This window comes from Phacochoerus africanus, chromosome 3 (genome assembly GCF_016906955.1).
Source record: "Phacochoerus africanus isolate WHEZ1 chromosome 3, ROS_Pafr_v1, whole genome shotgun sequence".
Classification (NCBI taxonomy): domain Eukaryota; kingdom Metazoa; phylum Chordata; class Mammalia; order Artiodactyla; family Suidae; genus Phacochoerus; species Phacochoerus africanus.
Window position 1 is genome coordinate 161280188 of NC_062546.1, and position 288358 is coordinate 161568545.

The 288358-nt window shown below is 41.1% G+C and overlaps 1 protein-coding gene, 1 long non-coding RNA gene and 1 other non-coding gene across 8 annotated transcripts; 2 read left to right on the forward strand and 1 right to left on the reverse strand.

The window, feature by feature from the left end:
- Positions 1 to 14894: 14894 nt before the first annotated feature.
- Positions 14895 to 44627, reverse strand: LOC125123391 (uncharacterized). The gene is made up of 4 exons (XR_007134042.1): positions 44476 to 44627; positions 42959 to 43128; positions 23226 to 23351; positions 14895 to 14954 (listed from the first exon to the last, which is right to left on the reverse strand). It is a non-coding gene; the product is annotated as an uncharacterized LOC125123391 (long non-coding RNA).
- Positions 22749 to 22853, forward strand: LOC125123842 (U6 spliceosomal RNA). The gene has a single exon (XR_007134211.1). It is a non-coding gene; the product is annotated as a U6 spliceosomal RNA (small nuclear RNA).
- Positions 44628 to 44763: 136 nt separating the features above from the next.
- Positions 44764 to 235283, forward strand: MYO1B (myosin IB). Of its 6 annotated transcripts, XM_047773096.1 has the most exons (32): positions 44764 to 44894; positions 79042 to 79185; positions 100990 to 101105; positions 135089 to 135183; positions 151241 to 151345; positions 155643 to 155689; positions 160386 to 160449; positions 172365 to 172463; positions 173614 to 173717; positions 176622 to 176769; positions 177046 to 177164; positions 182774 to 182860; positions 183516 to 183581; positions 191102 to 191107; positions 193268 to 193372; positions 195938 to 196000; positions 199514 to 199714; positions 201550 to 201776; positions 204577 to 204777; positions 206993 to 207086; positions 208637 to 208786; positions 211881 to 211949; positions 213592 to 213678; positions 213947 to 214033; positions 215830 to 215916; positions 219072 to 219146; positions 221004 to 221138; positions 223054 to 223160; positions 226030 to 226162; positions 226496 to 226648; positions 229630 to 229757; positions 235014 to 235283. In XM_047773096.1, the coding sequence occupies exons 2-32, from the start codon at positions 79051 to 79053 to the stop codon at positions 235135 to 235137; spliced, it is 3417 nt and encodes a 1138-aa protein (XP_047629052.1). In that variant the 5' UTR covers positions 44764 to 44894; positions 79042 to 79050; the 3' UTR covers positions 235138 to 235283. The 6 variants fall into 6 exon arrangements, with proteins under 6 accessions (XP_047629052.1, XP_047629054.1, XP_047629053.1 ...); XM_047773098.1 differs by lacking the exon at positions 213947 to 214033; XM_047773097.1 differs by lacking the exon at positions 191102 to 191107.
- The last annotated feature ends 53075 nt before the right edge of the window (positions 235284 to 288358 follow it).

Sequence of the window (288358 nt, forward strand, 5' to 3'; positions counted from 1 at the left end):
GAGTCATGATATTATTTAGTATTGAAGAGTAACACAGATTAATTAAAGTCTTTCAACCTATTGTTTTATCCAGAGAGATCTTTTCAGAAAGTCAGGCAGTATTTATCTTACACAAGTAACCCTGGTTTATGGAGCTCATTTATATGACAGCTGTTATCACCATACTATCTAGACCCAGGGGCCAGAAATGCAGTCCCATATTGAACCTTTCAATACCCATGGCATGAAAGAGTGAATATGCATACATAAGAGGGAATAATATTTTACATTTGCATAGTGCTTTTTTCTTCTTCCAAAGCACTTCCACATTTATAGAACATGAAATTGTGTTGCTTACTAAATTTTTTTTCCTAATGATCATTTGGCTACCATTCTATAGATGGAGTTGTTGAACTAAGTTTAACTAGGACATTTGGTGATGGTCTGGTGTATGGCTTAAACTATCAGAAGATCTACGGTTCTTCCTTAAAATGTAAATACCCCTTGGAAGAGTCATGTTCCTAGGCAACAGCTTAAAATGCGATTGTTCACATATGAGCATGGCTTTGTTGGCAGGTACCTGAAAAGCCGAAGAGGAGCTTTAAGGAAAGTCAGCTTGAAGAGGATGACTCCAGGAGAAGAGGGAGGACTCATGGGACTCCCAGAGGCAAATTCTACCTCTCCAACTCTAGCTGCATCTCTCACCAGCCTTTCCCATAAAACTTCTTTAGTATTGTTTTTTAAGTTTCTCTGATAGTTCATTATTAGTATTTTATATCTTGCAATTTAACCTAATTCATTTGGTGACACAAATAAATGGAAAGATATACTGTTCTCATGGATGGAAGAATTAATATTGTTAAAATGCCCATGCTACCCAATCTACAGATTCACTACAACCCTTATCAAAATACTCATGGCATTTTTCATAGAACAAATAATCCTAAAATTTGTATGGAAACACAAAAAACCTCAAGGAGCCAAAGTAAACTTTTTTTGGGGGGGTGTACCCACAACATGCAGAAGTTCCCAGGCCAGGGACTGAACCCCCACTGCAGCAGTGACCCAAGCCACAGCAGTTCCTTAACTGCTAGACCATCAGGGAACTCTGCCAAAGCTATCTTGCAAAGCTGGACGCATCACACTCCCTGGTTTCAAACTTTTGAGACTATAAAACTCTAGGTGATCAAGACAGACACACAGATCAATGGAACAGAATAGAAAGCCCAGAAATAAACCTATGCTTATATGGTCAATTAATCTATGACAAAGGAGGCAAGAATAAACAATGAGGAAATGAGAGTCTCTTTAATAAATGGTGTTTGGAAAACTGGACAGCTACATACAAAAGGATGAAACTATACCACTTTCTTACACCATATACAAAAGTAAACTCAAAATGGATTAAAGACTTAAATGTAAGAACTGAAACAATAAAACTTTTGGGAGAAAATATAGACAGTATGCTTTTTTTTTTTCTCTTTTTACAGCTGCACCTGTGGCATATAGACATTCCCCAGCTAGGAGTCAAATTGAAGCTGCACCTGAGGCCTACAGCATGGCCATAGCAACACCAGATCCAAGCTGCACCTGCAACCTACTCCACAGCCGGTAGCAACACCAGATCCTTAACACATTGAACAAGGCCAGGAAGCAAAACTGCATCCTCACAGACACTATGTCGGGTCCTTTACCTGCTGAGCCACAATGAGAATTATGACATAGGCTCTTCAATATCAGTCTTAATAATATTTTTCTTGAGAAGTCTCCTCAGGCAACAGAAACAAAAGCAAAAATAAGCAAATAGGGCTACATCAAACTGAAAAGGTTTTGTACAATGAGAGAAACCATTTACAAGACAAAAAGACGAAGTGCTCAGTGGGAGAAGATAAAGGGTTAATGTCCAAAATAAATAATTAACTCATACAATTCAATATCAAAAAACAAATAAGTTGATTAAAAAATGGACAGAGGACCTGAGTAAACACTTTTCCAAAGATGACAGGCAGATGGCCAATATGCACATGAAGAAATGCTCAACGTCATTAATCATCAGGGTAAAGCAAATCAAAACCACCATGAGATATCACTTCACATCTTTCAGAAAAGCTATCATCAAAAAGACAACAAATAATAAGTGTTGGTGAGAATGTGGAGAAAAGGGAACTGTCATGCGCTGTTGGTGGAAATGTAAATTGGTACAACTACTGTGGAAAACAGTATGAAGTCTCCTCAAAAAATTAAAAATAGAACTATGATACAAACCATCAATTCCACCTCTGGGTATTTATCCAAAGAAAGTGAAAACACTAATTTGAAAAGATATGTGTACCCCAATGTTCATCACAGCATTATTTATAATAGCTAAGATATAGAAGCAATGTATGTGTCTACCAATAGATGAATAGCTAAAAAGATATATATAGATAGAGAGTATTGAAATACAACAGATTTGTATATTTTATATCTTACAACTTAGCTGAATTCATTTGGTGACACAACTAAATGGAAAGATATATTGTGCTCGTGGATGGAAGAATTAAAAAATGTCCAAACTGCCCAATCTACAGATTCAATACAACCCTTATCAAAATACCCATGGCATTTTTCACAGAACAAATAATCCTAAAATTTGTATGGAAACACAAAAAACCCCAAGGAGCCAAAGCAATATATCTCATAATATTACTCAGCAGTAAAATAAGAATGAACATGGATGGACCCAGAGGTATTACACTAAGTGAAATAAGTCAAAGGAGGAGGAAGACAAATACTGTATGATTTCACTTATAAGCAGAACATAAAAAAAAAAAAATTGAAAAAATGACAAAGGAGAAAGAGACTCATGGATAGAAAGAACAATCTGTTAGTTGCCAGAAAAGAGAGGGGAGAGGAAGGGCGAAGGGGTGAGCAAAATAGGGGGAAAGGACTAAGAAGTACAAATATCCAGTTATAAAATAAGTCATAGAAGCAGAAATTATCACAACCTTATAAATTAACTACATTTCAATAAAACTTAAAAATAAGTCATAGAGGAGTTCCCATCATGGCTCAGTGGTTAACAAATCTGACTAGGAACCATGAAGTTGTGGGTTCGATCCCTGGCCTTGCTCAGCAGGTTAAGGATCCAGCGTTGCTGTGAGCTGTGGTGTAGATCACAGACACGGCTCAGATCTGGCATTGCTGTGGCTCTGGCGTAGGCAGCTACAGCTCCGACTGGACCCCTAGCCTGGGAATCTCCATGTGCCGCAGGTATGGCCATACAAAAAACAAACAAAAAAGTCATAGGATATAACATAGGGCATAGGGAAAATAATTGATAACACTGTAATAACTTTGTATGGTGACAACGATAACTAGACTTATGCTGATCATTTCATAATGTATAAAAATATCAATTCACTATGTGATACACCTGAAACCAGTATAATATTATAAGTCAGTTATACTTCAATTTTTAAAAAAACTGCACCATTGTCTCCACTATCCACTCACAAGGGCCCTGCACATTCCTGATAGCACTCAGGTTTATTGGCTCAGTCAACACACTAAATCTGTCCCTAGATTCTAAGTTCTTTGGGGTCAAGGACTCTTGTCCCTCACTATTGCTCTCCAGTATTTCTGCATATAGTAGAGACTCAGAAAATGACTGTAGAATGAATGAAAACTTTAATTCATAATTCTTTGCCTAATTGTAATAGTTAGGCTTCTCTTTTATGCCATCTTTATTTTCAAAAGGAATGACTCTGGAGCATGTCAGAAACTGAAATCTTTATCTTCATCTTAATCCTCCAGAAGATAAAAGTATCCAACATCTTTGTGGAATAACATAAGTAATAGAGAGGTAACACTTACTGAATGTTATTGTGTGCTGGCTACTGTTCTATCATTTTATACAGATTAATTTATTTCATTCTCATTAGAGCCATCTGAGGGTTACCATTATTACCATTTTATTTATTTTTTAATTTTATTTTTGTCTTTTTAGGGCCACACCTGTGGCATATAGAGGTTCCCAGGCTAGGGGTCCAGTCGGAGCTACAGCTGCCAGCCTACGCCACAGCCACAGCAACTCCAGATCCGAGCCGCATCTGTGACCTACACCACAGGTCATGGCAACATCAGATCCTTAACCCACTGAGCAAGGCCAGGGATTGAACCTGCAACCTCATGGTTCCTAGTCGAATTTGTTTCCTCTGCGCCACGACGGGAATTCCCATTATTACCATTTTAAAAATGAAAACCAAGGTGCAGAATTTGACTCTTCTCCCATATAAAATTAGTCTTTCTTGTCATAAAAAAGGAAAAAAGTACAGAATGACAATGAACAGGGGGGGAAAAGCTTTTTTTCTATTTGTATTTATCAAACTTCACTGTAGGCTCAACAAAAATTAAATGCAATTTTAAAAAGACTATAAGAAGAATTCATCCCTGAGGAGCCTAGCACAGGACCTCAGTATATCCTTGCATAACAATCTGTTAACAAGTTCCTAAAATCCACATGCATGTGGCGCTGTGTCCCCATGATAAATACTAGGAGGGGGAGGCAATGCTCTCAGGGGTCCCTGAATCTGTCTTTTGCTTCAGCAGGGTTTGGAAGAGATCCAGAAATGCTCCTTGGTCTAGCCTGCGATCACCCTACAACCGTTTTTTCCAGTTGCAACCTATGGAACCAGCCACTCTGGTATCCTCGGCCTCCAGGACCAGCCAATGCCATTTTTTGAGCTTAGCTCTTTATTGCTGATCAACCATGAGCTCCCAGGTTCATCAGAATTATTCCACCAATGGAGTTCCCTTTGTGGCTCAGCAGTAACGAACCCAACTAGGACCCATGAGGATGAGCATTGAATCTCCTGGCCTCGTAGTGAGCTGTGGTGTAGGTCGCAGACACGGCTGGGATCTAGCGTTGCCATGGCGTAGGTCGGCAGTCGTAGCTCCAATTAGACCCCTAGCCTGGGAACCCTCCATATGCTGCGGGTGCAGCCCTAAAAAGACCTAAAAAAAAAAAAAAAAAGAATTATTCCACCGAGGTGGAGGCCCCTGTCAACCCCTGGCTAACCCTCATCTGTGGGCCTCTGACACTTACCTCTCTCTGAGCTTCTTTTTCCTCCATTCACTATGTGACTCTGGAAGGTGTGGGCCACTTTTTTCATACATTGGCCAAGGAGAAATGGGAGCGCACAGAGCTCAGTCTCTTGAAAATGCGCCGAGGCCATTTCCTCTTCCAGGACGTGCAGAACCACCTAAAGTCTGAGCAGGGTAAAAGCCAGAACACTGTAGAAGCCGCCATTCTCATGGAGAAGAACTTGACCGGCAAGAGCCACTTCCGGGATGAGCAGGTGAAACTAATCTAAAAGATGGGCAACCACCTGACTACTGGGTGGTCCTGCCAGTTTTTCTTTTCTTTCTTTCTTTTTTTTTTTTTTTTTTTGTCTTTTTGCCATTTCTTGGGCCGTTCCCGCGGCATATGGAGGTTCCCAGGCTAGGGGTCGAATCGGAGCTGTAGCCACCGGCCTACGCCAGAGCCACAGCAACGCGGGATCCGAGCCGCGTCTGCAACCTACACCACAGCTCACGGCAACGCCGGACCCTTAACCCACTGAGCAAGGGCAGGGACCGAACCCGCCACCTCATGGTTCCTAGTCGGATTCGTTAACCACTGCGCCACGACGGGAACTCCCAGTTTTTCTTTCCAAGGCTCCCCCTCAACACGACTAGGAGCCTCTGAAGTGCAGCAACTTTTAAGGAGCCCTGCCCAAAGTCCCTCTCAGCAGCCACTTGGCTTTTTTTTTTTTTTTTTTTTTTTGCTTTTTAGGACCATGCACGGCAGCATGTTGAAGTCCGAAGGCTAGGGGTCGAACGGGAGCTACGCTGCCAGCCTACCAGGCATAGCAACGCCAGGTTTGAACCACCTCTGAGACCTACACTGTAGCTCATGTCAACATCACACACTTTACTGAGTGAGGCCAGGGATCGAACCTGTGTCCTGATGGATACTAGTCAGATTCATTTCTGCTGTTAGCCACAAGGGGAACTCCTACTAGGCAACATTTTAACTACCCTGAAGCCTCTCCCAGGCTTTAGACCAAATGGAAACAATAAGTCTTTTGCAACCAAGGAGGAAAAAAAAGTGGAGGATCCAAGATGGCACATAAATTATGTCCACCAGGTGGCACTAGTGCCTCTAATTGAGGGACATGGGTGGGAACACTTCTAAACATGCTGCCAGCACCCTAAGCGGAAAGATTCAAGTACAAGCCTTTAGTTTCCTAGGCCCTGGCTTTGTATCCAGGGCAAGCTGAGCCACTGTCAGACATCCACCAGTACATTCTGCCTATTTTGCTGTAAGATGAGGAAAGTTCTCAGAGGCAGAGTCACTGTGGTGTAGTGGATAGATACAGGTCTATTTCAAATCCAAATTCAAATGCTGGTTTCTTCAAATTCCAGCCCTACCAGTTACTAGTTGTATAACTTTGGGCAAATTATTTAACCTTTCTGTGTTCCAGGAGCCTCATTTGTGAAATAGGGATAATGGTTGAACTTACTTACATCATCTGTCGTAACAGTGCTCTGTTCACAGAAAGTCTGAATAAATGTTCTATGAAGTGGAATTAATAGTTGACCTTTCAGTAGCTGGGCACTTAAATGCAACCAAGGTTGTACTTGGTTCAGAATATGCTATCAAGGAGATGAACATGACTTTCAGTTTTAAATGCTAATGTAAAGCTACAACTATTAGCTAGCTGTAAGCTGTTCATTAGAAAGAGAAATATGGATTTGACATCTGCAATGAGCTAGTGCCTTCTCTAGCTGCTGCAGCTGCAAAGATGGGAAAAGCAGCTATTATCTCCACCCTCATGAAGCTTGTAATCTAGCCAAGAAGATAAACATTAAACAAATAATGGCATAAAAGTAGACAATTGCAAGTGTGCAAAGTACCAGTTCTTACAGGAATGCAAAATAGGTGGATCTAACCTAACCTGGGGGATCAGAAAGGCTTCAAAGAGGAAATGAGAGTTGGAGAGAACAGGGTAATTAGCCAAAAGGAGGGTGGATAAGCATTCCAGGAAAAAGAAATGGCATTTGCATAGGCGCCTAAGTGAGAAGACTCTGCTCAATTCAAATTACTGAGAAAAGTTCAGTGTAGCAGAAGGGGATAAAGAGTAAACAGAGGTGCTAGAAGCTAGAGAGGTTGCCTATTGGGCAATAAGAAGTGTTAGAGGATTTTAAGTAGGGAAGTGATATGATCAGATGCGCAATTTTAAATTATTTGTTTATTAATTTATTAATTAATTTAGTTATTTTGTCTTTTTAGGGCCCACAACATGTGGAAGTTCCCAGGCTAGGGGTCCAATCGGAGCTGCATCTGCCAGCCTACACCACAGCCACAGCAATGCAGGATCCGAGCCACATCTGCAACCTACACCACAGCTCATGACGATGCCAAATCCTTAACCCACTGAGTGGGCCAGGGATCGAACCCATGTCCTCATGGATACTAGTTGGGTTTTTCACTGCTTAGTCATGATGGAAACTCCCAGGTGTACATTTTTTAAAAAGTCATTATGACAGAAATGAGGAGGCTGGGTTGAGGAGGTAAGGCTGTACTGGGGAAAGGTGGACAGGGAAGCTTTTATATTGTTTTAGTCAAATGGTGATGGCAGCCTGAACCAGTGAGGCAGGATGTGTAGATTTGATGATTAGGTGTCTGAGAAGGAGGTGTCAATTTTCCTGGCTTAAACAAGGGGATGGATGGTCTTACCATATGCCTGGCAGAGAACACTGGAGAAGTAGCAATTTGGGGGGAAAGTTCATGTGTTAATTTCAGGATATTTTTGAGTGAGAGGCACTTAAAAAATATTCAAGAGGATCTATTAAGAAAGCACCTACATGTGAGGAGCTCAAAAGAAAGACTTGCCTGTTCAAATAGATTCAGATGTTAGCAGCACACAGATAGACATGGAAACTATGATGAGACCATCCAAGGAGAAAGTGAAGGGTGGGAAGGGAAGATATCTTGGGACAGAACTCTAGGGAACCCCACCATTGTCAAGTTAGTAGAGATTAGGAACCCATAACCAGTAATGAAAACAGAGAAGGAACAGTCAGAGGTACAGAAGGAAAACCAGAAGGCCCAGTTCCCCTCCCCCAAAAATGATTACGAAAGAGGAAAGCGTCAATAGTATTAAGAGTTACTGAGAAGCCAGGGCAGCTGAGAACTATACTGTGTTCTTTGGATTTGGGGACAAGGAAGTCATTGAGGACCTTGGTGGGATCAGTTTCTATTGTATGCTGAAGGCTGAAGCCAGATTGCTGTGAGTTGAAAAGTTGAATGTGAGATAAGGAAATGGTGATAATTACACCAACAATGTTACCAAATTGGTCGAGCAGACCAAGGGGTCCTAGCTCTGGCTGGGACCTCTCATCATGGCCAGGGAGAGTCTTTTTCTAATCCAATTCACACAGCCAATAACAAAACTGATGCTAAAATTGGAACAGCATAAGCTTTATTCAATGGTCAAAGGAGGGAGAAGTGGGAACCTAGTTTGCAAGTCAACTTCTCAACCTAATTCGGTGGAAATACCAAATATATGGGAGGGTCAAAGTAAAAGGGAGGGATTTGGAAAAAGTGGGAAGAATATTCATGAGTTATCTGAGAACAGAGGTGTGGCTTGGACCAGGAACTTAGGCAACTCTCTTTTCTGTCCCTGTATGGGCAATTCCTGTTGTTGTCATGGCAACTGTCATTCGTCTTGGCACTGGTGGGTATGTCATTTAGCATGCTAATGGATTACAAAAAGCATATAAAGAGGCTCAAGGTCTTCTGGAAGTCAAATCTTCCATCATCTTGGGCCTGGTTGGTTCCAATCAGTTCTTGTTTATTTTTCTCTTTGCAGCTTCTTCCTGAAACTTAGATAAGAGTAATCAGTTTCTATTTGAGGAAGGGGTAGGGGTATGATTCTGGGGCAATAGCCTTGGTAACAAAAACATTTTCTAGAAATTTAGCCAGGAAGATGAGGTAGAGGAAGGGCTTTGAAGGGGAGAAATATGAGCAGCTTTAAATGCTGATAATGACAAAGCCAGTAGATGTTGAAAATCTAGACAAAAGAAAGATTCCCAAGAAGGCAGCAGGGGATAGGACCCAGAACACAGGAGGAAGAGTAACTTCCCCATGAGAAGGTCAAGGGTGAGGCAAACTCAAGAATGGGAGTTCCCGTAGTGGTGGAACAGGATCGTCAATGTTTCGGGAACGCCGGGATGCATCTGTGGCTTGGATCTGATTGCTGACTCAGGAACTCCATATGCCAAGGGGTGGCGAAAAAAAGAGATATTTGTAGATTTGGCAGGCAGAAGCTGTTGTATTTCCTGTGCAATGCTTGTGATTGCCTCAGACACAAAGGGTGTCATCTGCTAGTGAATGAGCACAGGCGAAGTCAGAGGAAAGATGTCAAGTATTCAAAGTGCTAGGCAAGGTGAGGACCATTCACACACAGTGACTCAAGGAGAAGATATGTGATCTTCTGCAGCTACATTCATGACGCAGTGGTTACTCAAAGGTGATGAACTGTTGGAATCATTTACTCACCAATTTTTACTGTATATCTGTTCCATGCTAGACTCTCTGCTATGTGCTGCATTCTACCGGACAGATGTCACTCAAGAAAGATTAGGACAAGGTAATTTTGGATATTAATAAGAGAGTGGTTTAAATGATGGACCACTGAATCCTAATCTCTGTTAGGGAGGAAAGATTTCTTCCTCTGGCCTCTTAGGTCCTGTGGCTGGGCCTGAGAATTAAACTGACAAAGGACAGATTAACAGGAGAGGAGCATACAAGTCTTATTTGAGTACGATTTTCATGTGGCACAGGAGCCTTTATAGAAAAGAACTGAAGACCCAAAGAAGCAGATAGGCCTCTGAGAGCTCATATACAATTTCAGCAAAGAGCAATACATTGTGGAGATGTAACAAGTCAAAGAATAAGGGTTTGGGGCTAGAGGCAGGAGACTGCAGGGGAAAGTTAGAAAATATATGGGGAGAAATTAATGAAAGATAAGGGCTAGATCTGCTTGTGCAGATTCATCTCATTACTAGTGATAAGACTCTTCCCCCTTTCCTGGTACAGATAGGGCATCTTTCTCGCTAGAAATTTGTGTCCTGCTTTTCGGTAGAAAGAGGAAGGCAGAGAGCCCTTCCTATACCTACTGTTTCTGAAGTGTCTTGAACTCAAAATAATCAATATGTCAAACTGGCATGTTTCGGAGAGTTCCCTGGTGGCCTAGCAGTTAAGGATTCAGCATTGTCACTGCAGTGGCTGGGGTTCAATCCCTGACCCAGGAATTTCTGCATGCTATGGGCATAGCCAAACAAAAAAACAACAAAGTGGCACGTTTTGGGGTGGTAGGTTCTGATCCCCTTCCGCTAGATAGGGAGGAAAGTGAAGGAAAGTGGATGGATGAGTATGTAGACAGCAGAGTGAGAAAGCCACTGAAGGGCTCCATGAAATGAAAGAATGGGTATCTGCTGCCACCACGGGAGAATGGGAGGTTGTGGCCAGAGACTAAGATTTCTGAGTTACCGCTCTGAACTGTTGAGGTGACTCTAAGAATTGGTGGCTGATGTGAAGGAAAGATGATGTCACAGCAGCCAGAGTGACCTTTTTTATTTATTCTTTATTTCACTTACTTTTCATTTTTTAGAGTTTTATTGAAGTATAGTTGACTTACATGGCTGTGATAATTTCTGCTGTACAATAAAGTTATTCAGTTATACATATACACACATCCATTCCAGAGTGAGCTTTTTTAAATACAAATTTGAGGGAATTCCCGCTGTGGCTCAGTGGAAATGTACCCGACTGGTATCCATGAGGAAATGGTTTAAATCCTGCTCAGTGGGTTAAGGATCTGGCACTGCCATGAGCTGTGGTGTAAGTCACAGATGCGGCTCTGATCTGGCATTGCTGTGGCTGTGGTGCAGGCTGGCAGCTACAGCTCCGAATCGACCCCTAGCCTGAGAACTTCCATATGCTGCCAGTGCGGCCCTAAAAAGCAAAACAAACAAACAACAACAAAACCAAAACCAAATTTGAATGTATCCCGTTTATACCTATAATCTGTTCTTAGGAAAAAGATTAAAAAACCCTTAACATGGTCTGTTAGGTCCTGATCTCCCTCCCAGCTTCATCTCAATGATGCCTCTTTCCAGCCACCCCTACCTTCTCCCTCAAGGTCTTTGAAAATGCTGTTTCCTTGACCTGAAGTCCTTCACCCTAACCAGCCCTCAAGAGCTCTATCAGTTATCCCCTCCTCGACTTTCATATCTAGGTATCAGCCTAATGTCACTGCCTCGAAGAGAGCTTCTTTGCCCTCAGACTAGTTCTGTGAATCTTTCCTTCATAATGATTATTATAAGTTATCATATATTTATGTGATATTTAGAAATTACATTTGTGTCTCTCAGGAGAGCAGCACAGTGCTTTGCTTCTCGTATACAAGCAAGGAGCCCTGTGCCTAAGACATTAGGTGCTTAAAAATATTAAATGATAGATACACACTACTATACATAAAATAGAGGAGAGTTCTCGAAGTAGTGAGTGGGTTAAGAATCCAACTGCAGCAGCTCAGGTTGCAGTGGAGGCGTGGGTTCAATCCCTGGCTCAGAAACTTCCATATGCCGTGGGTGTGGCCAAATAAATAAATAAACAACAAGCACCTAGTGAATAGCACAGGGAACTATATTCAATACCATGTAGTAACCTATAATGGAAAGAATCTGAAAAAGAATATATGTGTGTGTGTATGTATATATATATATATATAACTAAATCACTTTCCTGTACACCTGAAACTGATACAACTTTGTAAATTAATTATACTTCAAAAATAAATAAATTAATTATACTTCAAAAATAAATAAATAAAGGCGTTTTCTTACGGTGCAGCGGTTTAAGAATCCAGAGTTGTCGCTGAAGTGGCTTGGGTCGCTGCTGTGGCACAGATATGATCTGTAGCCTGGGAACTTACACATACCTCGGGTGCAGCCAAAAAAGAAAATAAAAAACATTTTAATATTTTAAATAAATAAAGATAATATTTTTAATATTTGTTAAATGAGTGGATAAATAAAGAGCTTAAGTGACTTGCTCAAAGTCATTGGTTGGGCCTGCTAAGCCTAACAGTATCCGTATTTATAATATGTGTTTATCATACTTTACACCTTTGTGACATTTGCATGTATGTCATGATGAGTGAATGACACCAGCTGTCATGACTGATAGCAAAAAAGACACAAACATGAAGGGAATAGTGATACAAAACAGGAGGCAACACAGCATGGAGGTCTCATACCCAGATGTCTCCCCTGGGGTTTTTTCTATAGAAGGAGGGTGGTGACAGGGCAAGATGGGCCCTTTTCCATAACACGGAAGCTTTATTCTATTCTGGTCTCTCCTCCTGCCTGGCCATTGTGGAAGTTCCAGCATCCTATGTGCCTGTCCACCAAGGGAGGGTGTCATGTGCAAAACAACCCCTGCACATCCTTGAGTATGGACTGCATGACTGGGTAAAGAGAAGGCTAATTTTTCAAACACATCCCCAGCCGGCCCCAGGCCAGACTCAAGAATAGACCAGCCAATCTCTTCCTTTATTATCCATTGGTAGCAAGATACTTTGACCTATTAACTCAGGGTTTTTTTCATATGTTTTCTTGCAACCCTCCAGATCTTCTCCCATTTTGCAGCCAGAGTATGAGCCATCCACTGACTCAAACAAAGAGAGAAGTATTTTCCTGACTGAGTTCAAATGTACACACCCCACAGGGAACAAGGTAATGGATTTGAGAGAATGATGCCAGAACAAGATTCTCCACCCCAAAGGATTGTGTAATGGGTCAAGAGTAATGTTCCCTGAGAGGGGATACAGAATACATGAGCTGCTAGTTTGCTCCTGGAAAAAAAGACATCTTGTCCCCACCCCTCATCCAACTGCTGGATATGAGACAAGAGAAATCCCAGGTACGTGGGAGTAACTGCCCCTCATTGTAGTAGAGCTTAAGGAAGCTTCAAGATGTCAGAACAGAAATGGCTATGGAGTTTGTCTCAATTCACCGGGTTGAGGCCGCCTCACAGAGAGCCCCCAGCCTAACTGGATGCAGCTCTAGGAAATGATTCTAGTATGCTCACGAGGAGCCATAGCCTTTGCACAGCCCCCCATCTCTGACATGCAGGGGCTTCAAAGGAGAGCTTTGGTAGCAAGGACAGTCACCGACCTTAAGGGGCCTTTTGAATAGGAGCAAGGTCCATCCAAACAGCCATCTGGCAGCCCAATCTCCAAGGGCCAGATAAGACAATAGATCTCAGTGACGTCATCTTGGGCACCTGCCTGATCTCCATTCTTCCTCCCATCATTTGCACTCCCTGAACTTAGAGCTGATACTATGGATGAGGAGAAAGGATCTTTGAATTGTCTAAGATTATGCTTTTGCCTCTTGGAAGAAACTGAACCTTATTTCAATTTTAGACATTCATTACTTTCTATATTAAGGAAATGGAGGGAAGTTTACCTGGTGACCTAGTGGTTGGTTAGGGCTTCACTGCTGTGGCTCAGTTTCGATCCCTGGCCCGGAAACTTCCACATGTTGTGTGTGCAGCAAAAAAAAAAAAAAAAAAAAGTAACTTTTTTATTTACTGAGAAATAAAACTCACATTTCTCACACACTTGGGTTTATGAACAGAGATGCATATTCTTTACAGGTTTGCTAGTGATCTTTTCCTGCATTAATATCTGGTCTCTACAGCTGAACTGCAAGATTTTCAAGGCTGGATTGTAGCCCCTCCCTGCCCTCTTTTCTTCCTACTGAGCACCTTGTACATAACAGGATGGAATTTTTGAGAGAACAGGATGGAATAGGATGTGCATGATTTTTTTTTTCCATGTTATTGGCCAGAGAATCATGAGTCTCTCAGCTCTGACTTCATTTGTAAGTTGTAAAATTTCCCCCGAGTATTCATTTTTCACATTAAGAGATAGCAAGAATTTGCCAAACACCTACCATGTGCAAAGACTCCTTCCGTTTCTTCCTGGGGATGCAGCCCTTGTCATTAAGGACTTGTTATTGGAGATGTGGACAAAATGTAGCAGCATGAATTGAACATGCATTAACTTTGACTTTAGGATAGCAGCTAGGAGTCTATATTGCTGCTATTTTAAATACACATATAAACTGATTGCCAAAATGACAAATACTTATTTGATAGAACTTGCAACATTTAGAAGTAAACAAATTGCACCCATAAACTCAGAACCTGGAAAATTAGAAGTAATCGATGCTGACACTTTGGTGTATATCACTACTTCTGCATTGTAAAAATGTATCATGATGGATTGGAGTTTGTTATTTAAAGAAAACCCTGATATACTAGGGTGTGTGTGTGTGTGTGTGTGTGTGTGTATGATTTTTGCTTTCTCCTAAAAAGGGGATCTGGTGGAATTTGAGAGTTTCCGTGACTAAACATATTCAGTGACCAAATATAGTACACTGATGAAAGAATTTTGAAATTGTATTGCAGTTAGAAAAAGTTGAAAATTAGGTTTCTGGTAGCTGGGTGGGGTGGGAAACCAAACAAAATGTGCCTTTGAATCTAATCCATGACCAATCCATAAGAATAGTTCTATTGATTAATTCAAATGTCACCTCCTCACTGAAGCTCTCCTTTTTCCCTCTGGCAGTTGGCCAACTATTCCCTCTGTGCTCTCAAATATTTCCACTATTTATATGTAACAATATTTTCATTATTTTAATAAAAATAACATACACCATTATTTCTATATTATATTTTAGGGAGGCAGTATGGTGTTGTGGTTAAAAACTTAGATTTTGGATTTAAACATCTCAAGTTCAAATTCCAGACTTACCATTTGCTGGCTTCATGACCTTGGACAAGCTATTTAGCCTCGCTGAACCTGTGTTCTCATCTGTAAAACAGGAATAATAACACCTACATCGTAGAGGTTTCCTGAGAGACAAGCAGGACATTATTTGCAACATGCTGATCCACTCCAAAACACAGTCAATAAATAATAGATATAATTATTTTTATTACAGAACTTGCTGTGTTGGTTGCATTGCAATTATGGGTTTAGGAATGCTTTCCTCACTGGACTGTGAACGCCTAGACAGCAGGCCCTGGGGTCCTGACCTTTTTAATCCAGCCTCCCTTCCAGCTAGCAGAGTAGTCCTTAAACAGTAAGCAATCCACATTCATTCTCTGGAGGATAGCATAACTATGGAAAGTGCCAAATCTAATACTTTTTCCCTAGGAGTCCTATATTTTTACTCAGGATTTTAGAACGAATTCATAACTGCAAACCATTGACTCACTCACTCTTTCTTTCTTTCTTTCTTTCTTTCTTTTTTCTTTTGTCTTTTAGGGCTGCACTGGCAATATATGGAAGTTCCCAGGCTAGGGGTCCAATCAGAGCTGCAGCTGCCTGCTTATAGCACAGTCACAGCCATGCAGGATCCAAGCCACATCTGCAACCTATACCATAGCTCACTGCAACGCCAGATCCTTAACCCACTGAGGGAGGCCAGGGATTGAACTTGCGTCCTTATGTTTGCTAATTGCGGTGCATTACCACTGAGCCATGACGGGAACTCCAAACCATTGACTCTTACAATCAATATTCTACAGGGCCACTTCCACTGTAATGCAAGCTAATGTTTAATGAGCGCTTACTATGTGCAGATTTTACCATAGTGCTTTTTTGTATTTAAATCACTCTATGAGGGGGATATTATATCTTTAACAGATGAGGAAACTGAGGCCCAGAGAGGGTGCTGTGAACTCTGTGACTTCTGAGATTTTTCTTAGGGGCCCCAGGGGACTTCCTGGCTCTCTGTCCCTCCATTTAAGTATGGGGACAGGAGGTGAGCAAAAGAAGCCACCACGTATTTTTCTTTCTCTTTAGTAAAACATGTTATTTATTTTTGCAGTCTCTTTTCTCTTCTGGAAAAATAAACAGAGAAATTCTTGCTTCATTCAAGATTTTACCCCTGCTGAGGTCCATGATGGGATTTCTTCTCTGCAGAGCCCTGTTTGAGAATGCAGATGAAGGTTAGTTAGACTCTGCTGAGCCTCCTAAGAGGGGATTATTGTTTTACGAGTGTTTGAAATAGACTTTCAGTACATTAAAATAATGACAATAATTCATGTCCCATCAGTGTGTTTAAAATAATTAAATCATCTGTGAAACCATGAAATATTAATACACCGAATAGAATTGAGAGTGGAAGGCATTAAGAATCTTTAGAAAAGCAACCTGTTCTCAAGGAAAATATTTTATCCTATATGAACTGTGCTGCTATGTTCATGAAATTGATCAATTATTTGTTCATGTTGCCCACATGAGTGAAAGTTATATTTTAAAAGTAAGAAAAACCTTGGAATGATTTTACTTCAAGGAAGCTGATTGGAATCTTTCCAGATTCCACATTTGTGCCTATTGACCAGAAGTCTTCTGACTTGGGAAAATATTTTTATTTTCCTCCCCCTTTCCTAAATGTCCTACAAAGACCTGCATTAGGATGGGAAACATTTTCTGAGTCCCAAAGGAATCTTCCATTTGCCTGAAAGAGATAGTCCAACTGAATGCTGAGAGAAGTCACTCAAGAAGAGGATGAAGATGCCTTAGAATAACTTTTTGAACATTCTCTGCATGCTTTCTTCATTCATAATAACATCTGCCATAGAAGAGAGAAAATGTGATTCTAGAGCATTCCATTATTTTTCTTTCACATACATCATAAAAGATGCGAAAAGACCCCCCCCCCCTTTTTTTTTTTGTTTTTTAGAGCTGTACCTGTGGTATATGCAGGTTCTCAGGCTAGGGGCCTAATCCAAGATGTAGCCACCAGCCTACACCACAGCCACAGCAACATCAGATCCGAGCCAAGTCTTCGACCTACGCCACAGCTCACGGTGATAGTAGATCCTTAACCCACTAAGCAAGGCCAGGGATCAAACCTGCAACATCATGGTTCCTCGTCGGATTCGTTTCCACTGTGCCCTGAAGATTACAACCATAACTTTTTTATTCTTTAAAAAGTTTGTTTCCGTTTACTTCCAGAAGTAGACAGATAAACAGCAAAGGCCACTACATTAGACTCAAGAGCAACTGTTACTCTTCTCTAAGGAAATAAATAAATTATGAGGAAGGGGAAAATCGGCCAGGTCCCTCATATATGGATTTTGCCTCATTTTTGCTAAGATTCCTGTAATAATAACCTAAAACATGTTAAGAAGGAAAATTAATTCCATTTGGTGAAACTTCATCTTATGTGCTAATAGAATTCTCATGCAAGGTATGTCATGAATTTTTAAACCAAGGTCATCTGGTAGCTGGTGGCTGATCCCAGCAGTACTTTCTCTAGTGAAACAGGTAGCCCTTTCTTGGAAAAATACTTTGAAAAATACTATCCTTGTGGAACTTGGTCCCAGAATTGAGGATAGGATTGCTTTGGGTTCAATCCTTGGCAGGAGGGAATATTCTGAATGGATGAAATGAGAAGTGGTACAAAGAGTGGCAGGCAATGCCTTCACTCCAGCTACATAGTAGGTACTTGTTAAATGATGAATAAATGATGGAGAATGCTACTGGTTGTTGGGGGTCTTAAGGACTGTCCTTTGGAAGCATGCCAGAAGCAACAAGTCTCATTTACTTCCATTAGGTGTGGGTTTACTTCTTCTCTTCCTTCATTTATCTTTTGATGCCTGCCATGTATCAGGATCTGTCCTTGGGACTGAAAATACAGCTATAAACAACACAGACACTGTTCTTATAGAGCTAACATCCTAAAAGATGGAGAGCAAAACAAACAAACACACAAACACCCCCCCCACACACACACACACAGCTAGACCGGCTCATAGCATCAGATAATACAAGTCTCTGGGGCTCCGGTCTTGTTTACATCGAGGTTAGGACATGCCTGGAATGAGGAGCAGCAAAGAGGGCCTCTTTGCAGAACTTCTGTCCCTGTCCCCTGTCCTAGGGGCCTGGCTGGTTCAACCTTCATCTTTGGAAGCTTTCAGTTAAAAAACAGGAAATAGAAGAGGGCCATTGCACTGGGGAAAAAAACAAAACAAAACAAAGCAATGCAAAAACCCCCAAACTTGTCAGGATAATAAATGAATCTCATATCTTTTCTTTAAAAAAGGCTCATTTAGGTGTACAAGGCTTTAGTTAAACTGTATTTGCCACCAGAACAGTCAGACAATTTAAAGTGAATAAACATCCTTGAGAAAAATGGATATATGACTGGTTCTATAAAACTGTGATTATCATACAATATCTTCTCTTCCTTCTCTGTCTCCATGCCCATCTTTATCACCACCATCCTTCCGTATTTCAATTTTCCTTATTATTTTATATAATTAAGTAAAACGCAGGATATGAAGTCTACATCTTCAGCAAGGCACATCGTCCGCTAATACTAGTCAATTTCCACTTCATTTGTGGCTCTGAAGGAGGGCACTATGTCCTTCTAACTTTCCACATTAAAATAGTCACAATTTGCTTTTTATGTGTAAGATTTCTCTACCACACAGAAGAATGGAGCTAAAGTCCTGTTTCAGCTGTTCAGGTTCAGGCAAGCCCTTAAGTTGCATGTACATGGAGCCTTAGCCAAGAAACTTCCAGAATCAAATTTTAAATGTCTGGGTAGGAGTTCTCTGGTGGCCTAAAGGTTAAAGATCCAGTATTGCCATTGCTGTGGCTTGGGTTCCATCCCTGGTCTGGGAATTTCTGCATGCCAAGGGTGCAGCCAAAAAAAGGGGGGCGCATCTTTGTGACGATTGATTAAACTTGAATGGCAGTCTGAGGATTAGATGGTAATAAAGTATCAATGTTAAATTCCTTTTTTAAAAAATGGGGAGTTTCTGTTGTGGCTCAGTGGGTTAAGAACCTGACTCGTACCCATGAGGATGCAGGTTCGATCCCTGGCCTCACTCAGTGGGTTAAGGATCCAGCATGCTGTGGCGTAGGTCGCAGATGTGAGGATCTGACACTGCTGTGGCTGTGGCAGTAGGCTAGCAGCTACAGCTCCAATTCCATCCCTAGCCTGGGAATTTCCATATGCCACAGGTGTGGTCCTAAAAAAAGAAAAAAAAACAAAAACAAAAACTCTGGGTGGATGAACTAGAATTCACACTTCAGATTCTGACACTTGGATGGCATGCACAGCCAGTGTTGAATCTGTTTTCTAAATGGGTCCACTGTCATGTGTAACCAGTGTGGCTGGATCCTGAAGAGCAAGAGCATGGAGTGGAGCCAGTCTGGCAGCACTTAGGGACTCCTTATCCCTTCTTGCCTCCCCTGGGCAGGACCACGCAGAGTTGGATGACAGCAGCAAAGCCAGGCAGTTGTCTGGCAGCAAGCCCAAGTGGCCTGATCCCATGCCAGGCGGGTGGAAAAAAATGCTATCAAAGCCCCTTGAAGTACAACCCAGGCCACGTGGCATAGGTGTGGCAGGACTGCAAACACCAAGAGCAAGAGTCTTTCTCAATCAGAAGGGAGGTAGCTCTTGTGGAAGAAAGGTAAGGGGTAGTCTGTGGATTAAAAATCCAAACAGAATGTCAAGTGTTACAAGCAAAAGCTGTGCCCTCCAATTAAGGCAAGGCCTTTATGCCATGATTATGAAGAAAGAAGCCCTCTGACACTCACTGAAGAGCATTGCTATTATGTTCCTTGGAATAAAACACCTATATGCTCTGAAGAAACAAAAACATCAGTTTTAAAGCTGCACCAAATATTGGTGAATTTATTTGTTTCTTTAATCAAAGGTTCCTCTCATTTCTTTGAGTCCCAAGTTTAAAATGTTGTGTTAGTTATCTATAGCTGCATTAAAAGTTATCCCAGGAGTTCCCATTGTGGCTGACTAGGAACCATGAGGTTACGGGTTCTATTCCTGGCCTTGCTCAGTGGGTTAAGGATCCACCATTGCCTGTGAGGTGTGGTGTAGGTCTCAGATGTGGCTTGGATCCTGAGTTGCTGTGGCTGTGGTGTAGGCCGGCGGCTACAGCTCCAATTGGACCCATAGCCTGGGAACCTCCATATGCCTCAGGAACGGCCCTAGAAAAAGGCAAAAATACAAAAAAAAAAAAAAAGTTATCCCAGCTTAGGAGTTCCCGTCATGGCACAGTGGAAATGAATCCGACTAGGAACCATGAGGATGTGGGTTCAATCCCTGGCCTTGCTCAGTGGGTTAAGGATCTGGCATTGCCATGAGCTGTGGTGTAGGTTTGCCAACACAGCTTGGATCCAGCGTTGCTATGGCTGTGGCATGCAGCAACAGCTCCAATTAGACCCCTAGCCTGGGAACCTCCACATGCCACAGGTGCAACCCTAAAAAGACAACAGACAAAACAACAACAACAACAACACACACACATACACACACACACACAAGTTATCCCAGATTAAAAACCACAAACTTATACAGTCTCTAAGGCTCAGGAATCAAGGAGTCATATATCTAGATGGTTCTGTCTCAGGGTCTCTCTCATGAAGCTACAGGTGAGCTCTGTGCTGGGGGAGGGGTGGGGGTGTCGCATCATTCGGATGCTTGCCTGAACATTTCCAAGGCGGTTCACTCACATGGTTGTTGGCAGGAGGCCTCAGTTCCTCACCCCATAGGCTTCTCCAAGGGCTGCTTAAATGCCCTCACAACGTGGCAGCTATCTTTTCCCAGAACTAGTGACCCAAGAACAAGGCAGAAACCACAATGCCTTTTATTATTGATCACAAAGACAGACACCATCACTTCTGCCACATTCTGGTCTAGAGCTGAAGCATGAAGTCCAGCCCAAGGTCAAGTGGGGAGCGGGAATTTTTGGTCCATCTTTTAGAGGAAGAATTGCTGAAGAGTTTTGAACTCCTACATACAGTGTGGATGTGGGACGTTAGGAAATCTAATATACTCAGGAATAGCTATAAGATTTATGGGGGCATTCCCTTCATGGCTCAGAGGTTAATGAGGATCCAACTAGGATCCATGAGGATGCGGGTTCGATTCCTGGCCTCCCTCAGTGGGTTAGGGATCCAGCATTGCCGTGAGCTGTGGTGTAGGTTTGCCAACACAGCTTGGATCCAGCGTTGCTATGGCTGTGGCATGGGCCGGCAGCTGTAGCTCCGATTTGAGTCCTAGCCTGGGAGCTTCCATGTGCCGAGGGTGCGGCCCCAAAAAGGGAAAGAAATAACCTTAATATAGCGAGTAAGAGAGCAGCGAAGAATACGATCGCACGGATTAATGGTAATGCATTCCGTAGACGTCCTTCCTTCCTTCCTATCCGCCGCTCTCGGTACATCCCTGCCTTCCTTCCTGCCTTCCTTCTCCGTCCCCATGCTCGCGCCATCCCGTACCCGTTCCTCCCTCCCTCCTCCCTCGCCCGCCCCCCCTCCCTCCCTCCCCTCCCTCCCTCCCGGCCCTGTCTCTCTCTCTCCCCCCCCCTCCATCCCCCTCCCGCCCTCCCTTCTCTCTCTCTCCCCCCTCCCTCCCTCCTCTCCCCCACCCCTCCCCTCCCTCCCTCCGCTCCGCCCCCCTCTCTCCTCCCTCGCCCCTCCGCCGCCTCCCTCCCTCCCTCCTCCCACCTACCTCCTCCCGCCCGGCCGCTCTCTCCCCTCCGCCACGCCCTGTGCCGCTCTCGCCTCCCGCCCGCCCATCCCTGGCGCGCGGCGCGCGTCCCTCCCGCCACGCCCGCCAAGTCTGCGCGCCCTCCTACCCGCCCGCGCCCGCGCTCGCTGAGCGCGCCCGCCCGCCCGCCCGCCCGCCCCGCACGCCCCGCCCTCCCGCCCGCCCGCCCCGTGCCCCCGCCCTCCACCCGCCCGTTCTCTACTCGTCGCGCTCCCGTTCCCGCCCATCCCTACCCTCCACTTTCGATGGCTCTCTCCCGCCCTGCCCGCCGCCCGTTACCTCGCTCTCTCTGCGTCGCATACCTCCCGCACGCACGGGAGCGCGACGCGCCCCGCCCGCCGCCCCGCCCGACGCCCGCCCTCCCGCCCGCCCGCCCGCACGCCCTCCCGCCAGCCCGCCCGCCAGCCCGCCCGCCCGCCCTCCAGCCCGCCAGCCCGTCCGTGTGGGCCCCGGAGCAAGATAAAAATACAGAACCACTTAAGTATTACTAAGAATTTTAAGGCACCAACAGCAGAACATTAAATTAGTGTGAGTCCCTTCTAGGCTCCAGGCCCTGTGCATCTGCCCTGGTCACACACCCAGGAAAGGCACTCCTGAGGTAGAGTGGTTAAGAGCACAGCCTTTGAAATTAAGAATTTGAATCCAAGCCTTACTTGCATTACCATTGTGTGACGAAGTTGGGGAAACTGCTTAAGATCTCTGAACCTCAACTTCTTCTTTTTTCTTTCCTTTTTAGGAGCCTGCCTGTGGCATATGGAAGGCTAGGAGTCTAATCACAGCTGTGGCTTCCAGCCTACACCACAGCCACCACAACACAGATCTGAGCTGCATCTGTGACCTATGTATGCTCCGCTTGCTGCAATGCAGGATCCTTAACCCAGAGTGAGGCCAGGGATCAAACCTGCACCCTCATGGATACTAGTCGGGTTCTTAACCCACTGAGCCACAATGGGAACTCCTGAACCTCAACTTCTATTTCTCTAAAATGGGTATGGTTAATTTACCTGCTACTTGGGATTTCTGTGAGCATTAACTGAATTTAAGTGCAGTGCCTGGCTTATAATACACGCTTGAGTGCTTGCTTCGGCAGGACGTATACTAAAATTGGAACAATACAGAGAAGATTAGCATGGCCCCTGCACAAGGATGACATGCAAATTCATGAAGATTTCCATATTTTTTGGAATCTGATATATGGCACAAATGAAACTTTCCACAGAAAAGAACATCATGAACTTGAAGAACAGACTTGTGGTTGCAAAGGGAGAGGAGGAGGGAGTGGAATGGACTAGGAATTTGGGGTTTATAGATGCAAACTATTGCCTTTGGGATGGATAAGCAATGAGATCCTGCTGTATAGCACTGGGAACTATAGCTAGTCACTTATGATGGAGCATGATAATATGAGAAAAAAGAATGTATACATGCATGTATGCCTGGGTCACCTTGCTGTACAGTAGAAAACTGACAGAACACTGTAAACTAGCTATGATGGAAAAAATAAAAATCATTTAAAAAATAATAGACACTTGAAAACTTGTAATAATGATTACCTTCTTAAGGAGCTTTAGAAGAGACATGAACCACTGAGCTGATAACTCTGATTATTCTCTGATGATCAGAAACTTTAAGGTAGGAATAGCATTGCATGCTCTCTGCAGTACCAGCATCTCTTTCACCTAGGGTGGACACAGATATTCATGAGCTGGAAAATGTACAATAAGAATGGCTAAGAAGATGTTTCAGAAATGGAATGTTTTCAAAATTCTAGAAGATAGGACCAAAGCTGCTATTTTAAGAAAATTCATGTAAGATCAACATTTCAGGGAGTTCCTGCTGTAGCACAGTGCAGACAAATCTGACTAGTAACCAGAGGTTTCAGGTTCAATCCCTGGCCTTACTCAGGGGGTTAAGGATCCAGAGCTGCCGGGAGCCGTGGTATAGGTCAAAGACATGGCTCGGATCCTGTGTTGCTGTGGCTGTGGCGTAGGCCGGCAACTATAGCTCTGACACACCCCCTAGCCTGGGAACCTCCATATGCCATGGGTGAGGCCCAACAAAGTAAAAACAAAAAAATCAATGTTTCATAGGCTGTTTTATTACTAGGCATTTATTGTCACCTTAGAAATGGTTGCCATGAACTACTTTCTATGAATAACTCAATTGATGAGACTGAATATGAAATGAGAACTTTCCCTAGCAATATTATTTCTCAGTGGCTCAAAAAATAACAAAAGCAAAAACTAAAATTATTCCTGGATGAAGTTTTAAGACTGGCAAAATGATTTTATAAGATTTTTTAGAACTTCAGTTGGGCTTTGGCCTCCCTTTCCTTTGCAGCTGAATGTGGCCCAGTGAAGGTGACAACCATGGACTGGACTTCTTTAAAAGCCATCAACTGTTTCCATATGGACCTTCTTCTACCTAGCGCTTAACCAAAGTCTACTGTTGGGCTTCTACATCTTCACTCATTTGATAAAAATCACATGCACCAGGCCATGCAGTGGAGATCACAGAACCCAAGAACACTGTACCAGTCTTTGAATCACTGCTGAACAGTGCCTGAAAAAGCTGATGCAGTTTCCAGGGGTGTACCTCTTGCCTCTCCTAAAAAGATGGTCTTGGAGTTTCTCTGTGGCTCAGCAGGTTAAGGATCTGGCATTGTCACTGCTGCGGCTTGGGTCACTGTTGTGGCATGGGTTTGATCCCTGGCTCAGGAACTTCCACATGTCTCAAGCATAGCCAAAAAAAAAAAAAAAATAAAGAAAAAAATTCCCCAAACTAAACAGATGATCTTGGGAGTTCCCTGATGGCCTAGTGGTTAAGGATTTGGTGTTGTCACTGCAGTGGCTTGGATTTGATCACTGACCTGGGACTCTACACGTCATGGGAATGACCAAAAAAAAGATGATTACATCAAGGACCAGAGTAAGGAAAGTAGGCAGAGGTGATAGTTATGTCTATGAGCAGAAAAATAGGCGACATTAAGAAAAATAGTGCAAGTTAATTTTTCACAAACACATTAACATTATAAAGTAAATAAGCCAGGTGTAAGCGGGACTAGACTTCCCTGACACACACTGAACTATAGGCAGTTCTGTGTTCTTAGCATAGTCGTCTATTTCTCAAGGAACTTCTTTATTTATTCCCCAACCCAAAATTAGTTCTTTAATTTGAAACAGCCATAAACAAACATTACCAAAGAAATCCCTTGGGCTCGCTTCTCCCACACCCTCTCCCCCCACACACATATTTTCTGCTGCTTTGTTTGTTCTCAGTTCTTTTTTGCCTTTGTGCTCAACACAGGACCTGCAATGGTTTGGCTTTCTGAAATCCCTTCATAAGTCTCTTGAAAGATACTTAAATTCCATTTTGACAGGAGAGAATTAAATTCACATTAATTTCAATCAATTATGTATTAAAGACAAACAAGCTTCAATAACATCAAAGTACAGGTTTTAGGACTCTCCTGGTTTGTAAGGTCGCGTGCAGCTCTGTAATTCTGCTGTTGGCCTGTTCTAGCTACTGCTGCACAGCAAGTATAAACGGAGCCTCTGATCACAGCAATTGCTCCAGTGGACTTGGAGTGAGATCTCCCCACTACTCTTCTCTTCTTGACTTGCAGTCGTTGCTACCCTTTCTTCCTTTCCTACATGTTTTCCTTTGCTTCCCTTCCCCTCCCCACATCAACAAAAGAATTTTGTTGCCATGTGGCTTTCTTTTTCAGATTCAACTCAACACGATCTTCCTAAAAAGGAATGTGCTGACCATTTGCCTGATGGCCCAGGCCTTTCCCCTGCTCTGTTCTCTCTCATGGGGGACTGCATTTTCCAGCTTCCTTGCCCTCTGGCTTCCACATAAGCTGAGTCAATGGGAGGATAGATGGGAGGGGAGGAGAAGGGGAGAAGCCAGAGAGTTTCTCCCCATCTCTTTCTGGTTTCTCTGGCAGGGGCTGCTTCCCTTCCATGCTTCCAGCTGCTATCCCTCCCTTCGTGGTCTGGGTGTCTGACAAGAATCCTCCCTCTGTGCTTCTGACTTCTCTCTGATGGCCCCATCTTCTAGGTTCTGATAACACCGCCTTCTCCCTGAGTCTCTCCAGTCCTGGGGTGGGGGACAGGGAGGTTAATGGCTTCTTACCACTGTTAATGTTAACGTTTGGGTTACCCTCACCCTCCTACTTAACCCCTTGGTTCTGGTACTTCCACACCTTCCATCACATGTATAACAAGTTCCTATATTAAATTCCCTCTGCTTGAAACACCTACGGTGGTTTCCATTTTCTCATTTGGGCCTTGATTGAAGCAGGGGCTCACGATTACCACCACAACGAAAAGGAGCTTCTAGGTTGTGATACAGAGGTGCTGGGAGTGTGGCTCACGCCGAAAGGCATGGAAGCTCTGTGCCCCTTTCTGCATACGTGGTCCTATGCATCTCTTCCACCTGGCTGCTCCTGAGGTATATCCTTTTACAATAAATAAGTAATTGAAAATCAACCAATTTAAAAAATTATAATGTCCTTTGAACTCTTCAAATGCAAGTCTTATGATGCCTTCCTAAGCAGAATCCAGATGACAACAAGTTCTCAGAGAATGGCAGAACCCTAAGACAGAATGAACCTAAGTCCCTAAATCATCACCTGAAGAAAGGCAGCCTCCTGAACAAGATCACCATTTTCAAACTGGCAGATGCTCAAGAAAGAAACTATTATTGCATTTGTGCCATCATATATCTGGATCAGTATTTGTTACAGCAGCCTATACAACTCTAGCAGAGTTATAGGTAGAGAAGAGATGATACTCAAGTAATAGCTTAAATTTTAAAAGAGTAATTTGTATAAATAATACTCCTGTAATAAATATTCACATTTTAACTTATTTTTGGACTGATGAGATGGTCAAATTTACACATGGTAACGGGATTTTCCTGTGTATAACTGAATCAGCCATGTAAAGGATATGTCAGTAGATCTGCCAATGTTGAAAGAGACACAGGGTTAATCATAATTTTGATGTAATAAAACAAGAAAGATAAAAGTGCAATTTAAAACAATTAACAGAGTTCCTGCTGTGGTAAAGTGGGTTAAGAATTTGACTGCAGCTGCTTGATTTGCTGTGGAAGTTCAGATTCATTCCCAGCTGCTGAAGTGGGTTAAAGGATCCAGCATTGCCGCAGCTGCAGTATTAGTCAATACCTGACCCAGGAACTTCCATATGCTTTGGATATGGGAAAAAAAAAAAAAGGAAAAGGAAAAAGGAAAAAAAAACAAAGAAAGAAAAACAATTCAATTAACAACAGCAAGGATAAACTACCACAGCGCTTTTTCTTTTTCCTTTTTTTTTTAATTCTTCTCTCCTTTTGGGCTTTTATATACATGGCACACCTTATAAAACCAACCAGCTCTCAAAACCTAATGCCAAAGGTAAGTTTGGGGTGCATGTGAGGGGTGTACTAGGGATATAGGTGGAGTATATTTGCCTCTTCCCATCTGCCCAGGGTACCCTTTGGTTTTCACTCATAAACATGGAGAGGAGGATTTTCTGCCCTTACCTTAGGAGTATGGGCTTTCCAGGAAAGTGTCCTGTGAGAACAGGGAGTGACTTTCTCATTTCTATCTAATAGATACATCCTGTCTGCTTTGCACCACTGCCTCAGGACTCCAGTAATGTGGTTTTGATCATCACTTTGTTTGAAGATCTTGAATCTCACCTGACAGCAGCACATCTTTGTTTATGAATACGGGAAATATTTACTATAATTTTGGGACTGGTCAGAATCCCGTGCGTTGTGCTACCCAGATTTTCGTGTACAAACACACACACACACACACACACACACACTGATATCCATCTCAGCAGGCTTGTTGATTCTGGATTAAGAATCCCCCACCCCACTGCCCAACCACATGGTCCTTGGTTCTATATTACTCTTCTATTCATATCCAAGATGCCCTGGGTTTTGCCTATGTATGTAACTATAGTTTTATAAATAACTTCCTTCCTTCCCATTTATCTCCTTTTTAATGATGGATTTTAAGTTCAAAATACAAAATCCGTCAGACATTATTTGGAGAGAGTCTTCCTTCTTTTGGACTGATCCTAAGACAGATAATTCCATGTCTTACTTGTGTTAAAAGATTTCTCCCTAGTGATATTAAATGCTTCTGCACATGAAACAGTAATTTCCTGCTGCTGCTTTGCGATATCTCTTTTTCTTATTGGCATCACATGAGATAAAGTTCTGTAATTGGGACCGAGATTTATGTAGTGCAATTGTTGAATGGATGTGTGTGTTGCTTTCCTGTGGTGAAAGCCCCATGACACAAGACTTCCGTTTGGGGATTGATTGGGGGCCCAGTGTAATATACATGCTGTAATAAGTCGCAGCAGATGCTGCCTGTTCAGTTCCTACTATCCCATGTGGGTCCCAGAGTGGATAATTCTGCTCATTCTTTTGGCCTTTGCTATGGCTTGTCAGGGTCTAGACTCAAGTTCATAACTCTGAGAAGTGTTCAGCTGTGAAATAAGTACTGAAAAGATGAAATGCAATTGATCCTGAGACATTGTGATCTTTCAATCCCATGTAAGCAAGGAATAAGTATTTAAAGTGTGCCAATAAATCTCTCTGCATTTAAAAGTTCATAGATTTAAAATATTTATGGACTGACTTGGGCAGAAAGACCAGGAAAAACATATGTACTGACTCTAAAGTATAGATAGAAACCATTATGAAATATTAATGACAAGCAGAGTGGGGTCAGCCTAGTGTATTTGTTTCTGCAAAAATGAGACTCCATTAGCATCAAGATATGAGTGTGTATACCAGAAGTACAGGAGATGTCAGGTTCGAGATTGATTACAAATCGAAGATTGGCTTTCTTTTAAACATTTGTAGCTATATTTTTTGTATTTGAGCTCATTAGAAGAGACTATTATACTAAAATGTTTGGGCTTTCTATAAGGGGAAAGAGGTCATCTTTCAAATTGAGTAAGAAGAGCTATGCAGACCTATGAAAGAGGATACTGGAAATGCTTAGTATTCATTCATCCATTCATTTATTCATCAAGCATTACTGGGTTCCTCCTATATTCCAGGACCTCTATTAAACATAGGAATAAGGAAATGCATAAGACATGATTCTGTCATTAAGATTGTCTCAATGTAGTGAAAGAGATGATAAATAAGTAATTTAATCATGATATGATCTATATTCTATGACAGAGGTGTGGAGTGTTACTGGGACACTGAAGAAGTGTTTTGAGAGATCATGTGTCCTTCTCAGAGAATGTGATGTTTTTCACAATGAGAAGATGTCTGCCATATGTAAAGGCAGAAGTAGAGAATCCTGAGAGATCAGGCACCACAAAGACTTGAGACAAAAGGCCTGGGTAGGGGCGTAGTCAGAAATGGGCTGGAGAGGGAGCACAATTCACATGAATGCCATGCTAGCAATGGAGTAACCTGAAGTCAAAGGCTTTAGGATAAGAAGGCTGGGGCAATGAGTATGGAGAAAAGAGCATAGATTTTTTTGAGTCAGTTAGGATGTAGAATAACAACAGCTCCCAGATTGATGGAATTCAGAAGATGATAGAGAAAGAGGAAGCTAGAGTGACATTTACTTGGGTGACTAGGTTGATAATGGTGTCATTCACCATGATTGGGAATAAAATACAAGAAATGGGGGTGGGATTGGGTGGATATGACTGTTTCTTTTTTCATGTTGTGTCTGAGTTACCTGTGAATTTCTGTTCTGAATATATTGGGTATGAAGTAGATGTTCAGTAGACACTTGGGTATATGGGACTTGAGCTTAAGAGATAAAAATTTGGGAGTCATCAGCAGTTGAAGCCTTGGGTATGAGTGAAATTAGAGAGAAGAGAGGGTTGAAAACAGACCATAAGGTAACATCAACATTTAAGAGGGTAAAGGCAGAGACAAAGGAATGCAAAGTAAAATTGAGAAAAGGCTGCAAGAACATTGACAGGAAAATAAGAGAAGGTGGCAATCAGAACCCAACAAAGAATGGTTTAAGAAGGCAGCAAGGTGTCATGTACTAGACGGGTCAAATGATATGTCCTCATGGACTTAAAACTGCCTTTAAGATGTGACAACTGAGGAGTTCTTGGCAAGACAGTTTTAATGCAGCTATAGGAGCAAAGGGTTGGGTAAAAAGGAGGTGAGAAAGCAGGCAGAAACCTATTAAGCTTTCTTTTTTTTTTAATAGATTTTTATTTTTTTTATTATTTTTTATTTTTTTATTTTATTTTTTATTTATTTATTTATTTTGGTCTTTTTGCCATTTCTAGGGCCGCTCCCGCGGCATAGGGAGATTCCCAGGCTAGGGGTCAAATCAGAGCTGTAGCCTCCGGCCTACGCCAGAACCACAGCAACACAGGATCTGAGCCGAGTCTGCAACCTACACCACAGCTCACGGCAATGCTGGATCGTTAACCCACTGAGCAAGGGCAAGGATTGAACCTGCAACCTCATGGTTCCTAGTCGGATTCGTTAACCACTGCACCACAACAGGAACTCCCTTACTAAGCTTTCTTAAACTTGACTAGTGGAGGAAAGTGCTTTTAAGACCCAGGCTCCTTAACAAACTGAAGAATAAATACCATGTGATCCTCTCAATAGATGCGGAAAAAGCCTTTGACAAAATCCAACATCCATTTCTGATAAAAACTCTTCAGAAAGTGGGCATAGCTGGAACCTACCTCAACATAATAAAGGCCATATATGACAAACCCACAGCGAACATCATTCTCAATGGTGAAAAGATGAAAGAATTCCCACTGAGATCAGGAACAAACAAGGATGTCCACTCTCACCACTACTCTTCAATATAGTTTTGGAAGTCCTAGCCACAGCAATCAGAGAAGTAAAAGAAATAAAAGGAATCCAAATTGGAAAGGAAGAAGTAAAACTATCACTATTTGCAGATGACATGATACCATACCTAGAGAATCCTAAAGAATCTACCAGAAAACTGTTAGAGCTCATCCATGAATTTGGCAAAGTCGCAGGGTACAAAATTAATACACAGAAATCGATGGCATTTCTATATACTAACAATGAAAGAGCAGAAAGAGAAATTTTGGAAGCAATCCCATTTACCATTGTATCCAAAAGAATAAAATACCTAGGAGTAAACCTACCTAAAGAGACAAAAGACCTGTACTCTGAAAACTATAAGACACTGATGAAAGAAATCAAAGATGACACAAATTGATGGAAAGATATACCATGCTCGTGGATTGGAAGAGTTAATATTATCAAAATGAATATATTACCTATGGCAATCTACAGATTCAATGCAATCCCTATCAAATTACCAAGGACGTTTTTCACAGAACTCAAACAAAATATTTTAAAGTTTGTTTGGAACCTCAAAAGACCCAGAATAGCCAAAGACATCCTGAAAAAGAAAAATGGAGCTGGAGGAATCAGGCTCCCGGACTTCAGACTATACTGCAAAGCAACAATCATCAAAATTGTATGGTACTGGCACAGACAGAAATATAGATCAGTGGAACAGGATAGAAAGCCCAGAATTCAACCCACACACCTACACCCAACTCATCAATGACAAAGGAGGCAAGAATATACAATGGAGAAAGGACAGCTTGTTCAATAAGTGGTGCTGGGAAAACTGGACAGCCATGTGGAAAAGAATGAAATTAGAACACTCCCCAACACCATACACAAAAATACACTCCAAATGGATTAAAGACCTAGATATGAGACCAGACACTATCAAACTCTTAGAGGAAAACATAGCCAAACACTTTCCGATATAAACAACAGCAACATCATCTCAGATCCACCTCTTAGAGTAGTGACAATAAAAACAAAAATAAACAAATGGGACCTAATCAAACTTAAAAGTTTCTGCACAGCAAAGGAAACCCTAAACAAAATGAAAAGACAACCCACAGAATGGGAGAACATCTTTGCAAGTGAATCAACTGACAAGGGATTCATCTCCAAAATTTATAAACACCTTCTGCAGCTCCATACCAAAAAACAAACAACCCCATCAACAAATGGGCAGAAGATCTAAACAGACAGTTCTCCAAAGAAGACATACAGATGGCCCAGAAACACATGAAAAGATGTGCAACATCACTCATTATTAGAGACATGCACATCAAAACCACTCTGAGATACCACCTTACACCAGCCAGAATGGCCATCATCCAAAAGTCTACAAACAATAAGTGCTGGAGAGGGTGTGGAGAAAAAGGAACCCTAGTACACTCTTGGTGGGATCATAAATTGGTGCAACCATTGTGGAAAACAGTATGGAGATGCCTCAGAAAACTAAACATAGAACTACTGTTTGATCCTGCAATCCCACTCCTGGGCATCTATCCAGAGAAAACCACAACTCGCAAAGACACATGTATTCCGATGTTCATTGCAGCACTATTTGCAATAGCCAAGACATGGAAACAACCTAAATGTCCATCAACAGAGGAGTGGATCCAGAAGATGTGGTCCATATACACAATGGAATATTACTCAGCCATTAAAATGAATGAAATACCAGCATTTTTAGCAACATGGGTGGACCTAGAAATTATCATGCTAAGTGAAATCAGCCATACAATGAGACACCAACATCAAATGCTTTCACTGACATGTGGAATCTGAAAAAAGGACAGACTGAACTCCTTTGCAGAACAGATGCTGATTCACAGACAATGAAAAACTTATGGTCTCTGGAGGAGACAGTTTGGGGGGTGGAGAAATGTGCTTGGGCTGTGGGATGGAAATCCTGTGAAATCAGATTGTTATGATCATTATACAACCACAGACATGATAAATTCATTTGAGTAATAAAAAAAAAGAAGGAAAAAAAAAAGACCCAGGCTCCTTTGTCGGTAAACATAAGAATGCAAATTTGTTTATTTATTTATTTATTTATTTTTAGGCCTGCACCTGCTGCATATGGAGGGTCCCAGACTAAGGGTCGAATTAGAGCTGTGAAGCCACAGCAACGTGGGATCGAAGCCAATTCTTCATCCTACACCACAGCTCCCAGCAATTCAGGATCTGAGCCGCATCCATGACCTACGCTGTATCTTGCAGCAATGCCAGATCCTTAACCCACTGAGCAAGGCCAGGGATCAAACCCACATCTTCTGGGAACAAGTTGGGTTCGTAACCCGCTGAGCCACAATGGGAACTTCTGAATATATCTACCCACCAAGCACCTTTTATTCTAACTTACTTACAGTAATTTAATTATGAGAAAAATATTTTTTCCAAAAACAAATTTATAGTATAAAACATTATCCATGAGTTCCTGTCATGACTCAGGGGAGATGAATCTGACTAGCATCCATGAAGATGCAGGTTTGATCCTTGGCCTCACTAAGTGGGTCAAGGATCCAGCATTGACATGAACTGTGGTGTAGGTCACAGACAGGTCTCAGATCTGGCATTGCTGTGGCTGTGATGTAGTTCAGTGACTACAGCTCCAATTTGACTCCTACCCTGGGAACTTCCATATGCCATGGGTACAGCCTTAAAAAAAAAAAAAAGAAAGAAAAAACAAAAAACTGTCATCCACTCCTCAAGACTTAGATAGGCTCTACCACTCACTGAGGTTACTAACATAGGATTCACCTGGGTACTTCAGCCCAGCGATAGGGGCTGTGGTTACAGTCGTTAAGTTGCAGGGTTAATTGCACTTGGAGTGGATCAGCATTGAGATCCTGCTGTATAGCACAGGGAACTATACCTAGCCACTTGTGATGGAATATGATGGAGGATAATGTGAGGAAAAGAATTTATATATATGTATGACTGGTCACTTTGCGGTACAGTAGAAATTGACAGAACACATTAAACCAACTATAATGGAAAATATAAAAATCATTAATAAAAAATAATTTTTTACTTAATGTAAAAAAAACACCCCAAAACAAAAATAAGGAGTCATAGATAAATTATTATTAAATGGAAATCAGGTAGAATATAAGGCATCTGCAAGCAACTAGCCTAGGAAATAGCTAGTTGGGAATCTGAAGATTTCATATTTAAGTTCTCACATGTATGTGATGGTCCAGCCATTTTTGAGGTTTCTAAGAGAGTCCACTGGCCCAGACATCTTGGGTGCATTGCCCTTGGCAGACGTCTTCACCACTATAATCTTCTTCCTTTGAGGAGGCCATCATAGCCAACCACCAAGTTGGCGATGGAGAGACGACCCCTCAACACTTCCTCTCACTGCTTAGGTCTCCCCTACTCTGCCTGCTACCTGTGGGCCCCAGACTTCATGAAATGGAAAGAAGGTCCTCTCCTATTAAAGAGCACTCATTAGAGAATTCCCGTTGTGGCTTAGCAGTAATGAACCAGACTAGTATCCATGAGGACTCGGGTTTGATCCCTGGCCTTGCTCAGTGGATTAAGGATCCGGCACGGCTGTGAGCTGTAGTGTAGGCTGCAGATGCAGCTCAGATCCCGAGTTGCTGTGGCCATGGTGTAGGCCGGCAGGTACAGTCCAATTCAGCCCCTAGCCTGGGAATTTCCATATGCCGCAGATGCAGCCCTAAAAAGACATTAAAAAAAAAAAAGCATTCATTAAATAAATCCAAGGACTTTGCTTTCAAAGTAAATGCTGTCTGTGAGTCTTTAGCACAAACCCTTACTCAGCAGAAGCTGGTTATGAGATCTGCCAGTTTCTAACATATCCGGATGGAAAAGATCACCCTGTCCTGAAATATTTCGGTGCAAAGGTATTAGAAAAAGTATGCAAGCAATATTTACTATTATTTTTTTCACTAGGGTCAATTTAGAAAAACATCCCCTTAAAACTTACAGATGACAGGAATTCCCATCGTGGCTCAGTGGTTAACAAATGCCGCTAGGATCCATGAGGCTGTGGGTTTGATCCCTGACCTCACTCAGTGGGTTAAGGATCCAGTGTTGCAGCATAGGTTGCAGGATCCTGCGTTGTGGTGTAGTTGTGGTGTAGGTCGTAGATGTGGCTCAGATCCCAAGTTGCTGTGGCTGTGGCAAAGGCCAGCGGCTACAGCTCCGATTCGACCCCTGGCCTGGGAACCTCCACATGCTGCGGGTGCGGCCCTAAGATGACCAAAAAAAAAAAAAAATACAGACCACATACTTTGTCCAAGATAAAAATAGTTTTACTATTTTTTCCTGGTTATAAAAATAATGCATGTTTATTATTACAAAAACTTGAACATTGTTTGTATGAAAAAAGAGTAAATATAGCTTGAAGTCCCAAAGCCCACCCAGGACCAACAGTTTAAAAGACAACTCAAGTAGTTTCTTTAATATTTGACTTTATTGACTAGAAAAGTGTCATTGGGTGCCTTTTCGCCACTAAATTTTTGAATATTGGAAATCTGACAATTAAGTGTTTTGAATTGAAGAAACAAAAAGGCAGCTTTCTAATTTTTTACCCAGAAATGAAAGACTGGACTGCAGTGTAGCCTTTTGAGCCGAGGCTGCACATTACAGATGGCTTGAGGCAGCATCTAAAGGACCAGGTGGAATGGTGAGGGCTGGGGGAGGGGCATCAGGACTCTCATTGCCTGAGGGCCTAGGAAGATATTACAAGGGAAAAGAGGGTTTCAGTTACCAGAAGAAGGAGCTAAAGACTTAAAGCTAGACATATTCTGGAAGGTCACAGATTGTCATATTCATTTTCTCATCCTAGTGACAGGGCCAGCATTGGACTGCATAGACACTCGATACCTACTTCTTAATGTACGACAGGTTTCATCTATTTCATTATCTGCCCCTAGGGTAGTGGTACAGGACCACAGGCATTAGAACGGAACTCTCCAAGGCTGAGCCTATTTCATGGCCACTAATCCAGAGCAAATTACAGCACCAGTCAAAATCACTCAGTAGGGGAGTTCCAGTTGTGGTTCAGTGGGTTAAGAACCTGACTAGTATCCATGAGGATGCAGGTTCCATCCCTGGCCTTGCTCAGTGGGTTAAGGTACCCAGTAGGACCAAAAGCACGGAGGAGCCCATGCACCAGGAAATAAAGAGATTCTTTTTCCCACACCCAGGCTACATATGGATGGGGCTAGTTGCTTTAGGCTTATAAAGATTCATAAAGAAAAATGAAAAGTTTTAGCCCGCTTCCCAACTTAAAGAAACTGCAGACGTGTAGAAGCATGCAGGACCCTGCAGGATCCCTCAGGGACTTCAAAAGAGACTTCAGGAGAGTAGCGTTTTTTGGAAGCAATTTTTGGACCCAATGCCCCAGAGGTCTCTGAGCTGGATCAAGATGATCTCAGGTCCTGACTCAAGATTTGGGGAGAACTTGTAAAATACCCACTGGCCAAGAGGGGTTTGGGGCAGGTGATGCCTGGTAAAAGAGGCCGAGAGAGTTTAAAACAGAAGTGTCTGTTCCTTTTGCTTAGCAATATGAATGGATTTCAGGGTGTCTAAAGGCAAAGGAGGTTATGCTTTGGGAGCTGGGTTGCTTTTAAATGGCTGGGCTCACATGGTCTACTTCTTCTGCAGGAGGTGGGCAGTGTTTGGTGCTACTCTCTTTAAAGCTTTCCAGCTTCATTCAGAATTGAAGTAGATGACCACTGTGAACCCATCAACAAGGACCTGCTTTTGTTTTACCTTGCTGTGAAAAGTTTTAAAGTTGGTGTAAGATCCATCTGGAAATATTGACCGAGATTATGGGCCAGTTCAATTTACCTAAAATAACAATTATTTATGAAATTCATTCATCAGTTCAACAATATTGTTCCTAGGCCCTGGGGACATAATAGTGAGCCGGTGAGTCTGGAAGTTTCTCATCTTGTACAGAAGATATCAAGATTAAGAATGCTGCTGAAACCAATGAGCAAATCTATTACTATGCCTTGGTTTTTATTTACAGTTATATTTTGGTTTATTTAGTCAATAGTTACTATACCTGGATTATGTGCTGCCTTGGTTAATAAATTAAAATCTTTTTGGTTACATAATTGTCAGCATTTTCATATGCTAACACCTGCGATGAATGCATATGCCAGCTCAAAGAAATGGACATTCAGTTTCAGGAACTGAAGCAGAAACAGAATATTACATCTTTGCCAAATTGTTCTTCATTTCGTATAGACAGCTAATATTTTTTTCCTTTGCCATAATATCTGCTTTTCCTTATAATCATCTTCAGGTCTCCTCAGCAACGAGATGACAAGCTCACTAGTTATCATTAGAAAAAAAGAAAATGCTTTTTAAAGAAGATTGGTTAAAAAAGTCTAGTCAGTTTTCAGATTTACTGTTTAACAGCAAGTTTTTCCCATAATGGTTCTAACTTGCTAGAGCTTGAGAGGAAATAAAAAGGATAATTATTCTACTAGTTGAAATGACAAAATGCTAAATTATAAAACGTTGAAGGAAAAATTCAGGCAATTTAAATTTCCTGGCAGTGGATCTATAATTTATTTGAGGGATCAGAGTATTTTGAGCTATAGACAAATGTATTTTGTGGAGAAAAAAATTACACTTTGAGTTTTACTGCCCAATTTTTGTGCTCGATTACATTGTTATATTTTTATAAAGAATAGTTGTTTTTGATCTTCACATAGTCTAGTACCCTATTTCTGAGTTTTTAAGTCTTCTCTTTTTATCCTTTAAAAGCTTTAGCAAATTTTCCTGCCTGGGGAAAATGTCACCAATCTTTTAACCCTCTAATTATGCTTTCATTTATCTACAGTTGTTGGTTTTTTTTTCCTTCTTTTTTAGGGCCACACCTGTGGCATATGGAAGTTTCCCGGCTAGGGGCTGGATCAGAGCTGTGGCTGCCAGCCTACACCATAGCCACAGAAATGCAGGATCCTTAACTCACTGATTGAGGCCAGGGATCGAACCCATGTCCTCATGGACTCTAGTCAGGTTCTTAACCTGCTAAGCCACGATGGGAACTCCTATCTATGGTTTTTAATTTTTAAGATTAATTTGGTTGTTTAATGGGGTATAATTGGCAGAATAATATTAACTTTAGGTGTACGATGTAACAATTTGATATTTCTATGTATTGCAAAATATAAATAAAACCAGCTAACATCCATCATCATACATAGTTGCAAAATTTTTTTCTTATAATGAGAATTTTTAAGATCTATTCTCTTACTTACCTTTTCTTTCTTTTTTGTCTTTTTGTTCTTTTTTTGTTTTAATGGTCACACTTGAGGCCCACAGAAGTTCTGGGCCAGGGATTGAATCCAAGCTGTCGCTGTGACCTATGCTGCAGCTATAGCAATGCTGGATCCTTCAGCCTACCATGCTGGGCTGGGGACTGAACCCACACCTCTGCAGATGTGGGTTTAGATCCTTTCCCACTGTGCTACAGTAGGAACTGCTCTTAGCTACTTTATTTATTTATCTTTTTTTATGGCCTTACCTGCAGCATATGGAATTTCCTAGGCTAGGGGTTGAATGGCAGCTGCAGCTGCCAGCCTACACCACAGCCACACCAGATCCAAGCTGCATCTGCAACCTATGCTGCAGTTTGTGGCAACACTGGCTCCTTAGCCCACCGAGAGAGGCCAGGGATCAAACCTGCATCCTCATGGACACTGTGTCATGTTTTTAACCTGCTGAGTCACAATGGGAACTCTGTCCTCTTAGTTACTTTCTAGCTATGGCTTTTTTAATACTTAGAGTAAAAGCTATTTTTCCTGCTGAGTCCTGGAGATTGAAAATGCTATAGAAATATTTTTTTATAATACTTAATCGGAATTTCAAATAATACTTTGAGCATTAAGCATTTACTTTCAAAGCATTCTTTAAATACATAAAAAGGTTTAATTTTTTAAAATCTTTTTTTGAAAACTGAAGTATAGTTGAGTTACAATTTTATGTTAGTTTCTGGTATACAGCAAAGGGATTCAGCTATATCTATCTATCTTTTCTTTTTCACATTCTTTTCCATATGGCTTATTGTAGGATATTGAATATAGTTCCCTGTGCTATACAGTAGAATCTTGCTGTTTATCTGTTTTATAAATAGTAGTTTGGATCTGCTAACCCCAAACTCCTAATTTATCTCTCCTCAACCTTCTCTCCCCTTTGGTAACCATAAGTTTGTTTTCTATGTCTGTGAGTCTGTTTCTGTTTCTTAAATAAGTTCATTTGTGTCATATTTTAGATTCCATATATGTGATATTATATGGTATTTGTTTTTCTCTTTATGATTTAATTCACTTAGTGTGATAATGCCTAGGTCCATCCATGTTGCTGCAAATGGCATTATTTCATTCTTTTTTTATGGCTGAGTAGTATTCCATCACATATATACCACAGTACCACAGCTTCTTTATATATTCATCTGTTGGTGAACACTTAGGTTGCTTCCATATCTTGGCTATTATAAATAGTGCTGCTTTGAACTGAGGTGATGTATCTTTTTGAATTATACTTTTCTCCAGATATATGCCCAGGAATGGGATTGCTGGATCACATGGCATCCTCATACCATACACAAAAATAAACTCAAAATGGCTTAAAAAGTTAAATATAAGACATGACATAATAAAACTCCTAGAAGAAAACATAGGAAAAACATTCTTTGACATAAATCATAACAATATTTTCTTAGGTCAGTCTCCTAAGGCAATAGAAATAAAAGCAAAAATAAACAAGTGGGATCTAATAAAACTTATAAGCTTTCACACAGCAAGGAAAACCATCAACAAAATGAACAGACAAACTACTGGCCAGGAGAAAATATTTGCAAATGATGCAACTGACAAGGGCTTAATTTTCCAAATACATAAATAGCTGATATAACTCAATAACAAAGAAACAAACAACCCAACCAAAAAATAGGCCAAAGACCTAAATAGACATTTCTTCAAAGAAGACATAAGGATGGCCAACAGGCACATGAAAGGATGCTCGACATCATTAAATATTAGACATACGCAAATCAAAACTACAATGAGGTACCACTGCACATGGGTCAGAACGGCCATCACTAAAAGTCTATAAATAACAAGTGCTGGAGAGGGTATAGAGAAAAGGAATCCCTCCTACTGTTGGCAGGAATATAAACTGGTGCAGCCACGTGGAGAACAATATGGTAATTCCTTAAAAAGAAAAGAAAAACTAAAAAAGATTTTCTTCTGCATGAAATTAAGAAATACTAATTTGGTGCTTACTGTATCTAGAGCACTATCCTAAACTAAGAGATATAAGAAATGACACAGTACTTGTTTTGGAAGACAAAAATATGAGCTCACAGAGTAAATGCTCACATAAACGTGAGAGAAAGTATATATATGGCCTGGAGGCAAGAGATCAAGCCCTGAAGCTAGACTGACTAGATTCCCACCCTGGCTTTAATGTTATTACATGTAACCTCAGGCTAGTAATTATCTTTTCTCTGCCTCAGTCTCACCATCTGTAAAAAGGGATAATAATAATAACTTAGTTTATCAGGCTGTTACTAGGGGTTAAATGAATTAATAACATATGCAGAGCATTTAGATTACTTTCAAGAACAGAGTAATTATCTTTTCTCTGCCTCAGTTTCACCATCTGTAAAATGGGATGATAATAATAATAACTTACTTTATTGGGCTGTCACTAGGCTTAAATGAATTAATAACACATGCAGAGCATTTAGATTACTTTCAGGAACAGAGTAAGCAAAGACTCTTCTTGCTGTCATGACAGTTCTTGCTGTCTTTTCAAAAGTGAAATATTCTCTCTCTCTCTATCTTTTTGGCTTTTTAGGGCCATACTCGAGGCATATGGAAGTTCCCAGGCTAGAGGCTGAATCAGAGCTGCAGCTGCTGGCCTACACCACAGCTACACCCCAGCCACAGCAACACAAGTCTGTGACCTACACCACAGCTCACTGTAATGCCAGATCCTTGACCCACTGAGCAAAGCCAGGGATCGAACCAACGTCTTCCTGGATACTAGTCAGGTTTGTTTCCACTTCGCCACAATGGGAATTCCTGAAATATTCTTTTAATCTAGAGATTTACCATTTAGTTAGAAAGGCCAAACATTTATAAGAGAACTAGAAAGGTTTCACAACCTGGAGCCAATTAATAAATACGGAGAAGGGGTGGTATCCAGATGTTACCACAACAAAGGACACAAGATCCAGTTCAAGGAGATAGCCAGGAATAGGTAAGAACTGACTTTAGCGTCAAAGGTAAGTAAAATGGGTGATAGTTAAGTGTTTGGATGGGTAGATGAGGAAAGAAAGCATGGCAAAAATAAAGACTCTTAATTTTTTTTTTTTTTAAGAACCAGAGGCCCTGAACACATTCAAGATGATGTAAAATAAGTAAGGACAGAGAGCGTGAGCTTTCTGACTAAAATTCTAAAGCTAGCTGCAGACAGGACCAGTGAGAAAATCTAAAACTGTGATTTCCAGTTCACTGTTTTGTTTGCTACACTGATATGAGGTGAATCAAGTCATCTGGCCCTTGGTTCCTTTCCTTGGTCAATTTTCCAACATTGAATCCTTTTTTTTTTTTTTTTTTCCTTTCCAGTCTTTTTTTCTTAGGGCCGCACCACGGCATGTGGAGGTTCCATGTGGCATGTGGAGGTTTCCAGACTAGGGGTCCAATTGGAGCTGCAGCCACTGGCCTATGCCAGAGCCACAGCAACGCAGGATCCTGGCCACTTCTGCAACCTACACGACGCCAGATCCTTAACCCACTGAGAAAATAACACGTACAACTTTACACGTTTAGTAGTAATTTTACTCCTGGGACACACACAAATGTGCTTTTGTTTCTAAATCTTTCCATAAAGATGGCAGGATTTCCCTCATTTTAATTTAAATCATCGCGTGTTTTCATTGAAGCACACATCTTACATTCTTTACTCCTATAATTTGATAATTTATGTTTATTACCCTAAAATCTTTTTTTTTTTTTTGTCTTTTTGCTATTTCTTTCGGCCGCTTCCGCGGCATATGGAGGTTCCCAGGCTAGGGGTCTAATCGGAGCTGTAGCCCCCAGCCCACACCAGAGCCACAGCAACAAGGGATCCGAGCCACGTCTGCAACCTAGACCACAGGTCACGGCAACGCCGGATCGTTAACCCACTGAGCAAGGGCAGGGACCGAACCCGCAACCTCATGGTTCCTAGTCGGATTCGTTAACCACTGCGCCATGACGGGAACTCCACCCTAAAATCTTAATAATAGTCTTTCTGCTTCTTTGTATATTCTATTTCCTCTGAACAGACTGGGCGGAAAGTGAAAAATGCTTTTGTACTTGATGGATTTATTATCTATTCTTGACAGTTATTAGAAAAACTGCAATCTGCTTCTTTCAAATTCAAAAGTTGTTGATTGATTGACTTTTGGAAAGAATGGCCAGGAAGGTAAAAGTATTTAAAAACCTCATGGTATGTCTTCAGAAGTTTGGATTTTTGAGATTTATGAAAACTAGGTTAATGATATTTTTAAAGGAAAGCATAGCTGTGCTCAAGAAACATTTTTGGCTTTCTAATAGCTTCTTGGTTCATTTTCTCAGTGTTACTAGGATAAGTTCAACAGTTTCTATGATTTTATTTTCTGAATTTGCTAAAAAACAAACAAACAAAAACAGAGAGAAAGCTTCAAGTTTCCCATTATTCTAGATCCTTTTAGGGGCAAAATGGTTTTTACATAACTAGATCCCCTATTTCTTTCTTGAGGCAGGAGCTCCAAAACCTTCCTAAGAGAAGCTCTCTTAATTGGCCTGCTCAGCACATACTTGTTTTAAACCTACTTTTTACTAAAACTTGGCCTTCTTCCAAGATCAAAAGGTTATAGAATTTCCCCCACTCTTTCAAACCATTTGTTTACATTTTTGTACTTGTAAACCTTGTGTTTGCATTTCTCTGATTTTTGAAAAGCTAGCTTGAACAGCAGACATCGGAGATTCCCCTGCTGTCAAACTGCTATAGGCAGTCATTTTGGAACTAAAATTCAGATGGGCAAAATGGAGAAGTGAGTCTAACACCTATCATCAGGTGACAGGTCTATATGATGTCTTTTGGGAAGGCAAGTAAGTATCTCCGAAGTGTTGGTTGGGCTAGGTTATCAAGGTCTGAGGTAGTGTGCTCGAATGTGGTAGAGACTTTGGAGTGAGACTTCCTCGGTTCAGATCTCAGCTCTGCCACTGTTCCCAGTGTCTACTGCTACGTAATGACCACCCTGAAAACAATCTCCTATTATTGTTCTCTCTCCTGTTTCTGGGCACTGGCTGGACTCATTTAGGGTTACTTTCTAGGTCTCTCAGTCAGAGACTGGGGCTGGAGTCATCTCAAAGACTTACTAACTCACATGTCTGGAGTTCATCTGGTTGTAGACTGGATCCTCAGCTGGTATCATCAGCTGGAATACATATACATGATCTTCCATGTAGCTTGAGCTTCCTCCTAGCATGGCTGCTGAATTCCAAGGATGACTGTTCCAAGAGAGGGCCAGGTGAAAGCTGTAGCTCCTTTCACAACCTAGAATCAGGAGTTATGTAGCATCACTCCTGCTGAATTCTATTCATGCAAGTCTAGTCTATATGCAAGAGGAAGGTGATCAGACTCCATTCTTTAACAGGAGTGTCAAAGAATTTGTGAACGTGTCTTTGAACCAGTAAAACCACTTATTAGCTGGAAGAACTCTCTGTTCTTGGCTTTTTTGGTTTGTAAAACAAGAACAATGAGAATAACTTACCTTCCAAGTTTTTGTCAAGATTAAACAAGAAAAGAACAGTACCTGGTACTTAGTATGTGTAAGCTTAGACCACTATCATGCCTTATGCAGATCAAAACTGATGCTGATGGTGTCATCAATGATGGTATAATTCTAGGCAGATACAGTCTGGGAGGTCTGCTACCTTTCCAAACTCTACTGGTTGCATTTGACAAATATCAGTGCCTGTGGTTCTTATGCCTGTGGGAACAGAGTTACTATATATGGTCTGAATTCTTTGGCTCACCTCATTTTAGTGACAGTTTCCAGATATAGGTCAGTCCATTTAAACCCAGCCCCATTTATGGCAATTTATTTCATTATTGGATAAAGTAGTAAGAACCATGAGTAATAATTGCTGTGCTTACATTGCTTTTAACACCTTAGCCAAGTAATCCTCACCTCACCCAGTGAGTAAGTTTGGATGAGCACCTTTCCCTCCTATGGGAGGAGGAAACCAGGACATGGGTCAAGTGGCTTGCTCTAAATTCTACAAAGAGGCAAGAAACTAGGTGGAGTGAGAAACTGGAGGTCCTGATTCTCTGGCCCCTCCAGCATGCCTAAATAATATGTACCATTGATCATTACTTAGTGCCAGTTAATACACTAGCTATATTCCCATATACATATAAATATATATATATACACATACATATATAGTTAAAATTTCCTTTAAACTATCTTATTTTCTGTAACAGAGAATTGGCTAGCGTCTACGGAGCATAACATGAAATCAAGTGGCTTAATGGATACTAAAAATCTTGTAAGTAAAAACACATTTCGCCAGTCAGTATACTTTTTCCCTTTCGGTCAAGTCAAAATTTTCTGATATTTTTGGTCATCTACTTTTTTTTTTTTTTTAATCTAGGGGAGAAGGAACAACTGAGAACACTCCCACTCTTTGCCCGCATTCGCCCCTAGGCTGGCTTTTAGTTGCCCTGTCCTCCATCTCCCCCAGCCCGCCTCCCCAGTTATTACACTTCTAGTTTGATGCTAGTAAATCCGGGAGCGAAAAAGGTAGAAAGGTCTTGCCTTACATGGGGCCAGGAGGGACGCCTCTCCTTGCCCCCATCCAGGCTGCCCCTGGGGGCGGTGGCTGCGCCCGTGCTCACCTGGGGGCGCTGTGCAGCCAGCACCCGGCGGCCGGAGGTGAGTCGGCCGGGAGGCGGTGGCTCCCGGTCCTGCAGGCGCGCTCAGGGGCGAATCCCAGGCTGCGAGGTCGCCGCCCCCGCCCCTCGGCCGGCCCCTCCGCCGGCGGGGGAGAGGGGAGTGGCCGGGCGCCTCCAGCCGCAGAGCAGCGCTCCGCAGCTGCCGCGCACTCTGCAGCCGGGCGCGCACGGGAGCCGGTCGGCGGCGCGTGGAGGCGGTGTGAGAGCGCGAGCGTGAGGGACCGGCAGCAGCGGGGTAGCGTCCGCCAGCAGTGTTGTCCAGCGAGCAGCGGTGCGGAGCCCCTCAGCCTCGCGGAGAGCCGGCGTCCCAAAGCGTCGCCGGAGTGGGAGGACGACGAGGAGGCGGAGTGGCGCCTGGAGAGGTAGCTCTAGAGCTTTTCCTCTCTCCCCTTCTCTGCCCGCTCGGTCCTTTGTGCCCAGGGTCCCCGTGGCCCCGCCGCAACCTGAGGGGACACGGGTCGGGGGGGTTGGAAATCTGTGTTCTCTCTCTTCTCGGGGCGAGGCAGTGTTGCGTTGAGAACCGCGCACGTTGGAGGTCGCGCGGGGTGGTCGAGACGCCACAGTTGCTTCGAGGGTGGGTAGGAGAGTAGAGGGCACGAAACTAAGTTGCTCTTACTTTGCCCCAGCTCCCTCGTACCTGTGGGCAAAGTGGAATCCAGGTCTTCCTGGTGTTCACCCACACCCCCTCCATCTCTCGGGCCCACAGCTGTTTCCTGGCCCTCTAATTCTATGGAAGGACACGGGGTGGCCTCCTCCGGGAAGGAAAGCAGAGGGAGAACAATGGGGCGCCCTGGGTGGGGTTCAGGTGCGGTGTGCTCTGGAGGAGAGGGAGAAGGGGCCCAGGACTCGACGGGGCGTCCTGCGCGTGCAGCTGCGCTCTACTCCTTTGTTCCGCAGTAGCGGAGGGGGCTGCCCAGAGTCTCGTTTCCTGCCCGGGATGGGATTGATTCACGGTCCTAGAGAGGGAAGGGGAGGGGGCGGGGCCGGAATGGAAACCCAATTAGGAATGGGAGTCCTAGAGGGTGCTTGCTGGAGCCGGGAAGTGGGTTGGGGAGGGGGCGATGAGGGTGCGCTGGAGAGTTGATTACAAACACACAGGATTTTGTCCAAGGGCTTGCTGTGTGGGTTTCTGGAGCTTATTTGTATTGCTTTGTTCAGGCTGCGGCCGAGCATTTATGGCTGCAACAAGTTGTGTGCTTCCCTGAGTTCTAGGCGCTCCTAATGTTGGTTTGTTGAAATCAAATCATCTTAATTACAATGGAAGAAAACTTTTTTTTTCTTTTGCTATGAATCAGGGTATCTGTGTGTAGTATGTGGCAGTGGATCTGTGTTTGTAGCTAGTGGATATTGGCTTGAATGGGTAGGAAGCCAATTTTGTAGCATTGATTTTGACATAAAATAATTTTCTCCATTGTAATATAGTATATCAACTTCCCAGGAATGTTTGGGGGGAAACCACCAGAAAATTAGACATTGCTAAATAAATGAATCAGATTAGGTAACACTGAATTGAAAAACCCTTTACAGTCTTTCCCAGAAAACACACCACACTTTGGGTTTTGAATTGAGGAGCCCTGGCTTCTGTACTTTCACTCCCCTAATGTGGGTCATCTGGATTAAGAAAGAGCAATTACCATTATGATGAGTGGGATTTTTTTTTTTTTTTTTTTTTTAGGGGGAGCTAGAATTGAATGTAATGTGTTGGGCATATGTTAAGTAACCCTTTCTTAGATTGGAATCAAGAAGCCCTTGAGGATTGGCTGACCTCGGGAGGGAGGCAGGGGGGATTGAATGATGAGTGTTTTTTGAATGGAGTCTTCCAAGCAAAACTGTTTGGGGAGGAGGCTGACATTTCCAGGCATTCATGGTTTGTGCCTATGGGACACTGGTGGAAGGATCCCAAAGTCAGACTGAAGGTTAGAATTACTGTGGTGATAGTTTAGGAGACATTCAGTTATAGTAGTTAGGGCTGGGAAGTAAACTGAGTGCTGCTGCTTTGACAAGTCTGAGGGTCCATTGTTACAACCACCCCACTGGCTCTTCATTGTAAGACAACCAGCTTTGAAAGCTTCTTAACCTTAGAATAGGAGTGAGGAGCTTACTCCAGGGGAAAAAAATGTTTCCAGCCCACTAAGTGGTCATGGAAAAGAGCTGTACAAGCTACTGTGAGGGGTTGTCTTTTTCGTGGGGGATGTGGTCAGATTTTCAGGCCAGGCTGAAAAGCAATGGGATTTGTCCTCACGAGCCTTTTTGATGTGCAGTGGAAGTGGGATGTTGTCCAACGGTCCGGCTGTTTGTCGTTATAACTAATACACTGCCTGGCAAAACCTTGTGCCATGGGCAGCGAACAGAGGGGGAGACTTCCTTCATTATTGTCGTCTTGGCATTTTGGACTTTTTGCTTATGTTGTGAATTGTTGTGTAAAATATAGCCCAACTGGATTCTTCCCAAGTACTCATTGGCATATACATTAACGAAATGCAAAGTGTAAGACTGTTACTGCTACTGGAGACACGGGTGGGGGATCCTCTTAAATAGCTGGTCTCTGGCCGCAGGCCATCCCTATGGATTCCGCATTGTATGATGAGGCTGCACCCCCTTCACAGGATGAGATGAATCATCACTTTGTCAAGCCTGGAGCTAAAGACTGACTCCCTGGTTGCTGCACAGTTATGCAAAGCTACAAACTTCTGACGTCTGTGGGGAAGGCGTGGGGGTGGGGGGTGGTATCTGGCCAACAAGGGAATCTTCAGAGTGTAGGATCCATTTGTCTTTTTTTTGGGTGAGAATTCTTCTCTCTTCCCCCTCCCTTCTACTATTTTCAATAGCGGGATGGTTGGATTTTAGTTGAACAGCCTAACAGTAGCTGAAGATAACATGTAGTATTTACTATGTGAAAAGGGTTTTACACACATTAGTCTACCCACTTCCAACTTGATAAAGTAGGTATTTTCTCCATTTTACATTTGAAACTGAGGCCCAGGGAGTTAGGTAACTTGCCTCTTACACCCTAGTTGTGTAGGTAACTAGTAAGTGGTAGAGGTGAGATTTGAATGCCAATCTCTGATTCCAAGGTCTGCACTATATGGAATGATATCTTTTTTTTTTTTTTTTCTTCTCCTTTTACAGCCCCACCTGCGGCATATGGAAGTTCCCCGGCTGGGGGTTGAATCCACTGCAGCTGAGGCCTGCACCACAGCCACAGCAACACCAGATCTGAGCCCGCATCTTCGATCTATGCCGCATCTTGCAGCAACGCTGAATCCTTAACCTATTGAGCATCTGTAATGGACTGAATGAGGCCAGAGATCAAACCCACATCATCATAGAGAATGTTGGATCCTTAACCCATGGAGCCACAACAGGAACTCCAGAGTATCTTTTAATACTGAGAATGACAGCACTTTGATTATCTATTTGATTAGCCCTTTGCACATTTCGTCACTTTCTCATATGTGATCATAATTGACTCTTTCAAAAACCACTGTGAGATAGGTTTGGAAGGCTAGATTAGTGATATCGCAATTCTTAAGACTGTATTGTAAATAATCTTTCTGTATTGTAAATAAGCTGTTTGATGATGAATGAATAAACTTTAAGTGAATGAAACTTCATTTTTATTTTTTATTTTTTTCTTGCTTTTTAGGGCCACACCCATGGCACATGGAGGTTTCCAGGCTAGGGGTCAAATTGGAGCTGTAGCTGCTGGCATACGCCACAGCAGTGTAGGATCTGAGCTGCATCTGCACCCTACACCACAGCTCATGGCAATGCTGGATCCTTAACCCACTGAGCAAGGCCAGGGATTGAACCTGCATCCTCATTGTTGCTAATCAAATTCCTTAATCACTGAACCATGACAGGAACTCCTGAAACTTCATTTTTAAAAAGTTAGGCTGCTAACATTTAAAAATAAGTGTTTTTTTGGGGGAAATATTTTAAAGTGGTGGAATGGTCTTATATTCATTGGATATTTCTTGAAATCCATTTTAGCCCTTTTTATCTTCCAGCCTTTATTAGAACACTGCATTTTGCTTCTTTACTGAGACCCAATGCCAGAGTGTCTTTTTAGAAGAGGAATAAGGAGGGAAGGCATGTGATTACAAAGAGGAAGTAGGACACCAGAATTGGAATCATACACAGCAGCAGGCTGTATAGATTTTCCCAGCACATGCTCTTTGTCCTGGCAGTCGCCTTTTGCAGAAGACATTCTTCCTTAGGGAAGTGTCAAGGGTCTTTCTTTACAATATCCTCTGAGATCATCACATTTCTGAGCTCTGTGGGAACACACATTCCACAGGATTTCTGTGCTCATCTTTTCCCCACAGGGAAGTGAACAAGCCTAGGCATCCATGTGGAAACGGAATGAAAGTGGTATCCTTCCTTGGGATGGAGTAGAGAACAGTGCCAGGAAGGAGACACCTGACCTTGACCCAAGAGTGACCACCAAGCACAGGAGCGGAGTGGATTTGAACACTTGTCTGTGGATTTCTCAGAATGCTCCTAGGCAAATGGAAAAGTCAATATTGGTTTTTGTTTTGTTGTTCCTAAGATAACACTTTGAAGGCTGAAAGTTCTACCTTTACTTGTTTAATTATTTCAAGCTAGGATGTCATTTGGGGTCGGCAGGGACTATGTTGCAGGTGCAATAACTTTTGTTCCCTGATGCCATTCATTTCCTGCCCACTGGGTATTTAGGGGATGCGCACGTGGTCTACTGAGTTCTGACAGAGAGCACCTTCAATTTACCAGCTGAGAAGGATGAAGGATGCTCTTATAACCTGTTGGAGGTTTTTTAAGTTGCTAGTGTCTTCATCAGTTCATATCTTATTAAGTGCACAGTTGATACAAAGCTGTGCATTAAAAATCAGCAAAGGAAATTCATTGTGCATCAAGAGATGTGGCAGGGCAGCTCAGTGTGCCCCAAAAGTGGATGTTGGTGAGATGAAGAAAAGGACTGTGACAGCTGTGGTGACCAAGGCCACACCAACACATGCTACTGAGATAAAAGCTGGAAACAAACAAAAGCATGAGAGTGGGAGGAAACCAAACACAGTGCCTGCTCCTTTTTTGTCTTCCATTTTACTTCCTCTGACCTCTGATTGGGGCCACAGGGGTTGGGTCTCTGAACACCTGCCTCTGAAGGCTGGATTGCTTGCAATGTTAGGAAGCATCTTCTTAGGGAATTCGCTGCCTGAGGAGAGAGGAGAGCATCCTTTTCTGGGGCCTGAGGATGTATAAAGTCCTACTCCATGGGAGAAGGTGGTGAATTCCATGGTTGGCACAGGTGTATGGCAGGTCCTTGGTGCCCTCCTGCTTTCTTCCCTCTGCACCTGCTTTCATCCTGTCCTTGTCTGTGTTCAACACAGCTGTGGATTCAACCCCACTAAGGCTGTTCATAGGCTTCAGGCATAGTAACATTGTGGCGGAGGCACAGGTCCCCAAAGCATCAATCATTTTTATTTTGTTAGATGACACTCATGCTGTGGTTAAGTATTGGGTGCTTGCGCTGTATCAGGCTGCATCCCAGGTACCTTGTATAGCCTGTTTAATCCTCCTCGTTCTCCTTCAGTAGGAGATTTTTGTCGACGAGAGGGTGGAGTAACATGGCCAGGTCTAGGAGAGATCTAGCCTAAGACCATGTGCTTTATAGAACAGCCCACCCCGACAGTCTCTCTCCCTCCTGGTTTGCTCGCTTTGTCCCCTGGAGTTTGGGCTTCTGTGCATGTCCTTGGCTGGACCGGGGCTGGGAGAGTTGGTTGAAGTGCTTCTGAGTTTCTCCTTTTCTGGGGCTTGTGCTTCTCTCCACTGCATTATTCTTCTCCCCACAGTGAGGGAAATTCAGCCTGCTGGTGAGAGACTAAGGAGCCAGCCCTGCCTGCTGGTCTTTCTCACCCTTTCCTGGTTACCTTCTTCCTTCTCTGAGAGAATCAGATGGCTTTCTAGGAGTTTCCAAGGGGCTTGTCTGGTCTCTCAAGCGTAGTGTGCTGCTCGATCTCCAGTTGGAGCTCAGGGTCCGATGCGTGGGGATGAAGTGGTAGGAGCACTATTGCAGAGCTGCAGCTCAGGGGATCAGGCTTTGGACAAGGCAGGGAAGCAAAGAGTGGGTATGGAGTTGATACTTGTCCAAGATAGGCAGTTTTTGAAATTGAGATCTGGAGATAAGTAAAACTTGACATTCTTCTTCCTTCGCTTATCAGATAAACGACACCACTGAGGTTCTAAAAATAGCAGGTGCCTGGCTTCCCTTGGTAGCTTGGAGAGGCTGGGAAGAGACCAGGTCTGCCTTATAGGGACTTTCTGATCAATCCTGCATAATTTCAAACTCAAGATGCTTTGAAATTATACAGATGGCTTCATTTTGCTGTGTTAAAATGACAATACAATTCAGAATTATACAAGTTTTTAAACTTGTTTTTAAAAAAAGGGAATTCAGCATCCTTTAAGAGACTTTAGAAAATTGAATTGGAAGGATGGTGGAACGGAACACATTATTCATTATTGATTTTTGTTAGTGTGTGCATGTCATTTGCCTGCTTGTTTTCTCTGGTTTCATGAAAGCATTTTCTGTACGCTTCAACCAAAAAAGAAAAAGCAAACCAAAAGACGATTGAAAAATTCCTGTTGGCCCATTTACTTTTGCCAGTGTACTCCTCTGTCCTCCCTCAGTGTTGCTTCCTTTTAAATTCCATATTATTAGACTTTAAGGCACCATTTGCAACATTCAGGTTGCAAATAGGTTCAGTTTCTAGCTGATCATTGTTTCCCTTGAAAGTGTTTCAAAATAATCATCACTATTTTATTCACTTTAGAGTCCTTGCCTAAATGCTTTTAGGAAAAAGTTTATTTGTATAAACATTGGGCTTAAGCCAATTTGCACGGCTTTTTTTTCCCCCCCGATCCTCATGCTGTTTGCTTACAGTTGTAATAAGTTGACCACAGTTTTGATTTACTTCTGATGTGGTGAGCCGTCTAGCAAAAAGTTCTCACTTGCTTGAAATCTTCAGGGTGTTGAGAGGTATTCATAAAAATATATGAACTGCCACATTGGGTGGGATTCAGGAATCTGCTTTCTGCAGAAGCAGAATCCTCAGTATTCTGTGACATTGGAAGAGGGGGCTAGAGTTAAGAGTTTATAGCTTTAATAGGTTTGGGGGCTCTCTCTTCAACATCCATAATTGTACAATCTCTTAAAAACTTCTCATTCATATATTTAAATTCATATATTCAGATTCTTGAGTTATTTATTTGTATTCTGTATTTTAAACATTCTACACCTTCTTTAAAGGTAGAATTTTACTGTATAGGTATCTTGACTTCAGATTTAATTTTTGGTAGAGTTGAAAGGGCCTCTAGGTCACCACTGTCACCCCCTTCCTTGTGTCTAAGACCCACTCAGGTTCATAAAGTTAACCAGGGACAGATCTGGGCACTGGACTCCAAGTCTTTTTTTTTTGTCTTTTTTTGTCTTTTTGCCATTTCTTGGGCCACTCCTGCGGTATATGGAGGTTCCCAGGCTAAGGGTCTAATCGGAGCTGTAGCTGCCAGCCTACGCCAGAGCCACAGCAACGCGGGATCCGAGCCGTGTCTGCAACCTACACCACAGCTCACGGCAACGCCGGATCCTTAACCCACTGAGCAAGGTCAGGGATCAAACCTGCAACCTCATGGTTCCTAGTTGGATTCTTTAACCACTGCCCCACGACGGGAACTCCCTGGACTCCAAGTCTTTTAACTTCTTGCACAGTTTTCTTTCTAGGAAAATATCTCTCTGTTTCCCTAAACATATAGAAATCCAAGTTTAGTGCCCATTACCTAAATAGTCGATCTTCTTGGACATAACTGTCCAGTAGCTTTCCTGTCATCATCTTGACTTGGGATTTCAGCAGCATCACCTGCTTCTCTAGTTCCTGAGACTCTTACATACATCCAGTTACAGAGTTTGGTTGACTATTGCCTTTTATTTTCCAATCCTTATGCCTCTATTCTGGTTTAGACTTTTGAAAAGGCTGAGTTTCTAGAATGCAGCATTTCCCAAAGTGAGTTGTTCCATGAAAAGTTAGTAGATGTTAATATAAAAAAAGCATTCCTTGGCTAACCAAGTAGGTGTTAGTTAAACAAGATTTTAAATGTTTCTTTCTTTTTTTTTTTGTCTTTTGTCTTTATAGGGCCGCACCTGTGGCATATGGAGGTTCCCAGGCTAGGGGTCTAATCGGAGTTGTGACCGCTGGCCTTCGCCACAGCCACAGCAATGCCAGATCTGAACCCTGTCTGCGACCTACGCCGCAGCTCATGGCAACGCCAGATCCTTAACCCACCGAGCGAGGCCAGGGATCAAACCCACAACCTCATGGTTCCTAGTTGGATTCATTTCTGCTGCACCAGGAAACAAATGTTTCTTGGATACAGGAACTCCTAAATGTTCTTTAACAGGAACTCCTAAATGTTTCTTTAAATAAACTTCAAAAAAAAAAAAGTTTTTTGGGGTTCCCATCGTGGCCCAGCAGAAATGAATCTGACTAGCATCCATGAGGACTCAGGTTTGATTCCTGGTCTCGCTCAGTGGGTTCAAGAGCTGGTGTTGCCATGAGCTGTGGTGTAGGTTGCAGAATCAGCTTGGATCTGGTGTTGCTGTGGCTGTGTGTGTAGGCCAGTGGTTACAGCTACAGTTCAACCCCTAACCTGGGAACCTCCATATGTGTTGGGTGCGGCCCTAAAAAGACAAAAAAAAGGAAAGAAAAGTTTGTTCTTTGCAGAAGCCCTTATCATGGGCTTGTATTTGTAACTCTGCACCGTGGCTCTCCAAGAGGAAGATAGCATGTCCACACGTCCCAACTCATGTGACCATTGTCCCACTTTCTGGTGGGATCATTATGTAGCTAACACTGCAGTAGTCACTTTGCTGTATCATTTCTAGATCCATCACTGTCTGGCTTTCCATGGGAAAATGTATTCTCTCTGAGCCACTGGCCTTTTATTTTCCAATCCTTAAGCCTCTATTCTGGCTTGGTTCTCTCTCTCTTATGTTTTTTTTTTTTTTTAACCTTGTTGTTCTAGATCTTTCCTTGGCCCTGGAAGCTCCCTCTCTGCCTTTCACACCTACACATCCTTCACAAACCAACTTTTCTGAACTTGTGGCATTTACTGTTTCACAACTTAAAAAAGAGAAAATATTTGGAACAGTCAAAATATTGAGAGTAACATTGCACATCCCTAATGGTTAAATTATTGGGATTCACACAAAATGCCATTTCCCATAATTGTGTTAGTTCATGTGTCAAACACACACTGTATTCTTCTCTCTCCTCCACACAGGTTAACTTGCATGTATGTTCTCAAAGTATGTAGTTTATTTAAAAAAAAAATTGTGTTACTGGAATTGCATTGCATTTGTATAAAAATTTGGGAGGAATTGACATCTTTACAATCTCATGGCTTCCCATCTGCCACCTCAAATACCTCTTTATTGATTTAGGTCTTTATGTCCTTCAGTGAAATTTGTAATTTTATATGTAAAACTCTTTCACATCTTCTGTTAGATTTGTGCCAAGGCACTTTATGGTTTTTGTGGTCATTGTGAAGGGAATTGTTCACACATTTCTGACTGGTGTTAGTACACAAGAAGGGCATTGATTTTGTACTTGTTTATTGATGGGTTCTTGATCCATCAAGTTCACATTTAAACTTGTGTTTGCTATGGGAGCCTGAGGTCGGGTGGCTTTTCTAATAGAATGTCACACAATCTGTAATGGAAATGTCATAATTCACTTGAATTTAAAAATTGTATATAATCATTTTAGAAGTAAAGGGAGGCGTGATTTTTGGTTCTTCAGTGCATTCAGATATTCATTCATCCAAAGTTTGGGTGCCTGGTATGTGCTTTACTAGGCACTGAGTCTTTACTGGTGAAAAGAACCAGTATGTTTCTGTTCTCATGGAACTGGAAGGTGAGGGGAAAGCAACATTGCAGAAATGAACACAGATAGGAGTTCCCGTCTCAGGAACGAACCCAACTATTGTCCATGAGGATGTGGGTTCGATCCCTGACCTCGCTCAGTGGGTTAAGGATCCCCCGTTGCCATGAGCTGTGGTATAGTTCGCAGACAAGGCTCCGATCCCGGGTTGCTGAGGCTGTGGTGTAGTTCTGCAGCTGTAGCTCTGATTAGACCCCTAGCCTGGGAACCTCCACATGCAGCGGACGTGGCCCTAAAAGGACCAAAAAAAAAACCAAAAACAAAAAAACACCACATATTTATGACATATATATGAATTGTGATATTTTCTATGAAGGTAAAGGACAGGAGGCTGTGAGAAAAAGAAAGATGGGCAGGGGAGACTTTGGGTTGGGGGTAGAGGGATGGTCTGTCCAAGGAAAGGGGCATTCAGGCAGCTGCCTGCAGGTGGTGAGTTGGTGGTGCTGCCAGAAGGGAAAGAGAGTGGAGGTTTCCTGCCAGTGAAAAATGGGCCCAGAAGCCCCAAGGTGGAGTCCTGCTCTTAGTGATAGGTTGTTGGACATTTTTGTAAGCAATGCCTTAAATCAGGTTTTACTTTTAGTAAATCACCATTGTAGTGGTGTTTAAGTTGTGATGACGTGAAAATACTTATTTTTGGCCAGTATGTTCCCTCTCCTCCTCAAATGAAACTGCCTCTGTGATGTGGCTTGAATGGGGTCATTGCCCATCTCCCAGTCGTGTTCTACCACTTGAGAGCTGCCGTAGCCCTGAGTTCTGGTGGCTGCTGGTTGCACAGACGTCCAGGGCTCTGCACTATTGGACTGGGTCTTGCTTTTGGCTCTTCCAGGGTCTCCGCCATCTGGCACCTTCTGGTGTGTACAGGGTGGGGTGGGAGGAGGGGTCCTGTCTGAGTTCCACACATCTCATTCCCCTGGGGCAAGCGCATCAGAGCCTGGTTCTTTCTCTCTGTGGACGTGAGTCCTTGCTCCAGGAAGACAGTGTGGTGCAGGGGTTATAGGCTGTTCCCTGGAGAAAGTATTGGTTTTGAAACTTGACTCTTCGCTCAGTAACCTCTGTCTTTGGGCACATAGTTTAATCTATCTCTGCCTTGATTTTCTCATCTGCAAAACACAGGTAATAATAGAGTCTTCTATTTGGGATTGTAATAAGGTTTAAATGAGTGAACACACATATTCCTGGAATAAATAGTGTCAGGCACAGAGCAAGCACTCAGGATAAATCTTAGTTGCTACTCCTCAGTCGTTCTTAAAAATGGATTCCTGGGGTTCCTCCTCCCCTCCATTCACCAGATATTCAGATCTGTTTGAATCCAAGCAGTGCATATAATTTATGATTTGATACAGGACTCTAGTTACTCCTCTGAAAAGTAAATGGGAAGAAAGATGGCAAAGAAACCAAAATGTTCACAGTGATTGTGTTTGTGTAGTAGGTTAGGATGATTGATTTATTTGGGGCATTTTCTGTAATCTTGGTTATGTTCCCTCTGAACTAATACTAATATTAAGAAACCCTGTGAAGAAAGGTCAGGCTGGTAGTTGCCCAGGTGGTTCACGATGTGGGGCTGAAGAGGGTGGGACCTGCTTGCTCTGATTGCATTCCCAGGTGGAATGGTTTTCCACTTATGCTTACAGTTGCAGGAATGCAACCGTATTTAAAAGTCTTCGGCAGAAATAGCTCTCCCAAATTAGAAGATGGGGATGTGGATCTTTGTGAAACTCTTTTTCCTTGGAGTGTTTCTTTTTCTGTCATTGTTTTCTCTTTCTCTTTCTTGCTGCACTCCCTGAGTGGGCCTCTGGCCAGCTGTTACTCTCTTTGGTCTCCAATGACTCTCCTCCCCTTGAAAACCACTCCTTTCAGCAATACTTGATCTTTCTCTTTATTTGCTGGTCACACAGAAATGATGCACACATTTTTACAACTCAAAGAGTAAATTTTATTTCTAATTTTTAATTGTACAGATAAATGTAACTTTCCACTCTCAAAAATCTTGTAAGTTGCCTTTTATTTACTCATACCTACAGTTAGTTAATTAACTCACTAAAGTCTTGGATTGTTCTGTGATTTTCTGGAAGCATCAGGAATGTTGGGGAACTTGGGAGGCTGAAAGGAAGGGGAGATTGAAGGGGTGCTGAAGTTGAATTTTTCCCTTTTTGCTTATTTTGCTTAGGGTCATTTGTGTGACTGCCATTTTGTTATGGCTCAGAATTTTTAAAGTTTTCCACACTGAAAGAACAGAATTCTGGAAAATTACCAAAATACATTTTTAGAAAGAGAACTTTGCCAAATTTGACACATTTCCTCAAAAGCCCGTTGATTTTAATTACTTTCTAAAAAGTTCAGTGAGCTTTCCAGCTTTCCTTTCATGTGCCTCTTCTTGAATAATTGTGAGAGAAGAAATGGACTTTCCTGCTAAGTTTGTTTTATTTACAGGAATTTATTTTTAAGCAGTGACATATTCTGTATCTCAAAATAATACTGACATAGATTTCAAAGAAAGTATGACAGCAACAATTGCCTGGTAGCAGCAGAGGAGCTATTTGCTTGAGAAATATTGCTGATTTCAGTGAGATTTCATAGTCAAAAGCACAGTGTAATTGAAGGGATTTAAACTAGGTGATGCCTCTTCTGCCTTATTCCACAATTTATGTTTTTTTCATCTTCAACCACAAATGCTTAATTTGGATGTAATAAAATATTTACATATTCTCCGCTGCAAGGAAATCTAGTTCAGTGAGAGTTAAATCTGGATATATAGAATGGTATAACTGGGATTTAGCGTTTACTTTTCAAAAAGATTCATCAGAGGAAATCCTTAAATTAGAAACAGTGTGTATACCACTTTGGAGTAAGGCAGCAATTGCAGAAGGTCTGTACATGCCCTGTGCTGCTCATCAAGTTTTATCACAGACCCACTCAGTAGGGATGTGATCTTGTATCTTGTCTGTTTCACTTCATACACACCAGTACATGGAACAGGAGAAATTTGTTGGGTTTAGCTGATGCATGCCAAGGATATGATGTGTTTAAGAAGTTGGAGTAAGGGAGCTCCCATCATGGCTCAGCGGAAACGAATCCGACTAGGAACCATGAGGTTGTGGGTTCAATCCCAGGCCTCTCTCAGTGGGTTAAGGATCCAGTGTTGCTGTTAGCTGTGGTGTAGGCTGGCAGCTGTGGTTAGATTTGACCCCTAGCCTGGGAACCTCCATATGCCACAGGTGCAGCCCTAAAAAGCAAAAAAAAAGAAGAAGTTGGAGTAAGGAGTTACTGCTGTGGCACAGTGGGATGGATGGTGTCTCTGCGGTAGCGCCAGGACTCAGGTTTGATCCCTGGCCTGGCACAGTGGGTTAAAGGATCAGGCATTGCCACAGCTGAGTTGTACGTTGCAATTGTGCTGATTCCTGGCCCCAGGAACTCCGTATGTTGTGAGGAGACCAAAAAAAGAAAAAAAAAGTAGTGGTAAAATTATCAGCCCAACCTTAATACTTGCCATTTGTTGCTAACTTAAAACAGAGTCTCCTTGTGGCATAGCAGGTTAGGCCTTATCACTGCAACTGCTCGGGTTGTTGTGGTGGCAGGAGATCAGTCCCTGGCCTGGGAACATTCGCATGCTATGAGCATGGCCAAAAAAATTGAAAAAACAAACAGAGAGGTATAGGTGAAATGCTAAAGGAAACTTGTGGCATTTTACATCTCTAGGGAAGACTTGTTTCATATTTCCTGGACTCTGGGATGGGGTAGTCGACAGCATTTCTCCTTAGATGGGAAAGGCACCCCTTCCCTGCCTGGCAGTCATCGAGCCTGTCAGAGGTGGCTTCACCTTCTCTAATTTTGCTTCCAGCACTGCACTTGCCCTCCTGGCAGCAGCTTGTGTGGGGTGATACTTTCTTACGAGAACAGTTAATAACCATGGCAGATGTTGGGAGCCCAGTTCCGCATTGGTGCAGCTGTTTATGTGTCCAGTTGGATTTCTTGAAAGAATTAATTTTTAGGATCTCTCACTGAGGGCTACAAGTATAATGGGATTTAGGAGGAAACGTTATTTTATGGGCATTTGTGTTGGATGTTGCAACAGATATAACATGATGGTAGAATGGCAGCTGAAGGAAGTTCTGTAGTAAACTTCCATTTATCCTGAAACCAAGCAACTCAGAAGTCCAAAATTATTAGAACTCTCTTTTGGATATTTTGTGCTAGAAAATCATCCTTCGAACATTGTAGAAATTTGGAAAATGGAGCTTAAGAAGACTTTTCTTGAGCTAACTCTAAAATGTCAGCTACAGTCATTTCTGAATATTCCTTTCCAAGTTTTCTATGTGTGTGGTTTGGAATGACTGTAACCTAGAGTTCATATATTTTCTATATTGCTGTAGGTTTTCAAATAAACTTTATAGTTGTGTATTCCACTGAGTACCATACTTTCCTGAAGCATCTTTTTTTATTGAACCATTGGGTTGCTTCCACCACTTTGCTGCTATAAATAATAATACTGTGATGAATGTTTTTGTACATATAACCTTTTCTATATCTTGGTTGATTTTCTGACAGAAGATGTTGAGAATGAAATGATGGGATCAGTGGTTGTTGTGCATGTTTTGATGTACTCCCTCTTTAATCAGGGGGGTGGGTGTAGTGACTGGATTGGAGGGGAGTGGGTTCAGTTGGAGTCTGGGGTGACACTGGGAATAGTTGACACAGACAGCTGAGTAGGATGGGCTCCATTTGGAATATGGGGCCTCCAGTCAGAGAGTGAGGTTCAGCAAACCCTTGAAGCGCAGACACTAGGGCTCAGGGACAGCCAGGGCCTGAGGGAGGGACCACCAGCATCCAGGTGTGGTTGAAGCTGTGGATCTTGTGAGGCTCCCTTAGAGGGTGGAGTGAGAAGAGGGGAAGTGAGTGACAGAACTGCGGGGGACATTGTTTTGTGACAAGTAGTGGAAGGAGAAGCCACTAAGGAGAATGAGAAGTGGTGGGGGTGGGCAGTGGATAGCCAGGAAGAAATGGCCAAAGGGAAGCCAGGGGAGCAGAGAGTTTAAGGAGAGAGTGCAGTGGGGACCAAACAGGTGGTGTCATTTCACTGGATGGCACATGCCAAGTGAACTGTGGGTGCCTAGGAAGGGTGGCAACTGTCAGAGGTGGGCTGCGTCAGAAAACCTGAACTGGAGGAAGAGGGAAGTTGGCAATCATACAAGTTTAAGAATGGTGTGTCAGTCTGTGTGGGCTGCCCATAACAAAATGCCACACCTAAGTATTGTAAGTGACAGAAATACATTTTCTCACAATTCTGCACACTGCAAGTCCAAGGTCAAGGTGTTGACATGTTTGGTGTCTCCTGAGGCCTCTCTCCTTGGCCCGCAGGTGGCCACCTCCTCATTGTGCCTCATATGGACATCCCTTGATCTGTGTTGGCTGTGTCCCTACCTCCTCTTGTGAGAACATGTTTAGGGCCCACCTTAATGGCCTCGTTTGCTTTTAATCATCTCTTTATGGGCCTTATCTCCAAATACAGTCCCATCCTGCCTGAGGTGTACTGGGGGTTAGGGGTTCAACATATGCATTTTGGAGAGGACACATTTCAGCTCCTAACAGACGGAGTCTAGGCCTAATGATATACTTATCCTTTCTCTTTGCTCTGTAACCTCCCCACCCAGTCCTCACCACTCACCCTCTGCTGCTGCTTATCATACTTGGTGTCTCTTGGCTTCAGTGACCCATGCTCTGGTCTCACTCCTCATCTCCTCCTGGTCCCTTTGGTGTTCATGAGGGTTTGGTCCTTGGCTTGCTTCTTCTAGAATCGAGTTCATTCATTTGTCTCCAAACTCAATTTCTTGTAGCAAAGTATTCCTTCTCTTAGGCATAAAAGATGTGTCAGGTTAACGAGTAAATTTTCTTTGATGATAAGACTAAACAATTTTGTAATCTTGTCCTCATGGTTGCTTATTTCACAGTTAAAAAAATAAACATAGTGGGAACATTGATTTTTTTTTTTTTTTTTAGGTCAGGTTTCAGTCAAAATTTATGTTTGAGTCGATCTCATATTTTACAAATTAGTTTACCCCCCATCCCCCGAGTTTGGTTTTGGATTCCTTTTTTCCCCAAGAGCCTATCTCAGTTAAAATAAGATTGAGGAGTTCCCGTCGTGGTGCAGTGGTTAACGAATCCGACTAGGAACCATGAGGTTGCGGGTTCGGTCCCTGCCCTTCCTCAGTGGGTTAACGATCTGGCGTTGCCGTGAGCTGTGGTGTAGGTTGCAGACGCGGCTCGGATCCCGCGTTGCTGTGGCTCTGGCATAGGCCAGTGGCTACAGCTCCGATTCGACCCCTGGCCTGGGAACCTCCATATGCCGTGGGAGCGGCCCAAAGAAATAGCAAAGAAAGAGACAAAAAAAAAATAAGATTGAGTGGGTAGCTATCCCAGTAGTGCCTGGGGGCAGAATTATTTGGGTGGGTATGGTATTAACTGCCTTTTTTCTCCAGATGTGCTTCCTTCCTTCCTTTCTCTCTCTTTCTTTTTCTCTCCTTCCTTCCTTTCTTCCATCCATCCTTCCTTCCTTCCTTTAAAGCTATTAGAGGTAAGGTTATCCTATTTGATGCTGAGAAGGGGGTCTTTACATGTATGGTATTGGTAAGGGAGTTGGGGTTGAATTATGAGTGTATATTATTTAAACTGTGGCTGGTTGCTTTGGGGTTTCTGGTGTATATGGGTTTACATAGTGTTTTGCTCAATACTCTATTGAAATATATCAATATGACTTTTATAGAAAAGTTCATATTTTTACTGAAAAGGATGGCTATCAGATTTCTAAAAGTATATAAATTATGGATAGGTTTACTGTTTGGTTAGCCAAAAGAGAAGCATCCAGCTTTTGCTGGGAAACCTGGAGAGGAACATTTATCTCTGTCGACAGAAGTGTATGATTTTATTATTATGTTGTTTGTTTGTTTGGGGGTTTTTTGGGGGAGGGCCGTGCCCATGGCATATGGAGGTTCCTAGGCTAGGGGTCGAATTGGAGCTGTAGCTGCTGGCCTTCACCATAGCCACAGCAACCAGAAGTGTATAATTTTAAAGTATGAAACTCAAATTTAGTTTTTAATAGTAACTTAGGTGTTTTTTCTTTCTATCTTTAAGAGGTGGGTCATTGGAATGACATGTGGCCTTGTCCTCTTGACTCTATGTCTGGTTGTGGGTTGGAAGTGTTATTTTTGTGCTTTCTTAAATGACTTATGCACTTCTGACTGTACCCTTGGGAAAGAATAAATATGGTATGATCATTGGACATAGTTTGCAAAAACCAACCAGATTTTTAACCTGGTAATGTGATAGTACTACTCATTTTTATAACTGTCTCAGCTCAGGGCTTTGGAAAACTCTCTAAGCTCTTCGTGACCTCCAGATTTGCTGGAATAGTTAGTGTTCTTTTCCTTTGTGAGATATATCAACTGATGCGCATAATACAGTAAGTGCCCAAAGTTAGAGGACTACCCTGTAGTGTGTCTTGCGTTTCTTTTCCCACCAGTGGAGATATATGCTTGTCTGGACTCAATTGTGTTTATCGCCAAACCTGTTTATGTCAGTGGTGCTTATTATGATGTTTAATATCATGGTTTAAAATATATGTGCAAAAGAATTGTTGTTTCTGTGAAAATTCCTTTGAGTGTTTTAGAATACATTTCTAAAAATGATTACAGCTAACGTCGGAGTAGCTGAGAGTACTAAATGATTTGGGGGATTGTAAAGTATTCTCACTAATATTGTTAGTCAGGATGGGTAGATTAAGTTCTGATTATGTAAAGCCTGAGAATCTTAGTGACTCCAAGCAGTAATGCACACTCACACTGAGTCGTAGGTCGGGTGGGGGTCTGCTCTGTGTTGCCCTGGGCCTCACTCAAAGGCATAGGCTGATGGAGTCGTGCCCTCTGGATCCCTGTGGCAGAGGCAAGGGCTGATATGAATGAAGCCTGCCTGGCCATATCCCTGGATTCAGCAAGATGGGGACATATAATCTTCTCATGGAGAGGAGTACCGAACGTGTGTCAGGAGTGATGCAGTCCACCTCACATTGCCTCCCAGGTATCTTTACAGTCTCACCATTCTCCAAAGAAATTAGCCCTGGAGGAAGATGCCGTGAGGATGGTTTACAAGAGACCACTGGGTACCACAGTCCATGGACATGTACTCCAAAGGCCTCAGTGCTATAGCAGAATGTTGGCAAATAAATATGTATGTTTATAGAGTTTACTTAATATGTTTAGGTATGTTTCATTTATTTATGACTTCCATCTTTAACTCACTTTTTAAAAAACCCTACCAGCCAAACTGTCAATCTTTATGCATTTCGATGAGAGAGCATCTACTTTAGTCTTAAATCCTTCTCTCTCTCGTGACTTCTGTAAAATTAGTTTCTCACCTTTTATAGGTTTTGATAGATTTTGCTTTTTAGGGCCACACCTGTGGCACATGGAGGTTCCCAGGCTAGGGGGTCGAATCGGAGCTACAGCTGCTGGCCTTCACCACAGCCACAGCAAGGAGGGATCTAAGCTGCATCTGTGACCGACACCACAGCTCATGGCAATGGCAGATCCCCAACCCACTGAGCAAGGCCAGGGATCAAACCCGCATCCTCGTGGATGCTAGTTGGATTCATTTCTGCTGTGCTACAACGGGAACTCCCTCTTATGATAGATTCATCTGTTATTTCTTTTGCACTTATCCTCTTGTTTGAGTTCCATTAGCTCTGCTAGTTATTATTCCTGAATTTCTGGATTTGTGCCCCATCTGGATTCTCTACTGCTAGCTTGTGTGAAGCATTTATACAAGTAGAAAAAGGTGTCCTTGAGGGCAAACACAATCCCACAGGAGCTTGATTTGATGCTGTTTCCGCATTTCCCCCCTTGACTGGCCCATTTTTAGGCAGTACACAAACTGAGCAACTGCACAGAGCACTCCTACTCCTGCTTCTAGTCACTCTTCCAACAAAGTAAGACCCTGATCAAACCTCCTTAAAATTTTTCTTTGTCTCTATCCATGCTCAATTTTTTTTCATTTTTTATTGATGTTTCATTGAAGTATAGTTAATTTACAATGTGATAATTTCTTCTGTGCAACAGAGTGATTCAGTTATACATATACACACATCCATTCTTTTCCAGATTCTTTTCCCTGTGTAGAGTTCCCTGTGCTATGTGCTATTCAGCAGGTCCCTGTTGGCCAGTTACTCCGTATTCATGCTCAGAAATGTTTGATGGCTCCCATCATCTAGAATGGCTGTCTTGGAGTTCCCATTGCGGCACAGTGGTTAACGAATCTGACTAGGAACCATGAGGTTGTGGGTTCGATCCCTGCCCTTGCTCAGTGGGTTAAGGATCCGGCGTTGCCGTGAGCTGTGGTGTAGGTCGTAGACACGGCTCAGATCCTGCGTTGCTGTGGCTCTGGTGTAGGCCGGTGGGTACAGCTCCGATTCAACCCCTCGCCTGGGAACCTTCATATGCCATGGGTACGGCCCTAGAAAAGGCAAAAAGACAAAAAAAAATAAAGTAAAATAGAATGGCTGTCTTCAGCTTTATTTTCTATCACACTATCACTAGGGACTGTCAGTTACACTTGTTGCCCTCTGAGTGCCCTGACATCAGTACTGATGGCCACATAGACACAGGAGGCAGGCTAACACTTCCCTCTCCCCTCCACCCATTCCCACCACCCTCACAACCCCCAGCCCATACTCTCAGTCTCGGCTCAGCTTACCTTTCCTCCCAGCTTTGTGGTCCACCAGGGCCCTAAACCAGCTGTCTTCTGCTGCCATTCTGTCTAGTCAGTGTCTTCTGAATATGTCTTGAACTTCTTGCTTTAACATTCTTTTCTACTTAATCACATGCCACTCATCCTCAAAAGAATCCTCAAGGTCCAGTTTCATCTCTTCAGCCATTCTTCTCTGATCCTCCTAGGCCGTGACAGTGGCTCACCTCTACACATGACCAGTAGTCTCTATGTTCTTTTGGCGGTGAATCGTCTGCCCTCTGCGAGCACTTGTTTTATGAGTTATATTGCACTTAAGAATTTTTTCCCCCACCTAGATTGTTAGGGACCGGGGAGTGGTTGATGTGGCTCCGTGCCTTCTTCTCCCAGTGCCTGTGCATTCAAGGTGCTCAGGTCAGAGCAGTGGGCTGAGCCTGGTTAATCATATAATTCAGTTCTGGATGGACACTGAGGCTGCTTCTTTCTGACCACAGGATATTGACCTACTTTCTCCTTCTTATCTGTTTGCAAAATATTTGTTGTACTTGGTGTGTTCTCCCTGTCACAACGAATGTTTGTCTCTCCCTTTCATATGAAAACTGAATGCTCAAGGGCTAGTTAAATCAGTGGAAACAACAATGGAGAAGAAAAGTTGGTAAGCAGTTTTAATTTCTAAACGCGGGGCCTTATAATTATGTCATTTTAAAGAGAACTCTCCGTAGTTTTTATATCTACCTACCTACCTATTTAGAGACATGATTGAGAGTAGATTGTAAGTTTTAAGTTTTTAGGCATTTTGATTTAATGATTTACAATATAATAATGTGATATTTTGGAAACTTTTTTTTTATAAACTACTTGTAGAAGGAAATTACCTTTTCTTAATCACCCATGTACAATATAGTTCACTATTAAATATTTCTTACCAAAACGTGCCTTGGAAAAAATGTATTGTGTGGTTCTGTACATGATCAAACTGATTCACAGTTGATTTTTGTATAACTTTACAGGTTGAGTGTGTGCTATATTCAAGGAAAAAAGTGTGCGCATATGTGTGTGGGGGCATTTGTTTGTATATATCCTTATAGAAATATATGAAGTAATTGCTATATCCCATAGAACTTTTGGAAATTAGCAGAATTATTATTAAAATTTAATCAGTTTAAATTTGGTAAACAAATTTTAGTAAACATTTTTCACTTGTGACCTAAAAAGGATGATTACGGCATGCCTTGCAGGTTGATTTGCTGCATTGTGTCTTTCAGTTTTTCATAAATATTTTGGAATGTGTTTATCAAGTCCTGCTGTGGCACTGTGGGTGAATGATCCCGTGTTGTTGCTGTGGCAGCACAGGTTTGATCCCCTGACTGGTTCAATGGGTTAAGGATCCAGTGTTACTGCAGCTGTGGTATAGGGTGCAACTGTGGCTTGGATTCTATCCCTGACCTGGGAATTTCCATATGCTGAGGGTGCGGCTGAAAAAGGAAAAACAGAAGATCAGAAAAACCCCCAAACTTCCAAATTCTAATCTGCTGATTTTAATTAACTTAGGTGAAGTAACCCACTGCAATTTAGCTATTTTCTCTAAATTTTTTTTTGAAGTGACAATGTTGTTTTGCCTTTCAGTTTACATTATTGGGGTCTTTTTGGTAACATCTTAGCTATTTTTGTTTGATCAATTCTCAACTAATAAACATTTTTAAAACCTTAATATAAATGTGTAAACATCTTTCTCTTTGATTACATAGTATATTGTACTTTATTTTAGTAGCTTACTGCTTAGGGGAGCTTCTGAATTTTTAATATTCCCAAAATGCTTTTTCTGAACCACGAGTACAAAGGCGTTATTAAAGATGCATTGTTGGGTGATGCATATTTTTCTTTTACTACGTAGTTTTTTTACTTTGTAATTTTTTGCTTTCATAACTAAATGAATTTGTTAAAACAGCCTGTGCCATTTTGCACCTAGCCATGTATTTGTAAACACAGAGAAAACATTCACACGTGCCTTGATGCCTTTACTGATGATGATCCTGCTGGTTTTATGCATTTCCCTTGGTGCCTTGTATGGTTAGACACTTGATACATTTTTTAAGGTCAGAATAAGGAGAACTGCTTTCCTTTACCTCTGAGTGTGTGTCATTGGAAAAGATTCTTGTGGACTGGCATTTTTGGTTTTTAACATTCTTTGTAACCAGATCCAGGATGCATTCTCACCCCAAAATGAGAAGAGTCATTCTTTCCAGAGTTGGAGCTTTTTGCTTTAGTCAGTAATGATGGAAGCTGGGACAGAATCTTAGGAGATGGTATATTGGACCCCCTTTGTGCGGAAACTGAGGCTCAGAGTTGGTAGTGTGCCCAGGCTCTCTCTCCCTGTGCTCTAGCTTCTGAGGTGAGTCTGAAGCTTGAACTTGTGTGGTTTTTTTCTGGAGCCACTGTGATGAATTCATTCCAGCCACTGTGGTCTGTTGTAGATTGCAACGGCTGACGCTCTTGAGAGAAGTAACTTGCTTCCTTAACCCAAAGAGTGCACTGAATTCATTTCCCTCCATTGTCACTGAAAAGAGCCTGAACAATTGGGCCTTTTTTAAAGAAAGCAGTTCTGTTCATGCCTACCCCAGACTATTTTATGTGAGCGTCTTTGTTCAGCCAAATATCTTCAAACACCAATTTATAGGGACCCCGAAACTGATGGGTATAAGAAACCCCATGTGCATGGCTCCCAGGTGCAAATCTCTGTAGTTTGAAGTTTAAGGGAGCACTTTGAGTGCTTGGATGGTCTGATCAAGTATAAACAGGACAAAGAATGAATCTCCAAGCCATGCAAGCAGAGGAAGGAAACAAGGACAGGAGAACTTGGGTGAGGCTATTAGCATATTAGACGCAACTGGGACCCTCTGATTAACAAGCCAGTTCACTTGGAAGGAAAGTTGGGTTTCCCCAGGTGACCATATTCAATTTAATAACCCCTGGTCGTATTTGGTGTCCATGCCTCGGCCAGGAACCAGTCAGAGCTGTCAGGTGTGCCCATTGTATGTGAGCCGTTTTATGTTCACCTGGGGGTTCCAGGGTCTCAGGTTTGCCAATCTAAACACATTGGACTTCTTGGAATTTTTTTCTAATCTGCCTTGAGGGAACAAATTGAGAAGCCTATGGGTTATAATTAGCACGTGCCAGTGCAGCTGAGTTTGTGTTTCTGGCTATAACAGTGGTTTATATTATAGTTTTTGGCTACCTTGTCCCACAGGAACTCATAGGCCTTTTCAGACGTTAGCTCATTAATTCTCCTAACATCCAGTGAGTAGGACGGCATGACCATAGGTTCCCCCTAAAGCCAGGACTGCTTGCCCTCCATTCTAGACCTTCTAGGATTTTTGGCTGGCGAGGGGGTGCCATGCTGGGGAAGGGACTGGAGGGGAAGGGCTGGGGGTGGCTTTCAGATCCAGTCTAGGGGGGGTGGGTGCCATTCTCTGAAGTTGCCCTGCCCTTTGGTGGTTGTTCCTGCCATGACTATGCAGAGCTTCCTCCAGGAAGTGACAGCGGGGACAGTGATGTTGACCGCATTCCTCCTCAGGGTACTGACCGCCACGGGAAGTCTGTTGCGGTCAGTAACAGTTCTCGAGGTTATTTGCCTGGACACCCCGGCCAGAAGGCCAGCTAGGCAGCATGGCAGAGTAGGGCGTTCTCGTCAGGATCAAAGGGAGCGTTGGCAAGGGAGGGGACTAGAGTCTGGTGGGAGCCTCTTGGGAATTGGGCTTTGCTTTCTCAAAAGAGAACATGGAGTGGATGTTGTTATCCCTGAATTTTTACTTATTTATTTGCTTTTTAGGGCTGCACCTGCGGCACATGGAGGTTCCCAGGCTAGGGGTCAAATCGGAGCTAGAGCTGCCGGCCTACACCACAGACACAGCAACACAGGATCCGAGCCGCGTCTGCGACCTACACCACAGCTCATGGCAGCACTGGATCCTTAACCCCCTGAGTGAGGCCAGGGTTTGAACCCGCATCCTCATGGTTCCTAGTTGGATTTGTTTCCGCTGTGCCACAACGGGAACTCCAATCCTTGAATTTTTAGATCATAGCAAATTCCAGAGGTGAATTTCCTTGGGTTTGAACTTGGGTCTGTGATTCAAAGCCTGTGTAGTTCTGTGATGGGGTAGATCAAGAGGGAATTGTCAGTCTTAGTAAACTCTTGCTTCAGAACTTCTGTAGAAAGTTACTCTTTCCAGGTAAAGCGTCTCTAAAACACCGTGGTGTTGTGAAGTTTGGTGACTCAGAACTTAGATTAAAGAGTGTGTGGTATTATAGTAAGTGGGAAAGCCCACCCTCAGACCAGTTAGGAAAGCTTCCTCCTCACCCTTGCTCTTCCAGAAACCCAGATGTGCAACACCTACTGGTTCCATTTCTCTTTATGTTGAAAGGAGGTTTTGCCTGGGATCCCAAGGAATTCTGCTCATACACCAGAAGAGATCCTTTGTGGTTTGTAATCCAAAACCTTCTGTGTTGTCATGGCAGCCAGTTATTTTTGACTCAAAAAATCCTTCTAATTAGTCTAGATAATCGTCATTTCCACTGTTAGAAAAAACTTTTTTTTAATCCATCACTTAGTGAACTGTAACTTTATCTAGATGCTGCCTTTTAAATCCTTAATACCTGGACTGTGCCCAGGGTTGAGGTTAGCCCAGCTCCTGGTTGATAACTTTGACAAGCCAGGCTTTCTATACCCAGACAGAAACAAACCTTGATATTGACGCTGGGTAGTTCCTGGCCCATCTCTGCCTATTGAGAGGTACCTTCTGTGGTGTGAACTCTTAGATACTCAGAATGTGTTAATTGCCTTTCCAGCTTTTTGAGACTGGAGTCTGGCTTTATGGTTTACAGGCTTCCATATGCTTTTAGCTGTTTGTTTTCACTCCTAGTTCAACTCTATTCCATTTTATCATTGTCTGATAATTTAATGTCCTTTATATTATTGAGTTTGATGCTTACAAAAGCCATCCTAGCAGCACTCCATTAAATATTCTTAACAAAAAGCTTTAGAGAAAGGTGAGTGAACCTCCGTAGGTAGTGGCTTTAGAAGTGGAATATAGGGGAGGAGTTCCTGTCGTGGCTCAGTGGTTGACGAATCCGACTAGGAACCATGAGGTTGTGGGTTCGATCCCTGCCCTTGCTCAGTGGGTTAAGGATCCGGCGTTGCCGTGAGCTGTGGTGTAGGTTGCAGACGCGGGTCGGATCTGGCATTGCTGTGGTATGGGCGTAGGCTGGCAGGTACAGCTCTGAATAGACCCCTAGCCTGGGAATCTCCATATGCCACAGGTGCGGCCCTAGAAAAGGCAAAAAAGCCAAAAAAAAAGTGGCATATAAGGGAGTTCCCATTGTGACGCAGAGGGTTACGAACCCGACTAGAGTCCAGGAGGATGCGGGTTTGATCCCTAGCCTTGCTCAGTGGTTTAAGGATCTGGTATGGCCATGAGCTACGGGTAAGTTGCAGACACGGCTCAGGTCTGGCGTGGCTATGGCATTGGCCGGCAGTTGCAGCTCCCATTGGAACCCTGGCCTGGGAACTTTCACATGCCACAAGTGCAGCCCTTTAAAAGAAAAAAAAAGTAAAAGTGGAATACAGAATTGGAAAACCAGAAAACTGTGTGAAGTAAATGGAATGAATTGATGTACCTTATATGAACTTCTCTACAGAAGAGTTGACTGGGATGACAACTAGCATCATCTGAGCCTTTCTGCAAATGCATGTCATGGCCCACTTTCTCATACACTCTGGGGACCCCTGCAAAGCACCCATGTGGTTCTGTGTGGCCCACCAACCCCTTCTTCTTTGAGAACCACGCTGCTTGAGTAAATTGTCCTAAAGAGTACAGTTTTCATTCCACTTGCCCTTTAGCTTCATAAATACTGAACAGGTATCTTCTTATTTTGTTTCTAACTCGAGTCTTTCATGATCTTTCATGTTCTTGGTGAACCATGTGAGGCTCTCAGTTATCCTTTGCCAGTTGTGACCTTGGCAGGAAGGGTATAGATGGTGGAAACAGCCCTGGAAGAAAGGGTGGACTCTGTCACTCACATGCATCTATTCACCTGCTCTGCACAGTGGTGCCCTGTGTACCAGCCCCTCTGCCCTGCAGTGGGGCCTTGGCATGCCGGGAGCTCAGGCCCTCTCTGGGTGGAGATGGGGTGGGCAGCAAACTAACAGAAGGGCTGGAGGAGTATGGCTTGGTGAGGGCACACTGCCCATGAGGAAGGGCTGCTCACACAAAATTTATTTAAAACAAGCAGCTGAGCTTAGCCTCTGGAGCAACGGCCTGGAGCTGGAACCACTGTCAGGTTCTCAAGCAGCTTTTCTGTCTGTCCCAGGTGGTCTGTCATGTAAAGTCTCCCATTACAGACCAAGGGTAGGGACTTGGTCAGGGAGAGATGAGACTGAGGAGGAAGGCTGGAGTTGGGCTGTGGAGTCATGTGGTTTCTGATAAGGGATTTTTTTTTTGTGTGTGTGTGTGGTAAATTATACATAACATTTACCCTTTTAACCTTTTTTTTTTTGGCCATGCCTGAAGCAGGTGGAAGTTCCCAGGCCAGGGATTGAGCCCCAGCCACAGCAGTGACAGTGCTGGATCCTTAACCACTGGGCCACCAGGGAACTCCCTTGCTAACCTTTTTAAGTGTACAGTTCAGTGGCATTAAGTACAGTCACATTATTGTGCAACCATGTACTCGTTAAATAACAACTTCCCATTCCCTCCTCCCTCAGCCCTTGGCAGCCACCATCTGACTTTCTCTCCTTAAGAACTTGACTGAACTACTACCTGATATAAGTGGAGTCATACAGTATTTGTCCTTTGTGACTGGCTTATTTCAGTTAGCAGAATGTCCTCAGGTTTCATCTGTGCTGTAGCACGTGTCAGAATTTGCTTTTTTCTTAAGGCTAAATAATATTCCATCGTATGTATATGTGCAGTCTTATTTTGTGAATAATGCTGCTTTGAACGTGGGTGTTTGAATCCCTCCTTTCATACCCTAAAAGTAGAATTGCTGGGTTATATGGTGGGTGACTCTGTTTTATTTTTGGAACATCTGCTAAGGAATTTGAATATTAGCTTAAAGACCCTGAAGAGTTATAGAAGGGTTTTTGTTTTGTTTTGTTTTCGTTTTTGCTTTTTAAGGCTGCACCCTTGGCATATGGAAGGACCTGGGCTAGGGATTGAATCAAAGCTACAGCTGCCAGCCTACACCACAGCCACAGCAATGCAGGATCTGAGCTGCGTCTGCGACCTGCACCACAGCTCATGGCAACGCCAGATCCTCAATCCACGAGTAAGGCCAGGGATCGAACCCACATCCTCATGGATCCTAGTCGGGTTCGTTAACCGCTGAGCCACGAAGGGAACTCCCAGTTATGGAAGGCTTTAAAGCAGGGCTTGCCTGACCAGACTGTGATTTAGAAAGGCAGCTTGGGTAGTGTGGCCCTTGGAGGGGGGAGGGAAAGGGCTGACAGAGGCTGTGGTGGCAAGAGAGGGGGAGACCACTTAGGAGGCTGTTGCCTTCAAGGTGGGAAGTTATGAAAACTGAGCACGGGCAGTCACAGAGGGAAGAGCAGAGAAGGGACGGAAGTGGGAGTGATGAGGGTGATAGAATCAAGGAGGCAGGTGGGCTATGGGGGAAGGAAGAGACAGGAGAGGCCATGGATGAGAAACTGGATCAGTTGGGCCTTTGTGAAATTTAGGGGGAGTAAGAGGGTTTTGTTTTAAACTTACCAAAGGGGAAAGGTGGGGGTGGGGATGGATTGGGGGTTTGGGATTGGCATGTACACACTATTGTATGTGGATGGTCAACAGGTCTACCAATATTCTGCGATAGTCTATGGGGGAAAAGAATCTGAAAAAGAATGGATGTGGGTATCTATATAACTGAATCACTTTGTTGTACAGCAGAAATTATCACAATGTTGTAAATCAACTATACTTTGATAATACTTTAAAAAATGAAAGAAAAAAAAACCCAAAGAGGGTTTTATTTGGTTTTGTTTCTTTTTGTATTTTGGTGTACGATGATAGGAAACCTAAGTTTGGGACGTGTATTGAGATGTTGGACACAACCAAGAGGTAGTGGGGATTGGTGGGCCGGCTGTTGATAATAGGGGTTGCCAATTTGGGATAGGGGAGAAGTTAAGAATAGAGGGGCAGATGGCCATGCAATTTGGCTGAATTTGAAAGTTTGGGGGATATTATTGGTGTAGCTTCACAGTGTCACAGCTCCTTTGGATCTGTTTCACATTTCTCTCTCTGTATATATGTACCAAAATTTATAAAATTAAAAATGATGGCCAGCTCATTGGTTATAAAAATCAGATTTGTAAAGATTCTAATGAATGCGTAGGGATTAAGACTAAAACATGAGGGCGTTGGATTTGGCTTAAATTATTTTTGCTCCTCTTTATCCTCTGATTTTTTTTTTTTTTCCCCTGTAGTGGACATGTATTGCTTCTAATCATTAAAAGGGTCATTTGAAATTTCAAAAGTGGACTGTTTTCTTATCTTGCCTCTCTTATTGGACCGTGAGCTTCTGAGGAGTGTATAGGGAAAAGTACCTTGATTTTCCAGGGTGCGTCCCTAGCACTTAACACTATGCCAGGGACCAGCAGGGCCCAATACTGTAAACAGTTGTTGAATTGAATGGAAAGTTAATTAGACTGCTCTCAAAAATGAGATTCCATGCTATTTTGAAAGATGTAGGAAGGAAATTCCAGTTTTTCACAGTCATTTAGCCCATTATTTAGGTACTGAACAACATCCTATAGATTTGGCCCCTCTTTTGCCTTTGTTTTGCCATCAGCATTTGCTGAGGTTTATTTTATTCATGAAATCTTGCCACATTAGCCTTGTTTTCTTAAGTGTGTTTCTCATGTTATTCTTAAACGCATTTAGCAATCTCTTTGGGAGCCAAATGGCTCAATTCTGTTTCCTGTCCTTTGTTGATAGTATTATGTTTTCAGAGGAATGGATCAAAGTGGCCTGAAGCCTCAGTCATTATTTTGCCTTCTGGTCGGCTGTGAGGAACCAGCCAACCAAGGATGGCAGCTGTGAGAATGTGCATTATTGAATGACTCAGTTGTCAACCTTAAATTTGCATACTTGTTTTCCTTTTGTGTTTCTCTGAATGCCTGCCATGTGCCAGAGGCTGTGTACTGTGCCTTTGGGGGAATAAAGATGAATAAGGGTGACTCTTGACACCTAGGAGCTGATTCTCCAGAAAAGGGGCTGTGATGCATACATGACCCCCATACAAGGAGGTTAATGAGGGGAAACCCGTCAGATGAGAACTATTACTATGCTAAGACTCCCTTAAGGTGCTACCTCTGATGTTTGTTGCTAATGATGTTATAATAGATGTGTTTTAAATGCCCTTATTTAAATTACCAAAGCAGTAGATAATCTTCTTCCTTTAAGTTTCCCTGCAAGTAGCTTTTATGGCCTTGCTTTGGTAAGTTCCTTTAAATTTATATATTTATTATTTTTTTTTAAGTATATTTGATTTAGAGTGTTGTGTTAGTTTCTGGTGTACAGTAACATGATTCAGTTATACACATACGCATATATATGTACATATATGTTCTTTTTCATATTCTTTTTCATTATAGTTTATTACAGGATATTGAAAATATTCCCTGTGCTGTACAGTAGGTCCTTGTTGTTTATCAGTTTTGGAAGTAATAGTTTGTAGCCCCAGCTTCCTTCAAATTTAAAATTTTGGTAATGACTTAATATTAATCAGCTTTGATTTGCGAATGTTCTTTCAAATTCTACAGAAAAACTGAACTTAAAAATGCACATTAATTTTCATCTGTGGCAGTCTGAGAACTTTTAATAACTTGAGGGACCACCAGAGACTATTTTTCAGCTTGAACAATATAGTTTAAGTCACTATTAAATTAATGATTAATTTGGAATAGCTTTTCAGTGTAGCTATTCTGATACCGAATAGTAGAGTCGCTATGCACTTCAGAAGGATGTGCCATCTGGCTTAGCCGTGTCCCTGTGGGGCTGATGGCTTGGGGAATTGGTCCTGACATTCCCATTAATATGGTAGGTAGTTTGTGATTTAAAGTTGGGATTGGATAGACTACTTATTTAAATGTTATGTTACAGATGGCGTTCTAAGATGCCACAGGATGTTTATGTTTCATTCTCTTTTGAATTTTGAGGGATTTTTGAAATGATGCTTCCAATGGTTTATTTTATTTTTGGCTGTGTGCATAGCATTCGGAAATTCCTGGGCTAGGGATGGAACCCGAGCCAAAGTAGTGACCATGCAGAGTCCCTTAACTGCTAGGACACTAGGGAATGACAGTGCTTTTAATTTTTTTTTTCTTTTTATGGTTGCACCTGCAGCTTATTGGAAGTTCCCTGGCTAGGGATTGAATTTGAGCTGCAGCTGCCGGCCTACACCACAGCTTGTAGCAACGCTGGATCTTTAACCCACTGAGTGAGGCCGGGGATCAAACCCGAATCCTCACGGAGATAGTGTTGGGTTCTTAAGCAGATCAGCCATAATGGGAACTTGTAATATGTATATATGTTTTTTGGCCATGCCTGTGGGATATGGAAGTTCTCAGGCCAGCTATTGAACCCACACCATAGTAGTTACCCAAGCCACTGAAGTGACAATGCCAGATCCTTAACCTACTTTGCGTCCTCTTCTCTGGCTTTCAGACAGGCCAGTTTCACAACAAGCATGTCATTCTTGTAGATCCTTAACAAGTAGCCAACACATACTCTGGCACTTGAGTTTTTCTCAAATTCTCTAAAGTTGCAGAAACAGGGTCCAAGTCTTGAGGCACAACAGGCCATGGTTTCACCGTCAAATAAATATCAAAGATGATCTTGTCAGTTCAAGATAGTAAGTAGGTCCTCCTGCCTCTGCCCTATGGCCTTGGCTCAGCCACAACACACTCTTTAGTGTATTATTATAACACTCCACTTCCTCCTGCCAGCTTCTTTTATTGGGTAAGATGCTTTCTCTTGCAAATAATAGAAAATCCAATGCAAACAGCTTAAACAGTAAGGGGAGTTAATTGGCCTCTGTGACTGAAAACTTGAGAGCTGTGGGGCAGGCTTCAGGTGCAATTTGATCCAGAGGTTTGTGACATCATCAGGTTATTTTCTTTCCCTGCCCTCCTCCATGTATTGTCTTCCTCCTCAGACTAGCCTCCTCATGAAAGCAGTCATGGCCGCAGAAGTTCCAAGTATTACATCTGTACTTCATGCCACCCAGAGGCAGATGGAACCTGTGTCCTAATATTCCAAGCCGAAGCCCCCAGGCTCAGTTATATGATTGGCCTTGAATCAGTTACAGTGGCTGGGAGATGGAAGTGTGTTGTTTGCCTTAGTCTAGATCACATGCTCCATTCCTGGAACATGGGGTAAAATTGACTTCCCTGGAAAGATGTGGATTCCCCTGGGGGTCTTGGGAAGCATGCAGGTGGACCTCTACATGTCAAACAGAAAGTATCCTCAGCGCTCTGCATATATATGTTCCTGTGTGAATTCTTCTGATAGTTAATGGAAACCTTGAGTTAGCAAGTGATTCTGAAATCTGTTCTGTAGTCAGCATTGTTCTTTCAGAGAAAAAAAAAAATCACTTCTTTCCGAGGAACAAAATACATCGACTGATTGATTTCATTGAGATGTCAGATCAAACCGACCAGGCCTGGAGATGGTCACAGTAAAGGCGGTCAGTCCATTTGTGGGAAGATGGGAAGTATCTCAGTGCCGTTTTCTCTGTGTCCTCTGAGGGGGAGGGTGTCACTCATTCCTACCTCAAGGCACCTAGATGCTAAAAAGTAAAAAACAAAGACAAAACAAAACAAAACGAAATGAGACAAAGCTGTGCTGGCATGACTAAGTGAACATTGGTTTACTTTATTGTTGTATTTCATGTTGTGTTCTTCAGAGTTTTTCACTCTTACCTGCTGACTGTAACTCAGCATTTGTTTTGCCCTCTTCTGCTCTTTGGATTATCCAATTGGGATAGAAATGTAAAAATTAAAGCCTGTACTCTTGCTTGAGATTTGTATTTGAAAAGTTGGTGAAGCAGGTTTAATTACAGAGAAAGATTGGCTGCGTAATTATTGTTACCTGCAGCGCAGCTGTTGTCTTTCTGCAGCTGTTTCCATAAATAGATGCCATATCCAGGAATCTACCCCAGGGCAAAGAGTTCCCATTCAGCCTCTTGGCTTAATTTAAATTACTGGTTTGAGGTAGTTATTTTTGAAACTCTTCTCAGGTTGACTTCCCCATAAGCCCTAAACCTTCTTCCCTCATCTGCCAAATTATATGTAATGCATCGCAGCTAGAGTGCTTTTGGCATTTCTTGAGTCTGAGAACTTGAAATTTGATTTAAATGTTAATTTACTGCGACAAAGGTTGGGCACTCATGTTCCTATCCCTATACAAATCTTTGCATGGACTTGGCATGGGACCAGCTGTCTTCCTGGCTTCTGCAACATCTCTAGAGAATGGCAAGTGCTCTCATCTCCACCGGTTTTATTTTAAAGCAGAGTCTGGCCTAGTTCAGAGTGCATGAAAGCATTTGTGATGCTGCTATTGTTGGCTTTTAGCAATACCTAGGGCTTGTTTGTTCCAGGTGTAGCTGTCATGAAATAAAAAAAAAGATTTATATTAACAAAAAGTTAACTCGATTTCTGTTTTAAAAAAGATCATACTTTTTTTTTTTCTTTTTATAGCTGCATCTGCGGCATATGGAAGTTGCTGGGTTGGTCGAATCAGAGCTCCAGCTGAGGCCTATGCCACAGCCACAGCAACACCAAATCCAAGCTGAATCTGCGACCTACACCACAGCTCATGGCAATGGCGAATCCTCAATCCACTGAGTGAGGCCAGGGATTGAACCTGCATCCTCATGAACACTATGTCAGGTTCTTAACCCACTGAAGCACAATGGGAACTCCTTTTTTTAAAAAAGTTTTACGCCTGTGGCATATGGAAATTCCTAGACCAGGGACTAAATCCAAGTCATAACTGTGATGTATGCAGCAGCTTTATCAACATTGGATTCTTTAGCTGGCGGGCCTGAGGATTGAACCTGAACCTCCACAGTGACCTTAGCTGTTGCAGTTGGATTCTTAACCCACTGCGCCAGGGTGGGAACTCCTATTTTTCTTATTTTGATTATTACATACTTCCTTATTGGTTACTTTTGTTTATGAGTGAACCTTGCTATTTCTTTTTGGTATCTCTGTTTTGGCTTTTCAGTGCACACCTAAAAAAAAATTTTTTTTAATGGGTCAGAAATAATGTGTTTGTGGATTCACAAAAATCATTAGTAATTAATAACGAATTATATAATCCTCACCCTTTCCCAGTTCTCTATAAAATAGCCCAACTTAATGTAGTCAGAATAGGGGGACATTTGTTTATATTGCTGAGACTTAAGCAAGAAGACTGACCTTTATAAGATACAGGATATGTGGGTAACTCCTTCATGGGAAGAATTAAATGTACGTCCCTCTCAGTATTAACAGTATGAATATATGTGAGTATTTATTAGTTCCTGAAGTATTATTTAGTTTTAGTATACTAAATTGACTTCTGCATTTTGGAAGCATTTAGAAGGAATGGCCCAGATGCATTTATTTCTACATCCTGGTGATATTAGAGAAAGCAACATAAAACATAGACGCACACTTCACACACTTTCTGTGTTCACGTGGTTGAAAGAATTTTAGTACTCTCAACAGCCATCAGATTTGAAGCCTTGGGCATTTAACATTCTGCTGTTGGGAATGCAATTTAGTGTGGGCATCGAATGCAGCCTTTGCATTGTGACTCTGTTTCCACTTGGTACACTTTCACTTTGAGTTAAAGGGAAACCAGTATTTATGGTCTATTGGTTACATGTTAATTTGACTTTGCTGTTCTAGCACCATATCTGTTGGCATGAGCGTTAAGAATATTGAGGTCACTTTTGGCAGGTTATATTGTATAGGTAACCTCTGACTTTCAAGTGGATTGTATTCTTTTCTTTATAAGTCAGTGTTGATTCCTGGAATGAAATTTCTCCCTTTAGATGTAATCTTACAAGTGGTGATTAAGTTCTTTTAACACAGAATGTGACACACTCTTAACTAATCATAAGCAAAATTCCTCGATCTCTCTGAGGTTCCTTATCTTAAAATGGAGATGATAAAACCTACCTCATGGAGTGGTGAGGATTAAATTAATTAATGCATGGAAAGTTCTTGATATAGCATCTGATATGTGGCAAGTACTCAGTAAATGTTAGCATCATTTTTAAACATTACTTCCTGGGAAAATGCATTCTGCATTTCGTCATGGAATACCATCTTGAGGCAGCAGGTTCCTGTGGGTTCAAGTCTGACATTGCCAGGCAAGGGCTGGTGGAAAGGGGTGGGTTGGGTTCTTTTGCTAAAGTTTGGCAACTTCTGGTTGGGAAGAGAGGATGCTCTAAAGAAGAAAACGGCGACCCTGGTTTCCTGGTGGCTCTTTCTGTAGATGGACTTTGCTTGGGATGTTGACTGGGAGGGAGGTTCGTTTATGGCTGTCAGTTGGCAGATGGGGGGCTTCTAGCAGCTTGGCAACAATTGTAGCTCCTTCAGAGGCTTCTGACGTAGGTCGTGGGGAGGGAGGAGGTTACAACATTGGTGAGGCAGGTGTGGGCCATTTGGAACTACCAGTGCTTCATTTCTCCATTGGTGCTGAGAACCCATCTGAAGTCCTTCTGCTCATTCACGTTGTCCCCCTTTCTCTCTTTCCTACAGCAAGACACCATGGCCAAAATGGAGGTGAAGACGTCACTTCTGGACAATATGATTGGAGTTGGAGATATGGTTCTTTTAGAACCTCTCAATGAGGAAACTGTCATCAACAACCTCAAGAAGCGCTTTGACCATAGCGAGATATATGTGAGTGTCCATGGAAGGTCATCTGTGGGGTGTAGACTTTGTGTTTTGTGGGAGAGAGCTGGCTTCTCCTCCTCAGACTCTTCTCCCTTTTCTTCTGTTTGAGTCCAGGGCTATATGTTTATACCCTCAGAAAGTTTTATGTTCGCTCCTTTGGCACGTGAGTAACACCCATTAGAGTCCAGTGAGTTTGCTTTCCATGCGTTGTTTGTAGAGGGCGGGCCACGTGCAGAGTGATTGTGTTGGGTGTTGGGGGTGCTCTAAAGCCAGTGGAAGACAGTTCTGCCCTCCAAGGAACATGTATTCAGGAGAAAATTAGAAACTATAGGCATCTTTTTGGATACCTTCGTAAGATAGCATTCTAACCTTTGAGAAGCTATTCATTAAAATGCAAGGCAGTGAACTGTCAAAAAAGACGTGAACTTTCTTGACATTTGTCATTAGTAGAGATAGGAACAGATGACCAGATTATGAAAGTATATTTGTACATATATGTGTAAATGGGTCACCATGCTCCCTCAGTAGAAAATTCACAGAACACTGTAAACCAGCTATAATGAAAAAAAAAAATCATTATATAGATAAAAAAAAAATACTTGGCGTTCCCATTGTGGTGCAGTGGTTAACGAATCCGACTAGAAACCATGAGGTTGCGGGTTCGGTCCCTGCCCTTGCTCAGTGGGTTAACGATCCGGCGTTGCCGTGAGCTGTGGTGTAGGTTGCAGACGCGGCTCGGATCCCGCGTTGCTGTGGCTCTGGCGTAGGCTGGCGGCTACAGCTCCGATTCGACCCCTGGCCTGGGAACCTCCATATGCCGTGGGAACGGCCCAAGAAATGGCAAAAAGACAAAAAAACAAAAACAAACAAACAAAAAACTTGAAGAGGGGAAAAAAAGGAAAAATGTATTTGGTCCCCGGAGATTTGGGAATAGCCATGTCCTTCTATACAAAAGTCTGTCATACACAAAAATGAAAACATTTAAATATGTACAATAATACAAATTTTATGTTGTAAACTTTTTTTGTTATTGTCATCCTTTGATGGTTTTACTTTATTTACAAAAATTTTTAATTGAAATGTAATTGATTTACCATGTTGTGTTAGTTTCAGGCATATAGCACAGTGATTAATTTATACATATACATACATATCTGTTCTTTTTAAGATTCTTTTCTATTATAAGATATTGAATATAGTTCCCTGTGCTATATCATAATTCCCTTTTGGTTATCTATTTTATATATAGTGTAAAAATTCTTTTAAAGGATTTCACTGTTACTCTATCAAGTTTCTTAAATATATTTATTTTATTTTTTATTTTTATCTTTTCTTTTTGCTTTTTAGGGCCACACCTGTGGCATATGGAAGTTCCCAGCCTAGGGGTCAAATTGGAGCTGCAGCTGCTGGTCATAGCCACGCCAGATCCGAGTCTTGTCTGCGAGCTACACCACAGCTCACAGCTCACGGCAGCGCCAGATCACTGACCCACTGAATGAGGCCAGGGATTAAAACCATATCTTCATGGATACTAGTTGGGTTCATTAACCATTGAGCCACGACGGGAACTCTAATGGGGTTTTTAACGCACTATCCGCAACAGGAACTCCCAAGTTTCTTAAATATATTTAAAACATTAATAAAAAAATGCTTTTATATGCCGCTTTTCAGGAATTTGCATAAAGCACAGAAATTTCACGCGTTCAGGTAGAGATCAGCTAAACCAAGGAAATGGGGCATTGATTCCCTGTACCAGCAACTGAGAAGGTAATGGGTGGATTGGATGAGAGTACTTTAATAGGTTCTCCCTTGCTTCTGAGTTCTTTTCCCTCCATTTTGTAGTGTGTCTGTGTCTAGATATGAATTAGATTATTGGGACATGCTTCGTGTCAGTCTATCAATGTGGGAGCAAGTAGGAGGAAATATAAATAAATAAAAGGAGAGAGTGGTGTTCCTGCTGTGGCACAGTAGGTTAAGAATCCAGCTGCAGTGGCTTGGGTCATTGTGGAGGCACAGGTTCCATCCCTGGCCTGGTACAGTGGGTTAAAGGGTCTGGTGTTGCTGTAGCTGCCACTTGGATTCAATCCCTGGCCTGGGAACCTCCATATGTCACAGGTGTGGCCATAAAATTTTAAAAAATTTAAAAAAAGGAGAGAGCATAACTACTTAGAACTTTTGTGGAGCCTAACATACATATACATATATATTTTTTTTCCCCACACTCATAGCATGTGAAAGTTCCTTGGCCAGGGATCAAACCTGCACTGCAGTTGCAGCAACACCAGATCCTTAACGTGCTGCATCACACGGGAACCTCCCTAATATATTATTTAAAATCATGTGCAAAACTATATTTTATGTCACATATAACTTTCCTTTTGTGATAGGTAGTCGTGTTTCAAGGATAACTTTGGATAATTAATTTTTTAATGAAATAGTAGTCACCATCTGGGAGTTGAACTTTTCATCTTTGTGATTTTTGATTGTTGGAGGTAGGGGGAGGCTGACAGTGACATGAGATTTTTGGACACCACTTTGGAATATTAATCTGATAACTAGATACTAAACTAAGTTTAGAGTGGTAGTTATATAAGATGCTGATTCAGATGAAAGCTGTAAAAGCAGGTGGGAGGTGATGTTTGGTTTGGCAGTGAGGCCCTGTGTCACCTTCCCTCAGAGTATAGCAGTTCAGCTTTCAGGTGGGAAAACTCATGATTCAGCAGTTTTAATTGAAAAGTATCATCTGATATCAAACAAAAGACAGACTTTAAACATTGGTCTCTGAGATGGAGATAGGAGGAATCAGTTATATCGTAACCAGCGTTGGGTGATCATTTTTCTCTTTGGCTCTAAGAGGCACAATTCACTTTTGGATGCATTGAGAAGAGAAAGGAGAGTAGAACATTACATGCATTCAAATACCTGATTTGTTGTGCCCGCTAAAAATAAAACAATCTCTTTTTTAACAAAATGCCAAGTGTTAACATTCATGAGTCTTTAGCAGACGAAGTGTCTGGATTTCAGCCTTACATAATTTTATTTTCTGACTATTTCAGGAATCTCTTTCTGGTATAAAATAAAAGCAGAAAATTGTTTTCTGCTTCCAGATATTCATATAATTAATATTTTCCATGGTCCTTGGTACTATCCTTTCCATGGGATGTGTGCCTTCATTTTGTAACTTTAAAAGACATCTTATTAGAGAGTTGGGCATTCTCTATTTTAGGCAAAAAAGGGAAAAAAAAGCAATTTGTAGGGTAATGTGTGTTGTATGATCCTATTTTTTTAATGGATATTTATAGTTGGGTACCTTTGTTTGTATATCTGTATGAGCATAGAGAAAGGCACACTACTTTAGGCACTACAGTGGGGTGGAATGGGATATGGGGACAAGGAAGAGTTAATACTCTGTATTATAGGACTTGTTAAGTCAAGCATGTATTGTTTTTGTAATTAAAAAAAAATTACTGTATAGGCTTTCCCTGGTGGCACAGTGGGTTAAGGATCCAGTGTTGTCACTGCTGTGGCTTGGGTCACTGCTGTGGCGCAGGTTTGATCCCTGGCCCAGGAGCTTTTTGCATGCTGTGAGTGCTGCCCAAAAAAAAAAAAATTTACCTTACAGTAATGTTGATTACTCCACCTCTAACCCACACATTGTGTATACCACCCTTGGGAAATCTGTTTCTTGCTCTTATTCCAATAATATTCCTGCTCTGCCTTTGTTCACGGGTTGCTGCAAAATTGTTTAGCCTGATGCCAAAGGCCAAGTGTTTTACTATCTTGTATTTCACTTTGTTTTGTGATACTTTCCCAGAAAATGAAGGTGCAATTTTTTTAAATTTTATTTTTTAAGTCCTTGTTGTAGTCTGATAGCTTTATTTTATCATGTAAAAGTGTGTGATGGTCTACAGTGACCCATCATGCAAACGTTTTGGACAGTCATTTCTATGTTCAGAAGCCATGGTTGATAAGGGGGCCAGAGAACCGGGAGGGTGCTTGGTTCAGACTTTAGAACTGGTTCTTCTCGTAGCCGGGGCAGCATCCTGTGTGAATCAGCTCTCCATCAGGGAACCCCGTTCTTCCTTTTGCCTTCTACACCTGCCCCCCGCCACCATATCTAGAGTTAAGAAATAGTCCCTGTCTTTACAGAGTGCTCATGAATTATCAACTCTAGAGCATTTACAATGCCTAGTGATCCTCTGGATCTCCAACCAACTGAATCTGAAAGTGGAATCCCTTGTAATCCTGTCATTACACCTGAAGCTCTGGGTAAGCCCACTTGAGTCACACATCCTCCTCAGACCACTGACTGTGGCTAGGTGACCAGAATGAGCTGAGTGGCTTAAGAAAATGATGTCTACTCCTCAGACTTGGGGAGGGTCAGCTTTTTCTAAAGTGGATGAGTTGTGTGTTAGTTGGGTTGAATACTATGCTAAATACAACCATCTGTATGATAGGAAGAAGAAGGGGGAATAGATGCTGATGAGACCCGCTGCTGTAACCCCCTACATGTTTGGTAGGAAATTCTGTAGTGAAGTGGCTTTATTGGTGTTGGTACCACCCTAAAGGGTATTCTCCCTGAGAAACATTTATCCTTGGAGTTCCAAGGTTCAAGTGTACTCAAACACACGCTCCTTAAGACTTTTCTCTTGGAGAACTCCTCATGGCAGAGAAGAGTGAACAGGGGCCCCAGGAAGACAGCATAGTTAAGTCTATCCACTTCAGGGAAATTTTGTTGAAATCTTTGCTTCCAAAGCCATTCAGAGTTTTATTCTCTTCCGTGAGGTATGTGGTTTTGTCTTAATCTGTATGATCGTTGCAACCCTTCTTTGAATAAGAAGTATTTTTAGTGTTGACACGTAGTTTTAGTTTGTTTCTAGGAATTGTCAAGTTGGGGACGTCGAGCTATAGAGGTCTGAATTAGTCCAATTTTAAGATCTTATGTTAAAGGAATTGTAGTTGTAAGAGGACTCCTTTGAAAGTCTAGTAAAATTTTTTTCTTGATTTTTTTCGAAGTTGATATGAGCTTTAGGATCCCCATAAAAACAGGGTCCAGTACTTTAATAAAAGATACTCAAGTGCCTGCTTCAGGATTATCTGTTCTTTGCTTTGAGGTCGGTTTATACACTTGTTCTGAGCCCTGAGTTGGCTCATAACCCTGTCCGTAGTCAGGCATAGTCTCTAAATCTGCGAGTTCCAGCTATTGATGTGGTCTTTGCGGGAAGGCTGTTCCTTTAGAGATGGAGGCAGATCAGGTGAGGACAGATAGAGGGACTGTTGCCCTGATGGGGTAACACACAGGGTCAGAGATTGTTTGCCTTGATTCCTCACTCTTGTCAGAGCTCAGTGCAAGCTGGGACCAGCTGCAGGACGTGCCATTGCTCCAGTGACCTTTGTGGAGTCACTGGTGGGAAACGCTGCTGTGACATTCTTGAGCACTGGCTGCTCTTCTGTATTTCTGGCTTTTGTCAGACCTTCTTCCTGGCTCCCCACCCTGTCCCCAGCCAGACTGAGTGGTGGCAGGATTTCACATGGACTTGCAGTATAGAAGATGTAGCCAGACGTGATTCTGTTTTTAGGGTGACTGGTCAGAACTGTGGTTCTGTTTAGGAACAGGAAAGCTGCAATTTAGGCACGAACAAGGCCCAGGGTAAATTGGGAAACTAAAGAACCAAGGTGTCTGTTCTCTGAGAGGAAATATTTTTGGTGCTGACAAGTACATTTAGTTTGTTTTCTACCTGAATTGTCATGTGGGGATCATCCAGATATAGAGGTCTGAAATAGGATCTTTTAGGATGTTAGATTAAATTAATTGTAGATGTAAGAGAGACTGCTTTGAAAGTCTAGTAAATTTGCCTTAATTTTTAGGGAGTTCCTTGGTGGCCTAGCAGTTAAGGATCTGGTGTTGTCATTGATGTGTCATGGGTTTGATCCCTAGCCCCAGGAACTTCCACATGCCATAGGCATGCCCCCCCCCCAAAAAAAAAATTTCGTCTTAATTTTAGAAGTTAGTATAGAATTAGGATCCCCATGGGAATGGGATCAAATGCTCTTATAAAAGATACTCCGACAATATATTTGGCTTGTAATATATTTGATACAATATATTTGGTTTATAATATTGTAATATAAATGAAAATAAAACCAGTTAACATTTTTATATTTATTTGAAGTGTCAAAACCACTTTTCTCTTTGTGTCAAAGCCACAAGTACACATGAACATTCCTACTATCTGGAGATAACATTTATTCCTGAGACTTTGGTATAAATGGGGTATTAGTTTTCTTTTGCTGCAGAATAGGTTGTCTAAAACTGAGTGACTTAAAATAACATACATTTATATCTGACTATTTCTGTGGGACAGGAGTTAGCTCGGGCGTAGCTTAGCCAGGTCCTCTGCTCAAGGTCTCACCAGCCTGTCATCAAGGTGTCAGCCAGGACTGCTGTCTCCCTGGAGGCTCGGCCCTTTTCCAAGCTCATGGGGTTGTTGGCAGAGAGCAGGGCTGCAGTTCAAACCTCCAACCTAGAGCTATTCCTGCTACCCAGACGTTCTCCAAGTTTCTTTCTTTTTAAAAATTCCTTTAAAAAGCCTTTTTGAGGAGTTATCTGGTGGCCTATGGGTTAAGGATCTGGTGTTGTCACTGTGATGGCTTGTCAAGGCTGTGGCATGGGTTTGATCTCTGGCCCAGGAACAACTTCTTCTTTTTTTTTTCCCCTTTAGGGCTGTACATACAGCATATGGAAGTTCCCAGGCTGGGGTTGAATTGGAGCTCCTGCAGCTGCTGGCCTACACCACAGCCACAGCCACAGCAACACAGGATCTGAGCCATGTCTGCAACCTACAGCACAGCTCATGGCAACGCTAGATTCCTGACCCACTGAGTGAAGCCAGGGATTGAACCCGCATCCTCATGGATACTGATCAGGTTTGTAACCTGCTGAGCCGCAATGGGAACTCCTGGCCCAGCAACTTCTGCATGCCATGGGCATGGCTAAATAAATAAATAAATAAATAAACCTTTTTGGAAAAAATTGTGAAAGTAACAAATGCTTTTGGGAAAAAAAAATCAGATAGTACAGGGATACATAGCATTAAAATATAATTCTTATCTCAGTACCCCTTTACCATTTCCAGAAGTAATGGTAGTTAAGATGGGTCATCTTCCAAATTATGTAATTTTGATAAAAAATGAACTTTTTTGTTTGTTTGTTTTAGAGTTGGAAGTAGGAGATTTTCCTTCATGTAGTTGATTGGGCCTTTACCCAGAGAACCCAGACCCAGCAAATTTGGGTGAAACAAGAACCCGCTTTAATGCCACCTCCCTTCCCACCTTGACCAAGTAGGGAAAGGAGGAAAGGGTCCTAGACTGTTGAAATGAAAGGCCTGGGCTTGGCTGTATATGAGAGGTTCACTGTGAGCAAACTCAGCCTCCTTGACTCATTGAAGAGGTAGACTCTTAAAGAAACATGGAGAACAAATTGTGTGTTTTCAAGAGTGTAGCTTTGGTTTTTGGAATAGAGAGACGGCAATAAAAGGCTAGATAAAGCTGTGAAAAACAGCAGATCACAAGGCAGAAGAGAAATGTTGTGTCTAGTTTCTGGGCACAGTCTCTCTCTTGGAAGATTTTATAATACTTTCCAAAACAATCGTTTTTTTGGTAATAACTTGCCAGTTTCAACTTGTCTAAACTCTCTTAAAGCCTTTGGTGATTTGGAAATTTCTTCTTCTTAGAACTTGCAAAGTGGACGCACATTCATCTGTTATTCCCCAAGATTAGAGGGTTGTTCCATCATACAGGCACTGTATGGTACTTGATATGTTTGTCTAATTGTAACATATTAATTTTTTTTTTTTTTTTGCTTTTTATGGCCACACCTACAGCATATAGAAGTTTCCAGTTTAGGGGTTGAATCAGAGCTACAGCTGCTGGCCTATGCCACAGCCATAGCAATTTGGAATCCATGCTGCGTCTGCCACCTACATCACAACAATGCAGGATCCTTAAACCACTGAGCAACGCCAGGGATCGAACCCGTGTCCTCATGGATCCTAGTCAGGGTTGCTAATCGCTGAACCATGAAGGAAATTCCTCTAATATATTAATTTAAATGTTGAAGCCATATCTGAAGTTCAGTTTGAAGGAAATTAAGGCCTGACCTCACATCTGCAGAAGTGTCATCTTTTGGTGGCAGTGTAGTGGGTACTAGGGAGCAAAAGAAGCAAAGACCTGAGCTCCAACCCTGACTCCATAACTTACCATCTGTGAGAACTGCAATAAGTGCCTTAACTCCTTGGAGACTTTTTCTTATTGGTAAAATGATAAGTGATAACAATTAACATTTATTAAATCCTTACTGATACTTGTTGTTCTAAGCACTTTACGTGCTTTTTTTTTTGTCTTTTTAGGGCAGCACTCTTGGCATATGGAGGTTCCCAGGCTAGGGGTCAAATTGGAGCGGTAGCCACCAACCTACACCACAGACACAAAAATACCAGCTCTGAGATGTGTCTGCTGCCTACACCACAGCTCATGGCAATGCCAGATCCTTAACCCACTGAGCGAGGTCAGGGATCAAACCTGCATCCTCATGGATCCTAGTCAGATTTGTTACCTCTGAGCCACAAGGGGAACTCCCTGTTTTAAAGTTTTACTAGAGTCCTGTGCACTGTAGGTTGTTAAATTATCTTCATTTTACATATGAGTAAACTGAGGCTCAGAAAGGTAAATAGCTTGTCCAAGTCACACAGCAAGTAGGTGATGGAGCTGGAATTCACACTCAGGAAGTGTAGCTCTGGAATTTATGCTTTTAATAATAATCCTGCTGACTTTACATAGTTGCTGTGAGCATCGATGATACCACTATATGGCAGCATTCTCAGCCTACAAAGTGCTGTTCAACATAATTAACTTTGATATTGAAGTATATTTATGTAAATCAAAACTATAGTACCACCTCACATAAGTCAGAATGGCCATCATTAAGTCTATAAATAACAAATCTGGAGAGGGTGTGGAGAAAAGGGAACCCTCCAACACTGTTGGTAGGAATGTAAATTGGCACAACCACTATGGAAAACAGTATGGAGGGAGGTTCCTCAGAAAAGTGAAAATAGATCATGCTCTTGGATTGGAAGAGTCAATGTTATCAAAATGACTATACTACTCAAGGCAATCTACAGATTCAATGCAATCCCTATCAAATTACCAAGAACATTTTTCACAGAACTCGAACAAAATATTTTAAAGTTTGTTTGGAAGCACAAAAGACTCAGAATAGCCAGACATCCTGAAAAAGAAAAATGGAGCTGGAGGAATCAGGCTCCCAGACTTCAGACTATACTACAAAGCTACAGTCATCAAAATCACAAAGACAGAAATATAGATCAGTGGAACAGGATAGAAAGCCCACAATTCAACTCACACACCTACAGCCAACTAATGTATGACAAAGGAGGCAAGAATATACAATGGAGAAAAAAGTAAAAGTAGAACTACCACATGATCCAGCCATCTCATTACTGGTCATCTATCTAGAGAAAACCATAGTTCAAAAAGATATATCCACTCCAGTGTTCTTTGCAGCGCTTTTACGATAGCCAAGACATAGAAGCAACCTAAATGTCCACTGACAGAGGAATGATAAAGATGTGGTATATATATATATACCATGGAGTATTACCGAGTCATAAAAAGAATGAGATAATGCCATTTACAGCAACATGGATAGACCTAGAGGTTATCATACTAAGTGAAGTTAGTCAGATAGTGAAAGACAAACATCATATAAAATCACTTATATGTGGAATCTAAAGAAAGGATACAAATGAACTTATTTGCAGAACAGAAACAAACTCACAGACTTTGAAAACAAACTTATGGTTTTCAAACCCCTTTGAGGAGGTAGGGGAGGGATGGACTGGGGATTTGGAATTGGCATATGTACACTGTGGTATATGGAATGATTGACCAACGGGGAACTGCTGTATAGCACAGGGAACTCTACCCAATATTCTTTGATAATCTATATGGGAAAAGAATATGAAAAAGAATGTCTCTCTATATAAATGAATATATATACTCATAAATGAATCACTTATGAATCATTTATATATATAAATGAATCACTGTTGTACAGCAGAAATTATTACAACATTGTAAGTCAATTACATGTCAATAAATTTTATTTTTTAATTTTTTTGACTTTTGTCTTTTTAGGGCTACACCTGTGGCATATGGAGGTTTTAGGCTAGGGGTCAAATCAGAGCTGTAGCTGGGGCCTGCTCCACAGCCCCAGCAATGCGGGATCAGAGACATGTCTTAAACCTACACCACAGCTCACGGCAATGCTGGATCCTTAACCCACTGAGCAACGCCAGATCCTCATGGCTACTAGTTGGGTTCATTATTGCTGAGCCACTCCAGGAACTCCATGTCATTACAAAAGGAAAAAAAAGAAGAAGAATGTGTAGGTTTGAAACAAATCAGTCTCAACAACCCAGACAAATAATTGAAGTGATAATCAGTATTCCTGCCACATGTTGAGTTAGCATTCAGCAGTGCAGTGCTATGAACCATTGTTGACAGGGAACAAGTGCTAAAGTCTTAGGCATTTCTTTGTCAAAGGAAAGCGATAGCAACCATTAGGATGGCATTTTCCTCTCTGGAAGGTAGGAGAAGATCTTGGGAAGAGATCGTTTTTCATCCAGTTCACTGGATGGCAGGTGATTGACAGCTGCACTTGGTCCTTTGCCTTTAAGAGCACAAGGTAGAGGAGAAGGAAGCATTTCAACATGAGAGACCTGTGGCTGATTCACACCCCCCCCCCACACACACATGCATCTGCTTTTGCTATTATATCTATAGACATACCTTTTAGTGGTAATCCTGATTTCTAAAGAGAGGCTATTTTGTTCATCCACCTCTGTTTTGAAGGGGGTGGAGGGTGAGATGTGATGTGGTGTGCTGGGAAAGGCCTGGGCCTTTGGCAGACAGACCTAAGGTTGAATCTCAGCCACTCAGAATCACTGTGACCACTGAAGTAATTGAGAGTCAGTCCTCCAAAATTGGCGTATTGATGCTTATCTTGTTGAGTTGTCTTGGAGATTAAGGGACAGTTTAGCCTGGTGCTTGGCCCACAGTTGCAGTGGAGTACCTGGTAAGGGCCATGACTGTCTAAAAATCTTGGAAATCCAGGACAACTTTTTTTTTCTTTACTTTTTTTTCTTTTTCTTTCTTTCTTTTTTTTTTTTTTTTTTGTCTTTTTAGGGCCGCACTTGCAGCACACAGAGGTTACCAGGCGAGGGGTCTAGTCAGAGCTGTAGCCGCTTGCTTACGCTAGAGCTACAGCAACGCAGGATCCAAGCCGTGTCTGCGACCTACACCACAGCTCACAGCAGCGCCGGATCCTTAACCCACTGAACAAGGCCAGGGATCGAACCTGAATCCTCATGGATGCTAGTTGGCTCAATAACCACTGAACCACAATGGGAACCTCCCGGGACAACTTTTCTCCAAAATTTCAGACCTGGGGATTTTCTTGTAACTAGAGTCTTTCTCTCCTCTTCCCTGACTCATTCTTTGCTTCCCTTCTCCCCAACCCCCTTCCTCCTACCCCCACCTTCTTTGATAGTCATTATACAGAATTCATTTTCAGATTTTCATTTCAATTAGCCACCTAATATTATATTTAAGACGTGTAGCTGGTAGTATACTATAGCACAGGACTGCTCTGTACCTTAGTTAAGAGAGTCTTGACCAGAGCCTGGTGTCTGCGATCCCACTAGGGCTTCCACCTGCGCGAGGGCAAGCCAGCGGTACCAGCTGACCAAGAACATCCCATGAAAGAAAGATTTAACCTGAAAAGTTTTATCCATTTCCCTGTGAGTGGCAAAAATATTTTCATTTTTTTAAAAAGAGTTTTATTAGGTCTGGAGAATGATACATATTTGGAAAATACTTGTCTCATTACAGTATTTCAATGAAGATAAGGTAGTATTTTGTTATCCTGCTCTGAAATAAAGGCAGCCCGAGGTGATATTTTTAGCCAGTATTTTGGCGTGGCATAGAATTTGTATATAGTCCTTTAATTCATAGTCTGAAATGGCCAGAAGCCCAGGAACAAGGGTTGTAATGCAATGATAGTGAAGGCATGTCTCAGACTAGACTGGCAGGGACCATGCCTGACAAGCTTGCCTGATCTAAGGCCAGTGATCTACGGCATAGCAGAGATAAAAAGGTGAACAGGGCTTGATTCTTCCCTCTAACTTTGAGTTGGGAAATACTGAAAAAATAAACTAGCAATGGAAGCAGATGCTGGAAGTCATGATATGGTGAGGCCTGATGGGCCCTGTGCAGGCAGAATAAGAGTCTTTGAAGTGGACCAGCTGTGGCATAGAAAGTGAGAGGGCCGGTCGGGAGCAGGCCCAGAAAAGGCAGAAACGTGAGCAGTGGGTGAGCATGAGGCCTTTGCAGACTGGTGTTGTGTTGTTCGTAATGTAGCCTCACACCCCTCCGTTCTCACTCTTGGGTCCCAGCTTCTCTTGTAGCTCCATGATGGGTTCCTCAGGGGTTCCTGGGTGTGTCATTGTTACAGTGCCGCTGGTGGTACTTGTTGTAACTTGAGAGCATCTGTGTGCCCAGCTGCTGACAGAGCCTGACCAAATCATACTTCTCTATTCCAGTGTCACAGACCTGGGCGTAGCGCTTTGGGGGTGAAACTGCCTCTGCCCACTAATTGTAAGACCTTGGGCAAGCTTTTAAAACCTTCTAAAGCTTTCTGTTTCTTCTTCTGTGAAAAGCAGGCTGTTATTATTGGTCATATATTCTGCATATGTATCATAAATATGTTCTTAGACTGAGGGTGCGAGGTATATATACTGAATTAAATTGCTCTAGATTTTAAAACCCAGATAGACGCCTAAATCAGTTATTGACCTAGGCAGTTTTTCATCAATTTTGAACTGTGTCTAAAAGACCAACCAAAGCTAATTAGGACAAAAGCCCTCTTCAGGGAATTTGGGAAATCTTAACAGATGTCTGATGAAAAACCCCATGGTATCTCAAGTCTTGATGTCTTGTGATCAGATTCCCAGGATTCAAGACCCAAGAAGAGGTCATTTCCTCTGCGAGAAGTGAACAGCATGGTGTCATTTCCAAAGATGCCACCAGCTTGCCTAGCCTAGTCATTTTCACAGTATCCCAGGCTTCTAGTACTAGTTTTATTATGACCATATGTACCTGATGTGGCCCTCTTATATATCTCTTCCATTCCCTGTATGCAAAGACCGTGTTGTAAGACTTCAGTATTTTCGGACTCCTCAGTGAATTTAGCTGAGAGATTAACATGTGTTTCAGGCTTTCGAGTCCTGATTTGGCCATTTATAGTGGCCAGTAGATTCTAATAGAGCCACTGTAATCACAGTAGGTAATATTTATGGAATACCTGGTGTGTGTCAGGTATTTTGGTTCGATGCTTTAACACACAGTCTCATTTAACCCTCAGATTAGACAAGGGAGGGAACCAGTATCATCCTCCTTGTCCAGATGATGAAATTGCAGTTTGGAGAAGTTAAGGAATGGGCCCAGTTTCCCACAAAACCAAAAAATGTTGCCAGATAACTTGGCGCTCAGGTTTATATAGTATTGCAAGTACATTTGAAGCATTGTGATACTGTATGACATGAATCTGAGCAAACACCTCAAAAATACTCAAGTCAGGATGATTCATTTTCATTTAACCCTCTCACCCCACACATTGACTTTTACTTCAGAGCTGCTTTCAGACTAAAGCTCAGACCCCTCACCCTGACATTTGAGGCTCTCTGCAATTTGATCCCAGTCTTATTTTTCTAGACTATTACTCAGAGGAGGTCTTTGCTCAAGGGATGCTCGTCCATTCTTGGTGTCTGCAGTGTGGTTGGTTGAGGCTTTATGCCTCAGTGCATGTTTTAGTTCATGTAATAGCGAGTGTCAGGATTTCTTTTTTTTTTTTTTTGTTTTCTTAAAGGCTGAATAATATTCCCTTGTATCTGTATACCACATTTTGTTTATAAATTCATCCACCAGTGGACACTTGTGTTACTTCTACCTGTTGGCTGTTGTGAACAATGTTACAATTGAAGCTGGGTGTATGATACTTGTTTTGAGTCTCCAGCAATTCATACTTAAAAAAACACATTTTGAAGAGTTACAACTATCTTATAAAATTTTAGAAAAGGGAGACAGGGTTCAGCTATGACCTAAAACCTAAAATCTTATAAGCTGCTTTTTGGGGAAACATTTCTATATCTAAATCTTGCCCATCCTTCTAGAAATGCCCAAATCCTACGACTTCTCTGGAGCTGACAGTGGCCTTTCCTTCATTCAAACCCAAAGCACTTCTTTAGATACAAGTTCCTGTGATGAGGCATTCCTGGCTACTTTTGCCAAAGCTTCCCAGACCTGACAGCATGGATTGTGTGCTGTAGTCAATAGAAAACAGATTCTTGGCTTTTTGTCCTGATTCCACTTTTGTCAGATAATGTGGTCCTACCACTTAACCTCTTTGTGCTCCATTGTTATAGACATTGAAATGGAGAAGTCATTTCTGTCCCATGAGGATTTAGGAAGAGTTTAGTGAAAACATGCCTCAGTGTATATTATATACCAGAGCTTTAATCAGTTTGGGGATGGGTTTTTAAGAAATGACAGAGGCTGTAAACAAATCACTGAAAGTCATTCTGAAGAAAATAAGGAAGCTGGTAGGTAGGCAGACAGGGTGCCCAGTTAGAGTCTCAGTAGGCCAGGGGCTTTAAAAATACTGTTTTGGAAAAATTTGTAAGGAAGCCTCCAAATAGTCATCATGGTGAAAAGAAGTCATTGTCGGGTTTCCTTATACATGTTTTAGGGTTAGTTATAATTTTATTTTCAATTTCATGTGAGACATTGAAATATAAAGTTTCAGGGTTAGGGCTTCTAAAGATCTTAATGTTGTCCTGGAAAGAACTATGATAGGAAAAATGTGAAACTCTTGTGACTTTCTACGTGTGTGTATTAATGTTTCATTTACCTGGCGTTGTGGAGCAATGTGTGTACACATGTGTATAATTGAGACATACAGATATTAAAACTGTGCTTCACTGTTTAACTTGAAAAAAAAAAGTGGTTTTGGTTAGATATATTTCCAAAATATATTGCATATGTCCTTGTCATAGAAAACAGAATAATGTCCCTCTCTCATTTTGGCCTTTGATTGTTAGGCTGGGTTTGACTCAGTGCTGAGATAAAGTACGCAGGGCCTGCTGAGCTGAGCTGTTGGCTCTTCTTCTCAACAACTTTGCATTTTTATACTTTTAAGAATTCTTTTGATTACTTCTTACTTTTTTGCTTTCTTTGTTTCTTTGCTTCTCTTTTTCTTTTTCTTTCCCTCTGTCTTTTTTCCTTCTTCCATTAGTGGCCATTGTTTCTTCGCTTAGGGTGGGAGCACTTAACTTGGAATATCAACTGTGTGCAAACTTTTATATGCAGGTTTTTATGTGTGCTTTTGAGGGGGAAAAGGTCATAGCTTTCATTGGCATCTCAAAGTCGTCAACAGCTAAAAAGGGTTAAGAAGTGCTCCATGGCAGTATTTTTTAAACGGCAAGTTTCAGCCTGTTAATTAGTGATGAAAGCCATTTAGTCGATTAGGACCAGCAGTTTTAAAACATTTTGTAATGAATATCAGTACATTGCATGTGGTAAAGATATTTATGGCTTTGTGAAACTTTTATTTCATATACTTGTTTACACATATGTCTGTGTATGTAAATATACACTCAAACACACATGCTTGGTTGTGATAAAATTTATTTTTTACGATGAGTCATAGCCAAACCCTTGAAACATACTGCCAGGGGAAGGCCCTAATTTATAGATGTGGCTGCTATTTCTCTGTAGAGTGCCGAGATGCTATATGCCAAGTTCATTATAAATGTGGCTAAAATGAAAGTAAGCAAAGCTAGAAGAATTTTCTTTTCTTTCTGAAATGTTCACAGAATTAATTACATAGGACCATTTAAAGGGGAAGGTAAGGTGAAAGATGGGCCAGCAGTGACACCAGCACTGGTGCAATGGTTGTTGCATTTGAGAGTAAAACCTGGCCCCGTGAGCCCTGAAGGTAAAGGCCAAAAGCAGCTGTTTTCGACTGTGGTTACACGTTTCTTTATCTGGGGAGATAGAGGTATAAAAGGTGGGAATGCCTGGCTCTTCTCCGGACCATAGAATCTCTGAGAATGGTGTTCTGGAAGAACTTTCTTATAGAATAAAATGCCTGGTCTTTGGGTTATAGATCTGTGAGGGGCTTTTGCTCTGGGTTCTGGAGTGTGATCTGGAGAGTGGACGTTGCTGGACGTGCATTCTCCAGAAAAGACTTCAGTTTTCAGTGCAATCACAATAGGAGCACTCAGGTGTTATTTGGTTATTTACAAGGCATCTGTTCTGGAATTCTAAAGATATCTGAAGTATGAAGACAGAGGTTGTTTTGACTTAGGAATGTTTGTGCATTCTTGGTTTAATGTCTGCCCTTGAGAAGTGAAAGATACACGTGCTAGTTGAATGAGCTATTTGTCGAAAGGTAGAGATTTTCCTCTCCCTCTTCCCTTTTCCTTTTCTCTCCTTTTCCCCTCTCTCCTCTCCCTTCCCTTCCTTCCTTTCGCCCCTCCTAGATGACAGAGGCTGGTCCCACAGGGTGGTGGGGTACATGCGTCAGGACTTGAGGGCTGGTGGTGAGCTAGGATGGCCCAGGGTGGCTAGAAAGTTGGTTACACCTAGTAAGTATAACTCCACTGGGAGTTTACGAGAGTCAGAGTCAGACTTGTCTCTGGCAGAGAAGGTGGATAGAACCTAGCTGGTCAGTAGTCCTTGCCACTATGTGGAAGGAGTCCTTTTCTGTGTGATCAGCCCAGTAGAAGAACAGGCTCTAGATTCCAGTAGGAGGTTCTCTGAGCCTTTTGGGACACAGGGGCCAGATGGAGTGTGAGCGCAGCTCTGGAGTGGCCTGGCGGGTGGGCTGAGCTAAACTGCTGGAGGCCTTTTGTGGGCTCTTGGCACCCATGGGCATCCGAATCCCAAATACTCCTGGTGCTGGAAACACTACATTCCTACCTCTTGTTTCCAGTCAGTAAGTAAGTGAGCAGAACTCCAGGGGGGTCAAGAGAGGGATCCTTTTTGCTTCTCCCTTTTGTAAAGGTTACAATGCTTTTCTTTCTTTTCTTTTTTTCTCCTTTGCATATTTGGAATAAAAAGGACACAGAACATCTCCAGCTCTCTTAGGCATGTACTTGAGTGTAAGAAACTCTCTTACCTCCAACTTCTTAATTCCAGTGGTGACTTCATGACTTAGTTTACATACCAACTTTAAATTGCATACAGTTGCTTGTTAAAAAAACGCAGGTATCAAGTCAGCCCTTGGTATCTGTGGGTTCCTCATCCATACACTCAACCAACCACAGATTGAAAATATTTGGGGGAAATATTCCAGAAAGTTCCAAAAAGCAAAACTTGAATTTGCCATGAGCCAACAACTATTTACATAGCGTTTACATTCTTTTTTAAGGTATTATAAGTAATCTAGGAGTTACTGTTGTGTCTTAGTGGGTTAAGAACCTGACATAGTATCGGTGAGCTTGAGCTTGGGGTTCCAACATGGGCCTTGCTCAGTGGGCTAAGGATCTGGTGTTGCCACAAGCTGCAACTTGGGTTGCAGGTGCCCCTCAGATCTGGCATTGCTGTGGTTGTGGTGTAGGCCGGCAGCTGCAGCTCCAATTCGACCCCTAGCCTGGGAACTTCCATATGCCACAGGTGTGGCTATAAAAAGAAAAAAAAAGTAATCTAGAGATGATTTAAAGTACATGGGAGGGAGGATGTGTGTAGGTTATATGCAAATACTGTGCTCTTTTGTAGAAGGGACTGGCGCATCCTTGAATTTGGGTCAGTCTCTGCAGGCTGTCCTGGAACCAGTGCCCCAGGGATACTAAGGAACAATGCATATCATTTATAAGTCCGAAGTTAATTGATGTAAAAGTGAACTGTCTGGTCACTGTTGTTCTGCTCTCTGGGACGGAGGTTTAAACTGTTACGCAGTTACCTGAATGTAGAGTAGACAGCTATCTCAAACTGGAATAGGATTGTAAACTCCACCTAGCCCATCCACTGCTGCCGGACTGTTTTTCATGTCTCAGCGAAGAGAGCTGAAACTGTGAACATTTAAGTTATTCTACTGGCAGATGTGGGAATATTTAAATCTTTTTTTTTTTTTTGGTCTTTTTGCCTTTTCTGGGGCCGTTCCCACGGCATATAGAGGTTCCCAGGCTAGGGGTCTAATTGGAGCTGTAGCCACCGGCCTACGCCAGAGCTGCAGCAACATGGGATCCGAGCCATGTCTTCAACCTACACCACAGCTCATGGCAACACTGGTTCCTTAACCCACTGAGCAAGGACAGGGACCGAACCCGCAACCTCATGGTTCCTAATCGGATTCGTTAACCACTGCGCCACGACGGGAACTCCTTAAATCTTTGACTAATACACATAGAACCTTCAAGGAAGAAACCCATAAACAGCAAGGACAGCTGTCACAGTAGAGGACAAGGTCAAGATTAGAGGGTACATACCTGAAATATTAATAGAAAGTGGAATGGAAAGCGAACACTGTTTCTTTTACTGTTTGTTTATTTAGATTGATAAGGCTTGTCCTGCTTGGCCCTTTTTCTGACTTGTTGAGCCGTATTGGTGTCTTATATCCTCCCCTGCCTCCTGGCCCTCCAGTTAATGGCATAAAACAGCAACCATCTGTTTGCACACAATTTTTTTAGACTGAGTACCTGTCAGTGTGTCTTCTGCTGGTCTCACCTGGGGTTACACATGTGGCTTTGGGTGTCTGGAGGCCTAACAGGCTGGATGGTTTAGAATGGCCTCACTCGTATGTCCGACGGCTGTCAGGTGCCTTGGCTTTCTCTGTGACCTTTCCAACAGATTAGCTCAAGCTCATTCACGTCATGGCTCCTAGCCACAGTCATAAAAAAGGGATATACCCTAACACACAAATGTTCGAGCCTCTGCTTGTATCTCATTGGTCAAATCAGTCACATAGACAAGTCCAGATTGAAAGGATGGAGGTAAGCTCCAGCCAACCCTGCAAGGATCCTACCACAGTAGGACAAAGCAACCGAGGGGCAAGGATATTGTTTAAGGATTTGATCGGTGGCAACGCATGGCATATGGGTTTAATAAACTATTAGGCATGGTATAGCAGTGTACTTGGTATTGTATTTCAACAAAGAATAACTGTATGAAAGTGGTTTGTACCATCCACTTTCTTAGTGATGAACAGGCCCTGTGTGAATCAGTCATTCAGTTTGTTGTTTATGGGGCATCATACATGGGCCAGACCTGACCTAGGTGATAGGGAAACAGCTGGGGAAAAAAAAGCACACATAATTCACTATGTATAAAAGTCACAAGTAACAAGAAACTTAAGACTTACTAGTGTGGCTTTTGAGTTTGAGTTTGAGGCACCCAAGTTTGTTCTCCATGCAAGAATGCCACACAGGCAGATTTTTATCAAGAATTTAGCCACTGTGAAATTTGGTTTTAAAGAGCAACTTGTAATTGGTTTCTCTGCTAACAGCCAATGTATATTTTAATTATTGTAGTCAAGAAGCTACCTACAAAGGGAGATTCATGTACTTTTCTGCTATTTTTATTTTTAGGGCCACACCCGAGGCACATGGAAGTTCCCAGGCTAGGGGTTGAATCAGAGCTATAGCTGCTGGCCTACGCCACAGCCGCAGCAGTGTGGGATCTGAGCCGAGTCTGCGACCTACGCCACAGCTCACGGCAACACTGGATCCTTAATCCACTGAGCGAGGCCAGGAATCGAACCTGTATCCTTATGGATGCTAGTCAGATTTGTTTCCACTGAGCCATGATGGAAACTCTGATGAAGGCTAATCTTTTAATCAACAGATGTTAAGGAAATAAACCAATCATTGTATTTTCATATCTACCAATCTAACTAATTTTAGTATATTGTATAGGCTACTCAAATGATCATTTGGTCTCCATCATCTCCCATATACTTGCCCAGGTGGGTTGGAATGTGAAGAAACCTTGGAAAAGTCTTGTCAAAATGGGGTAAGTTAGGAAACTTGGAGTTATCTCTTGTCAGGCAAGATTAATTAGGTCCTAGTGCTAGCCTGTCAGAAATAAAGGTGAAAAATTGCTTGGGAACTTAGAGTTTTTCTGTCACAGCAGCAGTCTTGTCACCTCTTGATAAGATTGCATTCTTCTGGCATGAAAGGAGGTATAAAAATCACCTGTTCAGTTTTCCAGGTTAGGGGAAGTCTTTCATAATTAAAACAATTGTGACCCGTGTTTTAAAAGAATCAGAACATTCCTACTGTTCTGTTTTCTGTTCTGTTTAATTTTCCAGCAAGATCTGACAATTTCCTTGACTCCAGCGGTGGCAGTACTAGAAAAAGTTGTTGCTCTAAAAATGTCACCTTTTGTTGCATGACCAATGGGAAGTTGGAGGAGACTTTTGTTCTTCCTTCTTTTCCTTTCTTTTTTTCACCTTTTTCTTAAAAAAAAATTTTATCACTGACATATTTTTGTTAGTATCCCTCCTCCCACCCTAGCCATCTTTATAATGTTGAAACTGAAAGGAAGAATGGAGCTGCTAAAATAAGTTACAGTTAAGTGACTTTTGATTGCAGCACTGTGCTAGTCTTTGTACAGAATGACCTAAACCAACCTTGCTGTCAGGAATTTAAGATCGAAATGAAAAGGAAGATAAAATAGTGTTCTGATTTGCAGTGTGAGAGGGTTACTGTCTGCTAAAATAGAATACTGATCCCTCTGAAAGTACCTTTAAATTCTACATTAAATTTATTATTTTTTAAATTTTTATTTATTTTTTTGGTTTTTAGGGCCACACCTACGGCATATGGAAATTCCTAGGCTAGAGGTCTAATTGGAGCTGTACCTGCCGGCCTGCATCACAGCCACAGCAATGCCAGACTTGAGCCACGTCTGCAACCTACACCACAGCAACACTGGCTCCTTAACTCACTGAGTGAGGCCAGGGATCTACCCTGCATCCTCGTGGATACTAGTCGGGTTTGTTACTGCTGAGCCATAACAGTAACTCCTTTTCTACATAAAATTTAAATTCAACATGAAGTATACTCTTTCATAAAGTACACTTAAATTCTGATGTTATAGTCCTCTAGATATAATATGATATCATTTCATTGGAATGCCCACGGGATAACTGTGGCTCTCATACCAAATGTTCTGAGCCCACTGTAGAGAGTAACAGGCTCTGTAAGGGCAGTGCCAGAGTCACAGCCCCATTGGATAGATATGGCTGTGGGCAGGGAGGAGGGGAAGCCTGGGTTGCTATGCGCTGAAACAGGAGAATAAAGATGAGAGAAACAAACACCAGTTCTAACTGGAATCAAGGAGAGCATGGCTCTTGCTCACAATTAGCCACGGTTGGTGATAAAATTTTTGGCAAGTATAACAGGGCTTTTGGAGAACTCTTATCCAGCCTCATGAATTAGTCTAGAGATTTATTTTGAAAGGTATTTTCAATGTATAAATCTATGCTTTCCATTTATCAGCAAAATGAATAAACATTATCGATCATCTGTCTTCAGAGATGCAAAGTGTTCTTGAAAAGTAAAAAATGAATGGCCAGGCAGTAGAACTCGTGTCTTTAAAAGGATGAAACCATGCGATACCATGACTTAAAGATATTAAAACGGGTATATTTTATTCTTCCTTTTGCAGACATACATTGGAAGTGTGGTTATATCTGTTAACCCATACCGGTCCTTGCCCATTTATTCACCAGAGAAAGTGGAAGATTACAGGAACAGAAATTTTTATGAACTGAGCCCTCACATGTGAGTATGGTATTAAAGCATTAAGTTTCTCTTTCATTCCAGGGATGTGTAGTTGACAGATGTGTCCAGCTGTTTCCTTTGAGTCTTAGGAAAATGTTTTAGTCGTTTTTTTAAATTACATGAAGGAATGTAGAAGTTAATGCCTTATTTTAAATTAGAAAATAAAAGACTACTTCGTTCAGCCTGAGGCTCTTGAAATTCTGAAATATTTGAGCTCAGTATGTAAAATATGCTCTGTTAAAAATCCTGTGTAAGTAGCAGCTGCTGATAATTATTTTTGCAAATAAAATAGGAATGTGCATTGTTTGTTATCATAAAGAGCCCAAGCAGCATTTAGTGCCCTTGTTCAAGAAAGAGCTCAAGTGTTGGGTTGTGTAATGGTTTTTGAAGAAAAGGACTAAATAATTCCTTCAGTTTATAATCTTTGTGGATATTGCTCACCAGATGTGTGCATTAGACCAGTAAGTTCACCTTCCCTGCAGTTAGTCACTTGTTTGATTTTTCTGAAAATGTCATTTGTTGTTGTGAATATTCCTATAAATAATAATCTTTAATAATTACATAGTCCTGAGGTTGAGAAACCCTGAACTACAGTGAAAGAATCTGCAGAGTTTTAGTTGTGTCCTGGCAGAAAAGAATTTCCCCTGTATGATTGAAGGTGGCCTCTGTTATTTTTACTAGAAAATAAATCTAATAATTAAAGAACATACATATCACTGTTTAGAAGTTTATTTTTGTTTCTCTTGATGATAGAGCATACAGATGGATGATTTAGAACTGAGATCTAAATAATTTTTGAAAATGATTTTTTAAAACTAAGCACGGTTTTACCAATCAAATAGATTCTGATTATTCAGTTTTCTACTAGAAGTAGATTTTGCAAGTGAACTTGTTTCATTTTGCCTTAACAAAAATAAAATCTGAAATTTGTCTTAGAAAGTTAGCTCTATAGTTAAAGTCCCTTTGATGAAATACTTTATTTGATGTCTTAATATTTATTTTAAATTCTAGCCCTTGAAGCCATGCTTCTCAAGTGCTTAGACAGCTATGTCAGAATCCCCCAGGAGCTTAGGAACAATCTGGTTTCCTAGACCTTACCTCTGACAAGCCAGCAATCGACGTTTTTCACATCCTTTCTAGGTGATTCATGTGCACGTGCAAGTTTGGCAACATGTTGTCTTAGATATGTATGTGTTCCCTTCCTAAACTGCTTACTGCACATTGGGATCTTTTAAGACCATTAATAATAATAATAACAATAATGGCTTCCATTTGTTGAATACTTCCATGTGCAGGTATGTCTCTAAGTATTTTACATGTATTATAACCCACGTCATTCTCAAAATAACCCTGTGAGGTAGGTTATGTTACAGATGATTACAAATGGGGAAATAGTCTCAGAAAAACAAGGCATTTATCAAAGCCACACAGCTTTTGGGTGGTGAGCAGGGGTGTAGAGTCACCTGCTGGTTCTCTCAGCCGGAGGTAAGTTCAGAGCCTCTTAGTGTGCATTTTTATCCTGCTACTCTTGTATTGCCCTCTGGGATAACCTTAGCTGTGCCTCAGCTTGTTTCCAAAGATTGCATACTGTTCTTCCATTTGCAGCTTAAGTCTCCACTTTGGAGATGTTTAGCTGTGTAATCGATGTCTGTTCTAGAACATAGAAATTCAGGCTCTGGAATATCCAGTTTTATCCTCCTCATTCCTGAAAGATTCCTATAAAAGGCTGCTACTGAGTTCACACCTCTGGTAACACAAGGGCAATAAAGTAAATAAAGTAAATTCACCAGCAATAAAGTAAATTCCCAGAGTACTTAGGGTAAAGGCAAATTCTTTTGACCATGGTCTGTAAGACATTGTGCATAGGGTGCCTGGTTTAATCTCACCTAATAAATCTGAATTTGCTAGATTATTGTCACACCTCACTTCCCTCTCCCTTTGTTCTTCAGTCCTCGGCGCACTCCTTCCCACCAGCTCATCTTTGCACATTCTGTGCCTTCTGCCTGGAATGCTATTCCCTCCCTTTTCCCCAGGGCAACTCGTTATTCTTCCAGTTAGCTCTCTGATGGCACTAGACCTCTTCAGGGTAAAACCGTCTGTCCCTCACCCCACTCCTTGCCAAGGTTAAATCTGTTGCTCTTGTCACAGTTGGCTGTTAACCATTTCTTAATGGGATTGATTGATTCATGTCCGCTTCACCTGCCATGCCAGCTTTTGCTCATCATAATATTCTTGGTACCTGAAAGTAAATGTTCAAAATATGTTGACTAGGACGTGGGTTTGAGTCCCAGCACTTCCATTTACAAACTATGTAAATATACAGAGCAAACTGTGTAATTGTACCGAGCAAATTACTTGAAAAAACTTTAACTTGGAAATTAAGTAATTTGCCCTCTGAAATGGGAAAATAATTATTAACTCAGGATTTTTGTAAGGGATAACTATCTAGTAGATATTTAGATAATATAATTATCTGGTGTAAGTAAAATGTTTAGCAGGGTATCTGCCATAGCCCTGTTGTAACAGACAGCTGCTGCTATTAACAGTGATAATTACAATAATTATTATAATAATGAGGTATGTGGGACACATTTCCAACATTTTAACAGGCTCTTCTTTACCACTTTCTCCTCCATGGTAAGACATTCCTCACTTCCTTTATTGCCTTGTCATTAAATTATCCGTTGCATTATTTGTTGTGAATGTCCATCTTTGATAGCATCTAAAACAGGGTCCTTGCTGGCTAGGTTCCCTGCCAAAACCCAACCTGTCTTTCTCAGATAGGATCTTTGTGATGTAATAGGATAAGATGACTTTAGGCTTTTGATGCATTCTGTGATGCATTTTGAGAATTTGATTCCAATTTGAGTTAAAAAAAAAAAAAAAACATTTCAGGAGTTCCCGTCGTGGCGCAGTGGTTAACGAATCCGACTAGAACCATGAGGTTGCGGGTTCGATCCCTGGCCTTGCTCAGTGGGTTAAGGATCCGGCATTGCCATGAACTGTGGTGTAGGTTGCAGACACGGCTCGGATCCCACATTGCTGTGGCTCTGGCATAGGTGGGGGGCTATAGCTCCAATTCGACCCCTAGCCTAGGAATCTCCATATGCTGCGGGAGCAACCCTAGAAAAGGCAAAAAGACAAAAAAAAAAAATTTCAGTAGCTGCTTGAACCTTATACCTTGAAAATTTGCTGATTAATTTACCCCAGATTACATTTGGAATTTCATTTGACCTATTGTTCACTATTCTGCACAATCATCCAGCTATATCCCTTATAGCTCATGTATTTTTGAAGATGTCCTGAAATTATTTGACTTTAAATTTCAGACAGTCAAAAAATATTTATATCCTGTGGAGGCATGTGGCTTTCAGAGAGTAAAAATATGTAAATGAATAAAACGAAGATAAACAGTGGTTTCTTACCTGTATTCCTTTTCCAAAGTCATTTTCTGTTGTCATCCCTCTCCTGCCCCCTTCTCTGGATTTCTATCCCCTCTATGGAGCCATACGTTGAGTGTGATAATATTGAGTAACTTGCCCAGAGAAATGAGCTGTGCCACAACTGTGGCAACGCCAGATCTTCCCCCAACCCCCTGCCCCATTCTCACACTTTTAATGGGCAAAGGTGAAACTGTGGTGGGCAGATTCTAATAAATCCCAATAACCCTTCCCCGCAGTGTGGGTGAGACCTGTGACGCGCTTCTAACCTATAGACCACTGCAGAGATGATGAGCTGTCACTTCCATAACCACACTGTTACATGGGGCTGCATCTAGTTAGCAGACTTGCTCAGGAGACTCTCTCCCTGCCCATCCATGAGGACATAAATGGCCATGGGCTGGGACCCATGTGGCGAGATGCTGAGGGAAGCCTCTGGGGGTTTGGGGAAGCTGACAGCCAACTGCCAGAGAGGAGCTGAGGTCCTCAGTCCCATAGCTGCAAGAAAATGAGGCAATGCTGGATCTTTAACCTGCTGTGCTGGGCTGGGGATAAAACCCACGCTATCACAGAGACTTGATCCTTAATACGCTGTGCCACAGTAAGAATTCTGATTTTTAATTTTTTGCACAGAAGAAATTTTTCTGAAATACCCCAGCGAGGACTTGGTACATTTCAGACCACTCAGTAACTGCCTCAGATGCCGTATATCAGAGGTAAGAGAGAGTGATGGGAGAGATAAAGGAGATAACAGAACTACTTAATCTCCCTCCGTGACTTAACACCTTCTGATATTTTACTTACTGGATGCCCTGGCCTTGCCTTAGGTGATGGCCTTTTCACCTTGCAGGCCTGGATACAGATGCATCTTCCTAAAGTCAAACCATGCTACTCCCAGAAGCCTTCCTGGGTTCCCTATTATTAGTTGAGTGAACTCCAAGGTCCTTGGCTTTCTGTTCAAGCTCTCCAAAGTGCAGTCTCTGGTCTCCCCTCCAGCCCAAAGAGCTAAACTCCTTCATGGAACTTCCTTTTGAGCTGCAGCTTTCCATGTCTTTTCCTTTCTACCTCTCCCACCTCATACCCCAGCTCGTCTCCTAGGTTCTGTCTTAAAGGCCTGATCAGCCCCAGACAAACCCACTAGTAACTTTATTTGCCTCTGAGTTCTTGGAACCGCTCATGTGATCTTACACATCACCTTTCTTGCTGTGGTTCACTATGCTTCAGTGCCATCCTCTTCAATGAGATAGACATTTCTACAGATCAGGAATTTTATCCTGTCTGTCTCTGTGGCTCTCTCAGTGCTTTTCTCTTAAGAGTTCAGTAACTGGAGAACAAAAAAGGTTTTAAATAGTTTTCATTACATTTTACTTGTATTATCTCTGACAATTCAGTGAAATCAAACTATTCTTGGCAAGCTATTTGCAGGGTTTATTCAAAACTTCATACAGTGTAATGAGATTTTTTTTTCATTTTTATAAAAAAGTAGACTCAAGTACTATTTTTATAGTGCTCTTCAACAGCGAGTGTTCAGGTTCAATTTATTACTGATTTAGAGCTCTTACCATCTCATGAAATGCAGTGTTTAGAGAAGGCAACATGCCTCTAGAAAGGAAAAGTACCCCCTCCCCACCCCTCGGTGGTCACAGCCCAGGGGTGAGCTGAAATGTGTCCTTATCCAGATGGAGACAAAGTGTGGTGACTGTATGACGTGGGCATTACAAGCACTATTTGGAGCAAGCAGTCTTTCCCTTCAGTAAATGAAAAACCTTGCAACAAATTCTAAAAACTGAGGAAAATGTCTTAAGGCCTTAAAAATTTACTGGTTACTCTCACCAAAAAATGATAAGGGATTGTGGAGATGATTTGGATAGTCCTCTGTCAGTTGTGAAGATGGGAGCCCCCTGTTTCTAGGAAACCTCTGACCCCTGGGTTGATGCCAGACCAATTTTACGAGACCTGATGCTGGGGCCCATGGAATGATGTTGCTAGAAAACTTGTGTGTTTTGAGTCCTTCTTAATCCTGTTATCATTTTACTCCATTCAAAGTGAACCAGGTACCTGTTATAAAGAACCTTTCTGACTACATCTCAAAACGTACCAGGGCTATGGTTGGGTGTCCAGAGCTTAGGGTAAGAGTCTTGAAGGATCAGAAGACTCAGGCATTGTCCTTTTTCTGTTACCAGGATTTTTCTCTATAGCAGAGTTGAGATTCTGGGAGTCAAATTTTGTTTATTTTGAGAACTCTTACCACAGCTAGATCCTGAATTTTCTTAGAAATTGCTTGTATAACTAAGTGTTAAAGTACTTTCTTAAGCAGAGTGGGGGGGCGTGTGTGTGTTGAGGTGATGTCATATCACTGAGGGTTTGTATTCATTCTCTCATTTCCTTTTTGGGATAGTTGAGTCTCACATTGATTTCATACCTCCCAGAAGACCACTTGCAGAAAAGGGTCTTATGCTTTCCCATCCAGCACTCTTTCTACTTACTGCTTTAGAAAAGTTACTCATTTACTGACCAAATGTTTATTGAGAGCTTACCATATTCCATGCTCTCTTTGAGGCGCTGGGATACAGCAGTGGACAAAGCAGATAAAATCCCAGAGGGAGACTGTCTTGAGTATACAGAAGCCAAGATTGTTCACACCATCAACTAGGGGGGCAAAGGGTAGAGTACAGGGAGAGAAGCTTTTGTGAAAAACAGAATTAATTCCCACAGTGTTCTTCTAAAGCACCTCGAGGCCCTATTCTCCCAGGTAGTAGTATAAGTCAGTAGCCAATAGGTGGTGGTCTGGAATGTTTTCATCTGTTTAGGTCTGTAACCCACTTGAATATCTTGTGCAGGAGGGAATCCCAGTGCCCGTTTCACTCTCTAGGTTGGATGCCTTAAATTCACATCGCATGCGGATTGCCGTCATCTTAAAAATAGTTAAAATTGCCCTTTTCCCTCTCTGCATGACTGTCAAGGGTCAAAATAAGCAGAAGGCGGTTACCATGTTTGCTTTCAGTCCTGGCAGATACTTGTTTGATTCTGGATAACTGTTCATGAGAAGACTTCTTGATGTAGAGAGATTGGTTCACATTAGCAGTGCGGTGCAATGTGGGAGTGAAGGACAGGTGTGAAATTGCAAGTTTCCTGAGGTCAGGTTCATGTGCGAAAGATTTCTCGGCCTTGCACTGAATCAGCTTTTGCAGTGCTCCATGAACTGAACTTCCTGCCTTTAATGCTCACATTTTATTCTCAGTCTATTGATTTATGGGGGTTACTTTCAAAACAGTTTATTTCAGGATGTGTACTTTTGGCAGAAAGAGACCTCAGCTAATTGCTCTTTCAGATTATAAACGTTTTTAGAGTTAGAAGATTGGTTCTCAACCACCGTGATGTTTTTACCATGAAAATCGTTGTGACAGAAGAATTCATATATTAATGAAGCGTTTTTAAATGTCTGAGAAGTCTTAGCATTCTGATTTTTAGTCCCCTAATTAGAATTCTTATCACTTCTCAGAAAATGCTTGTCTCAGACCTGAAAGAAAGTTTATTTTGGAGTTCCTGTTGTGGCTTAGAGGTAACAAACCCAACTAGCATCCATGAAGACACAGGTTCAATCCCTGGCCTCACTCAGTGTGTTAAGGATCCAACGTTGCTGTGGGCTATGGTGTAGGTCACAGATGCGGCTTGGATCCTGTGTTGCTGTGGCTGTGGCTTACACCTGCAGCTGCAGTTCCGATTTGACCCCTAGCCTAGGAACTTCCACATGCCACAGGAGCAGCCCTAAAAAGCCAAAAAAAAAAAAAAAGGAAAAAAAAGAAAAAAAAGAGAGAGTTCATTTTGAAAAAGCAATTCATAAAGCCAAGCATATATTCATATGTTCAGAATATATGATTATTTCAGTAGTATAGAATCTTAAAGGGAAAATTTGATTCTTAGCAAAATGGGTTACTTCCTGCCAGAGTGTTACAAAACTTTGATGGGACCTGAGAAATTCTGCAACATTCTGGAAAAGATCTGTTTCAGCCAAAGGAGTGGCACTGAGGCCTCACCCTGAAAGGGTTAGTCTAACACATATTAGCATCACTGACAAAGAGAACTACAGTTGGAATCTGTGTGAGCAGCCCCTTCCAGAGAGGGTGTGTTTAGGGTATGTGGGGAGGGGCGCCCCCTTTGTTGTTGAAATAGGCTCCCTGCTGTGGTCTGTTGCTGGGACTTGTGTGGCTGAAGGACTGGATGGGTGGGGCACAGGGAATTGTGTGGGAGTTTGTCTAAACTGGGGACCGGAAATGCTGGTCTGGATCCAGTCTGGGGAAATTAGCAAAGCCCAGGGGTAAGGGAAGCAGAGTTCAGTAAGGTGCTTAGGGGGCCCACAGTTGGGAGACAGGGGAACCAGGAATGGGGACTGGGGCTGTTATAGAGCAGAAAGCCACACACGGGGAGCAGGCCTCAAGGAAGGGGGCTCCTGGCTGTTCCCACTGTCTAGGTGTGCTTTCCTCCGCACTCCGGTCCGTCTCAGGGATCGAAATCCCCAGGCAGAAGTGGGTTATTCATTACTCTGATCAGCATTATTAAGCATCCACAATGCGAGTGAGGTGTTGAGGACACAAAGATGGTTTGTCCCTAAGGATTCACAGTCTGGTGTGGGAGACATGCCAGTAAGCAAATAACTGTAGAAGTGAGAGAACTGCTCTGCAAAAGGCAGGAGACTAGAGTGACCACATGTTCTGGTCTGCCTTGGACAGCCCTGTCACTCCTGTTGTGTCAGCATATTATCAGTAGAGGCCCCTGTCCTTGCAGGTGTCTGAGTGTGGGTCCCCCGGTGGGTTGATAAGGTGCAGTCGGCGTGCCAGGGAGAAGGTGCTCAGCCCTGCCCGAGGAGCTGGGGAATGGGACAGTGGGAGTCTTGAAGGATGAGTTTGCCACTTAGATTAGATAAGGAAGAGGATTTAGGCCCAGGGCATAATTTTCGCAGCAGAGGGAACAGTGTTGATTCAGTGATTCAGCAGATGTTACTTGAGTGCGTGTCATATGAGGAGGAGGCACTGGTGCAGGTAACTGAGCAAAAATCTCAGCCTTTTTGAGCTTATATCCTCACAGAGGGAAAGAGACCATAAGCCAGAGAAGGAGATAAAATAAATGGTGTTGCAGATGGTGACAAGTGCCCTTTTAATTAGGGTGGCCAGGAATGCCACATTGAGATGGTGATATTCTAATAGTGTCCTGAGGGGTGAGAGGGTGAGCTGTGTGAAGTGTGACTGGAAGAGTGTTCTGGGCAGAGGGAACAGCACGTGCCAAGGACCGAAGGGAACACACAGAGATAGATACAAGGACATGGCCTATGGTGACCTCAATTCCTGTAGTTCCCAAAGGCTGGGACCTAGGACGCAAGCTGGGAAGGCAGATGTATGGTGAAAGAGGGAGAGCAGGTCTGGGTCACAAAGGGCTGTGTGCTAAGGATTTGTACTTTTTTTTACTTTTTTTTTGGCCACCCCGTGGCATATAGAGTTCTCGGGCCAGGGATCAGATCTGAGCTGTAGTTGCAACCTACACTGCAGCTGCGACAACACCAGATACTTAACCCGCTGTGCTGGGCCGGGATCGAACCTGCATCCCAGTGCTTCCAAGATGCTGCCTATCTCGTTGCACCACAGCAGGAACTCCAAGGATTTGCACTTTTCAGCAGGCAGAGGGGAAGAGGAACTTGAGGACAGTGAAGTTTAGGGATCTGGTTGACTTTGGCATAATCCAGGACAAGGGAAGGGTCTCATCTGGAAATGGGAGGACATTTCAGAGGCAAATCCATAGGACCCAGTGGGAGTGACTGAAGTGGTGAAGCCAGTGGTCCAGGGGCTCAGAGGCCAGTCCCGACTCCCAGCTGAGCTGGGAATCTGGATGCCAAGCAATTCCCCAGAAGCTGAGCCAGCCTGGAGACTGCCGTGGAAAGCAGTGGGGGATACTCAGAAGAATGTGTCCCAGGGGTCGGGCATGGCCATGGCATTTTCACGTTCCCTGATTCCCAGCATGGGGACAGAATGGCTTGTCTGAAGTTAAAGGAAGAGAAGGTGTGTGTAGACCTACATTCCCAATGTCGGATCTTTTCCATTCACGCTCAGTTGCTCAGCATTATTCCTTTATAAATGTGCTTCTGAAAGGTTTTAGGTAAAACTTGAATTCCTCATTAGCGTAGGAATTCACCATGTAGCTGTTTTCTTTTTAAGGTAATTATTTGTTCTGGGTTCAAGTGTTTATGCCTCATAACTCCTTGGCTCTACGTTACTTTGATTTGGTCTTTCTGTTCAGGTGGTTAAGTTTTGGGACACAAATAGACCAGTTTTTGCTGTGTGCTAACTCCCTACCCCGCTATTTTCTGCATTTAGGGCCCATGTTTATCTGTGTATATTTTTGAGAGAGTATGGTTTTGTAGTCTTGTTTGCTTATTCCTTAAACCTGATCTCTTGACATTTCAGAATTGAGACATTCACTGCTGTTGTCAATTCCCATGGTCCCTTATCACTTGTTTATCTCCCCGCCCCAGGCCGTGGCCTAAGAGCAGATGTTTTGTGTTTTTTGGTATCAAAGGTATGTTTTTTTTCCAACACTAGTTAATTCTGCAACTCGTGTCTTACGTCTTACAGTTCAATTCAGCTCTGGTACTAACTACCCAGAGTTATTGCAGAACCCACAGGTCAATGGCTTGGTCCTACAAAACAGCCCCCACTTCAGCTGCCGGCCCCAGATGGAGTGCCCAGGCCACCTGCAATTCCCACCTGACTACGAATTTGAGGGGTTTCCTCAACTCTCCTCAGGTTCAGTAATTTGCTAGAATGACTCATAGAATTCAGGAAAGCACTTTGCTCATATGACGGGTTTATTATTAAAGGATACAACTCAGGAACAACCAAATGGAAAAGATGCGTAGGACAGAGTATGGGGGGGGAAAGGGGTGCCAGGTTTCCATGCCCTCCCCAGGTGTGTCACCTTCCCAGCTCATCAGTGCCTTCAACCCAGAAGCTCCTGAATTGCCTTGTTCAAAAGTTTCTAGAACCCAGTCTGCAGCCCCCATCCCCTTCCTGAAGGTGGGATGGGGGGAGGGGGGCCTGAAAGTTCCCACCCTCTAATCATGTGTCTGGCCTTTCCAGTGACCAGCCCCCAGCCTGAGATTATCTAGGGGTCCCACCTGAGTCACCTCATTAGTATAAACTCAGGTGTGGGCACAAGGGGCTTGTTAGGAATAACAAAAGACATTCCTCTAACTCAGGAAATTCCAAGGGTTTTTTTCAGAGCTCTGTGCCAGGAACCAGAGACAAAGACTTGAATATTAGCTTCTGGAAGCCAAGTTAATGTTGGAGTTTCTGTATGGTGTCCTAGAAGCCTGCGTTAGTGGGCCTCCTTTTCCCAAGAAACATCTTAAAGAGTAGTTCAGTTCAGTCAACATTATCATAACGACTCACCTGTCCAGTCCCCACCCTTTCTCATGTGCCCTGGACCCCATCCAGTCCCTCTCATGCCATTAAGGACATCTGTCTATGATTATCCCCCAGCTCCACTGTATTCTCAACTTTGTCTCCCTCTGTCATTCCCATCCACATGCATGCTATAGTGTTTCCCTTGATTACAAAACTCTGAAAAAATTGCATGGACTTCTTGTGTCCAGTTTATCGCCTTTTCTCTATTAAACTCACTCTCATCAGACTTTTGTCTGTATTCTGTGGAAAGTGTTCTCTTCAGGATTCATCCCTGTGGTCCAACCCAATAGTCACTTTTGAATCCTCCTCTTTTAATTATCGATAATATTTGACAACCTGGCCAGTTCCCTCCTGTGAAACCCTTTTTAAACTTTGGCTTTCTGGCCTCCACACTTGCCCATTTTCTCCCAGTGCACTGGCTGTTCCATGGAACACTGGATGTGCCTCTTCCTTTCCCCTCTGAATATCGGTACATCCCAGGGCTTAGCTTTGGGGCCTTTTTTCCCGTCTCCTTTGTAGGCTCTTAGATGCACCCCTGTGGGCCTTAAATACGTGCTGATGCCCCCAGTCTCTAGCTGGATGTCACCCCAGTGGCATTTAATACTTCAGAGTCTCCTGGGGTGTCCAGGAGGCCTCTTGAATCATGTGCCTCAGCCTGAAGAGTGGATCACCCACTCCTCTTTCTCATCTGGGGCAGTGGCGGCACCATCATCCTTTGGCTCCTTGTGCCACTAAACCTTTTGCTCTTTTTCTCTCCCATTCCCCATTCAATCCACCCTTAGTTCTTGTTGGCACTGCATGTATATCCTGTCTTACCCCCACTGCCACTGTGCTTGTCCAAACACCCCTCCCAGTTCACCTCTATCCCTGTGGCAGCCTTGTAACTGCTCTTCCTCTTTCAGCTCTTCTCTTATCTCTTTCTCCCACACCTCAATACCCCATGATCTCTTCCCTGAAAGTGTTACGACATCTGGCCAAAGTGATCTTTGTTAAAGATGCTCATTGCTTTGTTTTTCTTTGCTGCTCAGAAGCCTGCGGTGGCTCACGTGTGGTCTGCAGGGCTCCACCTGATGTGGACACAGGCCATGTGACTGCCCTTGTTACTTCTCACCTCCTTACTCCAGCCACACCGACCACCTCACTGCTCCTCTCGAATGCCAGACACCCTGCGTCACTCTGCCCCCTTCAAGGGACTGACTTGTTCTCTCACTTAATTTAGGAAATGACTTAATCATCAGCAATTACCTAAAATAACTAAAATTGCAGTCCCTGCTTGGGCCAACCATGTACCATCCTTTCAGACTTCTTTATTTTTCTTCCTACTTTCTTCATTTATCATCTGACATTTGTTTTATTTATGTCTTTATTATTCAAATGTCATCTTTTTAATATGTCGATGTATTTCTTTTTTCTTTTTCTTTTTAGGGCTGCACCTGTGGCATATAGAAGTTCCCAGGTGAGGGGTTGAATTAGAGTTGCAGCTGAGGCCTATGCCACAGTCATGGCAACACTAGATCCTTAACCCTTTGAGTGAGGCCAGGGAGTGAACCCATGTCGTCATGGACACTATGTTGGGTTCTTAACCTGCTGAGCTACATCAGAAATTCCTGTTGATGTATTTATTAAAGTTAACTTTTTTGTTGAAGTATAGTTGATTTACAGTGTTGTGTTAATATCTGCTGTACAGCCGTGATTCAGTTATATGTAGACATTCTTTTAAAAAATATCCTCTTCCATTTGGCTTATCATAGGATATTGAATATAGTTCCTTGTGCTATACAGTAAGACGTTGTTTATCTACCAAATGTCATCTTAAGGTGGGCAGGGGCTTTGTTTAGTTTACATATCCCTGTACCCATAGCAGTTAGAATATTGGTTGTCCCATAACAGCAACTCCTTAAGTATTTGTTGAGTGATTGTATTAATGAATATGGGGAGCCTGCCATTGGTTAGAAACTGTAAGAAGATACACATGGTCTTTGTGTTGAAGAATCTCAGGCTAGTTTGGAAGAGAGGAGAATAACTACATAAATGAGTCATTTTAGTAGTGTACATGCAATGTCAGGGAGTAAGGTGGAAGCACAAAAAAATTGGTGGGTTCAGAGATTCTGAAGTGCTAACTGTGTTGGGTCTTCAGGAAGGAATTCTAGCAGTGGGTGGCTGCTGTAAAGTGTAATAAGTATCTGTGTAGAAAGTAAAGCAAAAGACCAGTTTTGGTTAAGGGCACAGTGAACCAGGATGATAGAAAGAGAAAAGGTATTTGATGGAGATGGTAGCTACATGTAGAACTTTTTTTTTTTAAATGAAATATTCAAATACCAGTCTACTCAAATCATTGGAAGGCTTGAAGGATTATGTTTAAAGTAATAGAATTTGAGACGAGTGCATGACTTAAAATTACAAATTTATGTGTCTGGAAAAATTGCCATCTTGCATTTTCAGTCACCAACTGGAAAACATTTTCAGACTTGTTAAATGTGCTTAAATGTGTATGTGTCTCAATGCATTATTTTAATGAGTGGTAAATGACTGAATGTTGACATGAATTCTGTAAGTGTAAACAGATGTTAATTCATTATGTTTTATGACATAATAATGACTAGTTGCTATTGGTTTTGAATCATAATGTTATTCAGGAGGAAGAACATTTGATATGTAGTATCCTGATTTTCATCATTATTGACTTCTGCAAAGGATGAGCTCTCCTTTGGATATGGAACCTTCCCTTTTGGGTATTTGTGTTCAGTGTCTGAATGCGTGGGTGGTCCGCCTAAGGTCTGAGAAGAATAGGCCCAATTAATTAGGAACATCGTAAGTCTTATAGATGGTTAAGCCTAATTTCACAAAAAGTTAGTAATAGAGGAATAAGTTAGAATGTATGCATTTTCTACTACACCTTTTCCTTCAGTCCTTCTCAACAGCAAAACATTAGAAAGGACCTGGAAGGAGGGAAGACTTGGCTGATTTGCACTATGGACCTTTATCTTTGAGAAGCACAGGCAGGCATCCTCTTAGGTTGCCTACTTAGGACCTAGATTGCCCCCAGAGGGGTTCATTCCCATTTTTCTTTTTCTTTTTTTATCTTTTTAGGGCTGCCCCCATGGCATATGGAGGTCCCCAGGCTAAGGGTCGAATCTGAGCTACAGCTGCCATCCTACACCATAGCCACAGCAATGCCAGATCCGAGCTGTGTCTGCAACTTACACTGCAGCTCGCAGCAGCGACGGATCCTTAACCCACTGAGTAAGGCCAGGGATCAAACCTGCGTCCTCATGGATCCTAGTCAGATTCATTTCTGCTAAGCCACGATGGGAACTCCTCTCATTTTTATTGTCTATATTTTTATGGGTTGCTAAGGGCTCTTAAGTGTTTCCTTAGGAAAAAAAAAAGACAAGAATTGATAGTTTTTAAGCCATTGCTCTGATTGCTTTCAAAAAGCACATTCTCATACTCATGTACCTTACCTCGCATTTGATTTTCCAGTGTTGCTGCTGCTTCTCTCTACATTTATGATTGCCTTGGCCATTGTTAATAGCAGAGGTTCATACACGATTTACTCATGTGAATGGTGTTACGGATAAAAGACAAGGATGTTAAAAATGGCAGAATCCTATCCAAGATCAGAGAAATGTATTAAAAATGTTACTGAAGTATAAAGTTGTTAGGACATAAATTATAAAATGGACACATGTAGCTATTTAAGATTACACGGTACGGTTGAGTCACAGCTATCTGGTTACTCATTACCTGGAATGTGGGCATGAGGAAGGAGGAAGTGTGGAAATGTGTATGGGTGTTTCTTGGGCATTGTTCCCAAAACAAATAGAAAATGGTGTATAATGCTTTGAAGATCTGCTTCCTTGTCACAATGTAATATGATTTTTATTATAACAGTATCTTATCTATGATTGTATGTCCTATACTTTGTCTTGCAGACAAAGACATGGTAGCATAAACAAATCTTAAAACTTGAAAATCCTTGTCATAACCTACTGAGCAAGGCCAGGGATCAAGCCTACGTCCTCATGGATGCTAGTCAGATTCGTTTCTGCTGAGCCACGATGGACACTCCCATTTCAATCTTATTTGAATGTATTTTAAACTACAAAAGTAAATCTGTTTACTCGTTTTTCATGTTTTTGTTGTTATTCCTTTTTTTTTTTTCATGCTGCTTTTCAGTGGAAACTAGTAGCCTAATGGTTTATTATGAACGAAAGCTTTACATTAAAACATAATGTTTTATATTTCATTTTTTTGTTTATAGAAGTAGTTAATATGTGAATATTTGAAGATGTGTCTAAATGCTTTAATAGTTTAGAGCAATAGATCTGTTTTTGGTCCAATTCCCATATTACTAATTTTCTTGGAACCAATATGTTTGTTGAGAGTTTAAGAAAATTAGATGCTGATCTCTTTTATATTCATTCACATATTCATCTCTTGGGAATTGTGGCAAAATGGTTCTAACCAGCTTTGAAACTTAAGCCAGTGCAATGTTAATTTTTTTTGGAGCCGACTCTTCTCAGATGGGTGAGGAATGAATAAAAATCAATTTCCCCTACACTGGGGAGTTTAAGTTGTGTTTAAGGACAAGTTTAGTTAATTTCTTTTTCCAAATGTGAATATAGTCAAATATGGAACGTGAAGAAATATTAAGATTTTTGAGATGACTACAGAAGAATTTTAATGTTATTTCTGACCAATAAAATTTAATTTAAAAGCATAATCTTAATTTTCATTAATGATGAAATTTTATTTAATTTCATTTGGTACAAAAACTAAAACCCACCTCTTCACTCCCAATAATGTCACTCTGTATTTTTATCTTATATAATGTAGATGATGTATGACTTTGTAATTTTACTTCTAATTTATACCAGTTATTCTCTTGTTAATTTTGGTCATGATCAAGTATTTTGCAACAATGCTTACAGTACATCATTTACATACTTTTCTTGCATCTTCTTAATCTGGAAAATATACTTGGTTTTTGGTACACAGTTTTATTGGATATAAAAAGCAAGTTCCAGTTTGTACATCTTTGTGCATTTATTAAATGGCTGATTACTTTCTAATATATGTACATAGCTTCTTTTTCCTACAACACAGTATCTCCTTTGGGAATAGATTAAGTTTTCTATTTTCTTTGAATGGTATAAAAGTACTAAATTGAGTATCTTGCTCATTGTCACTTTTCATATTTGTAGACTGATGTACCAAAAGGTATGACTTAAAATCCTTGTCAGAGTTCCCTGATGGCTCAGTGGGTTAAGGATCCAGTGTCACTGCTGTGGCCCAGGGTGGTGGCTGTAGTGTGGGTTCGATCCCTGGCTCCCAAACTTCCCCATGCCACAGGTATGGCTTAAAAAAAAAAAAATGCCCAAAGAAACAAAAACATACAAAATCACTGTCAACCAACTCTTCGGAGACATTAAGTAGAACATTAATGTATTAAAATAGGATTCTATTTTACCATCGAACTAGATGCACACTTGCATATTGGCGGTTTTGTTCTCTCTGTTCTCTCTTTTGGGAATTCCTCAGCCTCGTACGTAGTCTGTGTGTCTGTCTTTCTGTTTCTTTGTATCCTCCTCCCTCACCTCCTACTTAGGTGTTGCCATCTTAGTGTGTCCTTACCTTGTTATCCTTTCTATCAATTTCATTCTTCTCCCCTTTCCAGCCTTGCCCAAGGATTCACCATCCCTCTTGCATGCTTTCTTTTAGGGGTAGGGGGCTGCACCCATGGCATATGGAAGTTCCCAGGCCAGGGATTGTATCAGCCACATCTTTGACCTACACCGCAGGTGCAGTGACACTGGATCCTTGACCCGCTGTGCTGGGCCAGGGATCAAACCCATGTCTCCCTAGCAACCCAAGCTGCTGCAGTGGGATTCTTAACCCACTTTGCCATGGCAGGAACCGCCTTACTTATTTTCTTTGCTGCCTAACTTCCCCTCCACTTCACCCATAGAAGGTTAGGTCCATGGTCACTACTGCATTCCCAGTGCCTAGAGGGCTTCACATATTAAATGGTATATAATATCAGTTCAATAGGTTAAATAAATCTATCATCACATGTTCAAATATTCCTGCTGTTTTAGGAATTCTGTCAAAAGATGAAGCCAGACTGGAAGGACTTTGCTTGAATGTCTTAGCTTGATATTTAGTGACTACTGCAAAAAAGAAAAAAAAAAAGTAACAATTTCAAATTGTCTATCATTTTTAAAATTGAGGAATCAAAAAAAAATAAATAAAATTGAGGAGTTAACTTCTTTAAGTAGTCATAACAGAGAAGAGAAAACAGTAAAGTTATTAAGTATGAGTGTGAATGCAATAATGTTACAGCTAAATGGTCACAGATGAACTTATGCTGTCAGTAGATTTATTGATGGTGGTTTTAAATTGTGAATGTCAACAAAGAATTTGTGAATGGAAAAATATTTAATTCCAACATTCCTTTCAATTCTGAAATCCTATGGGTATGTGATCCTCCTGTTTAGGAAATATGTGGTATGGTTTAGGAAAAAATTCATTAGAAAAAAAATTTAATTTGTCAGTGTTAGTGAATGATCGGTTTGCTTCAGTTGTCTAGAATAACTAGGTAGTAGGATGTCTGTGGGGCCATTTCATTCTTCGTGATTTCTGAGGTCAGAGTCTGAATTAGAGAAATTAAAGGTTAGTTACCATATCTAGATTGATAGCCTGGTTTTGCCCTTTTCCAACTTCATTTTCAACAGGGCACTTGGAAGGCACTCTATCAACGTGGTGATACACCTGTGAGGTCTTATTTACATGGAAAAGAAGCAGATATTTTGCAATTATCTTTATAGAGATCTCTCTCAAAAAATAAGTCTTATTAGCTCTTTTTGAGTTACTGGTCACCCAGATTTGGTTTATTTACACCAGAGGTCTTAGTGAATGGAACAGCACATTTTCAGAAGCACATGCCTCTTTTTTCGGTATCTCCATAAAAGCTTGTAAGGGGAGAGTCCTTCTCAAATTGGCAGGAAAGGAAAAGAATATTGGGTTTTTCAGAAGTGGGAAGTTCTGAGGTGATTGGGTGATGGATCAGGGTAGATCATAGGATTAAGGACGAATAAAGACAGAATCTATGCTGGTAGTCATGCCTGCTGAGTTCCTGTTTCCATAATATGGGGCAGGGCAACAGCCCTTTGATGGTTCTCTTGACGTAGGTGTCATTGTAATTTTTAAATTGCAGTCTTTTTATTCTGGTAAACTTATGTCTGCTTGCACATTGAAGGTTTTTCTAGATTTGTGAATTTAGAATGTTAGTCCCTCACCCCTACTCACCCCTCCCCCCCCCCCCGCCCTGCTGTTTTTACAGCATGTGGAAGATCTCAGGCCAGGGATTGAACCTCAGCCGCAGCAGTGGTCCAAGCCACTGCAGTGATAACAACAGATCCTTAACCCACTGCACCACAAGGGAGCTCCTAGAATGTTATAGTTTTAAATGAATAAGTGAAAATTTTCTGGGACATTGCCATTCTTAGCTATGCTTGTAAAGGGGCTCATATATTTTGAGGGAGGTCTACTTACTACCTGTCCATCCATCTCTCTTCACTGCCCACTGCCAACAACCACCCCCCCCCCCAAAAAAAATCCCCAAACATACAGCCAAAGAAGAGTTGTACATGTATCCATGTACTTTAGTCCAACTAATTGCGGTCTTTGGTCTTTCATAGTTCAAAAACAGGTGAGGAATATGAATGGGAGCTAATTATTATATCTCCACACAATGAAAATTGACTGGAAGCAGCTTACGGTTTTATAGTCAATATTATAAAAATTGGAGTTCCTGTTGTGGTGCAGCACAAACGAATCTGACTAGGAACCATGAGGTTGTGGGTTTGATCCCTGGCCTCGCTCAGTGGGTTAAAGATCCAGCATCACCATGAGCTGTGGTGTGGGTCGCAGACGCGGCTGGGATCTGGCATTGCTGTGGCTGTGGTATAGACCAACAGCCACAGCTGCAATTTGACCCCTAGCCTGGGAACTTCCATATGCTGCAGGTGCAGCCCTAAAAAGACAAAAGAAAAAAAAATTATAATTTTTTTCAGAGCAAAGGAAATAAAAGAAATGAGACCAAAGTAAAAGTTAATACCATGATGTCCTCTGTGGTTATTGAACTTGGATTTTTCATTTCCTGACAGTCAAAACAAAAGGGAAATGTGACCAGTTACAGAATTATTTTTGCACCTAAGATCAAAGCATTTGAGTTGCTCAAGAGTTTTCCTTACCAGTTAGGTTAAAAGAGATTTAAAGTCTTATGTGGCTTATGAGGTGAAGGCTGTCATATTGAGCAATACCTCCCTAAATTTCCTTGCAGAAAATAAAGTAGCGGATTTTATATGGCTGCTTTTTTTTCTTTTTCTTTTTATCGCCACACCTGCCACATATGAAAGTTCCCAAGCTAGGGATCAGATCAGAGCTGCAGTTGCTGGCCTATACCACAGCCACAGCAACACAGGATCCAAGCCACATCTGCAACCTATGCCAGATTCCTTAACCCACTGCCCACTGAGCGAACCCAAGGATCAAACTTGTATCCTCATGGACACTACCTTGGGTTCTTAACCCACTGAACCACAACGAGAACTCCTCTATGGCTGCTTTTTATGCCACTTCCCTAAGTAGAAGCAGAGGACACTAAAATCACAGTTTAGGAAAAGCAAGTCTGTAAGACATATAAAATGTCAGCATTTGTCATCCTGGGCTGCTCACCAGAACCACCACAAAATTTCGTCAAATCTGTAGAGTGTGTGGGAGGGAGGAGTGAGGCCTGGGCTTCCCAGGTGATTCCAGTGTGCATCCGGAGTTGAGAATCACCAGTTCCAGTACTCAGGTTATTGACGGCTTGGCTCGATTCAAGAATTCAAGGAACAGATAGAGTGTAGTTTCTCTCTCAGGTGTTACTCTTGGACAGTTTCCTATGTTCCTTCATTTGTTTTCTGTTTTCTTATCACTGGGCTTTGAATTAATGGTGATCTAAAGACAATTAGAGGTTGTCTTCTCTGGAAAGGGCCTTGAGTACACATACTCTGTTGTCAATAAAAAACAGAGCCTTCACTTAAAAACCCACTGAGTCTGTCATCATTTTAAGAAAATTGAACAAACAAACCAAGTGTTTGGAATAGATGCCCCCCTCCTCTTCGTAGGGTTACGGGCCATAGACATGACAAAGAGAAGATTCTCCAGACTTGAACTGGTTTATGATGGGGATTAGGCAACCATGTAGGGTATAGGGATGGTCCCTGGGGAGTTTCTGCAGAGATTGGTATTTCCTCAATCTGTAGGTATTTGAAGTACACATGTCTGGAGAGATCAGTCATATGTTCGAGTGAGTGTGTGTGTATGTTTCTTTTTTTTTTTAAATATTAAGCAATAAAGTTAGGAACTGTAGAATAGTTTTAAATATCTGGATTCCATATTTGAATGATTGTATTAAAAACTGTGAAGTCTTCTGCCAGTAAGTAGTCACAGTTCTGAAACCTCCTGAGAAACGTGGCTTTGTGCCAAATCTTTGTGGATTTCTTTCTGTCGCTAAGTAAGCCTGCTGTTGGTGTATAGAAAGCTCCATTGAGGATCATTTGGCATCTTCTCGGACATGTCCATTGAGTGGATTCAACAGCATGTCAGATCTCAATGGCAAGAAAGATACATGGGAAAGGAACAGAGGGTTGTTACTACAGCTTTTCTAGGCAGTCTTTTCACCGGTTTAAGTTACCACGATTTAATGAGTGGAGTCTTTGAAGATTTATTGGTTTATTCATCTAACAAAAATTTTGAGTGCCCCACCTCTGCCTGCCCCAATGATTTTCTTGGTGCAGAAACCCTGCTCTGAAAAACGCAAATTCCAGAACAATGGAACTCATTCCTTTTTCCAGGGGAGTCTTTTGCTGGGGGTCTCTAATGGGTGACTCTTAACAGGCCATGACGGAGGGATAGCTTTGAACTTGATGGTCTGGAGGGTAGAGATGGCCTTGTTTTCATCTTTATGTTCTGATGCTGAGCACACAGTTCTTGGTGGATTTGTAGGCAGTCAGTAAATATTGACTGCAGAACTTGAGAAGCAAGCTAGAATAAACATGATGATTTGCTCACTGGGAACTTTGGGAAGTGACTATATATGTTTGGGGAGGAGAGGTGCTGTCAACTGGGGGCTCTGAAAAGCCAAAGGAACAGTATATTTTCATCTGCCAGCTCTGGAGATGACTCTAACTACTTTTACCACTCAGTTCAAGAACTAGAAAGGTCCTAGATGTTACTAGTACAAATGTCATCACACTTTGCCTTCTAAAGCAGAAGATTTTAGATGGCTGTTCACCTAAGTCTTTCAACAGAATCTGTGTAGACTAGCATCAGGGAGAGTTGCTAGATAGTAAGAAATAACCTAAATGAAGATTTTTCAGCAAGAAAGTTTAAAATAGAATCCCATTTCTCTTTAACTTTCCTCTTTGAGTACTGTAAATTAATAAAGCTTGCTCTTTGTAAAGATATGAATATGCACTTACATGTGCAAACTTGAATTAACATTTCTTTTAATTCCTCCGTTTTGGTTACAAGTAGTCGTTAAACTTCAAGTTTGAAAATGCCATTTGTTAATTTTGTCAGTGTCTTACATGACTAGGAGAAAAGAACATGTTAGGATTTATTTCACAGATTTATTCTGACCATGTACTGTGTGTCAGCCACCGAGGTGGTGAGTCATAATCCCTGCTCTCAAGGGAGAAAAACTGTAAGCAAAAAAGTGTCCCCAAATTAAAACCATATGTTAAGGGTACAGTAGATGTATACATGGGATTTTTAGTAGGTGTATGGGCAAGAATCTCTTAGAACAAGGGGAGTCATCAAGGGCTTCCAAAAAGAGGGTGTTTGGGGAGACAGTGGGGCAGAGGAGGAACCAACAGGGAGATAGCTAGCCTGGCTCCTGGCAAGGGCCTTGCGTGTTTTGTAATCTGAGCACACCAGTGGGAAATAAGCTCCAAGAGACTGGACTTTGGGTGTGCAGCCTGCGTGATTTTCACCCCTGTGCCTGCAAGCCTGTTGGGATATACATGAAGGAAGTTTCTAAGTTTGAGATTTTCTGTTGAAGCTAGAAGCTTGTCTTGAGCTTACATTCTATAACAAAAGCATACACTGGCGCTTTGCATAGCTTTCAAGGGCCTAACATTTGTATCCAGAGGACCTGGGGACATGGTCTTTTCTCCTCCAGGATCTCTTGTCCCTGCCCTGCTGATTGGGGAGGATTTTTGCTGGCTTCCAGGACTTTATTCTTACTTTCTCAAAGTTTGGTCTTTGGGGATGAAATCTTTATCAGATGGCTTACGCCCCCCCTCACCCCACGCAGATGTGCAGTGATAATACTAACCGCTTGCTTGCTGATCCGAGGCAGTCTCTCAATTATGTGTGATCTGTGTATGTGACATTTCAGCATAGTCATTTTCTTGTGACCACTTTGCAGATATCGTGACCTGGCTTAAAAAACTTGAAAGCAGGTGTTTTTGTTCTCTATGCTGAAGTCTTTTAGGGAGCTATGCTTTCTGTGTGCTGGAGTGGGATGAGTTGTTTCAGACTGCTTTGGGGGTGGCGGGGCACTTTCTGCCTATTGGCATTAAATCTTCCTCCAGCGGTAGCTCAAAGCATTGTTGTTTCATCATCCCCTGTCTCAAGCGTGGGCCCAGTTGTGCCAGAGAATCGGGCAGAGTCAGGGGAGCTTGTGGAAGAGGGAGTGACCTGTTTGCCTTTTAGAAAGTGGAGGGTTTCGAAGAAGCCAGCCTGCAGACTGAGTGGCATGTGGTATTTTTGGTTTACCCATTCTTACGTGGCCACTCTGAAGCTGTTTTTAAAAGGCAGACATTATAGCATAAACACACACACACAAAATAGTAACCAAGTAGTGTCCAGAACAGACTTCATGGCATCTTGAGCCTGTGTTATCTTATTGTTGAAGCCCCCTTCCTTAAAAAGGGGACCAGGATGGGGGAGGGGAGGGGAGTGGGAGAGAGAACCATCTGGAAGACACACCCAAGTGAGGAGTAGTTGACTTCTCCGAGAGGGTTGTCAGTCACCCCAAGCCTGGGAACCTGCTCGTCCTCTGAGGGGGCTTCTGTCTCAGTGGTCTGATGTGTAAACCTCTGATTTCCTCCCTTTAGTCATTGAGTGTCTTTTTAAAATTGAGGTATGTATTTGGCTGTGTATTTTTTTTTTTCCTGTTTAGAAATCCAGAGGAAAGATTTCTTCATTTTGTCTATGTCCAGGAATTGCAAACTGTATTGGAATAGGTACATATTAAACCCGGGTGGTTCACGGGGGAGGAGAGCCTCTGGGTGACGTTATGATCACTCCAGTGCAGCCCAGACAGCTAAGAAATCCTGACACATGTGTCCAATGTTTCTGTCTGGGGCCTAAGCAAAATAAATGCATTATACTTAAAATCAGAGTACTCCATAGAGGCATGGTTTTGGAGGATAGGAATGATAGAACCTTGCTTTGAGTTTAACACATTTGGGGGGAAAGCTTTGTTACAGAAACACATAAGAGCAAGAAATTTAATCTGGCTGCAATAAGGAGAGGAGTAGCAATGGAGAAAGTCAAGATAATGAAAAAAATGACGTCACATTTTGACAGCATCATATCAAGATGGCTGGTGAAAGCGTCTTGCTTGGATATAGAAAACCCCTTTAAGAGTTACTGAAACTCAGGCCAGAAATGAAGAAAACTCGAATAAGGCAATAAAAGAAACAGTGTTGGAGAGGAGAGGAAGGGTTAGAAAGGTATTGGGTATCTGGATGAAAAAGTCAAGCAAAATTTTAATTCAAAAATTTTTTCTCGCTGGCACCAATATCCCTCATGCTTTGTTGTTGTATTGTTTTTTAAGTAAGCCACATAGACCAAATGGCTTGTCCTCAAATGACTGCATTATTATCCCATTAGTGCATGATTTCTCTATAAACTGAGCACCCGAAGGTAGGAATGACGTCATTTGTATTCCTCCGCCTGACACTCTTCTTGACATATAGAATGTTTATTTAATTAAGTAATATTAAATTCTCTAAAAATTATTTCCAAAATGTTTCTTTGCTTATAATATCATATGAATTTAGCTGGTATCAGGAAGCCTCATTATTATTTTGCCAGTTCATTTTCTTTTCTCTACAGTAATACTCCCAAGCCTAGACATTCCGTTGTCTATACATAGTGGTCTATGTGTGTATATAAGTATTTGCATAAATTTGTTTATGATTAGGTCATCCTATGAATATTTGTTGATTTCATTGAATTTTGCATCTACTCTATGAAATGGTGGTAGATCTCACTCCCCTAATGTGAATGGATTTGTGACCTTTACCTTGTAAGGGAAACATGCAAACTTGGCCCCATCTGACCTTTCAGTCCTTTATTCAGCTCCTGCTCCTTTGCAGACTATACACAGGGGCATCCTCTGTACAGGTCCCTAAGGCTGGAAGCACAGACCAAAGCTTGAAGAAGTTGGTAACTTTTTACTACTGCTCACTCTCTCTTCATTTAAAAACAAAACAAAACAAACCCCACACCAAAGCAATGTTCTTAGGGTTCCCATTCAGATAACCATCTCCACTCAAAGCCTTCCATGATAATGGCAGCTAGATTTCTCTGCATATCTCTCTGTACATTATGCCATGCAAGATCCCTGGCACAGCATCTTCTGTTGTGGACAAATGTCCCGATGTGTCTATCTCTCTCTTTCCCTGGAGCCAAGCTGAGTCTCATGTCATGGCATCCTGTGTAGATAGCAGGCACTGGAGGCTATCAATGTTTGATGAGTCAGAGTGCTTGACATTTGAATGTTTTAAACAGGAAAGGTTCATTTTATTGAATAGTCTTAACTATTTGGGATGTGGATGTGAAGTACCTTCGATCAGGATATGTGTTGTGTTACACAGAGACACATAAAAGGGCATATGAGATAGCACATTTTTAGGCTTTAAATCAGTAGGGAATACCTATCTGAAAAATCAGCATTTTGAGAACTTAAAATCATTCTGTTTAATGAATAAAACATTAAGTTCTAAGGACAATTAGGGAAGTTTTGGAATAGCTTCCAAAGTTCTTATATAACTAGGATAGGGTTTTTTTTCCTCCCAGGATTGAGTTGCCTGTAGTAAAATCATAAAAACTAACTATGAAATTGCTTGAAATAAGCTATTTTGCCAAAAAGCTCAAAACAATTGTGTTGAGAGTTTGTTTAAATTGTATTATTTACCTTGAACAGGAAAGGCTATTCTTATAGAGAGTAACTATGTACTTACTTTTATGAGAGTTGGGATGGTTCATATTCTTTTGTTCAAGAGATGCTAAAAATACTCTTAAGGGCTTATTGAATTCAAATTAAAGGCCCAGTTGTCTATTTGTTTTCACCAAATCAGGTGTGTTTTGTTAATTACTGGACAGGGGAAATAACATAATTTCCTCCCAGCCTCTTGTCTATGCATTGGGGTTCAGATTTTAGTTTTCTGTGACAGGCCTTTCTCAGTAAAGATAATTTTTTCCTTGTTTGAATGTTTTTTAGAGATTACTGATCATTTCTTACCCTCTCCCACATTTTCTTTTGGGGGGACCCAATGTCTTTCCTCTTTGATTTTAACCTTGTAGAGGACAGATTCCCTTAATCTTCATTCTTAGACCCTCCTGGTAAGTGAGTGCTGTGCCTCTGAGCTCCTGGGTGCTGGCTGGCAAACCATACCCTTGTGGATGTTCTCACTCTGGTCTCCACATACCCTTCCATTTTGGTTATTACGGAGCTGATTCCAGGCAGTAGAAACCATCCACACTTCATTAATTTATGAGTTAAGACCCTGCAGCTGCAAAGACTGATAAAGTAGAATCATTCTCTTTGCTTTTAACTGCTTGCCAAGCCCCAAGCAGGATGCTGGCCCTGTGGAGGGCTCTCCCCTGTGGCCTCTCGTGCTCAGGGTACCGTTTCCAGAAGGAAGTCCTTAGCAGCACAGAATTACAGCTAAATTCCAAAGAGCAGCTTCCAGGCCCTGAAGGCAGATGTTTCCTCCTCACTGCCTTCATATCTTAAGTCCAGTCCTTTTCCTTCCTGGTGCAATTTATTTAGTCTTTTTAAACTTTTTATCTACTTCCTAATAATGCATGTCTTCTATACCTGGCTTTTGCAATCCACCTTTGAAAAGAAGTCATCCTTTGGCCCAGTCTCCCTTCCCATCAGTCTCAGGAGAGGGAAGGTGTTTGCTCTGTTGAGTGACTCAGCCAGCAGGCCTTGGACTGGGCAGACTTGAGGAGCTCCATCAGGTTTTGATAATGGTTAGGCCCATGGGGGCTGGAGAATGTGGGCACACCCCAAAGTTTCTTCACCACAAAAAAGTTGTAAATCAAATTTCTAAAATCTTGAAAGACTACCCCTTAAGTGCTCTTTGCTCTTTGGTTTGGATTACATTCCATAACTCGCACGTGAACTTGTGAAATAAAGAGCTTTGTTTGTAAATTCTTATACTGAAGCAGAAGAATTTCTTGCCTAATTACACAGGGATTTCTATTGTTCCTTAAAACATTGTAACACATGTGGACCATCCTCTACACACAAAATGTCCAACTGCTGTGCTTTTAGTGGTTATACTGACTATCAAGAAAGTATCTTCGACTAAAAAAATTAAAATTAAAAATTTTAAAAACAAAGAATTTTTGAGGAGTTCCCTGGTGGCCTGGTGGTTAAGGATTCGGCATTGACACCGCTTTGGCTCAGGTTTGATCCCTTGCCTGGGAACGTCCCCATCCTATGAGCATGGCCAAAAAGAAAGAAATAAAATGAAAAGAAAGTGTTTTCGAGTGACCCATTAAAAAATAATGAGAGGCCTGTATAGATTGAGTCAGTTTATGAAATTTCATAAAACTACTGTGGAGTCTATTTTTTTGAAGCCAGTGTAATTCTAAAGGAAGAAGAAACTTTTTGTGCCTGTTTGTCATGTCTTATTTTAAAGCCTGACTTTTGAGCTTTATTTGATGCCCTGTTGTTACTTCAGAACAGATGTCATCTTAAAATGGTTTATCCCTGGTGAGATTATTTCTGTTTTGTACCTAGTAGAAACAAGCCTTTTGCAGTTATGTAGCCAAAAGAAAATAATGTAATTAATGATGTTTAGGATATAAAAATATATATGAACTTAGAAAAGTAAGTATTGATAAAATATTGTTAGAGAAATGATCGTAGCTAGTTTTTAAAGATAACTAAGTCTCTGCCTGTACTCTGTCATATGTTATGCCGTGGTATAGCATCCTTCTTTTCATTGAGATGGGACCTCTTTGAGTTTAGATATATAAAGAGAAAAGTACAATGTACTTTTTTTTTTTTTTGCCCAATTATTTCGGCATCTTTTTCCATCTTACTTCCTTTTTGCCTATGTCTTCATATTTTAAGTGTGACTCCTATAGGAAGCATGTAATTGGGATTTGCTTATATCCATTTTAACATTCTCTGCCTTTTAATTGGAGTATATTGTCCCATTAACATTTAGTTTGATTATTGATGTGGTTGAATTTAGTTTTACCAGTTAATAATTTACTTTCTGTTTGTTCCTTCTGTTTTTGTTCTTCTTTTCTTGCTTTTTGGATAATTTGAATTTTTTTTTTAGAATTGTTTTAATTCTTTTGGTATTTTGTAGCTCTTTGTGTTATTATTTTGTGATTATTCATAGTATAATATATATCCCTAAATTTACAAGAGCCACATAGAGTTAAAATCGTACCACTTTATGTAAAATACAGAAACTTTACAACCGTTTAGGTCCATTTAATGTCCATCTCCCTCCAATTCTGTTCTTTATATTTGTTTTCATAATCTTTCCTTTTTACTTCATAGTGTGTATATGCCCATTGCTGTCTGTTTTCAGGAGAGGCTTACTTTTTTCTCTGTCTTCTCTTGCTCCTAGGGTTGGATTTTTTGGAATGCTTACCAATGGTGCAGCTATGTGGCAATAACTGTATTGTTAGAAATATGTTAGTTTACCATGCTTGCACAAGCACACCTTGGAGATACTGTGGGTTCAGTTCCAGACCACTGCAATAAAGCAAATATCTCAATAAAGCGAGTGACATGAATATTTTGGCCTCCCAGAGCATATAAAAGTTATGTTTTCACTGTATGGTAGTCTGTTAGGTGTGCAATGGAATTATATCTTTAAAAAATACATTAAATTAAATGATACAAAATGGCAGTTATAGTAGTTACATCAAAAAAAGCGGACCACAGATCACCATAACAAATTATAATAATAATGAAAAGTTTTGAAATACTGTGAGAATTATGAAACTGTGGCACAGAGCCGTGAAAGTGAACAAGTGCTGTTGGGAAAATGGTGCCAATAGACTTTCAGGGTTGCCACAGACCTTTAATTTTATTTGTAAAAAATGCAGTATCTGTGAAGTGCAATAAAGTGAAGCATATTGAAATGAGGTATGCCTGTCCCAGCAGAGGACAAGAATGCAATACAGCTTTTCCGGATAAAAAGTTATAGTTACTTGTAACAAATAAGTATAAAAGCTTATTTTCCCTGAAATTTACCCTTAAGATGGGATAGGATGAATGTTTCAAGGAAGGGCATACATAGTGCTAATTTAACAGGGTGATATTTTTCAAGCAAAATCAATGTTTCTGAATTAAGACTGTGGGACAGTTATCTCTATCAGTATCTGCAGTTGTATTCCACAAGGAAGGCCAGCATTGTATCTCTAAAACAAATAGACGTCAAGATTACTGTGCAAAACATACCACACATTAATTCTTTTTTTTCTTTTTCTTCCACATCCTTGTTGTGGACTACCTTAGCCCTTCATCTGGTTCAGTATGAAGTTAGAAATTGGTGGCATACTTAGAGGTTAGGAATTTTTTAAAAACAATTTTTAGGAGTTCCCATTGTGGCTCAGGGGGTTAGGAACCTGTCATTGTATCCGTGAGGATGTGGGTTCAATCCCTGGCCTCACTCAGTGGGTTAAGGATCCGACGTAAGCTGTGGTGTAGGTTGCAGCTCGTGTCTGGCGTTGTGGTTGTGGTGTAGCCTGGCAGCTACTGCTCCGATTCAATCCCTAGCCTGGGAACTTCCGTATGCTGCATGTGCATCCTAAGAAGAAAAAATAAAATTAAAAAACCCAACCCTCCCAAACCCACTTTTTTTGTTGTTGCTTAATTTTAAAGGCATAGTCTTTAAGGCTACACCAGAACTAAAAAGGCAGGAAATAGTTGAGATTTGTGGATCTCAATGTAGATGAGAACTTTGAGACAGAGCTATTTTAAGAGGGTTAAATTCAGAAGCAGAATTTCCCTAGTGTGACTTGAAAGTATTCTAGGATGCAGGATTGAATGAAAGGGAATGCCATCTTGAGAGCTTTTGAAGAAGAAGACAAATAAAGAGGTAGAAGCAGTTATCTAAGTTTAGGAAAGGTTCGTGAAATCCAGTTTCTTTTGTTGATCCCTTTGGGTAATGGAGATGACAGAGTAAAAGTCCTCAGAACAGATTGGGCTGCTTCAGTGAATGATTCCTCAGGCACCTTGTTAGGGGAGCACCAATGGGGACTGAGAAATTGGGGCTGCTTGGGAGAACATAAGCTTGAAGTGGTGGTGGTGGGGGGGTGACGTGTTTGGTGTCACATCATCTCCTCTGCTTTGTGCAGTAGGTGAAATAAACCTAGAAAGGAAATGGCCGGAGGAGAGCTTGGAATTTGGGAAAAAGAAGCTCTGCCATTACCCTTGAGAACCACCGGGGAGATTAACATTCTGAACAGAAATAAGGTGGAGAAGGGACAGAAATACCAGCTAGATAATTTTGAATATGTAACCTAGTCTTCTGCCCTGACGAAAAATAGCAGATGAGCCCTAAACCCAACTTCCAAAACCTAAAAGCGATAGATACAGCTGTTTGCAAACGTGCAGGGAACATGCTTGGTGTTGGGGAGAGTTTGGCTCTCAACCAGGAGCCGTTCAGCTGATCTGGAGATGAAGGGGGGACTTGCATTCAAATGTCAGACCGCGTCTATTCTTAGAGCTCAATGAGAGGACAGAAGAAGTGCATGAAACTCTGCTCTTGATGTGGTGAGATGAAAACCACGTGTGCCCCTACGTTACCGTCATTCTGGTGTAATAAACCATTCATTTTTGTGTGTGGTAAATAACAATGCTGACATGCTCACAAAATAATGCGAAGCATATGGGTCACAACTGTTTTTCAGTAAAAACTTCTCTAAAGATTTATTTAGGTTCCTTAATTATAGCGTGGTTGGGAAGACTGGCATGTGGTTTCAGTTTAGTTATAAACGTTGGCCGTGGTGATGGGTACGTGCTGATGTTGCCAGAGGAAAGAGAACAAGATGGGGAGGGGAGCTTGTGTCCTTCAGGGCCTGGCCTTTTCTCTCTCTCTCTTTTTTAAAGTGAAATCAAGATCTGTGTTTATCCAAAGTAATAAGTATGATGACTTTTATGCTCTACTCGAGATGGGTGTGCCAGTAGTCCAAGCCAATTTTCCCAGTGCTTAAGTACTTTAACTGGTAAATTTTCATGGCAGTTTGAAATTGGTGGCTCTCTAGAGTCCTGATAGCATGACTATTCCTTTTAGCTTTGATCTTAAATTAAAATATACTCCCCATTAGATGAATCAAGGTCCATTTGGGGGGACAGCAGTTAAGAATTCTGCCTGGATAGACAAGGGAGAAGGGAGTGTTCAACCTACGTGTTTTGACTTGAAAGAAACCCATGGCAGGGTCATTCGTTGATCTTCTGAAGCCCCGTGTGTGTGTGTGCGCGTGCGTGCACGCACACACAATCCTATGTGGTTATTCGTGTTAGAAGTAATATTGCATCATTTGGGATCTAGTAATAGTATAATATATAAAGCTAACTTGTAGTCCTGAGAGCATATGAAAAGAAAGGCCTGTTAACCCAGGCCTTTTATAGAAGTTGGCCTATATATATGGTTGTATTTGCTCTTTGCTTTCCTGTGTTTCCTGCCAGGGATGAAAATGATAGTGGCATCACTGAGCTATTGTCTGGAGGTGGGAGGTGTGGGAGGGAGGAAGGCTAATAAGAAATCCAAATAAAGCTTTCCTTCCCTGCATGAAGGTTGTGGAAGACCTGAGTTTCCTGTTTACCAGGCTTCACGGAACTCAGTCCAGGAGGCACTTTATCAGGACTTAGAGAGGATTTGCTCCTTTGTTCATTCATGTTTTAGAGTGGCTGGTGTCTTCTGTTGCTGGCTTTCTGGGATGCACAAAGATTAATTACCTAGAAAGACTGTGTCCTCAGGAGCTTACCCCCAGGTTAGGGATAAGAAGATGCTGCATCACTGATTATAACACAGAAAGACATCAGATGTTTATTCAGGACTTGATCACTTTTAAAGTGCTTTCATGCGGTTTTATTTAATCCTCTAATGTAAAGTATCTTGCTATGCTTTTTATTTTGTACCTGAAGAAACTGAAGTTCAGCCAGGATGAGTGACTTGCTAGAGGTCCCTTAGGTGATGGATTTGGGGCCCAAGGAATTCTGTCTGTCCAGGGTGCCTCCTGCCTCCAGATCTACTGTTGTTTACACTGTCCCAGTGGTGCCCAGAGGGGGTGCTTGCTTCCTCTTTGGGGAATCAGAGAATGCTTGAAAAGGATAAGGCCACAGAGAGAGCTTGGAGGGTGAGCAGGTAGGTCACTGGGTATTTAGGGAATGACTGAAAGGGATTTGAGGGTTAGGCCGATGTGCTGGATGGAAAGAGATCAGTGTACCTTGTCTGCATAAACAAGCTAAAGCAATTAGTGACTTGAAAAAGTCCCTGTGCAGATATTTCCATTACTTTCTCTTTCATTTTCTATTATTTATATGTTCATTCAGCAAATGCATTTAGAGCATACTTTTGTGCGAGGCATTGGATTCATCAACTTGATGGTTACAGATAAGGCTTGTGGTGACTCTCTTTGGGGGTCTCACAGTGGTCCATCCAGAGGATAAGGTCATAGAGGATGTGAAAAGAGGGGAAGAATGTGATACACAGGATTTCTGGGTTCAAGTTATGACTGTCCTGGGACAAGGCTCTTGGACATGTTTTGTCACCTGTCAGTCTCATTGGATCCTTTTTCTTTAATGATGGTAATAACATTCACTTCAAGAGCTGTTGTTAGGGTGAGGTCTGATGATGAACAGGAGAGCCCTTCATTCAGCTCCTAGCACATTGAACATGCTCACGACACTGTTGGTATTAAGGCTCCATACTCGTTCTGCAAAGAGCCAGAGTCTGTGATCAAAAAATCCTCCATAGTCTAGAAAGAATTGGCATTCTTTCTGTATCCTAGCCCTTCACTAGGCTCTTTCCCTCCAGATCAGTCTCTCTGGCGCGGACTCCAAAACACAGAGGCGGTGTGCCCCGGTCGTCTAGAGCTGGGGTCAGCCCTGGCTCTGCTGTGTCACACTGCCTGTGGGGCCTGGGCAACTTCTGCTTCACTTTGTGCCACAATTTCATCAGTGGAAAAAGGAATTAATAATGATTTATTTGTAATAGTTTTGTAAGATTTAGAATAAGTATGAAGAGCCTAAGGACCATGCTAATACAGGGTAAATGTTGCTATTTTTAGCTCTAATTACTAGCTGATTACTCCCTGATCCCACCACTCCCCTGCTTATGGTCCCACTGGGTGGTTCACTATCTTCTCTATTCTCCTGATTTAGAGTCAACCCATCTCTCTAGCATCATTCCTGAGGCTTTGCCTTTCAGCAGCAACTGCTCATACCCCTCACCCACCTCTAGAATATGCTGACCTTTGTTTTTGCCTAAAAGCCCTTTGTCTCGCTAATAAATCTCTCTCTTTCTCTCTCTCTCTCTCTCTCTCTGTGTGTGTGTGTGTGTGTGTGTGTGTGTGTGCGCACGCGCGTGCTTTTTAGGTTCCCATCCTCAGAACTTGAAGGTTCCCAGGCTAGGGGTCCGGTTGGAGCTACGGCTGCAGGCCATGGCCACAGCCACAGCAATGTGGGATCTGAGCCTCATCTGTGACCTACACCACAGCTCACGGCAATGCTGGATCTTTAACACACTGAGCGAGGCCAGGTTCCTAGGCAGATTCATTTCTGCTGGCTAGTGAATTCTTTAGGACTGTTTTTTTCCACCTCTTAAGATACTCAAGGTACTACCACCCTCTTGAGATCCGTGTCTGGTTCCACAATATTTTGCACATATTTTTTTCCTTGCACTTAGCTATTTTCTGTTTGTATCTCTCTCCCCTACTTTTGGCTGAGAGCTCATGAAAAAAGGGCTGAGTCTTAATTATCTTTATATTTGTAGTGTGTGCTTCACATAAGGTAGACTTAATAAGTACTTGTTGATGAATGAATGAGAAGAGGTGCTTCACCTGTTTTAAGTACTGTATCTTATTGTCAAAGTTATTTTTCTATTAGCTAGAAGGGACAGAATTTACCTTATTAGTAAGTTTTGAGGAGGGGAAGGTCAGCATGAGGACTAGCCTGGCCTTACTTGATAGGCGGCCTTTGTCAATCATAGGAGGCCTGGGCTGGACAAGAACCTCTAGTACCACTAGCCTCCAGTGGCCCATAGAGTTTCAGTCATCTCGTTTGTGAAGGCAGTGGTCTTACATTTACCTTAGTGATGGTAAGATCAGCTATTTGGTAATATTGGAAAACACTTTCCTAATGTTGGGAAAAAAATCTTTCACGTTCTTTTGAAACTCCTATGGATCATCCTGAAAATCTCCACATTGTGCGGTCATGCACATGTGATGTAAAATTTTTTTTCCTTGGTTCTCTGACTTGCCCAGATTTTAATAAAAGGAACCATGAATATAGCACATGGATTAAATAAAGCATATCTTTAGAGTACATGTATTTTTAGAATAGAAAATGCATAGAAGAAGGTCATGTGGGCCACAAAGAATGGATGATTAGTTACTTAAAAAATTTGAAGGAAGTATATAATGTGGTATCTCAGCTTTCTGTCTAGAGCCTATCAGTGACTCTTTTAAGAGCCTGTCATAAACACATGATAATGAGCTGAAGTCTAAGGACATTTTTCTCCATCCTCCCCTGCAGCTTTGCCCTGTCAGATGAAGCATACAGATCCCTAAGAGATCAAGATAAAGACCAGTGTATTCTGATTACTGGGGAAAGTGGAGCAGGAAAAACAGGTAAGGCCACTGGACAACCTTCCTTTCTCCTCTAGAAGGTAAGTGCAGCACAGAGGGGGCAGGTGGGGCCTGATTAGCATATAAGTTCCCAGGGCTCCTTTGCAGGAAGTAAGTGATTAGGATCATGGAATGTTCTCAGAGAAGAACTGACAACATCTCTCACGTAAAGAAACAGGCACTAATCAAAGGGGTTCCACAACTAATGTGGGAGTCTCTGGATTCTAGACCTTTCTGTGCAGTTCCTGTACTGCCAGGTCTTTTCACCAAGGTCTGTGAGGCCTCACCGCTTCCCTAAGGAATGCCAAATTATTTGGGTTTGGGGAGGCTTATCTCCAGTAAAAAGTGAGGGGGGTCACCAGGAACATGCTGGGTTTCACTCTAGAGAAGTCTTCTTCTGGAGTCTGAAGAATTGAGATTTTGTATATATTTTTATTTTTATTTATTTATTTATTTTTTTTGTTGTTGTTGCTATTTCTTGGGCCGCTCCCGCGGCATATGGAGGTTCCCAGGCTAGGGGTCGAATCGGAGCTGTAGCCACCGGCCTACGCCAGAGCCACAGCAACGCAGGATCCGAGCCGTGTCTGCAACCTACACCACAGCTCACGGCAACGCCGGATCGTTAACCCACTGAGCAAGGGCAGGGACCGAACCCGCAACCTCATGGTTCCTAGTCGGATTTGTTAACCACTGTGCCACGACGGGAACTCCTATATTTTTATTTTTAATTTATTTTTTAATTTTTTTTAAGGACCACGCCCTCTGCATATGCAAGTTCCCAGACAGGTTGAATTGGAGTTACAGCTGCTGGCCTACATTTGAGCCACAGAAACGCCAACTCTGAGCCATGTGTGCCACCTATACCACAGCTCGTGGCAACACCAGATCCTTAACCCACTGAGTGAGGCCAGGGATTGAAGCTGCATCTTCATGGACTCTAGTCAGTTTCCTTTCCTCTGAGCCACAATGGGAACTCCCAGGATTTTTGTATATATTTTTAGATAGGCTGGCAACTTCCTCATAAAACAGCCCCTCAAATGGAAAGATTATGCTTTTTTCCCTTTGTGGTTTTAATGAAAACAATTTGAATGATTGATGGTCTTGAGTGAGAAAATGATTTTACAAGTGGTGCCCAGCTACCTGGAACAGGTCCGAAAGAACTGTGCTCTCTGAGTCCAAACTTAGAACCACTGTTGTCAGTTGGTTCTTTGATGGAACTGACGAGTCCATGAATGAGGAGGATAGTGTTCGCATAACTGTTTTATCTTCAAGATATACTTATTTAATAGACAAGACTGTGATAATTGGTAACTTCTGCTAGTTTGCCAATGTGGAATTTCAGTGTTACAACTTTGCTTGGCTATTTAGTTATCAGTTTAATAAACTTTGCTTTCCTGATGATCAAGAGAAGAAAAAAAATTCCTTGTGGATATTTCAGTCAATTAACTGAAAACATTTTGTTCATGAGCCCATAGTTAGATTTGGGCGTTTAAAGTCTCCCTATCTGCTCTGAATGGCTTTTCTTTCTGCACCAGTTTCTTCTTCCTCTTTCTTAAGCAGTACCTCCTCCGTACCCCCACAAAGTAGCTGAAGAGAGATGAGTTAGATAGGTGTGTCCACCTCCCTTCCTAGAGCCTCTGGAGACCTGGCACACTGTCTCTCAGCAAGGTTATGCAGGTTCTAGGCTTTGGATGGGCAGAAATGGGGGGAAAAAGACTGGCATGTAAAAATCTAAGGTAGGAGTTCCCATTGAGGCACAGTGGTTAACAAATCCAACTAGGAACCATAAGGTTGAGGGTTCGATCCCTGGCCTTGCTCAGTGGGTTAGGGATCCGGTGTTGCTGTGAGCTATGGTGTAGGTCATGACGCGGCTCATGTCCGCGTTGCTGTGGCTCTGGAGTAGGCCGGTGGCTATAACTCCGATTAGACCCCTAGCCTGGGAACCTCCATATGCCACGGGAGTGGCCCTGGAAAAGGCAAAAAGCAAAAAAAAAAAAAAAAAGTCTAAGGTAACAGAGGATAGTCTCACATAATTGGAAGGGATTTTAGTTATAGACCATCTAATGTAAGGTTCTCTCCCGGGGCAGCCAAACTCCTCCTTTTGTGGTGATGGTTGGTCCACTGCTTTGTAAGGCAGCCTACTAACTTCGTCATACGGGTTTGGCTAACAGAGTTCCTACTTACCTAGAGTTGAATTTGGCCTCCACCCATTCGTCTTTTAACTCGGTAGTCTGGAACCTTGCCAGAGTAGCCTGCTTTCTCTTCTACAGGACACTCAATTATTTGAAGTCATCCATCATATCTTCCTAGGGCTAAAAATTCTTTCTCTTCAAAAATTTCTCAAGTGACACACATTCATGTATTCATGCAGGAAATAAGTTCTGAGTACCCATTAGGAGAAAGGTACTATAGTAGGTACGGGTGGTACATTGGTGAGCCATGCACCATCTGTGTTCTTACCAAGTTTATAGTCCAGTAGAGGAGATAAACAATAGCTCTAGGCTATATATGTACATACATCTAAGTGCGTATGCCTGTATACATAGAATTTATGTACAAAACATTAGGTGCAATGAAGTGTAGTGAACATTAAGTGAAGTGTATAAGAATATATAACAGGAGGATCAAATCTCGTTCTCAGACTCCTCACTATCATGGTCATATTCTGGAATCATCCCAGTTTGTCAGTATGCTTTATAAAATTGCACACCAAGAAGTACACAATACCAAGAAATAAACAATACTTTAATGTTTCATGAACATGAACTAGCTTTCCATTTGTAAATTTCCTTCATCTATATCTCATCATTTTCAGTGTACAGGTCTTTCACCTCTTGGGTAAATTTATTCCCAAGTATTTTATTGTATTTTAGGTTATAGTGGAACTATTACCCTCTTAATGTGGATATTAAGCTTCTTATTTATGTAGTACATGTATCGATTCATATTGGTCTTTTTATCAGCAAGATGTTGTAGGTTTTTTTAGATATTAACTTCTCTTATGTTAGATGGAAAAAATCGAGTATTATTCAAAAAAGTTATTTTAAGCTTATTTTAAGCCAGGTATAAGATCCTTTTCACAGACATCAGAATGACCTGTAAAACTAAAAACTGGATCAAACCCTCCTTGGCCTGTTGAAAATTTTTTTTTGATTTACCTTATTGTGTGTATGGTGAAAAAACTACTCTCTTAGCAACCTTTACGAATACAGTACCTTGTTAACCCTAGCCACCATGCTATACATTAGATCCCTAGAACTTTTCTTATAACCGGATGTTGGTGCCTTTTGACCATCTTCACATAGCTCCATTTCCCCTTCTCCTCTCCATACCAATAATCTATTCTGTTTCCATGAGTGCTTCTTCTTTTTTTTTTAAGATTCCATATATAAATGAGATCATTTAGTATTTGTCTTTCTCTGACTTATTTTAGTTAATACCCTCGGGTTCATCCATGTTGTTGCAAATGGCAGAATTTCCTTCTTTTTTTGGCTGCACAATATTCAACTGTATATACACACCACATTTTCTTTATTCATTGACCCACGGACAGACACTTTGTTTCCATTTTTTGTCTTGTAAATAATGCTGTGATGAACTGGGATCCATTTTTTTTTGTCTATTGTAAATAATGCTGCAGTGAACTGGAAATGCAGTTCTCTCTTCAAAATAGTAATTTTGTTTACTTTGGATATATACCCAGAAGTGGTATTGATGGATCGTGTGGTAGTTCTATTTTTAATTTTTTGAGGAACCTCCATACTGTTTTCCATAGCGGTTATACCAATTTACATTTCCACCATTAGTGCACAGGGGTTCCTTTTGTCCACATCCTCTCCAACACTTTATCTCTTGTGTGTTTTGGTATTAGCCATTCTGACAGATGCCAAGTGATATCGCATTGTGGTTTTGATTTGCATTTCTCTGATGATTAAAGATATTAAGCATCTTTTTATGGGTCTGTTGACCATCTCTATGTCTTCTTTGGAAAAATATCTATCCAGGTCTTCTGCCCATTTTTAAATAGGACTGTTTGTTTGTTTGTTTGATGTTGTGTTGTGTGAGCTATATATATGTTTATGTGTTTATTTTTTAATATATGTATTTACATATTTTTTTATATGAATCCCTTTTTGGTCATATTATTTGAAAATATTTTCTTCCATTCAGTAGGCTGCCTTTTTGTTTTGTTAATCATTTCTCTTGCTGTGCAGAAGCTTAATGTAATCCCACTTGTTTAGTTTTGCTTTTGTTGTTTATGCTTTGGGTGTCATATCCAAAAAAATGATTGCCAAAACCAATGTCTAAGAGTTTACTCCTATTTTTTATTTTAGAAATTTCACGATTTCACGTTTTCCATTTAAATCTTTAATCCATTTTTGAGTTAATTTTTGTGAGTGGTATAAGATAGGGGTTCAATCTTTTGCATGTGAATATCCAGTTTTCCTAACACTGTGTATTAAAATGACCTCATTTTTCCCTTTGAATATTCTTGGTTCTCTTGTCAAATATTAGTTGACTACATAAGCATGGATTTATTTATGCCCTCTTAATTCTGTGTAATTCATCTATATGTCTGTTTTTATGCCAGTGTCCTACTATTTTGATTTCTATAGCTTTGTAGTATAATTTGAAATCAGGGAGTGTGATACCTCCAGCTTTGTTCTTTTTCCTCAGTGTTGTTTTTGCTATTTGGGGTCTTTTGTGCTTCCATACGGATTTTAAGTTGCTTGTTCTGTTTCTGTGAAAAATGCCATTGGAATTTTGGTAGGGATTATGTTGAATCTGTAGATAGCGCTGGATATTATGGATATTTTAACAATATTAATTCTTCCTGTTAATGAACATGAAATAGCTTTCCATTTGTTTGTGTCACTTAAATTTCTTTTGTCAGTATCTCATCACTTTCAGTATACAACTCTTTCACCACTTGGGTAAATTTATTCCAAGGTATTTTATTGTTTTTGTCGCTATTGTGAATGAGATGGTTTTCTTTATTGCTTCTTTAGATAATTTATTGCTAGTATAAAGAAATGCTACTGACTTCTGTATGTTGCCTTTATATCTTGTGACTTTACTGAATTAGTTTATTAGCTCTAATAGTCTTTTTGGTGGAATCTTTTGGGTCTTCTCTATACCATGTCACGTGTGAACATGATGCCATCTGATGCCTTTTATTTCTTTTTCTTGAATTGCTCTGCCTGGGACTTCCAGGATGCTGTTGAAAAAGAGGGGGAAGAGTTGTCTTGTTCCTGATCTTAGAGGAAAAGCTTTCAACCTTTTCACCACTGAGTGTGATGTCAGTTGCGTGCTCATCACTTATGATCTTTGTTATGTTGAGGCACACTCCTTCTTTACCCAATCCGTTGAGAGTTTTTATCATGAAAAGATATTTAAGTTTGTCATACTTTTTCTGGATCTATTTGAGATGATCATACGATTTTAATCTTTTATTTTATGAGGATGTGATGTATGTATTAAATGTGATGTATCACATTTATTGATTTACATATGTTGGACCATCCTTGCATTCCAAGGATGGATCTCACTTGATCATGGTGTATGATCCTTTTAATGTGCTGGTGAATTCAGTTTGCTAGTGTTTTGTTGAGAATTTTGGCACTTATGGTCGTCAAAGATATTGACCTATAGTTTTCTTTTATTGTAGTATCCTTATATGGCTTTGGTGTTAGAGTAATGCTGGCCTTGTAAAATGAGTTTGGAAGTGTTCCTTCTTTTTTTTTTTTTTTTTTTTTTTTTTTTACAAGAATTTGAGACAGATCTGGTCCTAGGTTTTTCTTTTTGGGAGGCTTTTGATTGCTGATTCATTCTCTTTAGTAGTAATTGGCCTGTTCAGATTTTCTGTTTCTTCTTGATTCTAGGAACTTACCTGTTTCTTCTAGGTTGTCTAATTTGTTGGCCTGTAATTGTTCAGAATAGTCTCTTAGGATCCTTTATTTCTGTGGTATTTGTTGAATATATCCTCTTTCATTTATAAGTTTATTTATTTAAGTTCTCTTTTTTTTTTTCTGGGTTAATCTAGCTATAGGTTTATCAGTTTGGTTTTTTCTTTTCCAAAGATCTGACTCAATTTTGTTTATCTTCTCTATTGCTTTCCTATTCTCTGTTTCATTTATTTCTGCTTTAATCTTAATTATTTCCTCAAAAAACTGTATCTTCTGCTAAGGTTGGGCTTAACGTGTTCTTTTTTTGTTTTGTTTGTTTGTTTGTTTATTTGTTTTTGAGGAGTGATATTAGAGATCTTTTTTTTTTATCCTTGCTGTATACATTTATAGCTATGGACTTTCCTCTTGGAACTTCTTTTGCTACATCTCATGAGTTTTGGTATATTGTTTTTCTGTTTTTGTTTCCCTCAAGATTTTTTTATATAATTTTCTAAATGGTTTCCATTGCATTAAAATATTAGCCAAACCCAGTTGGCCTGTTACACAAAGTTCTGCTTGGTGGAGCCCCGACCTTCTTTTGCACCTTCCCCTCCTCTTCTAATGGCAGCTCATGCTACTTTTCATGAAAAAAACTTGCTCATTATTGTGTAAACTCAGTGTCATTATATAGTGTTTACCACATCTTTTAATTTTATTTCTTAATTTTTTTTTTTCCTGCACCTGCAGCATGCAGAATTTTCTAGTCCAGGGATTGAACCTGTGCCACAGCACCAGATCTTTAACCCACTGAGCCACTCGGGAACTCTGTCCCATCCCTTTTTGAGATTATTCATTTGAACTCTGGGTATGGGCTCTTACTTCTCTTTGCTCAGAAATTTGTGATATCTTTGGCTGATTAGAACTCTTTCTTTCCAGTAAGAACTTTTTTTTTTTTTTTTGTCTTTTTGCCATTTCTAGGGCCGCTTCTGCAGCATATGGAGGTTCCCAGGCCAGGGGTCTAATCAGAGCTGTAGCCACCGGCCTACGCCAGAGCCACAGCAACGCAGGATCTGAGCTGGGTCTGCGACCTACACCACAGCTCATGGCAACGCCGGGTCGTTAACCCATTGAGCAAGGGCAGGGATCGAACACGCAACCTCATGGTTCCTAGTCGGATTCGTTAACCACTGCGCCATGACGGGAACTCCTCCAGTAAGAACTTTAAGAGGACATTGGTATTTGGGGAGAAAGATTTTGATCCTTCTCTGTCACTAACCTGTTCTTTCTCATGAAACAGGATTTAATTCTTAGAAGCAGTACAGCTTCTTGTTTCCAGAGTGACCATTGAAGATGGTAGCAAGGCGAGCTAAAAACCATGTCCGTTGTCAGAAGTCATTTGTAATGTGTCTCATGCTGCCTGCCCCCACCCCAATCCTTTTGACTGTACTTACCAGCGTGTTCATTTCATATGTCTTTCATTTATGTAAGCAGAAGGAAGAGATGAAAATATTCCTAAGCCTATTAATTTTTTTAGATTTTTACTCATTCTTCGTCATGCCTAAAGATTTTTTTTTTTCTCTTGAGTGTCTGATTATTTCAGTTTGTTCCTAAGTGAGTCATCAGAAGTGGGTTGTGGTCACTGGTTTGATTGGTTTTTGGCCAGTTCTTCATCTCCTCTGGAACATATGTTCCAAGAAGACAGCACACCCCGCTCATTAACCATGTTAGTATATGACCTTCTCCTTCTCAGGGAGTTGTCAGCTACCCTGCTTCCTCCATCTCCCGGTGGACTCTCATACCTTCCTTATTGAAAAACTGAGAGGAGGTTGCTGTTACTGTTTCACAGGGTAGGCGTTCATTCTTTTCTGAGAAAAACAAAAACACCTTATTCCTCTGGTGGAAATCTTGTGGCACATGGCATTCATTCTTCTTTTCTATATTTTTCTCTTCTCTTGATATTTTTCTTTTTTCTTCTTCTTCTTCTTGATATTTTGCTACTCAATAACTTCTCTTGGTTTCGGTGTCCCATTCACCACTTGAAATCCTGTCATCATCCCTGGATTTTGTCCTTCCTAGTATCCCTTTGCCCTCTGTCATCAGCTGAAGAATGGACAGCTGCTTCATGGGGTCAGTGCCTCCCCTCTGGTAGGAAGCTCTGTTTACAGCACACAAGGTCAGGGGCTGCTTTAGGCAGGAGGCTGGAGGAGGGTACCACCAACACCCCAGAGCAGTACTTCTCAAACCTTCCACTGGGATCACCAGGTTCTACTTCCCTCTATCCTCCCCCCTCCCACCCCCTGCTCTGGGAGGAAGCAGGGGGTTTACAACTCACTGAGAAGGAGAAGATCCTAGGAAGGATGAAATCCAGGGATGATGACAGGATTTCAGGTGGATCCAGTTTGTTGCTGAACAGTACCAGAAAAATAAAATACAAGAATTCATAGAAAATTCAGCCCCTGATTTTTGGTTTTAGTTTCAACAGACAAAGTAAACTACCAAATTGCTACAAAACCCCTCTCAAAACCTCCTCCCAGATGTAGACAGACCAGTAGTGGGCTATGGACCAACCAACTCTTGAGTAGTTCTGGTCTTTGGACCATACTTTGAGTAGCATTGTCTAGAAGTCACTTGAAGCATTTGTGTTTTGTTTTTTTTTTTAATAAGAAATTTTTTTAAATTAAAGAATAGTTGATTTACAGTGTTGTGCCAATTTCTGCTGTCCGGCAAAGTGACTCAGTCATACGTATATATACATTCTTATTCATTGTGGTCTTCCTAGGAGATTGGATATAGTTCCCTGTGCTATACAGTAGGACTGCATTGCTTATCCGTTCTAAATGTAATACTTTGCATCTACAACCCCAAACTCCCAGTCCATCCCTCTCCCTAACCCCTCCCACGTTTGTCTAATTTTTGAGCTGTGGTGCTTCCTGGATCTCTTGATGCTTTGGTTGTGCACTGACACTAAAACTCCCGGTGCTGGGTGTTGGACACCACTCCTGAGAGCTGCTGTTTTAAAATATCCACTCAGCTACACTCTTTGGTAGCTGCTCTTCCTTTTCATTTATAGATTCCCAACTGCCTCTCCTTCCTCTCCATCCCCATAGAGGCATTTTGTGTTTTGCTTACATATCCCAACTTCTACTTGTCTTTTTTCTTGAAAGCCGTGGTACAAAAAATTGTTTCAAGGAGTTCCATTATGGCTCAGCAGTAATGGAACCAGCTAGTATCCATGAAGATGCAGGTTCGATCTCTGGCCTCCCTCATTGGGTTAAGGATCTGGCATTGTAGTGAGCTGTGGTGTAGGTTGCAAATGTGGCTCAAATCTGGCATTGCTGTGGCAGTGATGTAGGCCAGCTGGTTTGTCCCCTAGCCTGGGAACTTCCAAGTGCTGCAGATGTGGCCCTAAAAAGACCAAAAAAAAAATTGTTTCAAATTGTACTAAGATTTTCCTTGTCATTAGACTGTGGCTTTGAGTAAACCATAGACTTTGTGTTGTTTAATGCCTTTTTTTCATGGAGATTTTTTTATGAGAAAAGGAAATGATGGAAAATAACAGAGATTGCAGCACAGTGTGTGTGAGGAATTTCAAGAGAATTTTAATCTCAATTCTGCGGGGAAGAGGAATACCAGGCCATTTTTGAAATGTCACATTATCTTAGTCCCTAAAATTGCTTTTGAGTACATGTAGTTATTTGCCTTTTTGTGTTTGTGAATGAATGAATGAAAGAAGAAGAGAACAAACATTTATCGAGGGCCTAGAATATGCTGTGTACGCACATACAGTATTTCTTTTCAGTGAGAGTCTTTACTCAGTAGTGTGTACAGAACCACCATGGAGTATCAGAGGGCTCATTTTATAAGAAGTAATTAAGTTAATGAGGTTGTAAACCCCCCTTGGCAGATGATGATGTTACTGGTCTTAAACACTGGAGACGTTCTTACACCGTAGGCTTGTATAACGGCACTCAGGGAGACCGTGAACTCTTTGAATCCTTTGGGGTCCTATTTAATTTATTACTGCTGTGCTGAATAAAAAATTCATCATGTCTCATAAAAAGTGCCTAACTATTTCTAGGCAGTGAACTCACAAGTCACTACCCTGAATACAAATAGTTTGTGGAGAACCATTTCAAGCACTGATAAAGGCAGGGAGGCAGAACATGAGGGAACCATCATAACTGCATTTTTCCAAGGACATCAGAGTAAACTGTGGGCCTGAGAAGATGATCCTGATATAAGAAAGCATTATAAATTATTTGGTTTCTAATTTTACAGTTACATCAGTTTCTGGGAACTCCGCAGCCATCTGCTAAAAGAGTTATGAAGCCTGCCTTGCTCATTAAGACCCTTGGTTCTGAACCCCAGATGACCTGGTACTGCTTTACATCTGTGATAGTTTTCTGACTCTGTCAGCGACAGAGATGTCAGTGACTTACTGTAGCCTAAACATCCATGAGCGTTTTACAACACTGAGTATATCCACAGTGAAGCAATATAGCTAAGCAAGCTCAAGGCCAGAATGTAATGAGCTTTGCTTTTGTTTCTTCCTCCTGTAGAAAGGCCTCTCTTGACTCACATGTTTTATATGAATTAGCAGAGATTTTTGTGGCCAACTTTCAGAAGCAGGACAACTTCTATATAGTTGTATTTCAATGAAAACATTGCCAGTCATGATTCCTCTTGGAGCAAAGGCTGTGTTTCTCAGTGCAAGATCCATGCTTTTTGTGCCATAATTGGGGCAGTTCACAGCTGCCTGTCCAGTCAGTTTGGATGTGCTGCAGCTGGGCTGTTTTGCAGCACTGCAGAACCAAGACTGCTAAAGAGTGTTCCTCAATGTTGCAGAGTCCTTGTTTCATTGTTCACAAACTCAGCTGGCTTGATTTAGGCAGTCTTACTTCTTAGGTCACTGGACCACCAGAAAGCTCGTCCCTAGAAAACCTTGGGTATCTTCATCAAGGAGCTGGAGAGAAATAGAAGTAGATAAATGTATCAGTATCTGTGTGTATAAATGTCTGGCTCTCTCTCTATGCTATATAACATGGTTCATATGATATATATATGACACATGATATTACTTGTATCTATGAGTGCATGCATAGATACTTGGCAACTCCTGCATAAATTTATTAGCTCTAAGGAAAAAGTCAAAAAAAAGCCTTGTTTATGTTCATACCATTTCTTTCCTGACACAGTGATTGAATCCGTGTGGAGCCTGCTTAATTATAGGCATAGGTTTTAATATCTGTCCGTGAGATTCCCATCCTTTTGTCCTCATAGTTGCACATGTCTTTCATTGTTTTCCCTTTCTCATCTACCTATTGTTATATCACAGTGCTTTCTTAAATAAAGATTATTATTGTATATGAATTTATATGATTATGTATTACATAATAATATACAGTAGATATTATTCACAACCCAGTGCAAGGTACCAGAGTATTCAGAGTTAAATTATCATTCATGCCTTAACAGGAATTTAAAGTCCCCAGAATCATAAACAATTATTTACAGCCCCTTTCCATTCTTGTAGAAGTGAATTCTGATCTAGATAGTTTGATCTAGAAAAGTTTTGTTATAGGCCATTTGTCCATTGGTGCAGAATATCTTTTAAGCCCCAGATGTTCTCTTTCCTGGGGAGAAGATATTTTGACTTCAAACACTTCATATTTTGTTTGTCCAACTCAGTGAATTTTAGGATTCAAGCTACATTCAATCATATATGTGTACATAAATCTACCTATGTAAAGTATCTATGAGTTAGAGAAAATGTTGAGGTGAGAATCAGTTTTAAGCAACACTGTTATGTTTTGCCAATTTTATTTTATTTTTGCTTTATAAGGCTGCACCCACGGCATATGGAGGTTCCCAGGCTAGGAGTCCAGTTGGAGCTACAGCTGCCAGCCTACGTCACAGCCAGAGCAACTCCAGATCCCAGCCTCATCTGCAGCCTATACCACAGCTCACAGCAACGCTGGATCCTTAACCCACTGAGCGAGGCCAGAGATCTAACCCGCAACCTCGTGATTCCTAATTGGATTCATTTCCACTGCGCCACGATGGGAATTCCAGTTTTGCCAATTTTAAATGCCTGTATTCTCATGTCTAAAGTGGCAGTGCTTTTCACAATTTTGAGTACATGTGAAGAATACATCTTTTTGTCTTAAATAGAACCTTTTTATATTTTTACAACAAACATGCAACACATTGTCATTGAGACTATGGTTAATGAATTAATATATTCAGTCTACTCAGAAGTATTGCTTTGGAAAATGCTTATGCTTTGTTTTTATGCTGTGCTTGCCAAGGTCATGCTTAGTTGGTCCCTGTGATAGCCACCATGATTCAGCTAGATAGTCAAAACATGATTTGCAATATGGGCTATGATAATTTAATTCTTAGTTCTCCCCAAAATATAATATTTTTCATTCATAAGGTTATTACATACAGTTTTGATTTGGATACATATCCAAACATTTGAATAAAGTTCCACATTTATTTGAACTTTAGCCCCGAAGAGCCAAAGGAAATGAAGCAGAAAGCCTCATGGGATAATTGTTATTTCCTGGTTTTAGCATGATGAAATATAATGAAAACAGTCCTCTAAACTATGTTGGACCTTGCAACTTGTCCTTGCAGGTTTGCTTATTTTCTCTAAGGCAGTGACTATTTCATGAACTACTTGAATTAAAGACCAAGTCTTCATGTCAGGAAACAAAAATCATAAGAGCTGTCTCTTTTAGACAATGAGACTTTGTTTGGAGAAAATTACCCTTAATCCCAGCTTCCAAAAATGAATTAGTAAAATGAGCCCAGTAACAGAATTCTCGAAGATAGTTAAGAATCTGAATAGTAATAACTGAATAGTAACGACTTAGTAATAGGGGTTTTTGAAGTATAGTTAAAAACTATTGTTCTATCATCACTGGAATAAGCAGAATAGCTTGGCCTGGACTTTGAATATTTCTTGTCACTTTACCTAAAAGAAAACTTAACCTTTCTATCTAAAATACGTGTGTGTGTGTGTGTGTGTGTGTGTGTGTGTGTGTGTTTTCCACTATCTGGAGCAGTTATTTTGCTCCAGATAGTTATATCACAGTGCTTTCTTAAAGATTATTATTGTATATGAATTTATATGATTATGTATTACATAATAATATACAGTAGATATTATTCTACTGTATAAATGCTTCTGCTCTTCTAATAGTATGATCCGTAGAAACACCAGAAATTCCTGTTAAGGAAAAGGAAAATACATAATACACGTGAGAGTGTAAGTGGGGATAGGGAGCAAATAATAGTACTGCTGAGGAAGCAGGATGATGAGAAAAGAAGCCTGGAGTTGAGTTGTTTCAGAGGACAAACTGGGGGTTGGAATGCATGGGGCGATTCAAGAGAGTTGGCCTGTAGTTGGAGACCAGACGGCACAAGATGTCAGGAATTTGCTGGAGGGCAGCCTCACCTGAACTTGAAAGCCAGAGAGCCTAGAAACAAAGAATCCCTGAGTGATGGAGGAAGAGTTCTAGTTTGGACTGGTGCACCAAGAGGTCAAATGAAATGTTAATAGCATATAAACTCTTTGTCCATGGAGTTCCCATTGTGGCCCAGCAGAAACGAATCTGACTAGGAACCATGAGGTTGTGGGTTCTATCCCTGGCCCTCGCTCATTGGGTTAAGGATCTGGTGTTGCCGTGAGCTGTGGTGTAGGTTACAGATGCGGCTCGGATCCTGCGTTGCTGTGGCTGTGGCGTAGGCTGGCAGCTGTAGCTCCGATTGGACCCCGACCCTGGGAATCTCCATGTGCCGCGGGTGCGGCCCTAAAAAGCAAAATAAATGAATAAATATCCAAATCAGAGGTATGTCCACACAGTTCACCAGCCTTTAGACAGTTAAATCCTGAGAACAATGGAATATGTAGTTCAGGAACTTTGCACAATGGAGGATGTGTTAAGAGACAGTGCCCTTTGGAGGAGGAGGATTGCAAAGATGAAGAGACTGATGTTTCTTTCTTACAGTCTTTAAAAGGAGACAGCAGAAATCAGCCATCACAGACCATCAGAGAATCTTTTTGGACTCATTGCCGTTACAAAAAAAAAAAAATAATAATAATAATAAGGCAAACGGAGGGAGACTTAATTCCAACCTTTGAAGAAGTACCCAGCCTCCCACCACAGTTCTCAGGGCTCCATGAGATCACCTGTTTCTTCTGAACCATGTTTGTTAGTATTTCCTAGAAAACTTTATGGGACCTGCATAGATTGTCCGTACTCAGTAGCTCTCGTTCTTAGTTGATGCTTCTGGGTTGTTGATAGGCCCTGAGGCACGCTCTGGGTCATACACGCAGGGTTGCATTCCAGTTGTTCATTTGTTATTTCCTCAGTGGTGGGAAATGGGCTGGAAGCCTTGGCAGGTCTCCCCAGGGGAAACAACAGCATTGAGATTTGTCCCCTTACACCCATAGATGGGGTACTGCCACTCACACTTGGGGAAGGCTCTCCTCCTCTCGGACAGTGGCACCAGAGCAGAGACTTGCAAGAAAGCAAGATTTGGGGAGACTGGCTTTCTTACCTTGACTGCCCAGGCGTGGACCCATGTTTAATTCTGGCCCCTGTTTAATAGCTGAGTCTTTCCCAGATCCTGATTACGGAACATTAGAACTAGGACAGTTCAATGAGAAGCACATGCTATACCAAGTAAGTTTGGAAAATGCTGCATTCTGGATCTTTGTTGAGTTCCACCATGCACATGTTCTAAGAGGCCATTTCAAAGGGAAACCTGTTCCACTTCATCTAATTCACTATGGCCCCAGGGTCACTTGATTTTGGGCTTCAGTTCCCCTGAAAATCTTATTATCGTTCCTTGGGACTTAGTCTTAAAAGGGTCAGGTTCTTAGGAAGCAGATGCTGAGAGCAGATACGCGGTTACTACTGATAGGAGAAGGATGAAGCCACCAAAACCAAATTTGACCCAGCTTACAAGTTTGAGCTGTGAATTCTTGCCTCAGGTGGCCTGCTTCTTTTAGCAGTGAACTTTCTACTAATGAAGCCTACGAAAACAATGAGAAGTTGCCCTGGAATTTCTGTATTTCTTGTGTTCAAAATCCTTAGGTTAGTTGCTTGGTTTTTTAATCAATTTGAAGAGTGATTAATCTGACTGTAATCAGATCAGTTCTATTTAGAACATATTTTTGAGGAAGGGCAGTTCTTTTATTAATGAATTTTATTACATTTATAGGTGTACAACAGTTATCACAACCAAATTTTACAGCATGTCCATCCCAAACCCTCAGTACATTCCCCCCACCCCCAACCTGTCTCATTTGGAAACTGTAAATTTTTCAGTCTGTGAGTCAGTATCTGTTCTGCAAAGAAGTTCATTGTGTCCTTTTTTTAGATTCCACATGTGAGTGATAGCATTTGATGTTGTTGTCTCATTGTCTGACTGTCTTCACTTAGCATGGTAATTTCTAGGTCCATCCATGTTGCTGCACATGCCGTTACTTGTTTCCTTTTAATGGCTGAGTAATATTCCATTGTGTGTATGTACCACATCTTCTTAAATTTAAAAAATATGTTTGGTAAAGACATCTGGGTTATCAAGTTCATTTTGACTTGAATCATCCGTGAGCAATATAGTAATTGTATACAAATAATTGCTTTCAGATAGTTCTCAGATTTTACTGGCTATGTTTATTCAGCCACTTTTTTAGCAACCCAGTGACAACCTTTAAGCACACAAATCCTGTTATATCTGAATTAATGACACACTTGAATAAAAAGCATGAATTTTTTTTTCTTTTTTTTTGTCTTCTGTCTTTTTAGGGCTGCACCCGTGGCATATGGAGGTTCCCAGGCTAGGGGTCTAATCGATGCTCTTGCCCCCGGGCTACGCCAGAGCCACAGCAACGCAGGATCCGAGCCGTGTCTGCGATCTACACTACAGCTCACGGCAGCACTGGATCCTTGACCCACTGAGCGAGGCCAGGAATCAAACCCGCAACCTCATGGTTCCTAGTTGGATTTGTTGTGTGAATATTTTTAAGTTTCCAAAACATTTGCTTCCGGGAGTGAAGGCATCCGAAAAGACTCTCAGTGGGTCATCTCCCCCAAATCTCCTACCCCCCAAATTTAAAAATATTCTATTTCTTTATAAATATGGATTGTTTTCTTCCACAGAGGCCAGCAAGCTTGTTATGTCCTATGTAGCGGCTGTTTGCGGAAAGGGAGCAGAAGTGAATCAAGTCAAAGAACAGCTTTTACAGTCCAACCCTGTCCTGGAAGGTAGGACTGTCTGTGTGCCTTGAGTCAGTGTGACTGGAATGATAACTTGTAACTCACGATTTCAGGGCACTCAGGTGCCTGGTGGGCTGGGAGGTGGGCTGGAGGGGGCAGAGGGAGGAGGACAGTCAGCCCATACCTGCTGAGCCAGGTGGCGGCGCCCTAGGATCTCTGGGCTTCACACGCTTGAAGGAGGGAATGCTTTACTTGTGCAGAAGGAGCTTTTCCATTTGCAATCCCTTTTTCCCCTTTCCATTTGTATTTGAATTACTTAACATTTTGCTTATAATAATCAACTGATATTTGCATTTGACTTGATGGTTAGGAAAAACTCAGTGGAGAAGAGCTCTGTGAGTACAGTGCTGTTTTGTCATTCAGGATAATACCCATGGCTGGGTATTTCTGTTGTCAGGACAAGCAAGGCTATGCCAGAGAAACATTAAGGACCAGTTTTTTGTTGTTGTTGTTGTTTTTTCCTGGGGTTACACGAAGCCTAAACCTGACTGTAGAGCTCAAATTCTGTGGTTGGCCATTTGTGTTCGTCAGCTTGGGCTGCCATAACAAAGTTTCATATAGCCTGGGTGGCTTAAACAACAGAAATTTGTTTGTTTGTTTGCTTGTTTGTTTCTTTTTAGGGCCGCACCCATGGCATATGGAGCTTCCCAGGCTAGGGGTCCAATCAAAGCTACAGCTTCCAGCCTATACCACAGCCACAGCAACGCTGGATCCCTAACCCACTGAGTAAGGCCAGGGATTGAACCTGCATCCTCATGCCTCCTAGTTGGGTTTGTTAACTGCTGAGCCACCAAGGGAACTCCCAGAAATTAGTTTTTTCACACTTCTGGAGGCTCAGAAGTCTATGGTCACCTGCTGGCAAGGTAGGCTTGCTTCTGAGGCCTCTTGGCTTGTAGGCAGCTACCATCTTGCTGCATGCTCACACATGACCTTTTCTCTGTGTGAGGATGTGTTTGGAGGAGGAGGATGATGGGTGAGTGGGCGCTGGCTCATGATCTCATCTAATTACCTCCCAGAGACCCCGCTTCCAAATACTCTTACTTAGGGGTAGGGCAAAATATTGGAAACAGTAAATCAAAGCCTTTCCCTGTTGATGAAAAACCCTCTTCATTGCTTTATATTGTAAGCATGCCCTTCTTGTCATTTAACACAGCTGTTGGGCTCAGGTACGTTTCCTAACCTTGGTGCTGTTGACATTTTGCACTGGGCAAGTCTTTGCTGTGGAGAGCTGGCCTGTGCATTGTAGGATGTTTATCAGCATCCCTGGCCCTTAACCACTGGGTCCCAACAGCACCCTGCCTCTAGCTTTTACCACTGAAAATGTCTCACAGGGGACAAGACTGCCCCTGATCAGAATGTCTGGTCTAGAAGAGTAGTTTGGTTTAAGCCTTTTGTTCAAAGTCATGGAAGGACAAGGTTTAACATGGATTAAAGCAGAGTTGCTTCGGGGTGGGTGAGCAGCCCCCCCCCCCACCCCCTCAGTATGGAGGGGCAGAACCCTGCCCATTGTCTTCATTACTCAGGCCTAGCTTCTCCTTCCACTTTATTGCAAAGAGACACCATGCATCTTTATCCCCTAGATAGTGAAATAAGATTCATGACAATACTTTGCTTGTGAGAAGCAAAGGCCAAAGCAGCATTATATTGCTACAGATCTTTCTTCCCCTTCAGTGCCTTAACAAATAAGGAAGCTGATATAGAAAGTGTTCTAGCTCCATCTTATTATTCCAATATTTGACTTTTTGTTTCCTGTCTTTTGCTTTTAAGTTATATGTGTTGTATTTCTGTAGATACTTATTCTAAGAATGCTGTGCTCTAAAGCAGAAACACCGTGGAATGCTATAGCTTGCATATGTGATTAGAATCTGGCCCTTTATTCAGTGGTATTTGAAACTAGGCCCTAGTGCAGGAAATGGAAGAAATGTCTACTGTGGGCATGTATTATCTTTTATGGGAATGCTTTACTTTTTAACTGGAGCTGCTACTGTAAATGAACGTTTAGAACAATGAACTTAAAAAAACAATTGAGGAATGTGTCTCAAGTGTTCTATAATGGAACACTTGTTTTTGATTCTGTGGCTCACAATAAAAGACCTCAGTGTTTTGTAATGTGCAACTCAGATTTGTTTGATGAAAAGATGGTTTATAGCTTGCGAATGGTGCCCTGAATAAAGTTTTTTTGAAGCAATTCCTTGACTTGCCCTTGACCTTCAAGCCGCAATAAACTCTCCTTTATGTATCAGCATCTTGAGCTGGACTTTGGGGCTATGCAAATTAGTTAACTTGGCACCCCTGCATTTTCATACCCACCACAAAGATCTAGCTTGTGAAAACACGAAAAATGTCATGGTCTTCATGATGACTAGGTCAACACTCAAGATAATCAGAATTGCACTTGTTAAAGCTCTTTAAGTGGAGTTCCTGTTGTGGCTCAGCAGCAATGAACCTGATTAGTATCCGTGAGGATGCCGATTTGATGCCTGTCCTTGCTTAGTGGGCAAGGATCTGGCACTGCTGTGAGCTGTGGTGTAGGTCACAAATGCAGCTCAGATCTGGCTTTGCTGTGGCTGTGGTGTAGGCCGCTTGGCAGCTGCAGCTCCAATTCAACCTCTAGCCTGAGAACTTATGTTGAGGGTGTGGCCCTAAAAAGCAAAAATGAAAAAGCCCTTTAGCTGGTGGTGGATGTGTGATAAGGATGTGAACCTCTTCAGCAAGTATTTGAGTATTTCCCATGTGCAGTTTTCCTTATTTCATATCTCAGCTTCTTTTCTCTTGAAGAGAGAACGCTGTGTCAGAGATCTACCAGACCACATCCATTCCAAGTAGAATCTCTGAATCAAAGAACTTGCCCTGTGTTGATTTTGTGCATTTTCTCTTAACTGAGCAGGAATCCCCCCCCCCTTTTTTTTTTTTTACAATCAAAAATAAAAATACCAGCTCCCATGAAATATAACTCAGCAGGTTTGGCTACTGAATATCCAAAGTGAGCGTTTCATACCTTGATCAGGTGATTGCTTCCAAAACTTGGACCAGCTTTGGGCCAGTAGTAGTCATTTGAGCTCTTGTTACCCTAATCTTCTTTCCTCTGTTTAATTTAATGAAGTTGCAGAGGCTTCCAGGGGTTTGATGCCCGGCCTCTTAATCTAAAGATTGATTTCTTTTGGCCACATCATCATGCATCACTCTCAGGTGTTGCCAGCTATACTGTGTCCCACAGCTCCCAGGACAGCCTGAGATGGGGTGGGGAGGGTATTGGTAGAAAATCAGAATTTCATACCCATCCCTAGACTCACTGAACCAAAGTTTTCACTTGAACCTGATCTTCAGGTGCTTGGTTTACACATTAAAGTGTGAGGTGCACTACTGGGCTTTGGAGCATCACACAAGGATCCCCTCTGCTTAACTGATTTATATTTATTCCAAGGAATTCCCTACCACCATGGCTTAGGTTGATTTGCTCCTGCCTTGTGCGTAAGCTTGGTGAAGTCATCCTTTTACCTTAGGACACTGAAATAAATACCTGTGTCAAACAGGAGCATTCTGTGCATGGGCAGTGTCATCCCTGTGGTTCTTAGGTGCTTTCATTTGCAAGGAGTCCTGTGGTGAATTCCAGCTCCTCCAAGCAGCTGATTGGGACAGACTTGGATTTTGCATTGTGGGTGAATGTGTTTGTTTTTATTTTTTGGAAAGCTTCACTTAGGTCTGATGGACATACACTAATGAAACTATGTGACATTTTTAGATGGTAGTTTCCAGAATCTCTTACTCTGTCTGTATTTGAGTTATGTATTTAATTACATTTAAATAGTTTTAGTTTCAGAGTTAATTTAAATTTTCTCATCCCTTTTTCTACCTGGAAACCTCATCCATTGCATTTTAGAAAACGTTTGATCATATTAAGTGGTCATCTCTGAATCACCTTGTTCACTGGTAATAATGGCAGAAGAGCACAGAAGCCCTGTTTGCCAGCCATTCCATTGACTCCTGTCCAAACAGTTAAAAGGAATTGAATTGGACAAGATTGAGTTTACAGTGGTACTTAAAAAAAATTCTGTGAATCCTAGGAATGATCCCTTTTCTGTGAATTTATAGGGAAACATGGAAGCTTTAGCAGCTGTTAAGACTGGTGTTAAGTGGATTCTATGGAAATTCTGGACAGAAATGTCATTGCTCCAAGTTAACATTTCTAGGATTTATAGATGTCAAATAATACATTTATTTTATCTTTTGGCCTGAAACTATTTTTCTGTCCCTTTTGACCACACATCTGTTTCTTTCCTACCAGCTTTTGGAAACGCCAAGACTGTAAGGAATGACAACTCTTCTAGATTTGTAAGTATTTGTATAAGCATAAGTGTTAACACTAATATTTAGTTCATGTATATTTAAACAACCCGTAGATGTATAACATTTCTTAATACACACATTGAAAAAATAAGAAACACCATCCCTATTGAGACATAGGCCAGAAGTTCAATGAGGACTTTTTTTGCTTTCTGAAATTTTCCTTTTTAATTCTTCTTGGAATGACAAGTTGTTATTTTTCATATTTGCTATCATAAAATTCCATGAGCAGTTTATTTATAAATTTTTATTTATTTATTTTTTGGCCACGGCATGTGGCAGTTCCTGGGCCAGGCATGGAACCCATGTTACAGCTGTAACCAGAGCCACATCAGGGACTTAATGCTGGATCCTTAACCCGCTGAGCATTAAGGGAACTCCCATGAGCAATTTAAATGAGGCTAACTCTTTACTAATGTGAATTTGGGTATTTAGAAGTCATAGTTAAGACACAGAAATTAAGTAGGAAGAAGGGTAAACTAGGCATCAAGTTAGTATATGCTGCAGCTCTTGTCCTTTCTTCAAGGGGGCCAGAAAGGATGGAGGTATATTTTAAAACATTATAGAGTTAAGACCAGGAAGTTTGGCAAGTAATGGACGGTAGGGGGAGGACTGACTAGTAAAAATTGAGGCTGATTGGTGTTTTGAGTCTGGCTGAGTTGGAAAATGCTAATTCCACTAATAGAAACCTTCCCAGCCTCTTCTCCCATCACTCTCCAGCAGGCACTCTGCACATTCGGCCTGGGGTCTCTCCAGCTGTGCTGCCTTCCTTCCTGCTTCTGGTCTTTGCAGAGACATAGACACTGCCTAGAGGCAGCTGGGGAAAATATGTTGAGTGTGATGGTGGCATTTTGAAATTGGTTCCTTTTTTCTATAATTTAACCTGTTTTATAAATTTTATAATAAGGGATCATCTACTTGATAAAATGTCTTCTCATACACTTTACTGGGGACCATTATAGATGATCTTCTGTGCCTCCCCCCAGAGACCCTTCCTGCACACCCCCCACACCTCTCACCCCCCAGCTTCTTTTAGCCCCCCCCCTTTGTTTTCTCTCATTAGAATTATCTAGTGCCTAAGGCATGAGAATGACCTCAGGTGGAAGATAGTTTGATAGCTTGGAAAGTGGAAGGCTAAGGTTCCTAATTCCAAGGCACTGAATTTTTTCCACTCGATTAGCCCTTTAAGTTGTTAAAACTGATTTGAGCCATGCCTTTTCCTTTTGTGGTAAAATGGCCAATCTCATTACATAAATAGAATTAGGTGCAAAGTGTGGGCAGATAGAAGTTATTCCAATAGATTAAGCTTCTTTATAGGATAGAGATTTTAATTTTGTTTTTGGCAGATCACACATACACACACTTCAAAAAATATTTTCAAATATATTAAGTCTGTAGACCATAAAACTGTAGAGAACCATATTGCTTAAAGAATCATCAGTACTTAAAAGATACTATAAAAGCTAGTGAAAGGCTTGGCAGGTGATTTGGCTTTTAAGGAACTTGAGAGAAACCCTATCATAACACAGGTATTAAGATATGAGATTAATACTTGATTATAAGCTAAATCATTTCATGTCCTGTTTTTAGTCATTTCTCTGCTTTGTGATCTGTGACTTTGACCAGGTATACTCAAGTCTGTGTTAAAATATTATAGTAGGACTCTACTCTATTTAAAATTACTACTGTATATATAACAGAGGTTTATGACTCCAGGGAAATTACATTTCCTTCGACTGTGTTTGACTGGTTAACCCAGAATAAACGTCTGGATCTCTGCAATGAGAAATCTGGTGGACCCTGTGATGGCCTAGTTACACATGTCATAGTGGCTGACAGTGCGGACCAGTGTTCCCATGGAGGGGCCCTCCAGTGCTGCTCCCCCAGCACTCTGATTTGACGTATTGAGCTTCTATTAAGAAAGAGACTCACCGGAGTCCCTGGTGGCCTGGCGGTGAAGGATACAGTGCTGTCACTGCTGTGATGCAGGTTTGATTCCTGGCCTGGGAACATCCATGATGCCTTTCGCAGAGTCTGTGACATCATCCTGTTTTCATCTTTTAGGTGTTTACCAGTCTCTGGAGTTACTGTGTTCACTTCCCCCATTTACAGCATCCTTGACCCTAGACAGCAGGAGTGTGGAAGTGAGCACCTTGGCCTCATGTTCATTGGCGTGGCCCCTGGGTTGGTGCCATGGTGGACACTCAGGAAGCATTTATTGATGATTGAATACCTATTTTTAAGAAGCTTAGAGACTAGTCAGGAAAAATGAGCATGTCTAAAAATAATTATAACACGACACGTAAACTAGTAAGTCTCCCCATGAAAAGTACAGATGACGTGTTATGAAAGCTCTGAATAGAAATGCAGGAGGAGTCTGGGGCAGGGGCAGGGGACAGTCCTGAGTGGGCTTGTAAAATTAAAGAAGCCAGAATCAGGTAGAGAGCAGGAGGAGCTGGCAGCACAGCATGAAGAAAGCAAGGAGAGAAACCAGTGTGGACCTGCATTTACCAGAGTTCGGGGACAGGCCAGAGGCTCTGTGGAATGGAGCCATGTCCCCAAAGCCTGAAAAGATGGGTCTGGGCCCCAGCTGGGGGGCCTGGAGTAGCAGGATCAGGGTCTCAGACTTTATTTTGTTTACTGCCTACAAGATAAAAGGAAACTGTTGGTTATTGAACCAAGCTTCTAGGAAGTCATCAGTACCGCATCAGCTGAGTTCTCAGTGCTCTTCAAGAGTTAGCCAGGTCGGCTTCCTTTTCCCTTTTCTGCAGTGTTTATTCTACTTTCTTCAAACCTCCCATCCTTCCCTCTCAGATGATGATGATATGCCTACTTCACAGAAATCAGCATCTCCAAGCTCTCAAACCAAACTGGCCCTGTTTCCTGATGCCTCACCTGTCCCCATGTTAGTATCCACACTCTTCGTGTCCCACACTCACCTGCCCCACCTGTTGCCTCCTGTGTCGAGGTTCTACCGTCCATCAAAATTGTCCCTTCTTGTGTGACCAACCACTGACTCTATAGTGAAGCTATTATTCTTTCTTCCCCCTTCATAGCTCCAGGGTCCCCTCCCATCCTGGAGGGCATCACTGTCGACTCTGTTGCCTGGGCCACATTCTTGTACTTTCAAATTCTCGACCCCTTACTTCTTACCTCTGAGTCCAACCGCAACCTGTCATTGTGACTCTCTGCGTAGCTCTCAACTCTGTTTACTTTCTTCTTTTGCCACTCCTGCTAAAAGCCACCACCATTTCTTCCCGAATTGCTGCCACCTCTGTCAGCTACATATGATAGCTCCATTCCAGTCCATTCCACAGTAGCCAGAGTGGAAAGAGGCAGGTCTGATCATGGCATCCTTGTTGAGGAACCTTTAATGATAAGCTTTGCTGTTAGGAGAACATGTTGGTGTCATGATGTGCTCTGACCTCCCTTAGTGTCCTCACCGATACCAGTCTCATACCTGCTCCTTCCTGATACTCTACCTACCTCCTTGCCTGCCTAACTTCTCCTGATTCTCTGCATTTAAGCAAAGGCAGACTTCCCACCCCCCTCTGCCCCCTGTTCTTTGTGCCCAGCACCGTGATCCACTGTGAGATGCATCCCCGTACAGGCTTACGTGCTGTTGATGTTTCATTTTCCCCCCCAGATTGTAAGTTCCTTGAGGGCGGGAGCTATGCCCACATTACTATCTAGCAAATGCTTGATAGACATTTGCTTAATGACTAAATGAAGACTTAAAAAGGCCAGATGACCCACATGACAATGAAGGAGAATCGGGGCCATGCACAAGATAATAAAAAGTCGCAAATGGCATTGTGGATTGTGTGCCATGTGATTGTGTTTCTTCTCCCTTACCATTATTTTGAAAACAGGATCAAAGTAATTCTCTGGGAGAATGATTTACAAACCATCGATCTGCCTAAGGTAGAACATGAAACAAAACCAAAGACTCCTTATTAGATCAACATACCCCTTTCCAAACAAAAAAACAGCTGTCAGGGTTCTTCTGTTAGGCTTGTTACTCTTTAACCAGACAATCATAGACCCTTTTTCTAAAAAATCATGGTATGACTCCACGTGTGTTTAAGGTACCATCTATAAAGTATAATATGAACATGGGTTATATATTGCTGCATAATCTAGGTCAAAAGCCAGAGAATGTAATAATAATCAGCTTTTGATTCTGAGTTGATCCCACCACACAATTGTGCATTTGGTTTGAGTAGATATAAAGACAGAATTTGAAGTGTTCCATTATATTCACTGTCCAGTGTGTTTGGAAAGTCTAGCCTTGGCTTAAAACATACTTAGCTTATAAAAATGAAATAATTGATAGCCCCAGGTAGTACATATGCCAGGAATACTTATTTTTCCCTGTTCTTATTCTTGAATACACACACCCTTGAGAGGTTTGAAACACATAACTGAAATGGAAAAGTTATCATGATGGCTGAAAAAATCTATTCTTACATTAGCAATGGGATATGTTTACTTCCAGCTAATGGGTATTTAGTATGAATTATTTATGGGGGCATATTGTTTTGTGTCACAGTTATATAAACTATCTTTCTTAATTACATTTAAACAGATGTATAAAGGGCTTAGTATGCTGTGCTTTAAGAAGATACACTGACTGAATATTTTGAGGTGAACTTGAAAACTTAACAAAGTCTTTCTTTGGCAGGGCAAATATATGGATATTGAATTCGATTTTAAAGGCGATCCGCTGGGAGGAGTGATAAGTAACTGTGAGTATTTTAAAGAAGTTCAGAATAGTAAAACATAGAAGAGAATATTTTAGCTACTCGTGTCTTCAAGAGATAGATATAAGAATACATGTCCTTTTTCTATACTTAGATTTTTAACCTATTCACTTCAGATTGTTTTATATATTTTTTTATTTTTATTTTTTGGTTTTTATTGTTTCTATTGTAGTTGATTGACATTGTTCTGTCAATTTCTGCTGTACAGCATATTGTTTTACAGTACTCAGTTTCTAGATCTTTTAAAAGATCATTTGACGTCTTTCAAACTTTTTGAAAAGTCTTTGAAAAACATTTTAAAAGTCTGCTAAGGAAGTAAGTATTAACCCAACTGTATTTTATATTTTGTAGGCCTTCAGTTGAATCTAGTAATAAAAAGACTCTCCAGCCATTACTTTCTTTAACAAAATTATTCTGTGTTTAAAAACAAAATATAAATAATTGGTTTTCACCTAATAACTTTTGGGGTAACATCCAATAAAATGAGAAAAATCTATATTTCAAATTTTAGTGAGAACTTTTGTCTTCCAGTGTATTTAGGTGGTTGAAATGTGAGCCATCTGTTAAGTAGAGACATGGATTTACTACTGCAATCATGACTTCTGATTGTAGAAAATGAAAAAAATTGAACAAAATCAGGTTGATCTGTTTATTCGCTCCAGGTCCAGAGTGAGCGCAGTGATCAGAATCTTTTGTCAGTAAGGCCCCTTCGTCAGTGCTTTGGAGCTGCAGTATGTGTGGTACTGCCCTGATGTCTCTGCTCATGTTGATTTCGTAGTTGATTGGTTTGGAAAGTGTATGATGACAACTCAGGTTCATGCACCTCCAGTTGGAGCCACAACCTGGTTAGCCTCTTGTTTTTTTGAAGGCCACACTACCCCACTGCCTCTGACTTCCTCACCTCCTAAGATGCTATTGGGATTGTTAGAATGAAAAGAAAAAAAAAATCTAAGTTTGTGCTAGATACAAAAATAACAAATTGACTCAAGTGTCCAAAGCACTGATCATCCAGTTTTGTTATAGCAGTGGCATTCCTTCTCCAGATTGAAATTTTGTTTCAGATATGAAACGGATAAAACAAGGCCTGATCTGGTTAAACAGTAGTACATGAGTAGCCAGAACCCTGAGACCCCAAAGTGGCCCCTGAGATTCTCCTGATGAACTCTAGAACCAGAGGAATGCCATTTGAAAGTTAGTGTTTTTAGTAATTTGGGCAAACTATGCAGCTGAAGTAAAAAAAAAAAAAAAAAATGTGTAGAGTGAAATTCTAAGGCTGGAGCGTCCTCTTCTTGGAAACAGCAGGATTGAACTGGATGAATTCCATGAGTCTTCCCATTTCTACCATTTGTAGTATTTAAATAATTTCCCATTTTAGTTTGTGTGTCATGCACTGAGATTATCTATATTTGTAAAATTGTGCTATTATTGGAAAAACTTCTTGAAGAGGATGTTTTAATCTGAAATGAAATTGGCTAGGATAGTTCTATTTATGTAGGAGTAGAGGTACTCAGGCAAACCGTATCTGATACCACCAGAAGCAAACGATTGTAACCCTGCCAAGTTTGTCACACAAGCCTCCTTCACAGTGTATGGCCACTGATGACAGCCATGTAGGAAAAAGTATACCTCAGTTTTAAGACCACCGTATTAAGGAATGATTAGCTTATATTCTGAAAGATGTTTGTAAATCATTAGCACTGGTTTCTTGCAAGACTAATTAACTCTAGTTATTAAAGACTAAACTATTGTTTTCTCTTTAAATCTTATTTTTAAAAATTTTATTGGAGTGTAGTTGACTTACAGTGTTGCGTTAGCTTCAGGTATATAGCAAAGTGATTTAGTTATATGTTTGTCCATTTTTTTTGCACATTCTTTTCCCATATAGGCCATTTGCAGAGGTAGATTTCCCTGTGCTATGCAGTAGGTCCTTGTTACTTACTGATTTTGTATGTAGTAGTGAATGATGCACTATTTTTAAAATGAATATAAATTAACTTTTTTATTATAGAACATTCTGGAAAGATTGAATCAAGTCTTACTCTTGAGGCCTCTAGGAAAATATTTAAGGATGACTTTATTATAAATATTTGAAATTACGTTAGGTTTTACATTTTGAAGTTTTAATTGCAGTATCCATGGAGAATAAATAGTAAATGCTCAGTTCATTTCCAATGAAGATTAATATATCATCATGAATGGATCTCATATGGTGTTTGTTACCATTTGTTCCCACAATGAAATTATATTGAAATTTGTGGTGGTGGGAACACCCTGGTATTTTGGAGTATCCTCTTCTTTGGAAAGGAAAGAGATACATTAGTGGTGAGAAGAGGAAATCTCACCCATGTATATAGAGGACTGAGTCAGAGGTGGCCACTGGGAGCTGCTGCCTGCTGGCTTAAGGGGGGAATAAAGCAACGGGTAAACCCACTCTGGTTCCCTCTAAGCTGCCAAAAGTTAACTGCTTGTAGTCTTGAAAGAACACAGGATTTTCCATTGTGTCAGAAGTCTCTTTTGCCTCCTTTCCCAGCAGCCACCCAGTGAAAGCATAGGTCATTGTTGGCTCTAGTTATTGCCTTGAAAAAGTCTCAGGGTCACTTGAGCCAGTTGTGTACCAAGGAAGTGGAAAAGAAAGCCCAATGCCTTACTCTCTGTTTCTGAGAGAGGTGTGCCCTAAAACTTAAGTCTTGAAGTCACTTGAAAGCTATGTATCCCTGAGCTTAGGGTCTCTAGGAGAGAGTTGTTGCAAAAATAGAAAATGGCAAACATTTACCTAAGTAGAGAAGATAAAATATGGAAGCATATCGAGCTGTTTGGCTGATGTGAGGTAATATTTCTCCTACTTTGTTAATACTTGTTGGTCTCCTAAAACTTATGCATTTACATTTGAGGATTTTAGATGTAGCGTTATGAACTCACAATGTTCGTTCAGCAACCTCTTGCTTTTTTAATAGTCACAGATACTTTTTTAAATTTAATTTTTATTTTATACTGGAATATAGTTGATTTACAATGTGGTGTTAGTTTGAGGTGTACAGCAAAGTGATTCAGTTATACCTCAGATACTTTCTTGTAATTGTGGCACTAAATGTCAATTCAAACTGGAGGAAATGTGGTACAGGTCTCGAGGGATTTTGTCTCCTGAAAGAAGACACAGAGCTATGGAGAAGCCTTAATTTTTCAAGTGTGCCTATACCTTAGGAAACTGTAAGGACAGGAGATAGAACTGTCCCATTCACAATCGTGTATCGAGAGCCTAGAGGGATTCTTGGCACGCAGTAGGTGCTCAGTGAATGCTAGAGATGGGGAGGGAGTTGCTTAAATATAGGCAGGCTCTATATTTTCCAGCTTTATCATTTTGGGGCGTATCCATGAACCTACTCATGCAGCTCTCAATGATTTATCATGTAGTTTCCATTGTCTAAACAGAAAATTATCTAATGTCTAAACAGCAAATTATCTAATTCTCGGTGCCTCCATTTCTTTATCTTCAAAATGAGGAGAAAAGTACTGGTCTCATAGGGTTGTGATGAGTTGTAAATGGTCAATATCTAAACCACTTGTAACTGGCACATGGTAAGCAGTCAATAAATGTTTGCTTCTTTTCGTTTTTGTATATTTATTTGTTTATTGTCTCTAGTTCCTGGCCAAATATATACCCTATAATGACAGAGACTTAGTTTGCATGGTTCGTTGCTGAATGAGAGCAGCTAAAATAGTGTCTGACATGGAAAGTGTTGAGTTGACTAATAATCATGTAAATACCTAATGTGTAGGAAGCACAGTTTAACATAGAGAAGTTTGACTAATAATACGTCTTTATTGGATGATTTTATCGGACTATTCTATGCTCATCCTTTTAGAACACTTTTTCTAAATCCCAAAAAGGCAAACAAATTCATTGGTAATCAAGCTTCCTCTGTTCCTGATATCTCTGTCCGACTTGAAAGAAGTGAAATAATCCTGTGGTTATGAAGGAAAATAAAAGTAGAAATTGGTGTGTGGTTCAGTTATTATTACTGCCCAATACCGCACCCCTGCCCCCCCCCCCAAACTTAGTGGAGTAAAACAGCAGTCATTTTACATGTTCTTGGATCCTGTGGGTTAGGAACTCAGATGGAGCTCAGCAGGGTTTGTTTGTCTCCACAATGTATGGGGGCTCACCTGAGGATATTCTGGGGTTGCGGGCGACTTGCAGGAACAGAGGTTGGAGTCCGCTGGAGGCTTCGTCACTCACCTTCAGGCTCCTGGGCTGGGGTGATTCAGGGCTGAGCTCAGCTAGACTGTTAACTAGAGCCACCTACATATGGCCTCAGGTGAGTTGGGCCTCTTCCTCCAGGGCAGCTAGGTTCTGAGAAGGGAGTGTTCCAGGAGTAACATGACAGCAACTCTCCAAGAGAACTGGGAAGAAGCCTGAGTAGCCTGGGGAATCATATAGCATTGCTTTGACTCAACTGTTAAGTCCAAGCTTGCCCAGTGTCAGGTGTGGGGGATGTAGATACCACCCCTCAATGGGAAGAGTGTGAAAAGATTTAGTGACCATTTTATTTTGAATAACCTAAAGCTGATAGGGTGTTTTCAGGAATGGTCACCGTGGTTTCTTAGCTTGTGCCCACATTCTTGGGGAGTCCCCTTGCTCAACGACTGAACGCCTGGCCATGAGATTTTTTTCAGTCAGTGGGATAATTCGCAAATGTGGCACAATGAGAGACTCGAAAATTGGTTCTGTGTTGAGGCCTGTCCTCTCTTGCTTCTGTGGGGAAACTCTCATCACCCCGTGCGTAAGAACCTGGGCAGGTCTGCTGGATGATGAGAGACATGTGGAATGAAGCACCAGACCTAGGAGTGAGGGCATCTCCAATCAGCCAGCTGCCAGCCAACCTGCCAGCAGAGGTCAGCCAAGCTGGTTCAGATGAGAAGAGCTGCATGTTTTGGGGGGTGTTTATTATGCAGCAGACAGAAACCGAGACAGAGGTCTGATAGATAATATCCCCCCCTCCCCCCACCTAGTTGGGAAGCATGTCAGAAAAATGCCTAGAAATCAAGCTGGAGAGGAAGCAGCTTTCTTACTGTTAGAGGCAAGGCTGAAGAAAATGACTTTGGGTTTATCACTCAAGAGGGTGTGCTAGGAATCTTCTGGCAGGTAGGCAGGCATTGACAGCACTGAGCAACCCCTGGCCTCTCCTGAGTGCTTTGCCCCATCTATCTTACAGCCCCTGTGGAAGTGGAGCTCAATTTGTACTCAGTGTGGGGAACTTGAGGGCTGAGCTGTCCACACATGTCCAGTTTCTCTTCCAAACTTCGCTTTCCAGAGGAGTCTTTCCTCCTGCCAAGGAAAGGAGTAAGGAGCTGAGAGAGGCTGGAGAGTTAATCTCAGCAACTCCTCCCACGTGGAATCATAAAACAGGAGGAAGTGCCCACCTTACTCGCAGGGAAGGTGGAGATAGAACAGATTGCTCTGAATTCCTTTTACATTTCTTTTGAATTTATGATGCAGTTAATTTGTGTGCTGACTATCTCATGGCATGTTATTTAATCCATATGTATAGAGCATTCATGCTATTTTGTAGCATATGGAATATAATTTTACTCTTTTAAGTTGTGTAATGAACCCAACTAGTAACCGTGAGGACGTGGGCTTGATCCCTGGCCTTGCTCAGTGGGTTAAGGATCTGGTGTTGCCGTGAGCAGTGGTGTAGGTTGCAGAAGCAGCTTGGACCCAGCGTTGCTGTGGCATAGGCCAGCAGCTGCAGCTTCAATTTGACCCCTAGCCTGGAAACTTCCATATACCACGAGAGCGGCCCTGGGGGGGGCGGGGAAAGGCCAAAAAAATTGTTTGAGATTTTTAGTTTTGTTCTTCCTATTATATCATATTTTGAATTAATTGATGGTGAATGTATGATTGGGAGCAAAACTGCCTATTACAGTATTTCCTAAAGGAAACTTTGATCTGCTTTGTTTTCTGGGACTGTGTATACATACATACATACACACACATATATAAACACACACATATATGTATATATAGAGAGAGGTAAAATTGGGGCCTTACCTGTACATAAGTCAGTTCTTAACAGCTACTGAATATTCATAGTGAATATTCATTGATAAACAGTGTCTGTTTTTAATCTCTTCTTAAGGCTGAGGTTTTTGTTTTGTCTTGTTTTGTTTTTAGCACTTTGACACTTCAGGATTCTGACTTTTGAGTAAAACCTGAAGTTGATTTCTTAAAAATGAAAATGCTGGCATTCCCTCCTGGTACAGTGAGTTAAGAATATGGCATTGTCGCTGCTGTGGCTCAGGTTGCATCCCTAGCCCAGGAACTTCTGGACACTGTGGGTATGGCTGGAAAAAAAAAAGAAAGAAAGAAAGAAAAGAAAAGAAAGTCCTACATGGAGGTGGAAGTAAAGAAAACATTGTCATGTCACAATGCCAAGTGTCTGAGGTCTCTCATAAGCCTGTGACCTGCAGATATACCAAGATCTGTGTAGGACCCTGGCCGAGAGACCTGAGATGAGCACTCACCCCTGCTTTCTTTTACTGTAGAACATGTACACAGTGCATGGTTTGTAAGAAGACATTTGCCCCATCTTTTTGACTTTAAAGCTTGTCATTCGTGAAACTTGCTAAATTGTCCGTCTTGACAGTTATGTTATCTATTCCAGAAAACAGAGTTGATATCAGAGCGTATTCCCCAATGTATGAAACATTAGTTCAGAATCCGAGTTTTCCACTGAAATTTCCATCAGTTATGCTCAGTAACTCAGCAGTCATTTGACATCATTTCTTCAAGGATGGTGATTCGAAACAAGTCCAAAGGGAGACAGATTGTAGTTCCTTGGCTTGCAGACCTTCAGTTATTGCCAGCAGTATCATTTCCCTTTAGTGAAGGGGCACAGATCCGTTGGAAGAACCCTCAGTGCCACTCAGACACTTTTTCCTAACGTGTATCTTTGAGCAGGTAGAGGGGAGCAGGGTCGGTGGTGTCTGCATCGTGGGCTTTCATTGTCATTCTGGCCTTCCTGGCAAAACTGAGACAAAGCTGACTCTTCTATAAGCCTTCATCAAGAATTGGACCATTTCTTTTTTTTTTTTTTTTTCCGGGAAGGGAGATTACGTATTAAGTAAAGAAACTTTGATCGTGTTATCTAACCCTTCATCTGTTACGTTCCAAAGTAATGTGATTTTTACCTCGCTTCCAAACCATGGCTTTCCCTTTTATTCCTTGGTTTATTAAAAGACCTCCTTCTCCAGCAGGTGCAAACATGGGCATTTTACTTCTTTTGTATCTTGTGCCCTGGGGAGGGGGTTGTCCTTTGGCATACCCTGGCACATGTGTACATTGTGAACTAGATGGTAATTAGTCAAAACTAAGAAAGCCCCTAAATGCTGGTCCGCTTTTGTTAATAGTCAGGTGACAGTCTCAGGGTGGAGTCGTTGGGGAAATTCTGATTCCAGAGTTTCTCTGTCCCTACCTGTTGATTTTCCCCATTAGAATGGCTTAATATGTTTATCTCTCCCCTTAAAACTTCAATTTATATCAGATTTAATATGAGCTTAAATTTATGTCTTGATAGGGGAATGTAGCTGCACTGGAATATATGGAGACTCTTATATGCTCTTCTCTACTAAAGACCTGACATATCCTGTGCTCCTTTATTAAATCTTGTTGGCAGAGACATAGTCAGTGGTGACAGGAGCATCTAAAACAGAAAAGAAGGCTGTGCCACTGTCTTGCTTTGCCTTAATTCAGGGGCGCATTTAAATAAATTAAAACCTTCATGTGGCAAGTCCTCACAGTGAATTGAATTTATGTTCTGTACTTTGAGTAATTATTTGATATGGCCTCATGCTTTTAGATTATGTTGGTGCATGTATATGAAAAAATAAAAAAGAATAGGGAATGGTTTTGAGGACTAGTAAATTATTTGGGGGCAAACATTGTCCCTGATTATTTTTCTACCTAGATACTTGTAAGAAATGCCATAAGGAGCTAGGAGGCCTCAGGATAATTGATGGGGAATTTTAGCTGGTGAAACTCTCAACTGCTTTGTAATAAAAGGTTCCTCATTTTGTGATTGAGTTGCTTAGGTGAAGTCATATATTTTACGTAAAGTGCATCCTAAGCCTTCCAAATGTTTATGGATTTAGCCTTCTTCATGCTGGAAAATTATAAAAAGCATAAGCACGATACCTTAGTCCCCTATAGCTTTGTATTCTGGCTCTGTCACTTAGTGAACAATGTGATGTGAGCCCCATTTTCTCATCTACAAAATGGAGATTATAAAACCAACCTCAGAGGAGGAGTTCAGGGCTGAATATGATAACCAATGAAAAATAACTAAATGCAGAGCAGAAGGCCAATGAAAGTTCCCTTGTACCTCTCCTCTGTACCTTTTCCCTTTTTGTTTTGTTTTTGTTTTTTGTCTTGTGGCATATGGAGGTTCCTGGGCTAGGGGTCCAGTCAGAGCTGTAACCACCAGCCTATACCACAGCAACAGCAATGCTAGATCTAAACTCCATCTGTGACTTACCCCACAGCTCATGGCAACGCTGGATCCTTAACCCACTGAGCAAGGCCAGGGATCGAACCGAGTGCTCATGGATGCTAGTCAGGCTCGCTGAGCCGTGACGGGAACTCCTGCTCCTTTTCCTTTTAAACAAATTTGAATATGATAGTGATCACTGATCCTGTCAGCATGTGTGGTGCAAGGAGTGCATTGGTCAACATTGCTTTCAATGCTGCACAAGTGAATATTATTATTTAACTTGGTGGCTGTTATCTGATGAATCTTAAAGCCATTGCCGTGTCTTTTTTTCTTTTTCTTTTTTTGTCTTTTTAGGGCTGCCCCTGAAGCAAATGGAGGTTCTCCGGCTAGGGGTCAGATTGAAGCTGTAGCTGCCGGCCTGTGCCACAGCCACAGCAATGCCAGATCCAAGCTGTGTCTGCGACCTACACCACAGCTTATGGCGATGCTGGATCCTTAACCCACTGAGCAAGGCCAGGGATCAAATCCACATCCTCATGGATACTAGTCGGGTTCGTTAACCACTCAGCCATGACAGGAACTCCTGTTACTGTTTCTAAACTCTCCACTGTGTGTGAGCATTTGTTCCAAAAGAGCCAAATGTCAGGCCAGCCAGCATGTTGCTGTGGCAGTGTGGCCCTGTCACATGCTCGGAAGGTGTGATTCCATGTCTTGCACACCACCCTTTACTTGTTGGGGTGTGATTGAGTAAGTACCACAAGACAGTTGTTTGTCATCGTCATCAAGGTGCCCTGTGGGGTGAGGGCACCCCGGCTGCCAGGGATTGCGAGGCGTGGCAGGATTCTTTGTGCTGTGGGGTGAGCCTGGGGTTTTCAGGCTTTGACAGGTGGACACAAGGTCATTCTGCCTTCCTCACCCCCACCTCTTGCTCTCTCTCAAGGTTGTTTGCATCCTAGCTTGGAGGAGCTGCTGTATTGGCTTGGGTGGTGGGAGTCATCAGGACCATGTGTGACAATGATAAGTCAAGGGGAAGAAGGTCTTCAGATTTGTAGCCAATATTGGAAATGTTCCCAGGTAGTTCTGACACATAACAGGCTAGCAGTAAATGAACTGATTGACGGAATCTGTATTTGAATGGATGAAGTAAACTGGAGCATATTATAATTTTCATGTAGTTGAGTTACTTTCTTCTAGGCCTGAGGAATTTCCTATAAGGATTAGCTTCTCAATGAAGAATCTGCCCATGTACTACGGATTCTTTCTTCTAAAACTGTACTGGTACTTCTAGGACCTCATGGGAGCTTGGTCCCTGATAAGTACAATCATACCACACCTTTATCCCCATCTCTTACTCTGTCTTCTACTCTCGATGTCAGTATTGATTGACTGACTGATTGAAACGTCCAGTCCTTAGAGATGATGACCATTATATAATCCTTTGCTAGATCTTGCCTTACTTGTGCTTTTCAATTTCTGCCTTTTTTTTTTTTTTTTGGCTAAATATGAAGTCTTCATTATTCTCCTTCTATGATGTGAGGGCATTGGCTGTCGTCCAAATCAAGTGAGAGCTGGGGATGAAAATGATAACTCTGCAGAATCCTGTTCCTCATAATTTTTGTATTGACATTTTTTTCTTCTCTTTTTTGTCAATTTTATTTTATGTGTCCCAGCAACCCATCTCTTCATTCTTTCTTCTTCTCTTTTTTTTTTTTTTTTTGCTTTTTAGGGCTGGACAGCATCTGGAGGCTCCCAGGCTAGGAGTTGAGTGGAAGCTATAGCTGCAGGCCTACACCACAGCCACAGCAACGGGGGATCTGAGCCGTGTCTGCGACCTATACCACAGCTCACGGCAATGCTGGATCTTTAACCCACTGAGTGAGGCCAGGGATCAAACCCGCATCATGTAAACTAGTCGGGTTTGTTAACTGCTGAGCCATGAAGGAAATTCCCCATCTCTTCATTCTTACAAATGGCCTTGTATGTTTGGGGCACCCTAGGATTTCTCATTCATCACATCTACACTCTTTAACTCTACCTAGACTCCTCCCCACATGCTGTGGTGGATCCCAGAAATACACATTAAGATGTTCAATGACAGGTCCCTATGAGATGGCACATCATTTTCTCCTTGACTTATATTTTGGATAATGATTAAATTTCAGTCTGGTTGGAAATCAAATGTGTCTGTTCTCTAGAATTCATGGGATCTAATTCCCATCAATGGGATCACTGATTCATAATTTTATAACTCAGTTTGGCCTTTGCCCACAGAATCTAGACCCTCTTTTTTATCTCTGGTCAGTGATCAGCAGGACTCAAGGCAGGAGTATTCCCTGCCACCCCCTGTCTACTGCCACAGTGACACCTTTCTGGTTGGCTTGCTTGATTCGTTTATCCTTCCCTCCTTTCCTGCTTCCCTCCCTCCCTTCCTACAAGTTTGAAAACTTGCTAAGACATCATATTTGTAGGATGAAAAAGTATCTGGAATCAATGAAAGTGTATTGTCAAATAACACCAGAAACCATGAAACAAGAACCACCTTTCATTCTTTAAGACTTCAAGGTATCAAGAAGCTCTGCTTCACTTATCCCTGGTAGCAAGTCCTGTGGCTAGATGATGGAGTCTGCACTTGGGTCATATAGCCTGATTTCAAATCCTTCTTAAACTCTTGGACTGTCAGCTTTTTCATCTGTGAAATTATACCTTACAAAATGGTAGAGAGGATTCAATGAGATAATGTAAGCCCTTAGCATAAAATATCAAAAAATACTAACTTCCCATTATAATTCTTAAATGAATTCTTAACTGAATGTCTGCATATTGTAGAACCTAATGTCATCATATATAAAACCAAGGGAATATTATCCTGAAAGTTATATTGTCTTTAATCAGCTTGTTAAATGTATTGTTAAAGTTAGTTTGCATATTCACTGTTGCTCAAAAAGAACCAGGTTTGTTTGATTTGGGGGTTTTAGTTAGAGTTGTGTTTCTTTCTGAAAGTAGAACTGACAATGGAGCTTCTGTTAATCATTTTCTTTTTCTTTTTTTTTTGTCTTTTTGCCTTTTCTAGGGCTGCTTCCCGAGGCATATGGAGGTTCCCAGGCTAGGGGTCCAATCAGAGCTGTAGCCACCGGCCTACACCAGAGCCACAGCAATGTGGGATCCGAGCTGCGTCTGCAACCTACACCACAGCTCACGGCAACGCCGGATCCTTAACCCACTGATCGAGGCCAGAGATCAAACCCGAAACCTCATGGTTCCTAGTCGGATTCATTAACCACTGTGCCACAACGGGAACTCCTGTTAACCATTTTCTTAATGGAAAAGAAAGTGATGGGGAAAAGAAAGAAGTCTGGTGTATTGGAAAGTAAAGTTAATACTGTGCTATGATTTGATTCTTTTCCTGTTTAGATCTTTTAGAGAAATCTCGAGTCGTTAAGCAGCCAAGAGGTGAAAGAAACTTCCACGTGTTCTATCAGCTACTTTCTGGTGGCTCTGAAGAGCTCCTCAGTAAGTCCCTGATTCTCTGTTTTAATTTTTATTATTGCAGCATTTTCCAAAGCAGAAGTGTGTCCCGTACGCTCTTCTCTTTCTTCTTAAACCTTTTCCTTGCATCTGGTTGACATGAGGAACAGGGTGTATTGCGTTCACCACCTTGCAGTCTTTGTGTGGTGTCTCTCCCTGTAGTGCCTCACAGATTCTGGGACATCTCTCAGATGGTTTGCTAAAAGAGCTGAAAATTGGGGGAGGGGCTCATCATCAATTTTAAAAAATAAAGTGAAAGAATATAATTCAGTTGCTCAGTGACAATTTAAAAATAGTGGGAAGACATTTGCAGCTGACACAAGAGATAAAAATCTGAACTTTGGATGTTTTAGAGAATTAATTTAAGTTCATCAGGAGCATATCCAGTTGTCAGCAGCAAAGTGGTGATAAGTTGAACAAATAGTTCAAACAAGAAGGTCTATGGAAAGTCAACACACTTGGGAGGAAAAAAATCACCCTCACTAATTAAAAAATGTAAATTGAAATAGCACTGATTTATTCACTGCACATGTATTAACAAAGGTTATTGAAGAGGATAAAGCCAGCAGAGTTGTTAGGCACTGATCTGCTTAGAGCTTGTGGGTGTCACTTCAAAGTGAAGGCTTCTTCCTGGGAGACTAATTGGCAAAGCAGAATAAGTCATAAAATCATCAGGGCCTACTGCCCAGGCGCTCCACTTTTTGGAATATATCCTGATGAAGTAATTCAAAAGAATCCAAAAAAAATATGTTTTGTATGAAAACAGTTATCACTGATCTTTATTTATTATTATAAACTGGGGAAAATCCAAATAGCCAACAGGGGGAAAATCACTAGGCAAAAATTGCCTGTTATAAGGAAACAGTACATTGAAGATGTTTTATATTATTAAAGTATGGAAAGAGCCTGTCTCAATAAGAGCAAATATTAAAAAAGCAGAGTATGAAGTATGTACAACAGGGAAAAAGACGATTTTAGAAAAATGGTATCACTGATATTTGGGTATCAGTTTTTGTTTTTTGATTCAATGCATAGTTTGAAAGTCTTTTTATCTGAAGGGTTAAGGAAATGAGATGTTAAACATGATTAGATTTTTTTTGAAGTAACTTATCAACTTGTATGTGTGATTCAATAGATAAGCTTAAACTTGAGCGAGATTTCAGCAGATACAACTACCTGAGTCTGGACTCAGCCAAAGTGAATGGAGTGGACGATGCAGCAAATTTCAGAACCGTTAGGGTAAGATATAACCCTTTTCTTGCTCTTTAAAAATGGGTAATACTATATTGCTCAATCAGAATTGGTAATAATTCTGGCCTTTCTTTGATGTGTAACTCATGCTCCCTAAGGTTTTAGAATTACGTAAGAATATTTATATTTTTATTAGATTGATTTTTTTACTAGCTCAAAAATCATACAGTTATAGAGAAAGCTATGCTTTAATGGAGCATGTGACTTTACTGTTTATCAGAGGACCTTACTATATTATCTTGGGGTTTGACTCTTTTTTTTTTGACTTTTTAGGGCTGCACCTGCGTCATATGGAGGTTCCCAGGCTAGGGGTCTAATCAGAGCTACAGCTGCTGGCCACAGCCACAGCCACAGCCGCAGCAACGCCAGATCCAAGCCGCGTCTGCGACCTACACCACAGCTCATTGCAACGTTGGATCCTTAACCCACTGAGCTAGGCCAGAGATCAAACCTGCAACCTCGTGGTTCCACTGCGCCATGACAGGAACTCCTGACTTTTAATATTGTACTGAAATTCTAAAGATTTTTTATAGCCAAAGCTCAGTAGTTAATTTCCACAGGTGAAAAACTGTCTTACGATCATGTTGAGTCAAACCTAGTTTTGAGACAGAAAATCAAGTTTACATACAGTTTTTGAAAAATCATGCATAAACCAGAATGAGTAGCATTTTATGTTCACTAGAAATTATTTTATTTTTTGGCTGCACCAGTGGCAGGGATTGAATCTGTGCCACAGTAGTGACCTGAGCCACAGCAATGACAACACTGGATTCTCAGCCTTCTGAGTCACCAGAGAACTCTGAGAAATTTATTTTTTTTTTCTTATCTTTTTAAGGCCACACCTGAGGAATATGGAAGTCCCAGATTAGGGTTTGAATCTGAGCTGCAGCTGCTGGCCTACACCACAGCCATAGCAATGCCAGATCTGAGCTGCATCTGTGACCTGCACCACATCTCATGGCAATGCCTTATCCTTTAACCCACTGAACAAGGCCAGGATCAAACCCTCATCCTCATGGATGCCAGTCTGGATTCTTAACCTGTGAGCCACAACAGGGACTCCCTGAGAAATTATTGTATTTAATTGATTGATTGATTGATTGTCTTTTTAGGGCCACACCCGTGGCATATGGAGGTTCCCAGGCTTTGAGTCAAATCAGAGCTGCAGCCACGGGCATACACCACAGCCACAGCAATGCCAGAGCTGTGCCTGCGACCTACACCACAGCTCACAGCAACGCCGAATCCTTGACCCACTGAACAAGGCCAGGGATCAAACGTGCGTCCTCATGGATGCTGGTCAGATTCGTTTCTGCTGAGCCACAATAGGAACTCCAGAAATTATTTTAAATTATAGTCTATGTTCTATATTTATGGGGCACTTGGAAAATTATTTCTGTTAGGACATAATCTGGTAACTGTTACTTCCATATGAGACAACTGTGATAATGAGGGTGGGGGGGATAGGAGGGGAGGAGAGGTTGGATTATAGATAAAACAAACTTGGAATCAGTTTATCTTTGGGGGTGCATGAAAATTACATGGGGTTCTTTTCCTGCTCTCTGGAATTTTGTAAATGTTTGAAATTTTGAAGAACAAAAAGCCTTAAGGTACTCCCATTGCTATGAAGTCTAGTCTCTGTAAATAGAGAGGCAAATAGATAGGTAAAGTAAGCAAGCACACAAGCTTAGGGCTATTCTCAAAAAAAAAAAAAAAAAGCATTTCTTAAGATATTTCTTTTTTTTAATAATCTTTATTTTTATGTTTTTTAATTATATAAACATCCTCATATGGAAACCTGTTGATTCCTGGACATGACTTTAAAATTTGAATTCAGGACCAGCTCTACAATTCCTTTGCCTGGCAAATCATTGGCACTCAATAAAAATTTATGGCTGGGTGAATATTTCTTGTTACTCATAGTCCTTGGAATCAGGCACTTCACCTTTGCAAACCAAAGTTGTTCTCCCATGTAAAATAAATGTGGAGGTTCTTTTATAGGGCGTTATGAAAGCTTTTTGTTTGGTTTTATTTCTAGCAACAGAACCCCACTATGAAAAATAATCATACACATGTGCACACACATACACACACGCACTGAGCTGCTATGGTTGGAATCAGAGTGGGGACCTAAGGTTCTGCTCTCAGCCTCTTGTCCATCTACCATCCTCTTTATCTGCCCCCCTTTACCACAGCCCATGAAGCACCCCAGGGCTCCTTGAATCAGAGGTGGAAACCACTGAACAAGATAGAGGCCCCCCCCCCCGCCCCCCCACTGGTGCTCCATCAGGTCTTCTTAATAGGTTTGCCTTTTGGAAAATTTATTCTGGGACATTTTGTCTTTTTGTTGTTATTGTTATTTTTGTTAAAATATTATAATAGACAAATCTGTTATGATTTATTTATTTATTGCTTTTCACCTTTTTTGGGGTAAGGGGAGGCTGCACCTACGGATATGGAAGTTCCCAGGCTAGAGGTTGAATTGGAGTTGCAGCTTCCAGCCACAGCTACAGCCACAGCAATGCCAGACCCAAGCCTTATCTATGACCTACACTACATCTCATGGCAACACCAGATCCTTAACCTGCTGATTGGGGCCAGGGATAGAACCCGAGTCTTCATGGATTCTAGTCGGGTTCTTTACTGCTGAGTCACAATGAGAACTCCCTGTTATGATTTATTTTTGTAAAAATAATAAAGAACTACATGAGAATTTCCTTGTGGTATAGTGGGCTAAGGAGCCTGTGTTATCACTGCAGTGGCTTGGGTTGCTACTATGGCATAGGTTTGATCCCCGGCCTAGGAACTTGCACATGCTGCAGGTGCAGCTAAAATAATAATAATAATAATAAAGAACTACAGGAAGAAAAACAGGTGCTTTTTCCTCCTCAGAATGCCATGCAGATTGTGGGTTTCATGGATCATGAAGCTGAGTCTGTCTTGGAGGTGGTGGCGGCAGTGTTGAAGCTGGGGAACATTGAGTTCAAGCCTGAATCTCGAGTGAATGGTTTAGATGAAAGCAAGATCAAAGATAAAAATGGTAAGTCAGCAGAGAACAGACCCTGTTTAGCAAAACTTGCTTTGAACCTCTGCCCAGTTTTTAATATAGAAAGTAAAACTTGCTTTTTATTGAGTTGAAAAAGCTTTCTAGTGAAACTGAGCAGAAACATAATTACAGCTCAGTTTAATGTCTTTTGCTTTATATATTTTACACTGTTCAGTTTGAAAATGATTTAGAAAGAACAATGTAAGCCTTGAAAATGATTATTAGCAGCAGATACGTAGTCACTCTTTGTGTCCATTCCTCCCACAATAGAGTTAAAAGAAATTTGCGAGCTGACTGGCATTGATCAGTCAGTTCTAGAACGAGCCTTCAGTTTCCGAACAGTTGAGGCCAAGCAAGAGAAAGTTTCAACTACACTGAACGTGGCTCAGGTGGGTGAAACATAATGTCCAGAAAGGAATTTTTAAAGTCTGTGGTGTTTTAATACAAGTGGAAACAAAAATTTTATTTTTCAAGCTATTAACTGTCATGCTGCATTCTAGGCATCACTCTAGGCACTGGGGGCCCAGAGTAAACTAAACAGATGGAGAATCCTTGCCCTTGTGGAGCTTAACAGTTTGGTAGGAGGAGCCAGAAAAAGCAGTAGACCTAATAAATATATTTATATAGCAAGCCAGCAGGTTTTAAGTGCAGTGGAAAGAGAAAAAAGTAGAGCAGAGTAAGGGAGCTCTGTGGTGTTGAGAACTGGGAAATGGCTGGAGAGTTGAGCACAGGCGGTATGATCTGACTTGTATTTTAAGGGGTCATTTTCTGGCTGCAGTGTGGAGAGCTCAGTGTAGGGGACAGGAACGTGTCTTAGTCACTTTGGCTGTTATAATAGAATATTATAGACTGAGTGGCTTAAAAAACATTTATTTCTCAGTTCTGGAGGTTAGAAGTCTGAGATTATGGTGCCAGCAAGGTAGACTTCTTGATAAGGGCCCTCTTTCTGTTTTATAGACAGCTACCTTCTTACTCACATGGTGGGGGGGTAGGGGGGAGAAAGCAAGAGTGAGCCTTGGTGTCCTCATCCCCTTATAACAGTACTAGTCCCATCCTGAGGGAGGATTCCACCGTCATGACCACATCTAAATCTAATTGCCTTCTAAAGACCCCAACTCCAAATACCATCATGTTGGAGAACTGGGCTTTAACATATGGATTGTGTGACTGGTGGGGGGTTGGTGTGGGATGGGGGGGGCAGGTACATAGTTGTGTGCTAACCCAGAGATAATGATGGCTGTAAAACGAGGTGGTAGCAGTGAAACAGGAAGTGGTCACATCTGGATATGTTTTGAAAGAGGCAACAAGATTTGCTGATGCCTTGCTATGTGTGATATAAAGGAAAGAGAAGCATCAAGGATGACTCCTAGCATTTTTGGCCCAAGCAATAAGGAAAATGCAGTTGTCATTTATGGAGTTGGAGAAGACCATGGGAGAAGCTTCCTTGCCTTTTTTACTGTTCCTTCTCTACCCTCCATTCTCAGACCAATGAAGTCGTCCCAAGGCATGAGTCTGAGTTGCTTACTTCTTCTCTCCTTGGTTCAAGGATGCATGAATGCATAGATAACTAGCAGCTTGTGGATCCCCCTTTTGTTCTATGGCTTAGACATTTTCCCACCAGTTAGTTCTGATCTAGGTTAGAATTAAATGACTAATCCAGGACTTTCCCCACTCACACCTACTTTGTCCAACTATATTCTCATCCTTGCAAGTAGCCATAAGCATCTGTAAGACAATAAAGTGGGTATAGCCTTGCTCTCTGCAGCTCTGAATTAGTCTTTCCGACTAACCCAAGAATGCCTACATACTTTTAGCTTTCTTTCAACATTGATTTCTTATTTAGGGGGGTGATTTTGGCTATGGAAATACTTAGGTATAGGTAAGTTTGATGTGTAACAATCCTTTTCTAGCTGTAACTGTTCTGTCTTCCTAAATTACTACTTGTGCTGTCCTGTCTGTCCACATCAACCCCACTCATTCAGAGTCAGGTGGTGAGTGACTTAACCTTATCAAGAAAAATGTGTTGAGAGCACAAGTCCCTGTGTAGACCATTAGTAGGAACATAGAGGGTGAAGGAGGACTTCCGGAGAGGATGGTTTCTGAGCCAGTCTTTGAAGGATTTATCATGTAAAAAATGGGCAAAGGGGGATCTCAAAAAGAAAACAGTAAGAGAAGCCAGGTTTGGAGTATGTATCCAGAAAAGGATTAATCCAGCTTGGCTGTGGCTTTACATATGTGAAGAGGATTCAAAGCAGTTGTGGCTGCAGAGGTTACATTTGAAGTCAAGACAGTGGGTGTCTACAGCAGTGGTTCTCACTTGGAGCTATGTCAGAGTCACCTGGAGGGTTTCTTAAACATGGTTTGCAGACCACACCCCCAGAGTGTTTGGTTCAGTAGGTATGTGGTAGGACCGAAGAAATTGCGTTTCTAACAAGTTCAGACGTGATGCTGCTGCCATTGTTCATCCAGAGATCATATTTTGAGAACATTGCAATAGCTAGAGTTGGGATTGTGAAAGTATATAGTGATACAATGAGAAAACATCTGTCTAAAAAGGCCCTTTAGCAATATTTCATATGTATATATATATATATTTTTTTTTTGTCTTTTGTTGTTGCTATTTCTTGGGCCGCTCCCGCGGCACGTGGAGGTTCCCAGGCTAGGGGTCCAATCGGAGCTGTAGCCACCAGCCTACGCCAGAGCCACAGCAACGCGGGATCCAAGCCGCGTCTGCAACCTACACCACAGCTCACGGCAACGCCGGATCATTAACCCACTGAGCAAGGGCAGGGACTGAACCCGCAACCTCATGGTTCCTAGTCGGATTCGTTAACCACTGCGCCACGACGGGAACTCCTATTTTTTTAATCTATTTTTATTGTGTGTTTTACTCTTGCCTTTTAATCATCTTCTATAGAAACCAGGCCCAAATACCTCTTTTATGTGCTTGAGTCACCTTGCATCGCTGGGTTAAATCTTTTCCACATCTTTTTAACCTTTGGCATAAAGGAATTTGGCTTGAGATCCTTAATTATTCATCTTATTCAGTTTTTCTTTTAATTGTAGCATTCAGAGTATTAGTTTCTACTGATCTTAGTGCCTAGAAGGCTTTGATTCCTGTGAGACGTGATATGTTTTATTACCTTTTCCTCATAGCTTCAATTCCTGGGCCCCATTGTCATCTTTATTGCCCTATGCCTCATTTTCCCCAAGGCATTTAGAGCTTTCCCCCAAGTAAAGACTGACATTGTAATACTAGAAACTCAAAGCTGAGTTATCATTCAGCTTCTATCACTTCCTCCCTCCTTTGTCTTCTGACCCGACCTGGCTTATCTCAGGGGCCTTTGCTCATGCTTGTCTCTCAGGCTCGTGTCATTGCTGATTGCTTCCACCACCTAAATGGTCCTCTATTGGCACCTCCTCCAGGGAGCTTTCCTCCATCACATAGACCCCTGAGTCTCCCTTCCCAGAACTTTTTCTCCTGCAGACTTCTTTGGAACCTGCCCCCTGATGGTTTGACTCACTGGTTTGCCCTCCTGCATTCCACTATGTGCTCCCAGAGGGTGGACCCCACATCCCTGCAACTCTGGGTCTCTGTTCATGCACTGTCCTGGGCCACGCCTGATATCGGTCATCACTGAAGCTCATTTCACCTGGGGCTTTTCCCCATGAGCTTCATGCAGCTGCAGAAACACGTAGTCTGTTCATTGGTGCTCAGAATCTGAGATGGCGAGTCAGTGCTTGTGATACTTCCCTCATTTCCAGCACTCTCGCTAGTGATCCTTAAATGGGCATCAACCTTTGTGTGCTTACTTTGGAGGAAATTATTGTGGAGATCAGGTGGCATGAATCAGACTCAAGAAGTTACAGGTGGCAAACTGACAGCCCCTAGGGGTTATATAGCTCAATTTGAGGAAAGGGTAGGTTTTTTTTTTTTTTTTCTTTAGTTTTGGTAGCTGGCTTTTTAAATTTTGAATTTGGGTGCCTTTAGCCTGGAATGCATCCTCCAGCCCCCGCCCCCCAGATCCCATCATTTCCCACTCATTTCTATCATGCAAACTCTGAAAGCATTTGAGCTCCAGACCTCTGGCATAAGTATTTGAAGGAAGCAAAGAAGATTAATATTGGCTGTGGAGACACTTTAAAAAATAGAAAGCAGTTTACCAGAATAGGTTGTCACTATGAGTTCAACTGCAGATTGAAATGGTGGTTTTTTGGAAACAGATGGCGTACAGCAAAGAAAGCTGGATAACATGGTAATGAAATAGGATCTGTTTACAAATAAATCATGTTTGAAGATAACTTGAATTTACAAGAAGAAAGGGGAAAGAATTATATAGGCTCATGGGGCAGTAGCAAGGACGAGGATACTTCAAAAATCATATATAAATACACCGTAGATTTACTATGTGCCAGGCACTGTTTTAAGCATTTAAATTACCTATTTTAAGAAGACCTAGAAGAAACGGTATTCGTCTAATTTAAGGTTTCTTTCTTTGTGTCAGCATTTTACATACATTTTCTGCTATGGAATGATCACCTCTTCCCCTGCCGCCCCCTGCCCAAAGCTATGCACTGGACAGTCAGGCTTTATTTTTTGGCCAACTTCTTGGTAGATTTTCTAACCTTCATTGGAATAGCTGCCTGAGACTTAAGGAGAAAGGTTTGGGATTAGCACGGAAGTATCAGATGAAGGAAAAAGGTCCTCTCTTTCCAGCTATAAAACATTGCCAGGGAAGTGAAGTTGTTAAGCTTCATTTAGGAGAAAGAGTTTTCACAAAATCAAATAATTGTGTTCTTTATAAAATAAAAATACAATGGTTTACTTTAATACCCAACTCTCTATTTATAGGTAATGAATTATACAATATGGCCAGAGTGTTAAGAACAGTGGCAAAACCTCTAGCTTTCCTTCCCTGGGGCCAGTTTCTTTTTTTTTTTTTTTTTTTAGGGCTGCACCCATGGCATGTGGAGGTTTCCAGGCTAGGGGTTGAATTGGAGCTGTAGCTGCTGGCCTACACCACAGCTCATGGCATTGCTGGATCCTTAACCCACTGAGCAAGGCCAGGGATCGAACCTCCATCCTCAGGGATACTAGTCAGGTTCGTTAACCACTGAGCCATGACAGGAGCTCTGGCCAGTTTCTTCTTGGGCTGCTGCCACCCACCTCCAGGGCTCCCCCAGAGCACTGGTGTTAGACATACATTAGTACTTACTGTACACCCTCCATACCCAATACATTTAAAGGCTGTTAGGTTCTCCTGACCAAACCCAGCTTTCTCCAGCCGTTGCATTCTAAGGGTCAGAGACACATATGTCTTCTACTTCTTCTTTGTCAGATAGCTATGACCAGCTTTCAAACAAATAGATAAGCAAATAAAAGGGTTTTATTTTTATTATACCAAGTATTATTCAGCAACATATTGTTATACTGTTATAAAATACTCAAAAGATTTAATGAAGCAAAGTATATACAAATCCCATCAATCAAAATCATTTTAATGTATTTCCTTTGAGTTTCCTACATGTTGTCATTATATTAAATATGTAATTTTTAAATTTTCATAAAATATAACAAGCATTTTTCATTTCATTTTCTAATTTTCATAATGATCATTCTTTGATGACTGTTTAACTGCCCTTCCAGTGGGTGCTTATTTGTTTATTTTACTTGTGCCCTTGTTGTTAGACTTCTAAGTTGCCGATGATTTTTCTTGGTTCCATAACGTTGAAATGAATGTCTTTATGGAGAAAGCTTTTGTAAATTCAGAATTCGTTTCCTGGGATTTGCAAAAAAGTATATAGTAACTGGGTATAAACAATTTGCTTAATTTCTTAATGACTTGACTGTTCATCCAGACCATAGTAAAAAAGCTCTGAAAAGATATTTGAAATAAAAGAGCTTTCAATATTTTAAAAAAATCTTCACTATTTTATTGATATTAAGCATTGTGGTAATTGTGGGTACTGAGTTTTTTTATTTTTTTCTTTTTAATAGGCTTATTATGCCCGTGATGCTCTGGCCAAAAACCTCTACAGCAGGTTGTTTTCATGGTTGGTAAATCGAATCAATGAAAGCATTAAGGTACTCAATCTCTGCAACCAAATAAATCAGTTGTAATAAATGGTATTCAGAGTATAAACATTAAGTTAAAGCTGTCTTAATTTTATCATTAGGCAATTGATTGTTCCTTGAAAAGAGCGTATCTTTATAGAATTGAAATTTGTCAGCCTTCCATCTGTTTTGTTTTGTCACGTGTGTTAAAAGAAACCTCACTAATGAATAGTCTAATGGTCTTTGCAGAGTTGCTCTGAGAGGCAGCACCCCTGGGTCCTGGGTGGGTCTCATCTACTAACCAGTTGTGCACAACTTGGCTAAAGAGGTCTCTTGACCTCTCTAGCTACTAATATGTTCTTCAATAAAATGAGAGTATTGGACTATGTGGTTGTGAAAGACCCTACCTGTTGTAAGATTCAGTGATCTCTTTCTTATGATTAAGCATCTAATATAGCACCTAATACAGAGGCATAATAGTGCCTTCTTTAAATAAGTTATATGTTATTAAAATTTCTGAAAGATCCTATACCAATGTCCTTTCTCATATGTTTAAAAAAACCTAAATTATATTCTCCTAGTTCTGGAACACAGTTAACTTCTAAGTCTATTATATTCCTTGGTCTGCTTTTAGTATTATATTTCATGCTTAAATTAACCATCCAATTTGAAACAATTTTTTCAGGCACAAACAAAAGTGAGAAAGAAGGTCATGGGTGTTTTGGACATTTATGGCTTCGAAATTTTTGAGGTGAGCTGCTTTTTTTAAAAAAAATTGTATTATTACTGTGGAAAGGTTGGAGATTAAATCACATTTTCTATAGACAACATTTAATATAATTAATGTGACTCTTAATCTACAAATTACCTTTATAAAGATGTTAACAAAACTTGTGTATGTGTGTGTATGTTTTAAGTGCAGAGACCCAGCATTTTGGAGCCAGTACTATTTAAAAAGACTACTTGTATTAGTCCTTGACTTTTGAAGGTACAAAATTCTTACTGGGAAATTTCCAGCGCATATATGGATATTATGTCTGTAGTCATCTGTTCATCTGTAAGTTGCTTGAAATTGAGGTAGGATGGTGCCATGAGAAAACCACGAATGGGAAAGGCAGGTGCTGGCTGTGGCCTGGTCAGAGCTGGTCACTTCATCTCTGCTGGACTGAGGCAGAGAGGGTCTGGATTAGATGACCTTATCCATATCTCATCCAGCTGTGACCTCACAATATGAATTCTGCTGCAAAGGTTGAAAAAATTGTCTGCTAAAGCTCATAATGAAATTTTTTGAAAAAACTCCATGCTTGTTACAAGTTAAATACTTAAACACTGTAAACTTATATTTGAATTTCTTGTTTACCCTCTTGTTAATTTTGACATTTAAAAGCTGCTTTAAAGTCCTTTTAAAGCTCTATTCTCACTTGTAGGAATGGTATTTTAGTTCAGGAAAATAATGAGTGGATCGGACTCCTCCTTTCTTAATTCTCTCCGCAACTAATGATTTGTGAATTCCTTTAAACAACCAGTCCCTACCAAGAATGACCACCCAAAGAATTTACATGTTCCAGATTACTAAGTTCACAGAATCACAGGGAAACACCACTGCATTCCCTGCAGCTTAGCCAGGCCTTTCTAGTCAATGCCTTTTTTTTTTTTAATAACATTGATTTGGGGGTAGTATCTTCTCCTTGCTTTATCATGTCCTGTATATAATAGCTAGTGGTAAATAATTATTGAGGGCTGACTCTGTGTAAGGATTGTGGTAAATGTTATATATATGTTGTCTGATTTAATTGCCACAAGAGCCTCATGCAGTCGCTGCTATTATTATTTCTTCTTTACAGAAGAAGTGAGGCTCTGAAGGTCAAATGATTTTCCCAAAGTTACATGGCTACCAAATGGCAGACTCAGGACCTAAATCTTAGGCCTCCTTGGTCAATAGTAAAAGGCCTTCTACTGGGCTTTTCTTCACTTTTCTCCCCAAACTCATGTAATTGACAATATCTGGAATTAAGGGGGAGAAAACCAAATGCTTTCAGTCCCTGATGCTTTCGTTTCTGCACCTTTATCATTGTTCCAAGCTCCTGGCTATCATGGGGAACCTTCCTGGAGTTCATCTGTGAGCCAGTGGCAGAGTGTGGCACCCTTGGGCTGTGTGCTACCCCTAGAGAACTGCCTTTAGGCACAATGTCTGCTTACATTGGTGCCCCTTTAGTAGACTCAGCAAGGGAAAGCTTCCGGCCCCTTGCTGGAAGGGAAGAATTTGAGATTTGCACATTAAGAGAATTGCTGGGGTAAATGCAACAGTCATGGTGCTAAAATTAGTTTCTTTCTAGCAAGACCTCAGGTTACTGTCACTAAATGGACCCTAAATGTCAAAGTCATTCTTTACAGTTGGCCAGGGAAAAGATTTCTTACCTGGCACACTGCTGACCTTTACTTAGGCCATTTCATGAACAGGGCAAAAGCAGAGGTCTCACTATAAAGTGAGAAGAAAAAAGGTCATATTCGGTGATATTTCTACAATCAGAAGAAACTTATTTTATTTTTATTTTGCCTGAAGAAATTGACTGATCCTTAAGTCACTGGGCATGTGCTTCATGTCATGTCACTGTACATGGAAGCTTTTTTTTAATAGGGTAGCGGTGTCTAGACGGGTCATTGGCTTGGCTTCGTCTTCTAGTATGATCTGATTAGCCATGGGAAAAGAGACCTCAGGGAACTGAGTTTAACCTCATGAGCAATTTGACCGTGTATAAGCAAGGGAGTCATTTCTCTAGTACTTAAACAGTGACTGATGTGAGCCAGAAGCCAGTGGTAAACAAAGTGGAGATGCTTCTTGTCTGCAAGGGGATTTTGGTCTTGGCCCGAGGATGGAGGATCTCTTGCCGCTCAGGACACATCCTATCTGGTATAAAGCTCTAATCAGGAAGCTAGATTCCTTCTTCTTCTTTTTTTTTTTTTTTTTTTAATATGGAAGTTTCCAGGCTAAGGGTCGAATCGGAGCTGCAGCTGCTGCAGCTACTGACCTACACCACAGCCACAGCAATGCCAGGTGTCTGTGACCTACACTATAGTTCATGGCAATGCTGGATCCTTAACCCACTGAGCAGGGCCAAGGATCGAACCTGTGTCCTCATGGATACTAAGTCAGTTTTGTTACTGCTGAGCCACAATGGGAACTCCCACCAGCAGTATTTTAAAGTCCCAGATAATTCCAGTTGGAGTCAAGGTTGAGACCAGCTTGTCTTGCAAACAGAGATCTTCAGAGTGAACTATAAATTCCCAGTATATGTGGTGTTCTTGCTGTTTGACCTCTGCACAAGAGGCCTTTGTAAAACATCCCACCTTACCTACCGTTCATCCTGACCTAAGCCTAATCTGTGTATATATAATATCCTTAAAACCAAATAGGTTCCTTTTTTTTAAACTGATCTCTTTTGAAACTGATCTTTCAGCCTGGGCCACATCCAACCAGTCATATGTCTATAGCAAATCTTAAGATGGCCATAAAATCATTAGAAATTAATTTCCTTGCAGTAAATGCTTTATGTTTTTTCCCTCAATCTCTTAAGCAAATTAAGATTTGTTTTCATTAGAGTTAATTGTTCTGTCCACTTTCCTGTCTAAACTGCCTCAGATTGATCTTCCAAGCATCTTGATTTTTAATAATCTAATATATGTTTTATTTATTTTATGCATCAGCTTATTTAGAGGGGAAGGTAGAGTAGAGATTTGGTTGGGTACTTTTTTTCTTCGGTTGGGCACTTGTAAGATACTTCTACCTGCTTTTTGATACAGATTTATAAAGCTGTTTTTTTCTTTTAATGTATTCACATAAATACCCTATTTGCCATCATATATTTTTCTGAACTCTCAGAAAAATTGTAACACATGGAAATGCCAGGAAGCTTAAAGGGTTGAACACTAGAAAGCCAGATAATTAAGGACCTAAAAGTACAACAAGCTGAAGTACAAAGGCTTAGAGTATGACTTTGGGAGAAGTACTCAGAATCTACATCAGTGCAAAGATGAAAATTTCTAGGATACTGTCCGCTTAACTGAAAATAAACTGATAAGAGTATAGAGGAAATTCTGCCTTTGTTCCTCAGTGAAAATTGACTGCAGGAATTAAGGTTCTGCCTTTTGGAAAGCCCTGGGCATTGCTTTAAAAATTGGACAGGACACTAGAAAAAAATTTTTTGGAATGTTTCTAATTCTGCCTCTTGACCCTACTGACAGTTCTCATGAGAATGTTTTTCAGCTGAGCTGGTGGAAACCTTTCATTTACTTTGGTCTGTCTCTAAACGGAAGAGGGAAACTGATGCATTAAACCATGGGATGATGACATGTGGATTTGACTGCAAAACATTCCAGTGCTAGCTGGGTGAATAGCTCTGCCTTGCTGGCCGCATGTGATCTGATGTCAGCTTGGAAAACAGATTAGTGGAACATTGATTCCAAAAATAAGGTGAAGTGAATTAAAGTTCTTTGAGGAGGGAGCTCCTGTCGTGGCTCAGTGGTTAACAAACCTGACTAGTATCCATGAGGATGCAGGTTCAATCCCTGGTCTCACTCAGTGGGTTAAGCATCCATCGTTGCCATGAGTGGTGGTGTAGGTCTCAATGCGGCTCAGATCCCAAGTGGCCGTGGCTGTGGCTGTGTTGTAGGCCGGCAGCTGTAGCTCTGATTCACCCCCTATCCTGGGAGCCTCCATATGCTGCAGGATGTGGCCCTAAACAAAGACCAAAAAAAAAAAAAAAAAATTCATTGAGGAGAAATATCTAACTGTAAATCCTGTTAAAACATAACTGGTTTTGCAGACTAAGTGAATTATAATCCAGACACTCCAATTCTACAAAGCTAAGTTTGGATATCTTATAACTGAAGACATGGCTTTAGGGTTTCTGAGGAATATTTATAGCATCTCCATAAAATAATAACTGTTCTTCTTTTAAAAAAATGATGAAATTAAATTCAAAACAATGTCAGGCAATCTAAATTGCTTTAATGTTTTTCTAGGTACTTATCTGGTAGGTCTTAAATGGACAGGTAGTTTGCTGGGGAAATCTATTGGTGTCCTGTAAACCAAAGCAGGACAGTAGTGGCTGAATTTTTTTTTCATATGACTGAACTAGTTTTGTACAGGCAAAATGCTAGTTATTTTGAATCAGGCACTTATTCATCTTACCCTTGGAAATACCTTGAATGTGGCCATATATATAGTTAGAGTATGATAGTCTGGGTGCAATGGTTGTTTCAAATAGAACACTCTAATAGTTGGGGAAGTGTCAGTGATAAACCCACTGGTAAGTTTGTCTCATGATTATAGGATTTGTTTTCTAAAATATTTTAAAAGAAAATTGATTCTAGTTACAGGCAGAACCTTTTGTTCCAGTTTTTTTTTTTTTTTGCCTTTAATCTTGTCTTTCATATGCTAGAGAACTTATAGTTAAAGAGGAAAGAGACCATGTAGATTTTAGAATGAAAATGGTGAGAATTAATACAATTCATAATGTATATATGCTTATTCATCAGTGCTTTTGCTTCAACTTTTTAAAATCAAAGCCTATTTAGAAATATCTAAGAACATGGGAGTTCCCATAATGGCTCAGTGGTTAACAAATCCGACTGGGAACCAGAGGTTCCAGGTTTGATCCCTGGCCTCGCTCAGTGGGTTAAGGATCCAGCATTGCCGTGAGCTGTGGTGTAGGTCACAGACGCAGCTCGGATCCCGTGTTGCTGTGGTTGTGGTGTAGGCCAGCAACAACAGCTCCAATTAGACCCTAGCCTGGGAACCTGCTGTGAGTACGGCCCTAAAAAAACAAAAAGCCTATATATATATAATATATATATATATATACTATAATGCTACTTTTCTAAAATTGACCGTATATGAGTATGTGCCTGGGAGAAAAAAATGTTATATATTTAAAGGAAAAGTTTTCTATAGCTTCAGCCAGCTATTCAATTTTGGAAATGTCTGAGAAGGCGAATATATGATGTTAAATATTTATGTCTTATTTCGAGGATTTTTTTTTTTTAAGTTCTTAAAAAAAAAAAAAAGGTTGTTCTTGATTGAGGGCCCATTTCTTGACATTTTGATTTTTTTAAATGTGTTATTAAGGACATTATATATTTTCTGTAAGAATAGTGTTATAATTGGAGAATGCCAAAGAGCTTTCCGCCAATTAAATCTTTGCTAGCACAGTAACACATTTTAAAGCAGTAATGTGGCTCAGTTGCTCTAAAACAGTGCTGTTACATTCAAACTTTTTATAACTTGTAGATAAATGTACTATTTCATTTATTATGCAAGAGACTTCATTGTGCAAAAAATATGGAACCCTCTCCCAACTTGCTATATCCAAAATTTGACCTCAAACAGAAGTGTTGAACTATGAGAAATACCAATTAAATATGCAATTAACACTGCTTTTTGCTGAAATAACTCATCGTCTTTGTGTTTGAAATGCCCCCATTTCCTGCATAATATTCTTCCTTCCCATCCATCATCCTAAGATGGGCTCAAACTCTAGAATTCTTGACAGAAGCTCTAGAGTTTAAAATGTTGGTGTATTGTATGCTTCTAAATATAGTGAGTGCTTACTGCACTTCATAAGTATAGTGTGAAATGGTATAGAACCCAGGCACCTTGCTGTTTACTAGTGTTTTCTAAAGCAGTCCAGTAAGGGTGAGGAAGGTTCTGAGCTTTATTTAAGGGAATTCTCTAATGGAAAATCCAGGATGTACTTGTTTAAAGATGTTCCCTGAAAGTTTTAGTTTTATCCCTTGGTCTTTCAGGATAGACCTGTTAGGGATGTGTGTTAGACAGAGGAGAAAATTCCATGCATGGGGCAGAAAACGGGAGGGAGAGGAGGTTAGTCATTCATGGGAGCAAGCTCCTGCCTACTTCCTCTTTGGGAGACTTCAGTTCATGGGACTGGCCTGTGCAAGAGAGTGCCCGGCTCAGGGATGGAGGTTCCCAGTTCTTAAAAGTACCCAGATATCAGGTTACTTTGGAGCCTTCATTTTCATGTAATGATTCCTAGACTCAGTTTAGCTATTTTATAGAGGAGTGGTGAAGCCCTGTGAATATTTAATGGCCGTATAAATGGAGAAATGCATTGGACTTGTGTAAGCTGCAGCTACACCTGTGACCAGAGTCTTAATTTTCTGCAAATCATAAATGTTTGCATTCTTTTGTGTCTTTTTTTTTTTTTTTTTTCCAGAGTTGAACCTGTGGCATATGGAAATTCGCAAGCTAGGGGTTGAATTGGAGCTATAGCCGCCGGCCTTCACCACAGCCATAGCAATGCAGTATCCGAGCTGTGTCTGTGACTTACACCACAGCTCATGGCAAAGCCAGATCCTTAACCCACTGAGCAAGGCTAGGGATTGAAACCATGACCTCATGGATGCTAGTCAGGTTCATCACTGTTAAGCCACAACAGGAACTCCTGCAATTTACTTTTTGTGGTTTGTGAAGTCTCGTTTCCCCCTCATTTGGACAATATCAACAACTTAAACATTGATCATAGAAAATACGATTGCCTTCATTTCCAGCAATAAGGAATCGCTCTGGCAATTCACAACATGTTTTGGAGGCTGTGAGGTAGGTTTGCGGTAGATGCTTAGATATTTCTATGGGGAAGTAAGCTGGTTTCTGCCTTGATAATTGTGCCGTTGATTTTGGTTTTTGTCCTTTAAGCAGGAGGATGAGGTTGGAGTCAAGTTTTTGCTCTTAAACTTTTTCTAGAGCACTTTCCTATCCCTCCTGTTTGTGTTTGAAGGGGAGACACAGCAGGAGCAACACAGGGGTGGGCTGCTGTGGTGGGAAAGGGGAAGCGCCCTGGATCTTGCTGAATCTCTTCCACTCTTTCAGTGACCTACTGTCTGCCTCTGTTCCTGAGTCTTTGGGTGAATGTGTCAGACACATTTTATTTTTCCTGATAATTTAGAACTAGAAGTGTTAGATTCTGAAGCCTTAGGACTTCAAGAAAATTATATGGTGTTTCATTTCAGTCAAACTGTATTTATTCTGAATAGCTCTCACCTGTAGCAGAACCACAATTCCAATACCACATGTGGGTATCATGGTCCTGTCATTTGAGTTGATAGGACATGTGTCTTGATTTCAAGTTTGTGCCCTGGATGATGAAATCTGTCATTTGCACCAATGAATAACTATCAGTAAGTGTTTACTTTTAGAAGTTCATTGCAAATTAAGAACTGACTGCATTTTGTGTACTCTGTCCCTTTGTGCACCAGAATGCAGTAAGTATGAACCGTTTGCAGTGCTGGTCTGTTGCATGCTCATGTGTTAATAGCTTCTCCAGTTGTGTAAAGTTTGCAGTAAATGGCCATTGATTAACTGTGTGTGGATATGAAATATAGAATTCATACAGGCACTTACAAAAAATTGAGGAGAAATTTACTTTAGCTCAAACTTACTCTGTAGATTGTGTTGTAATTGTGAAGCTTTGCCTCTGGTTTCTAATCTGCTTGTGTGTATTTCATAGTCCTGTTCTGGAAGCATACCTCCAGCTGTTCACAGCCACTAATGTGTCCACAGACACTAGTTGCTCTCCCCTCCCTTCTCTTCCTTAGTCGCCATTTGAAAATTTGGCATAATTTTGTTTAAACAGCTCCACAGGCACAGATGTGTTAAATAACAGAAAGAATTTGCTCCATGAATTTGTTTCCTAAAAAAAACAAGATCTGTTCATATAAATCACTAAAATTTTATTTTATTTGTAAGTTTTAATTTTGGGTCATAGCACTATATAGGGCTATATTTTACCAAACTGAGAAAGCCAGACTTTCTCATAAAGAAATGGCCTTATACTGATTATAATAAGACATCTATATGAGAATGACTTCAGCTGCTAATCAAAATGATTAAGCTCTGAGTTTTGGAGCACATGATTTTTAAAACTTTATATGAAAAAGGGTACTGGGGAATGACCCTTGTGTCTAAGGCTATATTTGTTGAACATTTTGGATCAACAAATGTATGCCTTTTAAGTAAGGACCTTCAGGATTAAAAAAAAAAAATTCATCTTTGACTACATTTAACATTTAAAGATTAGTCAGTGATAATTTTTATATGTCATTTATAGTTTAGAGTTTAAAATTTCCCCCAATTAATTAGTTCATTAGTGATTAGAACCGGCATGTGGTCAGAAGCTGCATCCTACGTGTCATTTAAAAATTCGTCCTTGTTGCACTAGAGTTGATTTTGAAAGATCACCTTCCAAAAAACTCCCTGACTTTTGCTCTCATCATTTATGGAGAGATTTGTAGGCAGTTGCTCTGTGTTCACAGGAGCAGCGAGCTTCAGTTCTGAGGTTACACGTGGACCCTCATAGCCCATTAGGCCAGGACTGGCCACCTTAACGGGAGAGGAGTCTGGTTTTATCAGTGGTGGGATCTTATTGCCACTCACTCCCACTTCCACCATCTCCTTTCTCCTCAAAAGAGAGAGAGAAGTGAAAATAACAAGTTTTTGTTATCAGATCTACTTCTTTCTAGACGATGGGGTGTTTGATAAAGTGTATTCTTCTAGCAGACATGCATTTTGTGCCCTCAATATGTACAACAGTACATTCAGCCCTCTGGATTGTTCAGATAGGATGTAGGCATGGCTCTTCATAGGCAATAACTCTAATACGAAGAAGAAACTTCTGAGACTCGTTAGAGTGATAAATGTATGAGCCTTCTGAGCGGAGAGAGACTCTCTCTAGCTAGGAGATGATTTTCAGTCTGTATTTTGCAGGGACTTCATTCATTCATTCATTTATCAAATACACATTGAGCACTTGCTGGGTACAGGGCTCTGCAGGCCTGGGCTTCCCTTGGTGAACAAGAGACGTATAGTCAACCCTTGCCCTTAGAGGAATGAACAGTCTAGTGAGACAGATTAATAGGAAACCAGTCAACCCATGTGTATGCACATGGATATGCATCTATACACATAGCTGATTTTTCAAAAGTGCTGGTATGTATGAATCAGAATGAGGGTGACTCTGGTTTGGAGAGTAGGAAGTAAGGTCAGGAAGACTTTCTTGAGCTCGAGTTTTACCTGAGAACTTGGGTGACAAAGGTTATAAATGTTGCTGTTTCTTTGCTGATCCTTTAGGAGTATTTTCTTTTTTTTTTTTTTTACCATGTATGGGCTGCTTATTTGACAACTAAAATTCTTCATTCTCCAAATACTGCATAACTTATGTATCCTTCATCCATTCACTTGACTCATGAATTGTTTCTCGGCTGCCTGCGATGTGCCAGCCTCTGTCCAGGAGCTGTGCTCTGAGCCGCAGCTGGGTCTGCAAGATGGTGTGTGACGTTTGTCATGGAGTGAGATACTAGAGGGGCATTGTCATGGGAGCTCTGATGGCATGCTTTATAAAGCTCTCTTCATTTTTCTCCCTATAGGACAACAGCTTTGAGCAGTTCATTATTAATTATTGTAATGAAAAGCTGCAACAAATCTTCATTGAACTGACTGTTAAAGAAGAGCAGGAGGAGTATATACGGGAGGTAATGTTGAAAAAAATTTTTAATGTTCCTTTTTACTCATGCAAATGCTTGAGTAAATTTTTAATGTTCCTTTTTACTCATGCAAATGCTGGATTCAGATGACTATACAAACACAACCCTAAAATCACATCTATCAAAGTTTAAATTTAACCGTATTGTCTTTTAAAAAATTATTTGCTATGACATCTAAGATAACTGGGATTTTCTTTGCTGCTCTGCTGCTGGTGCCCAGGACTGTGCTCAGCACATAGTAGATGCTCAGTGAACATCCGGTGACTGACTTGAGTCTCATTGGATTCCGATGTTCGAAGTAAAATAATACCCTGTTAAGAACATAGTCTGGGGGAGTTCCCGTCGTGGCTCAGTGGTTAACAAATCCGACTAGGAACCATGAGGTTACCGGTTCGATCCCTGGCCTTGCTCAGTGAGCGTTGCTGTGAGCTGTGGTGTAGGTTGCAGACAAGGCTCGGATCCCGCGTTGCTGTGGCTCTGGTGTAGGCCGGCGGCTACAGCTCCAATTCGATCCCTAGCCTGGGAACCTCCACATGTTGCAGAAGCGGCCCTAGAAATGGCAAAAAGACAAAAAAAAAAAAAAAGAACATAGTCTGGGATGAATGGACAGAAAACTGTGGCACATCCATTCAAGGACATACTACTCAGCAAGAAGAAGGAATAAACAGTTGATGCACACCATGACATAAAGGAATCTCAGATCCATTTCGTTAAATGAAAGAAGCCAGACTCAAAAGGCTACATCTATATGAGTCTCTTTATATGTCATTCCAGAAAAGGCAAAGCTATAGAGGCAGAGTGATGGAGACACATTAGTCAGTAGTTGGCTGGGGTGGGGTCGGGTCGGGTGTGGGTGACCAGGGCAGGGGACCATGGGAAGCTGTAGGGAGGTAGGAGTGTGACTGCTAAGGGCAGCAGGAGGGGATTTCGGAGTCTGATCATGGTGATAGCCACCTGACACTGTGCATTTGCCAAAATTTTATAAGAGAACCATATACCACAAAGGTCAATTATCACTATATATAAATTTGAAACTAATTTGATGCTTTGTTCAATCATGAGAAGTATTGATTTTCTAACATCTTGTAATAAAAGCAGGTAACATTTGTTGAGTACTTACTATATGCTAGTGTTATGGGTGGATTGTATCACTTAATGTCATTTGAAAGTAATCAGCAGAAGTAATATCTACAAAGTCCTTTCATCCTTAATTGTCAAACACATACTTGGTTTTCACCCTTTCATATTTAAAATAGCCATTGCTTTTCTAAGTATAAATTTATTTATTTCAGACCAAAAGGAGAAATTTTGTTATATCTAATTGTATTATATTTTTCCTTTTCACTTATTTACCTTAATATTTTAGTAATGCTACCTAGTTTTCTTTATTTTCTATATTGTCATTTTAAGTCAAGGACACCGAATCCTCTTTTTTTGTCCTCTCAGTATAGGTTTTTCAAATGTGATTATTCTCCCCAGTGACTTAGTAAAATAACTCATCTACTCAAAAGCTAAATCGTAAGTTTTTCATCTTCCATTTAGAAATCATCATGCTTTAGAAACATTTTATACTTGAATGACACCTTTTTTAACATAAACTATCCCAAAAGCCAGATTCATTCTCTTCCTGTCTTTTCATCATAAAGATCCGGACTGCCCAAACTTTGATCTATAACTTAAAACAATTTATACAGATTGTCTTAACAGACTTCTAAGCGTATATAGAAAGATCCCTAGTTTGCCATATGAATTAATTTTCTACCCCTTAGAAGAAAAATAAATGTTTACACTTATGGACAGAGTGTAAGCAGACACAGAATGATTACATTTGACCTCCCAAATTTGGCATAGTAGCTAGTGTTAGAACCAGTGGATAGGTTTTTGTATCTTTCCTTATGTTGAAAATACTTTGTCTTAGCACTGTTCTATTTTTACATTTGTAATAGTTACCGGCCCTCCAACATGAGATTCACTCTAAAATTAATTTCTTCCTTATGATTACAAATTAAGAACAAAAAAAATCTAGCCTGATATTCTTGGGATCAAGTTCTGACTTATTTCCTTATAAACACTGTAAATATACACAAAGTAATATTGACCCAAGGGCCTGTTGAGTGGATGGCCCGGCGCCAGCGAAGTGCATGGGAAATTGCCACAGATGGGAGAGTGGGAGGGGAGGCAGTCTCAGCACAGGTCAAGGGCGTTTACTTCCATCAGATCTTGTCAGTGCCTGGACTGCTGCATTATGAAAGTTTTGGGAACCAGAAGATGATATTTGCAGCACTGACTTTAGAAAGGAAATTTTCAGACAGGAAGAGGAATATAGGAGTTCCTTTGCAGCTCAGCAGCTTCAGGATCCAATGTTGTCCCTGCAGCAGCTTGGATTGTTAGTGTGGCTTGGGTTTGATCCCTGGCCCAGGAATTTCCGCATGCCATAGGCACGGCCAAAAAAAAAAAAAGTGTCATATAGTAGGATGGGCAGTTTTGTGTTCTACATGGTAGTGTTGTGGCATCATCATGTGAAATTTGATTTTGTTCTGTTTTCTTTTTCAGGGCATAGAATGGACTCACATTGAGTACTTCAATAATGCTATCATATGTGACCTGATAGAAAATGTGAGTATTAGGCACAGCTTTCTAAAGAATTTCTTTATAACCTAATTCACTACTTATGAATGATCTCACTGCCTTCATTGTTAAACTTTAGTATTTTCACTGTTTGAACACTTTGAGAACTACAGAGTTCTGAAAACTTTATTATAACCTAAGAAATCACATATAGTTCTTGAACATGTATATAGACAGATGGACATTTTGATGCTTAGCTGGGAACCCCAGGCTCATCCTGTTGCCACATCACAGAACCTGTTTATGACACTCAGATGCCATGCCCTAAGGTGCATCATTCTTTCTTGTGTGCCGGGAACCCAGGTCCAATCCACAGCTCCTAGAAATATGAGCACTGATCAGAGGAGACTCAGATAAAAAAGGTGTTTGCCAAATCAAAATATTCATTTCATTTCTAAAATTCTAGGGACCTCTAAACACACTATGCAGTGCTTGTTATTAAAAAGGTAATTGTTGGTGAGGGTGTGAGGAAATAGTAACCATTGTGTACTGATGGTTGAATGTAAATTGATGTAACTGCTATAGCAAACAATAGAGAGATTCCTCAAAAAATTAAAACTAGGACTGTGATGTGACTCAGCAGGCCCACTCCTGGGTAGATATCCAAGAGAGGCAGAGTCAGGGTCTCAAAGAGTTCTTCATTCCCCTCTTCACTGCAGCTTTATTCACAATAGCCAAGATAGGGAAACCACCTAAGCGTCCGTCTACAGATGAATGGATCAAGAAGACGTGTATATATACAATGGAATATTGTTCAGCCATGAGAAAGAAGGAAATCCTGCCATTTGTGACAACAAGGATGGACTTTGAGGATGTTATGTTAAATAAGTCAGAGAAAGATACTGTATGGTATCACTTATATGTAAAGGCTAAAAAAAAACTCAGACACAATAAAATGAACGGTGCTTGCCAGGGGCTAGAAGTGGGGGCCGGGGACAGGGTGTGGGGGTGGGGAGGCATGTAAGTCAAAGGGTACAAACTTCCAGGTGTAAGATGATTAAGTTCTGGGGATCTAACGTACAGCATGGTGCTTATAGTTAATACTGTATTTTACACTTGGAAGTGGTTAAGAGAATAGGTCTTAAATGTTTTCACCATAAAAAAAGAAATGGGGAGATCCTGTCGTGGCACCATGCAAATGAATCTGACTAGGAACCATGAGGTTGCAGGTTCGATCCCAGGCCTTGCTCAGTGGGTTAAGGATCCAGCGTTGCCGTGAGCTGTGGTGTAGGTCGAAGACACAGCTTGGATCTGGCATTGCTGTGACTCTGGCATAGGCAACAGCGCTGATTGGACCCCTAGCTGGGGAACCTCTATATGCCGCAGGTGCAGCCCTAAAAAAGAAAAATGGTGATTATGTGATGCGATGGAGGTGATTAACAATGTGGAAATGTGTCAAATCACCATGTTGTATACCTTAAACTTACACGATATTTTATGTCCATTTTATCTCAGTAAAGTTGGAAAAAAGTTTTTAAATAATTACAACAAAAAACCTATGTCATTCAAGCTAAGATAAAGGAGGATAAATGGACAATCTCAGGAACTGAATTACGTAGGACTCCAGGAGTGGCTGGTGTGGACCATAGCACTGCTTCTGGGAAAAGAGGAATAGTGTGTGTGTAACTTCACGGGTGACCAGAAGCTGTGGGATTTTTCAGGTTATAAATTATGTTTGCAGAAAGGCTTAAAGTGTTGAACGAACATTACTACATAGTTTTTAGTAACCTTTCTAAATCTTAAGGTTTTTGCTTTTACATCATATTCTGTACTTTATTTTGGATGAACTGATTGCAGGAAGACTGATTTGTGTGTAAAAACCTGGAAACTCTTGTCTTATGCTTAGAAATGCTCATACTTTTAGCTTAAAAAACAAAGTCATTGGAGACAATGCATAAACTTTATCTTGCTACAGTCTTTTTAGCTGACCAGTGTAGGTGAGTGCTATGTTCCAGCAGTAGAATCACAGGCTCTAAATATCCAGCAAATCATCTTCTATTCATCTTTAACAAGACCTTTTGAAAATTATATAATTAGCCAGTATCTTTTCTCTCAGTATTCAAGATATTCCTGAAGGCTGCTTCTTTGATTAAATTGAACTTTAAAAACAGTATTCCGAAGCATGACTGTTTTTCAGTTAAAAAATAAACTTTGAGAGATTTGAACAGTGTTGGATTGTGAACACTTAGTATTCCACCTAAGCAATTCAAAACGCTAGTCTAAAATCCAGAAAAATTGGTGGGTTTCCATCAAGATTTTTTCTGGTGAATTTGGTGACCCAAGTCACTTGCTGTGGGAATTTTGACTTTTAGAAATGGCGACAAGCACATTTTTCTTCATAAATATGAAATCGTAGTTAAGTATTTCCCTTTAAAAAGGGATTTACCAAAAAAAAAAACCAAACAGTGATAATACACTTTGTTTAACTAGATTATCTCAGCCAGAAATCCCCTTGCATATATGATTAAAGAAACTCATGTTCATGTAGGAGCCCTGGCTGCATAAAGGAAATGTTTCCTTCCAGCATTACCTAACAATAATGTCTATTCTGGGGCTGTTAGGAACACACTTGATTCCTGAGAGTCCTCACTTCCCCCAGGTTTTGTGTGGAATGAATAAATGCTGGTCAGAGGATGCTGCAGCCTTGTAAGGAGAAGGGGACAGGAACGGAAATTTGGTGGTGGAAGTGGTGGGGCCAAGGGTCCGTGGATTGTTCTCTGGGGAATGGAGACGTGTGGACCAACAGGGGCAGTCGAAGCAGCAGCAGCCTTTATTCAGCAAAGTAGAAGATTCTTGATTTTTGATTCATTTAGCTGGGCTGAGCGCTCTGGAGATAAACACGATCACGGGGTCTGAATACCCAACCAAAAACCATGCACTCATGTTTAACATCTGCTTTGAAATTTTTTATGGAAGAATTTTATTCTGAACTGATATTCTTGAAACACAGCTTGATTGCATTGATCACTAAAAGCAGCATCCCAAATCATATCATTTTCTCCTCCCCCCCCACAAAAAACACACTTTATTATAAATACAGGAATGATTTGGAAGCATCTGAAACCAGTTTCCTTCTCAAGCTATGAATCAGAGAATGACCTTAGAGTGGTTTATGACCACATGTTACAGAGATAGTGTTGTCACATTGGTTTCTCACTTTCCTTGTTTTTGAATCTTTGAGGTCTGATTTGATTTTTTTCTAAGCAACATGGATTTCAGTCATCAGCCAGAGAAGGGGACTGAGGTGATTCCTAAGTTCTGTTCTGTGGGGGGGAAGAGAGACTCAATACAGAAACCCCATCACCACGCACCTGGGACACTTTGAAAGAGGGCTGATTTCCTTCAGGTCTTTGTCATTTGTTTTGATTCTCTGCTTTTTGTTGTAACTGAATGGAATTTTTCTTGTGACTAAGTTGGTTGTGTTTAATGGTGTAATTGGGAATCATTGTTCAAACAATACGGTGAGGAAGGAAGGAAACCTTTTTATTTCCTTTCTTCCAGAACACAAATGGAATCCTGGCCATGCTGGATGAGGAGTGCCTAAGGCCCGGCACCGTCACCGACGAGACCTTCTTGGAAAAGCTGAACCAAGTGTGCGCCACCCACCAGCACTTTGAGAGCAGGATGAGCAAGTGCTCCCGGTTCCTCAATGACACGTCCCTGCCTCACAGCTGCTTCAGAATCCAGCATTATGCTGGCAAGGTATGGGGATGGCAGTTGTGCCCAGAAGAACCATGTGCCTCAGAGATGGCATCCTGACCAGTGCCAGCCCTGGAGGATAAAAGGAGCTGCCAAAAGATAAGGATCAGTGAATGCTCAGTAAGAATAGAATCTGGACCGTGTTCAGCAAAATCTTACTATGAGGTGAAAGGAAAGCCAGTGGATTTAATGAAAGTGTTCAAGTGTGTATTAAAAGTTGATTTCATTATTTTCAAGCTCTAAGCTCTCCTATAAAAAAGATCTATTAATGCTAATAAAAGATTTTCCAGGAGTTCCCGTCGTGGCACAGTGGTTAACGAATCCGACTAGGAACCATGAGGTTGCAGGTTCGGTCCCTGCCCCTGCTCAGTGGGTTAAGGATCCGGCGTTGCCGTGAGCTGTGGTGTAGGTTGCAGACGCAGCTCGGATCCCGCGTTGCTGTGGCTCTGGTGTAGGCCAGTGGCTACAGCTCCGATTCAACCCCTAGCCTGGGAACCTCCATATGCCGCGGGAGCGGCCCAAGAAATAGCAACAACAACAACAACAAAGATTTTCCAGTAAAAATGAGAGTCACTAGAGTTTCCTGGTGGCTCAGTGGGTTAAGGATCTGGCATTGTCGCTACTGTGGCTCAGATCGCTGCTGTGGCTTGGGTTTGATCCCTGATCTGGGAATTTTTACATGCCATGGCCGTGTCCGAAAACAAAACAAAACAAAATTAGAGATCACTAAGACAGTAAGGTTTTAAGGGCGCAAACCAGTGTTCCCGTCGTGGCACAGTGGAAACGAACCCGACTAGAAACCATGACGTTGTGGGTTTAATCCCTGGCCTTGCTCAGTGGGTTAAGGATCCAACGTTGCCATGAGCTGTGGTGTAGGCCACAGACACAGCTTGGATCTGGCATTGCTATGGCTCTGGCGTAGGTCGGCAGCAATAGCTCTGATTAGACCCCTAGCCTGGGAACTTCCATGTGCCATGAATGCGGCCCTAAAAAAGCAATTGGGGAAGAAAAAAAAAAAAAAGCGCAAGCCATTTAGCAAAATTAATGAGTTCTTAGATTGAATTTTGAAATGATACTGGAGAAAACATCTACTTTTTTAAAAAGCATTAGTTTGCTTAATATTTGGGATAATTAGTTTTACATCGTCAACTGTATAAAGATAATATTAAAAGCAATTTGGACAATATATTAAATTTTAGAGTCCTAAAAGCTTTCTAACTGGATTTAATACCTCCTTTTTTATAAATAAAGTTGTATACTTCAAAGGGGAAAAAAAATCTAGACTATGTATTTAGTAGAAATGAAGTATGTAGTATCTAAATTACATTTAATTTCAAAATGTTGGAACTTGGTACTTCATTTTTTTCATTAGCCCAGGTTATTAAAAGATACTTTTCTGGTCAATTTCTTTGCTGGCTTAGGATCCCTTTGAAAATATAAGTGTTATCTCTATTTCCCCTGGCTCCTTTTAAACATACTAGAATTGGCACGTGTCAACTAAAAAACACAAGTAAAACCTCAAAAATATGCTTCAGCACCAAAAAAAAAAAAAAAACACAAACCCTAAAATCCTTTGGAAATGTTATGATAACATTTTTGGAGTTTATTCTTGAAAATCCTGAAGGGTAATAGAATTTATTTTGAACTCTTCTGTGATTTAGACAGATGGAATTTAAACTTGGAGGCTAATTTGGTATTAGAGTGTGACTGACGTGTTGGGGATTTTTTGATGGAGAAAGAAGATGCTGCAGCATAGATATTCTCGGGATATTTTTAGCAGTTGTTTGATGTTCTGGTGTGCAGTATGTCAGCCCCTGAGTCCCCTGTGCTGCTCGTAGGTACTGTACCAGGTGGAAGGATTTGTGGATAAGAACAATGACCTTCTCTACCGAGACCTGTCCCAAGCCATGTGGAAGGCCAGCCACGCCCTCATCAAGTCTTTGTTCCCTGAGGGGAACCCTGCCAAGATCAACCTGAAAAGGCCTCCTACAGCTGGCTCCCAGTTCAAGGCATCTGTGGCCACTCTGATGAAAAACCTCCAGACCAAGAATCCAAACTACATTAGGTATTTCTGGCACATAAAATCCTTTGACTGTTCAATTATGAATGCACTCTCAAGGAAGATCATTTTTAAGTTTACTTAAATCTGAGTGTAGCCCAGGCAGAGGATAACTAAAGTACTTACAGATCAGTGTGGTGTCTTGGGTTTGCTTAAAAAATCCTCCAAGTTCCCGTATGGCTCAGTGGGTTAGAAACCCGACTGATATCCATGAGGATGCAGGTTTGATCCCTGGCCTTGCTCAGTGGGTTAAGGATCCGGTGTTGCCGTGAGCTGTGGGTGTAGTGTGAAGACTCGGCTCTGATGTGGCATTGCTGTGGCTATGGCTGTGACCGGCATCTGCAGCTCTGATTCGACCCCTAGCCTAGGAACTTCCATATGCTGCAGGCTTGGCCCTAAAAAAAAAAAAAAAAAAAAAAAATTCCACTTCCCCTCAAATAAGGAATTTTTAAAAGGTTAGGGGTTGGGGGAAGTGTGACCGGGGATGGAAATAGATACTTAAAGGAATTTAGTTGTTGGAGCATAGGAGTTCTCACGTTCCTGGACTTGTTTTTGTTTTTTAATGGCAAGAAACAAAATGTAAAAAAATTTTTTTCTGGTAAGGGTTTTGCCTAAACTGGTTGGACTCATTTGACGTTCTTGTTATATTAATTTGGAGCATTGAAGCAAGAGAGGCTTCCTTTGCAGGTCTCGTGTTAGGAAATGTGTGCCTCTTTCTTCCCCACGAGAGTTATTGGCCTGAAGAAAGTCATGATCTCTGAAACAATTTAAATGTTTTCCAGTGAATCGAAAGAACTCCTTAAAAAGCATCCAGTCTTTTTTTTTTTTTTCCCCCTGCTTCCACGGCACCTTAGATCTCAAGATTCAGTCAAGACTAACTCTAACACTAATCCTCTAACTAGGATTAGTTTGTGATGTTTGTATTTGGGGAATTAGGTAGACAAAGGTGTGTGCCCAATGGGTCAGAGTTCATGTGGCGCATGCATACCCACACGTGTCTCCTACACTTGTCATTGAAAATTCAGTTATGAGGAAGTTAGCGTGAAGAACATTTTTATGTTTGGCTTGTTAACCACATTTTTATATTCATAACAGACGTAAATAGGTAAAATCCCCTGGTTTGACTGCAGTCAGGTTAGAACAATATGTTAGGTAAAGCTCCTAGTTTCAAAAAAATTAACCAAGAAACTTTGTGTGATGGGTTGCTTTGTTATCAGTTGAATAAGCTTTTTTTTTTTTAACCATTAAAATTCCATTGAGGTATAATTTGCATGGGATGATACGTACAAATCCTGGGTGAATGGCTCTATTATATTTTTTCACCACTGATTACGCTTTGGTAACCACCACTCAGGTCAAAACATGGACCATTCTGTCACCCCAGCAAGTTCTTTTATTCGTCTTCCCTTTTAGTAGCTTTAATGTGTCTCTAAGAACTCTTAGCTGATATACTCCAAGGTTGTCAATATGTTGTCTTTTTTTAAAATTTTTTTTAAGAATCAGATTCATTTTAAAGCCTGTATTTTTCCATATATACTTTTGCTTTTTTTTTGCCACTGTATGTTGAAGAGGGGAAAAAAAAACCTCTTTTATTTCTCATTCATTTGCCCTGATGCCTTTATTGAAAATCATTTGAATGTATGTATAGGAGTCGTACTAGTGAGTTAAATCACTAGTATGTTCCATTGATTTGTTTGTCCTTAAGCCAAAAAGTAGACATTGTTTTTATAAATATAAGAGGAAAAGCATAAAAAACACCAAGGTTAAACTAGGTAAGATTGAATTGTCCATATATTATTATGTGTATGTGCGGAATTTATTTGACAGTTGTAGCCAGGCGGACATAACCATAAATGTTGAACAATGTATTAATTAGGACACAGAGATGACTGCAAGGAGAAATAACAGGAACTTAATCAAGACTGACATTTGTTTCTCATATAACTTCTAAGTATTTGTCCTCCAGGGCTAATAGACAACTTCTTCTATATTGTGGCTCTGTAGTTTCCAGAGTTTTTCCTCTTATCTGTGTAGTCCAAGATGGCTCTCCACCATGTCACCATTCCTGCCAGCGGTTATCAGAAGAGCACGAAGGGAGAACAAGTGACCTCCTAGTATAGACATACCAGAAGTGGCAAACTTTACTTCTGCTCTGGCTAGACTTTTGATCAATGGCCACACTACTTGCAAAGGAAGTTGGGAAATGTAGTCTTTCCTTGGGCAGTAAAGTGCCCTGTTGCAAAGGAGGGAGATAGAGGGATTTAAGGAGATGGTGTTTTTAACTTTTTCATTGAGGTACGTAATATACATTCAGTACCACAGAGTACATGAATATTAATTGTACAGGTTGTTGAATTTTTACAGCAATAAGCCTGTGTAACCCCATCTAGACCAAGATGAAAAACATTTCCATCAACCCAGAAGGTTCCTTCCCTGTTGATTTCCACCCCTACCTCTCCCCAGAAGTAACAGCCATCCTGAGTTCTCACCAGGCATTAGTTTTTCTAGAACTTCATCTAGATGGAATCATAAAATATGTGCTCTTTTATGTCAAATGTCTATCCCTTAACAAAATGTCAGAGGTACTCATCCACGTCATGGAACATATTATTCTTTTTTATTGCTGTGTCTGCAGTGTATTTGAGGTTTTTGTAAAATGAGTTGAAACAATTTCAAAGGGAACGACTGGGTTTTCCGAGAATAATAAAGAATTATCTCACCATGAAGTAATTATATAATGATACTTTATAAACCACAGATTCCTAAGAGACAGCCCTTAAAACCTAAAATCTGTGTAATCCTTTAGGTGTATCAAACCGAATGATAAAAAAGCCGCACACATCTTCAACGAGGGTCTGGTGTGTCATCAGATCAGGTACCTGGGTCTTTTGGAGAATGTCCGCGTGAGGAGGGCGGGCTATGCCTTCAGGCAGGCCTACGAACCTTGCCTGGAAAGATACAAAATGCTTTGTAAACAAACATGGCCTCATTGGAAAGGACCAGCAAGGTAAGACATTCATTGATCCTATTTAATAATAAAGTTTTAAAGCATGCAGATAACCGTGGTGTTTTCTTCACATGCTATTTAGGCAGAACAGAGTTCTATGAAAAGTTGGATATAATATCTGCTTTTGGACCCTCTTCCATCAGGTTGTCATTTTGTGCTAATTCTTCCTAATTGTATATACTCTTGGTTTTCTTTAAGGTCAAGACAGGGCTTGTCAAATCCACGTTTGGAAGGTGTGTGTCCGTAGAACTTTTAAAATATGCTGTGGCAAGTTAGGAGGAGGAGAACTTGTAATCGATAAGTATATTTGTGTAGAATTATAGGAAAGTAAAGTTAGAAGCATCTTAGATCACTGCTCTCAGCCTTTTCAGTTTTTTTTATTTTTTTATTTTTTTCCCTGTGGAATTAACCCCAGAGAGTAAGTGGGTGGGCATAGAGGTCTCCTTCTTTGCCCAAGTCTATATCAGTTGAGGACTAGGTATAGGAGCAGATAGGGCTCACAGTATCAGTGTTATCATGAGAATAGCCAGAATGGAGCATAGGGCAGAACTTGGGGCCGTATGGCTTTCTGCTCATCTGCCCTGAATTGTACTCACCTGTCCAGTCCCAGACAGCGCTAGAGAGCACTGGGCCACTGCAGACCTGTCCCATGAAGCGGCCCCTGTGAGCTCTCCACAAGCAGAGAGAACTTGTATGCTGGCAGCAGGGCTGCTGCAGGAAGGAAGTCAGTCCTCACCTGGGCAGTGACCTTTCTCATGCTCTCACCAATCCCAGAAGTTGCCCCTTTTCTGCAGGCCATAGAAGCTCTCCCAGCAACAGGAGGGCCAACATGCCTGTTTTGTAGGGTTTTCATTTCACCACGCTGGTGTTGCCTCCATGTTGTCACTGGACCTGGCCTGTCACAGGAACATCAGCAGGATTAGATACTCACCCTGTATCAGAAGAAGATAAACTCTAGACATGTGGTATGGTCTCTGCTGCATAGTCAACACCCAGATAGTGTAAGGTCTGGGTACTGTTTCATTTCCCACTGCTAATTTCCAGGGTATTATGATCAACATCTACCATAATACACAGAACATATATTCACTCTGCTTGGCATCTAGTCCAACGGTTGGTGGGAAGAAGTTTAATATTAAAGACTAATGTTAAAACCAGGTCTGGGGAGATCCTGTCATAGCTCAGTGGTTAACAAACCTGACTGGTATCCATGAGGATGTGGGTTCGATCCTGGCCTTGCTCAGTGGGTTAAGGATCTGGTGTTGCCATGAGCTGTGATGTAGGTCTCAGACGCAGCACCGATCCTGCGTTGCTGTGGCTGTGGCATAGGCCGGCAGCTACAGCTCCGATTCATTTCCTAGCCTGGGAACCTCCATATGCTGCGGGTGCGGCCCTAAAAAGACAAAAAAAAAAAAGAAAGAGGAGTTCCCGTTGTGGCGCAGCGGTTAACGAATCCGACTAGGAACCATGAGGTTGCGGGTTCAGTCCCTGCCCTTGCTCAGTGGGTTAACGATCCAGCGTTGCCGTGAGCTGTGGTGTAGGCCAGTGGCTACAGCTCCGATTCAACCCCTAGCCTGGGAACCTCCATATGCCGCGGGAGTGGCCCAAGAAATAGCAACAAGAACAAGAACAACAACAACAAAAAGACAAAAAACAAAAAAAAAGAAAGAAAGAAAGAAAAAAGGTGCAGGATGGAGAGGGGGTTAGAGCCAAGTCCTGGCCTTGCCCCCACCCATAAGACCTATGTTCTTTTGCATCCCATCAGCCTGGCACTTAGTACTCTTGGTCCCTGCCCACAATCTCAGCAGCAGGAACAATGTTTAAATTGTTTTCAGGAATTAACTGAGTAGGTTCAAAATAGATCTGAGTTTCCTGCATACCCTTCTTGTGCTGGTTGGTATGTTGTTATGGGTATATGGGTATATTTGATACAAGTATTGCCTCTTCTGATGAAATCAAGAAATTGGCTTTAATACCATATTTTCTTAGAATTCATAGTTCTAAGAAAGCTTTTTTAGTGTTTACTTGATTTGGTTTAATTCGTGGGATTCAGTCTGAAAATTCTTTGATGGAAGGGTGCTTACTGAAAGAACAGTTAAACTTAGAAGTGAAGCTTTTTTTAAAATATTGCTGAGAACCTCGTATCATGATTTAGGATAAGATAACCTATTTTTATAACTCAGAAAACTTACTGTTTTTTTATTTGTTTTTATAGAGCTGGTGTGGAGGTTTTGTTTAATGAATTGGAGATTCCTGTGGAAGAATACTCCTTTGGTAGATCAAAGATATTCATTCGAAACCCAAGAACAGTATGTAATGAAAACTTTATACTCTGCATTTATGTTATGACCATGTAGGCAAGTTTTTAAAGGATGTTTAACCTCATAATATTACCCAAGATGCTACCAAGAATGCCCTGTTCTTGTGTTTTTCTGCAATGTCCAAGAGGATGGGTTAGCAAAGTGTAATGGAAGAACATGTGTATATTTTATAAAACATTAAAAACTTTGAACTGATAGATTATACAGCATTTAGGAAATCATAAAGAAACTGGTGTTACCACAATAAAACTTTGCTAATTCTTAAAAAAGTGGTAAATTCAGTCCGTATTTGTAATATCTGAATTCTACAAAATTTTAGGAAAAAATAACCCTACTCCCTAGAATATATGAAGTCACCCAAATTAAAAATGTTTTAAAGTTGGAGTTCCTGTTGTGGCTCCGTGGGTTAAGAACCGGACAAATATCCATGAGGATGCGGGTTTGATTCTTGGACTTGCTCAGTGGATTAAGGATCTGGCATTGCCACAAGCTGTGGCATAGGCTGAAGATATGGCTTGGATCTGGCGTTGCTGTGGCTCTGCAGCTGGCGACTGCAGTTCCAATTCAACCCATGGCCTGGAAACTTATATATACCGTGGATATGGCCCTAAAAAGACTATATATATATATATATATATATTTTTTTTTTTGAAGTAAAAAAGAACACTTAAAATTCTACTTAGTAATAGTAATGGAGTTCCCATCGTGGCGCAGCGGAAACGAATCCAAATAGGAATCATGAACTTTCGGGTTCGATTCCTGGCCTCACTCAGTAGGTTAAGGATCCACTGTTGCCATGAGCTGTGGTGTCGGTTGCAGACACGGCACAGATCTGGCATTGCTGTGGCTCTAACATAGGCCAGCAGCTGTAGCTCTGATTAGACTCCTAGCCTGGGAACCTCCATGTGCCACAGGTGTAACCCTGAAAAGACAAAAGACCAAAAAAAAAAAAAAATCTACTTAGTAAAGAACTCCAATGAAGCTTTTATGTAACTGAACAGACTAGCATGAAGTATAACTAACATAGTTTATTGGAAATTTGGAGAATTTGGAAGTGTTTAAATTGTTTGAGAGAAGCCTTGCCAGCACCTCCCTTCCATAATAATGTCATCCTCCTAGATGGATGTAAAGGTAAATCTATAGCTCAGCTCAGCCCTTATGATTTGTCATAAATTCGAAAATACTGCAACCTAAATTGTGTATCTTGGAGTTCCCTGGTGGCTCATCGTGTTAAGGATCCAGCATTGTCACTACACTGGGTCAGGTTGCTGCTGTGGTACCAGCTTGCTCCTTGGCCCAGGAACTTCCCTATGCCACAGGTGTGGCCAAAAAATAAGTAACTAATAAATAAATTGTATATCTTGGGTGAATTCATCTAAAGAGTTTTCTCCTGGACTACTATCCCTATTATCTGTAACTAAGTTATTTTTTTTCCCTCCGTGTGGCTCACTCCAACATCACATTTTATTTCCTGATAACTTTCATATATGTCATGAATTTTTGGTGGCTTCTTCATAAATCCATCTATTACTTCCTAGTTATTCAAGTTGGAAGACCTGAGGAAGCAGCGTCTTGAGGACCTGGCCACCCTCATTCAGAAGATTTATCGGGGGTGGAAATGTCGCACACACTTCCTCCTGATGAGAAAAAGCCAAATCGTGATCGCCGCCTGGTACAGGAGATATGCGGTGAGAGTCCCAACATTTTTGATTGGTAATAACAATGCTTATTTGCAAATATTTGTTACATACTTAACTACATAGGTAATTTTTTACATCTTTCATCCTCCCAATGGCCTCGTGAAGTGGATGCTCTTCTGATCCCTTTTTTAAAGATGTGAAAACTAAGGCATTGAGCTGTTATGTAACAGCTACTCAGTGGCAGAGACAGGGTTTGAATCCAGGACAGCTTCAGAGCTCAAGTTTAGTTTATTACGCTGTCTTCCACTGATAGAGGTGTATGTAGTGGGAAATCTGCAGCTTGAATTTGTTAGCAAATTGAAGCAGGGAATGTCATTTAACCCTTTGAGTAGGGTCAGTTTTCCAAAATAATTGGCCATTCTCCATTGATTGTAGGAGCACTGAAAGTGGCTTTAATTCCACAAAGCTAATGCCGCATTTTAGTAGAATTCTAGGTTTGGAGAAAGGGTTATGTTTCCTTTAGTCCTCAGATATCTGGCCCTTTGGGAAAAGACTCAAAAATAAAGTGTATTTACTTGGTTGATATGGAATTTCTTTTTGGAATTTTTTTTATGACTCAATTATAAGTGTTTCACTGGAGGCATAACAGGTTTGAGGGAAACCTGCAGGTTTGCCTCTAGCCGAGCGTGAATTTGGCATTGTATTCTCACAAAATGAATTTTAGTGATAAGAGCACTGCTTCCAAATGCGTTTTTGTTATATACTTTCTCACTACAGAGTCGCAAAATGAATTAAAATTGCAGTCTCTTTCAGGGTATTCTTCCTCTTTTTCAGAGGTAGAGAAGTTTTGCTTTAAGGGAGTGTATAATCAGGACATAACTTATGCTGACCTATTCTCATGTAATACATTTTAGCGATTTCATGAGTTATTGAGTTATTTAAATGAGTTATTCCAAGTTTTAGGAGTTAACGAGTTATTTAAATGATTAAAGAAAAATTGCATGATCTGTGAAAGAAAATCTTTTAAATTGCTTCTTCTAGCATAACCGACAGTACAAGTGTTAAAGTAGGACCCTATCCAGCCATGATAGATTCCTGTGTTTTCTGCAAAATCCCAGAGGACTTTGTCACCAACCTGGCTGTACATAGCAGTGTACTTAGCCTTTCTGCAGATCCTAATGCTCTGTTTTCTTTTTGCCTGAGAAAAGGAGGGCCAACAAATAGCCAGTCCTCAAGGAACCTTTTTATTATTTCTTATTTTGAGAACATTAAGAAAAACCAGGTTTGGAAGCATCCTGAAGTCATCTATCTTGAATTCTACAAATAGTTCTGAAACCTCTACTCTGGCCAAGCTCTGGGGGTTGCACAGTGAACCAGACAACCTGATTCCTGACCTCACAGAGTTTATGTCTAGAGAGGGACAATATGCATTTAAGCAAATAAATAATCAGAACAATGACAGATTGTAGTAAGTGCTAGAAAGGAAATAGAGAACTGAGATCAAGAATATGGGGAGACAGGATATAACTTTAGATGGATGGTTGAGGAGGACCTTCTGGAAGGGCCATTGCGTCAGAAGAATGAGAAGAAACAGGCAAGGAACCAAGAATAGCAGGTGTTGTTTCCACCCTCCCTCCCAATATAAGGCTTTTGTATCTCTAGACTATTTTAAATAAAAGTCACCATGTCATGCCATTAAATTGTGATGCTGAGAGTTAGAATGAAAACAATTAATAGCCCAAATTTTAGAGGACATCTTAGTTTTTGCTCTAGTGTATTTCTGCTTCAGAATTTGAACTACAGGCATACCTCAGAGACATTATGGATTTGGTTCCAGACTACTCCAATAAAGCAAATAGCACAGTGAAGCGAGTCACACAAAACCTGAAGTTGTTTTCAAGCCACGTAGGAGGTTTAAAAAGAAAGTACTGAGGTTCCAAATGGGTGTGAGAAGTGATGGTCAGATCTCGTAGGTATAGTTTGGTCCCTACAGCCTTGGAATAATCAATCACTCTGCAGAACCTTGAGGTTTTCCAGCTCCTCATTTGATTGATGAGGAAACCGAGGCCCAAAGGAGGTAGTCACTTGTCTACAGTCTCAGGATTCTCCGTGCCTTTCTCTCTGGCATCGTCTCTTGTTCTGCTGCTTGTGCGTTGATAATATCACCCTCCACTTCCTCTGAGCTTCCACAACAGGGCCCAGAGTCCTGGAGGCAGTTGTCCCCCTCAGAGGAAGGGAGCCAGGCACTCTGCCAATTTCAGAGGCAAACACAGCCTGGCTTCAGTACTTTGAAAAGCTGTGAAATTTCATCTCAGATGCCCATGCTCCAGTGACTATTCCTCACAGATATTTGAAGGGTTCACTTTTCTAGGGCTAGTGTTTCTTCAGCCTCCACTCTGACATCCTGGCTCTGGAAGTGAGAAGGGCCCCTAGGCACTGAGCTTGGGGAGCCGACGACTCCAGAGAATTCTCTCAGTGGGTCTTAACCTTCCCACCCGGAAGTAACCTCTGCTGCATCCACACCTGCCTGCCACACTCTTGTCTCTGCAGGGAGACTATTTCTATTTCCCACAGCTGGCTGGTATCCCCTGGGAGTCCTTGTGCACAAGGATGGGGTCAGGTTCACGTTACATCCTCACAGTTCTATCAAAGGGTTCTGTGCAGAGTAGGAGTTTAGTCACTTGATAGACATTTACTTCCTGAGGCAGAGTAAAAGCAGCAAACCTAAAGGGAAGTGAGGGTGTTAGAGGCTGACCCAGTGAGTAGCATGGTGAGAAATGGCACCGAGAAGAGAGAATGCTCCAAAGCAGATGCAGAACTCAGTGTGTATTCATTCCACATGTGTTATTTGGGTGTCTGTGGTGTGTCCAACCCAGCGTGATACAGGGAACAGATGTTAATAACAGTGGGTCCTGAGTCATTTAGAAATTCCTAATTATGTTTCCCATCCTTGAAGCAAACTTTGGATTAACTGTAATAATTTTGCATTGTCGGATATTTTGACTTCTGTACGTATGGGTTCCCAGAAGGAATATGGCTATCAAGAGGTCGTTGCACTAAGTGAGCAGCTCTTCTTTCCCAGTGTGTGTATGATGGGTATGTAACGGGACAACTGCTAATGTCTTCCCCTTTCATCCTACAGCAACAAAAGAGGTATCAACAGATAAAGAGCTCAGCCTTGGTAATTCAGTCTTATATCCGGGGTTGGAAGGTGAGTTTTAAAGAAGTGACCCTTATTTATGTGGGGTTTTCATAAAGGATGATGTCTTTAGGCTCAGCCTGCAGGGGAGGGCTCCTCATCTCCTGCCTGCCCTGTAAACAGTCAGATGGAAAGAATAAATATTATGGGCCGAGCTGGGGCCCTTGACCATGTCTTGGCTGCTTCCTGCTTTCTTTTCAAGAGCTTTGTTCTCTGAGCAGGAAGTCCTTGAAATAATACTGTACATGGTAATATCCTCTTGCCCACTGTTTGCAAGGGAGGCTGTAGTCCAAACGGCTAAAAGTGTTGCCTCCATACCTGTGAGTCCTGCCAGATCTTCACACCCCTAGCCCAATGCCCTCTCTAACTTCCTTGGGACCATCTTGCAGGCTGCCCTGTAATGACTGGAAGATCCTAATCTAGCTAGATCACAGGGCACCCACCACCTGGTTCCATTCGGATGGTCCTTCCAACCAAGGCTTATTGGTTCAGGGTCAGCAAACCACAAGCCAAAATCTAGCCTACTGCCTGTTTTCATACAACCTGAAAGCACAGAATGGCTTTTATATATTTAAAGCATTGGGTTTTTAAAAAAAAAAAAAAAAAATTTCATGACATGTAAAAATTACATAAAATACAGAGTTTACATAAATCAAATTTTGTTAATACCCACCCCTGCTATCTTGATCTCTCTCTTGCTCATGGCTGCTTTAGTGCTACAATGGCAGAGTTGGTAGTTTGTGGAAGAGAACACATGACTTGCAAAACGAAAAATACTTACCATCTGCCCTTCTCCAGAAACAACTTACTGCCCACTGCTCAGGGCAAAGGTACTTCAGGGCCTGTTCTGAGCACTTTCCTATTGGGTGATCTTGTGGAGTGGGCTGGATCCAGAGGGGCTTCTTCAGCCTTCTCTGGCCTGGAACCCTTTCTGAGGGTGGAGCCTTGGGCCAGGAGTCCTGTGGCTCCCTTTGCCCTAGGCCTGTGGGCATCCCAGGGGCTTGGTCGTTGTCCCACAGCAGTTGCCAAATACAGGTCTGAGCGTGTAGGATAAGTGAAACTGCTGCCTGCAGGTTTTTCTTTGACCTCCAAGTGAGTCCTGGATCCAAGTGTCCAGTCTAGAGACTTCAAGGCTGTCCTCCTGGCCCCCACGCAGACTCCAGCCACTACTAGAGAGCAGTCACTCATTGAACCAGTGAGATAATTTTATTTCAGCAAATTTTTACCCATCTCTTTTGCATAAAAAGTAGAGCTTTACTTACATTCCAGACAATAATAATAAAAGTGATCAAGTGGGTTTGGGTGGACCCTTGGAGATTCACCGACCACATTCTGAGAACTGTTCCTTCCATCTGCCGAGCACCAGTTTGCATTGCTCTGGTCAGGTTTTTCCCGTCACGTAGCAAGGCACAGAGGGAGGGTGGCTGTCTCAGTCTGGGGCTGCCCTGTTGTGCTTCATGATGCCTTTATTTACCGCCTTCTCATGGGATAATAGGCATCGTTCCCTTCTCCTTTCTTTGAGCTCTTGATTTTTCACTTGAGAATGGAGATTTTGACTGTCCCTTAAGGTGTTTTTTTTTTCTTTCAAGTCACTATGGATACAGTTTTTTATCATTGTTAATTTTCTATTCCTCTGGGTCATTCTGTGCTTTAGGCCCGAAAAATCCTGCAGGAACTGAAGCATCAAAAGCGCTGTCAGGAAGCAGCCACCACCATTGCAGCTTATTGGCATGGTACCCAGGTAGGCCAGAGACCCCCCAGGAAGGCAGTGGGTCAGGAGTAGTGTGTGGAACGACGGACCCTCTCATGCGGGTTTCACTGGCTTAAGCTCCTGAGCACGCATTTGCCTCTTGCTCTTTCCAACGTTTTGGTGTGGGGTGGTGGCACACGCTTTTTTGTTTAACTATTTGATGGTGAGCGGTGTTTGTCTTCCTCTTTCTCCATTGGGAATCAGCAGTAACCTTTCTTGCCTTAAACTTTTCTGTGACTCCTTTTCAAATGCATCACAGGCGCGAAGGGAACTGAGCCGGCTGAAGGCGGAGGCTAGGAATAAACATGCTATTGCAGTTATTTGGGCTTACTGGCTTGGATCTAAGGTACTTGAAATGCACATCCCATCACTCCCATCCTGGAATCTGCCGTCATCAGTCCATCTCTCTAGCATCTCAGGGGATGAGGGCCCACACTTAACAGTGGCTCACACCAGTGCATGTCCTAACAGCCAGATGTAATAATCCTGGAGATGTTAGTGCCCACAGTGCACGTTAGGAAGCTCAAGCATGTGTAGGCAAAAAAGACTCAATGAATTGCTTACTAATGAGGCACTACTAGCATAGTTGCTCTTTTTTGTTAAACTCTCAACATGCATGTTTATTTTTCTGGTGTGGGTTTTTGGGGGGCTTTGTTTGTTTGTATTACCCCCTGATAGATCCTGGCAGTTTTCTAGAGGTGTTTTTATGCGTGGCAGAGGCATGTTGGCAACATTGAGGTTTGGGTTTTAGCTGGTCTTCTGCAACATGTTGACAGTAGAGATGGCTTTAATGCATGCCTTAAAAAAATATTAATCCATGAATGGAATTGTTGAAACTCACTGTAGCAGCTATTGATTATTACAAGTAAAATGTTTTCTGTGAAAAGAATTATCTTCTGTGATTGAACAGAAAGCTATGTTCCTGCAAAGCTAGCTGTAATTGCCCCCGTAGAATCCCAGGAATTTCAGCATCAGCTGTTTGTTTTCAGAAACAAAGGCCTCCTGAAATACTCTCACTAATCCCCAGGCAGAGTCGTGGGCTCTGTGAACATTTCACATACCCCAAGGGACGAGCATTTTAGATGTTTGTGTTGCTTAGAAAAACCAAAGGTCATCTCTGCTAAAAATGTGTCTTCCACTTAAAAACTCAAATATCATTATAGTCCTGTGTTTTTAAGTCTACCTTGTCAACACTATAAACCCATAGCAAGAAAAATGAGAAAAGTCAACATTTGCCTACAAAAAGTCTTAACTTGCCACAGACTAACCAAAGTTGTTCATTTGCCTCTTCCCCTGAAAAATCTGTGTGGAACAATCTAGTTCCTTTTATAAACTGAAGGAAATGTCTTAGCAGAGGCAGAGGGACTTTTAGACAATTATCCCTGGGATTTTTCCACTGAGCAAACACGCCCCCCCAGCCCGAGGACTATGATGTAATGAAACATTGGTTCCCCAGTATTCCTATCTTTGAAAATAGATTAATTTTTAGTGCCTTAGATTAATTTTTCCCTCAGATTAGTTTTTAAACCTATGAATTGTTTCCCTTTTTATATTGCTTCAGTATATTTCACTGTTTGGGGCCTTAGCTAATACTGAATTTTGATACATGCTACTTCTAATTTTCCAACTGGAAAGAATTGGAGGTTTTGTTTTGTTTTGCATTGTTTTTGAACTCTAGAGAAGCAGCCTTTATTCATTCCTTCCAGGTTTCTAAATGGTTATTCTCAAAAGTTGTCTTTGTATATGCCCAAATGAACCAAATCAGGAATTCACAAGGAAGTCTAGGGAAATCATTAGGTTCTAAGGCTTTGATGAGGGAGGGAGAGAGTGTGGGGAAGGAAGTGAAGAGAGAGAACTGGGGAGAAAAAAGGAAAAGAATAGAAATAAGGGGCTGGGGAATACTTCCCTGGGGTACCACACAATTGCCCTCCTCAGAGACAGTCTTAATGCACTGAAAATTCAAGGGACCACACCTTGCCTGACACTGATACTTTGGGTTTAAGTGATTGTGCACTGTTTCTCTTTCGTTCTGAAATCCCGATACATAAATTGGCTTTTCTGTTTTGGTGGGGTGTCTTTTTCTGGTCATTTGTGCTATCTGCATTGGGCCGTCTCTTTTATTTACCATCTAAAACATTCTAGGCTCGAAGGGAGTTGAAACGCTTGAAGGAAGAGGCTAGGCGTAAGCATGCAGTTGCTGTCATTTGGGCTTACTGGCTTGGACTGAAGGTACTTCCTCAACCTCTTCTTTCTGTCCACGGTGAACTCAATGAAGCCCAGCACCTACTAACCCTGACAGAACAATTGATTATGCTTGCTAATGGTCTGCACAGTCTTTTACAATGTCATTTTGCTTAAGTGTGTTTCCGTTTGAGAGCAAACCTATACGCTAATATTTTCTGATTTATTGCAGTGTCTTTCATTAAAGTAATAGAGTATTACTTTAAATAGATATTTTATCCAAGATACTTTGTTATCTAATGTTACTAATTAATGTTACCTTTATGAGGAAGGTTTTTTTTTCTTCCCACTTGCGAGACAGAGTTACAGCATTTGAGCTAAAAGCTGACCCATGTCTTCCATGACCAGCCTGGGGATCTGGGGCTTTTGTTGCCCTTTATCCCTCTGTTCTGCCCCACTGGCAGCTCCTGAGGTGGAGCTTTCTTCAAAGTGCTCATCATTCTGATTGTTCACAAAGATACCAAAGGGGTTTGCAGCCATGACAGATTTTGACAAGTAAGGCCAGTCGTGGATCATCCAGGTTGAAGAGAACTTAGATTCAAATGCCTTCTAATTTAGGGCAGGTTTATTTCAAAGCAGTACTCATGACTTGTGGTAAGGGGCGCCTGTAAGTAAATATGACTCTGAGCTCTGGAAACCTTGAGAATGGCCTTTAGGTAATACAAGGATTTGTCGTCCTGATAGTTAGTAACCCATCCATCATGGCAGGGAGCCATCCATGCTGCCGTTTTGGGGATAATTAGGTCCCCTTTTGACATTTTCTCTTGGTTATTTTTACTTTAATACTGTAATAATTCCTTTTTTCCTCAACATTTGAATATTATCCAGGAAACCATTGATTTTTGAATCTTAACAGTTTTAGCAGTATCCGTAAACTCTGCTTCGGACAATCTGCATTTCCCCCTGAAAATTTAGCCTATCAACTTTTAGTAAATTAACTTTTTGATTATAATGAATATTCATCCAGTACTTTTTGAATTAAGTAACAAATATGAATTTAAGATGATCTATTTAAAGAATTCTGAACAAGTTCTTTAATTCCTTTTTCAAAGTCAAAACTAGGGATTTTATTTCCCATTTTATTCACATTCTAATTTGCATTCTAATTTTCATAAAAGGAAGGAACAAACAACATCAAATTGGGATTTTTGCTCTCTATAATGATTTCTACCAGCAACATCACATTTATCTTCAGTCTTCTGGATTTAACTAATTGCATATGATTTTAAAAGTACTTTCATATTAGAGTGTGTGCTAGCATCCTATAAACCAAATTCAGTTTGTCGGTGGGTGCTATTTTAGTTAAAGTTAACTGGGCTTACTCTAGACATAACTGTCTTTTTTTTTTTCCAATTTCCACAAAACAGGAGTATTTTAATATTTTACTGTTATTATAAGATTAAACTTCTTTGAGGACCAACAATGTGATAATTTTGTATTTTTTTTTTAAAAAAAGAATTATGTTGATATCAACAGTAGTTTTTCCCTTTTAAATGATTTGATTGTTGTGGAATTGGTTACAGAGTTCAGTGGACACTTTTAAGGACCCTTAGAGCCCATGTGGGGAACCCATTCTGTATGCCAGCATGTTGTCACCAGGCCTTTTCTGTATGTAGCTGTATTTCAGGAGAAAGGGCCTGTCCTGTGAGTATCAAAATGCATGTCACATTGAGCTCGATGACAGTGACATTCAAGTGAATATAGGACTTCTAGTATATTTCTAAGGCTATGTTTTCATGAAACCTCACTTTAACTTCTCTGCTTTTGTACACTATTGTAATTTCCAGAACCAAGGAATAGGTACCATTTTCCTTCTTGTCCCTTCTAAGCTTATAAGTTTGAGATTTGAAATCATTACAAACAACTCCATGGCTGAAAGAGAGGTGATCATCAGAAACATAGACTCTGAATTGAAGGAAGAACTGCCTACCTGGTGTGTGGGAGAATTTGTAAACCTTAATAGTCCACATGGGTAGAGAACAGGTCTGGTGCTCAAATGTGCAGAGGAAAGCAGGCGAGCCACGTGGATGAGGGAAGGTGGGCTAGGAAGGGGGGCCTCCAGCCGTTTGGAGCTTGCACCTCTCTTCTAAGGCAGCAACGGCTGCTCTGGTCCTAGAGTCCTTGCCATGTGGGAACAGGGCTTACGAGGGCTACTCCTTAGAAATTGTAAGAGAAACCTGCAGTCTGAATTCCTGTGTGACGTTCTTAATTTTAAAATGTGCATATAAAATATCTTTCGACAAACTGAATGTAGGTACTAGGTTGCTGGTTTATAGCCCCTCATGTAGAAATATTTTGAACATGTGCAGTTAAACCCAGAAAGCTGAAAATATAAGAAAAACACACATAATCTCTGAATTATTTAAGTAAGCTAATATTTTGCTGAATTCTGACTCTCCCATTTATAGCTGGATGATAATAAACAGTTTAAGTATTTTCCCCTCTTTCCAGATTTAACTGCCACTCCTTCATTTAGCAAACACCTGGGTTATTTTATTTGTTAGACATCAGTACACAAAGTAATTACAGCAGTGTAGGAAGGAAGAAATTATAAACTAAAACTATAATACGTTTTCTTAAGTACTGTGATAGTATAGTATAAAGTTTGGTGGGAATGGGGATGAGAGAAAAATTAATGCAATTAAATGGGAGATAACGGTCATTCAAAAGCTTCCTTTTAAATTTTTATTTTTCGTCACATTCACTTTTCAGTATGCAATACAAAAGTCCTATCTTCATAGGCAAGGAAACTGCCAGTTATTTCTTTAGACGTTTTCCTTTTAAGACCAATTTGAAGTGAAAATTAGCTTATTTTCTAATTTGTCCTGGAATGTATTTTTGATTCGTGATGGATTTGAAGCTATGCCTATAAAGTGTTTCTCATCAGATTATCAGACTCTTCAAAAACTAGTTAAGAGGATTTAAAACATCAAAACCTTCTAGTATTATCTTGCATCTCTTAATTCTTTTTCTCTGACTTAAAAGCCACCGTCTCAATATGCTTCAATTATTTTTTTATATCCAGAAAGGCACTTATAAATTTACTTGTTCCATCTATGTTCATTTTTAATAGAGGTGTATCATCTTTACGGCTATCTGTTGACCACACAGTAACCTCTGTATTCTGATGCTTATTTTTAAAGGTGCGCAGGGAGTACAGGAAATTCTTCAGAGCCAATGCTGGAAAGAAAATTTATGAATTTACGCTTCAGAGAATTGTAAGTTTACACTCTATATATGGCTAATTAACATGATTGGGTTAACTACTTAGTAGTACCAGCTCAGTGGTATGGTGACTTATTTGGTGACAATTAAATCATAACTTTAGGGAGTTCCCATCGTGGCTCAGTGGTTAACGAATCCAACTAGGAACCACGAGGTTGTGGGTTCAATCCCTGGCCTTGCTCAGTGCGTTAAGGATCCGGCATTGCCGTGAGCTGTAATGTAGGTTGCAGACGAGGCTCTGATCCTGTGTTGCTGTGGCTCTGGTGTAGGCTAGCGGCTGTGGCTCCCATTTGACCCCTAGCCTGGGAACCTCCATATGCCGCCGGAGTGGCCCAAGAAATGGCAAAAAGACCAAAAAGAAAAAATCATAACTTTAGCACTGAGAGCCTGTGACCCTTTTTTATCATCTCTCCACATATTAGATTCAGGTAGAATCATGTCAGAAAGAGTTCCACACATGATTAACAAAATATTCTTTGACAGAGAGACAGACCATGCTTTGGGGGAAAGTGAACCCAAGAAAGCTGGGTGCCTTAGTTCAGGCTGCTATAACAAAAATGCCACAGATAGTGTGGCTAAACAATAACCATTTCTTTCTCACAGGACTGGGGGCCAGGCAGGCCAGGATCAGGATGCCTGCATGGTCTAGTCCTCAGGAGGGCCTCTTCCTGCTCTTCATATTTCAAAGAGAAGGAGAAGCAAACTCTTTCCTGTCTCTTCTTATAATCCCATTTTGGAAGCTCTGCCCTCATGATCTCATCTCAACCTAATTACCCCCCCCACCCCAAATTCTCATCTCCTAATGCTGCTACCCCATTGGGGGTTAGGGTTTCAGCATAGGAATTTAAGGGAATACCACAATCTTGCCCTGTTCAACTGCCCTAGGCTGCTGCAAAGCAGGGTTGGCAAACAAGTTAGTGGGTTCAGGGGTACAGGAGAGCGAGGTCGTGTCTCTGTCCCAGGATGGATTCTAAAGTTCCCTCTGTCTTTCAGAGAAGCCTGTGTAGTGGTGAAGAGTGCAAACTGCAGCCAGCTTGCTCCACCCCTCACAGATTTGCACACCTCCTTTCGTTGTCTTTAAAGTGGGGATAATAATAACGTTAAACTCAGAGGATTATGAGGGTTAAGATGAAGTAATATTAAGAGCTCCTTTGTGGTGCAGCAAGTGGGAGTTCCCATTGTGGCTCAGCCGAAACCAATCTGACTAGTATTCATGAGGACGCAGGTTCCATCCCTGGCCCTGATCAGTAGGTTAAGGATCTGGCATTGTGAGCTGTGGTGTAGGTCGTAGATGAGGCTCAGATCCCGTGTTGCTGTGGCTGTGGTAGAGGCCAGCAGCTGTAGCACTGATTCAACCCCTAGCCTGGGAACCTCCATATGCCGAGGGTGCAGCCCTAAAAAGACAAAAAATAAAATAAAATGAAAAACTTTCTGCACTGACAAAAACATCATATATCTTTGTGGTTCAGCAGGGCAGCCAGTGGCCACGTGGCTATAAAGCACTTGAAATGTAACTGATGTGACTGACCAACTGGACGTTTAATTCTTTTTAATTACTTAAAATTTAAATATAAATAGCTGCCTGTAGCTAGCGGCTATCTGTTAAACATTGCAGCTTCCATTGTTGGTTGGTTTTATTATTAGTGTTAATATTAAAATTGTGTTAGTATTCTTCTTTTCTCTTAACCGTTTGGTGGAGCTCAGATTTCTCCAACCAGAGTTAAGAGTGGAATAGAGACTTTGGTAAAGAGTTACAAAGCTTTATGGACTAGAACTTGCTGGTTTATGTAAAACAATGTTTTTTTCTGGTGTTTTTACTGATCTGGTATTTTCTCTCAAATTCAACACAGATGCAAAAATACTTCTTGGAAATGAAAAATAAGGTGCCTTCCCTATCTCCTATAGACAAGAATTGGCCATCAAGACCTTACCTATTCTTGGATTCTACTCACAAGGAGCTAAAAAGGATTTTCCACTTGTGGAGGGTAAAAAAATGTCTTAGCTTTTTTCAGAGACTTCTTACATATTTTAAGTGTTCGAGAAGTGTTACGTAAAAGTAGAGTTTTACCACATTCTTCCTCTAGCCTCAAGGAGAATTAGTTGAGGACTTTGGTGTCTTTGAAGCCAGCACTGTGCTTGGCTTTCTGTGAGAAATCCTAGAGCCCCAGGTGCTTTTGTGGCATCGCCTCTCATCCATGATTGGAAAGGAAAGCAAAGTGCAGGGCTGCATTTTCCTTCCCTTCCAGATTCCAGTTGCTTTCAAGGCGTTCAGCCTCTTGTTTTCATCTTCATCTTTATTTGAAGAAATACTACCGGAGGTAGAAATAATAAAATTTGGACATCTTCATCTGAGTAGTAAATTCTCACTGATTGTATGAGTTTACTTTCAATGTAGACATACATGGACACACATGAGAATACTCACATTTTCATGGTAGAGCAGAAAAAAAAAATCTCTGAAGTCCCCCAAAAGACATTAAAGAGGTTAAAATTTCCCCCTACCTAAATTAAAGAGAAACTGAAAAATCTCTTTGATTTGGCCTTATGTTTTGGCTCACTTTATTTTATATGAGAGCATAACATGTCATTCAGGAGGTGCTCAGTGTGGAATACATGGGGTACTCGTACAGATGTTGACTTTATTTCAGTAACTTAATTGATATATAGAATGGTAAATATATATGATTCAGATAGAATGAAATCATTTTGTTGAAGAGCTTGTATTTAGTAAGTGGATGATTGATGGATCTGTCCTCTGGGAATCTCTTTCCTGCCCAGTACCGTGGGCTGGTCTTAGCTGAGTCCCTTATGTGTAGAGGGACCTGATCAGTGGTCAGTGTAATGATTGGTACCGGCACAGCATATGGAACTGGGCTCTGAGTTGTGTTCCCTGACTTAGTTGAGGCAGTTTGGCAAGATTCACCAGGGTCTCAATGCTCATCTCCCCGTTTGAGTCTGATATAGACACTATTTTCAGAAATAATGATGGGAAGCTGCTAATACTGGGCTTCAGCTCTGCCTCTGCTCTCCCCCGACTTCTGAATCTTACCCTTGCCTCCCTTGGATAGGGGGTGGAAAATGACAGGGATGAGTTTATTCCTGAAAAGGTAGGCAGCAATGCTAACATCCCTTTATATGACTATGTGGAGGGTCGGTTCTCAATCACCTCTGAACTGAATTTCTTAGAAAATTCATCTAAAGAACCTGGTCCTGTCCCTCCTGCCACCCCTGTCTCCTTTCATTGCAACCTCAGAATTAGGGTGACAGGGAGATTGCTTAGGGCCCATGTCATGTCTACATGATAAGATGGTATTGGGGGATTCAGAGCAGTGCTTTTCAAACCATAGGCCATAGGATATTTGTGGGTCATGAAATCAGTTTATCAGATTGCTACCAGCATCTTAAAATGAAATAGAGTAGAATAGACAATAATAGAATACACAACCTGTAGAAAAGGATAAGTATTGTTTTGTGAAGCTTTTGTGTCTGTTATCTGTATGCATGCATATATATAAGATGTGCACTGGGTGGTGATGTACCATGTTTATCTTACTGTGAGTCTCTGAAAGAGTGTGATAGCCCAGGACTAAGGATGTCCAGGGGCTGACGTCATCATGGGAGGAAACCATCCTCCCAGGAGGGCCCAGGCCAACGGGGCCCTTGTGTGTTTGGAAGAAGCATCACAAGTTCTGCAACACAAACAATAATTTTTATGATGTTTGCCAAGACCAACCTTTTCAAAACTCAGGAAGGAAAAATGCTCCTGGCCTTTTAAATGAATATTTCACACACATCTACTCTTATTCTGTTAAATTGGCTTAGCATATTTAAGGATGAGTAATGATTTATTTATATAAGTGATATCTTTTTTTTTTCTTTTCTTCCTTTTATATCTCACAGTGTAAAAAATACAGGGACCAGTTCACAGACCAACAGAAACTTATTTACGAAGAGAAACTAGAAGCCAGTGAACTCTTCAAAGACAAGAAGGCTCTATACCCATCTAGGTATTTTGGCTTTGCCTTACCCATAAAAGTCAGTATTTTTAAAGTTTATCAAATATACTGGTAGGTGTTTTCTGGTGGGGTTTGATTTTAGTAATACACAGTTTTTTAATTTCATGAATCATTTTATGATCAGCTGGATATGAACAAAACACGTTTGAGCAAGGACTTCCATAGCATACTTAGAGAAACAAGATCACATTTGTTGGTTTTACTCCATTGGCATTAGCCTGAATACTTCCTAAATAATTAGAAGTTAGTCATTTCAGATAAAAATTCTCTGGGCTATTAAGATAAATTTATGTTGGGGAGTTCCCGTCTGGCGCAGTGGTTAATGAACCTGACTAGGAACCATGAGGTTGCAGGTTCTATCCCTGACCTTGCACAGTGGGTTAAGGATCCGGTGTTGCTGTGAGCTGTGGTGTAGATTGCAGATGCAGCTCAGATCTGGTGTTGCTGCGGCTCTGGTGTAGGCTGGCGGCTACAGCTCTGATTAGACCCCTATCCTGGAAACCTCCATATGCTGAGGGTGTGGCCCTAGAAAAGACGAAAAAAGACCAAAATAAATAAATAAATAAATAAATAAAATTTATGTTGTAAATTCCCGTTAGTTTTTCAGTTTTCAGAGTCTGGCTGGTTTCTCTTGACAGTCTACTGTAATAACCATTACAGTCTTCCTCCTTTAATAAGGCTGGGTCAGAATCTCATTTGTAAGATAAAAGAAATGAATAAGCCAGCCTGTCACTTTCTGAGTGTTGCCTCAGCGGTGGCCTTTGGTTAGCTAACTCATGGGGCATGACCTCACCAGTCTCTGCAGCAAGTTCATTTCCTTCACTGTAGACACCAAGTACTCAATAAAAGAAGGAACACCAATCGCAAGTTCACCAAGTAAAGTTCTTGGTAAAAACTCCTTATCGGATTATTCTCACATTTCCCAAGTTCATCATTTCCTCCCTGCATTTCATCTGGTGTTTATTTAAAAAGTAGATTGTACAGTTTCAAGCCAAATAACAATTTTGTGCTTTCCCCAAAGAATGGCCTAGAAATAAAAATGCATTACATACTAAGTATATTCACATGTATTATATGTGGTGTGTATATATTCTGTATGTCTACACACATTCGAAAGCTCTTCCTTTTAAAGGATTAAATGAACCTAAGTTACCAAACTCATTTGCTTTAGCTATTTTAAATGATGACTTGGCTTCCTTGGTCAGCTTGTTTGGCTGCTGGAGGGGGTGTACACTCCCCACACTCAAACACTAAATCCAACATTGTCCAAAATCCCTGCTATCCAAAGCATATGCAAACGGGAAAATTGTCTATATGCTTTCCACCACTGACTCCATTCATTCAGCTTTTTCTTTATATATCTTTAAATTGTAGAGTGACCTTCTTAATTAGTATTCCCTGTAGGTGACTCTTTAGAAACTAGAGGGAGGGAAAAAGTGCATTTTTAAAGAAACAAATTCAAAGGCCATTAGCACTTTGTATTATTAAAAACATGTCTGAATATGAACAACAACCCAAAAATGTTAAGGTCAGGCCAAGTCTGCTTGGGATGGTTTTCTTAGTTTTCAGGGGTGGGAGGACATGCTTCCCCTCCAGCACTGAGAGAGATGGAACTCTTTACTCTTCTAACACTGTTTGTTGAGCAGCAGGCCTTAGGGGTGCCAGCCTTTCTGTCCTGGGGGTCATGAAGCACTGACCACCTACGTGGATTTTCTTCCCCATCCTCCACCCACAGCACAAGCATTAAAAGTTGTGTTGTCAAATTACTAGAACTTTATAGCTCAAAATGAAGGCGTGGTTTTTGCTTGGCGTCTTCAGAGAAGCCGCCCTGAGTATCACTCCACAAGTCCTTAGGGAAATCGGCATCTTGGGGCTGTGTGCACAGTCGTGCCTCTTGCAGAGGGTTTGTTTAGAAGAAAACTGGTCTGATTCTGAATGTTTACCTTGGCCACTTCTGCCCACTTAAGGGCATATCCTAAAAGGAGAGACCTGATTCCTTTTTCATATTTTTACCTACTTTAAAGCCTGAGCTCTGTGGTCATATTAAAAGTGCTTTCTAGTTTTCTTCTACAGTAGGTTGCTCTGGATCTGTTCTTCCCAGGAGAGCGTATTGATTGTCTTACTCCCTGTGAGAAAATGAAATTTTTCTTTGGAACAGGTGATGGTAATGATTTGTGCTCTTTTTACCAGTGCTACATATTGTTTAAAAGCATTAATGAATCCTGTGTAGGCAGCTGTCACCTTTATATTAACAGGTGAGAAGGAATTGCCTCTTTTTTCCCCATGAGATGATGAACATGGGTCTTGGCTGTCCTTATGAGTGGTTTCTATCTTGGTTGTTCCCTGTAATAAGATTTTATCCAAGTCCTACCATCCAAATGCCATGATCACGTAAAAAATATATTTGAAATATGTTTACAGTTCTATTTCCAACTTTATTTAGGAAATATTTAGGGCAGGTACAAGTATAATGTATGAAATTTATAAAATAACTGTTTATGAAGTTGTCTTTCTTTAGAATCAACTGATCAACTGACCTGTAATCTTTTTCCAGTAGTACTTCCTTCCTTTTTTTTGGCTTTTTAGGGCCACACCCACAGCCCATGGAAGGGTTCCCAGGCTAAGGGTTGAATCGGACCTGCAGCTGCCAGCCTATGCCACTGTCACAGCAACACTAGATCTGAGCCACATCTGCAACCTACACCACAGCTCATGGCAAATGCTGGGTCCTTACCTAACCCACTGAGCGAGACCAGGGATCAAACCTGCATCCTCATGAATACTAGTCAGGTTCCTTATGCTGAGCCACAATGGGAACTCCCTGGAACATTTTCTAATATGAGGGAATTTTTCCCTTTAGTGTTGGGCAACCATTCCAAGGGCCTTACCTGGAAATCAACAAGAATCCCAAGTATAAGAAACTCAAGGATGCCATTGAAGAAAAGATTATCATTGCTGAAGTTGTGAACAAAATTAACCGTGCTAATGGGAAGGTAAGAACGCTAACCCTGAAACTGTACAAAGTGTTTATTAGTTGAGACAGTTTCCTGAATGTTACAATTTGCATTTCATATTTTCTGCAGAATTATTATGAAGAGAGCTATTTTATCTTTAAGCTCAGGTGGAATTTTGCTTGTCCTCTGAAATTTTTGTGAATTAAAATAGGTTATCTATGTTCTTTAGTGTCTTCTTGGTAGTTAGGTATGCATGCTGAAAAATATTAGAATAAAAAGTGCATTTCTAAAAATAACTAATGCTTTAAACGCATCGACCATTTTGTGGTACTTTGATCGCTGCTTTTAAATCCTTTTTTGCTTTTGTTGTAGAGTACAAACCGGATTTTCCTCTTGACAAATAATAATCTTCTTCTTGCTGATCAAAAGTCTGGGCAGATCAAGTCAGAGGTTCCCCTGGTGGATGTAACCAAAGTATCAATGAGCTCGCAAAATGATGGCTTCTTTGCCATCCACCTCAAAGAGGTAAAAGTTCACCTTTGATAAATTTCTGCATTGGTCAGTCTCTTAGACATTGATGTAAAATTTTGTACATCTGAATAATCCTCTTATTTAAAGTTTATATATCCTTCTTACTGATCTGTACATTTGGGCTGTATTCACTCTCTACATAAACTCCCAGGCTTGGTTTTTCAGTAGTAGAGTAAGGTTAATGACCTTTTTTTTTTTTTAGGGTCGCACACATGGCACATGGAGGTTCCCAGGCTAGGGGTCCAATCGGATCTGTAGCCACCGGCCTACGCCAGAGCCACAGCAACACAGAATCTGAGCCACATCTGTGACCTACACCACAGCTCACGGCAAGCCCAGATCCTTAACCCACTGAGGAAGGCCAGGGATCAAACCCACGTCCTCATGGATGTTAGTTGGGTTCATTACCTCTGAGCCATGACGGGAACTCCAGGATTAATGACTTTTATTGACTTGTTCACTTGAATTCTAATTTCAGAGTAGCTCTTGTTTATACCCATCATGATGTGCCTTATTTTGAGATTAATATCTAGAAATATCAAGACATTTTAAATTATGCTTCCTTCTGTTGTTTCTTCTATATACTAAATTGCTATATGTCTTCTTATCATTCATTTTGGGTTTTTTTTTTTAATTGTCTATGTATATTTATTTATTTCTAATAAAATTTTAAAGTATAGTTGATTCAGTGTTCTGCCAGTTTCTGCTGTACAGCATAGTGACACAGTCATGTGTGTGCATATATATATATATGCACACACATTCTTTTTCTCATACATCTTCCATCATGTTCTGTTTCAAGATATTGGGCGTAGTTCCCTATGCTGTATAGTAAGTAGGCCCTCATTGCTTATCCATTCTAAAGGTAATAGTTTGCATCTACTAACCCCAAACTCCTAGTCCATCCCTCTCCCCCTCCACCTCCTTGGCGACCACAAGCCTATTCTCTATGTCTTCAAGTTTCTCTCTGTTTTGAAGATGGGTTGGTTTATTTGTGCCATATTTTAGATTCCACATATAAGTGATATCGTATGGTATTTGTCTTTCTCTTTCTGACTTATTCCACTTGGTATGATAATCTCTAGTTGCATCCATGTTGCTGCAAATGCCATTATTTCATTCTTTTTTATGGTTGAGGAGTATTCCATTGTATATATGTGAGTATTCCATTGTATATATGTACTACATCTTCTCAATCCATTCATCTGTCAGTGAACATTTATGTTGTTTCCATGTCTTGGCCCTTGTGAATAGTGCTGCAGTGAACATAGGGCTACATGAATCATTTTGAATTATAGTTTTGTCCAGATATATGCTCAGGAGTGAGATTTCTGGATTATGTGGTACTTCTGTGTTTAATTTTCTGAGGAACCTCCATACTGTTTTCCATAGTGATTGTACCAATTTACATTCTCACCATCAGTAAAGGAGGGTTCCCTTTTCTCTACATCCTCACCAGCATTTATTTGTAGACTTGATGATGGCCATTCTAACTGGTGGTACCTCATTATAGCTTTGATTTGCATTTCTCTAATTATTAGTGATATTGAGCATCTTTTCATGTGCCTATGGGCCATTTGGGGATTTTTAATTAAAGAAAATAACTATAATAAAACAACTGCCTAATAATTTTGACCCCAAATTTTTTAATGTCAGCTTAACCAGGACTTCCTGTTTTGAATGGAGTGATTAAGCTTGTAGGCTCCAGGTTGATGTTACTAGCTTTGTAATGACCCTCCCCTGGCAAAGACATTTAACTTTAATATGCCTACCATTTCTTCTCTTAAAATGGGGAGAATATTAGTACCTACTTCCTATGTTGTTATCAAGATTAAATGAAACAGACTCACAGACTTTGAAAAACTTAGGATTACCAAAGGGGACAGGTCCCGAGAGGGGATGGACTCGGTGTTTGGGATTGGCGTATGCACCCTGAAGAATAGGAAATGATTGGCTGTATAGCACAGGGAAATCTACCCAATATTCTGTGATAATCTATGTGGGAAAAGATTCTGAAAGAGAATGGACATGTACATGTATAACTGAATCACCTCGTTGTATACAGAAATTATCATGACATTATAAATCAACTACCCTTCAATAAAACCTTAAAAAATGAAAAAATGGATTAAATGAAACATAATCTTAGCACAGTGCCTCTCACGCAACAAATACTCACTAAATGAACAGTTGTCAGCAAATAGTAATCATATGTAGGGAAATAGTAATCACCTAACTAATACATAGTAACCTGTCTAAACTTAGGAAAATCCCAGAAACTTCATTCAGCCTGTTTTCCCCTTTCTGGATTTTAACCGAAAGGGAGCACGTCAGCTCTGAGAACAGTGATCCTGAGCCTCAGTAACATATTACAATATGCTGGTGCCAGGCCATTTCTCCAGTCCAACCAAATAGTCTCTCAGAAGGGGGCACAAGCATCCTATTTTCTGCAGGCTCCGCAGATGTGTCCCTTGCGCAGCTAAGGTTGAGAGCCGCTGCCCTAGGATATTTGTTGGAAGTGTTGTTGTGGTGGTTCTTATTTTTTTTTAACCAAATCACAGAGGAGTTTTTAAAGCAGCCCTTTCAGAATGAATTATAGGTTAGGTCAGTGCTTCTCGAACCTGAGTGAACAAAATAGATCACCCAGGGGTCTTGTTGTGGATTCATATGCAGCAGGCCTGTGGTCAGGCCAGAGAGTCTGCTTTTCTAACAAGCTCCCAGGTGATGCTGGTGGTGCTTCTGGTCCATCGACCAGCTTTGGGTGGCAAGGGGTTAGGTAACCTCACTAAAGTGCTCTGAGCAAGTTGGCAGAAATACTGCTTTTGTCATTATTGTTTATTCGCGAGACTGGACTCCAGTTGCTCATGTTTTAAAGAGACTGTAAATTGCAAATGTGTTTTCAGCCAAACCTGTAAACATATACCTCCCGAGCTGTCTTTTCTTCTGCTATCCTGACTCTTGATTTCTCCTTTCAGGGCTCTGAAGCAGCAAGTAAAGGAGACTTTCTCTTCAGCAGTGATCACCTGATTGAAATGGCCACCAAGCTCTACCGGACGACTCTCAGCCAAACCAAACAGAAGCTCAATATTGAAATTTCCGATGAGTATGTTGCCACACTGTTTGAATATGCCTTTTCCCTTTCAGCCTTATTGTTTTAGTTGAGTGATCTGATCCCGTTTATTTTTACAACTCCTACGTATTAAGGACCAAGTATGTGTCTGGCATGTGTTCCAGATCATGGGTGGGCAGTGAGTGATGCTGACCAAGTCCCTGCCTTCACGTACCTCTCATCCTAGTGGAGGAGACAAATATGCACACATGAACTAGTAAATAGGTGACATGGCTTCGGTCGGTGACAAGTGCTTGTTGAGAAAAGAAAGCAGGTTAAAGGTCATACGGTGTTATTTTTGATGGAGAGGCCAGGGAGATTTCCTTGATGCAGTGACATTTGAGTCAAAACTGGGATCTAGGGAGGTGCCTGCTGGCAAAGGCAGCAGGTGCAAAGGCCCTGACACAGGAGTGGGCATTGTGGCAGAGTGAAATGTTAGGGGAGGGAGGCAGAGGGACCCGGCTGTGCAGAGCTTGGTTGTCGAGGTAAGGAGTTGAGATTTTACTGAGAATGATGGAAAGCCATTCTAGGTGTGTGTGGCATGATCTGATTTGTGATTCTGAAAGATTGCCTTGGCTACAGTGTAGAGAATAACTGTAGGGAGGCGAGAGTGAAAGCAAAGCAAATAGGAGCTTCTCTGAGCTGTCACAGTAAGGATACCGAGGCTTAGGCTGGGGCGTGAGTGGGAAGTAGTGAGAAATATCAGACTCTGAATGTAATTTGAAGGCAAATAAGAGGACTTCTTAACAGATTGGGTGTTAGGTTTGGGGCCTGAGCCCAAATGGTACCATTTACTGCAGTAGTTGACACAGAGGAAAGAAGGGGTTTGGGGGTGGCTGGGGCAGGGTGAAATCAAATGTGTTGTTTTAGATGTGTTATATTTGAGATATTTTCACATATAAACTAGAGTTATAGAATAAGCAATGGGTGTTAACAAGGGTTTGCTAATGACAAGACTACTATAAATGTGAAATTTGCTTTTTTTGCTTAATGTTTGGGCTCTAATGATAGACATTATTTGCATGCAAGTGGAAACATCCCTCCATTTATTTAATCTATCAATATGAGTCATTTGAATGAATGTGAATTACTATGTGGATTGATACTTAATTGATTGCTTTTTAGCAGATTGTTTACTATCTACATATACACTTCCTTGCATGTAGAGTAAAAATTTGCATCACCATATTTACTCAGGAAATTGTTTTATTTTCTAAGTAAGATTTTTACCACCCTATTCTATTTCACCTCTAAGTGTCTCTCTAAAATAAATTCTTACTCACTCCTGTCCATTTGTAAGCCAAACTAACTCTCCTTGATATGTTAGGATTTACAGAACTTTAGCCTTGAAGGTTTAGATTTGGTGTCTAGATGGCGGGGGATATTGGCCTTTATGTATACTCGATATTGGACATTGCAATTTAGACAAAATAACAAGGAGTATTAGGAAAAAAGATCATGGCTGGTTGGGTTCCAGTCAATTAAGGTTTTAACCTTTAAGGCTGTTAGATCTTTAAACTCCCTTGAGTTGAAATTTTTTATAACTTGGGAATCTTGGCTTCTGTTTTGATGGGACCAATTCCCACTCACTGTGGAAAGATTCTGTGTGTTCCAGATGCAGAGGCTCCTTGCCATGTGGATGGAGCAGCCTCGCAGTTGGTCTGCTCCATTAATAACGCCATCTTTACAGAGAAAACGACGTCAGTATCCAGGCCATGAAGGCTTGCTGCTTTTAAGCATTTCCTGAGCTAGTGCTCTGAGGACAGTGCCTTGGCAGGATGTTAGTAGCAATGTGCTGGGAAGAAAGTATGCTGGGTGTGGGAAATGTACAGTCGCTCTTCTCTGCAGATTTCCCAGAGCCTCTGCAGACCTGTCACACATTATGACCCTTCTGAGGGGCTCTGAGGGGCATATGTCTGCTGTAGCAACCACGGAACCTGCCTTGTCGTAGAAAGATTATAATGTTTTAAATGCGTGCGCTATCAGTAAACATGCTTGTCTGAGTGAAGATTCAGTGTGGCCATGTGAAGAAAGCAAATATTTAGTAGCATTAGAACCAGTCCAGAACACCTTTCTGTCTGCAGTCCTAATTATTGATTGGTCTCATAAAAATAAGATAGGTGATAGAACCGTGCACAGCACTGTGGTCCCTTCCCAGGCAGCACAAAAGCTACGTGGCAGAGCAAGGCTCCCAGGTAGCCTGCTTCATAACCGCTAGGAGCTCTGAAGCAGACTGTATTCCTTTTTGGAGAGCAGTTTATTTTTATTTGTTTGCTTTTGTTTGTTTTAAGGCTGCACTGCCAGCATGTGGAAGTTCCCAGGCTAGGATCTGAGCTACGTCTGTGACCTACACCACAGCTCACAGCAACGCCAGATCTTTCCAGATCTTTAACCCACTGAGCGAGGCCAAGCATTGAACCCGCACCAAGTTGGATTTGTTTCCACTGAGCCACAATGGAAACTCCCAAAAGCATTTTAAATTTAAGCAAAATGTTTTGAAGTCATGGGTAGGGGTGCCCGTGATGCGTTTTTGCCAACTGGACAGACTAGTGTTGTAAACAGCATGCAGTTCTGTGACCAAGTGACCAAGACCTTCGTCAGTGCATCCTTTTCAGAAGTCGGAGTAGTTATTCTAGCAAACCCAATCTCCATAATTACTTCAGATTAGCTGGATATCAGTTTACAGGAGGAAGGTCAAAGGTCTGTTTCCTCCTTAGAGCATTTTTAACCTGCACATGTAGAAGCAAGAATTGAATTTGTTGACTCAATTGCCTTGTAATCCCCAGTCCTTATGCTCCCAAACTATTCATTCTATAAATAGGTTGAATTTTAAGAATAACCTTAAGTAGTCTACAGTATTTGTAAAAATGAACCTGAAATAATGAAAACTAAAGTGAAATTTTCTATTAAATATTTTAAATATATGTTGTTATATGTGTATATGTATACACACATACATGTTAGACAAACACACATATCATTTAAGCTATACAGTTTTTTTCTGAATATTTTAAATCGAAGCAACTAATATGTTTCTTTGCTGAGAAGTTTTAATGGTATTGGTGCTGTGAAATCCTGATTGATTGTTGAGGGGCGATTCTCTGATTCTCTTTGTCCTTACTCTGAGCCAGACTTCAGTTTTCTCTTCTATCAAATAGAAATAAAGAGTTCCCGTTGTGGGAAATTCCTATTGTGTCTTAGCAGTAAGAAACCTGACTATTATCTACGAGGATGCAGGTTCAATCCCTAGCCTCACTCAGTGGGTTAAGGATCCAGTGTTGCCATGAGCTGTGGTGTAGGTTGTAGATGTGGCTGGTGTTACTGTGGCTGTGGTGTAGGTATGATTCTAGCCCTAGTCTGGAAACTTCCACATGCTGCAAGTGCATTCCTAAAAAGAAAAAAAAAAAAAAAAAGAAAAGAAAAGAAATAGAGATAAATAATACTTACTTTATAGGACTGTTTTAAAGTTGAGTTAGTATGTGTATCTTACTAAGAACAGTGTGATGCATGGTAAATACTCAATAAGTTTTAGTTTTTTTTCTAGAGTAAATCACAGTCATGATTTGTGGACACAGAGACAGCAAGTGTATGCTAAAGCAACTGGGAAAAGAACTCCCTATGTATTTATTATACTAGAAGTGGTCTTTGAAAATTAAAATGTAAAAAAAAGTGTTTGATTTTTTAAATGTCTGTATTTATGTTAAACTTGAAAGTCTTTTTTTTTTTTTTTCCCTTGAGGCACGTAGATATAAGTATACATGCCGGAGAGAGAGATCTGTCCAGCAGATTTGGAACTAGAGTTCTTTTTCAGTGTTTTCAAGTTGAAATGAAACAGCCCATTTAAAAGCTCAGAAGTACCACCCATGAGTAGGAACTTCTGTGTCACGTTTCACTCCAGTGGATAATGTTTGCTTAACATGGCCCTGAAACTGAGACTAATGTGTAGAGAGCAGAGCTATTGTCATGGATGCCAGATGAGCATGTGACCAATCATGTGGTTTTTAGATTGACTCAGTCATATGCCAGTTAACTTAGTACACAGTCCCCTGAGAAATGTGCTGAAAACATGGTAACATTTTCCTGATTCTGTTCATGGAGAGAAAAGAGTCTTAAGCTGGGGACGCCTGGGTTCCTGGCCAGCCATGCTGCTTTCATGCCTCCTTGGTGATGCATACATCAGATGTCACAGCACCCAGCCCAGGGGGAGGCCAGTCATATGTTTGCTGCAGGAAAGCATATGACAAATAATCTTGTGGACAAGCACTTGACTGCTGATGGTCTGTCAAGGAAAAATTTAAACTAGAAGATGATTTTCCACAGTGTACCACACGTACCACTGGTAGTTTGATATATACACTGATAGATTTTTAATTATTATAGTTTTTTTTATATGTATGTATATATTTAAATGGATATTAAAAATATAACAGGTGGATCAAACTCATGATTTCATTATTTTTATTCCATAGGTCACAGGTATTTTTGAAATACTTTAGGCTAGAAATAACTGTTAGCATAGTGTGTAGATATGAAAAAGAAAAGCGTAGGAAGTATATAAATATCAAACGCTTGGAAACCATAGCCTGGAGTGTCTCTGGATGCCTTTTCTGAAATTCTGTCTTTCATTTTCTCAATTTGTTGATAATTTAACATTTGTGCTATGCAGAAATGGATAAAATGGGAAAATAGCATGTTGTTCTTTTCCATTTGAAACATGGAAATCATTATTCATAGCCCTTCTTACCATGAAGGCATATGATGAGCTAATAAACTTGAGTTGGAGTTCCATCATGGCTCAGTGGTTAACAACCCTGACTAGCATCCACGAGGACACAGTTCGATCCCTGGCCTCACTTAATGGGTTAAGGATCTGGCACTGCCGTGGGCTGTGGTATAGGTCACAGACACAGCTCGGATCCCCAGTTGCTGTGGCTGTGGTGTAGGCCAGGGGCTACAGCTCCGGTTGACCCCTAGCCTGGGAACCTCCATATGCCACGGGTGCTGCCCTGAAAAGATAAGACAAAAAATAAACAAACAAAAACAAACAAACTTGAGTTTACTTAGGGCTAAGTGATAGCCCCTGAAGGCAGAATGCAATGTAATGCCTAATGGTATAATCCTGGTCTAGAAAGGCTGATGGAAAGGGGAATACTTACCAAGGTAAATATCTATTAAAAAGCAAAAGCTAACATTAGTGTAATCATCAGCTGTTTTGTGTGTACTTTAATTTGTCTTATTCTTTCCTCCTAGGTTCCTGGTGCAGTTCAGACAGGACAAAGTATGTGTGAAGTTTATTCAGGGCAACCAGAAAAACGGGAGTGTCCCAACGTGCAAGCGAAAAAACAACCGTCTCCTTGAAGTTGCTGTTCCTTAACTGGCGCCTCTTCTCTGCTTCCATGGACTTGTTTCTTTGTAATAGTGCAATTCGGTTTTGTTTTGTTGGGGGTTCATTGTATGTTGGGGAATTGCCAAAGGCCAATACTGTTAGAGTCCCTTGGCAAAATAAAAAGATTTGACTAATCAGTTTTTATTATTGGAATAGTTTTAACCTTAAAGTACACATTGTATCCTGGGACAGGATTGTAGAAGCTAACAGTATCTATGCCATGTCATGTGTGTTCTTTGTTTAGTCATCATGGTAGGTCTTTGTGCCCTAAAGTGACACATTACTTCATAAATCATTAATACATCTAGGTATAGCCAACGGTCTTAAAAGATAGTGCATTCATTCATCAACTATTTATTAAATGCCTACTGTGTGCTAAGCACTGCACTAGGTGATATGAAAACTTACTAGGGATCTTGTTTTTTGTTCTAAGGCCATTGTATTCTGACTGGTTTAGGGCTTAGCCACGGCTACGAGAGTTTGAAAATGTTGAGAACAAAACAGTACCTGTTGATGATTTGAACGACGTTGTTAGGTAGTGTGATCTTTAACAATATATACTTCAAGAAGGGCTGGTCCTAGGAAGTAGAAATATATGACTGGGTAAAATGCCTCTACATGTGGTTTCTATTTGGAAAGAGAAAACTGACATTTGAGTAGAACTTTTAATTTGTTCAGATCTCTTGTAATTGCTTTTAACAGTAGAAAACAGAGTCAGTCTTATTTTAGAAAAAGTGACAGAAGTAGTCCAGTAAGATCATATTTTCCTGTTTGTGGTAAACATCCTCTATGATCCTAGATATGCTAATATCTGCCAAGTATTGTTTCCACCCAAATTTGAGTAAATGTTTTAAACAGCTAATACAATGAAGGGCTGCAAGCCTTTCAGATGGTGGCAAGCATCCTGTATGATGTGCAATAAGCATCCAAGATCTTTTCTGAAAGTTTTATTTATAATAGACATTTTGTATGAGAGAGGTGATTAGTACAGGGTGCATATTTTAGTCAAGGATCAAAATGGTTTGTGTTAATTTGTAGGACTTTTTTTTTTTTTTTTCCAAATTTACAATAAGGATTCATTTGGGAAACTACATTTTAAACTTTGGAATCAAATTGTTTCTTATTTCTTATTTGGGAAGATAATGTATATAAATTGGTATGTTAAATAATAAAACTGTTCTAATTTGGTGCCATTTCCTGGATCACAACTGTATTTTTGTATTTCAAGCTATTTTCATATGTTGTGTGTCAATGTATTGTTGCACAGAAAGGCTTTACAATCCAAGCATTATATGTTCTCTGTGTAATTGAATTTCACTTATCTTTTATAAACCAGAAACATTCATTGAAAGTATTTTCTGGGGATTTTCTTTTAATTTTTGTATTTTAAAAAATTGCTTCCATAAAGAAATTCTCAGAGGCTTTTGTGTTTATTGGCTCAGGTAGAGGATATAATTACTTTCTTTCAGTCTCTTCCAACATCTATCTAAAATGGTAGACTGATTCCTGAAATAGGTGAGCAGAAATTTGGAACTGAGAGGTGGGTTTTTTTTTAATGCTTTTTAAGAATGTGTAATGCATTCACATTGTTCAACATACAAATGAGTGTAAAAGGATATATAAGACAAATTCTCCATCCCATCTGTTACCCATCTGCCCAGTTCCTGTGCCTCCCCCAAAAGTTAATTACTGCTTTCTGTTGGTTTTACATTATTTTATGTACATGCTTACAAGAGGAGATAAAACGAGAGGTTCTTGTCTTCCTCTTGCTTTAGTAGGCGCCCCAAGCTAATATATTGTAGACATTGTTCTTTACCTTTTACCCTCTTCTTTCTTTGTAGAGGGGTGCAGTCTTCCATTGTATGGATGCACTATAATGTATTTACCCAGTTTCCCATTGATCATCATTGCGTTGTTTCCTGCGTGGAAGTTCAGGTTCAAGATGGAGAGGACCAGTAGTCCATAAATCTACTTATTAAATTCTCCCAAATACTGTATTTGCAGATTATTCATTATGATCAGCAACAACAGCAGCTAGCAGCTATATATATATATATTTTTTTTTTTTGTCTTTTTGCCTTTTCTAGGGCCGAACCTGCAGCATATGGAGGTTCCCAGGCTAGGGGTCAAATCGGAGCTGTAGCCCCTGGCCTACACCAGGGCTGCAGCAATGCTGGATCTGAGCCATGTCTGTAACCTACACCACAGCTCACGGCAACGCCAGATCCTTGACCTGCTGAGCAAGGCCAGGGATCGAACCTGCAACCTCATGGTTCCTAGTCGGATTCGTTAACCACTGAGCCACGATGGGAACGCCCACAATATATTTTTCAAAGGCTTTTTTAAAAATTTTTTTAATAATCTTTTCCATCATGGTCTATCCCAGGAAACTGGATATAATTCCCTGTACTATACAGTAGTAACTTGTTGTTTATCAATTCTAAATATAATAGTTTGCATCTACTAACCCCAAACCCCCAGTCTATCCTTCTCCGACCCCCCTCCCCCACTGACAACCACAAGTCTGTTCTCTATGTCAGTGAGTCTGCCTTTGTTTATTTCCAATAGAGAAACCATTTTATCTCAAACTTTGTAGTAGGTATTCTTCAAAGATTTAAAAACATATCTATAAGATAGTTTTAAATGAGAATTTTTTGCATATACATCCATCAATTATAGTCTTCAGTAACTTCTGACCATGAAATTCACTTTAGGTAGGCTGTGAATTTACTTGGTAGAAAATGTTGTTTTGGGGGGGGGGGTTGGCTTTTTTGGTTTTTTTTTTTTTGTCTTTTTGCCTTTTCTTGAGCCGCTCCCACAGCATATGGAGGTTCCCAGGCTAGGGGTAGAATCGGAGCTGTAGCCACCGGCCTAAGCCACAGTCACAGCAACACGGGATCCAAGCCTCGTCTGCGACCCACACCACAGCTCACGGCAAAGCCGGATCCTTAACCCACTGAGCAAGGCCAGGGATCGAACCCACAACCTCGTGGTCCCTAGTCGGATTTGTTAACCATTGTGCCACGACAGGAACTCCTAGAAAATGTTTTTTGAACTTTAACAAGAAAACCTTTTGTACCAGGGTGAGATTTGCCTTCTTAGGGCTCCCTAAACCAAGCTAGCCATCCTTGAGCAATATAGTTGGAGTTGTGCTTTGAATGTACATAGTCATCCTCCTTTCTTTTCCATAGGGAGCAAGCTAGTGATAAGGAACATGTACTTGCTGAGACCAATTCTTTAGAGATTGTCGGCCTAGAAATAGAATATTAAACCCTGGCTCTCAACCCTGAGTTAGAGTTGACTGCCCCTAGGAGGACCCTAGACCATGTTTTTGTTGGAAGCCCTTCATGTTCACCATTGGGGAAAGCAGGAGTACCTTGATCACACTGGAAAAGAGGAGGGAGCCACCACACTCCTGGTCACCCTCTATAGAGCAGTTTCCCAAAACATCACCAAGTCAACCTGGACCAAAAATACAAGGAAAGCTTATTTAAAACAACAAAGCAAAAAATTATGAGATTCCCGGGCTTATACCCCTTCCCAACTGAATCAGAATCTCCAGAATAGAGTTTGACAATAGGCACTTTAATGAACATTTCCAGGTGATCAGGCACATTAAAGTTTGAGACCACAAGCAAGAAATGAAGAGCATCTCTAGTTACACACAGCTGTGTGTCTGAATAAGTCCTCTAGGAGGTGATTCCAGTGCACACCCAGGTGGGTCAGGGCTGGCTCAGAGCCTCTCTGGGCTGCACACACCACACGGTGGTGTTGGCCAGACCTGCCAGTGCTCCCCACCCATCCCTGTGCTTGATTATGTTACTAATGAGCAGCAGCATTGCCCTGTTACAGCAAGCGAGCATCCAGTACTTCTGTATCTTTGAATTTCTGTCACTGTCCTGCAGTGGAGATTTAAGCTTTGGTGGTGCTCCAGATTTCCTGTATACCCTAGTGGCACAGCCCTAACTTGTTCCCAACCACCACTTATTTGCCCAGCCCCTAGATCAACTTGTAGATAGTGTGCTAGAAAAAAGTAATCAGGTATCAAGGACCAGGCATCGGACCATGGTAATTGCCAAGTTTGCAGTGTGGTTGATGCAGTTACCCTTGACTTTGACATCTATCTCAGGTCAAGAAAGTTACTGTCTAAAAGACTGGTACAGGTTTGTATTTCACACTCTTGGAATAATAACTTGGACCCAGTACTCAAATATAAGACCTTCCGCTGTAGTTTGCATTCCTTTGCTCATACTGGAAGGGTTATGGGGTGTGTCTGTAATGGCAGAGCACTGGGGCCAAGGGTTCTAAGAATCAGGTACATCCTTTGTATTGAAGATTTGGCTGGAAACTAAGAGGATAAATGGTTGTATTATACTGGTTCAATTCATATGCTGAGTGAGAACTCTCAAGTTCATGTAATTGAGTATAATTATGGTAATTATAGCATAGTTTGAAATTCTTTGAGACTAAAGATAATAGACAACAGTGAGGTTATTTTTTTTTTCTTTCTTACATGCTATTTTTGATGTACCAGGTAAGGTAATTTGGGCTCCATGATGTTCAAATAACAAGCACTTTTTAAAATGGTGTATGTTGCTGGGGAAGGATCTAGTAAATTCTGTAATGGTCCATTTTGTTAGGTTTTTGCCAGAAGGCATTGTAGTAAGAGCTGGACGTTTTTTCATTAATACTGCAGTATTCAAACTCTTGGAAACAATTCAGTTCAGTGGGAGTGGGAGGGACGGTAGTTTTGTTCTTTTTTCCTCCTGGTGAGAAAAGCAGCTGTGAGTTTTCATTGTTCGTTTGAAGATTTAATGTTGACGAGTTAATATGTTATCATTGGAGGGGCTCTTTTGTTGGATCTTGATTTAACAATTCATTCTGTGCTCTTTCTCAGTGTTTGCTTCCTTCAACCCTAGGAAGCTGCAGCCTTGATGAGCTGTCTCATCAGCTTCTATTCCAATAGCCAGTCAGTAGAAAATTAATTGTTTTTGAGTTGTTTTCTCCCAAATCTTGGAATTGTTTGCCTCGTTCTCTTTGGTTTGAAGATCATTTTCAAAATCTGGAGTTAATCACAGTACAGTGTAAACCACAATCTCTTCCTCATTACTTTTTTTTTTTTTTTTTTGCTGGCATGGTGGCCAGATCCCTCTGCTCAGTTCCATAAAATTCAACAAAAATTTAACTTTGTACGGAAAATAGCTTTAGCTTCTCAGCGTTTTTGGGGCAAACTGGGAACAGAATAATTCCATATTCACCAAAGGGCCTGACAGGACTGAGAGAAACAGATTAGCCAGCCACCTTATGACTTCACTTTGTTTTTAATGGTTTTTTTGGTCCAGTTTTGAGATACAATTGACATTTAGTTTTAGATGTACGACATAAGGATTTTAGCAATCTGTCTATCCAGTGAAATGATTATCACAATATGTTAACATTCATCAGCTCTCATATTTAATTATTTAATTTTTTTCTTGTGAACTTCTAAGAGTACTCTCTTAGGTTAGTTCTCTTATTCTCATCCCATCTTTCTTTTTAAGTATACTCAATTCATTAGTTAAATAACAATCCAGTTAAAAATCCCTTGTAATTCTTTTGACAAAGTGACTCTAAAATCCATTTGGGAAAATAACTGAAGATATTTATAGAAAAGAGTAACAAAGTGGCACTCAGTCTCTAAGATATTAAGGAATACAGTATAGTTTATTCAGAATGTTTTGATGTTTGAGAATGGACAGGGTCATGAAACAATGTACAGATAAGTGACTAAAACTTGATACCTCATATCTACTTGCATTTATTTATTCCTTTAATTTTTATTTTATAGGAGTATAGTTGACTTACAGTGTTGTGTTGCAGGTGTACAGCAAAGTGAATTTTATATATTTATATATATATGCATTCTTTATTAGATTCTTATCCCTATAGATTATTACAGAATGTTGAGTAGAGCTCCAGGTGCTGTACAGTAGGTCCTTGTTAGTTATCTCTTTTATATATAGTAGTATGTATATATTAATCCCAAGCTCCTAATTTATCCCTCCCCCCCTTTTCCCCTTCGGTTACCATAAGTTTGTTATAAATATATTTGCCTATGATTTCTTTTAGACACTTTATTTTTTTACCTTTCACATTTAGCTCTTTAGTCTACTGGAATTTTTTATTTTTTTACTTTTTTTTGTTTCTGAATGGTGTAACAAAGAGAATCGGGATTCATTTTTCTTCCTCATGGGTACCCAGTGGACCTGGCGTGTCTTACTGAAAACGCCATCCTCTTCCCACTGCATTCTTTGATTATCTTCTATTACGTTGATTATGTATCTGTGTTAATACTAAACCGTGTTAATATAGCTTTGTGACATGTTGGCAAAGGCATTTAGAAGTGAAACTCATAACTCTTAGAGGTCTTACGCTTTTGTGATAGGAGAGGGAAAAGCATTAAAACTAATAAATACCCATTTTCAGGTATTTGGAGTAGTGTTAGTTCATTAGAGTTCTAAAAACATGAACATAAAATTAGACCTTTTCTTTAGCTGCAGAATTGGGCATGGGCGTTCCTAATGGAATCATGTGGGGAGAGTATTCAAGATTTCCTTAAAGTAAATTAACTTCTAATTCTCTGCGATATTCCGGTTTTCCATTAATTCAATGGTTCCTATCCACGTTTCTTCTAGTCATCCCCATTTACAAGTTTCCATAAAGTCTTCGTAAAATTGTCATATCTAAGTGCGTGTGAATATTTTCTTTCATTTTTAGGTAAGACTGCCTCTTTCTCTCTTGGATTCAGTGGTGGATAATGAGGGACCTCTGAGGGTTTTTCTAGTTCTTTAATGATTTTTTTTGTCTTTTTTTGCTATTTCTTGGGCTGCTCCCGCGGCATATGGAGGTTCCCAGTCTAGGGGTCTAATCAGAGCCGCAGCCACCAGCCTACTCCAGAGGCACAGCAACGCAGGATCCGAGCCGCGTCTGCAACCTACACCACAGCTCACGGCAACGCCGCATCGTTAACCAACTGAGCAAGGGCAGGGACCGAACCCACAACCTCATGGTTCCTACTCAGATTCGTTAACCACTGCGCCACAACGGTAACCCCTTTAATGATTTTTAATAGTATTTGTACAGTCTTTCACAGTGGTGTATCTTGTGCAATGATAATAGTTTGTAGATGAGTCCAGGCGGTGCTACGAGTGGTGTCCACATCTTTGGCTTCTCTAGTATTCTCACACTTTTTTAAATTATAAAAATGATTTTTCTAGATTACTTCCTAGTAATCACCCAATCCATTCTCTTGTCTGCAGTACTGAGCTAGTTTAATTCAGAATTGCCTTCTCTAAAATGATGGCTGCAAACTCAGCTTTCCTGAAGTCAAGATGTTAATTGTCAGGAACTGTGAAGGTATACGCATCTTTTTTTTTCCCCCCATGAGGGGCAAATTGTAAGCAAAGGAAAACAGGTTTCATATTGATTGTATATGCAACAATGATAATCAGTTTCGCAGAAAGGTACACACATCTCTAAGTCAGTTAAGAAGTTTGTGTGGATCTCGGCTCATACACAGAAGGGAGAGATGGAGTTGTCAGGCATTGCATAGCAGGAAATAAAAATCTTCCATTTAGAAACCTGAAAGTAGTCCTCATTCAGCTACAAACTCTCCTTTGTTTATTCAGTAATGTATATGGTAATATCATCATTCTCTCTCTTCAATCCAAGCTTCTAAAAGGGGGAGATACTGTTGTATTTGAGCAGGGTGACCATCAAGGCTCACTCCTTGTTATCGCCCCTAAAAGTGAAAGTTTGAAAACAGCTTTTAGGATAGATGCCCCTAGAAGAAGGACTGTATCTATTGGGTAGGACTCAGTTCTGTTTTATACAAATGGAATTACCTGATGTTTCTAATGAGGGAAAATCTATATGTTTCTATTGAGATTATCAACCTGACATTTGAAATTCAAGTTCAGAAAAGGACTTGACAAGTCTAATGCTGCCCGAGTATATACCATTTACTCAAGAGGAGAAAACTGATTTCTATCTTGAGCATTATATTGTAGGACTTGAATGACTAAACAAGAAAAATATGTTCATAGGTATCTTGTTGGAAAACATGTTCACTTTGCTACTATTCTGAATGTAAATGGGGCAAAGTTCTTGCATCCGGGTATTGCTGTAGACACACTCGACACAAATTAAGCTAGAAATCAGGAAATGTCAGTAGTTGGAATCCAGTCTCTGGTCATCTTGGAAGCTGTTGGTAACAGCTGTCTTTACTTCCTTGCACTAGTTGGACTTGGATCTGAAAAAGAAATGGGATCTGGTAACATCAAATGAAAAGCAGTTGGGAGCTGTCACTAAAACATTATAAAAAGGGAAGGAAATCCACCCACCAATTTGTTCCTTCCACTAGGAAAAAACCCACAGACGAAGATGCCATGTGGTGTCTTGAACTATCCCCAAACCACAGCAGACACTCAAAGTTGGTTTGAAACAATTTATTTCACAGGTGTGGCTTGATATATACAGATACAGACATACTGTTCATATCCCTTGTAAGGATGCCATTTCTGATGAGCACTTGTGGCTAATTAAGAAAATTGGTACAGGTCTGCTCTACTCATCCTGGATTACTCAGAAGTCATCGTTAGTCACATGGTTGCCACTTCCCTCCCAAACAAACCCATCTTTGAATACTTTGTTTTTGGCGCAGCCACTTCAGGATTTCATTATACAGTTGACTCTCGACCAACACAAGTTTGAACTGTGCAGGTCCACTTACATACAGATTTTTCAATAGTAAGTACTGCAGTACAACACAATCCACCATTGGTTGAATTCCTGGGTGCTAAACCAGAGATAAGGAGGTACCATGTATGTGGGGAGCCAATTGTAAATTATACGTGGATTTTCGATCGTAGGGAGGGTTGGGACTCCTAACCTCCACATTGTTCAAAGGTCAGTTATATTTTCTGCTGAGACATGGTACATTCTAATAATAATAACTGCTTTATGTTGAATGTAAAGATTTAGATTCTCCCACTTTTGCCACTGAGTTCAATTTTGATGCAATCAAGTCACTTATTTTTTTTTTATAATTTTTTTTTTTATTTTCCCACTGTACAGCAAGGGGGTCAGGTTATCCTTACATGTATACATTACAATTACATTTTTTCCCCCACCCTTTCTTCTGTTGCAACATGAGTATCTAGACAAAGTTCTCAATGCTATTCAGCAGGATCTCCTTGTAAATCTATTCTAAGTCACTTATTTTTTAAGTGCATCACCTTTTATTCTTTTCATGAAGCTAGTAAAATGCTTTTAAAGCAGAATCATAGCTCTGAACAGACCATCTTGCTTTATCTTAGACATTACCTTAACATGTCTTGCCAAATGTTTATCATTAGACAAAATGCCAGTTGATTGCTTGGCAGAAACCCGGCACTGCTGTTCAAATGAAGGTACACTGAGAGTGTCTCACAGGTTACCATTTTGATTTAGAATGTGGATGCTGAAGGCTAAAGTGTTAGTGAAGAGAAAGCACCTTCAACTCTCACCGAAAAATTGAATCTCTCCTTTATACAGTGAAGTGTCAAGAGCAGAAGTGAAACAATATTAAGAGATCATATAAATTCATTGCTAAAGGAAGTTTTCCTGCTTTTAATCATGGAACAACTCAGCATATTTGCACACAGTCAACAGAGAGAACTTCATGTGGACTCATAGACCCTTTGCAAAGACTCCATAGATTTGAGAATTGCCAATCTGTACCTTCCAGTTCCTTTACCTCACAGATAAGAAAAAACAGGGCCCAGAGAGATGCAATGATTGGTCCAAGGTTTTATGGTCTCTGACAGAACAAAGATTGCAATTCATGTCTCCTGGTTTTTCCACTCCCCACCACAGGCTCCCTTAGTTGGATTAGGAAAGGATACTCAAACTCCTGAATTTTCATCTGTGAATTTACAGTGGTAAATTTTAATAGAAGATGCCACAATTCAAAAAACATGCAGGAAAGATGAAATCCCAGAACAGGAGCCCAAACTATCAATGCCTGGTACACAGAAATTGTTCAGTAGGTGGAGCTGATGGAAGTACAACTTGTTCTCCATATCTAGCCCTCTGTCCTCCACCCTCACCCTGAGTGTCGCAGGTCCCTTAAAGGTAAAGTTTTCACTGTCCTTGTTCAGTGAACTGTATGAATTGTATTCATTCATACAATTGAATGTTCAAACCTGCTTTTCCCAAATGTATTTATTTACAATAATTCAATTCCCACCTCTATCCACTCTCCCTACCACCAATAACTTTGTATCATAACTTTGTGAGACTAACCTTCCATACCTTCAGACCCTCCCTCTGGCTGAAAATGGGCACAAGTGGATGGATTGTTCTCATTTCTCAGGCAAGTGTTTCAGAAAGATTTTTCTCTCATAATCCTTAGGAAAGTAACATTTATATGAACAATTAGTCCTTCCTGGTCTTCATTCATTCTTTCTGCGGTTATAGGAGCTATCTTTAAGCAAATTAAGATGGTGTATATTCCAAAACCAAATTTTATCTGTAATATGTAGTAAGTATAAGCTATCCTGCAGCATAAACACCCCTTTCAGAAATATATTGGTATCTTTGATACATCCATGAAATTATTACCTGAGTCCTACTCAACTCCCTTTTTATAGAGGACCTGCTAGAGCGGTCAGGCAGGAGTGCTTGGTGTCAGGCAGAGTTAGACATTAATTCAGAGGACCCTTTCCTGGATTCAGGGCTCTTTCAGACAAGTCCAGAGGAGGCTCTTCTGATTTCTCCTAAAGGGAGGAGGAGAGAACAGATACCTTCAGCTGTCTTGAGAAGACATAGAGCATTTAGGTACTTTATCTCTTAGGGGAAATTGTTCTTTTAAGTTTATTTGACAGTAACCACGTGTAAAGTAATACTATTAAGTCTGTATGAGACTTGGGACTGCATTTTTTTTAGAACAGTCGGCTGCCTGCAACACACCATTTATTTAATAAGAAGGATCAGAGAAACAGATTGAGTTACATGAGGCTGCAGTAAGCCAAGGCCTGCTACCTCTGATAAACCAAGTAATGATGGGTGTTTGTGCAGATTTGCACTGCTTAGAGCCGGGGGCCCTGACATCTTTTATCTTTTAGGAAAAGCCTTTTAGAGCAGATTGGTAGCTCCTTCTAGAGTGGGTCAGCTCCATTAGATCTTAATCCTGATTTACAAACACATAAACACAGAAGCCCAGGGCTTCTGTTGCACACACGGGCTCATGTTTATTTTTTAAGGATAAACTAATGCTCACTTTGCCCTGTTATTCTCCTTGCTTATCTCAATCTTTCTAATCCCTCCATCTCCCAGCCTCCTCAGGACAAGGGCAACATGAGGGCCCAAATTATTGGCATTGGAGTTTGGCCCTGAAAATATCTGAGAAGGGTTGTGCAAATTATTAACTCAAAATTAATACTTTTGGGGAGCTCCCATTGTGGCTCATCAGGTTGCAAACATGACTATCCATGAGGATGCGGCTTCAATCTCTGGCCTCGATCAGTGGGTTAAGGATCCAGTGTTGCCATGAGCTGTGGTGTAGGTTGCAGATGCAGCTCGGATCTGGTATTGCTGTGGTGAGGGCTGGCAGCTGCAGCTCTGGTTCAACCCCTAGCCTGGGAACTTGCATATGCCACACTTGGAGAACTCCTGTATAAGAACTACAACTAATTTCCAGCTTGGTTCCATTCTGAAGCAGCTCTGCAGACATCTACAGTCTTCACCGTGACAACAGCATCATGTGCTCGCTTTAAAAGTAGAGGTTTGGCACACCCTCCATTTCTTTGCCTGCGAACAGTACTTATCCTGGCCCCCAAGGCCCTGCACGTAGTCAGCAACCCTCCAGAAACGCAGCCCCAGGGCCACGTGCCCTGCTCTTCAATGCCACAGCCTGGCGCTTCTCCGCTTCTGAAGAAACTGTCATATTTGAAGCCACTTCTGGTTAGAAAAAAATCAAAAACTAAAACAAGTTATCCGAAAGAAAATTTAAAAATTAAACGATGAGAGAAAACCTAGAAAAATGCTAAACTTTTCATGATATGCCTAAGAAAGACTTATTTGTATTATCCCACTGGGGATAGATTTTGTTGTTGAGAATATTCTGTATAGTCTCTTTCTTTCTTTCTTTCAAGAAGTAAGTTATTTTCCTATTGCCTCTCTTATTTATTAGGTCCCCAAATAAAATAATTCTGTTACAAACTAACATAACATTGTAAAGCAACTATACTTCAATAAAAATTTAAAAATAATAATTCTGTTACAGAAGAGAATTAGGGTAATATGATCAGATATGCTTTCTATAAGAAAAAAGCCTCCAGCTTTGAAAGTATTTTTTTAACTGCTGAAGTGTGGAGTAAGAGGACAGTGGTTTCAGCATCTTAAGCATGTCTGTCAGCACTTGGTGTGAATGGCAGCAAAGAGAGACAGCCTGGCGCACTGTGGCTGCCTGAGCGCCAGTGGCTCTTGAACCTGCACAGCTGGTGCGTTGGACCATAAAGGAAAATAATTGCATCTGCAGAGTTTAATTTATGTTTCATTTTAAGTTTGGTAAGGAATCACTACTGTTGACTTTGAAACCTTAGGGCTCAGATGCTAAGAAGCTATAACTCTATGGATTCTTCCTCATTCTATTTCTGGCACTTATTCAACATGGGAAGACTTATTTGCATTTAAATTTTAGATATGGGGCCTCTCTTGACTTAACACTCAAAAGATTTCCATGTGCTTGTGACTGACAGATGGCTGTTTAAAACATCAAAGGTACGTTATTCCTTGAAAGAGTACGATTCAGTCTCTCTTGTGGCTAATTTGTTTTCCAAAACAAAAGGTGAGTCCTTCAGAATCCTTTATGCTGAAGATGGCCTGTGTGGGTGCAAGCATATGCACATGGGTATACATCCAAAGAAAGAGAGAAAGAAAAAATACCTCACTATCCACTTGCTTTTTTGAACTTTAACCTCATCTTGCAATCAGGCAGATCTCCTTATCTGTGATCAGGAAGTACTGGAGATATTTTGGTAACTATTTTGCAACATAATTTTGCATCTTTCTGCCTCCCTTGAAAACAACATGTCCTGTCCCTCAAAGAGCATAACACTCTGGTTAACATTTTGAAAAAGCAAAAGAGCAAAATAGAATTCCATGGACTGTATCTACCATACTTGATCAAGAGGAGTCCCAGATGCCAGACCCCTAAAAGCCACTGTTAATTCCTTCCCTACTGGAAAAATGTCGCTTCCTTTCATGCCATCAGGAAGATGCGCTATCCATCTCTGCAGGGTGGACCAGTGTTGGCTCTAGGCCCTTCTGATAGACTGATGGGAAAGAGGGTGAGAGAGACAGGAGAACTGAGGATGACATCATTGAGACAGGGACATGGCTGAGCTGTCTGAACAGAGCAGCAGGCAAGGCACAGCTACCAAGGCTGAGAACGAGGGTTTGGATTGCATGATAAGTGGGAGGAAATGTTGCTGTGATGGTGGAGGCATTTTGAGTTGGATGCATTATCATACCCTCTAATTAATAAAATGTCATTTATAGCCTGAAATACCTCCTTCCAATGAGTCTTCTAGAACTCAGTTATAAACATGATTTTATTAAGCCAAAAGTTATCTGTCTAAATCATAAAATTAACTTTTCAAAAAGACTCAACATGGGACCTAAGGGATGATACATCTTGTGTGTTCAAATGACATGGCATTTTGGCTCCTTCATCCCCACCCCCCATTCCACTCCCACTGACCAGCTCTGGATAGCATCACTTCACGGCTGGGGAGGACATTTCCTCCCCACACTTCCTTCCTTTCCCCCCCACATGCCCTAGGGTGCTGGGCACTGCTGCGCTTGGCACTTCATCTCTGTCTTTCTGTTTTCTCAGCTTGGTTCACTGCATCTCTGGAAAGTTTATTCTTTTCTGCTTGCGGGCATTCTTTATAATCTGCTTCTTTCTTGCCCTTTAGCCTCTCTGTTTTCTCAAGAGGATTATATTTCATCTTCATGGCATTTTTCAGCCAAAAATGTGTTCTAATCATGGCAAAGTAAATCTCTCCTTTAGAGCCCTTGGCTAACTTTGAATGTTTACATTCATTAGTGAGGTTCTTTTGTGAGGTTCTCTCTCCCCTATAGGAAAATAACTCCATGAAGGTAGAGATTTTGGCTTTTCTCACTGCTTTTTATTATATTCCCAGCTTCTATATAGTAGCAAGCACATGGCAGACAGTTGATAAATATTTGCTGAATTATTGAATGAATGAGAATTTATTGAGCACCTACTATATGTCAGAACTATCCTAGGTGCTGGGATATAATGACAAAATTGACAAGTCCCTGGACTCCTGGAGCATACATTCTGATTGAGAAATGCAACAACTAATCTCACTTAAATAAAAGGCAGTAGAAATTAGGCATAATAAAAAACCAGTATGATCAAGTACTAAAATCCTTGCAAAGAAACATAAGATTCTATTTTGTCTTTCCTAGTTAAAACTTTTCCCTAAGTTCTGCCTTCCAGTGGCAATATTTATTTTACCTCATTATTTTACTCTCTTAATGACTAGTCTTATATAGCATTATTTTCATCATTGCAAACATAATGTTTCAGCCACATTATAAAATAAATAGACTTTGGATATGAGCGTGGGATTCCACCTATCTTTTAGAACAATTTTTATGGGAAAAATAAAACAAATTTTATTCATGTGTCTAATAATGAACTTAACTCTTGAAATACGTCGATCTGCATGGATAGAGGAGATCTCAGCATGGGTAAAACTCAATGAAATGTTGAAAGAAGCATTGCAGAATGTTAGCAACCTGGCTTTTTAAAAATAGATGTAAATATTTTATCTACCCCTTGCCCCAACAACATCATATTAAGAGAAAGAACTTGATTTTGGCGCTGGCTGTGGGCTAGCCATCACTCAGACTTCTCTTCTTACAAAGGGAAAAACCAAACAATAGAGGGGTGGTGCCTCTGTTGATGTGGAAGACCATTCACCAACTAGAAAATATGGCAAACCTTTTAAAGAAGTTGCATAAATTCTCATTAGGTATTAAAATTAAAAGCATATTGTGAGAACTGCTTCCCAAAGAAAATACTATATGGACTTCGCAGAATTTCCTTTATTTTGTTATTTTCCTGCATTATTACTTCCCTTTCACTCATTTATTCATTCATCCATTAAATACAGAGAGGGATATTAGGAAAACTAGGTGATGACATTAAAAGTATATAATACTCCCTGTAAAAGTCTGGATATTAAAATGTGCCCTGTGTATGGGCCAGCAGCTGCAGCTCTGATTTGTCCCCTAGCATGGAAACTTTCATATGCCATAGGTGTGGCCATAAAAAGAAAAAAAAAATTATGCCCTATATGCATAATATATATGCATATGCTACATGTTACATTGTCATTGCAGCTAAAAAACTAAATTTAAAATTATGGTATAGTGACTTTAATTTGAGCTATCTCAAGTTGAAACTTTCACTATCCTCTCTGTCATTTATTGTATACAGTTACGAGTGTGGCAAAAAGGAACAAGCATATTAATATTTAATATTCATAACATTTAAAATAATGAAGGAATGGCACATTCATTCAAATATATTTAATCTTACAGTAAATTTTTTTTTTTTTTTTTTTTTTTTTTTTGCTTTCAGGGCCTCACCTGTGGCATATGGAGGTCCCCAGGCTAGGGGTCGAATTGGAGCTGCAGCTGCTGGCCTACACCACAGCCACAACTCAGGATCTGAGCCACATCTGCGAACTACACCACAGCTCATGGTAATGCCGGATCCTTAACCCACTGAGCGAGGCCAGAGATCAAACCTGTGTCTTCATGGATATTGGTTGGGTTCGTTATGGCTGAGTCACCACGGAAACTCCAATTTCTTGTTCATCTCAGTTCTGCTTAAATATTCTCAACTACTTTGATAATAACCTTCTTAAAAATGAAATGTTTCCTGCTGAGGCAAATGCTTTCTCATGAGTCTTATCATCATTGCTAAGAACACCTAAATGTGGATTTTCTCTCGTGAATCATGGAGTAGTGAGAGGTGTCTGTGTCTGCCAATTGGATAGCGATGAGCCAATGTATCAAGCAAGTATTTACTTGTAAATACATGCTATTCTGAAGACTCGACCTCTTATATGAACTAGAATTTTCTACATGTGCCTTCATTTAAAGAAAAATCAGTGAGTGGCTCAGTAGGTTAGGGTATGAGTTCGATCCCTGGCCCTGGAACTTCTGCATGCCAAAAAAAAAGGAAAAGGGAAGGAAGAAAGGAAGAAGGAAGGAAGGAAGGAAGGAAGGAAGGAAGGAAAGAAAAAAAGAAAGAAAGAAAAGAAAAGAAAAGAAAAGAAAGAAAGAAGAAAGAAAGAAAGAAAGAAGAAAGAAAAGAAAGAAAGAAAAGAAAGAAAGAAAGAAAAAGAAAGACTGATATGGAGATCTATACTTGGAAAGAATAATTTGGGAAAGAATAATTTGGGAATGGTTTTGCTTCACTGAAGATTTTTTTCTTTAGGACAGAACTTACTGTGGAACCTTATTTAGATAGCCAACAACAATGAACTTCTAATGTTGAGTGTCAAACTTCAGAAAGACTGACATTGTGTAAAGGGGAGTTAAGAGTCTTAGGTTCCCTTTACATATTCTCACCATCCCACTAGGTCACCCTCTGTTAGTGTCTTTGATTGCTTTAGCCCTCCTGAGTGAACACATTTTCATTTTTCCAGTCATGAGCCTTTTCCTAATCATGAGAAGGTATAGTCTCCTAAGAATCTGCACCTCCTACTTGAAGCATTCTTCTTAGGGCAGGTAGGATGAACTCTTCAGCCAGGAGGTGCTCGTTGGAATTTTTTCCTAAATCAGTGCTTTCATCTTGATTCATTAGAGAAAAATGCCACATAAATCACTGAGTCAGTGATATCCCTGGAATGCAGCACTTTCCTCCATCAAAAAGGGTCTGCAGTCTTAAGTGAGGGGAAGTACACGCCCAGACCTCAGACTTGCATAAGATGATTTTCAGACTTGAAGATGGTTTTCACCTACCTTCTGTCCAGTGTGGGAAGTAGGACAAAGGGTTTTAGGAGAGGAAGAATCAAAGGCAGACCAGCACTCGCCTGATGGGGCCAGGACTCAAGCAGGACAGATGTTCCAAGTCACATGTGGAGAAGTGTTTGTGGTCGGATTCTGTTTGAAACTGATTGTTGATACTCTCATGAGACTGCCTGTGACAAATTGTATAATAAAAATGTTAAAAATAGCTTATTTATTCCCTGGTAAAGCTGAGTTCCCACAATTCAGTGAGCTGGGAAAATTGCTAAACTTTTCTAACACAAAGTGCTGATTCTCTGTTCTTATAACCCTTTCATTACACATAGGGTTTTTCATTATAATTTCTTTCTGAACTCTGAACAGTGTTCCAGCTTTCCTTTTTAAAAAGCAATAAAATAAGTAATTCAACTTATATTTTTATATAATAACTTTAAACCTAAGTAAAATGCACATGCAATAATGATAAACAAATTAAAAAATGACACTGCAGTGAAAAATTCTTTCTATGTGTATACCAGCCCTGCTCATTAGAAATATAATGGGGAATTCCCTGGCGGCCTAGTGGTTGAGAATTCAGTATTGTCACTGCGATGACTCAAGTCCAGTCCCTGGCCCAGGAATTTTTGTATGCTTGTGGGCACAGCCAAAAAGAAAAAAAGAAGAAGAATGAAATGTAATGGGAGCCATGAATGCAATTCACATTTGTAATTTGAATTTTATAGCAGCCACATTAAGTAAAAATATTAAACAAAATTAATTTTAATTATGTATATATTTTATATATATCTTAGTTGAGAGTATAGGAGATGAAAAATAAGTAAAGACAGTGGGAAACACTTCATGTGGTTGTGACTGAAGTGAGCTAGAATGAGAAATATTTAGACTCAATAGATTCATAGATTTCAAATAGCACTATGTATCAGAAATGCTTTTGGCTGCAAGTAACACAAACTAAATTACAGTGACTGTGATGGGTCATTTTATGTGTCAACTTGGCTGGGCCATGGTACTCAGATATTTTTTAATGCCTCAATAAAATTAGCAAAGTTTTTTTAAAAGCCAACTTCCAGAGGCTCCCAGTGGCCATATCTGGGGCAATTTGAGCAACAAAATGAATATATGTTAGTAATGGATTATAACCCATAAAGTAGGAATATATATCAGTCCTTGTTCATCAGTGGATAAATGGAATAGTACTCATCTATAAAAAAGAATTAAATTCTGCCATTTGTGACAACATAGATGGACCTTGATAGCATTATGCTGAGTGGAATAAGTCAGAGAAAGACAAATACCATTTGATTTCACTGATATGTGGAATCTAAAAATAAAACAAAATGAACAAACAAAATAAAAAACAAACTCATAGCTACAGAGAACAGATTAGTAGTTACCAGAAGGGAATTGGGTAGAGAGATGGGTTAAATAGATGAAGGGAGTCAACTGTATGCTGGTAGATGGTAACTACACTGTGGTGGTGATTGCCCTGTAGTATATACATATGATGAAATATAATGCTGAACTTCTGAAACATAATAAAAAAAGAATATATGAGCCCATGCTAAGTAAATAATGGAATGACAAGTGAAGGGAATGCTGTTTCTTAAAGTAGAAGTATAAGTAATCAATGTAGAAGGAAATGTTGGCAAAAATTACAGTATTAATTGCTTCAGGCAAAAATCATCAGTGGATGCCAAAATTAATAGGTGAAAGTATGATGAGAAACACTGTGTCTGTATGATCTTATATGACACATATTATTGTTAAAGGGAAAAATATTAACTTTACATTGGAGAATTATGGCAGAACCACCTTAATAAAGTGATCAAATTTAATATTACCAGTCATGGAACAAACTGTGTATTGATGATGCTGTAAGAAAGATACATTGTTGTTTCTGTGGTATCCTTGCCAAAAATACATAACCTACATTAGCTGATTCTCAGCTGGAACTGATTACCCCTCACACTCAGGGGACTTTAAAAATATCTGGAGACATTTTTGATTGTTAAGAGCAGGTCAAGGCTGGGATTGCTATTAAATATGCAATAAAAACAATGCAGAAGACAGCCTCCTACAACCAAGAACTATTAGGCCCAAAGTGTCCATAGTGCCAAAATTGAGAAAACCTGACCTCAATTTAATTGTGAGGAAACATCAGATAAGCCCACATTTGGGGGGGGGGCAGTCTACAAAATAGCTGCCCAATACTCTTCAAAAATATAAAAGATAAGAGATGGAGGAATTGTTCAAAGTTAAAGGAGACTAAAGAGACAGACATCTCAGGGCAATGTGCGATGTTGGGCTGAGTCCTAAACGAGAAAAAAATGATACTGGTGAAACAATTGAAGAAATTAAAATAAGGTCTGTACAACAAAAAAGAACAAAATAAGGCCATTTGCAGCAACATGGATGGAACTAGAGGCCCTCATACTGAGTGAAGTAAGTCAGAAAGAGAAAGACAAATACCATATGATATCTCATATCTGGAATCTAATATATGGCACAAATGAACCTTTCCACAGAAAAGAAACTCATGGACTTGGAGAATAGACTTGTGGTTGCCACAGGGTAGGGGGAGGGAGTGGGATGGATGGGGTTAAAAAAAAACATTTAAACACCTTTGAAAAAAAAATAATAAGGTCTGTAGACTAGATAGACGGTAGTTATATTGGTGTTAACTTCCTGATTTTTTTTTTCTTTTTCTTTTGCTTTTAAGGGCTGCACCCATGGCATATGGAAGTTCCTAGGGTAGGGGTCCAATCGGAGCTGCAGCTGCTGGCCTGTGCCACAGCCACAGCAATGCTGTGGAATCTGAGCCACATCTGTGATCTATACCATAGCTCATAGCAATGAGCATGGGCCAGATCCTTAACCCACTGAGCAAGGCCAGGGACTGAATCTGTGTCCTCATGGATACTAGTTGGGATCATTACTGCTGAGTCAAGGCAGGAACTCCAACTTCCTGATTTTTCTCATTGTACTTTGTATACAATGTTGGATGTTAACTTTTAGGGAAACTATGTGAACAGTAGACAGGAATCCTTTGTACTATTTTTATGTCTTTTTAATGACAGCTTAAAATTAGTTCAAAATGAAAAAAATTTTTAAATTAAAAAATCCTTGGAGTTCCCATGGTGGCACAGTGGAAACGAACCCAACTAGCATCCATGAGGATGCAGGTTCTCTCCCTGGCCTTGCTCAGTGGGTTAAGGATCTGGCATTGCCTTGAGCTGTGGTGTAGGTCACAGACACGGCTTGGATTCTGCGTTGCTGTGGCTGTGGCGTGGGCTGGCGGCTACAGCTCCAATTGGACCCCTGGCCTGGGAACCTCTATATGCTGCGGGTACAGCCCTAAAAAAAAAAAAAAAAAAAAATCCTTAAAAACGAAAGAATAAAAGGAAATGGAGACAAACATAAAAGGATTTAAGTAAACACAATAAATATTGAAGATAGGCAAAGAAAATCGAACATACAGATAATGTAAGAACTTTCTGAAATTAAAAAAAGAAATCTGAAACTAAATAAAGGGGACACCAGCTACCCTAAGAATATTGACCTATAATTATCAACACCAAGGTATATTCTGGCAAAGTCATTCAACTTTAAATAAAAAGAAGATACCCATTGAATATCTAGAAAAAAAAGAGTAATTATATAGAAAAGAATTAGATTATTATCCTTTTTGACCCTAATAGTCTATGTGAGAAAAACATGGAATAACCAATTTAAGAGCTTTAAGGAAACAAGTATGAATCAAAGATTTTTTTATTTTAATCCAGCATAACTTTCAAGTACAATGGGCACAGATCTCAGGGAACATGGTTCCCATGGTTCTTTTCTGTGAAATCTAGAAAATGAGCTTTAGACAACAAAATAACTAGATAGATATTGACTGACCTAAGGACTGTTGGTGAACATTAAGTACAGAGTCCTCTAGAACTAATGACTAATTGAATGCTAGGAGAGAATGCTCTGCTAATGTAGATATCGTGCGACTATTTAGAAATGGAGGAGAGGGTATTTTTAGTAATCATATTGGTACTAATCTCGTAATTGTTATCCTGAGACTGTTATGTGTATAAGACAAATATGTAATCGTGAATTCTGTCATCTCCTTTGTCTCTGTTTCCTTGAGAACCAGGATTCTCGATATAGAAGAGACACTAAAGTAGTAGAGAAGAGGTTAAGTCAAAACTGTGATTTCAAAACTGAATTAAAGCTATCCATATAAACCCTTGAGGTACTTGTTCTTATTTTACCCCTAAATATGCCCACTGAAAAGACTGAGAAACAATAAACTACCCACTAGCAATAGGCATCTCTAGCCCCCAGACTGTGGTCTTGCAATACCATTTTTCAGTACAAGGGACCAGGTCTCTTTGGAGGAACAACTGGTTCTAGGCATAAGGCAGGAAGTGAACAAGATGACCCTGGAACATATCGTCACACCAGATAGCAAGGACGCTATCAAAGACTACTTGCGTTGTGTCTAAGGGACCCTGGAGTCAACCCAAAGAGGCTTTCACCGGGCAAAGACAGAATTTTTTGCATTAATAATCATAATTGCAACGGATTGAAATTCATCGTGTTTAAATCTATGATTTCACCAAAATATGAAAAGTATTCTGGAGTTCCCGACATGGCTCAGTGGTTAACGGATCCGACTAGGAACTATGAGGTTGAGGGTTCAATCCCTGGCCTCACTCAGTGGGTTAAGGATCCGGTATTGCTATGAGCTGTGAGCTGTGGTGTAGGTTGCAGATACGGCTCAGATCCCGCATTGCTGTGGCTCTGGCGTAGGCCGGTGGCTACAGCTCCAATTCGACCCCTAGTCTGGGAACCTCCATATGCTGCGGGAGCAACCCAAGAAATGGCAAAAAGACAAAAAAAGAAAGAAAAGTATCCTTCTTACTTCTGGAGGATAATAGAAAACCAAATCATTATCTTGAAAATTGGCCAGTGGAGTTAAAGACCCAAGTATTTATCCCTCCTTTCATATTGATGAACTATATCAATGTACAACCAAATACTGGATGAGGGGAAGTGTCTCTTTATGAAAATATTCTAATGAGTAAATGTTAAAAATATATAGAACTAGGAGTTCCCTTGGTGGCGCAGTGGTTAATGAATCCGACTAGGAACAACGAGGTTGTGGGTTCGATCCCTGGCCTTGCTCAGTGGGTTAAGGATCTGGCGTTGCTGTGAGCTGTGGTGTAGGTTGCAGACGCTGCTCGGATCCAGCACTGCTGTGTCTGTGGTGTAGGCCGGTGGCTACAGCTCCGATTTGACCCCTAGCCTGGGAACCTCCATATGCCGCAGGTGCAGCCTTAAAAAGACTATATATATATATATATATATATATATATATATATATATAGAGAGAGAGAGAGAGAGAGAGAACTAGAATATCACCATTTTGCAACCTATAATGAGTGGCAATAGGTATTATCAACAGTTTCGAAAATCACAAAAAGAATGATAACCAGGTGTTATGTGCCTCCATAGTCTTTAAAAGTACCACCTACATGGGGAGTTCCCATCGTGGTGCAGTGGAAATGAATCCGACTAGGAATCATGAGGTTGCAGGTTTGATCCCTGGCCTCCCTCAGTGGGTTAAGGATCCAGCGTTGCCACGAGCTATTGTGTGGGTCGCAGATGCAGCTTGCATCTGTCTGATGTGGCTATGGCTGTGGCTGTGGTGTAGGCTGGCAGCTGTAGCTCCAATTCAACCCCTAGCCTGGGAACATCTATGTGCTTCAGGTGCGGCCCTAAAAAGCAACAAATAAATCAATAAATAAAAATAAAAATACCACCTACAGATTTGTCAAGGGGATGGAACCAGAGTCTCACCTTGTCTCTAGATTCATCTAATTCACAAGAAATATATAGAACAGAAGAATAAGTCAGAACAGTGGTTACTTAGGAGGAAGGGGGGACTTATAATTGATTGGGTCACAGCGAAGGTCTTCTGGAGTGTCTGGTGACATTCTCTTTCATGACCTTGAAGATATTTGCCTTATAATAATTCAGAAAGGCATACATTTCACTTGTGTGGTTTTCTATATTAGTGTTTTATTTTACAGTAAAACTAAAGGAGGAGATGAAGAAAAAGAAAGAACATCAAATCACCAAAAATTTAAGTGAACTTTTCCATAACTGTTAGTTTGGGAAGGCAATGCCTCATAGAGTTCATGGGTTGGGTTGACATCACAGACTTATTTGTAGGAGACTTTGGGTTAAGTTTCCTCCAATTTATTATAACCTTTTGTGAACAGTAGGTTTATTTTTAAAAAATAAGTAAACAAAACAGTGATAAGCTTTGTTCCTTGCTCTCCCAGAAAGGGTGAGAAAATAGAGTTGTGTGTTTTCTCTTGCAAAAGTATTGCTTTATATTACCTAAAACATCTTTGTAATTTATCAGGGCAATAAATTTCTATGAATCAGTTAGGCAGCATGACAAGATAGATGACTCTGTACTGTTTATTTATGCTGCCTACTGGGTCTTGTTACCCAGGTGGAATCCTTTAGATGTGTTGGTGCTTGCCCTGTAGGCACATCAAGACAGTGCCTTGCATACTGAAGACACTCAGTAAATTGCTTGTTTTGTAGTTCCCTTGTGGTGCAGTGGGTTAAGGGTCTGATGTTTTCACTGCAGCAGCTTGGGTCACTGCTGTGGCTGCTCACTTTTGTTCCTTAGTCCAGGAACTTGCACATGCTGCGGATGCAGCCCCAAAAATGAAAAACAAATGCTTTTTTAATAAAATATAAGTGCATAAATTAGAAGAATATATTAAATTGCACCATGAGTATGTGAAAAGCTAAATCTAGACTGTGGACTCATATAATGTTTATAGATTTAGAGCAGAAAGATCTTCATCAGGAGTACCCCAGAATCCAGCCTTCTATGTTAATTCCCTACATCCTCTCATGGCTTTAAATAAACTGATTACTCCCAAATGTATATCTGTGGCCCAGACCTCTCCACTGAACTCCTGATATATATAGTCCAATAGCTTACTGAACAGCTCTACTTGGCTAATAGGCATCTCAAACTTATCATGTCCCAGACCAAATTCCTGATTTCCACCTCCACAGGCTTTCTCGACCCACACTTTTCCCATCTTAATAAGTGGCTATTTCTTCATTCGCCTTGCCTTAGTCCCAAATCTTCAGGTCATCCTTGGTACCTCTGTCTTGCATACCCCACAGCCAATCCATTATCAAATCCTTCTAACTCCACTTTCAAAATATATTCAGCAAACTAATTGTTTCTTATGACATGCACTACCCACTACCATTGTGGTTCAAGCTGCCACCATTTCCTTTTATTTCAATACAATTTCAAACACATTAAAAACGTTTCCAAAATAGTTTAAAGAATTCTCACATATCCATTATCCAGATTCACCAGTGTTTTACATTTTTCTTCAGTATCTTTATCATTCACATCTTTCTTTTCTTACCTCTGTCAAACACACAAACATGACACACAAATATACATAATGTTTTATTCTGAATTTTGATGACTTGATTAAAGTGGCATCTACTTACTTTTCAGTGTTTTAGTTATAATTAACTTTAAGACCATGTAAAGATGCTATTCCTCATCAAATTTTGAACCACTAGTTTTAGTTTCCATTGATGATTTCCAAATTACATCATTCCTTCTAAATTTATTAGTTGCTACTATTCCGTAAAAAAGAGATTTCCCATCTCCTATTTTTTAAAATGCATTAAAATATCTTACCTATTTGTTTATACCAGTATGAATGGACACATTTTATTGAATGTGCTATTTTCTGTTATTGTATATTTTGATGCCCAGTTGGATTATCCTTCTGTATTTTATATCTACATATGTTATTAATCTCATAATACAATGACATCATATTATATTTTCTGTTTTAAAAATGAGCAATCTTTAAAATAAATTGAGAGAAAAAATATAATCTTAAATTTTTACCATTTTGGTGCTCTTCATTCCCTCCTGTAAATATATTTTTTCATCTGGTAAACTTTCTCATCATTTTGAAAACAAATCTTACCATTTTAGTAGTGCAGGTCTGTTATGCTATACTCTCTGTTCTCCTTCTGGAACTCCAAGTACACAGATAATGTCATGATATTGTCCCACAGGTCACTTAAACTGTATTCATTTTTTTAACTTTTTTTCTTTCTGTTCTATGTATTAGATAATTTCTATCAATCTATCTTGAAGTTCACATACTTTTTCTTCTATTTCTAGTCTATTGTTAAACTTATCTAGTGAATTTTTCATTTGTGATATAATACTTTCCAGTTCTAGAACTTTAGCCTTTTTCACAGTTTCCATGTTTTTTTCTGTTGATATTCACCAGTAATTATGGCTACCTTTTCCTTTAAGTCATTGAACACACTTATTATAGCTGATTTAAGTTCTTATTCATTAATTCTACTATCTAGTCATCTTGGGGATAGCTTCTATTGAATGTTTTTTTCTTGACCACAAATCACATTTTTCTCCTTCACATGTCTATTAATTTGGATTTCATATTGTACATTGTGGATAATATATTGTGGAGACTCTTGGATTCTATTACGTAGTAATTCTAGCAAACAATTTACTTGGCTGAACTTAAATTCCAAACTCTGCCTCCATTCTGTGAGCAGTAGTTAAAATTTCTGGTCATTACTTATAGTCTTCTTCCTATTTTTTTTCCTCTGGACTTCTTTACCCCATGTGTTGTTCAGGAATCTGTCAAGGGGCTGAATGGAATTTCTATGCAGAATTTTGGGCTCCCCATTCTGTAGAATCTTTTTTTCTGAGATTTCTCTGCTCAATTTCCAGCTGCTCTTACAGCGTTATCTAAATTACATCTAACTCTTCAAACCAGTATGACTGCTTTCTGAGTGGGTTTTAGCGGCCCATGTTACATGGACTGGAACCTACTATACAGTGAAAATCCACAATCTCAGTGAGCATGATTCCTTTCTTTCAAGGGTTGACTTCTTTGCAGTTTCTGCCTGCTTCTGATCACCTGAAGTGCCCTACAATTAAAAAAAAAAAACAAAAAACAAAAACAAAAACAAAAAAAAACCCCTTTTGTTCAGAGTCTATAACTGTTATTTGTGAGAGGTTTAATCAATACATGTTACTCTGCCCTTTTCAGAACCAGAACCTCCCCTCGTTTTTTACTGAGAGAATAGTAATTGCACCTCACTGGTCTCCTTGCTCCCACTCTTGCCACTTCCATCTGTTTTCTACCCAGCAGTCCAAAGTCTCCTTTTAACATTGAAGTCATATCATTTCACTTTTTTTGGTCAGACCTCTCAATTTCTTCCCTCGTTTAGAGTAAAAACCAAATTCTGTGTAATGGCCTGTAAGACCCTCCACTGTCTGGCCCCTCACTATCTCTCTAACTATACATGATGTTCTGCTCCAGGAACCCTTGCCTTGTTGCTATGCTAGCACAAAGTAGATACACTCCTGTCTCATTAGTCCTGGCTGTTCCCCCTGCCTAAAAGCTCTTGCTTCAGGTACCCACCTTGTGCACTCTTTCACTTACTTCAGGCCAGGCTCAAATGTCACCTTCTCAGTGAGGCCTTCCCTCACCATTGTATTAAAAATGCAACCCTTCCTCCTCCCTGTCTACCACTTCTTATCTCCTTTCCTTAATATAGTTGTCTTCATAATATTTACCACCATCTAAAATATCATCATTTTGAGAGTTCCCATTGTGCCTCAGCAGGTTAGGACCTGGTTCCATCCCTGGCCTCACTCAGTGGGTTAAGGATCTGGCATTTCTGCAAGCTGCAGTGTAGCTTGCAGATGTGGCTCAGATCCGGTGTTGCCCTGGCTGTGGCATAGGCCTGCAGCTGCAGCTCTGATTTGACCCCTAGCCTAGGAACTCCCATATGCCATACGTATGACTATGAAAAGTAATATATGTATATAATTATAATTATTATTATTTTACTCTTGTGCTTATTTTCTACTTCTGCTAGAAAAAAATGAGCTCCATGAGGGCAGGAATTTTTGTCTTTCTTGTTCATTGCTATTTCCCCAGTGTCAGAACAGTGCTTGGCAGTTAAGAGAGGCTCACTGGACTCTGGTTTGCAGAAGACTGAATAAATTTGGGTTGTCCTCTTTGTCAGACAGATCTATACTTAAGCCATAGATACCAATACAGTGATGAACTTTGACTTCTTATTAGGGATCAGGCAATAAAACAGGCTTACCAAACACTTGCTAGAAGATAAACCTATGTCCTTTCTGTGCCAGATCTGAAAAGCAGCAGTAATAAGCTTCATTCTGCCTAAAGACCTGTCTCAACTCTAAATTGATATGGTAGTTTAGACATAGTATAATACAAAGCACACAGGCTTTGGCGTTGAACAAAGAAAACTCTGAACTTTGGAATATTTAACACCTCTGAGCCTCAATTTCCTCATCGGGAAAGGAGGATAATGGCCATTACCCAGGTTTACTAGTTGAGATTAGGTAAGTCTGAGTGAAAGAAAAATCTGAAATAAGAAAGGATCAAATAGGCTAGACATTTGTCTCTTATATATATAAATCTGGAGGTCAGTCCAGAGCAGGTATGGCACTCTGTGCCAGGGACTCATTTCATTTTGTGGCTCTGTCCATAAAAGCCCACATTACCAAGTTCATCTGAAGTTTCCAAAGTGGTTCTCCCTTCATCGTTTGTGTCTCCTTTCCAGCCAGCTGTAAGTAGGAAAGAAACAGAGTCTCAAAATCTACTACAGCATGTTTATCCCAATAACCAGAACTTAGATCAATAGACATATAATTTAGTGTTTATCTGGGAAGCTGTCAGCCCACTTGAAAATGTTATTACCATGACAAAAGGAAAGAATGAATATTAGGGGGCAAATGGTAGCCTTTTACTTCAGCTTATTGTAAAGAATAAACAACTCTAAGTTTCATGATATCTGGAAAGCACTTAAACTATTAAGTATCTTCTCCCTTTTTTACACTAAATTATCTCTTGGCCTTTCCCAATCAAGAAAATGAGCGTTCTTTAATCCTTTCCTTCTGGTTCTTATTTCTTACAATTTTTCTCTCTTTATCAGTAATTATTTTATTTTTTTTAAATCGACATATAGTTCATTCAGCATATTATATTAGTTTCAGGTGTACTATTTCTTACACATTTCCGCCATGTTTTCCTAAAACTTCTCAGTTTCCTACTACTCTCACAGGTAGAGTTGAAATCTAGCCATACCAATCTAAATAGTGCTATTCCAGGTCATGTTAAGCCATTGATGCCTATCCTCGGATGGGCCGGCCATCACTGAGGAGGTTCCTTAACAACAAAACCATCTTGATTGCTGGTTTTCAAAAGGTGTCCCTCAGATCCTCCGATGTAATGAGGCAGAAGTACAGTATTTTATTTGTGTTTGTCTGATACCTTTAGCTTTTTTCTTAGCACTCTATGTGAAGGGAATTTCCAGGATGTCACTCACAGCATCTAACCATCAATGTTTTCACTTTAAGTGGAGAAATTCTTTCTGCAAATAAAATCTTATGACTATACCCTGAACAGATTAAAGCATCAATTGTACTGATTGAAGCAAGAGTGGGGTCATAGGCAAATTACTGGTCTAGATCATCTCTTAACTCATTAAGAATCAGTTAGGAGGGGATGAGTGCTACTGATTATGCAAAGGGGTTTGGCAAAGAAGTCAAGATTCTTGCTCACTTTGGTAGCTCTAGATATAAACTGAGGCCTTCTTGCCTAGTAACTCAACTCAATCCAGGACAAGTCCTGCCAATACCTCCCCTAGACTTCACCACAAAATGCAGCAGAACTAGTTATTGAAAAATGTCAAAAAACTGATCTACAGAGTTTTAAATAAAACATAAGCATACATCAGGCTCTCAATGTGTTGGGAGCCCGAGGGCAGAGTGGTCAGGGTGGGTAAGGAGAGTGAGATCAGTGAGCTGCCCTCCAGGACAAATAATAAATAGGTCTCATTTCCCAACTATATCCTTTCCTGGGCCCTCACACAGCATTGCCTTTTGCACCTCTCTTTTCCCACTATGGTCTTCTGCATTACACCTTCTCGTTCCCAGACTTTCTGTGAGTTCTCACTTTAAAAATTGTCTTTTCTGCATTGTGTCAAAAATGTTCTGACTTTCCCTACACATTGATACCTGCTTCTTGTTTATATGTCTCATGCAATAGTTCAAAGTGGGGGCAATATGGCCCCCAGGGGACACTGGACAATCTGGGGATATATTTGGTAGTCACATTGGGGTAGGGAAGTAGGGTACCACTGGCACCTAGTGGGTAGAGCCAGAGATGCTCTAAACATCCCTCTACGAACATCCTATTCTGTGTGCTGAGCCCCCCACAACAAAGAATTATCTAGGCCCAGATGTCAGAGCGCCAAAGCTGAGAGGCCCTGGTCTAATGCATATATTCTCAACCAGGATGGTTAGTTAAATATTACATTGGCTCAACTCTACCTGACATTTTTTTTTTTTTTTTGGTCTTTTTAGAGCCACACTAGCAGCATATGGCAGTTCTCAGGCTAAGGACTGAATTGAAGCTGTAGCTGCACAATGCCAGTGTTGAGCCGTGGCTGTGACCTACACCACAGTTCACAGCAACGCCAGATCCTTATCCCACTGAGTAAGGTCAGGGATTGAACCCATGTCCTCATGGATACTAGTCAGATTAGTTATTGCTGAGCCACAGTAGGAACTCCCTATCTGACAAAATCTTATTCCTTATTAGTATGTCATTTCTAAGGACGAGGGGTAACAGAACAATAATGTCTTAAAAGGACCCTTATGGGAACAATAATGGGAAAAGAGTTGCAAAACACTGGCCTGATGTTAGTTTTCAGGGTGAAGAAGAATCAGTGAATCAAGCCTTTATACAAAACACACAAGTGTAGTCAGCAAAAGCTGCTTCCTGGCATTGATACATAGCAACCTCCTAGAATTAATGAGTTTAAGATAGATTGGTCCTGATTTTCCTGGGAAGGAGGGCACGCAGGCCAACCATCAGTGATCTAGTCCTTCCTTGAGAAAAGCACATGTTCTTTCAGGCCCCAAAGGGATCTTAAAAGTTTTGGGTCAGTAATTTACTTAATGACACTCAATGACCTAGAAGAATTAATGTGGCTTTAAATGATGGGGCTTTATGGCTTCCCTAAAGGCCCTAATTTATTTGGTAGTTGAGCACTATAATGTAGGAAACAAAGGCAAGAGTTTTAAGAGCATCCCATTCCCACCACTGCAAAAATTCTGCTCTCTCAACTTAGCATATTTCTTCTTGCTTAAAGGTATTTCAACTATTGAAAAGGCTTGAAATCACATTTCTCCTCCAAAGGTCAAAAGCAAACATAACTTGCTGGGACATTTTTTCCTGCCCAGGGTATTAGAAATGTCATAAAATGATTCATATATAAAACTCCAAACTCTCGACCCATAACCTCTGTTTCCTCTAGCCAGTTAATACATTTTTTATTATTAATACAAATTTTTATCAAATCTGGTTGGAATCCCCTGAGAGACCACACTTTTACGAAGAGAAAATGGAGGCTGTGTAAAACTTGGCAGACGTTCTGGTTGATATTCTTTCTTCCAAAGCGGTTTGGTTTTACCAAGTTCTTGCACCTGGTGGCTGGAAAGAGTCCCGGTAGATGGTTCGCTCAAGAGGCGTTTCAGGGGTGGAGCCCATGACAGAGGCTGGCCCAGAGGAGGTGAGGAGTCGGAACTACTTCTAAACTCAGAAAACACTCTTACTGCTTTGAGGACAAAGTTTGGGGCTTTGTTGGTCAGAGTAATTAACTGGAGGTCGGTGCAGGAATGTGGCCTCCTTGAGCCACACAGCTGCAGAAGACTCTGGGAAGAAAGGCTTCTAACTTCCTGTAACCGTGGGTTGTTCCGTTGGGACTTCCTGTCACAGGCTGTCCTGAGGGCTCCAGCCATCCCCTCACCCCACCCCCAAGTTTTTCCTCCTACCAGTTTCTATCGTCTTTAAACAAAAGAATAAGGGGGAGAGTGAGCTCATTGAAATGGATGCCAAGAAAGATATTTTACAGCAAAACTACTTTGTAAATGAATTCACATGTCTCAGAACATTTTTCTTAAGTAACTTTAGTTATAGCTTAAAAAATAAAACAAGGCAGGCGCAGGAAAGAGAGAAAGATCTTTATGAAGCCAAAATAGCAGTTTTGTTGGATTTGGTTCCAAAAACAGAGTCCCTGGGTTCAGCTCTTACTGTGACAATACAGGACAAAACCATCTAGTTTTATGTGCATACTATATTTTCATTTTAAACCTAAGTTTGGTATTCTAACAGAGGAACTTATTTTGGCATTGTGAAAGTTTGCCTTTCTGGGTCCTTTGAGAAAAACTTAATTGAGTTTCATGATATTTTATATTTTTAATTTTAGTGTCACAATTATCAATGTTTATTTAGTAGTACATAGAACATATTGTCTTTGTTAAAAAGTTTTTTTCTAAGGCTAGAATGGCTATTCCTCAAGGTGAATGCCTGCAAGCGAAACATGTAGTTTTGTAGGCTTAGCCCTTCTCACTCCCAACTAAAGTGCATCCAAGAGAAATTTAATGTTTTACATGGATCACATGAATTGTGTTCTGGCCCCAAAGCTCAAAGCAGCTGATAGTAATGCCTCAAGCATGTGTGCATGTCATCAGTTTTCAAACACTTTCTTCACATATACTACCTTGTTTGACTTTCTCAGTGATCTATCAGGTAGGCCTGACACACATGTAGTGGATGTGGGTCTCATCCACAGTTCAGGTTTGGAAGAATAGAACTGTCTAGAACTCACATTAATTTTTGACTCTGGGTTGGTGGAAGTCTACTCCACAAAACACCCAGTTTCCAAAAAGCACCTCTTCCACATGGTAGCATCACAAAACGCACCTTAGCAGAGCAAGTCACAAAAAGCCTCTTCCTCCAGGTACAGAACCTGGAGCTCAGAGAACATGTGGATTTCACCCAGCCTGCACTCCCTCCCCTCCGTCAGGAACTTTTGTGCAGTAGTCTGCCAGCCTTCACTTTTCCTGGGCTTCTCTCCCATCCCACTGGAGTAGATGCCAGAGTTCATGGATCCTGTGAATTTCCAAGACCTTAGGAAGAGGAGGTGGGAGTGCAGGGGATCAACTTTGGGTTGCCCACGTCATTGCTCCTGTGATACACATTGCTCTTATGTATACATCACCGGCGGGGCTGGTGACTCTCTGCTGTTTTTATTACATATCAGGCACATGGAGATGCTTGCTCAGAAGCCCATGGTCCTTCCCCAGATGCACCAGGCAGCCACTTCCCCTCAGAGCTTCCGGAAAGAGCAGCGCTGAGACCCTCTGCTTGTGGCTCTTTCTCTCTCTCAGAACCTACCTGTCCCCAGCTCTCATTCTCACTTCCTTCCTCTCCTTCACTTCCTCCTCTTCCTCTCACAAGCAGGCCAGGAGATCCTCTTCAAGTCTGGGGAGAGAGAGGAAGAGGAGAGAAGGCTTTTGTAAGACAAAACCAGATCTTTCTGTCAGCTACTTCTGTTCCAGCTCCACTACTGACCAACACAGGGACCAAGAGACTAGGGCTGACCTCCTGACCTCCTTCAATAGAAGGAAGGGAAAAGGATAGAATTCTAAGTGAAGAAAATTCTCCACCCACAATGACTATTTTTTAATGGAACATAAGCTGTTATAAAGAATGGAATCATGGGAGTTCCCGTTGTGGCTTAGTGGTAATGAACCTGACTAGTATCCATGAGGACTCAGGTTCAATTCCTGGTCTCGCTCAGTGGGAAGGATCTGGTGTTGCCTTGAGCCATGATGTAGGTCACAGACACAGCTCAGATCCCACCTTGCTGTGGCTGTGGTGTAGGCTGGCAGCTAAAGCTCCAATTCAGCCCCTAGCCTGGGAACTTCCCTATGCCATGGGTGTGGCCCTAAAAAGACAAAAAAAAAAAAAAAAAAAGGAACCATGATAAAACTGAGGCCAGACTCTGTTGGATCTTTCCCATCACACCATGATAAAGTGAGCTAGGGATCAAATTATCAGAGAAAAAGGATGGGCTTAGCCGGCCTGTGTTTTGAATTGACTGTCAGATCAATGTGGTAAAGGATGAGAATGAAGTCGCTCATTTTTTTTGTTCTCCATTCTGTTGGGTGAAAGATCTTGGGAGTAAAGGAATCCAGCGCTTCACAAGATCTCTGGCAGACTGTCAGGCAGAGAGGCTCTCTGCAAAAGACCAAAGCTAGAGAGCTAATGTGGATGTGTAAACTTTGCTACCTCACTGTGCTTTTCCATATGTTGAGCATATTGAAAGGCCTGATGTTCTTAAAAGAGCCCCTTTGATGTGCTGTTTTTCTTAGGGAGAGAGTACCATGTGCTTTGGAATTCATAGGAAGGCTTTAAATCTGGATAGGGGTTTGGGTGGGGGCTGTGGTGGTGGTGGGAGGGGGCAGGAAAATGACATCTTCAAGGAGGAAGTGCCATAATGGGAAGATGTAAGGTTGAATAGCAATTAACCAGGAGGAGAGTTTGAGGGAGAGAGAAGTACAGGAGCATATAAAAGGCCTGTAGTTGAGAGGACATGGCTTGCTGAAGGAACTGGAGTAGTTTGCTCTAGCTGGAGCAGAATGTGTGCAGGCAGGGTAAGGACATGGCAGGGAGGAAAATTAGAGACTTAACATTAGCAAATTAAGAAAGAGGAGTTAGCAGAGATGAAATTGGCTGTTGGCTTTCTGTTTATAGCAAGAAACCTAAATAACAGTGGCTTAAGCAATTGTTTTTCTCATGGAACAAGTAAGAGTGGTAGCCATCTGCTGGTGTTCATTGGGTGGCTCAAAATCATCAAGGCCATGGGTCTCAGTAAGCCTCTTGCCTTTTCTTCATGGCTTCGGTCGGCACTGCCACATTTCAGCACTCGAGGCAAAAGCAAAAAGGGCAAAATGGTGCATGTTCATTGCCTCTGACCTTTAAAGGAGTTTTTTCTGGAAGCCCCTCTCCAAAACTCCAACTTCTATCTCGTTGTCCAAAATGGTATCAACACATTCCAGACATCACACAAAAATATTAGGATTCACTTTAAATGAGTACATTTGATACACATTTTCTCTTTCCTGAACCCATCACTGTGGCCAATGCACTGATTGGCCTAATCCAAGCCCTGGTTTTGTTATTCCTGAGCTATGCAGGAATTGCTTTTGGAAATTCCTCCTGCCAGGCCCCTGCTCAGGAGACTTAAGAGACTTTCCATTATCTATAGTCCAGCATTCAAGACTCTCCTCCAGTGTGCCATCAGTTAAATTAAGCAAACATTATTTAAGGTCTCTGGGTAGACAGGCTGGACTAGTCTTTGCTGCTAAACAAGCATGGTCATTTCTGTCCCACCTCTTGTCTCCCCCTTTCCTTCATTCATCTTGTGCATCTCATTTCCTTGATTCCAGTATGTTATTCAGGACCCTGCTCAAGTCCTAGCTAGTCTTAGATGTCATTCTGCACGTTAACTTATGAGGATTCCTTCCTCCTTTTAATTTACAAAACTCATGGGCCACACCATTCCACGAGCAATTAGAAATGGACCACCTTGTTGCTCCTTGGTTTTTGTAATGTTATGGAGCACCTGTTCTACTTTCCATATAAACTTGTCGTATCTCATCTTTACGTCTTCTGCATTAAAGCCTTCGGATCTGTTTAATGTTGAAGGAAGAAAACCTTGAAATATTGAAACTACTCCAAAAACATCCAATTACAGCTTTTAAAATCATTATGAAGCTTCCTTGGATTGAACCTGTCAATTGACCTCAACTGTGTGGCCAGATTTCCACTGGGAGCGGAACCCAGATACACTGGGGGGGAGCTTAGTCTGTTACATCTCCAGATGCTTCCACACATTTATTATGAACCCTTTCTTCTGTAGATGGAGAAATTGATTTCACAGAGCCTTAAATAAATTTTAGCAAGAGCACTAAACAGGTGTTGATTAACGTAGGAGACTCAACAGGTCAGTATCTGTCCAAGAAAATGAAGTGTATGTAATTGCTGGATTGCTTGAAATAAAAGAAATTCAGATCTCACAGTTACTGTTTAACTCTGAGGCATAGCGAGATGTCTTCAGAAAAAAAAATAACAATTGATCACTAAGTATAATTATACCCAAATAGTAGTCAAATTTTCTAAGGAAGCCTCATAAAACTCTGGCACGTTAATCTGGAATGAAACAAAAAATGCAAGTTGGACTTGTATTACTAATCAATCTAGCCTTACGGTATGATTCTCAAAATACAGAAAGGGGCCTTTGACTCTTTAGGAAAAGCAATGAAGACTTAAAGCCTGTGACTATATTTGATTTATCTGTGGAAACAATGATTAAGTGCAAGGTGGGTGCATGAGGTTTGCTCTTTTGATATGGCATTTGAAGAGGAATTAAAATTCTTTCCTAGGCCTGCTGGCATTGAGGATATATGAACTTGTCTTTAAGTACAGAAAAATCTCAGTCATGAATAATGCCTGGAATAATCTTTTCAAGATAGAAAGTGTTTTACTTTCCTACTTCAAATAACTTTGTTCAACAAGACTGGCCTACACACTAAAAATTAATGTCAAAATCTCTCCCAATGTGAATTAATCTCAGCATCTCTAGCTCTTTCTCAAATTGGGTCGAAATTCACCCTGAGGCTCTTTTATATCCTTCTGGCTCTGGATATAAGTTTGAGGCCCAGAATCACCAGGCACCGTCAGCAGCATAAAGTGGTAGACAGCCTGCAGCCTCTCCCTTAGGGTCTCCACTCCTGTTCTTTGTTTGCACAAGTTGACCTGACTCTAGACTAGTCTCATCACATCCCATGTCTAACACGGGCCTGGAAACACTTCCCCTGCCTCAGTTAAATTTCCAGAAACTATTTTCTTTCCCATTAAGTTCTTCAGAGGCATCAAGAAACACCTCAAACACCAATATAAGCTGGACTCCTGATCAGACCTTGACACAAGCCTCCTTCCCCATTCAATGCCTGCTCCTGTATGTCATTTATTTAATGAAACCCTCCACTGTCTATCTATTGCTCCCTAGTGAATTTGGAAGATAGAGTTTTCAAAAGCTGCTACAGAATTATTTTTACGCTATTGAATTAGGTCTGGGCGTTGTTCGTTAAATTTTAAAAAACACATTACTGTATAAAATCATAAAAATGATAGCATTTATCCTAAACCTTCTAATTTAACCTAGAACATTTTAATGTACATTTATTCACCAATTCTTGGAAGGGCCAAGTTCACTCTGATTACAGCTCTGAGTGGCCTTCTTGCATATATCATTCCATTGTCTACTATTTATCATTTCTATTTTTGATTTACTGTGGAGTCATTTAAAAATGACTTTAAATCTAAATGTTTATGAGTCTTTCAATCTTCTAACATTTTCTTGACCACACTTAAATTGATAGCACCTTTATTCTGTGTAATGCTTTGCTTTTATCAAGTCTTTCCAAAGCTTTTTTTTTTTTTTTAGCTTTTTGCCTTTTCTAGGGCCGCTCCCACGGCATATGGAGGTTCCCAGGCTAGGGGTCTAATCAGAACTGTGGCTGTCGGCCTACGCCAGAACCACAGCAACGTGGGATCCGAGCCTCGTCTGCTACCTACACCACAGCTCATGGCAATGCCAGATCCTTAACCCATTGAGCAAGGCCAGGGATCGACGAACCTGCAACCTCATGGTTCCTAGTCAGATTCATTAACCACTGCACTACAATGGGAACTCCAAGTCTTTCCAAAGCTCTTGACTTTGTTTTCATGGGTACGACTCTTTTTACATACTCATATATCATTGATTGATACAGCATACATTGTGTTACATGATTATAGTCAAGAACAGGTGTTAGAAACAGGTTTGGGAACAAATGCAATCGACTCTTGGTAAGTATATAACTCAACCAGTAGGAGAAGGCATGAGTAAACAAGAGTCCCCTAAAGCACTCCAAGTGCTGTGGGCATCATTCATTGTATTCTAAAGAAGGAATGGCGATACACTAGCAATCAGTTGAACATCAACTGGACAATGGGATAGAGTATCTCCAAGTTTAGCCAACCCAAAATGAAGAAAATCCTCTTTCTCTCTCGACTCTATATAGCAATAGCGGGAAAGAATCTGATTGGGTTATGTGTCTTCCATATGATGGACTACAGTTACCAGAGACATAGGGTTCTGTGGTAGCTCAGCTTGGGTCATATTTGGGTCCCTCAGGAGTTGCCTGCATAGGTGACACAGCAGCCTAGAGTACATGACTAAATCAGTAGACAAACCTTGATCTAGTTAATTTAGCAGTGCCTGGTTGCAGGAAAATTAGAAAATTCTTGTAAGGAGGCTACATTAGCTCAATATTAAATCCCTCTTCCTTCTTTTTAAGATTCATTAAAATTTCCTAAGAGTAAGGAGTGTGAGATGGTGATGATGGTGGTGGGGATGGTGATGACAATGACAATAAATGGCTACCAGTGGTTTATGATGCTGTGCCAGACACGGATCCAAATACTATGCATGATTATTACTTAATTTATCATCTCATTCACACTCATCTCCATTGGGGCCCTTATTGCGATCCAGCCATCCCTTGTTTATTCCTGCCTCCCAGAAAACTGTTTTATACCTGCACAGCTTTCCTTAATCTCCCCTCCTCCACATCTCTATTCAGTTGATGAACTTGCTTCCCCTTTCACTGAGGCAAAGGAAGCTGTGAGGAGAGTTTCCACCATCTCATGTATGCACCTCTCTGTAAGTGTATCATGTTCTCTGCTTCCCTCTTCTTACCACGGATCAACTGTCCATACCCCTGTCTGCAGCCAACCAGCCACTGGGGCACTGAATCCCACTTATCCCCTCTCACATATGGAATATCTTATCTCCTCCAATTACTTCTTCCCCCAAGGCATCAACAATTTTTCCCTTTCCCCTACCCATTCCCTCCCTCCCTCCCTCTCTCTCTCTCTCTCTCTTTCTTTCTTTGTCTTGTTAGAACTGCACCCTCAACATATGGAGGTTCCCAGGCTGGGGGGTCAAATCAGAGCTACAGCTGCTGGCCTACACCACAGCCACAGCAATGCCAGATCCAAGCTGCATCTGCGACCTACACCACAGCTCATGGCAACACTGGATCCTTAACCCACTGAGCAAGGCCAGGGATTGAACCCACATCCTCATGGTTACTAGTTGATTTCATTACTGCTGAGTCACGATGGGAAGGAACTTCCCCCATTTTCTATTAGCATATAAGTCTGCTATTTCTCTCATCTTTGAAAAAAAAAAAAACCAAAAAATCTTACTAGTTATGGCCCCATTCTCTGCTCTCTTTGTTGGAGAAAACTCTAGGGTGGCGTTATCTATATTTGCTGTCTCCAGTTTCTCTCCTTCCTTTCTCTCCTGAACCCTCTGCGATTAAGTTTTTGCTCCTACCTTTACATCAGAGATTAACTCCGTGTCCTCATTTTATTTGGTTTATTAACAGAATTGAGCAAAGCTGATCATTCTCTTCTTAAAATACAGTCTTCCCTTTTTTCTAGAACAAGCTTTTGTTTTACTCCTACATGGCAGGCTGCTCTTTCTCAGGTTCCTTTACTAGGAGCCTGACCCCTAAATGTTGGAATACCTTAGCCCAAGTCTCTATCTATACTCAAACCCTGGATGATCTCATGGATTTAAATATATGTATAAAATGGTGGCTCCTTAATATATATACTTAGCTTTGGTCTCTTCCTTGAATTCTAGATAAATGCCTGTTCAGTAACTCCACTTGTCCGAAAAATGGGCAACTCAAACTCAATAGAGTCAGTTCTGCTATAAATCTATTTTTAAATTGTGAATATGTTCTAACATAATTGATGCATTAGGGAATAATTTGAGCATAACACTAATTTTGCCTTTGCTTATGTGCAGTTTTGTCTGTGAGAAACACTAGGTGAATGGAGAAAAGGGCACCCATCTGATCCCACAGGAACATGCAAAATGCACACACACACACACACACACAGACACACACACACACAATATCTACCAGCTCCCTCAGTTCGCATTGTGTGTTATCTCACAGGTTGTATTTGAATATTCTTCCACCCTTGTGAACTTTTCTCTACTAGAAAACACTCATTGAACATCCCAAACATTTAGGTGTCTTGAATCAAAAATGCCAAACACTACAGGAAATGGAGAGGAATTTAAGTATTGTAGAGAGGCTTGAAATAATAATGTGTGTTTTTTAATGAGAGAAAACAGTCTTTGCTTTACGCAGCACCGTATTCACTGAAACTCATGCAAATAAGAAGGGATTGTGTGCCCACTTTCATGGTTCTATAGTAACTGACACCTTTTAGCAAGGACACAGTTTTGAGATGCAGGATTTCCGTGTACACAGTATCATGCAAGCAAGGATTGCTTGTAAGTGATATTTCCTGAGCAATAGGCAGAGGGAATCCACATTGCAGTCTATGACAGACAATGCCAAAAAAATTAGAAGTTTAAAAATCTATGATTGCAGGGCTTTCCCCATATGGCTCAGCGGGTTATGAACCCTAGTAGTATGCATGAGGATGCAGGTTTGATCCCTGGCCCCACTCAGTGGATTAAGGATCTGGTGTTGCCATGAGCTGTGCTGTAGGTTGCAGACTCGACTCAGATCCCACATTGCTGTGGCTGTGGGATTTGACTACTAGCCTGGGAACTCCCATATGCCACAAGCACAGCCCTAAAAAGCAAAAACAAAAACAGCAACAACAAAAAAAATTATGGTTGTAGCAACTTTGGGTGCTTATTGAAATCAATAAGAATAGGCCTAAAAACATAGAAGGAATGGAAAGATAGTTGAATATATGGATTAAAGAGCAAATACTGAAAAAATGTTTCCTCGAACACCATCTTGTCAGTGAGATCCTCTCAGGCCATCATATCTAGAATTTTTCCCCCAGTTTCTCAAGTCACAGTATTTTCTATGTCCACTTGAAAATTTTATTCTTCTTTGTAACACTTATAACCGTTAGGCATATTATGTAGTACTTTATGTATTTATTAGTTTATTTTCTGTCAAGCTGTAGTATTTTTAAAACATGACTGCAAATTCTTTGACACCTGTCTTATATATAGGCAGGGTCTACGCCCCTCCTCTTGAATCTTAGTAGGCCCAGTGGAAATGATACCATGTGACTTTTGAAGCAAGGTCATAAAAGGTCAGGGAGCGTCTGCCTTGTTCACTGGAACGCTTGCTTTTGGAGCCTGGCTACCCTGAGGCAGTTGTGCTGTGTGGAAGCCCTGGTCAAATGGAGAGGTCCCATGTGGGAGCTGGGAGACAGTGTCAGCCAGGCCTAGTCTTTGAGTCATGCTAAACCAGATGGTGAGAATCTAGAGGAAAGATGAACATTCACATAATTACCATACAAAATTACAAGTCAGTGTGAAAGATGAGATATTAACAGAAAGCTGTGGGAAATAAGAGGAGAGAGTAATTTTCAGTGGAGGACTGTGAGGTGACATTTGAGCTGTCTTGAAGGATGAGCAGGAATTTGCCCAGCTAAGGATGGAAGAAGAACTAGACTCTTGGTCTCCTCTGCTTTCCAACCCTTGAGGGCAGGGAAGGGCCATCCTCTGACAACAGAAATCAACCAACTGAATGGAAACCCAGGCTGAGCTATTTAGTAAGTATCACGATTATGAAACCTGATTGGACAGGAACAAAACTACCAGGTTTAGGCAAGACTGTGGATGGAGATGAGCACGGCAGGCCCCTCGCTGGGCCTTTTTTCTCAGCTGTAAAAGAGATTAGAATGAATGAGAGTGGGCCATTCTCATTCAATTCTAGGATTCTAGGTCTTTCCTAAATCAGATGTCTCAAGGTTAAACATCTCTGTTCTGTCAACTGTTCCTTGGATGATATGTTTTCTAAGCCCTTTAACTACACATGTGCCTCCCTTTGCATGGACTCTGCTTTCTTCAAGTTTACTTTAAAGTGTAATCTAGTGTACTGTAATGTGCAGGATAAAGTTAATATTCCAGACATGGTCCCACCAGAGAGGAGGCTCTGGGGCAATGCCCCCTTTCACCTGTTGTGAAAGATGTTATGCCTCACAACCTCACAACACAGGGAACAGAGCCAATATTTTATAATAACTATAAATGGAATATATATATAATATATGTCTATATATATTGTAAACCTTTAAAATTGTGACTCACTGGATTGTATTTCTGTAACTATGCAATATTTTACAATTTTAAAAAAGTATTGTACCTCATTTAGAGCAGCCCAGGTCTTCTTCAGCTGTTTTCCAGTCATATCTAAGGTTCAAGGCATTTTTTACATGAACTCCTAGTTGTCCTTTTTTTTTTTTTTAGGGCATACAGAGGTTCCCAGGCTAGGGGTCAAATTGGAGCTGTAGCTGCCAGCCTATGCCACAGCGATGCCAGATCCAGCATCGTCTTCAACCTACACCACAGCTCACTGCAACCCTGGATCCTTAACCCACTGAGCAAGGCCAGCGATTGAACCCGCATCCTCATGGATGCTAGTCAGATTCGTTTCTGCTGAGCCAATGACGGGAACTCCTGAACTCCTAATTGATTCATCCATGTACATATATCGTGAGTTCATGCAATTGATTGAACCTAAACGTTAGACTTGACCTTTATTCATGTTAAATTTATCTTTGTAGTCCCAGAAGCATCTAGCATAGTTAGTCAATAAATATTTGTTGAATTGATTTTCATTTTGCTTTAAGCTGTCAACACAATTTAACAAAAGCTTTTTGAATTTTTATTAATTTTATATACTATAACACCTAACGCTTTCTACTTTGAAAAGTGGTTTGAGATGTGTTAAAAACAAAAAAACAAGAGTTCCTGTTTTGGCTCAGCGGGTTATGAACCCAACTGGTATCCAAGAAGATGTGAGTTCAATCCCTGGCCTTGCTCAGTGGGTTAAAGATCTGGTGTTGCTGTAAGCTGTGGTGTAGGTCACAGACATGGCTCAGATCCCGAGTTGCTGTGGCTGTGGCGTAGGCCGGCAGCTGTAGTTCTGATTTGACTTCTAGCCTGAGAACTTCCATATGCCACAGGTGCAGCCCTAAAAAGGCAAAACAAACAAACAAATAGCAAAAGACAACATGCCCAAACTGAGTCTTAACTTAATTACAGCCTCACCTCTCCCAGAAATGGACTCTTAAACCAGTCAATCTGGAATCACCTGATGAGTGCTGGTTAGGTAATCTGCCTGATAGACCCCTGTCAGCCAGTCCCTGAAGAATAATGACCTTGCAATAACCAACCCACTTTTTCTACCTAGTCTAACTTCCTTGTTCTTGCTTCCTTCTCGCTTTAAAAGTATTTCCTTCTGTACAGCTCCTCCAAGCTCCTTTTGAGGCAAAATACAAACTCAGGTAGTCAGTGTAGGAGCATGGGCTTTGATGTATTCTTTGATGTGGCTATTGATTAACATTTGTGGTGTAAGGGCTCTGGAGAGCAATTCCCCACAGGTCTTGTTTTATTATAGGAAGTGTGCCTTCTCCACAGGTGTTGTTTACTATAGGAAGTGTACCTACGCCCCCATGGACCTTAATCTCTAACCCACTCCTCAACTGATAAAAAGGGAATGAGAGAAAGGATGACTCAGTCTAAGGGGAGAGAAGGACAAAGAAACCATAAAACTTACAGGACATTTCCACCCCTAAAACCTCTACTGGACAAGGACTGATATAGGTAATTGGCCAAGGCCAATGGAAGAAAACCACATCTTTCTGGGCCCCACGGTGGTACCCCCCTCATCTTTAAGGGATAAATACTCCTATAGGACAATGGTGGAGGGGCTCTTCTCCCCCCTCCCAGCAGTCCTGGGAGCTATTTGCTTTCTTGTAATACTTTGCTTGCTTGCTGCCTGTGTGTTTGCAGAGTTCATTCTTCAACTGCGTGAACAAGAACCTGGATTCCGGTAACATCTTTCTGGCATCATTTTCCTTCTGCTAGATTGGATGCTACCCAGTTTGAATTGATTTTTGCTCAAACTCTTAAAAATTTTAATATGCCTCCGTTTATCTTTTAAAACAGATGAGAGTGTTGATTCTGCACTTCCTTTCATCTGTGTGCTTTCTATAAATGAGACAAAGATCCCATTTCGCATCCCTAATGAATGTGACTTAGAAAAGACATAAATCTGGTGTTTGCTACCAGCCTTCTCCACTGGTAAGATGTGTCCAGCTAACTGAAGTGCTAACCCTGTGAAGATCACAAAGCACAAGAACAGCAAAACATGGGGTCCTCGATGTGTTGATTTTGAAAACATGACAATAATAAAGAATTCTTGAAATTCTCTTGTGGCACAGCAGGTTAAGGATCCAGTGTGGTCAATTCAGTGGCTCAAGTCACTGCCGTGGCCTGGGTTAGATTCCTGGCCTGGGAAATACCACATGCTGTGGGCACAGACTAAATAAGTAAATAAATAAAGGATTCAAAACTGCAGATCCTCTGTAGAGTAAGAGATGTGAATTTCCCTGAGCTGAAAGAAAGAAAGAAGAGAGAGAGAGAAAGAAAGAGAGAGAGAGAAAGAAGGAAGGAAGGAAGGACGGAGGACAGAGAGAGGAGAAGAAGAACGAAAGAACGAAGAAAGAAAGTTCAAGAAAGCAAGATACAGCCAGAAAGAAAGAAGAAAGAAAGAGGACTTTCCCGTCGTGGCGCAGTGGTTAACGAATCCGACTAGGAACCATGAGGTTGCGGGTTCCGTCCCTGCCCTTGCTCAGTGGGTTAAGGATCTGGCGTTGCCGGGAGCTGTGGTGTAGGTTGCAGACACGGCTCGGATCCCGCGTTGCTGTGGCTCTGGCATAGGCCAGTGGCTACAGCTCCTAGCCTGGAAACCTCCATGTGCCGCGGGAGCGGCCCAAGAAATAGCAACAACAAAAAAAAGAAAGAAAGAAAGGAAGGGAGAAAGACGGACTCAAAACTGCAAATCCTCCTTGAAGTAAGAGATGTAAATTTCCCTGAGTTCCTTGTCAGTTACTCTATGCCCTAAGACTCTTATTGATTTAAAGTTCAAGGTTGAATCTGAAATTTCAGGCCATCTTGCTTTTTGTAAAGAATTTTAGAAATTGTTCTGAATCAGATTGTTCAAGACAGTTTCTATGAGCACAGGAGGAAAAGACCCTCGGATATAGCAGCAGTAGAATGGACAATGGTAAGAATCGGGAGCCTCACATTCTTCATTAGCCCAAAGAGCTGGGCCCACCCTCCCAAGTTCAGGCCCATAGAAGTCCCTCCATGCTTTCCCCTCCCCGATAGCAGGTGGAGGGGTATAAGGAGGAGGAGCCAAGAGGAACAAAGGACTCTAATGATTGTATTTTCCAGCAATTTTCCCCTTTAATTCTGTGCTTTTAAAGAACTTCAGGAGTGATTGCATGTAAATAGTCCTCTCTAATGGATGTCTGCTGGCCATTGACTCTTTTTAGGTTTAATCCATTAAGTGCTTTCCAAAGAAAAAGGACACAATACCCTACAAGGTACCCTACAAGGGTCAACCATAAAAAATAAAATACAACCTGAATGGGGCGATGTGAGAAAAGAAATCCAAACAGTCTCAGAGGCTAAAGGGCTCTTGGTAATTTTTTTTTTTTCAGAAGGGCAGCTAAATCAGGAGCCCGATGCTTGTGCTAATCTTTCTCTCTCTCTTTTTTCTCCTCCCTCAGGAAGGAAGCTATTCAGGCTACAAGCAGGCTCTTATCCCAGACTTCTTATCATTAACCAGAGGAGCCTGTGCTAGAAATGAGATTCAGAGCCGCCACCAGGAAAGGCTGTTTCCTTAATTGAGCACCTCCCTTTTGAAGTCCTGTCTCCCTGGTGGAGCCTGGAACTGGCTGGGTCCCCCTGGCCGAGATCACTAATGTGTAATCTCTCACACACCAGAAGCAGATGCTCCACGGCTTGGAGCTTTTTTGAAAGTCTTTGAATAAGATTTCTCAGTCCTGCATGTGTCGGGCAGGTGGAGGGGAGGAACAGTTTTCAAAAAAGCCACTGATCAAAGGGTTCCAGGCGTTTTAGGCATTCTGGGGTCTTCCTGCCAGATACACCTAAGTCAAGAATCTGGAGTTCTGGGGGATTCTCTCCATCCCGCTTCTTCCCCTGCTTCCCCTTCCCTGTCCCCATGGGCTGAAGGACCACGTCTCTTCTGATTCCTTCAATTTATGGAAATTAAGATGAGTATTCTTTGAGATTTCTTTTTTTTTTTTTTGTCTTTTTGCTATTTCTTTGGGCCGCTCCCACGGCATATGGAGGTTCCCAGGCTAGGGGTTGAATTGGAGCTGTAGCCCCTGGCCTACGCCAGAGCCACAGCAACTCAGGACCCGAGCCACGTCTGCAACCTACACCACAGCTCACGGCAACGCCAGATCCTTAACCCACTGAGCAAGGGCAGGGACCGAACCCGCAACCTCATGGTTCCTAGTCGGATTCGTTAACCACTGCGCCACGACAAGAACTCCCTCTTTGAGATTTCTTGATCTCCTTGGGGTTATTTAGAAATACAAGAGGCTATCAGAAGTTCTGGTGGGAGGTTCAGTAAATGAAATACTCCGTTTGGAGCTGATTTTGAGGAAGGGGCTCTTTTTATTTTTTTATACAGCAAGGGGATCAAGTTATCCTTACATGTGGGGCTCTTTTTGAAAATCAGCCAAGCTCACATGATGTTGGAGTTGCTTAAACTCTGAATTGTGCTGTCCTCTATAAATGAGGATAATACAAGACATAAGGATAAGACTGTCATGGGAATTAGAGGATGTAAAACATGAAAAGCCACTTGCACGAATGTTCCGAAGAGCTCAGAAATGTTCATATTAGTTTATTATTAGCTTGTTATTAGCTCTGTGGGTAGGAGCACCCTTCACTAAGGGCTGGACTGCTAAGCTTCACACAGTGACAACACTGAACACAAAAGAGTCCAGGCTCTGTCAGCTGTGGCCAGATAATCACACCTGGGGGCAGAAGCTAGATTATTTTCAATCACAGAATACTGTCTTCCTGCTCTGCCACATCCCGGCCCTTGCCCAAGCTGCTTTCCCACTTCCCACTCCATCTTCGCTACATCCATCAACCCTTCCTTTTTGCCATCTGCCCCCTATGTTTTCAGCAACCCCCCTAAATTGGATCGGTCTAATTTTGTACACTCTTTTTTCTCTTCAGCCTGGGCTGCTGAGTTTTACAGAGAAGTCCCCACTGCTCAGACCAATGTCACCACAGCATGAATTCCAGCATCAGCAGGAAATGTCTCTATAGGTCCCCAGTTCACATGGCAAAGAGTCCATGCTCCTCAAGCCCTAACTCCCACCTTCTTAGCAGGTAACTTGGTCTGTCTGGTTCCTGAGAAAATGGGGGCCACCAGGCAGAGATCCCTCAGCCCACTCACTGCTCCTCTGCCTACACACTCACGGCCACCCAGACTCACCCCATCCCCCTTGCTGTCTAGGGTCATGGATACACCTTTTTCTTCTGTCCTCAGGGTTCCATCTCCTGTGTCTTACCCCTTACTAGGCTTCCTAAATGCACTTAGCCGCCTTCCTCTCTCCCTTTCCCTCTGCCTCGCTCTCTCCTATGCACACCTCTCTTCTTCCATTTTCCTTTTATTCCAGCTTCTGTCCTTGCCCTCTCTTCTTCCCTTGATGGCCAAGCTTCATGAAAGTCCTCATACATCACCTCTATTCTCCCCAAGTGTTCATCCTCTACCATGCCTGCATTGGCTCCACCTTGCAGAGAGGTTGAATGGGCTCTCTCCAGGCTTTGTGTTACTGGATCTGCCTGCAGCCTTTCCTGTGAAGTTCCCTGATGATACTCCATGCCCATTTCTATGACAGCATTCTGTGCTGGTTCTCCCACCCCTTCCATCATGCCTTTTCAGCCTCCCCATTGACACGTCCCTTATCCATGAACAACCCTCCCTGGGTTCTGGCTTCTGCCTTCTTCTCACTCTGTACATTCTCCCTGATTATCTTATCCTGACCCCTGGCAGGCACCACCACTTCACTCCAGCCCAGAGCAATCTCCTGAGCTCTAACTGCACACAACTAACTGTCTAACGGACATGTCTACTCAGATGTTCCACTGGGCAGCTCAACAGATGATCTTGTTGACCAATTTTCATATCCTCTTACCTAAACCCACTCTCATCTCCCATATCAAAGCACTTACCAAAGGCAATTGCTTCTCCCTCCTAATTTTCTCTGAGTTCCTGCTTCAGCTCTCCACCCCATAGCTACTACTTAGGTCAGGCGCCTTTTTCTTTTTTCTTTCCTAGATGACAGCAACAGCCCCCAATTCATTACTCTGTCTCTGGTCCTGCTGTCTGCACCCCCCACCCCCACCACCACCACCACATCAAAATACATTGCCTTCCTTCGGAGAATCTGCCACAACCAGATTTCATTGCCTCTAGGGCCATGATAACCTCCTTCTCTAAAAACCAAGGGGGGTGGGGCTCTGCAACTCCAACATCACCGTGGGATCCTAATGCTCCTCCGGGCTACAAGCAATTGGATTGAGGAACATACTGTGATCCAAGCTGAACCAATGAGACTCTGAGAATTTACAATGGGGACCCAGAAGATCCTAGACAGTTATGTTAGCACTTAAACTACATGAGTATCCTCTAGCTAACTTTCGTTTTCTTCTCTGTGTTTTCTTTCTTTCTTTCTTTTTTTTTTTTGTCTTTTATCTTTTTAGGGTTGCACCCACAGCATATGGAGGTTCCCAGGCTAGGGGTCTAATTGGAGCTACAGCTGCCGACCTACACCACAGCCACGCCAGATCTGAGCCGAGTCTGCGACCCACACCACAGTTCATGGCAATGCCAGATCCTTAACCCACTGAATGAGGTTGAGGGATAGAATCCACAACCTCATGGTTCCTAGTCGGATTCATTTCTGTTGTGTTTTCTAAACAAACGAAAAACATGTAACATTTTTGTAACAAAATAAAAATCTTTTTGTTGGTTTTAAAGTAAAAATTCTAGGATTTGGTCACTATACTCTAAAGTCAGTTCTCGTTTGACAGCTTACTTATGTGAAATAAGAACAGATTGACCATAAGCAATATTTACTTATTGTCAGAACATTCTCAGATCATAGGAACTAAGGAATTCTTCTTGTTAAATTCCATCACTGCTTTCCTTCTTTTCCTCCTGTTTTTCTGGTGGGCCTCCCGTTAAAACTTTGATCTTCTACGATGCAGTGGTAGTGGCTGGTTAAAGCCCAGTGACTTTGGGACCAGACAGATGCAGGTTAACATTCTAGTTTTACCACCAGCAGGGTGACTGTGGACAACCTCCTTAAGCTTTTTGTGACTCAGTTTCTTTCTGTGTAACATAGGATGATAATGCCTACACCACAGAGCTGTGGTCAAGTTAAACGGCATTGTGTATATAAGTGCCTTAACACAGATTAAGGGTGCAGCAAGTAATATTACAGTCAATCTATCGCTTGACCTGCTGGGGCTTACTGTTTAGTGATCATCACTGATCTCTAGCCCTTGGCTCCCCCTCCTCCTGTTCCCCAGTCAATCTGGACCCACTCTTGGCTCTACAGTTCTCATTTTCAAGAACAGAGACTCTGACGCCTGCATAAAAAAGTGCCTTTCTTTCACTAGTCAGACTGGGCCTGGGTAGGGGATGAGGACAGACTTGGATATTTCAGGAAGTGCTCCCAGACAGATATCCCAAGGAGAGAGAAGGTAATCAATATGGCCCTACACTGTGGAGCCCCCTCCCCCCCACTCCTCCAACCCCACCTTCCACTCTTTTCCTCCTGGTTTACTGATGTCCTACCACACTGTCCTTTTGCTCTCCTCCAGATCCACTGTGACTGTTCTTTCCTCAAGGCCTTCAGCCTCACTCTTTCCCCACCGTTGTCTGTGCTCTTGCCCGGCTGGGTCCTTTTCTTCATTCAGTTCTCTGCTCACATATCAGCCAGGCCCTCTCTGGACAGTATCTAAAACAGCTTTGTTCCCCTAGGTAAACTCTGTCACCCTGCTTTATAGGCACATGACACCTATTGCTATCTAAACATGTTATTTATTTGCTTACTTGTGTGTAGGTAAATGGAAGCAAGGTCTTTCTCTTGTTCTTTGCTAGGGCTAAGTAGGATGCTTAAAACACAGTAGGCATTCAAACAATATTTGTCAGATATCTAAATAAAATGTTGGAACAACAATCAAAAAGCATGTCAGCAGTATATGTAATTAGATAAAAATACCTGGGCTTGGGAACTTGGAGGAAATGACGGGTTTGTAACTAATAAAAAGAAACTGGAAGGGTAAGCCAAGAATAGGAAATGCCAAGGGAAGAGACATGTGCTAGAATGATTAAGACCGGTTTAGGTGACAGTTAAGGAGACTGATCTGACTAGAGCAGAATTGCTCTTTTGAAGAAGAAAAAGAGATGAAGAGATGGTGATGGTGGTGGGAACTATGGTGATAAAGTCAGTGGGCATGTACAGCTGCACAAGTTGTGTGCAACACAAAAAGCATCACATCTAAAGTGTTGTCATTCACAATGGGAAGTTTTCAGCCCTTATTTCTTCTGCTCCTTGCCTCTCTTCTCTTTCTTTTATTCCAGATATGCATATATTTCTGTACTTAAAGGCATATCAGGAGTTCCCTTTGTGGTTCAGTGGTTAACGAGCCCAACTAGGATCCATGAGGATGTGGGTTCGATCCTTGGCCCCACTCAGTGGGTTAAGGATCTGGCATTGCCCTGAGCTGTGGTGTAGGTTGAAGATGTGGCTTGGGTCCTGCATTGCTGAGGCTGTGGTGTAGGCTGGCAGCTGCAGCTCCAATTCGACCCCTAGTCTGGGAACCTCCATATGCCATGGGGGCGGCCCTAAAATGCAAAAAAAAAAAAAAAAAAACCCCAAAAAAAACCAAAAAAACAAAAAAAAAGGTGTGCCACATTTCTCTGAGGCTTTGTCAATTTTTTTTTGCATTTTTTCTCTTGTTTAGATTCAACAATCTCTACCCATCTATCTTCAAGTTTGCTGATTCATTATTCTGCTAGCTCAAACCTACTGTTGAGCCCCTCTTGTGAATTTTTCATTTTAGTTATTGAATTTTCAACTGGAGAGTTTCCATTTAGTCCTTTTTTAAAAAAATAATTTGTTCATTTATTAACATTCTTTATTTGAAGAGACATTGTCATCATAACTTCCTCTTCTTTTTAAAGTAAGTTTTCCTTTAGTTCTTTGAAAGTCTTTGTAACGGTTGCTTTGGAGTCTTTGTTAAATCCAACATCTGAGCCCTATCAAGGCAGCTGTTGTTGCCTGCTCTTTTTTCCTATATATGGGTCATATTTTCTTCGTTCTATGCCTGTGTTATAATTTTTTGTTGTTGAAAATCATATATTTTAGATAACGTATTATAGCAACTCTGGATTCTGATTTTCCTCCCTCCTTTCTGGAACTTGTTTTTTGCAGTTTGCTTGTTTATTTAGCGACTTGATTTGACTATTTTAGTGATATCTGTTTCCCCTTCTATCTCACCCTCTGGTGCTGTTCCTCCTCAGTGGGCAAAGATTTGGATGTGTATAGAGTCACCCTGGAATGATGATAGTTTTAGAAGGGCTTTCTTTGTCTCTTTCCTGGTTCTCTCTGTCAAGTTGGCTGCCTCATTTTGTATCACACTCAACTGTTAGAGCTAATTGTTTTATTGTTTTCTGTCAGTGCTCAATGCATAAATTACTCAGCAGTCTGACCCAATTAAATTTGAGATCTTTTGCAGCAGTAGTTCTTGAGGTTTCTTCTAATCCCAGGAGGGCTCCTCTTAGTTGTCCTTCTCTGATCATCTTTGATGAACCATATGATCTATGGTTTAGCTTGTTGCTCTTAATTAAAAGGAGTTATTGTTTTCAAGAGTACCCACAGGGTTGAACTTTCTCACACTTTGTTTTAAATAAAGTCAATTTCTTTAGGAAGAGTATTGGAGCTCCCTTTTCTTATGGCCTTTGTCTCTCCCTGGTCAAAATCTCTAAGCCACTGTTCTGAGTGCTGGGTAGGGCAATAGCCTTTAATCTTTACAACTTGCCTCTTTCAGAGTAGAACTTCTACCCCATGAGTGTTGGGGTGAAGGTGATAAGATTCCAGGGTTCTTGTTGCATGCCTAGGGTAGAGCCCCCTCTATGATTGGTAGCTGAGCTGCAGAAGAGAATCCTCCAAGCTCTCAGCCACACTCACCAGGAATTTACCTTCTTCAATTCTGAGTTGGAAGCGATAAAAAAATGCTGGTGGCCTGCCTCTCCTGGTGAGATAAGGTAACTTGATAGGGAGCTGAGGGGAGAGGGACCCCATATTCTTGAGCATTCCTGTCCAGAGTGGGGTTTCCATCCAGCTGAGCTGCAGGGGTATTGAAGGAAAGGGAGAAGATGGGTTATGGTTCAAATGCCATAGGACCACTCTGATTTTGAAATACAATTATGGTAGATTTTCTTGATAAAGATTTCTTCATTTGCTGTATGCCCTTGTGACAATTTCTAGAGACTTAAAATATTGTCCCTGTGGTAATGGGTCTTTGGAGCTCCTCATGCTACCATCCCAAAGTCATAGACTTCATTCATATTGCAGATTTGTATCTTTTTAGTAATAAACACTTTCCGGCAGATGCCTGTAAGACATCTTATTCTAATAAATTCGGTATGTTCCAAAAACTTTCCATCGAATAAAAGTCAAGTGTCCTGGGGAAGGGGTAACTTTTTCTAATTTGTGCAGAGTCTCCTTTGGGCCAAACCTTGGCCTTGATGGTGCTGGTTAGAAGGGTTGGAGGTAGAGGTAGTTCTGGTCATCGTGTGTTGTCAGGGGTGCTGCGTTTGGCTGTACAGATTTCTGTGCAACTGTAGGGTCATCATAGATTTATATTTGTTGTTATAATCCTCCTGAGTGCCTCTCATTTTCTCCTCCTGTCTACTCTTCCCAGTTTTCCACCTTGTTCTGTGCCTAAGAAATTGACCTGTATGATCTATCTCAATGGTCTGCTCTATTCTTTGGCTTCTGGTTGGATGCAGAGAAAATCAGAGGGTAAAAGGAATGTGAGGTGGGAGTGTTTTTTGCCCCTGATTCTCTTTACTAGGTCACCACGTGTTGACCTTATCCCTCTACTGAAGGTCACAATTCTGGTCAAACAGCCTTTCCATACAGCTACCTTTCTCTGGGTTGTCATAACCATACTCTGCCCTTGAACCTCCAGGCTTAGTGAATGACAATGACTCATGACTACTGCAAGCCCTGTGGTAGTACACTCTCCATTATTTGTTTCTCTAAATCCTGCCCTTAGAAAATAGTTCTTTTATTAACTGTACTTAAATCATCCAATTTGATAATGTACCATATGTTTCCTGATGAGACCCTGGCTTAACAGCAACAATTTCGCTGCAGATGGTAGTCAAATATCTTGAGGAAAGGGTGCCTTTTTCTACCTTACACCTGAGATAGCCATCCTGGGGGTGGGGGTAAGCAAATACTGGTAGAGGGGATTGGGGTGGCAGAGCTTGTGAAATTACTCTGAATGCCAGGATAAGGCTAAGATGCACAATAGACAATATAGACTCACGAATGTGTGGATGATGCTCTTTAAGATTATTCTGGTAGGTTTGTGAAAAACAGACTGAGATAAAGGGCAGCCTCAGAAAAAGATACCAACTAGAAAACTGCTGCTCTGTCTTTGGAACAAAACAGTGAGACCCTAGACAAGAAAAGAAGCCCTAGGAAAAGAAAAAAAAGAAGAAGAAGAAGAAGAAGAGCATCCCAGAGACCAAATAAAAGGAAAGGACAGAGTTTCCTGGCAATTATGTTGGAGATGGAAGGAAAGAAAAACAAAGAACAAGAAGAATAAAATATGACTATAGCACATATGGGTAAACTAGAGAGTTGAGGAGGATGATGGAAATAATAATAATGACGTATTGCAACTTGGATTTACTAAATGCTTCCTGGGTTGTGACCACAAGGTTTTAGCAGCTTAGCAAGTATTAACTCCCTTAATCTCCCATTGTCTCTGTGAACTAGACCTCATACTACATTTTGAAGATGAGGAAACAGCACAGAGAGCTCCAGTTACTTATCCACGGTCACATAAT

Coding starts and splice junctions, on each gene's coding strand:
- MYO1B (XM_047773096.1), top strand. CDS start 79,051: ATGGCCAAAATGGAGGTGAAGACGTCACTTCTGGACAATATGATTGGA. Junction 160,450..172,364: donor GGGAGGAGTGATAAGTAACT/GTGAGTATTTTA, acceptor TTTCCTGTTTAG/ATCTTTTAGAGAAATCTCGA. Junction 193,373..195,937: donor AGGAGGAGTATATACGGGAG/GTAATGTTGAAA, acceptor TTTCTTTTTCAG/GGCATAGAATGGACTCACAT.